Source organism: Monodon monoceros, unplaced genomic scaffold, assembly GCF_005190385.1.
Source record: "Monodon monoceros isolate NGI ecotype Baffin Bay Population unplaced genomic scaffold, NGI_Narwhal_1 Super_Scaffold_13, whole genome shotgun sequence".
Classification (NCBI taxonomy): domain Eukaryota; kingdom Metazoa; phylum Chordata; class Mammalia; order Artiodactyla; family Monodontidae; genus Monodon; species Monodon monoceros.
In genome coordinates, this window is record NW_021703769.1 from 77,266,431 (window position 1) to 77,538,507 (window position 272,077).

Sequence of the window (272,077 nt, forward strand, 5' to 3'; positions counted from 1 at the left end):
GCTGCACGACATGTTCACGGACATGGCCCTGCTCGTGGAGAGCCAGGTGAGCGCCCGGGGCCCCACCGTCCCCCCCCAGCCCCCAGCAGCACCCAGGGCGGCACTAACCCTACCCTCTCTGCCCGCCACGCTGCCCTGCCCGGGAGGGACCAAGTCTTCAGGTAACTAACCACGTGCTGTTGAAACTGCCCTCAGGGTCCTGCCCACCTGAAGGATCCTCTCTGCATGGCTCCGCTTGGCCTTCCAAGACCCCAGGCCCTGCATGGCCCTACCCACCTTCACCCAGCCTTGTCCTGTCTTGTTCACCAGCTGTGTGTCATGTGGGCACTGTGGATGGGCACTTTTCTAGGAGCCAGAGGTATAGCCGTGACCAGGACAGCTGAGGGCCTGCTCCCTGAGAGCTAATGTCTGTTGGGCAAAAGGGCAGCATAAGTAAACGAAGAATGGCATATTCTCCAGTTGTGCCAGACGCTAGGAGGCGACGTGACAGAGCAGCGGTTCGCAAACTTTAAAGTGCTCCAGGGCCACCAGGAGGGCTTGTTATACGTTCCCCTATTCTGGTCCCTGTTCCCAGACATTGGTAGGTGGGGTGGGGGTTCATAAATTTGCATGTCTCACAAGCTCAAGGGTGATGCCGACGCTACTAGTCCAAGGGCCACACTTGGAGTGACACAGTCACCGCAGTGGCCACTTTGGACGGGGTGGTCAGAGAAGGCCTCTCTGAGGAGGTGGCATTTGAGCTCCGAAGACTTCCCAGGGGAAGAGTGAAGCAGTTGGCCCAGGCAGAGGGACCAGCAGCACCACAGTCCTGAGACCAGCAAGAGCCTGACTTATGTGAGGAGCAGAAAGGACATCCGGGCGGCTAGAGCACGGGGAGAGCTGGAGATGACAGCGGTGGAGTCTTGGCAGGCAGTGCTGGGCTGCTGGAGTCTCTTCTAGACTGGAGGGTCTTAAGTGTGGGAGTGGCATGGCCCGAGTTAGGAAGCAGGGAGGCCTTGAGGAGGCTGCTGCTTCCACTGGGGCGAGAGACCATGGTGCTGTGGACGCCAGTGGGAGCAGTGGGCTTGGAGAGAGCGGCCAGCCCTCAACACGCTGCTGCTGGGAGTCCTGGGCATTGTCATGGTCGAGTGGCTTCTGGGGGCTTCCTGGGACCAGACTGCAGGGCCCACGAGGCCTGTGGGACCGGGCAGGGGGATCTTAAAGGTTGAAGACCAAAGCCTGTCAGGGCTGGACGGAACCATCGTGCCTGGGGAGGATGGAGTGGGGGGCTCACCGTCGTCACTCTGGCCAGACTCCAGCCCACCCACTCCCGCCCCTGCCTTCCTCTGCCCTGTGCTGTCCTCTGCCCAGCCCCGGGGTCAGGGCCCCTTCTGAGCGTCCTCTGCATGGTCCCCGCCCCCTTGGCTGAGGCTGCATGGCCAGTTCCCGCCCCAGGACGGCTGCATTTCAGGGAGCTGCGCAGGGTGCCGGGGTGCCTGGCAGAGGCGAAGGGCACGGGTGAGAAGCTCTGCCCCATCCCCCTCACACTCCCCTTTTCTCTGACCTCAGGCTGCTTTCCCGAAATCCTGCCCTGGGCCCCTCGTAACCCTGAGGGGGGCCCTCTGGAGCTCGGGCGCCCCTGGCCCTGCAGGGAGAGATGATTGACAGGATTGAGTACAACGTGGAACATTCGGTGGACTACGTGGAGAGGGCTGTGTCTGACACCAAGAAGGCCGTCAAGTACCAGAGCAAGGCTCGCCGGGTCAGTAGCCCCAACCCTGCCCGAGCCCACGTCCTCAACGCACAGAGCCCCCGGACCATCACAACCCCCTCCGCGCTCTGCCTGCACCCTCCCTCAGCTCTGACCAGAGCCTCTGGTGCCCAGTTAAAACCCCACCCAGACATGTTCCAGGCCCTCGCTTTCCCCCGCATTCAATCCCCCACTCTCCACCCCTCATCGCTCACCAGAGCCCCTCCCCAGCCGCCCCACGGCCTCAAAGCTCTGCCCAGAGGCTCAGCCTCCCTCCGGGCCACTTCCCGCTGAGGCCTCTCCTCGCCTCCCCGCGCAGAAGAAGCTCATGATCGTCATCTGCTGTGTGGTCCTGGGCATCGCCATCGCCTCCACCTTCGGAGGCGTCTTCGGGTAGAGACCGCCCCACCGCCGCTGCGCTCTGGATGGCCCACGCTGGGAGGCCGCCTGGCTGCTGCCACCTTCTGGCTCGGGCCCTCTCCTCCCCACCCCATACCGCTTTCTCTGCACAGGGCCCCTGTTCCCACCCTGCCCTGAGCCGTCGTGTGCATGATCCTTGTGACAGTGTGCGTCTGTACAGAGGAGGCAGAGGGGAGCCAGGCTGGGCAACAGCCAGACCGGTGGGGATGGGCCGGCAAGGGACAGACTCAGGCCCTGGCCCAGGCCGCTCCCCTTATAGACAGGGCTGCCTGGGGTAGTCAGCTATGCTCCCCTCCCCCAGCCTTCAGTAATTCCACTCCAGCCTGGGGTCTGCCCTCTCCTGGGATCAAGGCTCTCTGGACCCCAACCTTGCCTCCTACTGACCAGCCCATCTGCCCCATCCTGTGTCCTCTCCAGCTGTCCCCATAAGCCAAGCCCCCTGAGGGCTGGGGACCAGCTGGCCACATGGTGCTGCTTTTCAGGTTCGGGGAAGGGTGGCCCTGAGAGAGAGCCCAGCTCTAAGCCTCTAACAGCCAATTCACTGCCAGGGAGGCTCAGGGTGCCGTGGCCGGGTAAGGCTTCTGGCTTCTGGCCGTGTCAAGACCAGGCTTCCTCCCCTGCCTCGGGGCAGAGTCCAACAGGTCTTCAGCTGCCTCAGCCTCCCTTCCCACATTCCTACAGCCCCAAGAGCAACCCCTTTGGGCTACGCCTGACCCCAGGTAATATTCTGGAAGAGGCTGACTGGTGCCTGGTCTCCAGCCACCCTCGGAGCTAGGGAGGCAGAGCGGGCCCCGGTCAGGCCTCTGCACTGGTAAAGCCCACGGCCCGGGCCAGCCACTCTCCCTGGCAGGCCCTAGTCGGGTCCTCAAGCCATTGTGTGTTGCATGTTTGGGACAGTGGTCCCTGCTCTCTTGTGCTCGGGAAGTCAGCATCCCTTCAGGCGCCCGCAATCTCGTCCTGCCCTCGCTGCCCCCCACTGACGTGCCACGTGGGTGTCAGGTGTCTGGGATGCAGTATTCAGCAGCCAGCCAGGGAGGGGCACCTCCCTCCTCCCCACTGTCTCGGGACTTCTCAAGTCTGAGATGTGCCCCCACCCAAAACCCCTGTCGCCCGTTGACAGGCAAGGAGCATGCATGCGAGCGCATGCAGCAGGGGCCGGGGCCAGGTCTGAGCCCCGCCTTCCCTCGGCTTTGCTCCTGCCCAGTGACTGTGACCGCTGTCCGTGTTGCCTTCTTGAACAGCGACTCCCCTCCCCCTCCTCCACCCCTTCACCAAAGGTCTTGGTACAACCAGCTGCCCATTTTGTGAAGTTTTTATGTAGAATAAACATTTGTACCTGTACCATGCCTCTGCTCTAGACTTCTTAGTGTCACGGCCTTAGGACTGGGGCTGATCCTACGTGGCACCACGGGGCTCAGAGACCAAGGATCCCAGCCGCCTCCCTTGGCCTTCACCTTCCAGACCCTCTGGCCCCTCCACCCCAGCCTGAACATCTCTCCACTCCTGCTTAACACCTGACGCCTGTTCCGTACTGTGGGCCCAGATCGACCCCCTCTTCCCACTTTTCCCGGAGTCACAAGCCACCACTGGATCCCCTCTCATCACCCTGCTAGACAGTCCCCCCACCCGGGGCCGAACCTGTCCTTCTGACCACTAGTGACTGGAGAGAAGACAGGCCCCAGAGGCAACCAAGTGCTGGACTGGTCAGCTGACGCGGCGGCTCGGGGTTAAAGTCAGCCCAGGCCGCTGGGCTGGATAGTGCCTTCAGACCAAAGGGAAACCAAAGACTGGGCAGAGGCCTCAGGCCAATGGGTACCACGGATACCTTTCATTTCATCCTGCCCATGCTTCCCAACTTTGCCTGGTGTTGTTATCCATAATATAGTCTCATCTAAGTCACATATAAGCAGCCCTAAATTAATCTACCTTGTTCCTTACAGGTTAAAAGAATGCTTTCATACATTAAGTTCTTTAAACCCTAACTGATAACCTGGGAATCAAGCCCCCACCAAGAGAGGAACTTCAGAAATCTGTTTAGGATCACAGAGCTGGAAAATGCCAGAGCCGGAGTTCCACAGAAAGTGGTTTACTGCTTTTAGAACAAAATAAGATGCTCTCAGAACTTTTTTTAGTGAAGAAATTACTTTTAGAACTTTAAACCTTTTTAGAACTTTTCTAAAACACTATTTTTGTCAGATGATAAAGTAGGCACTTTAATATGTAGAAAACCCTCCAGAAGCAAGTGCCTGGGCTGGATGGCACAGCTCACAACTGTGTGGTTCCCGAGCTGTCCCACTGGACGCGGCCGCCTGCTCAGAAGCGGGGCTTGCGCTTGCGGCCGGTGTACTGAGTGTCAGGTCGGACCTCCCTGTGTGGAGAAGTAACAGGGGCGGGAAGAACAGAACCATCTCAGGAAAAACAACAAGACCCCCTGGGACCCCTGAGGCAGGTGAGCCCCCGGGCCCTGGGTGGCCAGAACCCCCCCACCCCCCCCCGCACTCACTTGCCCTGCCGCCGGCGGCGCTCCTTCTTCTCCAGCACCCACTGTCGGCTCTTCCTCACCACTCCCCGCCTCGCCATCCTGTACGGGACCCTGTGCAGGAGACACGACTGTGAGCAGGTCCTGTGAGCAGGACAGAGTGGCCTGGCTGGCACCCAAGTTAATCCCAGCAAGTAAGTGTGGTGAGCTTCCCCGGAGTCAGGTGGCCTCAGATGCCCCTTCCACAACAGAAGCCCCCATTCTGGACACCCCCTTCCTGGTGACATCTGCTGGGGCCAGTGCGGTTGTTTAGGAGGAGGCAGGAGACGTGGGGTACCCCCCTCGCTCGCAGGCATCCACGCGGTTGACCACGTGGTTAGGCATACATACATACCTGCCTGTGGGGCAGGCAGGGGCCAAGCTACTTTTGGGGCTCACAAGAGCCGATCCAAGGAAAGCAGGCCCTAGTCTGGCTGTGAGGCCAGCACGCTTGGTACAGACCAGGTTGGGGCTCCCAGCAACTACAGGTGTCTGAGGTAGGAAAACAAGGCTGCCCCACTTGTGGCAGCCCTGACAATGATCCTCAAGGGGTGATCTTGGCCTCCAGTCCTGGCTGAGGAGAAAAGGGACCTCCCACAGCTCTATGGGAGAGAGGCCCTGAGAACAGGGGAGCCTGGGCCCTCAAACCACATCCCCACCTGGCAGTTGGAATCCAACTGTTTTCAGCGTCGAACACACCACGGAGGCTGCTTGCCCTCTGAGTAACCACTCCCTGAGTACCTGCGTGCACGGCCCGTGGATGTTCTACAGTGGCTATGAACCAGCCCTGCCCCTGAAGAGTCCACGGCTGGGCTGTGGTAGCGACCACCCGCACGAGACAAAGCAAGAGCAGGGAGGCCAGGAGCTGCTAAGGCAGTGATGGGGAAAAGGAGAGGGCCACAGAGATAAGCTGCTTCATGCAGAAGGCGGGCCAGCATTCCAGACAAGAAGCAATACATGAAAATGAGGCACAGGGAAAGGACTGAAGAGGAAGGTTAGGGAGCAGAAGAGCCCTGTTGCCTGGAGTCATTGAGTGTAAGAAGGGGAAGGGTCCAAGTGAGACTCTGAGGGTCAGCTGAAGATTGAGTCATCCTCGTAAGTGTCCTCCTCGCCTGAGGACCAGTGGAAGCCGGACTGCATGACACACCCTTCCGGCTCCTACTTCTCATCTGTTCTAACCTAATAGTAAAAGTTAGATTAAAAAAAAACACCAACTCAGAATCCCACCTGGCTGGTCCAGTTCATGGAGGTGTGAACACCAACCAGCAAGGAGCGTGCTCTCCCTCCAGGAAGCAGCGAGGCTTTCTACCACAGGAGGAACACAACATGTCCTAGACTCTGGGGTGTGCAGATAGCAGTTCACGAAAGAAAGTTAAGAGGGGCTACAGTGAGGGGGCAGGAGTCTGATGTGCCAGGTGCAAAGCAGGCTGCTGGAGATGCAGGACTAAACAGATGCAGGACTAATCCCCAGGAGTCTCTAAGGAAGGACGAGCTCTGGGGTAGCACAGTGAACAGGGGGCAAGATGTGAGCTGCGGGAGGGACGATGGGAAAGAGTCATCAGGGGAGACAAAGGGAGCAGTGAAGACGGTAAGCGACCCCGACCACAGGTGCCAAGAGGAAAGCGGAGTCCACAGTGCAAATGCCAGAGGGGACGGAGCCTTTGGAGAGAGCAGCTGACGAGTGGTACGGTAGAGGCTGGGTGACGAGGATTAAGGAATACATAGGTCAAGCAAAGTTGTTGGGGGGCGGGGAGAAGAAATTAGAGATAAGTCAGGTAAAGGTTTAAAATACTTTTCCTTGATTTACCTATTTATTTACAGTAAGTGGCCTGAATGTGATCAGACAGAAGTGACAGCACCGGGAGAAGCCCGATCAGCCTTACAGTAGACAAAGGCCTCCTCCCACCCTCCTCAAATCCGAGGACTTCAAGAGGAAGAGCCTGTAGGGAAATGAGGTCCGCGCCAGGCACTGTGCTGAGTCCTGTACAGACATGCCCTCGACTCAACTCACTGCCCAAGAGGGTGGCACATCCCCCCCAATTTTAAACACGAGAAATGGATGATCAGGTCCCACAACTTACCTAAGTTTACAGTTAGGACACGTCGTCTGTAGACACCGGCGTGAGGACAAGAGGGAGCCTAAGATAGACGGAGGGGAAGCAGGAGACGGGACCACTCCCTGAGAGCAAGCGATGGGCACCTTAGAGCAGAAACGGCTAGGAGAGCCCCCAAGTCCCCACGGGAAATGGGCTGAGGAAGCTAAGGGAGATGACCGCGGAGGGCCAATGGGTCAGAGGGCATCAATCCATGGTGGACAGGAGGACCGCACTCATGATTTTCACCACAGGTGGGCCTTCCTAACTCATCCATTCTCGGCTCATTTTTCCTCTTAAACGTCTTAAGAGTCTGAAAACCTTTCACCTCTACTAATCAGAACTAAGAAATCACCTCCTTCTTCACTACCTTATAATCAATTGTTCCTTCAACAAATATTGAACACCTTTTGCTAACAAGACACTATTCTGGTTTCAGGGATACAGTGCATGTCCCCACCAAGTTTTCATTCTAGTTGGGGACAGAAGTAATACCAAGTAAACGAATACTTATGATTTAGAGCAGTGAAAGGTGGTAGGGAAAATAAAGGTAACAAGAACTCAACTGAAGATACTGAACAGAGAAATGCCAAGATACGATTTACATTTCAAAAAAGTAAAAGAAAAAGGGAAGTCTCCGTCTTGCTGCACAGCAAATGAATTCAAAGAGGCAAAGTCAGAAGTAAGGAGACAAGTGAGGTAGCTTTCAGTAATCTAGGCAGCAAAGACAGAGACCAGGTAGGAGTGGGGAAAAGGGATGGAGTGACTAGATGTAAAATGTAAGGAAAACAGGAAGGGCTGAGAATGGAAAGAATGGAGGGAGGAAGTTCGGGGATGAAGACCAAGAGCTCTGTTTTGTTCCAGAGACCCGTGGGAAGTCCAGGTATGGATATTTAGGAGGGGAGGTGGTTTGGAAAGCAGAGGTGGGATTGAGACCAAGCACAGAAACCTGGAGGTTCTGAACCTGTAGCTGGTGTCTAAGGCAGCAGCACAGAGAGAAAAGGGGTCCAGGGTGGGCCCCAGAGTGGACCGAGAAGGAACAGCCAGTGAGGTTAACAGAAAACCGGGACCGTGGGTGGGAGGCCAAGTGAGGAAAGCGTTAGGGGAGCGATCGGCTGCATCAGCTCCTAATGAGCAGGCAAGTTACAATGAAGATGGAGAAGGAAAAAAGACTGGGAAGTGACCATGGGTTTGACGAGACAGCCTGGCGGTGGCCTTGATCAAGAGAGCAATCTGTGGGGCTTCCCTGGTGGCGCAGTGGTTGAGAGTCCACCTGCCGATGCAGGGGACACGGGTTCGTGCCCTGGTCCGGGAAGATCTCACATGCCGCGGAGCGGCTGGGCCCATAAGCCATGGCCACTGAGCCTGCACGTCCGGAGCCTGTGCTCCGCAACGGGAGAGGCCACAACAGTGAGAGGCCTGCGTACAGAAAAAAAAGAGAGCAATTTGTGATGAGACAAGCATGAGCCAGAGGAGAGGAGTGAGAATGGCAGAGGAGACAGTGTGAGGAGTTCGGTCATAAAGGGAAGCTGACGAACAGGGTGGCCGCCAGGAGCTGTTACGGGGTTAAGGGAGGACCCTTTTTGAAGACAGGAGAAATCGCGCAGGATGTTTGTGTGCTGATGGGGATGACTCAGGAGGGTAAACATGAGGATGCGGGAGAGGAACGAGAGCCACAGGGGCCAAGTGGGGATGGGGTCTGGGATGTAGGTGGAGGAGGCAGCCTTGGGAGGAGGGGACAGCCTGCTGGGTATGGCAAGAGGGCAGGCAGAGAGGAAGGCTGCCCACAGACATCCGGAAGGGCTCCACTAGCTCAGCCGGAGGCAGGTGCAGGCACAGGTCTGAAGGGTTCCCAGGTCCTATTTCCGCCTTGGTGTCTCTGCCACACCGGACCCTGACAGACTTGGTGAAAGCAGAGGGAAACGGAGGAGTCGTGCTGCTGTGTCTAATGAACCTGGTGGCAGGAACTGCCTGCGCCTTAGGCAGGGCTGACTGACAGCCTTACCTCTCAACCGTGAACGTGGACTCCCTGGCCTCCTCTTCCTCATCATCTTCGTTCCGGGCCTGCAGGAACCAAAGTGCTCTCAGATCACCCTGGAGATCTCTCAACCCACCTGCCCCACCCCAGAAGGCCTGGCACCCAGGCCTGAGCCCTTCTAACAGGTAGATGGCCCGGCCCCAGAAGAAGGGAAGCCAGAAGAGATGGGCCTACAAACTCAAGGTCCCTCACCATTGGTATAAAGGTCGAAGGTCCAGAAAACAAACAGAGGTAGAACCTGAAACAAGAAAGTGCAGAGTGAGGGCTGGGCTCAGAAAGGCTCACAGAGCAAGACAAGTCCCCCCCCTCCCTGCCACAAACAGATACAGACACAGCCAGGCCTCTTGCCTGCCCGGGGCCCCAGTGACCCAACTCAGCACTGCTCTGGTGCTCGCATCAGCGGGCTGTGAGGGCCACACCGCCACCCTCTCTCCTGCAGCACGGGCAGCACCCTGGCTCCCGGCACTCACTTCTTGGCTCTGGCGCTGTTGGGATAGTCCACCAACACACCACCAGTGAAGCCGGCCCTGGTGGCCTGGGTCGTGATCAGCTCCAACTGGGGAGAGAAGAGCGTGCAGTCAGGCAGGGCGGCTGGGGGAGCAGCAGCCTTCCCGCCCCCTCCCCTGGCCCCGCTCTGGTCCCAGAATGGACCTTGTCTGGGAGAAGTGAGGGTCTTTATCAGACTATTCCCAATTCTGAGTCCCCGAAAGCCATGCAGAGAAGGTGCAGCCTAGAACCAGCCACGGCAGATACCTCCCTCGGGGGATTACAGACCAACCAAGTCCCCCTGATTCTCACTTTCTAGCCCAGGGACCCACCTCCCGACTCAAATCTCAGGAGATGAATGGCCACCAACTGCGAGGCAGACTCATTCACGTTATTAGTCAGGGACAGCTCGCCACTTGTCCGTCAGAGTCGGTACCTCCTACCCCTCACTGCTCATGCATCACACTCCATAGAACAGACAACTGTTGATGTCCTCTCCCCACCCCCGGTTATGGAAATCAGTAACATCACATGGTTTATCTGTCAAGAGAAGACAGACCCCCCTACCCCACCCCTCGCCCCAGGTACCCCTCCCTCTTCCTTAGCACATTAGGTCATAAAATGTGCCAGCAGGGGCCACGGGGACCACTCCCAGGAGCTCAGCCCCTCCCTTCCCACCAAGCAGCCTAAGGTTGCTTGTTCCGTCACCTCCCAACAGCAGGAGGGCAGGTGGGTGAGCAGCACGATGATGTTTACCTATTCTGGGTCCCTCCCCCTTCCCTGCACCTCCACTAGCCAAAGGGCTCACCTGCTCTGAGTTCTCAGGGTACAGCTGCAGGACAGCCCGAGCTCCATGGACCTGCAACAGAAACATGGCTATCTTTCAAATATCCCATGGGGTCAGGACGCAGACACTCCTCCTTTCCTTATTCACGAGATATTTATTGAGTTCCCATTATGTGCAAGGTATACTGTTCTCAGGGCTGGGAAACAGCCATGGACAAAAGAGACAGCCTCCGAACTTCTGCAGCTCACATTTTAGTGGGTGAGGTAGCTAATTTACAGTAGTGATTAAGTGCCAAAAAGAAAAATAACTTAGGACAAGGGATGGTGCATGACAGCAACTATCAAGTTTACTTCTGGCTCAAGGAAGGCCTCTCTCTGAGGGACGCTGGAGCAGAGACCGGAATGTAGTAGACGGCTGGGCTATTTAAATGTCTGAGGGAAGAGCATTTCAGCAGAGAGAAAACCAAACACAAAGGCCCTCAAAACTTCAGGGTTAACCCCAGGACCTGAGAGGAAGAGAAACCATATAATGCACAAGACGCAGCTATCTGCCAGAACAACCCACTCTAAGAAAGCCAGGGGTGAGGTGAGGGGACTAAGGGGACCAAGAAACACCTGGATCCAAAAAAAAAAAAAAGTGAAAGAACTCACTTTTAGGACTTAGAATCGCAGACTGTCATCTAATCCTAGTAAACAGTGGAAATCAACACCATCACTTCTAAAGACAAGATAGGGAATTCCCCAGCAGTCCAGTGCTTATGACTCAGCGCTTTCATTGCAGGGGCCTGAAGCCGAGCGGTGTGGCCCAAATAAATAAATAAACAAACGAACAAATAAATAAAAGACAAGAAAAAGCTAATAAAGGCTCTCTCAGTGGTAAATAACCACCCTGCTCCCCATCTGAGCACTGGCAGTTGGTGGAAGGCAAGGTGGGAGTTGAAGGATGTGAGCACTCTAGAAGGTGTCCTCTGTGTGGCCTCGAAATGCTGTCCCTGTCCTCCCTCTGTGGCGTCCAGGCCCCCAAGCCAACTTCTGACTGGTATTCAGCAGACTGGACACAGGAGTTGTGATCAGTCTCAGATTCTGACATCAGTGTCTTCGCATTTCACTAGAGCGTCAGCCCCCTGAGCTTTCCTTTTTTGGGGGCTGAAGACTTGGACCGAAGTAGCCAACAATGAGGTCCTGCCATCCCGTGTGGTCCCATCTAAATGGCATTCCCACGGGGCACCTCCACTTCATCATGCTATCTGCAGGGCAAGGGAGGGACAGGCAGCCAGCCCAGGTGGGAAGGAGATCTCATACTCACCAGAACAGAGTAAAGAGCAGAAAAGAAGCAGTACAGGCGCTTGGCAGGAATGTCGGACTTCTTGTTAGCATTACAGAGCCACTGCACCGCAGAAATGCTGAAAGAGGAAGGGACCTAGTCAGGAAAGGGAGCGATACGCAAGGTTCGATCTCCAGGCGAAACCCTCCTGCCCGTGACTCTTTGTTGGCACGTGCAGGTCCACTCCAGGTCACTATTCTACAACGTTGGACCAAATAGGGTCTACGAAGGTGAATGTGAACTTCTCGTGGCCAGTCCAAGGAAACATTTCCTTAACCTTGCTTCTGCACACATCTCAAGTTTAGCATTACTCAGCAGGTCAAGGCTCTCCCTGCCACCTACCCCTTCATTCCCTTCCTCCAATCAAGGGAAATATGCTTTGGACTTACACAAAGCCATTCGCTCTCCTCCTAAATCACTTCCTTCAACTGTACCTGCTAACTGTCTCCACCATCCCCAGATTTAAAGCCTCAAGCAGCTACTATGTCCTCCTTTCCGACATTCCCCTCCTCACTGCTGTGCACATACATCTACAGAACCCCAAACCCTGCTGGTGTGTTCGACCGCCTCTCCCAGCTTTTACGTTCCTCCACTACTCTCCTTGGTCAGCACTCATTACCGCCTCCATTGCTTCGACAACCTAACTTATCTCTCCTCTCGCGTCTTCTCTCTTCTTTTAAATAATCCTCCTACAACACAGACCCGATCTCGTCACTCCCCAGCTCCCCATCAACTACTGAGTAAAACCCAAACTTCTCGGGATGGAGTTAAAAGCCTCTAGGAACCGACCCCACACAATCTCATCTTCCGTAGAATTTCTCATTCCTCCCTACACCTATTAGACTCCTTTCCCCACCCACTTATGTGCTTTTGCTCACACTGTTCCTTCACTCTGAAACCCTCTCCTTGACTATCCAAATTCCTCCCAACCTCAGGGCCCAGCCCCGGCCCCTCCTGCTTTCCTGTGCTCTTACTTCTCTTCATAACTCTGGTGGGTCCCATGATTCCCTAGTACACACCCCACACTGGGGCTCAGGTTTAGTAACTTGGTCCACATCTTATAGCACCTAAAAAACCATGGAGTCTTAAAAACAGGGACCTTTATTTCCACAAACAGCATAGCACCTTGGACAATTTCTTGCAGGTAACAAATGCTGAAAAGAAAAAGCCTGCCATACCACCCCTCCTCTTAAAAACAAACTAAAAATGACTATTTACTCCTGAAACATACAAGACCAAATTGCTGGCCTTTGGTTTTCTGCAGCTTAGAACATCTCACCTGATCATTACTAAAAAGCAATTGCTATCTTTGAAATGTTTTTTCTCCCCTCCTGCTTTGTTCCCACATGTAAGCTAATCCCATACCCTAAAAAAAACCTTCAAATCCAGATTTGTACTCCTCACCCAGATCCTACTGTGTATCACTACAGCTCAATCTATTATCACAGGAGGTCTTCCCCCAGGTAATGATTAAACTATGACTTCCTACCCTAGCCCCTACCTCCACCCCACCAACAAAACACTAAACCAAATACTAAACAGAACTTAACCACAGAAGACAAAGAACAACTTGACGTTTCTAACTGTAATTTCAGTGTTCTAAGATCTGTTATCAAAGTACTACGTACACATTCAAAACTTGAACCTGACGCCACAGAAACGACTCCTAAGCCACCGAAGAGATTGGAGCAATCGGGGTCACTCTCCACTACAAAGTCCTTTGAAAAGAAGTCAACAAGATGGCTGCTGGGACCCACAAAATGGCTCCTAGAGGCGCAGAAGACCACCCCTCCACACACACACCCCCACACACAAAGCAAAGAAACTTATACCATGGTGCCTGAACCTGGCAGTGCAAGATAATCACAGGAGTAGTTTTGAAATACAAAAAAATACATATTTGGGGGTCTTGCTCTGACATTATACATCTGAAAATCCTGGGGGATGTGTATTTTTAAGTATTCTGTGTGATTCTGCTGCACAGCCAGGTTTGGGAAGCACTGGCCTGCAGGACTAAAAGCAGGACCTGAAGACTCTCACCTGATACAACCATCAAAGGAGCCCGGTTTGAAGGGGATGCCCTGACCCATGTCCCCCAGAAGCAGGTCTCCTTCCGTGTCTCGGTCCAAGGCCACATCTACATTGGAGAAAAGTAGGTGAGGAATCAATCTGCATCACTGTTCCATACTCATGCAGGGGAGTCCACTCCAGTGCTAAATAGGACATACTTACCCAGCATGGCAGGGCTGATGTCAATGCCCACCCAGTAGTGCCCCTCATCTGAGAGGTAATCTCCACTCAGCCCAGAACCACAGCTGGAAGACACAATCAAATGGGGACTCAACACTGTGAGTAGCAAAGACATCCCACCACCTACCTGGACTATCTGAAGTGAGCCCCAGGATCTCACCCAATATCCAGCAGATAACAAGGTTGACCCTCAGGCAGACATAGGAGCTCCAACGCTCGCCCAGCCATCTTGGTTTGGACATCAATCATCCGTGAGCTATAAAAAGGCAGAAACACAAGCAAGTGGTAAAGGAGCTCTGGGCTAAAACCTCACCCAGACCAAGAAAAGCCAAAGAAAGAGAAAAAGGAACAATCATCCTGAGGTACCCTTTCCCGGTCAACAAACTGGACTACAACTATTTAAAAGTGACCCCAAAAGTCCATGTAATACAACATGTTATTTTGTTCTGACACAAATTAAAACTGTAGTAGCTGCAGAGCTAATGTGAAGTTAACAAATCATTTATCTAATGACCAACCACTGGGTATTTTCAACTCTACCAGGCTTTGACATTGTATTACTTAAATACATGTCTTCTAGAAGAATTATCCACTGTAGCTACTCCCATATAGAAGGGTGAAGAAGACACAATAAGAATTATAGCAGTGCTGTCCATGAGAAACATAACGCAAGCCACTTGGGACATTCTAGAAGCTACGTTTAAAAAGAAATTAAATATGTAAAGTTAACTGTAATAATAGTTAACCCAACATATTCAATATTACACTTTATTTAATCCAGTATACTCAAAACATCATTTCAATACATAACATAAAAAACAATAAAGCATTCTACATTTTCTTCACATGAAGCGTATCAGATTAAATACGTTTCAATAGATGGCTGACGACTACTGGTTACCATATTGAACAGAAGAGGTCTAGAGTGTATCTGGCTTTCCCAAGATCCAGGGAGAGTCACACGTACCAGTTTTCAAAATGCCTAACACAGGGCTCTGCAACTGGAAAAAAGTTTCTATTTGCTACATAATGACAACTGACCAAAGGGTTTTTGCTGACTCTGTCTGATACTCCAATTTGAACAAAAAAGAGAAAAGAGATATCTGCAGAACTTTCTTACAGAATACTGTATCGGAAAAAAAGGTTTGGAAGTCCTTGCTCTAGCCGTCATCTGTTAACTAACTTCATAATTATACAAAAAACTCTCCTCTACGAAATTCAGATACTCTACCAACAGCTGTCCTAAGGATTTACTGAGATAATGTAAACTGCGGCGTACAGTAAGCATTCCATGAATATTATTTCCTTCCCCCCAACAGCACTGATCCCTTACACATCTCCACTGCGTCCTACCTGTTTTATCACATGCTTAAAATAAGCTGTCGTACGAGAGAAAGTAGGCGTGATCCCTCCCATCCTGATGCTAAGGTTACTGAGACCCATTCTTAAGTTTAAAATTGACTCTTCCAGTGTCAAAAGTGGGATCAACTCAGGTCTCTTCCTTCCCCCACCCCCAAATTCTGCGTGCTTTCCAAGCAACCTCCGCAACCAGGGCAACTTGCCGGTTCCCGACCCCCGACGCCTCGCAACATCCAGGCTCCACTTACTTGCGCACGTATTTCCGGGCTTCATTCTTGTCGTAAAACTGCAGGGACGAGAAAAAAAAAAGGGTGGGGAGTCGAGGAAGAAATCAAGACGCGGAGGCCCCAGAAGAAGAGAGAGGGGTGTCCGCAGAACACAGGCCTCACCAGCTCCGGAGGCCCGCTGTGCTCGGGTCTCTGCCCACGTGACGCCATTCCCACGCCTCAGCAACAGCACTCGCGCGATTTGCTTCGGGTGTCCGGCTTTTATGTCCTCGGCCTGGCGCCCGCCTCGTAATAGCGTGCTCCACCCATCTCCCCGCCTTCTCTTTTACTCGATTGGCTACAAGGGCCGACTGGATGCGAAAAACGCACGCCTCCCATTGGCCAGTTCATCTTGCACCGCCCGCCTGACTCATTCAAGATGGCCGCCCAGCGCGATGTGAGATGGTCACGGCTCTTACTGTGGAGGTTGTGGCAGGCCCGGGGGGTTCCACAAAACTTGGGATTGGGCCTGGGCCTAGAAGCGAGAACTTATTCTCGGAGCGACGGCCCGTACTCACGCACGGCGCTCTATGAGCTGCTCGGCGTCCCCTCCACGGCCACGCAGGCGCAGATCAAGGCGGCTTACTACCGGCAGAGCTTCCTTTACCACCCGGACCGCAACGCCGGGAGCGCCGAGGCTGCCGAGCGGTTCACGCGCATCTCCCAGGCCTACGTGGTGCTGGGCAATACCACCCTGCGTCGCAAGTATGACCGCGGCCTGCTCAGCGACGAGGACCTGCGCGGCCCCGGGGTCCGGCCCTCCAAGACGCCCGCCGCCGACCCCGACTCGCCCCGCACCCAGCCGCCTGCCTCTCGGACCCAGGGCCGCGGTCAGGCCTCGTCGGGAGCCAACCGCACCATGTTCGACTTTGACGCCTTCTACCAGGCGCACTACGGCGAGCAGCTGGAGCGCGAGCGGCGCCTGAGGGCCCGGCGGGAGGCCCTTCGCAAGCAGCGGGAGGACCGGGCCAAGAAAGGCTTACGCTGGGACGAGACCCGAGACACGGCTTTATTCGTGGTTCTGCTCACAGTTTTCATCATCATGGGTTTTCGTTTTTAATCGGAGAGCGGAGGGAAGGGGAGCAGCCGCGCCACCGCCCCCCCAACCCCCAAGAAAACGGCCTTTCCTGACTTCTTGAACCCGTTGCCTCCATTGTCTGCTGTTGTCTACCTCTACTGGGGTCCGAAGGAACTGCTCTCAGCTTTCCCTTCCCCACCCGGCCAGCTTAGCCATTGACCTGCATATCCCTACCCCGCTGGTCCAGAAAAGGAGGCTTTTTGATGCCCAAGAAAAAGGCTCCCAATGAGGAGTCCCGAAAGCCTGAGAGTGAGGGGTTTCCTGGAGGCCCTGGGGTGCCTGCTTCCAGATGTTGTCAATTTCTGGAACACTTGCTGTGGCTTTCCTGTAAAGCTCCGAGCAAGACTCGTCTGCTCCTGCCCCACGTGTGTAGCGTGGGGCTCCTCTGTAACCTTGAAACGTGCAATGTGACCAATTGTGACTGCCAAAAGAAAAATTCTGGGGTGATAAGAAACTTGTCTTTCTGTGAGTTCCCCAAGCCACAGGTGAGGCCCAGTGTAGGGTAAGGATGTGATCTGTGGGAACCTGGCCATTCTTTGGTGGTCAGACCCCACTCCGCCTTCTGTTGGTGGTGAGTGTGAGTGGGAAAGAAAGCAAGGTCATGAGCGTAAGGAATGAGCCTTCCTGTTCCCATGCTTATCTAATGTATGACCTCGGAGAGGTTACTCTGTGGGCGTGATGGCAGAGGAGCAAATCGTTTGCTCTCTTTCGGTCTGTCACACTTGATTATCCATGTTCTAATAGGCTCAGTGATTAAAGTATGATGCCAGGGTCTTCCCTGGCGGTCCAGTGGCTAAGACTCCGTGCTTCCACTGGAGGGGGCGCAGGTTCAATCCCTGGTTGGAGAACTAAGATCCCACATGGTGCAGCAGCAGGGGGGAAAAAGAAAAAAAATATATATATATACATGCATACATACATATATATATATATATATATATATATAGTGCCAGTAGAGTCAGGTTTGTCCTTGGGACACTGTGCCTGGCGCCTGGTCATCCCTTGACCAGCCAGCCCCATTGCTAACTGTGCAGCTCCTCCCTTCCCAAAAATAGAGCAACAAACTGGGAGTTTTGAGTCACCTGAGTGTGGCCCAGCCTCCTGTTTCGCTGGCAGTGCTTATCGCAGGTCCTACAAGCCAAGTCCTTGAAACATGGCTACTTGAAGCTGTGGGAATTGGGGGAGTTTGAGTAGACCGGACTGTTGAGTGACAGGAGGCACAGGATGGAAGCGCACTTCCTTATTCAGAGCTGGCTGAGGGTTTTTTGGTTGTTCTTTGTTTCCTCTTTTCCTAATTGGTGCAGTGGGTTGTCACTTGGCTAGAGCTGTGGTAATCCAGTTCTCTTAACCGTGAATCACTGCACGTGGGGTGTGGCTTAGCTGTGAGATGGTAGGTACTCAGGTATGTACTGTGGAGCGTAAAGCTGTGGGGTAGGAAAACCTTTGCAGGAGATCTTCTGCAAAGGTAAGGGCCTAAGTAGGTTCTAAACAAAGCCAGAGGTGCTTTGCTATATTAACACCAGTTCCTGCACTCAATCTTTTGTGGCAGTCCTTGGAGAAATTGGGAGAAACCCATAGCTAGTGCAACTTGGTCTCTTGGGAACCATTCTGTTTTCTCTAGCCTTGGAGGTTGGGGGCAAACTCTTAGTCGTGGCTTTGCAGTGACCATATGATTCAGTAGTAAAGATTTAAGCCTACTCTGGTTCAGACATGCTGGGCTCATGAAGCCTTGGTTTGGGGGAAAGGGCATATGTACTTTAAAAAAGAACATTTAATGTTACTATGTTTCATATCTGGAAAACAAGAGGGAGTCTTTTCAAAGCACAAACTACAGGAAGTGAAGCTTAGTAAAAAGTACAGAGGCTGGTGATTTTCAACCAAGGAGTTGGGGCATAACAGTGTCCTTGGGGCAAGATTCTATCAAAGTTTCGATCAAATGGAGTTGGGGTTCTTTTGGGTCTTGTTTGTGAAAGCACTAGTGGTCTGTGATAATCTGGGATCTTTCTCATGGTCTCTTTGACATAGATCTCTCAAGTTCGTTTTCTCTCAGTGAAAATCACAGTGAAGAACATTCCCTTGGGCCCCAGAACATGGAGGTAGACCCAGAAGGCTTGGAGTAGTGGGGTCCAGACTCTGTGAAACTTCTGGAACATTCCATGCAACTCCAAACAGGGTAGTGAATAAAATTTATTAATCATCCAACTCTGAGCCTCTCCTTAGGCCTGGAACTGGGCCCACTCTATTCTATAGTGCCATCCTGCCAGCCTCTGTTTGTTTTAGGCCAGAGCTAAATTCTGAGAGACCCCACTCCCTACCATCCCTGAAACTCAATCTGGGCTCTTCATGGGAGGGGAGATGTGTGGGAGGCTTTTTGAAGGACCCTCCCCAGCTTGTTCCTGTTACATCATTTCTCCCTTTCTGGCCCCCCTGCAGTTGTCCTTTCTCAGCTTCTTAGCTGCCCTGGGGAGGAGAGGCTAAACCAGGCCATGGACATTAGCCCCTGCCTTCTAGGGGCTGCTCCCCAGTTCCTGATAGAGGAGGAAGGCTGAGACATGGTCAGCTTCAGTCCCTTTTCTCCCTTTGGTCACAAACTGAAACAAAACTATAAGTTTGGACCTAGGAAGAGAGACTTTGAACAAGAGGGGCCCAGCATGCTCCATGCTGTGCTCATTGGGTAAGGCGTGAAGAGGAGTGCCAGGCTGAGTGAGCGGTACACACAGATCCTAATGGGGCGATGCAGACAAGAGCATAGGAATCAAGGTGTACCTGTCTAGGCAATTGTGATAGTGTCTTTGGGCTTGATCAGGACTTCATTTTATTCCTCCTGAGCCTAACTGTTTCCCCCTCCATTGTCCTTTATTTATTGCAGGGTGAAAAGATCCTTTACACATCCCAGTGCTGAAGAAGTAAGATTTCTTGCTTCCTTCTGCGGTTCTGGCATCTCATTCGCTGAGTGCGCCTTGCCCTCTGTAATGGTCCCAGCATGAGCCAAGATGAATAAGAATAGCCTACCTTAGGCCAGTGAGTTGTCCGGTGGTCATTACTGACCATGTATATATATCTCCATCCCTTATAGCCACAGCCTGAAGCTGAGACACCAAGGGTGGAGCCCAAGTGAGTGGCCACCACACCTGCTTATGGAAAATGGCGAGGGGTAGGGGTCTTGTCTCGGGCCTTTGGGCTTCCAGGAATGTCACCAGATCCCAGGAAGGGAGGCTGAGAGAAGGGACAGCTGGTAAGTAGCGGTGTTACTTCACTCCCTGGAATTCAGTGCGCTCTCCTGGCCTTTGCCCTCTCAGTTCCTCAGCCCTGTGATGAGGTCACACACTGTCTCCTGCCTCTGAGCAGGACTGTAGAAGGTGCGCCTTGCCTGCCCTCAGCGGCTTGGCTCTCAGGCAGGCTTGGAGCCCTGGGGGCCATCGGGTTTGTGCAAAGCAGCTGGGGTCCCTCTGTTAGTGTTTTAGGGTGGTAGCAAGACCTGAGTCTGGACCTCATGAACTTGCATATGCTGGGGATTGCTAGGTGCTCTCATCCCCCAGAAGCAGAGAGCTCACCTTCACCATCTGTTGTAAGGTCATAGCGTCACTATGGATCTAGCCATCTCGCCACTGTCTCTTAAGGCTATACAAACCTGGGGCTCCGTCGCTAGTCTTGAGGTGGGTCGGCCCTCCCATCCTGCCTCTGCCCTGTCAGCGGTCACATCCTCCGTCCTGGGAGGGGACTGCTGCTAGACAAAAGAAGGCCTGTTTCCAGAGGACGAACAACTGACCGAGATTCGCGGTTCACGGGCCACAGCTGACCTGCACACAGCGTTTGGCTGCGGCTAGCACAGTGTCTTAACTTTAGGCAATATTCAAAACTTGGAAGACTTTGCATAAAAATCTAGATTTCTGACTTCTCTCAAAAAAGTGAGAAAATGTGCCACCGTTGAGCTTCCTCCCATACTTTCGTGACCGCCTGGGAGAAGCTGTAAGGTCTGCCTTTCAGATAGGACCTTGCTCCCTGGTCCCCTGCGCTCTCACCAGCAGAGGGGATGTGTCAGAGGCCGTGATGCACACACTTGCACCATTTTACTCTTAGAGAAATCTCTCTCTGTATCCCATGTCTATTCAGAGGAAAAACAAAAAAGGGGGGGGGGATCGTGCATTTCCAGGAAAATGGGGAAGGGTGTACTTTGTGGAAACAGAGCTGCTTTGCACTGTAACCTTCTGGCCCCTACAGGCATTTGAATTTGCAGATCCCTAGGTTACCTCCTATGTTATTAAAAGAGCTCACACTTTACGCAGGGAGGCAGAGTATAAGTCTTATTTTCATTGTGGGACAAGAAGAATCTTTTGAGAGTTCTACAGCAGTGGCAAGGTCCCAAACAAAGCCAGAGGTCCCTTGGTACAATAACACCAATTCCTGCACTCAATCTTTTGTGTAAAATCCTTGTATAAATTGGGATAAACCCTCAGCTAGTCCAACTTGGTCTCTTGGAAACCATCAGATTCTCTCTAGCCTGGGAGGTCAGGGGCAAGTTCTTAGCCATGGCTTTGCAGTGACCACATGATTCAGTGGTAAATGTTGAGCTCAGTAAGCCTTGATTAGCAGGCACACACAAAAGTACATTTAATGTTACTATGTTTCAAATTTGGAAAACAAGGTGGGAGGCTTAGGAAAATATGCAGAAGCTAGTGATTTCCAAACAAGGAGGTACACATAGACTTTCTTGAGGGGGAGGAACACCTTGTTTTTATCAAAAAGGAGTGAGAGTTTTGTTATTTGGGCAATTTTTTTTTTTTTTTTTGGCTGTGTTGGGTCTTCGTTGCTGTGTGTGGGCTTTGTCTAGTTGTGGCGAGTGGGGGCTACTCTTCGTTGCAGTGCGCAGGCTTGTCAGTGCAGTGGCTTCTCTTGTTGCAGAACACAGGTTCTAGGCACGGGGGCTTCAGAGTTGTGGTTCGCGGGCTCTAGAGCACAGGCTCAGCAGTTGTGGCGCACGGGCTTAGTTGCTCCACCACATGTGGGATCTTCCTGGACCAGGGCTCGAACCTGTGTCCCCTGCATTGGCAGGTGGATTCTTAACCACTGAGCCACGAGAGAAGCCCTTTGGGCAATTTTTTGGTTTTGGTTTTGGTTTGTAAAAGCACTGGTGGCCTGCAATAGGTAGGACCTTTCTCATGGGCCCCTTGAGGGTCTACCTCAAGTTTATTCTCTCTCACAGAGGATTATAGCCAGGAGCATTCCCTGCGACCCCAGACCTGGAGGTAGAAAGTTCCAGAAGTGATCTGGCAGGAGAGCCCAGACTGCCTGGAACTTTCCAGAATATTCCATGTACCTTCAAGCAGAGGGGTTAATCAAGTTTATTAACCATCCAACTCTAAGCCTTTCCCATGGCCCAGAACTAGGCCCATTCCACTCTGGTGGTATCTATACCCACCTGCCTCAGGTCTTTGGTGTTTTTCATGCTGGAGCTGAATACAGAGGGCCTCACTCCCTGTGCGCTCTAAAACTGAGTCTGAGCTCTTGAGGAAGGTGAGGGGTGTGGAAGGCCTTTTGAAAGACCCCATCTGGTTCTCATGGTAAAACTTTTCTCCCTTCCCAGTCCCTCCCTTGCCTGGGTCATTCCTTCCTCTTCTTCTTACCTGCCCTGGGGAGGGGAGGCTGAACCAGACTGTGGACATTAGCCTCTGCCTTGTAGAGGCTGCTCCCCAATTCACAATAGTGGAGGGAGGCTTAGGCATGACCACCATTAGCCCTTCTTCCTTTTGGTTACAAACGAAAAGCTCCCTAGAAGCATGGACCAGAGTGGGAGGCCAGGCCGAGAGGGGCCCGGCTTGCCCCAGGCTGTGTGGAGAATGTGGGAGGTCTTCTGGGGCTGTTCAGTCTTCTGTCATCTCAGGCAGGCACCTGGTGTCGTCTCCAGCGTCCCTGGTCTCCAGCACGTCAAGTGCTAGCAGTGAGAGCAGGAGAACCACGGCCACTGTGGGATGAAGCTTCTCAAGTGGGCACTGTCAGTGCTTTGCCCCTGCTGGGGGTGAATCCGACTGGACTTGGGCTTCCAAAAGCTCAGATGGGCCAGTCCCTCTAACTATTGCCTGTATTTCTTAAGAGCTCATCAAGCAGTCACTCAGGTGCTGCTCACTCATCTTTAGGGATGGGGACCAGCCTACCAGCCGCAGCACCCATGGATCAAGAGCCTCGTACTGAGCCAAAATCTGGCTCCCAGTGGTTTCCACCCGTTGGTCTTGATTCTAACGTCTTGCTCTATGTGAAGCAGTCCTTTAGAGACTCAGAGGCTAGCCATCACATACTTGTGTGTAAAACATATCCCTCAACTGTTCCGTAGGGGACTTAGCCCCAATCCAATCCTCTTTCTCATTATACTCCAAAGGTGCTGTTTTGGGGTTCCCTTAGAGTTTAAAACTTCAGTAAAAAGTAAAGCCAAACCAGCACTTGCCTCATTCTAGATGGTTATAGCCCCACTAACATGGACCAAGATCACGTTAGCTTCTACAGCACTCTGACTGTCCCCTCTTACCTGCAGGACCTTCTGTGACTTCCTGCCAAACTTCATCTCATTAGGCTTGACCTAAGCTGATCCAAGACGTATTCCCACTCTCTCATCTTCTTGTCCACAGTCATCGGCCAAGCTGGTCACCTAATGTTTACCCAAGCTGAAGACAGGTAGCTTCAGCCCTATGGAACCCTCTCCATCACTCAGTGGGGGTGGTCATTTGGCAGGCCAGAGAAGGAGCAGGTACCATCCTGACTGGGCTTACAGGCCACCCAGGAAAAGAAGGTGCATACAGGTGAGGCAGTTGGAGAACTGTGATGGAGCAGAGTGTGCTCCTGGCCAGAAGTGCTGGGAAGTTTAAGAGTTAGGGAAGACTCCCATGGGTTGGTAATCAGAAAAGGCTTCATGGAAGAGGCAGAAGCAGTGCTGGACCTGGACAGCCAGGCTTTGGATGGGCAGAGAGGAAAGGAGGGCATCTCAAGAGTAGGAAGCACAGGAGCTGAGATGTGGAGGCTGCAACAGCAGAGTGGCTGGATGAGGGAGCAGAGAGAAGTCAGGCAGCAGCGTCATCCTCATCATCACATTTATTGACGGCCCCTGGGAGGCGGGGCTGGGGACAGAACATACAAAGACAAGGACCTGCCCTCAAAAAGTTTCCATTCTAAGGAGACGGGGACAGAAAAATACAGAATGGTCTTTCCGGGGGAGGGCCCACTCTCACCTGGTGCAGGTCAGAAGCCCCTGGCCTACCTTGCCCCAGGGTCTGGAGCATGAGTGGGGCCTGACCACCTGGCTCCTAGGTGGTGGACCCCAGAACGGGGGGAAAGGTAGGCTCAGGACATGATGGAAAACACTCCTGTCAGCCTTGGCATTGTGCAAGCCTAGTGGAGTGGCAGGGGGCGATAGGCCCCCTAGGCAGGGCCCTTGAAGGAAGTGGGCATCTTCCCAGGCCCCCATGAGTAAAGTTCTTTCACTGGGGCTGGCCCATCACCCGGGAGGCCCCAGCCGGGGAGAAAAAGGCAGAGTTTCCTCAGCGGCAGAGGCATAATACCCTGCCCACCCCACTCCCGGCCCTCTCTCTGGGCATCTTCCAGGTGACCCTCCTCCCCAGTTCAGCCTCCAGGGCCAGGGCCTGCCTAGGGCCAGGGGGAGGGGCCTGCCCCTCCCCCCACCCCGGCGGTGGGGGAGGAGGAGGAGCCACGCATCAAGTTTTTCTGGGCCCCCCAGTGGGGAGCCATACCCTGGATCCTACCGGTGGGGGGGCTCTGGCTGCGAGGGCCGAGGGCTCAGCAGAGGGGCTGGGCCTAGAGGGCACCCGGGGGAGCCCTTCAGCGGGGGCACTGGGCGGGAGTCCAAGGGGGGCAGGCTCCGGGGCACTGCTGGTGGCCCCCGGGCGGCCCCAGTGGGCAGGACAGCGGCAGCGGGGAAGGATTTGGGGGGATCCGCAGCAGCAGTGGGGGCTGGCTGGCCAGACCGCTCCCGGCGCCGCAGCAGCTCCTGCAGCTTCTCCGCCTGGGTCCGCCTCAGGTGGGCCAGGGCACGGCCTCGTTGGAAAGCGGGCAGGAAAGCCTCCAGGCTCTGCTCCCCCAGCAGCAGCTGCTCCATGTGCTCCTGGGACAGGAGGGAAAGGACAGTTCGGGAGGAGCATGACCAAAGACTGAGGGCTGGTCCTCTCTCCTCCCTCCCTGAACCCTTCCCGATGGCGACCACCCACAGCTCGGGCATGGGGCACCTGCATCCAGCCTGGGCCTGCCGCGGTGCTGAGGATGGGCGTCCTCTACTCTCAAGCCTTGATTTCCTTACTATCACCAGACCTGCTGGGCCAGGGATGAGGCGGGATCAGAGATGGAGACCCACTTGAAGTAGACAGGTGTCTCTCATCAGGGCCAGGGCCCTCCTCCTCCACCTCTTCAACTCACTGAGCACTGTGCTCCCAACCCAGCACTGAGACATCTGTCCCAGCTCCTCTGTAGACCCAGCCTAAGCTGCCCTGAGATGTTCACAGGAAGTTGGGGGAAAAGTTACAGGTGGGGACGGTGGGCCTTGTGTCCAGTGCGGACAGCAATGCAGCGGGCACTCCTGGGAGCCAGGCACTCAGGGCAGGCTTCCTGGAAGGGGGGCTCTCAAGCCTGCAATGTAAGAATTGAGGGGAGGGGCATGATGATAGGATGGGGCCCCCCTCCCGGTCCCCAGGCCCAGCTGCCCCTTCTCTCACCTCAGCCTCCTGCTCAGCTTCCTCCAGCTCAGCCTGCAGCCAGCCCAGCGCGCAGTGGGGGCTCCAGCGGTGCATGCTCTCCTCTGAGGGCCACAGAGGGACAGAGTGAACTAGCCCCTGCCCTCAGGGCCTGTCACTCAGGGCAGACAGACCAGAGCCCCAGGGCCCAGACCTGACTCTCACTGACCCTGTGTGTGATTCTATGCTTCCCCTCCCCTCTCTGGAGCCTCAGTTTCCGCATCTGCACAACGCGCCTGCCGGATCCATTTATGCTTCTCCCCCCAGTCCTAGTGCGAAAGAGGGAGCAGGGGCTTTGTCTCCTAAAGCACCCCAGGCCCTTGGGCTTTGGGCCCCATTTTGGCCTCTCGAACCCAGCTCTACCCATCGACTGCTCACTTTCCCAACTCGGTAATTTTCCAGCAGTAGCACCCCTCAAACTTGCCTGGGGAATAGGTCTGCCCAAGTCCCAACCTTCAGAGCCTGGCACTTCCCAAGGCCACCCAGCCAGATGGCCAGCTGCCCCCCACCCCAGGCAGTTCTCCCGGCCGTCCCTCACCCAGTCGCTGCAGCTTGTCTGCACAGCTCTCGGCCACCTCCCGAAGCTCCTGGTACTTGATGGCCAGGGCAGCACGGCCCATCTCCAGGCGGGGCCGCAGTGCCAGGTTCTCCTTGGCTAGAGCGTAGTTGGAGGCCAGGCATGCCTCGCGCTCCAGCTGCAGGCCCTGGAACTGCCGGCAGGGAAGAGCCCAGAGGCCCATTCAGGGAGTCTGCCCATGGCCACCTACTGCCACCGTGGGCGACAGTGCCCACGGGCCAAGCCGAAAGCTTGGCTTTCCTGCCCCAATCTCAGGATGGCGAGCCAACAGGTGGAGGAACGATAAGAGCCCAGACCCCACTTTGACTCAGTTTCCTCTTCCACAAAGTGAGCTAAAAACATCTACCTTATAGGGTTGTTGTGAGACTTAAGTGAGGAAAACTACGAAGGCCTCTACAAATGTTAGTTAATTTTTAATTTTCAATTAATATGTCTGCTCAGGTCCCCGAGGAGTCCCCCTCCCTCCTCTGTCCCATTTTCCATGCATGGGCAGCTTCCCTCTCATTCCAGGCCTTTGTCTGTTTCCTCCTCAGGTGTTTGTGCCGAAAACACTCCCACCCCCTGCTCTTACTCTCCAGTGATGTCTTCACCCTGTCCCTGCACAGCACCCCCTCAAACCCCCCTCTCTTCCCTCGCACCCCCTCCTCTGCCCTCCAGTGGAATCCCCACACCGCAAGGAATACACACCCCCTTTTCCTCCCTGATCCCCTAGCACCTGCTCCCAGCTTTCCTTCTCTTGCAGAAAGCAGACCCCTTTCTTTCCTGGCCCTGGAGAACGCTATTTCCTTGTTACTAGGCGGGCCGAGCCTCCACTCCCTGCCCCTGGAGAACGCACTACCCTCCATCTGTCCCCTATAGGATGCACACGCCCCTCCTGCCTGCCTCCCTCCAATGTACACTTTCCCTTTCCGCCCCCCCCGCAGACAACCAGCCCGGGCCTATCTCCTGTGAAATATACAACTTTCTCTTATGGTGGCCTATGGAATACACGCCTCAGCTTTCAGTACCCCTCCCCACCGGAAGACACAAAGCCCCCTCTTACACCCCCAGACCACGGAAGCCCTCCCAACGGCCCCCCCAGGTGTCACACAGGCCCCTAGTTCTCCCCATGGAAGGCGCCTCCCCTTTCTGGCCCTACAGACGTGGGTGTGCGAGCCAGGGCCCCCACAAACAGCCGCCCCCCCGCCCCCCGGAACACACCTCCCTGGAGCAGCCGCTGTAGGACACGCCTCGCGGCCATCCCGGGGGTGCACGGGCGCCTCCCTGGGTCTCCGGCGCCCCACCCGCCCCAGGCCAGCTCAGGGCGCCCCCTCCCCCGGGGGCGGCTCCACCGGGCCCACTCGTACGTGCCAGGCTCCGGAGGCTCCTCGGCCCGGCCGGTGCGGCCCTTCGGTCGGTCGGCAGGTCCGGCAGGCCGCGGCCCGTCCCCCGAGCCCCCCGCCCGCGCCCCCCGCGCTACCTTCCTGCTGAGCCGCACGATCCGGTCCAGCTTGGGCTCATCCTGAAGCAGGTCCCGGAGCTGCCCGGTGCTGAGGATCCCAAAGCGCCCCGGGCTGCCGGGCTCCGGCCCCGCCCGCGCCGCCCGGGCCCGGTACATGCCGCCCGCCCGCGCCCCCAGCTCGGCTGCTGGCTCGGCCCGCTCGGCCCGCTCCGCCCCGGCTCCGCTCCGCTCCGGCTCCGGGATCCGGCTGGGGCTCTGGCTCCGGCAGCGCGCGCCGCTCCGCCGCCAGAGGGCGCCCCGCCCGCTCTTAAAGGGGCCGCGGCGTGGAGGCTGGGGGTGGGATGGGGAGGGGGCAGGCAGCTCCTCTTCCCACCCCGGCCGAGCCGCGCCTTGCTGCGCCTCCCACATCCGCAGATCGCCTGGCAACCCATCCTCCTCACAGCGTCCGGATATCTAAGGCGCCTCTCCTTTCCTCTTCTCCCGGGCATCATTCACCACACCCCCAGGCACGGACTCTCCCACCCCAGGCCTTTACAGTTTGCAAGGCTATTTCACATTTACCCCGTGAATTCGCACAATTTTCTGAATTTGGCCGGGTGCCAGGAGCTCCTGCCCGCTGCTAACTTGGACAAGTCATTCACTTCCCCCAGCCTCAGTTTTCCTTTCCATAAAATAGGATGATAACACAATGTGAGGATTAGAGGTAGTGAATTGTTGAGTCCCTTACCTGTAGTTAGATGAATACCTAATACGAGTTATTGTTATTTTAAAGATGAAGGAACAGATTCTCAGAGATGATGTCACCTCCCCAAAGTCACATTACAAGTAAATGACAGACAATCTCAGTTCTTCCTGTATGTGCAGTGTCCACGGAGTACACGATATCTCCATGCTGGGCACTGGGCTGGGCCCTGTCAGGGCATTGTCTCTACCCTCTAAGAGCTCATGGATTAAGGCAGCGTCACATTCTCACTCAGCTTACTTTAGTACAAGACAGAATGGTGGGTGTCATGGCTCGATGTCTTCCTTTGTGAGTCCCATGTGATGCCTGAGGATGTCATGTACCTTATCTTCACAACTAGGCTTGGCCAGTGCCATTGTCAGGAAACAGACACTCAGAGATTGTCACCTGTCTAAAATCAAACAGTAGTGAGTGAGCTTTTTCCACTTCACCACACTACTAAGAAAGCACCAAGGTGGCACCAGGGCACAGAAAGGCTCACCAGCAGAGGTGACATTTGAGCTGGGTTTTGAGGGATGAATAGGAGTTCTGAAGTTGAAGGAGAAAATAGTGAAACTAAAGAGAAGCCCATAAGCCAAGGCATAGAAGCTGAAAGTGCCCAACAAGGACTCTCCCAATCCAGCCAGAGCACAGGGGGCGTGGTGGAGATGTCTGAGAAAGAGACAAAACTGATGGAGTGGGGCAGGACAGACTTGCTGATAGACTGTGAAGGCAACACTTCTTCCACATTTTTATGGCAAGTGAAATTTGGTTTTCCTTTTCAAGATTCAGCTGGAACATCACCACCTCCAGGAAGCCCTCTCTACCTCCCCAGGCAGCATTGTGTGCCCCACAGTCCCTGATGTCCCTCCACCACAGTCCTGGGTATTATCAAGAGCTCTTCCACACTTCACAATTTCCTGGCTATGATCTCCCTGGTTCTGGTCTGCGTCCTCCAGACCCACTGTTTCCACTAAGCTTCCAGGGGTCTCCTAGACACTCCCCCTGTCCGGCCCTCCTTTGGCCGGGCAAGAGGCAGTCTTCACTCTAAGAGGCCCTGGTGAGATCTGATGGGAGCTCCTGCCTTGGCTTGTCCCCTCTTCGTCACCAATCCCCCTTTGTTCAGCCCAGTGGGCCCCCTGTGGAATCCCATAACAACGGCCCCTGTGAAACTTCCCCACACTCCTCAGACCTCCTACACCCACTCCTGCCCCCTCAGTAGGTGACTCCACTGCCCATCACATGGGAGAGCTTCTGCCACTTCCTGCTCCACCTCTTTGGATCTTCTCTGCACCTGCCCCAGTGCCCTTTCTTCTCTCCTTCCTCCAGGAGGAGGAACCTCCCCTCATTCCAAAGCCAGCCCAGGTACCCTTGCTATGGGTCTCACCTTCACCTGCCCCTCCAGAATGCCTCCCCCACTGTGGTAGTTATGTCTCTTTCTTTCTCTGTCTCTTTCACCTTTAATTTCTGCCTTTAGACTGATACCTCGCTTTCACCACCCCCACCCAATATTTTGAAAGTACCCTGTTATGAACTGAGTGCTTCCCCCCAAAACTGATATGTCGAAGCCCTAACCCCAATGTAATGATATTTGGACGTGGGGCCTTTGGGAGGTAATTAGGTTTAGATGAGGTCATGAGGATGGGGCCTGATGATGGGATTAGTGCCCTTATAAGAAGAGGAAAAGAGACCAAAGTCCTTTTTCTCTCCACCAGTGTGAGGTCACAGCTAGAAGGCCACTGTCTGCAAACCAGGAAGAGAGCTCTCACGAGAAGCCAAATCTGCGGGCACCTTGATCTTGGGCTTTCCAGCCTCCAGAATTATGAGAAATAGGTATCTTTTGTTTCAGCCCCCCAGTGTGTGGTATTTTGTTATGGCAGTCCAAGCCTACTAACATACCATCTAGACTCTGTACTCCCTGCATCCATTTCCTCATACCCGCCCCCCCCACACCTTATTCCTTGACTCAATCTGACTTCACCCCACCACCACCACAACTCCAAGGGCACTGCACTAGCCAAGGTCATGGACTGCTTCTTACTGCCAGGGCCCTTCTTTTTCACATTCAGCGCCATTGACCATCATCTCTTTCTTGACCGCATAGCAGTCAGAGTCCAGACATTTCACAGGTGTCAAGTTGGCAAAAATTAAAAAGTCAGATAATATCAAGTGTTGGTGAGGATGGGAAGTGACAGGAATGCTTTTGTACTGCTAGTGGGAGAAAGAATCAATTCACTTTGGAGGGCAGTTTGACAAACTCATAATTCAAAGGTGTTCATATCACACTACCCAGCTCTTCCCCTCTGCAGTGGACAGAATAATAGCCCCCAAAGGTGTCCACATCCTAATCCCTGGAACCTGTGAACTTGTTACCTTCCATGGTGAAAGGAACTTTGCAGATGTGATTAAATCAAGGATCTCGAGATGGAGAGATTATCCTGGATCATCCAGGTGGGGCCAGTGTAATCACAAGAGTCCTTACAAGGGGGAGGCAGGAGGGTCAGAATCAGAGAAGGAGGTGTGACAGTAAAATCGGAGGGTCAGAGTGAGAGAGAAATTTGAAGACACTACGTTGCTGGCTTTGAAGCTGGAGGAAGAAGCCACGAGCAGGCAGCCTCTAGAAACCAGAAGAGGCAAGGAAATTGATTCTCCTTTGGAGACTCCAGAGAGAGTGCGCCCCTGCCAATACCTTAATTTCAGCCCAGTGAAACCCATTTCAGACTCCTGACATCCAGAAATGTAAGATAATAAACCTGTGTTGTTTTAAGGCACTAATTTGGTAATTTGTTACAGCAGCGATAGGAAACTAACACAAACTCCTAGGAATTTTCGCTGTCTTGGACTAGGAGACGAGAACGGGAATGTTTGCAGTGGCTCTACTTGTAACGACGAAAAACTGGAAACAACCCAAATGTCCAATACAGTGGAACACTTCATTCTACACAGCAACAGAAATGGGCAAATTACAGCTACACGTGTCAACTTGGCTAAATCTCACAAACAATACAGTGAAAAAAAAGGCAGCCTCAGAAGACTACATTCAGTATAATACTGTTTATGTAAAGTTTAGAAACATGCAGAACCGTACTTTATATTATTGCTTGGAGATACGTACAAAGTAAAAGCACAGGAACAATAAATACCAAATTCAGCAGTGTGGCTGTCTGGCAGAAGAGGGATGGAATCGGGGAGGAGACAGAGGGGACTTCAATGGCATTAAGAGATAGTTCAGTTTCTTAGGCTGAGTGAGAGTACACAGGTGTGCACTGTATTATTCTTTATATTAATATTTTGGGGTAAGCCTGAAAACTTCTATATAAAATTAATAATTTTTAGGATCAATTTTTAGACCTTAGCTTTGAAGTCAGACAGACCTGGGTCCCATTCTGACCTCTGCCACTTCCTATGTGACCAAGAGCAAAGTTCTTAATTCCCTGAATCTCAATTTTATCATCTTTAAAATGGGTAGTTGAAGGATTAGGTGACTTTATATGTGTCTACCACAATGTCTGGCACTTAGTCGGTTCTCCAAAAACAGCAACTGCAGTGGGTTCCTCTTTCTAGAAATGATCCATTGGATTTAATTTATGGGGTACCTACTATCTTCCAGGGGCTGACTGGAGAAAGGGAACACTTCATCTTCATGGTTCTGCTCCCTGATTCAGTCTTTTTTTTAAAAAAAAAATAATAAATTTATTTATTTATTTATTTTTGGTTGCGTTGGGTCTTCGTTGCTGCGCGCGGGCTTTCTCTAGTTGCGGAGAGTGCGGGCTTCTCTTCCTTGCGGTGCACAGGCTTCTCATTGCGGTGGCTTCTCTTGTTGCAGAGCATGGGCTCTAGGCTTCTGGGCTTCAGTAGTTGTGGTGCGAGGGCTCAGTCCTTGTGGCTCGCGGGCTCTAGAGCGCAGTCTCAGTAGTTGTGGTGCACAGGCTTAGTTGCTCCGCGGCATGTGGGATCTTCCAAGATCAGAGCTTGAACCCGTGTCCCCGGCATTGGCAGGCGGATTGTTAACCACTGCGCCACCATGGAAGTCCGATTCAGCCTTTAAATTCATTATTCTCCAAGGATTCAATCACCACCCCCTCAAAAAAAAAAAAAAGCAGCTTTATTGAGATACATGCCATACAATTCAACAATTTAAATTGTACAATTCAGTGGTTTTTGGTGTATTCACAGAGCTGTGTATCCATTGGCACAATTTTAGAACATTTTCATCACCCCAGAAAAGCAGCTCCGTGCCCATTAGCAGTGACTCCCCATTTCCCCCAGATCCCACCCCGACCACCAGCCCCAGGCAACTAACCTACTTTCTCTCTCTATAGATTTGCCTGTTCTGGACATTTCATACTAATGGCATCCTATAATATGTGGTCTTTTGTGACTGGCTTCTTTCATTTAATATATATTTTTAAAATAAATTTATTTTTTAAATTTATTTATTAATTTATTTATTTTTGGCTGCGTTGGATCTTCATTGCTGTGCGTGGGCTTTCTCTAGTTGCGTTGAGCGGGGGGCTACTCTTCATTGCAGTGCATGGGCTTCTCACTGCAGTGGCTTCTCTTGTTGTGGAGCACAGGCTCTAGCCGCGCGGGCTTCAGCAGTTGTAGCACGCAGGCTCAGTAGTTGTGGTGTGTGGGCTCAGTAGTTGTGGCGCATGGGCTTAGTTGCTCCGTGGCATGTGGGATCTTCCTGGACCAGGGCTCGAACCAGTACCCCCTGCATTGGCAGACGGATTCTTAACCACTGCGCCACCAGGGAAGTCCTAATATAACGTTTTAAAGATTCATTCATTCATGTTGTAGAATTTATTAGTAACGATTCCTTTTGATTTTTTTTGTGGTACATATGTGACATGAAATTTCCCATTTTAATCATTTTAAAGTATACGGTTCTGTGACATTAAGTCCATTCCCCTTGTTCTGCAACCATCACCACGATCCATCTCCAGAACTTTTTTATTTTCCCAAACTGAAGCTCTATGTCCATTAAATACTCCCTCCCCATTCCCCCCTCACCCCAGCCCCTGACACACACCATTCTACTTTCTGTTTCTATGAATTTGACTACTCTAGGTGCCTCATATAAGTGGAATCATACAGTATTTGTCCTTTTGCAACTGGTTTGTTTCACTGAGCATAATGTCTTCACGGTTCTTCCATGTTGTATAGCATATCAATATTTCCTTCCTTTTTAAGGCCAAATCATATTCCATTGTATATCTATTGATTCCTTTTTATTACCAAGTAATATTCCATTGCATGTATTTACCACAATTTGTTTATCCATTCATCACTTGGCGAACATTGGGGTTGTTTCATCTTTTTGGCTATTATGAATAATGCTGTTATAAACATTGTCATACAAGTTTTTATGTGACATGTTTTTTCCTCTTGCTTATATACCAATGAGTGGGTATATGATAATTCCACATTTAATCTTCCTGAGGAAAGGCCAGACTGTTTTCCAAAGAAGTTGCGCCATCTTACACTTGCACTAGCAATGTATGAAGTTCTAGTTTCTTCACCAACACTTGTTATTGTCTATCTTTTTTTATTATAACTCTCCTGGTGGGTGTGAAGTGTTATCTCATGATTTCAATTTGCACATCTCTGGTGACTAATGATGTTCACCACCTTTTCATGTGCTATTGGTCACTTTTATATCTACTTTGGGGAAAAGCCTATTCAGACACTTTGCTCATTTTTCAGTTGGTTATTGGTCTCTTTATTTCTTCTTAATTAATTTATTTAATTCAATTTATTTTTGGCTGTGTTGGGTCTTCTTGCTGCACACGGGCTTTCTCTAGTTGCGGCGAGCGGGAGCTACTCTTCATTGAGGTGCGCGGCCTTCTCATTGCGGTGGCTTCTCTTGTTGCGGAGCGTGGGCTCTAGGTGCACGGGCTTCAGTAGTTGTGGCACATGGGCTCAGTAGTTGTGGCTCACGGGCTCTAGAGCAGAAGCTCAGTAGTTGTGGCGCATGGGCTTAGCTGCTCCGTGGCATGTGGGATCTTCCCGGACCAGGGCTTGAACCCGTGTCCCTTGTATTGGCAGGCAGATTCTTAATCACTGCACCACCATGTCCCTTGTATTGGCAGGCAGATTCTTAATCACTGCACCACCAGGGAAGTCCCATGTTTCTTTATTTTTGAGTTGTAAGAATTCTTTATATATTCTGGAAACTAGTCCTTTATCAGATATATGGTTTATAATTTTCTCCCATTCTGTAGGTCATCTTTTCACTTTCTTAATGGTGTCCTTTTTTTTTTTTTTTTTTTTTGCGGTACGCGGGCCTCTCACTGCCGTGGCCTCTCCCACCGCAGAGCAGAGGCTCCGGAAGCGCAGGCCCAGTGGCCACGGCCCACGGGCCCAGCCGCTCCACGGCATGTGGGATCCTCCCAGACCGGGGCACGAACCCACGTCCCCTGCATTGGCAGGCGGACTCTCAACCACTGTGCCACCAGGGAAGCCCCGATGGCGTCCTTTGATGCACAAAAGTTTTGTTTTTTTTTTTGGGGGGTACGCGGGCCTCTCACTGTTGTGGCCTTTCCCGTTGCGGAGCACAGGCTCAGCAGCCATGGCTCACGGGCCCAGCCGCTCCGCGGCATGTGGGATCTTCCCGAATCGGGGCACGAACCCGTGTCCCCTGCATCGGCAGGCGGACTCTCAACCACTGCGCCACCAGGGAAGCCCTGCACAAAAGTTTTTATGAAAGTCTGATGAAGTACAATTATCTATTTTTTTCTTTTGTTGCTTGTACTTTGGCATCATATCTAAGAAACCATTTTCTAATTCAAGATCATAAAGATTTATTATACCTTTATGTTTTCTTCTAAGGGTTTTATAGTTTTAGCTCTTCCATTTAGGTCATTGATCCATTTTGAGTTAATCTTGTATATGGTGTGAGGTAGGGATCTGACTTCATACTTTTGCTTGTGGATATCCAGTTATCCCAGCACACACACACACACACACACACACACACACACACACACACACATACACATATCCCTTTTAAAATGTGGACCTCAGGACTTCCCTGGTGGTGCAGTGGTTAAGAATCCGCCTGCCAATGCAGGGGACACGGGTTCGAGCCCTGGTCTGGGAAGATCCCACATGCCGCGGAGCAACTAAGCCCGTGTGCCACAAATACTGAGCCTGCGCTCTGGAGCCCGCGAGCCACAACTACTGAGCCCACGCACTGCAACTACTGAAGCCCGCGCACCTACAGCCCATGCTCCGTGACAAGAGAGGCCACTGCGATGAGAAGCCTGTGCACCACAACAAAAAGTAGCCCCTGCTCACCGTAACTAGAGAAAACCCACGCGCAGCAATGAAGACCCAACGCAGCCAAAAATATAAATAAATTAATTAATTTTTAAAAAAAGTTCCTTTATGTTCTTTTGTAATCACTCCCTCCAGTCTCTCCCACACCCCTCAACTCCATCCCCAGATAACCCTGATCCGCTTCCTGTCACTGCAGGTTAGACTGCATTTTTGAGAATTTTACATAAATGGAATCATACAGTGTATACTATTTTTCTTATTTGGCTTCTTTCACTCAGAATAATTCTTTTGTTATTCATCCAGACTGTTGCATTTATCAGTTTGTTCCTTTTTATCTCAGTATAATATTTCATTGTATGGATATACCACAATTTGTTTATCCATTCGCCTATTGCTGGACCTTTCGATTGTTTCCAGTTTAAGGCTTTTTTGTTGTTGTTGTTTTCAGTTTAAGGCTTTTACAAACAAAGCTGCTATTAACATTGCATATGTCTTAGTATGAACATAGCCTTTCATTTTTCTTGACTAAATACCTAGGAATGAAATGACTGGGTCAGGTGGTAGGTGTCTGTTTAACATTTTAAGAACCGCCAAACAGTTTTCCAAACTGTTTTAACATACCCACCAGCAGTATCTGAGTTCCAGTTACTCCATATTCTTACCAACACTTTATATGCTTACTCTTTTTCTTTTTAGCCATTCTAACGGGTGTGGAATTCCTTTGTTTTGTTAAAAATAGTTTTGGTATATAGACACAGGAGTCTAAACAATAGATCATTTGTAGCTGTTTTGAACCTCATAAAAAGTGAATGCTCCGACTTCAGCCGTCTTAGCTTTCTGCTGAGGGGGACACTCTCCTACCATATTATGAACATGTTCCCACAAGCACGGGGCTAGGTACACGGGAGGCTGAAGAAATAAGCAGCCTGACACCCTCAGCAGCCTCAGAGCTCCACCATCTTCCTTGTGAGGGGCTCAGACATTACCTGCCATCCTGAGGACAGCAGCCTCCTGGACGTCACCCCACAGCAGCCCTTCGATGCAGTATCTCCCACCTCTGCCCACAGTCAGTTTCCCCCATACCCCCTTATTTGATTTAGACAGTCAGCATCCTGCCAGGCACTTAAGCTCAAATCAGGAAAGCCTTTCTCACCCCTAAACCTTTGATCTGTCGACAAATCCTCTTCACCCAATTCTGCCGACATTTACAAGTGTGTTATTTTGTTAACAAAGGTCCTGTTCTGGGGCTGGATCTAGAGTTGAATGAGACCCAAGACCTTTGGCAAAGTGACAGTCAGTCCCTTCAGCTGGGCAAGTCCTCCCTCCACCTCCCCAAGGCAGTTGTGCAGTCCTGGCCCAGCTGAGGCAGACATGCCCCTCCTGGGCTGAGCGCCCCCTCCCCTCTTTTATGGCTCCCTGTCCTCTCCTGGATGGGGTCTACATTTCTTTGTCTAATGTCTGTGTTCCTCTATGATTTTCTTCCTTTTTCCTTTTCCCCCATCTCATACTTGCCTATAGACCCCCTTCCACTCAAGCCAGACTCTTGACTATTCCCCAGTCTCACACTGCATCTCTACACCTCTCCTGCCTTTGCCCAAGACGTCCCGCTACCTAGAATGCCCTTCATGGGAATCCCCTAGCGGTCCAGTGGTTAGGACTCCGTGCTTTCACTGCCAAGGGCCCGGGTTCAATCCCTGGTCGGGGAACTAAGATCATGCAAGCTGCGTGATGTGGCCAAAAAGAAAAAGAAAAAGAATGCCCTTCCTCCCAATGCCTTGTCCTAAAACTATTGAAGAACTGACCCATCCTTTTGGCCTAGCACACACCTCCTCCTCCACAGGCAGAATCAATCCTACCTTCCCAGCACACTCTGTCCCATCCCTGATCCCAGCCTGACCTGTACCAGAGTCATTAAAGACTCACACATCCCCACTCCTTGCTAGACTCGAGGTCCCCTGTGAGACAGAATCTGTGTCATTTTTCCAATCCCAGCCCCCAGCACAGGCTCTATTACATGGCAGGTGCAGGACCAGGACACCTGGACTCAAATTTCACTGTATGAACCTCAGACAAATTACTCAGTATCTCTGTGCCTCTGTTTCCTCATCTGTAAAATAAGGAAAAACACCCACCCCATTTTGTGGTTGAAGGGATTCAATGAATAAACCCACATAAAGGGCTTAGGAAGTGTAGGCAGGACCCTGGCAAGTGGTCAGTGCTTGACAAATCTTAGCTAGAAATGGTAGTAATTTGTTGCTGAAATGAGACCCTGTCCTCACTCTAAAGAATCTTCATATAAAGGGGGAGATACCTTCTACTTATCTTCAGGATAATTAAATGAGGAGACCCCCAACCCTCCCCAGTTTCCATTAAGGGAGGGGGAGCCATCCACCAGAGTCATTTAACTCACCTCCCTTCTTTCTCAGCGTCAAAGTAACCGTGAACGTCCTCCTCCTTCAGGAAACCTTCCAGGATTGGACTGCCTCAAGGAACTTCTGCTTCCCTCTGTCTTTCTCTGATGTGAAGGCCATCCCCTCCACCCTGCTTCCCATCTTCACCTTGCTCTCCTCTTATTCTGCAAGGAATGTAACCCTCCAGACCACTTCCAGGTCAACCTGAGGTTTTTCTATAAGTGTAGCTGGAGCTAAGAGGGGCCCTGGAGAGAGAAGATCCTGTCGGAACTTCCCTGCCTCCCCTGTTTTACATATGGGTAGGATAAATCTAGGATGCTCAGTTAAATCGGAATTTCAGATAAACAGTATGAATAATCTTTTAGTATAAGTATGCCCCAAATATTGCATGAGACATACTTAGACTTAGTGGTGGGGTTCAGGGAGAGGGCAGAGGCATAGGAGGAGACAGGGACCCAGGGGAGAGAAAGGAGGTCAGAAAGAGGTTCCAGGAGGAACCGGGAGCTCAGGGAGAGTATAGGGTGTGTGGAGGGGGAGGGCTCCATAAGGGGTGGTTGTGTGTGAGAAGGGGAGGGCTGCCCAAGGAATGCGAGTGGGGATCGGTGAGGACAATGGGAAATCAGGCAGAGAGAGCAGGTCTCAGAGGCAGGAGGGGGCTCAGGACAGGGCATGAGTGGAGCTGGCGCTCAGGGAATGAATGGGTCTCGGTGAGCAGGATGGGAACTCAAGAGAGAAGAGGGGCTGCGGCTCAGGGCGTAACCGAGGCTGTCCCAGGCTCTGCCTCTGCCCACCTGGGCCTGGCTCCACACCTGTGGCTCCTCCCTTCTCCAACCCAGCCCGCGGGTTGGGAGCCGGGCACTAAGCCCCGCGGAGAGGGAGGTTAAAGGTGAGCGGCACGCGCCGGTCGCAGACGGGGATTGGCAGGCGCCTGGGCTCATGGCCCGGGCCAGGGCTGCCCCACAGGCCGCCGGCTGGGTGAGCGGTTGCCACCCACGTGCTAAGGAGAGAAGGAGGCACCGGATCAAGGGGCAAAGGACACCCTGAGGGGGCGGGAGGCTGGGGGCCGGGCAGTGCCAGCGTCCACACCCGCTGCGTAGACAGCGCAGAGCCATCTGCCACCGGCGCAGAGAAGACACCGAGAGCGAGTGGCGTCGGCCCGGAGCATCCCGCGTGCGCCCCGGACGCCGCACGGACGCAGCACGGGAGACCCCGTGGCCCTGGCTGGGAGCCACCACGCCCTCCGCAGATCAAGCGGAGTCCAGGTAAGGGGCATGGAGGGGGTCAGGTGGGGGCAGGTGCCTAGCCTGAGGAGAGTCGGAGCCTCCGTTATGCCGGACCTCAGTCTCCCCACCTGTCAAATGGGGAGGGGCGCTTCTATGGCTCTGCTGAGCTGAAGGGGTTAATACTCTCGTGTACCTGCCCCCCTCACTCAAGCCGGGGGTGGGGTGGGGGGGCGGGTAGCGAAGAGGCAAGCTCATACCCCAGAGAGGGCTCAGGATCAAGAATCCAAGAAGAGTTCATCCTGCCTGCCCTTCCAGGAGGCCCACAGGCTCCCACTGCTTCCTCGGTCCCACTGGCTGGGCTGGGATTGAATCTTGGTCCAGGGGGCTCTCCATGGAGCCGAGTGTGGGTCCAGGAAGCCAAGAGGGAGGGCCTTCCTCCCTGTCATTCCCCCCTGCCCTGGACAGTTGTGGGTGCCAATAGAGAAGCTGGTTCCAAGTGGGCCCTGGATCAGGGCAAGGACCCAGACTCCTCCGGGCTGGTCAGGAAGAAGCCAGCTGTCTCTGTGGGGCAGGGAAGCCATGTGGATTCCTAGTCACCAGGCTTCTAGTCAACAGGTAGGGACTAGGGAAGTGGTGAAAGGCATCCCCACTGGTCTGGCTCAGGGAGGCCAGGGCTCCCTGCCGGCTCCCAGCCACCCTTCTCCCAGCCACACTGCCCCCAACCCCAGGTCTCCTGAGTCCACCTGCGGGGCCAGGAAGCCAGAGTCAGGCCTGAACTGGGTTTAGGAGCTTCGAGCTCTTGTCTGTGTCTGGCTGTGTGACCATGGGCATGTTACTTCCTTTCTCTGGGCCTGGCTCTCCCTCTGTGACATGGGGAGGCTTGTTCCTGGGCCACTGGTATGGAGACAGGGACAGAACAAACTGGGACACCAGGATGCTTTGGGGTACAGGGCAGCCCCCCCCCAAACAAGGTCTCTGGTCCGTCACAAGGAGGATGATGTGACAAGGTCAGTTGGATCAGGTGGCAGGTGAGGCCAGGGGTCTAGCCCTGGCCTCCATCTTGCCCAGGTTCCTCAGCATCTGGCCAGATCCTCAGAAGAGGGGCCTGGGACTCTCAGGCCTGGGAACCTGAGCGCTGGGCTCAGGCCCACCCTGGGGAGGCTCAGCTCCTCAGCCACAGGGCAGAGACAGCTTCTGGGGAAGGAGGGGGGTTCCAGCGGAGGAGCTCTGAGCTGTGACAATCAGGATTCTCCCTCTCTTGAGAGGGTGATTCTTCTGAATGCGCCCCTCCACCCCTACCCCCTTACCCCTCTAAGGACACAATCTACCTTAGACCTGGGCTCAGTTTGGAATTGTGCCCAGGGCTCAGGCTGGGATCAGGACTCAACCTGCGCTCAGGTGAGAGGGCCGCTGAGAGCTGGGGTCAGGGCCCCACGTGGGGTCATGGAACGCTGTGAATGAAATCCTCTGACACTGGTGCGGGTGACTTTGTAAGCTGAGGTGGATGGGAATGAGCGTTGACAAACTGCAGAGTGGAATGGAAATGGGAGGGGCCGCGCTTTGGAGGCTCCCACGACCTCACCTGCCCAGACACTCAGACTCCCCTCCCAGGGTCTTCCCTCTGAGGCTGCCCTTGACCTCGCTGCTGGCCCTGTGGCGGGCAAAGGTGGGCTGAGACCTATGTTGGCGCTGTCGGGCTGGGAGGGGCCCTCTTTAAGCCAATCCTCACCCCCTGGTCAGGGCTGAAGAAGGGGTTTGGGCTCGGAAGCAGAGGAAGGAGAAGAGAGGGCCAGCTGGGAGTGGGAGGAGGAACTGAAACTCGCTGTGCACCTACTGTGTGCCAGGCACTGTGTGGGGGCTCTTCTGTCTCTGTTTCCTGCTTCCTGATAACCTGAGATGGAAGAGGATATTCTCTCCACTTTACGGATGAGGAAACAGAGGCCTAGAAAAGTCAAGGCACTGGCTCAAGGTCCCACAGCCTGGAAATGGCAGGGCTGGGTTCAGACCCAGGCAGCCTGATTCCAAAGCTCTGGTTTCTGTTCCCACTGCTGTCTCTGACTCTCCTCCAGGTGACCCTGTCCTCTGCTGGGCCTCACTCTGCTCATCTGTAACCTGGGCCTAAGCATTCTTACCCAGACTGTTGGGCAGCAGCTGTGGGCGAGTGTGTGCTCTGCGTTCAAGGAGCAGCACACAACAGGGGGTGTATTCATGGGTGCTCACGGGTGTCCTCATGGCCTGTGCCCACCTCACCCATTTCTCCACCTGTCTTTCCTGCTCCTGAGATACAGGGCAAGGCAGCTCATGTTGCGAGGTGGGCTAAGCTGACCTTGAGTAGGGGACCCTGACAGACCCCAGCAGGAAGGAACAGGACATGCCCAGGACAGGGCCTGGCACCAATAATTAGGTGACACCTCCTCCTGGCTGGCCCTGAGTTATGGAGGTCAGCAGGCAGGTGGGTGAGCAGATGACAGTCAGCTGCTGGGGGCCCCCAGTGGCCCCATGACTCTGGGTGAGAGAGATGTGCCTCCCTGGGACCCCCTTTCCATGTCAGTCCAGGAGTCTGAAGCCCTGATGAGGCTGGTGTGGGACCACAGTTGGTATGACTCCCAGAGCTCCCAGCACTGAGGAAGCCTGGGGATTCTGGGCAGGGCCGAGCTGACTGTCAGCCCACCCGCAGCTGGTTTGAGATGGCTTTTTCCATCCCTGAGTCCCCTGGTGGAGGTTGTCCCCTCATTGTCTGTATCCTGCAGCACCTGGTTCTTTCTCTAACACCATACCCAGAGCTGTTGGCTAGGAAGGAAGGAAAAAAGAAAGGGCAGGGGTGGGAGAGGCAGAGAGAGAAGAAAAAAGGAAACCCACACTTACCATGTGCCAACCACTGGCCATCATTCACGTATTTCACTTAATCTTCACAACAACCCCTAAAGTAAATATAACATCATATCACCACACCCATCTTAAAGATGAGAAACCAGGGGCTTCCCTGGTGGCGCAGTGGTTAAGAATCCACCTGCCAATGCAGGGGACACGGGTTTGAGCCCTGGTCCAGGAAGATCCCACATGTGCGGAGCAGCTAAGCCCGTGCGCCACAACTACTGAGCCTGCACTCTAGAGCCCGCGAGCCACAACTACTGAGCCCTTGTGCCACAACTACTGAAGCCCGTGCGCCTAGAACCTGTGCCCTGCAACAAGAGAAGCTACCGCAGTGAGAAGCCCACGCACCGCAAGGAAGAGTAGCCCCCGCTTGCTGCAACTAGAGAAAGCCTGCGCACAGCAACGAAGACCCAACGCAGCCAAAAAATAAATAAATAAAATAAATCTGTTAAAAAAAAAAAAAGAAAGATGAGAAACCAGCGCTCAAAGCCCATTATACCATTCCCTCCTTGTATAGGGGTCTCACTCAGAGAGGACTCCAAAGACACAGAACAGGGGCAGGTTTGAGCACTACAGTACACGCCTCTGTGCCAGGGAGCCCTGGGCGGCCCGGGCATCGTCTGACCCTGACATTTCTCAGGCAGGCAGGGATCTGAGCGGCCAGGGAGGTCCTGGCCTTGACAATCATTCCACCCCTCCAAGGCACCCCCATTCTACTCTCCGGGGACTGACTCTGGGCAACCACACTCACACCCCGCCTCGACACACAGAGGTGGCCAGAAATGCACAAAGAAGGAGGCTGCACTGCCAGGCGCACCTGCTTTCCGGCCCTCTGTTTCCTCCTCTGTAGAATGGGTCGACTAACACAGTGGGCCCTGTTCTACCTCTCCTGGCCCGCTCTCGTGAGACTCGGATGGTGCAGCTTGGAGGGCCCAGAGCTGGGAGGCAGGAGGCCTGGCGTGGTCACTGACATGACATGCTAGTGGTCTGAGACAGCCCCTGAGCCAACTCAAGCCCCACTTTCCCTCTGTGCAACGAGGTCTGCGGACACGCGGCCTGCAGCCCTCTTCAACTTACAAACTTCTAGGCCGTGGATGTGAGTCTTGAGCGGCTGACGAGACCCTAGTCCTCACGCCGCCTCCTAGAGAGCGTAGGGAGAAGGGCTTGCCATTCTTTCGTTGACTCAGCAAAGCACCTACTGTGTGCCAGCTGCCCCTTCCACCCTGGCCCCTGCACTTCAGCTCTGTCTTGGGTGGGCTTATCTGATACTTGATATTTAGGGGCGGTCAGGTCATCCTTCAGTGCCTCTGAGCAGCCCAGTGGAAGGACACACTTGGGCTCTGCCTTCGGACACACCTGGCTTCAAATCTAGGCTACACTACTCATTAACTGTACGACCTGGAATGACTGTCCTACTCTCCCTAACACATGTAAATAAACAACTCCCTGAGCTAGGTGTGCTCTGTAGACTGGGGACCATCAGCCCTATGTGCAGGTGTTTGGGTGGGTTGATTAGACACGACAACCAATGTTCAGGGCCTGGCAGGCCACTGGGAGGCCTGGTTGTGGTACAATGGGAAACACACATATCTAGTTTTTATCTCTGGTTCCCAGCACACAGCTCCTAAAACCCATGGAATCTTCAGAGTGATAAGTGTCTTTTGTATGCTAATGAGATGACTGGTGGCCCCCTAGATAGTTCTGAGCTGGTCACTAGGAAGATCAAGGCATGATTAGAGGGTTGGAACTTTCAGCCCCACCCCCCATCTCAGGGAGGGGAGATGGCTGGAGATTGAGTTCAGTCACCAAGGGCTAATGATTTAATCGATCGTGCATATGTAATGAAACCTCCATAAAAACCCCTAAATGAAGGCGTTGGGAGAGCTTCTGGGTTGGCGAACACATGGAGGGGCTGGGAGGGCACGTACCAGGAGAGGGCATGGAAGCTCTGTGCACCCTGCTCCCATACCTTGCCCTGTGCGTCTCTTCCATTCAGCTTTCCTGAGTTGTCTCCTTTATGCTAAACTGGAAAGTGTAAGTAAACAGATGTCCTGAGTTCTGTGAGCCTTTCTAGCAAATTATGGAACCTCAGCCAGGGATCACAGGATCTCCTGATTTATAGCTGGTTGGTCAAAAGTACAGGTGACAACCTGGACTTGTGATTGGTGTCTGAAGTGGAGGCAGGCTTGTGGGACCGAGCCCTTAATTTGTGGGATCTGATGCTAACTCCAGGTAGACAGTGTCACAATGGAATTGAATTGGAGGACACCCAGCTGGTATTGGTGAATTGGAGAAGTGTTGGAAAAGACATCACGCATTTTGTGTCAGCAGTGTTGTGAGTAAAAACTGCCCACTGGCAAATGGCAGCCATCGGCATTTTTACAGACGACAGACTCTTGGTGAAACACCAACTCCAGGCTGGCCCCCATCCTTTGCTCTGCTGTGATGCCAGTGGCACATTCTGCTCCCCTAGCTGTTTACAACACACAAGAGGCTGGCTGCTTCTGCCCATGTTACAGGGAGGGCAGCTGAGGCCCAGAGAGGGCAGATGACTTGCCTGAGACGACCCAGCCTCCCTGATGAGCCAGCCTCCTGGGCCTTATGCCCTGAAGGGAAGGTGTCCCCATGGGGTCCTTGGGCCCTGCAGAATGAGAATAAAGTGTCAGACAAGCTGGGGTGGGAAGCTGCACCCCCAGCTTCCCCAGTGTCAGATCAGCCGAACAGGGAGTCTTTTCTGCTGTTTGGGCAGCTTTGATCTCTGGACTTCGGGGTCCTCAAAAAGAGGGGAAGGGTTCCCATACCATCTTCTACTCCTCTTGTTTTCTTTACTTTTTTGGAGGATTTCCCCCCCTGGTTTCAAAAGCAATACACAGGTATTACCCAACTTTAAAATTTATAGACATTTATAAAGTAAATGTCTCTGTTACCCACCCACCAAAGACTACCAGTATCATAGTTTGGTGCCTGTATGTCCAGACTTTTCTTCTTTTTTCATATGTGTGTTTAATATTATTAATTTACTCACATGGGATCACACTTCACCTATTGTTTTATAAGTTTCTTTTTTAATCAGCATTGCGTCTTAGTGATTTTTTCCTATTTCTACAGCTGTAACAATGATGACAGCTAGCATTACTATGGAAGCACTTTGCAGGTATTAATTCACTTAATCCCCATTAAAAACTATGAGAGACAAATCCTATTATCACTATTTTACAAATGAGGTTGTTAACAGCTACATAGTATTCCACTGTAGGGACATCAAAATTTATTCAACCATTCGCCTGTTTCTCAGTATTATAAACAGTCCTGCAAGGAACATCCTGGTACATCTTTGCACGCTTATGAAGATATTTTTATAGGACAGATTCCTGCAGTTGAAGTTGGTGGGTCAAAGAGTACCAACAGGGCTTCCCTGGTGGCGCAGTGGTTGAGAGTCCGCCTGCCGATGCAGGGGACACGGGTTCGTGCCCCGGTCCGGGAAGATCCTACATGCCGCGGAGCGGGCTCGCTGAGCCTGTGCGTCCGGAGCCTGTGCTCTGCAATGGGAGAGGCCACAACAGTGAGAGGCCCGCGTACCACAAAAAAAAAAAAAAAAAAAAAGAGTACCAACATTTTTGGTGTAATAGATTTTGCCAAATGGTCCTGCAAAAATATAGTCCCATGTTACTGGTCCACCGACAGAATAGGAAAAAAGCCTCACCTGGCCCATGTTATTCCTGCCTCTTCCTGGCCTGGGATAGGGGTTCTCAGGCTGCCCAGGAAGCAGCCACAGTGCTGAATAAGAAGTTTCTGGGCAGGGAATTCCCTGGCGCTCTCACTGCCAAGGGCCCGGGTTCGGTCCCTGGTCGGGGAACAAAGATTCCACAAGCTTTGAGCCGAGGCCGGAAAAAAAAAAACAGTTTCTGGGCAGATAACCCCTCTAGTTATGCCACAGGCCACTGTTTTCTTCCTCCCCAGCTGGCACTACACACCAGCCACCCACTCCCTGCCCCACTATGGGCTTCACCCCAGGGCCCTAAGGGAATGACTTCCCTCTCCTCTCTACTATTCAACCATACTAGTCAAAAAGTACAGGGTCAGGAATTAGAGCCTTGTGACCTCAAGCTCATAAGTGAGGAGTAATCATAATCCCTGTTTTTCTAGTCTCCCCCAGGACAAGAGGAGAGGATGTGTCTGAATGTGCAGTGGCTCCTGCCAAGGGCCAGGCTGGCTGAACTTTGGGCTTTGGGCACAAGAGGGATGGGCAGAAGCCCTAGCCTCAGGGATCCCACAGGGTGGCTGATGGGGAGTGTGGATGCAGGAGGAGAAGAGGAGGGAAGGAGCTGGAGAGTGATTGAAGTGGGCCGGGACTGGAACTAGCCCCAGCGTACGTTTCCAGAGGTCCTGGGGCCTGGTTCTTCTGGGACCACGTGGGGAAGCCCAGGCTGACCCTCGGGCCGCTCTCCTCAGGAAGTCTTCCTGTCCTCCCCCTCAGTGCCCTGAGCACCCGCTGACACCCTGGGACAGGCTCTGGACTGTTCTTTCTCCAGATGCTTCCCCTTCCTCTCCTGGGCCCACCCCCCAGCTCAGCCTACCCTGGAGCAAGAGCTCATGGGAAGCTGCCTGATGTAGTGTCAGCCCTGGGTTCAAATCTCAGCCCTGCCACCTACTCTGTGAGAACCTGGGCCAGTCGTGCTATAAAATGGGGACGATAGTCCTCGCCTTGCCCCTCTCTCAGGGAAATGTGATAATGACCTGGAGGTCACTTCGGCAAAGGGTACATGGGTGTAGGCTGTGCCATCTACCAGAGCTTCTCTAAGTGCCTGCAGTCCATACAGACAGGCAAAGGGCTCATTTTTATTTTCGATCGGCCATGGATGCATAAGTATGCAAAAAAGAATAGAAAACGAATTGCTATAAAAATTAAATTAAAAAATAGACAAATTATAAGCTCAGCTTCTTCTTATTACATTCAACTATCGGATTACTCCATTAAATCAATATAAATGTTTCTAAACACTTGCTCTCAATTTATGTCTTTTTCTTATCTCACGAACTGGTAAGGGAATCCATGAGCTGGCAGTGGCCCACGGGGCATGCTTTGGTGCAGATGCCTCAGCGCACACTGGAGCCAGATGAGGGGCAGGGCCGGGAGGTGGCTGCCCGGAGCACAGCAGCTCTGTGGGCTGCTGGCTCCCTGCTCTCCCCAGACCTGCCAATCTATGGCTCCCCAGCCCTGCCTTTGCCCCTGCTCTCCCCTCCCATAACAGCTTCTCCCTTCGCTGTGTGTCTGCTTCCCACTTTGTCTTTTGAGGCCCACCTCAAGCACACCTTCATCTAGACAGCCTTCCCTGACTCACAGCCTGGGGGACAGGGAAGGCTCTCTAGAAGAGGATGTGCTTGAGGTAGGCCTCGAAATAGTCCCAGGCACTATTTCTGCCCCTCTCTGAGTTGCTGGTGGGCATGCCTCACTCTCCCATGCAGAGTTGCTTGGAGGCAGGATGCAGGTTATAAGTATCTGAGCATCCCCCCACCCCCCTACCCCTGGCTTAACTGAGGGCCTGATACCCGCAGCCAGTTCATATGTGTGCTGGATGGGCAGGTGAGTGGGTATTTGGGTAAGGGGATGGATGAAGAGATAGAAACTTAGGTAGATGTATAGCTGGAAGGACGGAGGGGCAGATAGATTGACTGGTAGGAGCTGGATGGGTGGATGAAGAGATGGATGGATGGATTGACAGGTTAGGAATGGATAGATGAATGCGTGGATAGGTGGACAGTCTGACTATTAGGGGATGGATAGACGTATAGGTAAATGAGAAGATGCATAGATACATGCCCAGGTAGATGAATGAATGGGTGGGCCGATAGCTGGATACTCACTTGATATATACTCTGATGTGTTTCCTCCTCCTTTCCCTCCTCCTCCACTCTAACAGTCTCAGAGCACAAAGACAAGTGGTTCTCGATCCAGATCAGAGGTAGTCTATTTGGGATTATTTTTTCACTTGGTATTTTCGTAATTTAAAAATGTATGGGGCTTCCCTGGTGGCGCAGTGGTTAAGAATCCACCTGCCAATGCAGGAGACGGGGGTTCGAGTCCTGGTCCGGGAGGATCCCACATGCCGCGGAGCAACTAAGCCCGTGCGCCACAACTACTGAGCCCGCGAGCCACAACTACTGAAGCCCGCGCGCCTAGGCCCCATGCTCCACAGCAAGAGAGGCCACTGCAATGAGAAGCCTGCGCACTGCAACTAAGCGTAGCCCCCACTCGCCGCAACTAGAGAAAGCCCGCGCGCAGCAATGAAGACCCAATGCAGCCAAAAATCAATAAATTTATGAAAAACAATGTATGAACTGGGACTTCCCTGGTGGCGCAGTGGTTAAGAATCCACCTGCCAATGCAGGGGACATGTGTTCGAGCCCTGGTCCAGGAAGATCCTGCATGCCGCGGAGCAACTAAGCCCATGCGCCACAGCTACTGAGCCCACGTGCCACAACTACTGAAGACCGCGCGCCTAGAGCCCGGGGTTCCACAACAAGAGAAGCCACTACTGTGAGAAGCCTGCGCACCACAACGAAGAGTAGCCCCCTCTCGCTGCAACTAGAGAAAGCCTGCGTGCAGCAATGAAGACCCAACACGGCTGAAAAAAAAATATGTATGAACAGTATGACACTACTTGTAATATCACTATACGTAAATATAGAAGCAGAAGGTCTGTAAGCATGAAGTGTACTTTTCGCAAAGAGAAGTGACTTTTTTCTTTCCTCATAGGATGAGACCCATATTTTTTGATAGAACAGCTGGGTGCTTCTGATATGAAAACTCATCCAGTCCAACTTCCTCTTTGATGTAGTCATATTTATCAATTGTCTCTTCATGATTTGTTCATCCATTTTTCAGATACAGAAACTGAGACCCAGACAGGGGAAATGACTTGCCGCCGGTTAGACACACAGCTAAGACTCCTCTTTCTCACTCTCATCTACCTCTCCATCCTCTATTCCCTCAACTCACTCAACGATCTCTCCCCCTTCCAAATCCTCCTCTGGGTCTGATGCACCATCACTCTCCCCACCTCCTAGATGCCTGATGCACCCCCAGCCAAGGCAGGCTTCCATGAGGCTGCATGTGCACCTGCAAACTGAGTCTCTCTTTCAAAAAACTTGTAAGTCTAACGTCCATATAGAAAGGGTAAACATCATAAGTATCCAGCTCAGTGAATACTCACAGTGAACACACCTGTTACCTGAACCCAGATAAAGAGACAAAATGTTAGCAGCCCCTTCTTGATCCCTTCTAGTCATCCCAAGGCTAAAACACAGCCTAACACCAGAGATTAGCCCGTTTTGGAGCTTTATATAAATGAAGCCTTACAGCATCCACACTTCCATGTCAGGCTGCTTTTGCTTAACAGACTGTCAGTGAGATTCATCCATATGGTTGCATCTGGTGGTAGAGTGTTCATCTCATTGCTGTGTTAAGATTCCGTAGTGTGTCTGTGCTGTGATATATTTATCCGTTCGCCTGTTGATAAACATTTGAGTTGTTTCCAATATTGAGCTAATAAGAATAATGCTGCTCTGAATACTCTTTGGTGCACATACGTGCACGTTTCTGTGGAACTGCTGGGTCATAAGGTACGTGGATGTTCAGTTCTGGTAGATACTGACAAATAGTTTTCCAAAATGATGGTGCCAAGTCACACAGTGATGGTGGCAGTGGATGGGGTTCTGTGCACACCACATCCTCACAAACAATTGCTAGTCCTTTTAATTTGAGAAAGTAGGTATTTGTAAGGCAGGCTTCCATCAGATTGCCTGGGTTTGAATCCCATTCTCTTTTTTAAATTTTTAATTTTATTTATTTATGTTTTATGGCCGCACCACGTAGCATGTGAGATCTTAGTTCCCTGACAAGGGATCGAACCCAAGTCCCCCTGCAGTGCAAGTGCGGCGTCTTAACCACTAAACCACCAGGGAAGTCCCTCCCATTCTCTTTTTCCCTTGTGACCTTCAGCAAAGCCTGTTTCCTTGTCTACAAAATGGGTTGAAAGTCATGGGGCTGTTAGGAAGATTCCCTAGACTGAGTAGGTTAGGCTCCATAAACATTAACTATTTATAGTTAATTCTCACAACAACCCTCTGAATCACTTCCCTTCCTCAGTTTCCCCTTCCGTAAAATGGCAATAAAAATACGAACACACCCACACATACACACACAGTGGGGAGGATTATCAGTAAGTGAAATAATATATTAAATGCCTAATTTTTTTTACTGAGATATAATACACTTATTATCAAATTTACCCCTTTTCACTGGCTTTTAGTATTTCACAAAGTTGTGCAAACATCACCACAATGTAATTCTAGAACATTTTCATCACCCCAAAAAGAAACCCCATACCTCTTGTAATCATTCCTCATTTTCCCACACCCAGCTAGTCTCAACCCCTGGCAGCTGCTAATCTACTTTCCATCTCTATGGATATTAAGAGTACCAAATCTTTGCTTTTCTATATGTTTTAACTTTCACAAAAGTGAAATACCTAGCACTGGGACAGGCGCATAATGTGCTCTTAATAAATGTTATCTATGTGTGTGCATGTGGCTGGCTGGCTGGATAGATGGAGAGATAGATAGACAGATAGACAGATGAATAGGTAGAGCACACTTAGTAGATAGATATAATATAAACTCATTCATTCAACAAATACCCATTTGCACTTGAGAGGAAAATGGTCCATTGAGAGAAGTAAGATGTGATTCCTGCTTTCGGGGAATTTGCCATCTAGTGGGAAGAGAGGCAGGTGCATGTGAACGCAGGGCAGAATGAAATTACAGTTGTATCTGAACAAGATGCTAGAGGAGGAAGTGGCATCTAGGGTCCATCTAGGATGGGTAAGCTTTCCTGACGTCGAATGGCAGTCTGGGGGAGCAATCCTGAGAACTAAGGCTGGGAGACAGGGAGGATTTGGTGTCAGGCAGGACCTCTGGGACGGCCACGTCTTCACACCCAGTCAAGACCCCGCCCTACATCTCCACAGCTGTGAAAAAGACTTGTCTGTAGCAAGAGGTTATAAACACTGGGTGATACAGGCCAAATGGGAAAGGAGCGAAGGGGTGACCTGGGCTAGCACACGCAAGTCTGCACTGTCATCTGGGCAAGGACACTCTGAAATGGCTATGCCCTCGGTCTATGGAGAGTGTCAGCCTCATAGGTGTAGGAACCAGGACTTCCAAGTCAGATCTGGCTCTGCCTTTTCTCAGCTGGGGACCTTGAGTAACTGCTTCCCCTCTCTGAGCCTGTCTCTTCAACTGTAATATGAAGCTAATAACACTTACTTCAGTAGCATTAGAGATGATGGTTCAAAAGTGCTGGACACAGTGCCTGGAATGAGGAATACGTACTCCCTTAAATGGCCATACAGATAGGTTGGGGGAGGCTGGATAAAGTGAATGAAGCACACATTCAAGGCCTCAGGAAAGTTGAGGCATTTAGAACACTTTTAATTAAATTATTTATTTATTTATTTAGACTGGTGATGGATTATTTATTTATTTATTTGTTTGTTTATTTATTGGCTGCATCGGATCTTCGTTGCTGTGCACAGGCTTTCTCTAATTGTGGCGAGCGGGAGCTACTCTTCATTGCGGTGCGCAGGCTTCTCGTTGCAGTGGCTTCTCTTGTTGCGGAGCACGGGCTCTCGGCGCACAGGCTTCACTAGTTGCGGCACGTGGGCTCAGTAGTTGTGGCTCGTGGGCTCTAGAGTGCAGGCTCAGTAGTTGTGACACATGGGCTTAGCTGCTCCACCGCATGTGGGATCTTCCTGGACCAGGGATTGAACCCATGTCCCCTGCATTGGCAGGCAGATTCTTAATCACTGCGCCACCAGGGAAGTCCCAGAACACTTTTTAAAATTTAGTAATTGATATACTTTTTTTTTTTTTTTTTTGATATACGTATTTTTAAGATTGAAGATGTCATCATGTGAGAAATCAGAATTTGTGGACTTCCTTTTTTTATTCAGATAAGTGAGTTTATTTTTTTCCAAAATTCATTTGGGTAACTGTTTTGTATTTTTTGTGTCATTTTTTTTTTAATTGAAGTATAGTTGATTTACAGTGTTGTGTTAGTTTGTTAGGTGTACAGCTAAGTGATTCCATTTTTTATATATATATTCTTTATATATATTTTTTCATATAAATATAATATATATTCTTTTCCGATTCTTTTCTATTATAGGTCATTACAAGATATTGAATATAGTTCCCCGTGCTATACAATAGGCCCTTGTTTATCTTGGACTTCCTTTTATTTGTTGTAGTGTTGTTTTGTTTTGAATTATGTGCAGAGGCATTGTCTTTTCAGTGCTTAAGCCTCCAAAGGTATTATCAGGCCCTCAGGAGGGCAGAAATGCGGTGCAGATGCCTGTGGAGGGTTAGGGCAAGGGGTAAGGGAGATAATGCACTCTACTGAGAACCAGCTCAAAGGAAAGTCTTTTGAACCACAGAACACAACTCTGAGATTTTCTCCTGGGGACAGGAGGCCTGAGGAGCCTGGGAGGGTGAGCTGGAATGCTGATAGCAGGGACTTAGAACCAAGGGTGGTTCAAGTTGCAGGACCCTAAGAAATCACTGAATTCAACTTCCCCATTTTACAGAGAGACAGATCCCCAGTAAGACAGAGACTTGCCCAGGGTCATTCACGGAATTAGCGGCAGAGCAGGATCAATTCAGGTGTCTGCTTAAGCCAGGGCCCCTGAAGCTAGGAGGCGCCAAGGGAGAGGAGGCCCTGCTTCCTACTCCTACCTCCACAGTGCGTTCCCCAAGTGCCTGGGTGCCCAGCATGGGGGCTCAGATACTCTAGGACACAGTTCTGCCTCAGGGCCCAGAGGCCAGGGGAGAAGTCAGACAGGCACACAAGGGAAATCTACTGTGCCAAGGATCCCAAAAGGGCCACTTAGGGAGGGCCCTCTCTCCAGAGGAGGCAGGCTGAGGTGGGCATACGAGGAGCCCCAGAATTTGGGAGAGGTGGGCAGGGAGAATGAACACCTGCAGAGAGCAGCAGGGGGCAAGTGGAGCAGGGCAGCTGGGGCTCCTGGGAATGTGAGGTGACTGTCAGGGACAGAGGGAACCTGTCCAAGGGACATGGTGTGTGGAAGGGCTGGCCTGTGACCAGCCTGGGTAACCATTTCAGCACCTCAAGCGGTCCCAGGGGCCCTCAGGGCACTGCTGTTTGATTGTGGGAGCTGTGTGATCCTACCAGGGGATGGAAGAAAGTGTGTGGGGGAACCTTTTCCAAGCCTTCAGCCCCCAAATGACCACTTCCTCCCCTTTCCCTCCTGTGTCTTAACTAGGCCACACCCTCTGCAAAACCAAGGGAGGTTAACATTTGCCTCCAGCCCTCACCTGTCCCCGCACCAGAGATAGCCCTGGGTGGGAATGCCGGAATTCTTCTAGACCAGGCTTTGTGGCTGTCCCTCTGTAGATCCGTGGGCCTGTTTCCACTCCTGTGGACTCTGGTGCCCGCTCTGATGTGGGGCAAGAACTCTACCTCTAAGGATTGTTAAAGGCGCCAGTGAGGTGACAGGTGTGATTGCCTCAGACCGAACAGCCTAGTTTGTGTCCTCTGGGTGAGAAGAGGGCCTTCAGAAACAGGAACACAAGGTGGACCACTGGGTCGGTGAGAGGAGGGAGCCCAGAGCAGATGGCCTGCCTAGGGGATGTCCAGGGGAGGGTGACCAAGGCTCTGCCTTGCCAGCGATTACCCATCACCACTGGTAACGATCCTGCGTGGCCAGGCAGCATTCACGCTCATCTAACCCCCAGGACCTCTGTGCAGGTGCAGTGATGATTATAATGGTAACTGGAGGTATTGAGACCTTCCTGTGGGTAGGCCACGCGAGACTTCTGAGAGGTGGGTGCTTCCAGCTGCGTGGAGCACTGAGAGAGTGAATGTGAGCCGGGAGATCAAAGAGAGCAGGGGGGCAGTAGTTAGGTGAGGGGCTTCACGGGAGGGCACCCCTGGGGGCAGGAATCCCTGGCACTGAGGCGCTTTCTGGCTCAGGTGTGAACGACTCTTCTTGAGACCCCTTTTGGGTGAAGTAGGGGCGGTTCCACCAGGACTCCAAGTGGACACAGCATAAGGAAAGACGGGAGGGGACATAGGGACCTCCTCCTCTTCCAAACTCTAGACCCGCGGGAGCTCCAGGCCAGCGTTCTCACACCTGTCACATTGATTATGCTAATTTAAGACAGCCCCATCCACGCCCACACGCCACGAGGCCCCGCCCCTCGAGCGACCTATCGTGGTTGGGGGCGGGGCTATGCTAATGAGCCGGCCTGGCCCCCAAGGGCTGCACGGGCAGCTGCACCTAGCCCAGGCGAGGCGGCGGCGGCTATGGCCACGGCCGGAGCGCTGGCGGGTCTGGTCGCGGGCTTGCAGGGCCCGCGGGTCGTCCCCAGCCCGGATTCGGACTCAGACACAGACTCGGAGGACCCAAGTACCCGGCGCAGCGCAGGCGGGCTGCTCCGCTCGCAGGTCATCCACAGCGGTCACTTCATGGTGTCGTCGCCGCACAGTGACTCGCTGACCCGGCGGCGCGACCAGGAGGGGCCCCTGGGGCTCGCCGACTTCGGGCCGCGCAGCATCGACCCCACACTCACCCGCCTCTTCGAGTGCATGAGCCTGGCCTACAGGTGAGGGGGGCTTCGGGGCCGACGACCTCGGCCCTCCATGGCGGAACCGCGCGCTGGGGCCCCGGACACCCCACCCGGCCCCCAGCCTTGGTCCCGGCTGCTCTCAGAGACTCCGGCGACATCCTGGATACCCTCCTCTTCCCAGCCCGGAGCGTCCTCTGACCCCGGCCCAGCCCACTGGCCCCCGACATGCTTGCGCGCCTCCTGGTTCCCATTCCTCAACACCAAGACCCCCTTCCCTAAGGCTGGGATCTCCTGCCCTCCACCTCGACCTCCGTAGGCCCACCACGGGCCTCTCTCTCCCGTCCCGACCCCTCTGCCCCCAAAGAATGCCCCCAGGGCATTCCTTGCGCTCCCAGGACCCTAGGCCATCCTAACATTCCCACCCTCCACTCCGGGGGCCACTCCACCGGACAACCTGCAGCCTTCCGCTCCCAACGCAGCAGTCCCCGCCCAGGCCCGCTCTATTCTTGCACCCTCGCGATACACCTCGCGCCCATGTTGTCCCAATTCATAGCCAACGTCGACTGAAACCCAGTCTCTCGTCCACCCTGCACCCCTCAATTGCCGGGACACCTGTTCTTGACCTGCTACGTCGAGGGTGGCGGGAGGAGGGTGCCCCGGCCGGCCCAGAGGGGCGCAACTCTTAGTTTCCCAGCCGTGGTCCGGCAGTGGGTGTTGCAGGCCGCGCGGGGTTGGTCTCCGGGCGGCGTGGCCTCGCCCACCCGGGTCGCCACGCGAGGCTGAGCGCCTAATGTTGCCTGGGACCCCTGATTGGCGCGTCGCAGAGCACGCCGGCCGCGCCCGGCCCCAGCTCCACTCCTGTGTCCCAGGGGAGGGCGCGAACCGGGGTCCTGGCTCAGTGCCCCGGAGAGCAAAGTTCCCCGGAGCGGAGGGACCAGGATAAATTATCAACCGAGAACCGTAGGGGAGAAAGGGGGATCGGCCAGCCTTGATCTTTTCTCTGTGTAAATATTCCTCTTCCTCTGCGGCTCCTCCTCCTCTTCTGAGAACCGCTGGCTACAGACCTGCACTTGCTCTGACTGGGATCCAGAGCTGGGGTGGGGGTTGGGGAAGAGTGTTGCCCACCCCCCACTGTGGCGCCCAGCCTCGACTCCATTGGCTGGACGCTTTGTAACCTTGGCCCACACGCTCTGGCCCCGGGCCCAGGTCGTGTTGCAATCTGATCATCCAGAGCGCCAGACCTGTGTGGAAAGTTCAAATTCCCATCCCTTCCTCCCGCCCCTCCTCGGACATCAGGGGACCTCCTGGGAAAGGGCATCTAAGGTCACGGTACACCAGATTTGGGCACCCCTGCTCCCCAGACTCCCCCAGGGTCCCCCTTTCCCCATCCATTCCCAACTTAAGCTTTCTGCTTTACATTACACAGTGCTCTGCCTGGGCTGGCCCATGCCCCTATCTCAGACCACAGTGACCAAAAGGGGAGGCTCAGGGGAAATGGCAAGGCCGGGCGCAGAGCACACTCCAAGAACTGCCCACACTAGGAGGCTGACTGGAAGCTGATGTGACCCCATTCAGGGGCAGCTGGGGTAGAGAGGGCTGGGCTTTCTCCCTAAACCCCCAGAATATTCAACCTCTGTGGCCCGCTCCGGGTGGGGTCCTAAGTGCCAGGGATGGTAGTGGCTCAGTATCAGAGGAGTCTTTGAGTTCCCCCATAGAGGAAAAAACTGAGGCTCAGACTGGGACAGTGTTTTAGCCCTTAAAGACCCCTAATTGTAGGGGTTCCTTGGAGGGGAGAGGATTGTGGAAGCTGGGGTATCCCAAGAGAGTAAGGAGATGGGCAGGGACAGCAAGGCAAGGAGTCCAGAGGTGCCAGGAAGAACTGGCCAGCTTGACCCGGAGAACAGCCTGTAGACGTCTGACCAGCTTTCACCCTCAGCAGGGCTGTATGGGCAGAGAGAGGACTGCTGCACTGGGAGGAGGCCCGTGTTCCGTGGTTCTGCGGGTGGAACCCTCAGGGAGGCAGGTTCTGGTAGTTCCAAGAAAACACTTGTTCATGGTCAGAGCTGGCTAGCTATGGAAAGAATGGCCTCAGGAGTGAGGTGGAGCAAGCAGGACTCTAAGGAAATTTCCAGGGAAATTTCCACAAGGTAGATATGTGTGTGTGGGCAGGGGAGGGTGGGGTGTTCTGAGTTTTCTCCATCCCATCCCCAAGATTCCCAGAATTTCTATTGCTCGTAAGAATCCCTTGAACCCTGGTCACAGGCTTTTGGCTCCAGGCTGGGCCCCTCTCCTCCCCTCCCAGCCAACAGGCCCAGCACAGACCAAATCCTTTCCTCCTGGGTGTGGATGTCACTGTCTCACCTCCCCCAGCCCTGCCTGGCCACAAACGCTGTAGCCTCAGCAGGGAAATGGAGGAGGGAGGGCAGGCAGGCTGGGGGTAGGGCGCTGGGTGATCAGAGTGGGCTGGGAGGTTGCTGGGATACAGGCTGGGGCAACAAACTCAGGAGTGCCCCCAGGTGCCACAGAAGAAGCTGGCCCAGGAGGTATCAGAGTGCCCCTACTCCATGTCTCCCTTCTAGACAGATGGTGTTTATCTGACTTAGGAGGGAAAGGGGCCAGCCAGCGGGCCCGGGTGCTTGGGCCATGTGCTCTATTTGGGTAATGAGGCCTGTTGTGCCTGGGGGTAGCAGTCCCCCCCCAACCCCAGAGCAAACACAGGAGCTTGGAGACCAGAGAGTAGAGGGGACCCAGTGACCCATGCACTCAAGGGGCTGCAAGAGCCAGACTGCCACCCACCTGCCCCTCACCCCCAGGAACTGGGAGAGGGCCCTGGAGAGAGCAGGCCTGGCGTTCTGAAAGACTAAGCCTTGGGGCCTCAGCCTTCCCTGTGAGCAAGGGTTGGAGAAGCTGGGCCAGAGGGGACTCATGCATAACTCAGCTTGTGAATCATGAGGAGCGGGGGAGGGGCCAGCAGGGGTCTAAGACCCTGAACATCTTGGCCTCCTAGGCCAGCTCCCCGGGGGTGGCAGACTTGGCCTGTGCCCATCAGGACCCTGAGAGTCAAGCCCCTCACCTGGTAGAGCCCTTCCGTCTCATGGATTTGATTGACTACTAGGGTTAGAGTCAGGGTCAGGGTTAGGATCAAGGTGCCCCCTGCCCATCACTCCACCATCCTAGCTGCCTTCCTTTGGGTGGGCCCTGGTGGCTATTGTGTTGCACACACCCCTGGGAAGGGGTGCACCTTCCAGGTCAGTCCAGATTGCCATCCTGGGATTCTGGGCTGGGCAGACACCAGAAGGGCAGTGAAAAGGCAGTGGCTGGCTGCTTGGAGGCTGCCTCTGGTGAAGAGGCTCCGTCTCTACTCAGACAAACCTTACTCATCCCCTAGGCCTAAGGGGGCCAGTGAGACTGGTGGAGAAAAAGCCACAGGTCCTGAGTGAGTCTCCATCATGTCATGTGACCTTGGGCATGTCCCCTTTGTTTCTTGACCCTCAGTTTCCTTAAGTAAGAAACAGGCGAAAACCCTCCTTAGCCAGCCTGTGAGATAGATGCCTGCGAGGCCAATGGGCATTGTCTTTCTGACACCTGAGCTGCTAAACAGATTTCAGCAGGTCTCACCAAAGAACACAGAGGCCCCAAGTGGGGACCTGGGAGAGTATTTTAAAGGTCTGCCTCTCAGGGTAGACATTTCAGGCAGGTTAGAGTGAGGGGCAGGATTTGGGAGGGGTGTCCATCAAGTTGCCCACCATAGATGAGCGCCTCGTGCATGGGAAGAAAGTGGAGCCAGCCCCCTCCAACCATCCCCTTTCCCCACGCCCCCCCTGACCCATCCCTTTCCCTCTGACAGTGGCAAGCTGGTTTCTCCCAAGTGGAAGAATTTCAAAGGCCTCCAGCTGCTGTGCCGGGACAAGATCCGCCTCAACAACGCCATCTGGAGGGCCTGGTATATCCAGTGTGAGTGGGCACCACAGGCCCCAGCAGGAGGGCTGGCAAAGGGGCTGCCCCGGAAACCCCCAGGGCCCTCAGGGCCAGCAGCCACAGAGAGCTTTGGGGGAGGCCAGGTCCCCAGCATCAGGACCCCTCAACAGCTTCTAAACCCAGAGGGTCTTGGGGGATGTGTCCCAAAGGGCGCTCTCCACTGTGAAGTTGGACACAGCAGGGGTCACCCTCCGGAAGTCCTAAAGTGAGCTGAGATTTGGGAAACAGTTCAAGGCCCATCCTGCATCCCATTCGTGTAGTCAGGTGCCTCGAATGCCAGGGTAGAAAGAGGCGCTCAGTACTATCCGGGCCAATCGCACCCCTTTGCGAAGGGGAAACTCAGATCCTGGTGGGTCTCTACCAGCCTTCCACTGACGTCCTTAGGTTCCCCACCATGGAGATTTGGGGGGAGGGGGCCCAGAGAGGCCATGTGGAAGGGACTCTGGTCTTGGAGTCACCCAGAGCTGGTTTCCCACCCTGTCTCTGCCCCTTGCTGGCTGTGTGACTGCAGGCAAGTTGTCTAACCTCTCTGAACCCATTTTTTCATCTATAAAATGAGGCCAAGAGTCCTAACTTTGATGGCTGGCATGGGGATAACGGGTATGAACAGGGCTGGCACGAAGTTGGTGCTTAATAAATGATGGTTAAATCCGATGTACCCTTGAGGAGGTCACGGTCATTCATTTGGGGATACAAAACCCACCTATGCCCCATGGCAGGGTAGCAGAGGCTGAGAGACCTGTGCTGGACCTTGTCCAGCTCAGTAAGGTCCTCCTGTAGGATCAAAGGCTGCACTGAGCTGGGAACACACAGCGTAGGAGGGACCACACACGGTATTCTCTGTAGTGGCCCCACTGGATTCCATTCAAGCAGAGAAAACAAGTGGGGTTTTTTTGTTTGTTTGTTTTTGGTTTCTATTCATCTTTGTGCCTGGCACTTTCCTAAATCGTCTTATTTAAGGCTTCCTAGCAACCCTGGGAGATAGGTTTTATCACCCCCATTTTATGGATGAGCAAGTGAGACCCAGAAGGCGAGTGACTTACTCAGGGTCACTGAGCATAAAAGGAGCAGAGCTGTGACTGGCTGTGAGTTCAGGGCTCTGCAACTCAGCCCAGCACTCCTTCCACTGCTCCCAGCTGTCTGGCTTCCAGCCCTCGCCTGAGAATGTTAAGGACGGGCCCTGCCCAAACCAGGAAGCTGATAGGCCGGGGGGGGAGAACTAACTCCCTCACCCTCCCACCCCACCCCGAGCTTTCACCCTCTACCCTTTCCCCTCAAAGCTGGATGGGGTGCAGACCCTTCTCTCTGCAGAAGGAATTTCTGATGCCACCCAGGGGTCCTCACCCAGCTTGTGGCACAAGTTGATGGAAGGACCCCAAGTTCTAAGTCAGAGGGGGGTTGAGTCAAGTTCTAGCACACCCTAGCTGTGTGACCTTGGGCAAGTCCCTAGCCTCCCCCAGTTGGTGCTTGCTCATCTGTCGAGTGGGAATCATAATAGATCCTATTGCTGAGGTTTGCTGTGAGTTTTCAGCGAGATAGATGGTCCGTATCTCAGCACAGGGCCTGAAACACACAAGGGCTCCCTGAAGGTGAGCTGCTGGGATTTACTACTATTATTGCGATAATAGCAACAGCAGGCCTCTAACCAATGTCAGGACTCCTCCTCCCTGAACACGGAAGGTTTGAAGGGGGGCTTCAGGAAAGGGGGAGGAGTGGGGTTGCTGGAGGGCTGCCTGGCTCCTCCCCCTCACACCCCCACCCTTTCGGCAGGCTCCTGACCTCCAAGAGCCCTTCCTTTTCCACACCCCCAAGTCATCTTGATTTCCTCTGATATCCCAGAGCACCTCTCATGAGCTGACTCTCCACCTTGCTTTAGCTCATGTGATGTGTGTGCTTTCCTGTCTCTCCCACTAAGCTGGGAGATTCATCCCCGATTCATTCATGGATCCCCTGTCCCAGCATCTATCCCAGCATAGGTGCAAGGGCCTAGGAGGCTGCATGAATGGATGAACTTATCATTGTTAAATAAAGCATGTCCCAGCTCTAGGAAGCCACATGATCCCTGCCCTTCTGTCCAGAGCACAGGGTTGCCAAGTGGGGGAGGGCAGAGCCTGACCAGGCCTGCTCAGCACTGACTCTCTGGGGGCCCTGGGCAAGCCCAGTCTTTCCTGGTGCTCATATCCTCAACTAGGCAGCCAGGAACAGATACTCTGAGATCCTCCTTGCTCTAACCCCCAGGAGTCCACGCAGCCTGGACTGCTGTGTGCCAAGCTCTGTGCCAGATGTAAGGATTTGGGGCTAAAAGCAACAGCTTCTGCCTTCACTCCCAACGGAGAGGCCAGCATGTAGAGAAATGGCCAAGGCAGGGTGGAAAGTGAGGCACATGGGACCATGGGGTTTCAGACAAGGGAAAGCTTCCTAGAACGGGAGCAGCCCTAGGCTATCCTGATGGGAGGGCAGACGTGATGAGGCAGAGGGAAGGGAAGGGGATTCCACGTAGAATAAAACCAGAGGGCTGTTGTGGGGGGGTGGTTAGGGTCTGGCTTCAAGGTGGGTCATATGAAGGCAATGGAAAGGCAGGAGAAGCAGTGGGGCCAGTCCCGGAGGGCTTGGAAGCCAAGCTAAGGGGTGTGGGCTTTATCCTGGAGGTTCAGGGAGCCATGGAGGGGTTTAGGCCTGTACTGCCCTTTAGGAAGAATTGACTTGGCCACAGCAGGAAGATGGGCTGGAGAGCATGAGGCTGGAGTCAGGGAGGTCTAGGCGAGAAATGACACCAGACCAGGGGGAACAGTGAGAATATGGAGGGGAGGGGACGGTGGAAGAAATGCCACACACCCTTGGGATTGAGAGGGTTAGTCCAAGGATTAGATGGGGACACTGGGAGACGGTGGGGAGCTGGGAGACTGGGAGGCAGTGTTGGGAGTCCAGAGGAGGCTTGGGCTTGGGAGGGAAGTTCCCAAACGTCTGAGAGTGATGTTTTGAGACTTCCTAATGGAGGTTCCCCAGGCAGCTGGAAGATGGGTCTGAAACTGGAAAGGAGCAGGGTGAGAGAGGCTAGGGGGAGTGGGCCAGGCAGAAGGGCCAGTGAAAAGTTGCCAGGGAGGTAGGAGAACAGAGGGAAGGTTCCCGGGGCTTAGGGAGGAGGAGGGTGCCCTGCAGCCAAGGTCTCGGAGAACAGGACTGCGGAGGGCCAGAGCCTTGAGTTCAGGAGCTGGGCCAGCGGGGTGGGTGTGTGGGCAGGTGCTGAGGTACCGGCGGTGACAATGCAACTGGGAGGGCAGAGGTGGATGTGGTGAGTGACAGGTCTGCCAGAGTCTGGGAGGAAAGCAAAGGGGTGATGGGAAGAAATTTAGCTTGTTGGGAAGCAAAGGAAGGGGAAGGTTTGAGAGGTAAAGGAGAGCCTGGAATTTGTTTATAGGCCAAAAAGGAGCCTGGAGAGAGATAAGGTTGAAGACAGGGATGGGAGTGGAGGAGGCAGAGAAAGGGCTCAGGCAGGTGGCCTGAAGTGGGCCAGCGGTGGCTCTCAGATGGAATTGGGTATCCTGAAGCAGGGGACCAGGGCTCTGGACCTCTAGCCCGCCAGCCTGACCAGGACCTTCTTGGGGCAATTAACTTCGTGTGGCCCAACAATGCCATTCAGCAAGCATTGCCTGCGCACCTACTAGGCTCCCAAGGGGGCAGATGGGGTGTGGGAGGTTTGTTTTACAGGGTCTCATAGAAGAGGGAGATCTGGGAGAGCTAGAGCAGGCAGCAAGGCTTCCTGGAGGAGGTGGCACTTAATCAGAGCATGGAAGGCCAAGCAGGATTTCATAGTGTGTGGCACTTGAGTCCCAGTCCCCTTGGAGTGGGAGATGAGGGAGCTGGACACCCCTGACCTGGCGCTCTTCTCTCAGATGTGGAGCGGAGGAAGAGCCCCGTGTGTGGCTTCGTGACCCCCCTGCAGGGGCCTGAGGCTGATGAGCACCGGAAACCGGAGGTAGCTGAGACCACGGGACCAACCACCTGCCGCCCCACCAAGCCAGGCCCCTCCTGCCCATCACTCCTCATGCTGAGCGGGAGGGGCTGGCCCAGAGGGAGACTGGGTGAGGGGTGGGGTCAGTGCCACCCCTCGCACTGAGTCCCCTATCCGGCCCTCCTCAGGCCGTCGTCTTGGAGGGGAATTATTGGAAGCGGCGCATCGAGGTGGTGATGCGCGAGTACCATAAGTGGCGCATCTACTACAAGAAGCGGGTCAGTGGGGGGCCCTTTCCCCTGCGACTTCTGGCCACGGCCTCTCTTGCAAGAGCCCCGGAGGGCTTCCCCCACAACCCCAACCCCGACCCTGTCCTCCATTAAGACCCAGGCCGACAGCGCCACCCAGTGGCCACAGGGCCTCCTCGCAACCTCCTTACCTCCCAGGGCCAAAGAGCTTCCGAGGGGAAGTGAGGGATCCGGTTGATCTGGGGGAGCTAGTGAGTAGGGAGGCCTTGGCGGGGAGCGATGGAGGAGCGGAAGGGGATCCAGTGTCCACCTTTGTGTGTTCCTGCAGCTCCGTAAGTCCAGCAGGGAAGGGGATCTCCTGGCCCCAAAGCAGGTGGGTGCTCCCTGGACCCAGAGAATGGATGCTTCCCTCTGGGTGGGCGAGGCAGTGGTGGTGGGGTGAGGGTGGGACGTGAGTGGAGTGGGTGTGTCCTCTGGTTGATTAATTGAGCTTTTCTTCTCTTGGGAAGGGCAGCATTGGAGCGCAGTGGTGGGAAGACCCCAAGCCTTCTGGTTCACTAAGCAAGTGGTGGGGAAGCATGGGGCTCTAAGAACTGGGGACCCAGGTAGGGAAAAGTGTAGGGGCAGGAAGGGACCCTCATCTCTTCAGCAGGCCACCCCAGCCTCTCTCCTGGGAGGAGTTGTTGGAGGCCAGTGGGGTGACCCTAGCCTTTCAGGCAGCAAACTGGGTCCACCGGAGAGAGGAGAGGAGGGGCTGTATGCAGAGAGGCCCCCTGGATGGCTGACCACTTCATCCCCCAGGCAGGGGGCAGTGGGAGACCCCTGTGTCTCCAGACTGGGAAGGAGTAGGGCAGTGGAGCCCACCTGGGGCTGCTGACATCTCTGTCTCCTCAGGTGGAAGGGGGGTGGCAGCCACCGGAGCGATGGTGCGAGCAGCTCTTCACCAGCGTGGTGCCCGTCCTGCTGGCGGGCCCAGAGGAGGAGACCAGCGGGCGGCAGCTTCTGGATCTCGATTGCTTTCTGTCCGACATCTCCGACACACTCTTCACCATGACTCAGCCCGGCCCTACACCCCTGCATCTGCCCCCCGAGGACGGTGAGGGGCTGCGCCAGGAAAGGGAGGCCTGAGGGGATCCGTGCAGCCAAGGGAGGATGGCCAGGCATGGGTGCCCCCACTCCGCCCTGCCCGATGCTGCTGACATCACCACTGCCCCCTCCAGCCTATGTTGGCAACGCTGACATGATCCAGCCAGACCTGACGCCTCTGCAGCCCAGCCTGGATGACTTCATGGAGATCTCAGGTGGGGCAGGCCCCTCCTCCTGGGTGAGTGGATGGTCAGGGTCAGTGAGAGGAAAGCCCCAGTACGCTTGAGACCTCAGGCCAGTCCCAGGCCCCTCTGGGAGGGCGGATGATCTGGGTGATTTCTGAGGGATCTTCCTGGTCTCCCTTTGTCTGGCCTTGGGATGCAGGTGCCGTGGCCTCAGGTGAGAGCAAGCCAGACAGGGTACCTAGCAGGGGACAGGGGACCAGGAGCGTTGAAGCTGCAGGCTCTGGGGAGTTCCCAGGAGAGCAGTAGATGCTGGGACTCTCTCAGGGGAGAGAGGGTCTTTGATGGCTCTCCTTTGTTTGGGTCTATTTATCAGTATTTATATAATTCATTAAAAAAACTATTTATTAAAGAACATTTCAAGCATACACACAGGTAGGGAGAGAGAGGAGTTCACTGACCCTCATTGAATCTCACCAACGTCAACATTTATCAACTCTTGGCCATTCTTATCTCATCTAGACCTCACCCAATTCTCCCCTCCTATGTTATTTTTAAGAAAATCCCAGGAATCATATCTTACAAAGCATTCTTTAAAGTAGCCCTTGGCCCTGGCTCCCTCTCCTGAACCCCAGGGCCACCAGTTGCTGCTTTCTCATGTCCCTCCAGAGATATCGTGTCTATATAGCACATGTGGACCAATGTCTCTTCTTGTCTCTGTAGCAGCCTGTTTCTCGCATTGCTTTCTTCACTTAGCTGTAGACCTTGGAGACTGCTGCTGATAGCCACACACTTAGGGGGCTCCGGAGCCGTGCTGGGGGTCAGACGTGGAGGCTCCGCCTGTCTCAGCTGAGGCCTTGGGTGCAGAAAGGGGGTTCCTGGGATAAAGGCTTGCATTGGGTGACCCCTCCACTCCTTCCTGACTGGCAGGGTCCTGGGCCTGTCAGTTAAGAGGTGGAAGCCTATGGGGCGGGGACGAGGGAATGAGGAACCACCCCCATGCCTGCCTGGGTGGGGGCTGGGGGCTGCGGGGACAGCAGTGTTGATGGCAGTGCCCTGGGAGCAGACCAGCCTGGGAGGGCAGCAGCCCCGTCTGGGCACACAGACCCCTGCCGCAGGTAGGAGCCCAGCCGCTGCCCCCCAAACCCGGGCTCTGGGCAAAACCTGATCGACTGGGGCTGGGAAGCGACTTCTCTCAGCGCAGGGTGGCTGCCAGAGTGGGGGCCAGCGAGGGCAACCTACGGTAGGGGGTGTGGGTCGCACAGGGGAGGTGGCTAGTGTGGCCCCCTTAAGCGCTCCGTGAACTGGGAGGGCAGGGAGCGCCAGGGCCGTCAGGGCTGCCGCTTGGTCCCCAAGAGCTCCTCACTTGAGAGGAAACCTAGTGAGGGGGCCATAACTCTGTGGAGGGAGGGGGCTTGGTGGAGGGGCTCAGGGAGCAGGGAGAGGCTGGCTGAGGGCCACTCGGGGAAGCACTGGGCGGGGGAGGGGCTCAGCCAGGGGATGGCAGGTCAGTGGGGGCGACAGGGTGGGAGGGCTCCGCGGGTGGCTGGGACTCGGAAGTACCTCCTGCGGGCGTGGGGTGGGGACACGCCGTGGTGAGGGGACGTGGTGACTCAGGCTGGGCTGGGCTTGCTGCTCTGTGAGCCCCACCGAGTTCTGGGGAGTGGGCGGCACGGTGAGCAGCAGCTGTTCTGTGGCCCTGAGCATCCCGGGGCTACGTGATGAGGCCCGTGGTCCCTGGGGGCCGGGGGTGGAGGATCGGCAGCCGCTCACCCGCTGCTGCCCAGTCCTTCTGTGGAAGGGAGGCAGGAGGACAGCAAGAAGATCCCTTCGGACCTTGTGGCCGAGAAGGACACACAGACACACACAGACGTGGGTGCAGGGCAGACATGTACACACTGAGCACCTCACACCAGGGCAGGTGCACACGGACTCAGACAGAGCTCCAGACAGCGGGACCGACACACAGGGAGGCAGACAGACAGGTGCTACATGAGACTGACACACGCAGAGCCGGCCATCCAGCAGCACACGGGCCCCCAGTCACATGAGATGCACAAATAAGACCCGGTCAGCCTCGAGGTTTGGTGCTGGCTTATCCCACTCCTGAGTTTCCTTCGAGGGGGCCCCCGGGAGAAAGGCCTGACCACCTGTCTTGGTCAGGGGGCTGGGGTCCATCCAAGGCCAGTGGGGTCACGTCTGACCAGACCAGGAGGCCTTGGGAGCTGGTGCAGACAGGAGGCTGCTCAGGGTCAGAGAAAGGTGCCCGGAAGGGAGCGGGTGGGCAGGCGCACCCAGGCCCGGGATGTGGTTAGGCCCCAGGCAGCTGCTTCCCAAAACCAGAATAGCCTGGGGCTTACACAACCCGCACCTCAAACAATCTGGCTGCCCCGCTCCCCGCCAGCTCTTCCAGGCCTTCCAGCACCCCCTCACTCCTGCCCCTGCTCTGAGCCCACCCTCTGACCCCTGCTCTGACCCCCCTTAGTCCCTTCACCCACACTCCTGAGCTCTGTCCTTGTAGCCCTACCCATTGACCTTCCAGCAAACCCAACTTGTCCCAGACCCACTGACCTTCTGACCCCTCTCACCCCTAACTCACTCCGTGAACTCCTGACGCCATGATGCCCTTTTCCCCATCCTAGACCTCCTCCCCTTGGACCCCACCCTTTCCCTCCCCGGTAGTCTCCAGTACCAGTACCACCCCGCCCCACCACGTCCCCAGCAGAGCTGGTAACAGAAGCAGACAAGGCCTGGGATTCCCAGGCTGGGGGTGGGGAAGGGGGGCCTCTGGAGCCAGTTTTGGGGCTCGGTGGGAAGGCTGCTTCCTGGGGTGTCCCACTGACACCCCCGCACATCCCTCTGCTGTCTCCCACTCAGGCCCATCCCACCAGAGCCTCTGCTGTGGCTTCCCCTGAGTGAGACAGAAACTCTCCCAGTTTCACAATCTCCTGTGGAAGGCGCCCCCTCCCTCGCCGGCCCCCACCCCACTGCCAGCCCAGCCTGGGGACAGGGCCAGCCCGCTGCTTCCAGCCGCGGCCTTAGCCCTGACAGCTGCCACCCTGTGTGTCTGAATTACAGATTTCTTCACCAACTACCGCCCCCCACAGACACCTACACCCTCAAGCTTCCTGGAGCCCCCCAGCTTCGGCCCCATGGCTGACCCTGTCCTCAGCAGTGGGATCCTGGGCTCGGAGGTGCCCTCTGCCTGCTCGGGCATGACCCACCTCTCGGGACATAACCGCCTGCAGGTGAGCTCACCCTGCCCAGCTCACCTGCCCACACCCCGGAGGTATTCAGGGTACTTCCTGAGTATGCTCAGTCCAACAAGAGAGACTGGAGGGGGAGAAAGACCCCATCTGTGGCCTCCAGGAGGGCACCGTTCAGCTGGGGAGGAAAGACCCTTGTGAAGCAGAACTGACAAGATGGTTGGGGGGGAGCCTGAGGACAGAGGAGCGTGGAGCTGGGCTGCTTGTGGAAGACTTCCTGGAAGAGGGGGGAGTTCTGGGCCTTAATGAATGACTTGGGTTTGGGCAGAAGAAGAGACCAGTAGAGGGGAGGAGAAGCAGGAACGGAAGCATGGAGGCCGAAGCTGAGCGTGTGCATTTAGGAAGCAGTGACTCCATCATTTTGGTTCAGGAACTCCCAGGCCCACTTCAGATGTTGCCCCCATGATGCTAGGATAGTTGCCTTTTCCCTCCGTTATCAGACTTCTCAGGCACTAGCATAGTTCATTGTTTGAGAGGTCTCTCTCCTTGACTAGACTGTGAGCTCCTTGCTGGAAGGGCTATGCTTTACTCACCGCTGCATCTTCTCATACTTAGCACAGTTCAAGCACATTAACGGCACTGGGTAAACGGTTGCCCAACGAGTGAGCAAGTGAGTGTGTGGATGGATGGGTGTGTTGGAGAATAGATCACTGGGTTGTAGATGGGGGTGGATGCTTACAGGTTGGTATATATATATAGGTAGGTGAGTGGTTGGTTGGATGGATGGGCTGGTGGATGAATTTGTAAATGAGTAAGTAGTTTGGTGGATCAATAAATGGGCTGGTGGATGGATGTGCGGCTGGTGAATATACAGATGGTGGATAGATGGATGGACTATGGGTGGGTTGGTGGGTGAGTGAAGGAAGTATAGGTGGTTGGATGGATTGGTGAATGGGTTAATACCTGGTAGGCTGGTAGAAATATAGGTAGATGAGTTAGCTCATAGATGAGAGAACAGATAGGTAGGTGAATGGATGGAGGATGGATGGATGGATATGGATGGATGGGTTGGTAAGTTATTTGGTGAACGAATGGGCAGGCAGGAAGATTGATGCTCTTTCTCATGCCTAATTTGTGCATAAATGGGTTCCACTCTTTCCCCTCATTAGATTATAATTTTCCTGGGGTGTGTGTCTGAGGCCAGGGACCATTTCTCCCAACTCTCCCAGTGCCCAGTCCAGAGCTCAGGCAGGGCAAGAGGCTGCCTGGGAGGCCTCAGAAAGGCTAGCTCTCTCCCCTGCTCTTTGTCCCCCAACCAGGCTCGGAGCAGCTGCCCTGGCCCTCTGGACTCCAGTGCCTTCCTGAGCTCTGATTTCCTCCTTCCTGAAGACCCCAAGCCCAAGCTCCCACCCACTCCCACACGCCCACCCCTCCTCCAATACCCCAGCCCTGCCAAGGGGCTTGGCCTGGAGCCCTGTGCCCCACCCCCTTTCCCTCCCATGGCTCCACTGCCTGCTATGCTGCAGGAAGAGCCTGTCTTCTCTCCCAGATTCTCTTTCCCTCCTGTCCCTCCTGCCCCGGGAGTGTCCCCACCGTCTGCTCCCACGGCCTTCGCACCCACCCCCCAGCTGGGTCCAGGCCCTGCCCCCGCCCCCTTCCCCTTAGACCTTCTACCCTCGGGGTATTCGGAGCCCCCGTTGGGGCCTCACTTCACCGTGCCCCAAGGCACGCGGCCCAGAGGCAAGCCCCCTACCCAGTCCCCCAGGGGGCGGAGGCCCAGCCCCCCCACCTTGGCCCCTGCCACTGCCGGGGGCAACAATCCTTGCCTCGCACAGCTGCTCACAGCAGGTGAGCTGGGAAGGGGACGTGGAGACCAGATGCCGAGACCAGATGCGGAGCTGGGAGCCTGTGGGATTAGAGGGTGGAGGCTAAGGGGCAGGCTCAGCCGGAGGGCAGGTGGCAAGGAATGAGGGACCTGGGCCCTGAACCCAAAAGCGGTGTGGGCAGTGAGGAGGGGAGGGACGGGGTCTTGGGAGATGATGGGATGGGGGCCCCAGCAGCCCTCACAGTTCTGTCTGTGCACAGCCAAGCCTGAGCAAGCCCTGGAACCTGCGCTTGTGTCCAGCGCCCTCCTCCGGTCCCCAGGGTCCCCGGTAAGATGGCGGGCACTGGGAGGTGGCGGTGAACCCCGGGGCTTCACCCCGACTCTCTGCCCTTCTCCACCCCAGCAGGAGATAGCCCCCGAGTTCCCCTGCACCTTCTTTCCCCCGACCCCGGCCCCTACACCGCCCCGACCACCTCCGGGTCCAGCCACATTGGCCCCTCCCAGGCCCCTGATTGTCCCCAAAGCGGAGCGGCTCTCGCCCCCAGCACCCAGCGGTAAAGAGGGGTTGCAGGGATCGGGGAGCTCTGCGGGAGGGAGGGAAGGGAAGGAAGAAGGGGGGACTACATCTGGGGCCAGGATGAGAGGGCCAGGGAAATGGGACCCTCTCCCCTGTGTTGGTCTGTCTGTGGGTCTGTCTGTCTCTGACACAGGTGGTGAGCGGCGGCTGTCTGGGGAGCTCAACTCCCTGCCGGGCCCGGGGACTCTGAGCATGTGCATCTCTTCCCCTCAACGCAGCCTAAGCCGGGGCCATCCGGACAACAAGGTGGCACCATTTCTCACCCTAAGGTCTGTTTGCTCCCCACAGGCCCTCCCACGCCCCCTCCGAGGCTCACCCCGCCTTCTGCCCCCTCAGACCGAAAACCGGCGCATCACACACATCTCTGCGGAGCAGAAGCGGCGCTTCAACATCAAGCTGGGGTTTGACACTCTGCACGGGTTGGTGAGCACGCTCAGCACCCAGCCCAACCTCAAGGTGCGTCTCCAGCACAGGCTGGCACCCCCGAGCCCCAGGGCCCCATCGTGGAACACCCCAGGGCCCTCCACACACCCGGTTGCCTCCTCCCATCCCAGTGCCTCAGTGGGACCCAGGGTGGGGGACCCCCAGTCCCTGAGCCCAGCCCTACGGTGCTGCCGTAGATGAGCAAAGCCACCACGCTGCAGAAGACAGCCGAGTACATCGCCATGCTGCAGCAGGAGCGAGCCGCCAAGCAGGAGGAGGCCCAGCAGCTCCGGGACCAGATCGAGGCGCTCAATGCCGCCATCAAGTGGGTGGGGGGGGCCCTGCAGGCGCTGGGCCAGGGGGCCTGCTGCCTGGCTCCCCGCCCTGACCTGCCCCGTGCCCCCAGCCTGTGCCAGCAGCAGCTGCCTGCTACGGGAGTGCCCATCACACACCAGCGGTTCGACCAAATGCGAGACATGTTCGATGACTACGTCCGGACCCGCACACTGCATAACTGGAAGTTCTGGGTGGTATCCTCACTTGGCCAGTGGCGGGGTGAGCGCTGCAGGCGGACCAGGCTGGGCCCGACACAGGCTCCGCTCCCCGGGCCAGGCAGGGTCTCAGAGCTGATCCCAGAGGAAAGGGCTCCGATTCTATCCCCTCCTTCAAGGCCCCTGGCATCTTGGCCAGCAGCATTACCCAGTGATGGGCTGGGAGCAGAGGGAAACTGAGGGGGAGCCCCCTGGGTGAGGGGACCATAGCCCTGCCCTCAGAAAGTCCCAGGGGCAGTTTGGGAGAACCTAAACTTGGAGTAACATGACTGGGGTGGGCCTGTGGGAAGACATAGAATCTCTCACTCCCTTACCTGGTCAAGCCCTTGACTGAGCCAGGGCAGGAAGCCCAGGGATGGGGGACAGTCCAGCCCAGAAGGAAGGTCCTGGAGGAGCTGGGGGAAGGGCCTGAGAGCCAGAGAGCTGGGAGGGCCTTAGTGTATGGGAGGGCGGCTACAGTAGGAGTCCTTAGGGTTCAAGGCTGGACAGCGGCCAGATGTCAGGGCTACATGTGAAATGCGTGAGGGTACCAGCTGGATGACAGAACTGCTCCTTGACCTGGGTCCAGTTCAGCATCCTCATCCGGCCTCTGTTCGAATCCTTCAATGGGATGGTGTCTACGGCAAGCCTGCAGAGCCTCCGCCAGACCTCACTGGCCTGGCTGGACCAGTACTGCTCCCTGCCTGCTCTCCGACCAAGTACGTGAGCCACCTGCCAAGCCTCAGGGCAGGGGGTTCCACCCTACTCAGACCCCAGGTCCAGCCTGTCTTCACTGTGGCCTAGGGTTTTGTCCATCCCCACCATGCCCCCAGATGGGCCACCAGGACATCTGCCGACAGAGATCCTAGGAGGGGCTGACTGACAGTCTTGCTAACTAGTACCTCCCCCGATCCCTTTGTCTTCAGCATCCAAGGGTAGGGCCCTGACCCCAGAAAGTGTCTCTCCCTCTCTCTCTCTCTCTTCCCAGCTGTTCTGAACTCCCTACGCCAGCTGAGTACATCTACCAGTATCCTGACGGACCCGGACTGTATACCCGAGCAAGCCACACGGGCAGTCACAGAGGGTACCCTTGGCAAATCTGTATAGTGCTGGCCGGACCGTGCTGCTCACTCAGCTGCCCTGGGGCTGCTCTCCCTGGGCACTCCCCTTCTGCTCCGGGTCCCGGCTGTCAAGCAGGGTTTCTTCTGATCTCCTGGGAACCGGGAAGAACTGAGTTCCAGTCCCTGCTCTACTATAGCAACAATGCTGTGACCTGGGGAGATCATCCTCCCTCTTTGGACCTCCATTCTCCAGTCTGCAAAATGGGGACGGGGAAGCTTCAAGTAGAAGAGGATCCCAAGGCCTTAGCAGCTGTGGCGCTTGGGGGCCTAAGCTGGCAACTCGGGGAGTTTGAAAGTGGGAAGGGGACGATGCTTCCTTGTCACTCCCACCTGCTCCACCCACAGGTCAGGCACAGGCTTCTGTTTCTAAGCCGGGAAGGAGAAAAGGAGGTTCCTTCTCTCTGCTCCTCCACTGGTAGCCTGGACGGGCTGCAGGATGGCATCCCTGAGTAAAGCCAGGAATGTCTGATCCCAGGAGAGAGCAGGGCAGGGGGTGGCCAAGCCAGGGGAGGCATCTGGTATGTGTGTGGATGAGTGTGTGTGGATTTTGTAAAGAATTCTTGACCAATAAAAACAGAAACTGTCAGGGACTGTCAGAGTTTCTCACTCTGGGATGGAAAGAGAGCGGTTTGCAGTGGGAGGTGGCCTTGTAGAGGGCCTCGCTGGCCATGAAGGGACCTTAGCTTGTCCTCTGAGCTGGAAGCTCCTGGAGGATTTTGAGTGGAGGTGAAAGAAGATCAGACAGAGCTTCTTAACAGGATCCCTCTGGGGGCTGAGTTGTGAATAGGCCACAGGGAGTCAAGGGAGAGATGACAGACACTCAGCCTGGAAATCCTCTATGGCCAGGGGGAGGTTCAGAGAGGCTCACCACCTTCTACGTTGGAGGAGGGCAGAGCCGGGATCCCAGAGTGGAAGTGACAGGGCCTTCCATCCAAACCATCCAGAAGGAGGACGTTGCCTTAGCAGGTAGTGACGGCCTCACTGCGTGAGATGTGCAAGCAGAGGGTGGGTGGCCACCAGGTCGGGATGTCTTAGAAGGAACTGATACTGCAGATTGGAAGTTGGGGCAAATGGCCCCAATACTTCGTCGACCCTTTTTTTAATTTTCATTTTTGGCTGCACCGCTCGGCTTGTGGGATCTTAGTTCCCCGACCAGGAATTGAACCCGTGCCCCCTGCAGTGAAAGTGCCAAGTCCTAACCACTGGACCGCTGGAGAATTCCCTTTCATTGATTCATTTAACAAATATTTCCTGAGGGCCTACCACAGACCAAGCTATGGTCTTGGCCCTGGGGAATCTGTTCACCGCTGCACCCCTCTCCTCGTGGAGCTTACATTCAGGCCTGGCGAGTCCAAGCCCTCTCACGTGCTCAGAAACCTCTGGAGACGTTTGGGGAGACATTTGCAGGCTAGAAACAGGAGCCGGTCTTCTGGGGGCTTTGACTTTCCCTTAGTCATGTAGAATAATAATAACGATAACATGAGTAACTGCATCGTCATCTAGTGTTTACCACGTGCCAAGCACGATTCTAGGCACTTTATTTATATTCACCCACTAATCCTCTCCACACCTGCCTCTATAGGCCTGCGGTGAGAATTGAAGAGTAACTATTCATAAAGCACTTACAACAGTGCGTGGCATATAACGCGATGGAAGAGTTATCATAACGATTACTATTGTCCCCATTTTACAGATGAAAAATTGAGACAGAGAGAGGTTAACTAGCCCAAGTTTGCACAGTTTTTTTCCTGTTTTTTTTTTTTTTTTTTTTTTGCGGTACATGGGCCTCTCACTGCTGTGGCCTCTCCCATTGCGGAGCACAGGCTCCGGACACGCAGGCTCAGCGGCCATGGCTCACAGGCCCAGCCGCTCCACGGCATGTCAGATCTTCCCGGACCGGGGCACGAACCCGCGTCCCCTGCATCGGCAGGCGGACTCTCAACCACTGCGCCACCCCGGAAGCCCAGTTTGCACAGTTTTTGAGGTGCCCACCCAGACTGTCTTACTTCAGAGTTTCTGCTTTTAGCCACTTTTTACCATGCAGGTGACAGATGTACCCAGCCTTTAGGTGGTATTTGCTGCTGCAGACAAAGGCTTGAAGAGGGTCTCTGAAAGGTAAATACCTGGCCGTTTGTGTTCTGCTGTTTTCACCCACTCATCCTGCCAGGAAGGTCCCCATAAGACATCCCCTTGACCCCGTGTCCCACTCTAGAGGCCACCTTCCCTTAAGAGAGCCGTCTACACCGGCCTTCCCTCCTTCCCCTCCCATCTGCCCCCCGCCCCCTGCCTTTGGGCTCCTCCTTCCTCCCCCCTTCCTCCCCAGCCTCACCCCTGCACAGACTCTGCTCTCTCCAAGGTCACTTGGCTCCCTTATTGCCAAATCCAACAACCACTTCACAGTTCTCCTGGGCCTTCAGACCTCCTTCTTGAATCACTCTTTCCCTGCAGATCCAGAATTCTCGCCAGGCTCTCCACCTCCCTGGCAGTGCCTCCCCAGTCCCTGCTGTGGGAGCCTCTTCCTCGGCCCACTGCCCTTCTCACCCTATGGCAAGCCCTGGACACCGCCATCCCCTTCAGCCTCTCTGCTGAGGTCTCCCTATTCTGTATCTGCGCTGCCCTCTCCCCAGAGGGACACAACCACATATCTGACTGCCGCCCTGACGTCCCCCTCTGAATGTTCCACAGCTCCCTTAACCCTGAAGGAGCCAAAACAGAACTCATCATTTCCAAGACTATAGCTCACATTCTTCCCCCTCCAACCTGAACCTTTCCATGTTCCCCATGCCCAGGAAGGGTACCACCATCCAGACACTTGTGCCAACAGGAACAGTCATCTTTGGCTCTTCCCTATACCCCACTGCCCTGTGGTGTGTTGCCGAGGCCTGGCCAGTTTGTTGCAGGAGAGAATGGTCATGTCCCAGGTCACAGGTGAGTCCCTGGGATGGGTCACCAAGTGAGGGTCCTTGGCTTCGCACAGGAAAGAATTCAATAGCGAGCCATAGTAAAGTGAAAACAGGTTTATTGAGAGAGATACACATTCCATAGGCAGAATGTGGTCCGTCTCGGAAGGCAAGAGCAGCCCCAGGGTATGGGGTCGTCTCAGAAAATGAGAGCACCCCGAAATATGGGGTGGTTAGTTTTTATGGGCTGGGTAACTTTATAGGCTAACGAGTGGGAGGTTTATTCCAACTATTTTGGGAAAGGGGCAGAGATTTCCAGGAATTGGACCACTGCCCACTGTTTGGCCTTTTATGCTTGGCCTTGGAACTGTCACGGTGCCTGGGAGTATGTCATTTAGTATATGCTAACGTGTTAAAATGAGCATATAGTGAGGCTCAAGGTCTACTGGAAGTTAAATCTTCCGCCATCTTGGGTCTAGTTGGTTCTAAGCAGTTTTTGTTGTATCCTCAATGGCTATGTCATCCTTTTAATGGTTGTGCCCTGCTCCCTTCCCTTTTGTCTCAAGTTGACCTCATAAGCATCCATACACATGGCCACCTGACAGAATATCACTTTTTTTTGTTCTGTTTTTCTGTTTGTTTTTTGTTTTTGTTTTTTTGGTTGCATTGGGTCTTCATTGGTGTGCACAGGCTTTCTCTAGTTGCGGTGAGCAGGGGCTACTCTTCGTTGCGGTGTGCGGGCTTCTCATTCTGGTGGCTTCTCTTGTTGCGGAGCACAGGCTCTAGGTGCATGGGCTTCAGTAGTTGCGGCATGCGGGCTCAGTAGTTGTAGCACATGGGCTTAGTTGCTCTGCGGCATGTGGGATCTTCCCAGACTAGGGCTCAAACCTGTGTCCCCTACAATGGCAGGTGGATTCTTAACCACCATGCCACCAGGGAAGTCCAGAATATCACTTTTATGTAGACTCTTACATTAGCCTCTCGTATCCCTTACAGCTACGACTCAAACTTAAAAGTACATTTGAATAACTTGGGCCTTTTAAAAATCTTCTTGAGCAGGTCTAGTCTAGGCCAATTAAATCAGAATCCCTGTCTGTGGGAATTAGACATAAGCATTTTTAAAGGTGATTCCAATATGCGTTCAAGGTTAAGAACCACTGTAATGGAGGCTTTGAGCTGCAAATAACCTACATCTGGGGCTCAAGTTAGTTTAAAGCATTGGCTCTTACACTTTAGCGTACATCAGAATCACTTAGTAAGCTTGTTAAAATACAGACTGCCAGGCCTCCACCTCCAGAATGTCTGACTCGGCAGATATGGGATGAAGTCTAAGAATTTGCATTTTTAATGATGCTGGTCCAGGGCCCACACTTTGAGAACCACTGCTTAACCAATGAGGAAATGCATCATTTTACCTAACACAGAGGCCAGAGGTAGAGAGGCTCCAATCAATGCAAGGTGAATCTTCAATTGCAAATTGAAGTTGTGCTTCCATTGCTTCTCTGGCTCTTGCTTGCCTCTGATGAGGCCAGGTTTCTAGCAGATGGTCAAGGTGCTTTGCGACTGAGCCCTGCTATCCCTCCAGCCACACCTTTGCTCATGCTTTCCTTTCCCTCCTAGAATTCCCTTTTACCCTCTGTCTCCCCTGTCTAAATGCCCACCCCTGAAGGTACAGCTGAATCTCACTGCCCCTCAAAATCCATCGGCAGATCTCCCTCCCTGACCTGCCCAGTTTTCCCCTCTTCTGTCATTACTAACGTCCTTCTGAGTGTTAGCCTTGGATTCCAGCTGGGTTGTAGGAACTTGAGGGTAAGAGCAAGGCCCTTACTACAGCCCAGTGGCAAGGTGGGAAGGATAAGGATCTTGGAGTGTAGCAGACCCCAGTTTGACTCTGGTTCTATCCCTGGCTTCCTTGTTGACCTTGGGTAAGTTACTTGACCTGAGCCTAGTTGTGTGGTTTTTTTTGGTTTGGTTAAAGTTATTTCATGGCCTCACTTGTCTTAAAGACCACTATAAAGATCAACTGAACTTACAATGTAAAAGAATCTGGTAGTCTCAGCTGAGCCGTAGCCCTACTCTTGCTTGTCCCCCACATCGATAGACTGGAGTCACAGACCTGCACGTGTTTCCAGGTTCACTCTTTATCTGTGTCACCTCTGGAAAATCACTTAATGAGCATCTCCTAGAGCATCAGTCCCCTAATCTGTGGGGTGGGAACGTGAGAAGATTAAATGAAATGCAAAGCTCCTGGATCAGTAAATGTCACCTGCAAAATGCTTGGTGAATGAAATTCTGAAACGTACCCCTTTGTCTCTAGGAGAAAGTGGTTCATGGCTGGGCCTTCGGTTCTAAATAGCAAATTAAGGAGGAAAAGCCCCAGAATGCTCTGGACACCCCCTCCTAGCCCTCTCCACCCCCCTGCCCACAGCTGAGTCAATGCCAGTCTCCCCTTCTCCCCTCACCAAGGACAAAAGGGAAGGAAATGAGGCCACTTCACTTGCTCTCTGACTGGATCTGTCTCCTCACCCGAGGTTGTGGGTGAGTCCGTCTGTCATCTAGTCTCTGCAGCAGCCTCTGTCCTCATAGGATCCTTCTAAAGGCCAGAAGACCTGCACTGCCAGGAAGGGCTCCCTGGTGGCCATGGAAACGTTTGAATCTGGCATCCCTGACCCTGGCATTTCGACTCGCTCTGGGTTGTGGGCCTGGGAGGCCCACGGAGCATGCTTGTTCTGGGAATATTCCCTCTCCAGCTAGTCTGCTCCAAATTCTATCACTAGTCTTTCAGAATATCTCTTTTTTTGGTGAATAAACTCTGTAGATTGTATTAATGCCAATTTCCTGGTTTTGATATTGCACTATAGTTATGCAAGATGTTACCATTGGGGGAACCTGGGTAAAGGATACATGGAACCTTCCTCTTCATTTTTTTTCCCAACTACCTGTGAATCTATAATTATTTCAAAATTAAAAGTGTCTTGTTTAAAATCACCTTTTCAACTTCCTTTCTATCCCCAGGCCACCCCGAGTCCAGGCTCTTATCACCTCCCTCTTGAACCCTTGCAACCACCTCTTGGTTTTCCTTCTGTCTTTGGTCTTGGCACACACTAGTCCATCCAAAGAATCTCCAAGACCCCGATTTTGAGCTATATCACCCTGAAATAACCACCAGAATCTACTCTCTGTTTGCTGGATTGAGCTGGCACTCAAGGCCCTCCAGACCTTTCCAATCTTACCTACTTTTTTTTTTTTTGGCCCATGCCGTGAGGCTTGCGGACTCTTAGTTCTCCGACCAGGGATTGAACCTGTGCCCCCTGCAATGGAAACGTGGAGTCCTAACCACTGGGATGCCAGGGAACTCCCTTACCTGCTACTTTTTATTTTGCTCATGCCCTGCCTCCACACAGCATCCTCCTGCTCAGGAGGAGGAGGCTGTCCCACCTCCTAATTCCAGAAATACCCTTTCCCTTCTCCATTAACAGTAAAAGCCCATCTGAATTTCCCCTGATACTAAGAAGACTTTCCCACCTGTTGAATGGGAGTAATAATAGGTCCCATGGCTCCTTGAAAGGATCCAATGTGATGACGACTGGAATAACGCCTTTAATAACGATTATCAGTAAATTCTTCAAGGGGAGGCCTGAGCAGAGGCTGCATCACCTGCCCCCTACCCTGTGAGGCCACACAGTCTTAATGGCCAGACGAACTTAAATAGCCAGGCCGCGTCCTTCCGGATGCCCGACGGTCAGGCCCCGCCCCTCGGGACGCTCCAACAACAGGCCCCGCCCCCTAGACGGGCCAAAGACCAGGCCGCGCCCCTCGGGACGCACTAACGGCCAGGCCCCGCCCCGCGTGCGTGCACCGCCCTGCGGAGACGTGCAGGCCCTCGCGAGGCCAGAGGCTGAGGTGGCAGCGACTCTGCCGACATGGAGCTGCTGCAGATGCCGGAGTTGATGGGGCTGTCGCTGTTGCTCGGGCTGCTGGCCCTGATAGCGACGGCGGCGGTAGCGCGGGGGTGGCTGCGCGCGGAGCAGGAGACGTGCGGCCGGTCGGCAGGTTAGTGGGGCGGGGGCGCGTGGGGGCGACCTACCGGACCTGTCGCTCCCGGCCTCCCCGGGGTCCGACCGGCCGTTTGGGCCTGCGGGGATGCCAGAGATCCCGCCCTCCCTCCGGCCTCAGTTTCTCCTCTTGGGACATCAGTTTCACTTTGGGACGACCTGTTAGAACCTAGGCCCCGCGCTACCGAGCTCTCCGTGGCCGAGGCTAAGCCGCCTGCCCTCGGAGCCTGAGCTTCTCCCCGGGGCTGCTGCGGGGACGCTAGGAAACTCTCTGGCGCGCTCCTTGTTCGTTATTTTCTGAAAACGGGGAGGAGGGGACGGACATTCGTTTGTGAACGCTCTGGTTCCCCGACATGCAGCGTTTATTGGGTACCTGCTACCTCCTGTAGGCTTCGGGGTCTTTTCCTTTAGGGAGTCCAGTGTCGGGTAAAAAAGAACAGGTGAAACTGTAAGGGAAAAATATAGTGTAGTAGGTTTCATAGGAAGGTCAGTACTAGACACAGGAAACCCAAAGGTGGGAGTGGTCAGCCCTGCTTTTGTCGGTGGGCGGGGGGGGGGTGTCAAGTAGGGAACACTTGACGTGGGGTCTTGAAGGATAGACGTGTAAGAGTTTGCCAGGGGGCCAAGAGAGGGCGAATATTCCTGGCAATGGCAACATGCGTGAAGCCAAGGAGGCCTGGAACAGCATTTGGTTTGACTGTAGTGGGAGGGGAGAGGGGAGGGCTTGTTAGACAAGGCTGGAGAGGCAAGCGGAGGGCAGGCAGATTTGTCTTTGTATGTGGCCTCGGAGCTTTCTTCCTGTAGGGATTGAGGAGCATCTGTAGCGATCTAACATATGCCAGCTTTGCTCCTGGCCTGATTTTCAATTAAGTTAGCTATTTGATACAAAAATGACTGGCACCATTTCCAGCCCCCGGGATGTACTCAACTCACGTCAGCTACCTCTCACCTCTGGGTTCTCTCTGGGATTCCTTTGAGCCCTTTAATGGTTGTGTTGGGTACTGTGCTTGTCATTTTGTATATATCATCTCACCCAATTCTCAACTTCTCTTTTAGAAAACCAAGGCCCAGGGCAATTACCTGAGATCAGGGTCACTGGATTCCGGTGTGCACATTATCCCCCACTTAGAGATGTCTGGCCAAGAATCTGCATTCCACTGGCCATTCTGTGTACTTGCTGAGCTGTGCCTGCCCAGAGAGGGCGCCTCTTCTGATGTGCAACGAGGTGCTATACGGTTATGTTATACACACTAACAGCAGGCAGCCTCCTCAGGATCACTCAGTGGTAGAGATGCAATGCAAACTCAGGTCTGATTCCACAAAGCCTCTGTTTTTTTCCCATATCCCTCTCTTCTTGAGGACAGGGGCCATATCTGGTCATCTCTTGTGCCTCTGTTCAGTGCCAATCATAGGTGGTCAGTAAGTGCTTATTGAGTGGTGAATGGACGAATGACATGGGCCTTCCTTATAGGCCAAAGAGCAAATGGACTTCCACCTGACAAGTCCTTGAGATCCAAGAAGCAGAAACAACATCAGCGGATTCACAAGGAAAAGCCTCAGCAACACAACTTCACCCACCGCCTCCTGGCTGCAACACTGAAGGTACATGGTGCCCATGCACAGGACATGTATACAGAGACCCACACCCCCGTAGACTTTTCCTTTGTAGTATTCTGTGCATGTTACAGACCCCTCTGCCTCTGACCAAAATCAGTGGGGATGCCCCATCCTATCCCTTCTCATCACATCCCATCAGCAGCTTGCTGTTAATCTAAGCAACAGGGCTCCAGAATCATGGCTGCATGGGTTTCCCCATTTGCCCAAGGGGTTCCTGTTCATACTTGCTGCAACCCTTCCCCTAGAGCCACAGTGGGAACATATCTTGCATGGACTTTAGCAGCAATGGCAAGTACCTGGCCACCTGTGCAGATGACCGTACTGTCCGCATCTGGAGCACCAAGGACTTCCTGCAGCGGGAGCACCGCAGCATGAGAGCAAATGTGGAGCTGGACCATGCCATCCTGGTGCGCTTCAGCCCTGACTGCAGGTGGGACAGGATGGAGCCCCAGGTTTGCCTGCAGAAGCCCTGACCCAAGCTTATGTCCTTCCCATACCTTGTTTAGGGTGGTGAGGGGGGACCCAGGGTCTCCCTTGAGGTGGCAGAAAGGGAACATCCAGACAGCTTGAACACCGCCTGAGGCTCCTTGGAGGGCTATGGAGCTACATAGCAAGGAAGCAGAGAGGGGAAGATCTCTTCCTCCTTGGGAAGTACCAAAGCCTGACTGCCAGAGTAGTCTTGGAAGCTCTAATGGTTTTCTAAATCCTAGAGAGAAGCTAAAGGAACCAGAGCTATGAGAGGCTTACCTTGTAAGGAGTTTTAAGAGATTTTGAACTAAGGGTTTAAGTTGTGAGCCTGGACTATAAGTCCTGAAGGGAGATCTTGATTTTCCTCAGAGCCTGCCTAGCATAGGACCTGGCACACACAGGTCTCTGTGCCCAAAGGAGTGAGAGACTTGTCTGCTTCCTGTCTCTAGAGCATTCATCGTCTGGCTGGCTAACGGAGATACCCTCCGTGTCTTCAAGATGACCAAGCGAGAGGATGGGGGCTATACTTTCACAGCCACCCCAGAGGACTTTCCTAAAAAGCACAAGGCAGCCATCATCAACATTGGCATTGCTGACACAGGTGAGGCACTCAGAGGATGGAGCTTGCCCAAGGCAAGAGGGAATGGACCCAGTTTTACTTACTGAGTGAGCGAATGCAGCCTAAGAGTTATGCTTAACCCCAGTGTGACAAAAAGGGCCCTGGCTCTGGGCTCCCCTGGAGTCCTGGGAGCCACAGCAAGTCCCCTGGGGGAGGCAGGTAATAGCCACAGTCTTCAGCCAGATCCTTATCTGTGGTGACCCTTGGCTTGGGAGGGAAGCGTGGATACATTACACTGGGCAGCAGATGCCTTCATAAGTCAGTCGATCAGGTCATGGACCTCAGCCCATGGCACTCCCCTCGCCCTTCAGGGAAGTTCATCATGACTGCTTCCAGTGACACAGCTATCATCATCTGGAATCTGAAAGGTCAGGCGCTGTCTACCATCAACACCAACCAGATGCACAATACATTTGCTGCTATATCCCCTTGTAGCAGGTGAGGAAGGAGGGACTTTGGCCTCGGGCATGGGCAGAGGTTGGGGCTGGGGGGCTGGGGACAGAGCAGAGAGCCAGCTTCAGAGAGCAGAAGGGGCAGGCAGTGTGGAATCAGGACACCTAGATTCAAGTCCTTAGTCTCTATTTCTCCGTCCATAGTTTTTAAGAGGTTGGGGTGGGGGTACTAAGTATCTTACAGCCTGGCTGTGAGGATGGACTGAGGTCATGTATAAAAGCAGTTTTCAAAGGTAGCGTTTTAGCCACAAGATTAACTTTCTCAGGAAAAAGTTTTGGCGGATTTGCAGAAAAAGATGCCCTTAAAATTAAGTTTTAATGCAACCTGGGTTGTATGGCAGGTTTGTGGCCTCGTGTGGCTTCACCCCAGATGTAAAAGTTTGGGAAGTCTGCTTTGGGAAAAAGGGGGACTTCCAGGAGGTTGTGCGAGCCTTTGAACTGAAGGGCCACTCTGCAGCCGTCCACTTCTTCGCTTTCTCCAATGACTCCCGGAGGTGAGTGACTCCTCTCTGATTTCTTACACGTGACTTGCAGCCCCTCTTGGCATCCAGGATCCTTCTGCCGTTCTCTGCAGTGGCTCTGAAGTTGGGGGGGGGCGTGCCTGGCCCGCAGCAGGAAGTAGACATAGCAGTGGAGTTGGCTTCCTAGCTGGCGTCCCTAGCACTGTCCCAGTGCCCTCCCCTCCAGGGTGTGTTGGGGCTAGAGCCGTGACTTTCCCTGCTGCAGGATGGCCTCTGTCTCCAAGGATGGTACGTGGAAACTGTGGGACACAGATGTGGAATACAAGAAGCAGCAGGATCCCTACTTGCTGAGGACAGGCCGTTTTGAAGAAGCAAGCACCATGCCGTGCCGCCTGGCACTCTCGCCTGACGCCCAGGTTTTGGCTTTGGCCAGTGGCAGCAGCATTCATCTCTATAACAGCCGGCGGGGTGAGAAGGAGGAGTGCTTCGAGCAGGTCCATGGGGAGTGTATCAGTGACTTGTCCTTTGACGTCACTGGCCGGCTTCTGGCCTCCTGTGGAGACCGCGCAGTGCGGCTCTTCCACAACACCCCTGGCTACCGGGCAGTGGTGGAAGAAATGCAGGGCCTCCTCAAGCGGGCCTCCAATGAGAGCACCCGCCAGAGGCTACAGCAGCAGCTGACGCAGGCCCAGGAGGCCCTGAAGAGCCTGGGTGCCTTGAGGAAATGACTCATGGGAGGGCACAGCAGGAAGGATCTGGCCTTCTGCCTTCGCTGCCGCGGCTCTTCCCAAGTACTCCCCAGCTGGAAGCCTTTTGAAAGGGGTGTGCTGATTTTCTTAATCGTGACTCCTCTCTCCTTTTTCCCATTGAAACTATTCTTGCCTACTTAGATCTCTCTCTCTCTTCTTGCTGGTGTGACTCCTGACCTTACTTGACCTCCCAGGCCAACGACCAAGGTGCTTCTCTTTTTCCTGGGCCCAAGGGGTGGAATCTGTCTCCACCAGGCACTGAGGAGAGTGGTAATTAGAAGAGAAAGAGAGAACATGGTCTTTGACCTTGTGGCAACACACCCTGCTATCCAAAGAAGTGTGTAATTGTGGGACTTCCCTGACGGTCCAGTGGTTAAGACTCTGTGCTCCCAATGCAGGGGGCCTGGGCTTGATCCCTGGTCGGGGAACTAAGGAAAAAAAAAACGACAAAGAAGCTTGTAACTGTGGAGGCAAAACCTAGGGAACACCTGAGTACTAACCAGCAGTCTTGCAGGGATGGGAGATTGGGAAATCTTCCAATTCCATAACTGTGGTATGGCTCAGGGAAAGGCTGATCTTAACCCAGCAAAGCACCTAACTTCATCAAAAAGTGATGAAGGGATTCATTCTGTGCCTCAGTTTTCTTATTTGTGAAATGGAGAATAATTATCTCTTGACCTCATTACAAAGATGTTGTGAGAGTATGAGGGTATGAAGTCCCTAGATTTGGAAGAAGAGTAGAAAAGAGTCATAACATATGTTACCTGTTGTTCCATATCAGTTATTAACTACTGGGTTAAAACAGGGCAGTTTGAAACTCAATTAGAAAGAAACATACCCCTTGGGAAGGCCAAGTTTCTGGGACTTGATCATACATTTCATATCTGGTTCTGCTTTAAGTTGTGTGGGAGAATCACAGAATCCCGAGATAGGGCTCTTCTCTTCCAGGAGGTTATATCCTGTTTGAGGAGAACTTCTTTTCAGTTCACCAAACATTTGAGTGCCTACTCTGTGCCTAGCACGCAGCACTGGACCCTGGAGATAAGTATGAATAAGACATGGTTTCTGCCATCAGAGGTGGCTGGTGGGAGAGAGGTTCACATGTCTGTGAAGTGCTTTTGTTAGTTTATTCATAGCTGGAGAAGGCTGTTGTAAAAGTCAAAGCGAGGGAGAGGATTGAATCAGGACAGAGGCAGTGAATATGGAGTTGAAGTTGAAGGGTAGATTTGATAGATTAGGTATTTAGAAGTTCAAATTTTGGGACTTTGAGGACTGCTTGGATGTGAGATGGAAATGAGGAATCTTAGCACGACTTGAGCCTAGGGAAAATTTACTCATCCAGAATAAATTCTTCGTCCCTCTCCCTAAAACTGGGACCTCTGCTAGTCACCCCCAACTCATAGAGATATTTGAACAAGTCACAACCTTGGAGTTATCCTTAGTTACTCCCTTTTCATACTCTCTCCGCCCTACTGCACTACTGCCGTCCACTCCACCAGAAAATTCTTTTGGTTACATTCCAGTTTATATCCTGAATCTGCTACCTCTCTCCATCTTTTCTGTTACCATCCTGGTTCTAGCCACTGTCACCTACTGGACTGCTATAACATAGCTTCCTCATTGGCCTCCCTACTTCCTCTCTTGCCTCGTTAAGTCACTTTTCTATGTAGCAGGGTGATCTTTTAAAAATGTAAACCAGATCCCATTGTTCCCAAGTTAAAACCCTGAAAAGACACCCCATCACAGTTGGAATAAAATCCAAAACTCTCACCATGGCCTACAAGGTCCTATGTAATCTGTCTTCTTCCTTCTTCCGTGACCTTGTTACCACTTTCCTCCACCAAGCCAAGTTATTTCCAGCCTCGAGGGGGACTTGTGCCTATGCTTTTCCCTTTGCTTAGAAGCATTTTTTTTTCTTCTGTTGGCAGTCTTGTCATGCTTGTCATAATTCAGTTCTCAGTTTCGATTATACTTCAGAGAAACCCTCCCTGGCCACCCAGTCTGAAGTAGCCCTTTACACCAATCATATCACATCCATCACATTAGCTTATTTTATTTTGCATTACTTAATGCTATCTGAAATTATCTTGTTTGGATATTTGTTGGCTTCAGGGGTTTTCAGTTTAAATGCTTATGGATGTCAAGTGGGTAATATAAGTGGGTGATTTGGGCCACAGTCGTCTGGGTGTAAGACAGTAGGAAATGGAACTGAAGTGATCTCTAGGGGGCATGTGTCCTGGGTGAGGGGCAGGCGTGGCTGCGACTTAATATTCAGGATTCCAGCAGAAGTTGCCTGTTTCAGAGAAGCTAGAAGTTGGCAATTCATTATAAACAGAAAAACTTAGGCACCGTGGGGACCAAACAGAATGCTACTGTGGGCAGGATGCAGACCAGCAGTCTCATTGAGCTTCTGGATTGTTCATTAACCCACTGGAATGTGACAAGACTCCTTGTCGGTCTGATTTGCTCTGTATCCCACACACAGTACCTGGGATAGAGTAAGCACTCAATAAATGTTGAACTCAAACCAGAGCAGTTGACAGAAATTTCAGTACCCTCTGTGTATTGTGGTTTTATGTTCCTAAGAATAGACTTCTGATTGATAATACTATGCACCTGGGTCCTGGTGAATACTTGCTTTCTGATTGTTTGAAGAATGAGACTAAAACACTTTGCATATCTGCTTGGCTCTGGCTTTACTCTCGTATATCCAGGAGAGGAAGTGACCACAGAATGTTGAGTTACGGAAGTCAGAAGTCTTCAGTTCCAATTTCAGCTGGGGCACTTACTGACTTGAGACCTTGAACAGACAGATCACTTGACCTCTCTGAGTTCGTTTCCTCATCTGTAAAATGGGAATAAATCCTGTCCTTCGTGCTTTGCAGGGCTATGAATTTCTAATAAGATGAATGAAAGCACTACAAAAAAGTCAATACAGAGACTTCCTGAGGACAGAAAGCTCCTCTCACTAAAGATGAGGCTGCTTCTCTTGTAAGCATGGAGAAGTTACCTAGATACTCATGTAGCCTAGAGGCCACCGTGGTTTTTTGGTAAAAAATCCTTGTGTGTGAAGGCAGTGTTAATACTTAAATATTACTATTTCAATGTGTGTAGGTTTGAAATTTTTCAAAATAAAAACTTGGGGAAATATTTTAAAATGGTGCTTTATAGGTTATTTTTATCAGTCATCAAAAATAGAAAAAAATATTTAAACCACAAAAGTGCACATCTAAAGGCCTGTTGGTAGTCTTCATCAATTTCAATTAAGGTAATGAGAATACTCTTATTTAAAAGATGTTCTGGGGGATTCCCTGGCTGTTCAGTGGTTAGGACTCCATGCTTCCACTGCAAGGGGCACGGGTTCGATCCCTGGTCGGGGAACTAAGATCCCGCAAGCTGCACTGTGCAGCCAAAAACAAAAAAGATGTTCTGCAATTAGAGATTATAGGAGGTAAGTAGGAAGCACATACTCTGGTGATGAGTTATCAATGATGATAGGTTGGGACTTCCCTGGTGGCCCAGTGGTTAAGACTCTGTGCTCCCAATGCAGGGGGCCCGGGTTCGATCCCTGGTCAGGGAGCTAGATCCCACATGCATGCCGCAACTAAGAGTTCATATGCCACAGCTAAGGAGCCCGCCTGCCGCAACTAAGACCTGGTACAACCAAATAAATATTAAAAAAAAATGATTATAGGTTATATCAGAGACTCAGCATTGCCCCAAACTGGCCACATATCTAGAAACAATAATTTGGGATTCATGTTCTCCTCTACAAAATTCCAGAAATATGAGTCTTCCAGGTGATCCTGGCTTGTTTTGAGCACACAGCTCTTGAGGCTGAGGCCCACTGATAGAACAGGTTGGCACTGCAGAATCAGCCACAGCAACCGAAAGCATGATTCATATACGCAAACCTGGGAATGTCTTCTTGAGATTGTGACTGTATGTCCAAGTCTTCATTTCTTCAAGCTTCCAACTCTGATCCCGGGGTTCAGGGCAATTGGAAAATGAATGTGGTTTCCACTTGCTTTCTATTCAGTTTGAGTCCATTTTCATTTTCTTGGTCACATTAATAGTGGCTAACGTTGAGTGCGAAGCCTTCAATCCCTACCAACTCACTATTGTTTTTGCCTCAGCAAAACCCAGTAACCAACCACATCTTAGTTTTTATTTGGTGAAGTCCCACTTCCCCAAATCTTAATCTGTACAATTTATAGGGGATAGACCCAGACCCTCCATGGTGGGCATATAACCAATCAGCATATTCCTGGACTTTGCCAGAACTTTAGAAAAGTGAAAATATGTTTAATTTTCTGCTGGGATTGCTTAGTAAGTTGGATGTAAAGAAACTATGTGTAGTCCTGTCCAAGAATTAAGCCAACACAGGAAAGCAGCCAAAGATGTAGAGAGATGCTGTGCTAAGGATGCTGCTTGTTTAGACAGCTGGATCCAGACACACCTGAGGTTGCCACCACTGGACTGTCAGTTATAAGAGCCAATAGATTCCTGTTTATGATTGTCCGTTTGAGTTGGGATACTCTTACTTGCAACTGAGAGAGCCTTGACATCAGTATTATTAGAGAGTCCAAGTAAATTGCCCAAAAGTCACATAACCAATAAATGGCTTGCCCAGATCTTCAAGTTTAGGCCTATCTAGTGCTAAAATACATTCCTTTAGGGAATTTCTTGGCGGTCCAGTGGTTACGACTCTGCCCTTTCACTGCCGAGGGCATGGGTTCAGTCCCTGGTCGGGGAACTAAGACCCCACAAGTTGTGCGGCCCGGCCAAAAAAATAATTAAAAAAATAAATTCCTTTCATTTGCAAAGCCAGAGGCAAGAATACAAATGAAGGCCCACATGCCATGCCATGTCTTAATATTTCTTATAAATTAAGCCAAGCTCAAATATGTTCTGTCCTCCTACCTTCTTATAACTTCCTGGAAGGCCAAGTTCAAATTTAGAATTCTCAGACTCAGGTCTGTGCCACAAAGTGTTGTCAAAGCCAACCATCGCATGATCAAGGCTGTCCCCCTTTTCCCACCTGATTCTTTCCCACATTGCAAGAGATACCCCAGCCCGCACCTCACATGCCATCATATCCCTGCAAGACACCACCCGCCCCTTGGCCACCAACCGCTCGGGCCTTAGGGTGTGCACCATGGCAGCCCCACCTTTGGGAGAATGGACCTGGTGAGAGGCTGGTACAAGCCCTTGAAGCAGGCTTGTGTCTGTTTGGACAGGGAGTCCAGGGTCTAGTGGATGAGATGGGGACAAAAGCTCTGGGTGGTCACATTTCCCTGGTCCTGCAAGTGTGCCTCGTGGGGACGGGCATGGCAGGAGGAGGGCCAGGACAGGTCCCTCCGGAGGAGTCCTCTTTGCCCACATCTAACACTATTAACACTGTGTTGACCACACTCCATCTTTTCTCTGCAATTCCAAGTTCACTATGCTAAGCTCTCCTCAACACGTCAGAAATGTAATACAGTATTTTATTGTGAGTTCCTGGGGGTTCAACCAGGTATGTATCAGAGTTTTTCCAAAAGTTCTGGATACGTGAAAGCAATCTTGTGCGTTTTCTTTACCGGTATCTGTGGTCTGATTACTGACTCTCCATTCTGACCTTCAAATTCTTCCAAGCATCCCAGAGACCAGCTGCACCCAGGGTACCAACATGGAAACCATGTACACCTTGATCCTTCATCACAGTCCTAACCACTGGGCCGCCAGAGAATTCCTATACCCTTTGATTCAAAAGCCCTCTTTTGCATAGTTTCTGCACCCAATACTCAGTGCTTGCCACTGGGAAGCAAAGATGGATAGATGGCATTCCTTCCATCCAAAAGGCGCTTGATCTGGTATCAGGAAATACAATAATAGTAACAACAGCAAATACTGAGTATGTGGTAGGCAGGGTTGTAAGTGCTTTGTACACATTAGGCTATTTAAGCTTCACCACATCCTACTGGGTAGATAGTGCTATTCCTATCTTAGAGATGGTGAAACTGAGAAACGAAGAGGTTAAGGGACTTCCCTAAGTGACAGAGTTAGGATATGAACTTGGCTCCAGCACTTGTGTTCTCAACGCACTCTTATGCAGCCTCCCAGCCATGCCTGTACCCAGAACGTAGGCCAGAATGTGGTTACCTGCCATCAGCGAGGCACAGCCCTGTGCCCAGTACAGTACCTGGTACTCAGAAATGACAAAATGAGGACAGCCAGGGTATTACTGAATATCACAGAACCTGTGTGTAGAGGGGTCTGGAAGTAGCAAGAGAGGCTGGAGAGGAAGAAAAAACAGGCTAACTCAGAGAGGCAGATGGGAAACCAGACCCAGTGTCAGGAGGATGGGTAAGGAGAGCTCCCGCCCCTCTCCTTTTTTTCCTTCCTCCCTCCCTCCCTTCCTTCTTTCCTTCCTTCCTTCCTTCCTTCCTTCCTTCCTTCCTTCCAGGGATAGTTGCTAAACATCTTCCATGGGCTATATTTGGAGTATACAAGATGTTTCCTCCCTGTGGCTGTGGGGAGAAGGAAGGCCTGGATGTACATGACTACGTTACAGGTCTCAAATAAATAATATTTTTGTTTTCTTGTTTTTTATTTAAGGAGAATATTTAAATAGTAAAACCGGGTCAGAGCTCCTTAGTCTGCCTTGCAGATTCTTTCTGATCAGGGCCTCAGCATTGGTTCCCAAACTGGGCTACACATAAGATCATCTTTTTAAAAATACACTAAATGTACTTTCCTCTTGTTTGGACAAATTTCTGTGATGTGGCAGCAGAACAATGATCCCCACCCCCACCCCCGCCACAAAAATGTCCACATCCCAATACCTGGGACCTGTGAATTCGTTAGGATACGTGCTGTCTTAGTTTGGGCTGCTGTAACAAAGTACCATAAACTGGATGGCTTAAACAACAGAAATTTATTTCTCACAGTTCTGGAGGATGGGAAGTCCAAGATCAAGTTACTGGCAGATTTGGTGTCTGGTGAGAGCCTGCTTGCTGGTTCATTAATGACCATCTTTTCGTTGTATCCTCACATGGCAGTAAAAGGGCAAGAGAGCTCTCTGGGGTCCCGGTTATAAGGGCACGAATACCAATCATTCATGAGGGCTCGACCCTCATGACTGAATTTCCTCCCAAAGGCCCCTCTTAATTAAAAAAAAATTTTTTTGGCCGTGCCGCACAACATGCGAGATCTTAGTTCCCTGACCAGGGATAGAACCCTCACCCCCTGCGGTGGGAGTGCGCAGTCTTAACCACTGGACCACCAGGGACGTCCCAAGGGCCCCTCTTAATACCGTCACACTGGGGGTTAGATTTCAAAATCTGAATTTTGTGGTGTCACGTTCAGTCAGTCCACTGCATGTGCCAAAGGGGAATTAAGGTAGCAGATGGAGTTAAAGTCACCAACCAGCTGGCTTTAAAATAGAGAGATTACCCTGTATTATCTGCGTGGGCCCAATGTAATCACAAGGACACGATGTCCTTAAAGGTGGAAGAGGCTGGCAGAAGAGAAAGTCAGAGAGATGGCAGCAGGAGGAGGACTCAGCCTCATGTTGTTGTCCTTGAAGATGGAGGAAGGAGCCATGAACCAAGGAAAGTGGGCAGCTCCTAGAAGCTGGAAAAGGGAAGGAAACAGATTTTCTGCTAGAGCCTCTAGGAAGGAATGAATGAACCTTGAACTTGGCCCAGTGAGATCCCTATCAGACTTCTAATCTACAAAATAACACACTTGTGCTGTTTAAGCCACTAAGTTTGTTGTGATTTGTCACAGCAGCAACAGAGAATACAACGATGTGTTACGTAAAATATCAAAGTGCAGAATAATGCACAGAGTGTGCTGCAACCAGTTGTGTGAATATGTACTTTTGCACATATGCTTGTAAACAAGACGAGTGGGTCTCGACATTGGCTGTACATTAGGGTGATCTGGAAAGCTTAAGAACAAATCCCAATGGCCAGGCTGCAGTCCTGTAAATCAGAACCTCTAGGAGCGGGGGGACGGGGTTAGAAGTACCCAAGCATTAATATCTTTTGAAGCTTCCCACGTGCAGCCAGGCTGAGGCCATTGGTATAGACTGTTTCATCACTGGAAGGTTAAGCATTGGGGAACAGGGTGACTGTGGGACCAGGGAGGGAAAGAGAGACAGACTTGCTTTATTTTTTTAATTTTGAACTTCACTGTATACCTTTTTTAAAAAAATTATTTATTTGGTTGCACTGGGTCTTAGTTGCGGCGGGCGGGCTCCTTAGTTGTGGTATTTGAACTCTTAGTTGAGGCATGCATGTGGGATCTAGTTCCCTGACCAGGGATCGAACCCAGGCCCCCGCGATTGAGAGCACGGAGTCTTAACCACCACGCCACCAGGGAAGTCCCTTCACTGTACCCCTTAAAAAAACTTTTTATCATGAAAAATTTCAGCATATACAAAAATAGAATAGTATAACGAACCCCCACGTTTCCATTAACCAGCTTCAACGATTACTAACATTTTGTACCCTTTTAATTTTCTAGCATGTGCATGTTATATATCAAGATAAATAAATAAAATGAAAATAAAATACATGTGCCAAAGCTGTACCACAGAGAAAACCTTGGGGACAGGGCCCAGGAGCCTGCGTGTTTTTTTTTTTTTTTTTTTTTTGGCATGCGTGATCTTAGTTCCCGGACGAGGGAACGAACCCGCGCCCCCTGCAGTGGAAGCACAGAGTCTTAACCACTGGACTGCAAGGGAAGTCCCCGGAAGCTGCATTTTAACAAGCTTCTTGGGGGTCCTCATGGTTGGAGCAGCACTGGGCTCTCTCTGCCTCTGACTGGCCATCACTGGCTGTTTTCTTGTTTCTTTCTGGCACTTCTCATTAGCAAGGCATCAAGGACCCATGCCTGTGAATGTTTTGAGGGGGTTTTTGAACCGTTTCCATTTTTAGCCCATGTAACCTCTCTTTTAATGAATTCCAGTAGGTTCAGTGTTGCTGCCTAAGGACACACAGGGAGCGCCCACAACCTCCTACAGGTCTCCTTGACTCATCAGGACTGTTGTGTGGGCCTTGGTGGCCTTACAAAGGAGCACAGCCTACAAAGTGGCTTTCAGAGGAAGAAGACCTGATCCAGGTCCTCTGTCTTCTCTCTCAGCCGGGCTCTAACACAACCCAAGAAGGAGAAAAGAGAGAACGTCAGCGTAGTTCAGGCTCTTAGTCTTCAAGGCTTTTCCTCAAACAGATTTTCATAGATACCAGTGCGAGAGATGAATACACAGGTTCTAGGCTAGAACCATGAGACTCAGCAGGTTCCTCAGACCCTGTCTTCCACTGAAGCAGCCTGGGTGAGGAGCTCAGCTTTTTGGGAGGTAAAATAAAAGGAAAGGGGGCTTCCCTGGTGGCGCAGTGGTTGACAGTCCGCCTGCCGATGCAGGGGACACGGGTTCGTGCCCCGGTCCGGGAAGATCCCACGTGCCGTGGAGCGGCTGGGCCCGTGAGCCATGGCCGCTGGGCCTGCGCGTCCGGAGCCTGTGCTCCACAACGGGAGAGGCCACAACAGTGAGAGGCCCGCGTACCGCAAAAAAAAAAAAAAAAAAGGAAAGGGCCGAGAGAGGTGAACGCAATGCTCTAGGGGGACCTAAGCAAGGGTGGGATTACATGCTTTTGGAATAATGGTGGAGGAGGTTGAGTCTTAAAAGATGGGTATTTCAGAAGGAGGATGGCAACTGGGGAAGGAGAGGGGGTGGCATTCCTCAGGGGAGAAGCAGTGTGAGTAAGAGCACAGAGGTGATGTGCAGAATCTGTTCAGGGAACAGGGAACAGGTTTATTCGGCTGGAGCTACGAGTATGGCAGGAGCAATGGCACAGGAAGCCAAAAAGAGAATTTCTGCCTGCAAGGCACTTTGTGGTTTACAAAGCTTGTCCGGTTTCTACCTCACCAGGTCCTTGGTACAAGCCTATGAAGTACAGAGCCATTGTTATTGAAGTCATTTCACAGAAAACAAAACACAGAACAAAACTAGGATTCAGAGTGGTTAAGTGACCTACGCAAAGCCATGAGACAAGTTCATGGCTGAGCTGGGATTCCGACCCAGGGTTTCTGCCTCCTAGCATTCTTTTCCCTGTGACTGAGATCATATTTGGGACCCTGATTGACACTATGGTATGAGGTTGAACTTGGGCAATGTGGAGGCATGGAAAGGATTTTGGAAGAGGCCTGGTCATCAAAGGCGCACTGGCCCTGGACACACGTCCTGGTTGGGGGAGGATTGAGTGCTACCTAGGAGCTAAATCGCTCTGACAAAGAAAGTGCGATGATTTCCAGGTAATGTGGATGGGGCAGAAAGGGAGAAAACAGCTGATGGCAGGCCCTAGAGAGAGCCTGTGGGGAGGTGTGGTGGTCATTCTCTCATTCATTCATTCGATAACACTCTATTAAACACCTCATCTGTGCCAGGTGCTGTGCTAGGCATCGGGGATGTGCTGGTGAACTTGACGATGGGGTCCCTGCCATCACAGGGCTGCCATTACAGGGGATAGCCAGATAATACAGAGCAAAGGAAAACCCAAAGAACTTCTAATTGTGATTAAACTTATGATCTTCAGGGATATCTGAGGACGTCCACCCAGGTCATGTGGCCTTCAGGCTGGCTTCTCCTACCTGCCTGTGGTGGTTCAGGGGAGCGAGGCTTCCTTCCTCCTGCTTGAAGTGATCTGGGGAAGGCTTCATGGAAGAGGAAGCATCATGGCTGGGAATTCATTCATTCAACAGATACTTAATGATCACCCACTGAGTGCCAGGCTCTGTTCTAGGTGCTAGGGATAATCAGTGAACAAAACAAAAGGGACCATGTTGCTACCTTCATGGAGCTACTGAAAGGAGATAGACAGTAAACAAGACAGAGGGTAAAATAGTATATCAGACGGTGCTGAATGCTCTGGAGAAAAATATATTGGGGGAGGGGGATACAGAGTGTGTGTGTGGGATTGCATACTGCAGTCTTAGGGTGGCCAAGAAAGGCTGAATTGAGAAGATAACATTTGAGTAAAGACCTGAAGGAGGTGAGGGAGTGAGCAATGTAAATACATGTATGCAGAATGGATGATCCAGGTAGAGGGACCTACAGTGCAAAGAGTTTTACTGGGTGTTTTCAGATGAGCAAGGAGGCCAGCGTAGTTGGAGCAGAGACAGCAAAGGGTAGATTGCCGGTGGTGAGGTCAGAGAATTAATGGGAGGAGGTAGACGGTTGGGGCATTGCAGGTCTCTGTAGCTTTTACTTTGAATGCACTGCTTTGAATGCAAGTTGCCCAAGGTAGAGGTCTGGGCCGCTCATCTCAGCACCCAGCTCATCTAGCACAGGGCTTTCACCTAGAAAATGTCAAGGTGAGATCTCTTTAAAGAGAAGTATGTCAACAGAGGGCATTTGTGCAGGCTTCGGGGAATAGTTGGCAGGTGCCCATTTTGACCAGTCTCTTACACAGAGAGAACTTCAGTGGGAGACAGGTGGGGAATGTAGGGCCAGGTGGACAAATGTGAGCGGGAAACAGGAGGATCACTGGGTCTTCAGGGGATGGCCCGAAGAAGCTGGCGACTGGCAGGGTGGGCTGGAGGAGAGATGGGTGCAGGAGGCTAAAGCAGCTGGGAGGAGCAGGGGGCTGTGGAGTAGAGAAACTAGAGGCAAGAGACCTTGGGGTGGGAGTGGGGTGCTGGCCAGGACTTGGACAAGGGTGAGAGAGAAGTGAGACATAAATGTCTGGTGACGTGTGCCTAGACCAGGGGGCCCTATGAACAGAACTGGAGAATTCTAGAGAGCTGGCCTCTCTCACAACACTTAACATGCTCTGCCTCGAGTTTTATTTTCCTCTTGCTTTCCTTATCCTCGCCCAAAGGGCAGGGAGTGTGTCTTACTCATCTTTGTGTCACCCAGTGTCCACTGCTGCAGGGCATATAGCAGGTGCTCAGATAGTTCTTTGGTTCAGTTATTTTGGATCAGTGGCTTTGAGAAACAGACATGCCACCTTTGATCCCGTTATTTCTAGAATCGTCCTTCCCTCCACATGCTAGTTCAGCTCTTCCACTCCTCAAATGCTTATCGAGCCATGATGTTGGTGGATTATGAAAGGGCGAACAGTTATAGAGGCTATGTCAAGTTCAGGGTTAGCTAGACATTTCTCTGGGCACACAGAAGAAAATTCCTCTAGAGCTGAAAGAAGTAGCTGCTACCAAGCAATGCAAACTGTCACTTACTTCCTTTATGTTTCCTGAAGCGGTTGCTCCAGGACCCTCTCTGCATACTGCAAGCATCAATAAATGCCTAGGGTGCTGTGGGAAGACTAGGGAGCTGCACTGAAGGTTGAACATTCACCCAAACATCTACTGAGCATCTACAGTGTCTGTGGACACAGGACTTAGAGCAATTGCACCTACTGTATTCTCAAAGTTCAACTTCAAGGTCATTTTTCCCCAGATGCCTCTAGACACCCCTCATCTAGATTAGGGTTGTCATAGCACCTTGTACAATACCTCTCTTAGCCTAGCGTTTATAAAATGGCATTTTATTTTTATTATTATTTTAAAAATTTATTTATTTCTATTTATTTATTTTTGGCTGCGTTGGGTCTTTGGTGCTGAGCGTGGGCTTTCTCTAGTTGCGGCGAGCAGGGGCTACTCTTTGTTGGGGTGCATGGGCTTCTCATTGTGGTAGCTTCTCTTGTTGCAGAGCACGGGCTTTAGGCACGCAGGCTTCAGTAGTTGTGGCACACGGGCTCAGTAGTTGTGGCGCACGGGCTTAGTTGCTCCAGGGCATGTGGGATCTTCCCGGACCAGGGCTAGAACCCGTGTCCCCTGCGTTGGCAGGCGGATTCTTAATCACTGCGCCACCAGGGAAGTCCCCTAAAATGACATTTTAAATGCCTGTTTTCTGGTCTGCATGTTCTACTAAACTGGAAGCTCTTTGAAAGCAAAACCCCAGATTTTGTCCTCAGCACTGAGCATGGAGTCTGCACAACGCAGGCATCATATAATCACCAATTGCTGAATTAAATGAGACAGTAATGTAGAGCAGGGGTCCCCAACCACAGGGCCATGGACCAGTACTGGTCCTCTGCCTGTTAGGAACTGTGCTGCACAGCAGGAGGTGAGCAGGGCGGGCGAGCGGGTGAAGCTTCATCTGCCGCTCCCCATCGCTCGCATTACCGCCTGAACCATCAACCCCCACCCCCGCCCCCGCCCCGGAAAAATTGTCTTCTATGAAACCAGTCCCTGGTGCCAAAAAGGTTGGGGACTGCTGATGTAGTGTCAAGGATGCACTAGGTGGCACCCCAGGATATCAGAGGAAGACCTGTCGTAGTTCAAACGGGATGTTGGAAGAGTTAAGTGGTCATTAGGTGAAGAGACAGAATTCCAGGTGGGGAACAGATGTGTGCAAACGTTGGAAGGCATACTAAAGTGTGAAATTCTCTGTAGTTGGAGCACAATGGTGTTATCTGGGGAGCCAGGGCCCCAGACAGGAGCGGCAGCAGGACAGGATGGTGCAGACCCTCAGTAACGTTAGGGTCAAGCCCATAAAATATAGGTTATGGCGGCAGCCCTGTCCAGAGGATTAAGATGCTCCCCTGGGAAAGAGCCTCCCACCACACGCTGCACACAGCATGTGCCACCAGCTCGCCCGCTTACCCTGGCCTGCTTGGAAGCTTACTGTACTCGGGGACGCCCCGGGTGGGATGACCAGGGCGGGGCACGTTGGGTGGGACGCCCGGGGTGGGGCACCTGAGACTGGGCGCGCAGGCGCGCTGATGCCTCGAGCCCCGTGGGGAGGGCGGGTGCGCGCGCTTCCTCGCGCACGCGCGCACGGAGGGGGCGACGGCCGCGGTGACGCTGTTTGCGCCGGGCGGGCGGCGGCGCGTGAGGCGCGCAATTCCCGGTGCCTTGGGAGCAGTGCCCCGGCCCCCGCCGTTCCCACTGACGCCATGTCGGGCCGGTCTGTCCGGGCGGAGACCCGCAGCCGGGCCAAGGATGACATCAAGAAGGTGATGGCGGCCATCGAGAAAGTGCGGAAATGGTGAGGGGCCAGGGCCGAGGGTGCTGGAGGGGGACGCCGGCCCAGGCCCAGAGCGGCGGTGAACTGGCGTGTGGGGTGGGAGCCGACCGGCGGGCGCTTGGGGGAAGGGGGAGCGGAGAAGGCGGGAGGAGGGTGCCGCTCGCGTCGGCGTGAGGTCAGAGGGCGCGCCAGCCGCAACCAATCAGCGGGTCGCCCGGCCCGCGGGTCCGCCCACCTGCCCTAGGGCAGCGCGGCGCCCGGGGGAGCTGCGGGCGTTTGGCGGCGCTCGGTCAATGGGACCTGGTTCGCACGCCGGTCCTCGCGCGGGCCTCGTCCCGGCGCCCGCCTGCCTCGGGAGCCTTTTGCGTTCTGAACTGTCCCGTATAATAGCTAACAATCTCTGAGAATTTCCCGTTGGCCAGACTGAGCGCTCTACGTATGAAGTCTAAGTTAGGTGAGAGCTTCTCGGCAAACCTGCATGCCACGGGACCAAGTGGTTATTGGAATTAAAAGCCCTGTGTTTCGCCTAATATGGACCCACACGAGCGAGCTGGGTAGGCATTTTCTCTTGATGGACTGGGAGCTGTTAGTAGAGGAGTCAGGATCTACCCTTCGTTTGGAAACGGCTCCTGTAGCGTTCGTTGCAGGCGCTGGTTGACCGCCTATTTTGTACCAGAAACAGTGATGCGTTATCACCTTCAATTTTCACAGCCAACTGTTTGCGCCAACTTCTTGAGTACTTTTCTCTAGCTGATTACTACTAATAATTTTAAAGTCCGGGTAGGTGTTAGCTCCCTCCAGGAAGCCTTCTCCAAGTTCTCCTGCCCTTCACTCTCCACTCCCTTTATTATTATTTTTTAAATTAATTTATTTATTTTTGGCTGTGTTGGGTCTTCGTTGCTGCGCGGGTGCTTTTCTCTAGTTGCAGCGAGCGGGGGCTACTCTTCCTTGCGGTGCGTGGGCTTCTCATTGCGGTGGGTGGGCTTCTCATTGCGGTGGCTTCTCTTGTTGTGGCTCACGGGCTCTAGGCGCGCCGGCTTTAGTAGTTGTGGCCCACGGGCTTAGTTGCTCGTGGCATGTGGGATCTTCCCCCACCAGGGCTCGAACCATGTCCCCTGCATTGGCAGGCGGATTCTTAACCACTGCGCCACCAGGGAAGTCCCTCCACTCCCTTTAGGGTCATTACCTTGGACTTTATTTTCGTGTTTATTTGTCCGTTTCTCTACAAGATCAAGTTCCTTAACTCTTTATCAATAAGGGCTTGATATATAGTTGGACTCATAAATACTAGTTAAATAATTAATGATTTTTCCCCTCCAAATCTCATCCTTCTAGGTTTTTTTGGGAAACCTAAAAATGGGCATACCTTTCTCTTCTGGCCATCTCCGTCCTCACCTGCAGCCTAGGGCAGATGAGCATATTCTCTCACCCAGAACTCTTGTACCAACTTCCCTATGATCTGCCTGCTTCAGGACTGGCTCATTCCCCAGTCCATTCATCACATTGTATTTTTCTCAAGGGTGAATCTTCTAGCACTCCTCTGCTTAGGAAATAATGCTTCATTGATCTCTTCTTGCTCTTAGGATAAAGACCAAAGATGATCCTTCTTGCCCCACCAGACTGGTTCAAACTGCCCTCTTTCCCAAGATGCTGGCCATCTTTCAGTTGGGGCCACACTTCTGTTTCTGCTACCTGGTGTCCTTCCTCTACCCTCTCCTCCCCCTTGCCTAGTTAACTCCTAGTTCTGCTCTCCAGTTGCTTCCTCAAGGACACCTTTCAAGATCCCCAGTCTAAATCAGGTCCCCTACTGGAACTTTCCACAATTGTATTAGGTCGAAGCATAAGATATCGCCTGTATTTGCCTTTTTAACCAGCAGAAGCGGCAGTTTGATATGGTTAAACCTAGTGATTAGGTTTCTAACTGTGAGATGAGTTGTGTGATGTCTGTTTCCAGTTGGAATTTTGGGTCTGTGAGGGTCAGGACTGTGCATCATGTTCCCTGTGTGCCCAAGACTTAGCATAGGGTCTTGAATATTAAATATTTTTGAGTAAATGAGGAATAAATGAGTGGCTTGTCCAGGAATTAATTCCAGTTGCCTAAGTCTTTAGTTCATTCTTCTTTCTGTTACATCATAGCCTCTACCTTTCTGTGATGTTACCATTTGCTGAATAGCATCACCAATAGCAGCAGTAACAGCAGTTACTTTTTTTGCTTTTTTGTCCTCAAATTGGGATGCGAAACTTACAGAAGTCATACTCCAGACTCCCCAACTCTGGCCGTTCATAATCTACACTCTTATTCAACAATGTCACTTGCCTTTCCCTCCCCAGGTATGTGCGGGGTGGGGAGAACAACTACTCATTTTTTAAGGCTCATCTCAAAAGTAACCTCTTGTAAAATGAAACCTTAAAGCAGTCTTTCCATGGCGACTTGGCCTTCACCTCTTCCAGAAGCCAGTGTGAGGCTCAGGTCTGTTAGTTGGAAGCATCCTGTCCTGCTCCTGTGATTATTTTTAAATAGCATCGTGTTTCAATCCAGAGTTCCACAGGAGTCATAGGAGTTCTGCCTTCCGTGGGATATCCTGATCTTACTCTTTCAGCCTTCTTCCTTGCCACCTTCACGTGTTACAATGCTTTCTTTACTTATCTTTTCATTGCTATGAGTTCCCAAGAGAGGGACCCTATCTTATATATCCTTTGTCTCCTATTGGGCCTTGTATATTAGGGCTCTATAAATATCAGTGGAATTGAATTAATTTTGGGGAAATAAAGAAGTTTATGCCAGATAGATACCTGAGTTTGAAAATGTGCTGATACTCTATACTGCTGTAGGCTGTGAGGAACAAAAGGTTTTGGTACACTGTACATGAGCAAAGGTGGCAAGTAGAGGGTTCAGAGCCAAAGGCATTTGATAGCAAAGTGTTTCTGGAAGGGATGATTTTGTCCTGAAAGGTAAGGTATGATTTGACGGAGAGGAAGTTTAGAAAGCACTTAAGATTGAAGGAATGATCTACTGAGAAGTGGGAAAGCACAGTTATGATCAGAAAATCTATTTTATTGTTTATCAGTTCTAAGAAGTGTCTTTGTTTTAGGGAGAAAAAGTGGGTGACTGTGGGTGACACGTCCCTTAGGATATTTAAGTGGGTTCCCGTGACAGACAACAAGGAGGTAAGTGTGGAAGAAAATCGAAACAACAAAAAGGTAACGTTTTCTTTCTTTCTTTGATTGCCTCTTAATTATAATGGAATGTATTTTCCCAGAATTGAGTTGAAAATACTTCAAGGCATCCTCTGTCATTGGTCCACGCAAAGCCTCTTATTTTATTATTCCCCCCCCTTTATTCCCTTTCCTTAACCCATTCCTCTTTTCCAGGGCTTGACAAACTACAGCCCAGGCCTGCTCCCTGTGATTCAATATAGTTTTATTTGAACACACCTATGCCTGTTTGTTTCCTTATTTGTGGCTGCTTTTGAGTTGTAATGGCAGAGCTGAGTAATTGCCATAACACCTAATGGCCTGCAAAGCCCAAGATATTTATTATCTGGCCCTGTAAGAAAAAGTTTGTGGACTCCTGCTGCCCACTGTAGTTTATTACATCATGTGTTTAATATGTATATATGCCTTTCTAATTCCTCTTCCATGGGTTTATTTGGACACCTGTATATTCTTTTTCTTTTAATTTTTGTCTGCATTGGGTCTTCGTTGCTGCGCACGGGCTTTCTCTAGTTGCGGTGAGCGGGGGCTACTCTTCGTTGCGGTGCGCGGGCTTCTCACTGCGGTGGCTTCTCCTGTTGTGGAGCACGGGCTCTAGGTGCGCAGGCTTCAGTAGTTGTGGTGTGCGGGCTCTAGGGTGAGCAGGCTTTAGTAGCTGTGGTGCGCGGGTTCAGCGGCCGTGGCTCACGGGCTCCAGAGCGCAGGCCCAATAGTTGTGGCACATGGGCCCATTTGCTCCGCGGCATGTGGGATCTTCCCAGACCAGGGATGGAACCCGTGTCGCCTGCATTGGCAGGCGTATTCTTAACCACTGCGCCACCAGGGAAGTTCTGGACACCTGTATATTCTTGAAAAATACATAGCGTTTCATATTTGTATTTTTTAAAAATTTGCATCTATATATAGCATTGTGCTATAAACCTCTATTCTCTTTTTGTTTTTGAGAACTCTGCATGTTTCTGTAATTGTAAATAAAATTATTATCATTACTCTTGCATTGTATTCTCTTATGTGCAGTGACCACATTTATCTATACATTCCCTGAGTGATAAACACCCAGATTTCTCCAACTCTTTTTTTCCTGATTGTTTTGAAAAGATCTGAAATATAAAACACGTACAGAGGGGCTTCCCTGGTGGTGCGGTGGTTGAGAGTCTGCCTGCCAATGCAGGGGATGCAGGTTTGTGCCCCGGTCCGGGAGGATCCCGCATGCCGCGGAGCGGCAGGGCCCATGAGCCATGGCCACTGGGCCTGCACGTCCGGAGCCTGTGCTCCGCAACGGGAGAGGCCGCAACAGAGAGAGGCCCGCGTACCGCAAAAAAAACAAACAAAAAACAAACAAAAAAATAAAACACGTACAGAAAAGTATCTAAAACATATGTAGTATATAGTGAAAAAATATAAAGCTAATACCCTTGTAAAAACCACCTAGGTCAAAAAATAGACATTGCCAGCTCCCCCAGAAGGCTCTGTAACTCTTCCCAGCATCCCCCTCCCTCCCCTGTAGAGGAAATCACTCTCCTACTTTTGCTTTTACGATCACTTCTTTAGTCATTTGTAAACATTTTTTACTTTATATAAGCAGCATCATGAAATATCTATTTTTGTATGCCTTGCTTTTTTTGCCTAGTGTTATGTTTGTAAAATCATCCATGTTGTATTTGGAGCTGTTTGTTCCTTTTCATTGCTGTATGGAGGTTTTTTTGTTTTTGTTTTTAATTTAATTTAATTTTTATTTTTGGCTGCATCGGGTCTTAGTTGCGGCATGCGGGATGTTCGTTGAGGCATGCAGGACCTTTCGTTGCGGCGTGCGGGCTTCTCTCTAGTTGTGGCTCGTGGGTTTTCTCTTCTCTTGTTGTGGCATACGTGCTCTAGTTGAGGTGCGTGAGCTCAGTAGTGTGGCATGCGGGCTTAGTTGCCCCGTGGTATGTGGGATCTTAGTTCCCTGACCAGGGATGGAACCCATGTCCCCTGCATTGTAAGGCGGATTCTTTGCCACTGGACCACCAGGGAAGTCCCTGTATGGAGTTTTATTATAGGACTGTACCATAATTTATCTTTCTGATTCTCCTGTAGATGAATATTTGGGTTGTTCCCCGTTTGGGATAATAGGAACAATGTTCCTGTGACATTCTTATTCAGTATATGGGTCAACACGTGCATGGGTTTTCCTAGGATATATTCCTAGGAGTAGAATAGCTAAGTCTTAGGATATGTGTATTTTGACCTACACTAGCGAATACCAAACTAGTTTCCAAAGTGATTGTACCAGTATATATTCTTTTTTTTTTTTTTTTTTTTTTTTTGCGGTACGCGGGCCTCTCACTGTTGTGGTGTCTCCCATTGCGGAGCACAGGCTCCGGACGCGCAGGCTCAGCGGCCATGGCTCACGGGCCCAGCCGCTGCGCGGCATGTGGGATCTTCCCGGACCGGGGCACAAACCCGTGTCCCCTGCATCGGCAGGCGGACTCTCAACCTCTGCGCCACCAGGGAAGCCCGACCAGTATATATTCTTAACAGCAATATGAGTTCTCACTGCTCCAAATCCTCATCAACAGTTGGTATAGTTAGACTTAATGTATTAAAATATCTCATTGTGGTTTTAATTCGGTGATTAATGATGTAATTACTAATGAGATGGAGAATCTTTTCAACATCCTTTTGGATTTCCTCTTTTAAGAAGTTCCTATTTAAGTCTGTTTGGCCGTGGTCTTTTTCTTAGGACTTGTAGGGATTCTCTGTGTTGTGGACACATACTCTTTATTGATTAAATACTATCTGTACCTTTTTCCATTCCATGGCTTGTCTTTACACTCTGTTTATGCAGGCTCGAGTAACAGAAGTTTTTTGTTTTTGTTTTTTAATTTTATTTTTGGCTGCATTGGGTCTTCATTGCTGTGAGCAGGGGCTACTCTTTGTTGTGGTGCGTGGGCTTCTCCTTGTGGTGGCTTCCCTTGTTGCAGAGCACGGGCTCAGTATTTGTGGCTCACAGGCTCTAGAGCGCAGGCCCAGTAGATGTGGTACATGGGCTTAGTTGCTCCGCCGCATGTGGGATCTGCCTGGACCAGGAATCGAACCTGTGTCCCCTGCATTGGCAGGGGGATCCTTAACCACTGTGCCACCAGGGAAGTCCCGAGTAACAAGTTTTTAATTTTAATATAGACAAAATAATCTTTTCCTTTATAATTAGTGCATTTAAACTTTTTTTTTTTTTTTTTGCTGTACGCGGGCCTCTCACTGTTGTGGCCTCTCCCGTTGCGGAGCACAGACTCTGGACACGCAGGCTCAGCGGCCATGGCTCATGGGCCCAGCCGCTCTGCGGCATGTGGGATCTTCCCGGACCAGGGCACGAACCTGTGTCCCCTGCATCGGCAGGTGGACTCTCAACCACTGCACCACCAGGGAAGCCCTATAATTAGTGCTTTTAAATGTCTTAAATCTGTTCCTTCTTTGAGGTCACAAAGGTATATTCTTCCATATAATCTTCTACAGTCTTGTTATCCTGTTCCCATTTATAACACACCTGGAGTTGATTTTCGTGTATTTTGAAGTAGGGGCCCAATTTCATTTTTTTCCATGTGGGTATGCATTTGTCCCACCACTTGAAAAGACTGTTTTCCTCCTGCTCTGTAGAACCAACTTTGTCATATTCCAAGTGTCCAAATGTGGGTCTGTTTGTGTGTGTTGCCTCCAGCTTTTTTTGGTAGCACAGATGACTCTGGTGGATATCCCTTAAACCATTGTCCTTGAGGACTTGTGGGAGGTTTTCTCTGGATTAGATGCCCAGGAGTGAGATTTCTCTGTTACTGGCTGTACATACATGATTGTTTTTACTAAATGCTGGCTGTCAGATCTCTCTCCTGAATAGCTGCACCCGGATGGTTAGTACACTTCCCCAGTTGTGCTGCAGGGCTCCCGTTTCCCACATCTTCAGCAACATCTGATATTATCTAACTCCTAATTCCTAAATCCTGCCAATCTGATAGACATAAAGTGGTATCTCTTTGTTTATTTTGCATTTCTCTGAACACTAGGGAGGTTGACAATTTTATCTCTTCAGATTTACTTTTTATTCATTTAGATTTCCTCTTTTCTGATTTCTTTTTTTTTTGCCCTGAGGCTTGTGGGATCTTAGTTCCTCAACCAGGGATTTAACCCAGACCCTCGGGCAGTGAAAGCACAGAGTCCTAACCACTGGACTGCCAGGAAATTCCCCTCTGATTTCTTGTATTTTCCTTGTTCTTGTATTGGGTTTCCTCTTTACTTTTCTGATTTGCATGGCTTCTTTGATTGATATTCTAGATATTCTAGAAGACACCCTGTCTTCTTTTGACTTGTGTTTCCCCAGTATGTCTTGTAATTCTGTTTTTCCCCGTTTTACATTTTTCTGCTTATTGGGCATATTGGGATTAGGTTTAGCTGTGGGTGACAGAAAACTCAAAGTAGTAATGGTTTTAAAAAGTTTTAGTTTATTCTTAGAGGAACAGAAATATGCAGTCTAGGACTGGTGTGGCACTTCCACTCTAAGAGTCCCCAGGGACCCAGGTTTCTTGCAACCTTTCTGTTCCTTTTTTTTAAAAAATAAATTTATTTATTTATTTTTGGCTGCATTGGGTGTTCGTTGCTGTGCGTGGGCTTTCTCTAGTTGTGGAGAGAGGGGGCTACTCTTCGTTGCGGTGTCGGGCTTCTCATTGCGGTGGCTTCTCTTGTTGCAGAGCATGGGCTCTAGGCCCACGGGCTTCAGTAGTTGCGGCGCGTGGGCTTAGTTGCTTCGCAGCATGTGGGATCTTCCCAGACCAGGGCTCGAACCTGTGTCCCCTGCGTTGGCAGGTAGATTCTTAACCACTGCGTCACCAGGGAAGTCCCACCTTTTTTTTTTTTTTAATAATTTATATTTAAGAGAGTAATGGTTCTCTATTCATTTTACTTTATTTCTATTGTAAAATACACATATCATAAAATTTACCATCTTAACCGTTTTTTTTTTTTTTTTTTTTTTTTTGCGGTACACGGGCCTCTCACTGTTGTGGCCTCTCCAGTTGCAGAGCACAGGCTCTGGACGCACAGGCCCAGCGGCCATGGCTCACGGGCCCAGCCGCTCGGCGGCATGTGGGATCTTCCCGGACCGGGGCACGAACCTGCGTCCCCTGCATCGTCAGGCGGACTCCCAACCACTGTGCCACCAGGGAAGCCCCCCATCTTAACCGTTTTTTAAGTGTACAGTTCAGTAGTGTTGAATACATTCACTTTGTTGTGTAATCCATCTCCAGAGCTCTTTATCTTGCAGAGGTAAACTCTATACGCATTAAACAATTGCCCATTTTCCTCTGCTTCATGTTTGACCTTGTATCCAAGTTTGAGCTCCAGCCATCATTCAACACATTCAAGTTCAAGGCAGCAAGAGAGTGGAAGGATGGGCAAATGGTATTTTCATGAATTTAAGGAGTTTCCTAGAAGTCTCCTCAGGACATGTATACTAACTATGTGTGTTCATAATAGCTGTGGCACATTTAGGGGCCGGAAAGGCCGTGAAAATGTCACCATCTAAACGCTCTACTTATATGGACAAGGATTTCTGCCATGATACACTTTCTTTTTTCTCTTCACCTCATGATGACTAGACAAATTTTCTTCTGATTTGAAAGTTCCACATTTTATTTTCAATTTTTTTATTGGCTATCTCTAACCTAATAAGACTTATACTTACTATTTTTCTGTATCAGTGTATAAAGCTTATAAAAATCTGTGTTTCCCCTCTGAGCCTGAACACATTTTTAACCACCCCTGGTCTCTACCCCCACTTTCATTCCTGCCCTCTCCTTAGTTTTCAGTGGAATTTCAGGTCAGATATTCTGTTCAGATATTTCTGTTTTTACAGACATTTCTTGTTTTAGTCATTGCTTAATTAGACAAAGTAAACATTACTAATTATTTACTAACCCTTTGTACCTATTTATTATTGCTTTCTCTTAGATTCATTTCTTTTCTTGCTGGAATACACCCTTCAAGAGTTTTGCCAAAGAGGGCTTGTGTGGAGAAAACTTTCTGAAAATATCTTTGTTTTACTTTCATGTTTAATTGATCATTTTACCTGTATATGAAATTCTAGGTTAAAAATTATTTTCTTTCAACATTTTGAAACTATTACTCAATTGTCGTGCTTCTAGTTTTCTGTTGAGAAATCTGATGTCAGTCTAATTCTTGATTTCTTTGTAGGTGATTCTTTTATATTCCTGGAAACTTTTAGAATTTCTTCTGTTTGACCTGGAACTTCTGTAAGAATATCCTGTAATGTGGACATCTAGCTTCATTTCTTAACTTTTAGTTTGTTTCATCTCTTTATTCTGTCCTCATATATTCTGACTTCTCAACCCAGTTTTTTTTTTTTTTTGCCTTTTTTTAAAAAAAATTTTATTTATTTATTTATGGCTGTGTTGGCTCTTCGTTTCTGTGCCAGGGCTTTCTCTTGTTGCGGCTGGTGGGAGCCACTCCTCATTGCGGTGCACGCGCCTCTCACTATCGCGGCCTCTCTTGTTGCGGAGCACAGGCTCCAGACGCGCAGGCTCAGTAATTGTAGCTCATGGGGCTAGTTGCTCCGCAGCATGTGGGATCTTCCCAGACCAGGGCTCGAACCCGTGTCCCCTGCATTGGCAGGCAGAGATTCTCAACCACTGCGCCACCAGGGAAGCCCCTCAACCCAGTTTTTGCTCATTAATCTTTTCTTCAGCTCTATTTCTGCTAATAAACTCGTTCACTTAATTGTTTTTTCTTTTTTTTCCACGCTGTGCAGCTGGCTTGTGGGATCTTAATTCCCTTCCCAGGGATCAAACCTGGGCCCCAGGCAGCGGAAGTCCTAACCACTGGATTGCCAGGGAATTCCCTCATTCACTTAATTTTTATTTTGAACGAGTTTATTATTCTTACCAAATTTCCTTTGTTGTTGGTTGTTCAAAACAACTTTCCAGTGTCATCCTTATTTTTCTGAGGAGATTTGCTATGTTTTATTTCAATTCTTCTGTCCCACTGGCCTGCTTCTTCTGGTATAGCTTGTTCTGTTTATTGTCTTTCATGGTGCTTGTTTTCCTCCAGTGTCTGGTTAGTTTTTTCTGTGCACTCATCTTTTATTCCTTTTGACTCTGAGCTGCATTGGCTAGAAATGTGTAACCGAGGCTTTGTGTTCCCTCCTCTAAATGGATTTAGGGGATGGGATTAGCCTCAGGGTTCAGCCTTTCCCTTTTCCCCTCTCATCTTCCCCTGCCTCCCAGGGAACTCCCTAGTACCAGTCTTCCACTTGCTGCCTTTATCTGGGAGCAGCCGTCCTTGTCCGGCCCAAGGACCTGGTGGGTGAAAGTTAGGGGGGGCTCTGGAATCACCCTTTGTTTTTCATCTAACCCTGGCTCTGGTGATGCCAACACCCATAAGGGCCAAAGGTCAGGCCGCTAGATCTCTTGGGTAGTGTGTACATGTGGAGGAAGGACACTGCCAGCAACCCCCTCCCCATTTCTCATATATAAGACACTGGCCCTTTCCTATTTCAAGTTCTCCTGCCCAGGACTCAGTTCCTTTTGTCTCTCCGAAGGGCTTCTTACAGTGTTTGTGTTGGTTTCTGAGCTGGGCCCTGAGGTCCATCGGTTTATCTACCTTCCAGTGGTCCATGGTAGTGTTCCATCTCCTAAGGTACTAGCATAGACCAGTTAGGTTAGGAAAACTAGAAAATGACCAAACTGGTAAAGAGAAAAATGTGAAGGACATAAGGGAGTGGGGCACTGCTGATGGGAGAGTAAATTGGGACAAACTTTCTACAGGTGAAGTTGATCACATATGTATACTTAAAAGCTTAATTAACCAGATGGTGGGAATCCTTTCACAGTGTATATGTATATCAAATTAACCCAGGGTATGCTTTAAATATCTTACAATTTTATTTGTCAGTTATACCTCAGTAAAGCTGAGGGGGAAAAAGCTTTCAGAATATTTATGCCTTTGATCTAGAAGTTTTATCTCTAGAAATTTATCCTCAGGACATAATCATGATGTGTACAAGGTACATCTATAGTGTTGAGCATCCCAATATTATTGTTCGTGGTATTTAAAAATTGCAAGCAAAATGAAGATCTTATTGTAGAGAATTCATTAAGTTATTGTGCACCTGTTATTGTAAAGCTTTGTAACCATTATAAAAGATGGTATAGAAGATTATTCAATGGCACAGAAAAAAGTTTTTTTTTTTTTAGGAAGTTGCATATTTTATTATTAAACTGTTTCTTATTTTCCTGCAAGGCTGTTGCTTCACTGTATAAAAATAGCACCAGCAAACACAGTATATTGCAAAATTAAGATAGTAATGTTCTTAATTGGACACTATACAACTAACAGACTTTCCTCCACTGCCATTTATTTCCAGTGGCGATTTCATTGAGTCTTTTGACCTAAATCCAGGGATGGCTGGAAGCAAGTTACTATATGTGTATTATATATATATATAGAGAGAGAGAGAGAGAGAGAGAGAGAAAGATAACAGTGTTATCCTTGAATTACATAATTTTTATAACTAGTTTTACCACAGATAATTTCAGGAACTCTGAGTATTATAACTGGAGACTAGCCTAAAAATCATAGGGTGCTGTGAAAAAGGTGCAGAGCGTTTATCAGGAATCATGAGGAAGTTAAGGGGTATTTTCTCCAGGCAACATTGTTGAAAGTCGTTTCTTTTGCTAAAAGTTGCCTTTTTTTTTTTTTTTTGCGGTACGCGGGCCTCTCACTGCTGTGGCCTCTCCCGTTGGGGAGCACAGGCTGCAGACGCACAGGCTCAGCGGCCATGGCTCACGGGCCCAGCCGCTCCGCGCGGCATGTGGGATCTTCCCGGACCGGGGCATGAACCCGCGTCCCCTGCATCGGCAGGCGGACTCTCAACCACTGCGCCACCAGGGAAGCCCTAAAAGTTGCTTTTTAAAAATCTATCCACCACTAATTTAAGACAGCTACACTAGATTAAGTTGCTTCAAACTAGTTTATTTAGGGGTTCCATTTTCACTCCTCAATAGATTTTATGTATTTCTCATATGCTTCCTCACTCATTAGTTCATCTAGTTCTGAAGGCTTACTGAGTGTCATCTTGATCAGCCAGCCATCTTCATAACAAGATTTGTTGACAAGTCCTGGATTTTCTGCTAGAGCTTCATGCTTTTCTGTTACATCTCCTGATAGAGGAGAGTGGAGTTCACTCGCAGCTTTCACACTTTCCAAAGCACCAAATTCTTCGTTTGTTCAGTTTTGTCCCAACTTCAGGCAGACTACAGTAAACAACATCTCCCAAAGCTTCCTGTGCAAAATTGCTGATTCCCACTGTTCCAACATCATTTTCCGTTGTTACCCATTCATGTTTGTTTGTGAACTTACAACCCGACAGCAGAGTGGGTCCGGTGAGCAGCGCCCAGTCGGTGCCCGCCTGCAGTCCCCAGGGCCGCAGTGGGCAGGGCGTGTTGGGCACAGAGGCGGCGCGCAGGCTGCAGACCGTGGCCCACACGCTCCGCACCACTCGCAGCGCCATGTTCGCAGAGAAAAATGTTTTTAATATGGTGAATGGGGGAGGGGGAGCAAGTTATAATGCTGAATCATGAGCCATTTTCATACAGATGTATGTTGTATCGGTTGTCTCGGGTCGTACAGGCGATTTTCATTTCTTTTTCTGTATTTTCAGAATTTCTTATAGTGAATGCATATTTTATGTGAGCCCAGAATCATTAAAATAAAGATAAATGAGAGATCAGAAAAACAATGATGATAAAGCCAAGTGTTGGCATGGGTGCCGTGATGCTCATACTCCAAATATATTGCCAACCTCCTTGTAGAGAGTGGTGAGTGAGCCACAGTATATTTTAAGAAAAATATGTTTAGTTTATACTTTTTGATCTAGAAGGAATTTTTTTTGTGAATTTAGTCACATAATCCAGGAAAAAGTGGAAGTTGAGCATTGTGGGTTTATTCCTACTAGCAATAAACAAAAACAGTCCTAAATCAGGTAAAGCTAAATGTCCACTAGTTGAGTAGTGACTAAGTGATTATGATATCTGGAATATTGTGCAGCTAGTAAAAATCATGTTTATGTAGCCTCTGCAGTAAAATGGTAAAGTGTAATTACATTAAAATTATGTCTGTATATGAAAAAATGAAGGGAAGGACTGCATGTATGTGTACAGTTGATTTATTGCCGAGCTAGTATTGAGAGTATTAAGAAACACTAAGTTGTATTACTAGTACGATGCACGTACAATAAATAGGCAAGTATAAAAAGTATGAATTAGTAAATTTGAGATTATTCGGGTTTGAACTTTTGGCTCTTGGTATGCTCTCATTTGCAAATGCTTGGACTGATGATTTCCTGTCCTGTGGATTATTTCCTTGTTTGTTGCAAGCTAGTGCTTACCTTCCCACTGCGGTTCCCCCACATGTGTGACCTGCATCCTGCTTGAAGGCAAAGGTGGACATGGGAGATCATTTTGAGTGGATGTGGTGGATTGGTGAGGAATAGAGCTAGCAGGGGCCCCTTGTCCCGTCACTGCTTGCATTACATATAAAGTGACTCCTTCCTTTGTCCAGTCAGAGGTCCTTTCTTCTTTCACTTTTTTTTTCTTCCCTACTGTGCTACTAAAACAGGGATCTTTCTCAAATGGGTATTTTGTGTTTCTCACCCATGCATGTAGGGAAGGACTGGATAGAGCATTCTCATCAGGGCAGAAAGCAGAAGAGTCCTACAGGGAGCTCTAGTGGAAGACATGTATCTGCCTCTCACTTGCGATTCATGATATTAGCGCTGGAAGGGTCCATTTTACTGACAGAGACACTGAGGCCTGGGGACACCTTGTCCAGGATCCTGTTATTCCTCGGGTCCTGGATTCTGAAACCGCTGTTGTTCCTCCTGTTCCTAATCCAGACCTCTCTGGTGTCTCAGCACCTTCTCTCTCTCTGTGAGTCTTCTGCTTGGCTCTGTCATATTCCTCTTTTTTTCCTTTTCTAGAAAGAAAAGTCAAAATCGAACAGTTCAGCAGCCCGGGAACCTAATGGCTTTCCCTCTGATGCCTCAGCCAATTCCTCTCTCCTTCTTGAATTCCAGGGTGAGTTGCATCCATATGTCTTCCTTGCAGGAAAATGAAAATTTAGATGACCCATTAATAATCAGAAGAATAGTCTGTGTGTCATTTCAGTGCCTACTGTTTTGCTGGTATCTTCCTGGGCACTTTATGGAAGCCTTTTCATTTAAACCTCACAATAACCCTGCAAGAGAGACCACAGTCTCCTCACTTTCCAGTTACGGAAACTGAGGCTCAGAGAGGTGAGGTTACATATCTAAAGTCACATCACTTGTAGGTGGCAGACCCCATGGTGGGTCCCGGTTTTCTGGATCAGAAGCTCTTTTCTTTAGACTGTGTATTTGATGAGAGTGCCTCAGAGGAGGACCCCCCCCCCCCCCATGCCGGGGCATCTACCCATCTACCCTTAGCCCAAGCTCTGCCTCCTAAACCAGTCTTCGGTAGACGTCCTGCCTGAGTCAGCACTACATTCATAACATTACCTTTTATACCTGTGTGGCAGCTACTGTTTATGAAGCACTTTCACTTCAGTTTCTCATTGTTATCTTTACATTAGCCTGTGATATAAACCAGGCAGTTATCGTCATCCCTATTTCAGAAAACTGATGCTTGGAGAAGAAAAGTATTTGCCTAAGCAGAAGAGTGACAGAGCTTTATTCTTTTTTGTGATAAAATGCTACTTCCATTTTAGTATAGAAGGTGGTGGTCATTGTAGGATAAAGACTAGAAAGGGCTTACAATTTTCTCTTCGGAACTAGACTGGGAGTGACCAGGTATCCCCTCCTCACTTCTCCCCCAACCCCTGCAAGGTCAGTGTGGTACAGGAAGAGAATACAAGGGAAATGTTCTCTAGCTGTGTGAGATGTTCCATCATAAAGCTCTGGGAGACAATGGGAGGCTCCATTTCCTCAGTCTGGGCACTATCTTATCCTTTTTGTTCATTGAACATTTAACTGAACTCCTACTATGTGCCAGGTACTGTGTACTGCACTGGAGATTCAAGGACCAGTAAGCCACAGAGCCTGCCTGCACAGAGTGTAATGGAGGGAGACTGGTGTGTAATATAGTAAATGCAGGTGTGCACAGGAAACAGCAGGAGCATAAAAGAGAGGGTGGTCATTTCCACCCAAGGGAGCCTGGGACACGAGGCTCTGTGGAGGAGGTGATGCCTGAGCTGAATGTTGGCATGTCTAGGGGCTTTGCAGGAAGACCGGAAAGAGCATATCATAGCAGACACTGGTACTTGAAGCTGCTCTTAGGTTAGAGTCCAGTTTGGCAGGAGCCAGGGTACATGGGGAAGAACAGCAGGTGGTGAGCCTGGAGATCAGAAGGGAGTTTGTAGGTTGGGATAGGGCCATCTCGTGGGCAGTGGGGAGCCGACAAGGGTTTAGAAAGATCACTCTGGCAGTGGTATGAGGTCCAGTGGGGGTGCCTGAGACTGCAGGAAGGGCAGTTGGGTAGCTGTGGCTGGAGGCCAGGCGAGAGATCATGAGGGCTGAGCTGAGGCCACGGGAGAGGAAGGAATGGGCACAGGCCGAGTCAGGGCAGTGGGTGGGGCAGATTTGGTGACTGGCTGCTGGAGGTCAGGGAGAGGAAGGCCCTGCTGACTCTGTATTTTTAACTTAGGTGGTGACTTTAAGCCTTCAGACAGCGCTTCCCAGGTGGGATCCCACGGTCCTTGAGGCGGTGAGATGGAGCCTAGGCAGGTGCAAGGGCCCGAGCTGACCACCTCCAGACACTATCACCCTCCTTCAGACAGCCGAGAATAGCAGACAGACTCTCATTTTCTACACCTCTTGTATTGTGAGAAAGGTTGAGAGGCACAGATGTGTTCCTCCCTTCACTGGACAGTGGGAAAATACCAGGTCCCAGCTATAAGTGGTGGATAATAAAGAAGGGATTAATAAGCATATCTTGACCTTCCTGAAATATAAATGTTGCATAAACTTAAAGATTCTGCCTGCATCTTGTGGTGCTTAGAATATGTGTCATAAGATAGAACAGGCTTAAATTAATCAATTTAGACTCTTGTTGGTAAGTTGCAGTGCACAGAAGCCCCGAGAATGTCTGCCTTTGGTTCAGGGGCTGTTTACAGCCGTGATCATTGTGTGCCTGGCTGTGTCCACGCTGTCTGCAGAGACACCAGGCCCTTGGCTCTGTACTGAATTACTCTCAAAAGTGACCACCCTCAGCTGTTGCCTTTGTCATGTTTGGTTTTCAGATGAAAACAGCAACCAGAGTTCCGTGTCTGATGTCTATCAGCTCAAGGTGGACAGCAGCACCAACTCGAGCCCCAGCCCCCAGCAGAGCGAGTCCCTGAGCCCAGCGCACACCTCCGACTTCCGCACAGATGACTCTCAGCCCCCCACCCTGGGCCAGGAGATCCTTGAGGGTGAGTCTCTGTTGGCCCCAGTGAGCGTCTTGGAGGGGCCTTGCTCTTGCTCTTGATGTTTCTCTTCTTTAGAGTCACAGGTTAGAGAAGTTGCCCCAGAGCTGGCAGCTTCAAGCCGTTTGTCAATTGTTTGAGACTATTTTGGGAATGGTTTTATTTTCCCCTTTCACAGAATGAAGAAAGAAAACAGCAACACAACTGAGCACCAGGCTCTCTGTAAGGAAGGCACTTTTCATATTTGATGCCTGGTATGATTCTCTCAAAAACCCCATGAAATGGCAGCTGTTATCTCCATTTTACAGATGAGGAAGTAGTCTTAGAAAAGTTCAATTGCTTGGCCATGATCACACAGCTAGTAACTTGTGGAACTGTGTGTCTCATTTCATTCCTTCTAACTTCGGAGCTCGTGCTCTTTGCACTAGACGCTGCGAACTTCTTCTTATAATGTATATTGATTCTGCGGCCTGTGTTGCCCCTTCACCAAGGCGTCTCCACATAGCTTGCAGGAGCACTCCCCCAGCTTGGGGCAGAGATCCCACAGGGGTCTCCTGCCTCGGGAGGCCCTGCAGCTACGCGACCTTGCTTTTGCAGAGCCCTCCCTGCCCGCCTCAGAAGTTGCTGATGAACCTCCCACCCTCACGAAGGAAGAACCAGTTCCATCAGAGACACAGGTAGGGAGGTGCTTTGGGTTTCCCAGTTTCTAAGAAAAAAGTGAGGGCTCTGTTAATGTGCACTGGCTCTATAGCACGGGATGTGCTGTAGTTGGGAAGGCAGCACGGACGCTGGGCTCCAGGTTATAAGGTAGGGGAAGAGGTTTGGTTATCTGTGAGACAGTGGGGGATGGACTTCCGGGTTGTAATTAGGGTAGAAGGGGAGGTCTGGTTCAGAAGGATGGCCCTGTGATTCCATGCTCTGGCTGCTTCTAGATTGCTGAGGAAGAGGAAGACTCAGGTGCGCCTCCCCTGAAACGCTTCTGTGTGGACCAGCCCGCAGTGCCGCAGACAGCGTCAGAAAGCTAGCGCCACCCTGGCACCCTGCGCCTCCTGGCCCCAGGCCTCTCTTGCATTCTGGTTCTGGCTGTGCTGTGCTGCTGGGCTAAGGGCAAGCACTGGGCTCCAGAGCCTGCACATAGGAGCCTTCTGGGCCGGAAGGCTGACATAGGGCCGGGGGTCGCAACGTCATCTTCCCGCCCCTGGCACCTGTGTCTGCTTGATCCTGAGAAGAGGAGCACTCCTGTCCTTTTCGCACCCCAAGTAGGCTGGAGCATCGGCCACTCCAGGGTTCATCTGTCACCTCCAGGTAGCAGTCTCTGCTCCGGAACCTCTGGACTGAGCTGCTGGTGCTTCTACAAGAGGAAAGAGATGTGGAAGGCATCCTCTAGAGAAGAGAGTGCCTAGGGCTTACTTGAATTGAATGGAGACTGTAGATTCATGGACTTTCGCATAGGGCTAGGGGCCCTGTAGGCTGCTGTTGGAGAATGCCTGAGTAGACTCCGGAGGCAAGGGAAGGGCTTCGCTCCATGAGAGGGTGGAAAAGTCCATATAGAGTTCTTGCTATCCTGGCACTTCTGCCCATTCCTGAGGTTATCCTGCCTCTCATGGGCTCTCTGGCTGCTGACAGTCCTTTGTCCCCCACTGTAACCATCCCCTTTCCCCAACATATGCGCGCGCGCGCGTGCACACGCGCGCGCACACACACACACACACACACACACACACACACACACACACGCACGTGCAGCTTTTGTTGTTTCCACCTGGACATTTCATTCCAGCATCCCCTGCCTCCCGCCACGGTCCCCAGCACTCTTGCCGCAAACTCTGCCCCAGCGAGAATTTGAGGTTCTGACAACAGCACCCATTCCCACAGTACTCCTTCAGCTCAGACTTTCTAGAAAGTTCCCTTTTCTTTGAAATCTGCATGTTTAATTGAACCTCGTGATTTTATTTTTTGTTTCAAAAAAGTTTAAGAAAATGGAAATGGGCAACAGTGAGTGAAGACATATTTTAGCACCGAATAGAATATTTTTAAAATTAAACTATTTGAAATATGTCTTGTTGGTAGCTGAGTGCTTCATTCTTGAAGGTTGTGGAGGGCAGGGGCTGGGGGGCGTGGTGGCTGAGTGCTAGCGAAGTCACTGTGGGCTGGGCCCTGCCAATTGTCTTCACTCCCACAGAGTGACTTTCTGATGAAAATGATTTGGAGACTCCATTTGAAGTTGTCATGTACTTGGAATTATACTTCTGTCCCTGCCTACACCAAATGAAAACCTGTGTACACTGTACAGCTCCAGGTCCTTAGGAGGCTGACTTTTGTTCTTTAACTTTTGTTTTATTATGGTAAAATACACAACCATAAAACGTACCATTTTTAACCATTTTAAAGTGCACAGTTCAGTGGCACTAAGTACATTCACAGCATTGCACAGTCATCACCACTGTCTAGCTCCAAACATTTTCATCACTTCAAACAGAAACCCATACCCTTTAAGCCCTTTAAGCCCTCACTCCCCGTTTGCCCCTCCCCCGAAGGCCCTGGCTATCACAAGTCTGCTTTTTGTCCATGGGTTCCTTTTTGCTCCCGATTCCAAAGGAAAACAGTAGAGTCATGGTGGAAAAGAATTCTACATTCTATATCTCCAAGAATTTCATTTCCTGGACTTCCCTGGTGGCGCAGTGGTTAGGACGCCACGCTCCCAATGCAGGGGGCCCGGGTTCGGTCCCTGGTCAGGGAACTAGATCCCACATGCCGCAGCTAAGAGTTCACATGCCACAACTAAGGAGCCCACGTGCCACAACTAAGGAGCCCACGTGCCACAACTTAAGGAGCTGGCGCAACTAAAATAAATATTAAAAAAAATTTCATTTCCATATTCCCTAAAGCGATTCCTCTCATGTCTCTTAGGGGCTCCAGGTGTCATGGATGAAACTAGAATCCCAGTTAATTCTGTTGCCTTTTTTTTTTGGTCATCTCTAGTTGGTTTTTGCGTCATCTTTAGTTGTTTTTTTCTTAAAAATTTAACAGGTACTAAAAAACTTTAATGTCACAGATACTAGAATCATATGTGGTACATGAAGTATGTCTTAATTTGTTTAAACAAAGGAAGCTATTGAAAGTATAATGACCAAGAGACCATAAAAAGTGACCAGGCAGATTTTGGAAAAGAATCAAATAGAGGATCCTTTTAGTGGGGAATAGTATTAAGAAACCTAGATAAACCTAGTTTTGCTGAAGAGGAAGGAGTCTGAGGGAAGAAACAGAAACACAGGACAGATTGTGGAGGGCCTTGAAGGTCACGTCAAGAGAGGTTGGTTTTACTCTGTTGGCTTTAGGAAGCCAACCATTAGAAGCCAAGAACAGGGGAGTGACATAGCAAGATGCCATGGAGAGGAAACAGAGGGAGGCAGGGGGACAAGTTGTAAGGACCCTGCCAACCTTATCCAGATATGTTTGCACTTATCAAGAGGAGACTTACAGTTCTGTGAGTTTGAGGATAGAACAGCGATAGGTATATGGAAAACAAAGTAAAATACATGAGGCAAACCAGGGGAAACAAAAGAAGAAAGGAAATGCAATCAGTTCACCATGTGGATCATTTGTGAATAATTCATAATCATAAGTTATACACTGACTATTGATTGAACTATTGCAACATAATTATATATGCTTGTATACGTGTATGGTGTTTCTGGGGGATATAAGAGGGCTAAGTTCTCATCTTCCACTGACGAAAGTCAACAGCTAATATTAAAACTGAAAAACTAAAGAAAACAGCAATATATATGTTATTTAGAAATAGGGAGGTAAATACCAGAGGAAACAGCTTAATGTATTGAAAATGGGTGCCTGGGGGAAGCAGGAAATGGATGGGGGAGAGCACTGCAGGGCTGCTTTTTGTAGAACTATTTGTTTTCTTAACTCCATCTATATGTTTCCTTTTTGGAACCATGTCCATTTTACCATGAAAAAAGACATAATTTTAATGTAGTTTAAAACATTTTTAAAGAAGAAAGTCATTACAGTAGTAGTTTTGGCCAGAAATAATTGAAGTAGGATGCAGTGGGGATGGCAGGAAGGGGATGGTTCACGATTTTAGGCAGGCAGAATTGCTGTCATCTGATTGACTCTATGGCTGTGGAGCTCAAGAGAGGTCAAGGCAGAGCCTGTGAGGTTGTGAGGAAGGTGGGGCCATTAATAGAAATAAAAAACACCCACACAGAGCAGGTGATGGAGGGAACAGAGATCACAGACTGCAGATTTGGGATGTTTTGAGGTTTAGGAACCAACAGGACAGGCCGGAAAATACCAGCCAGAAACTGAAACTGTAGGGAATTCCCTGGCGGTCCAGCGGTTAGGACTCCATGCTTCCACTGCAGGGGGCACGGGTTAGATCCCTGGTCAGAGAACTAAGATCCCCCCTATCCACATGGTGCAGTCAAAAAAAAAAAAAAAAAATGACAAGCTGAAACTGTCTAATCAAGGGTTTCAGTCTGCATCCGTGAAAGAGGGGTGTTAAAAAATCTTGTGTCAGTTAGCTCCATTGTTTGTAAACTGGAGCCACAGAAAGAAATGGAGGACAACCACCAAGCAATAGTCACGTTAAAGTTTATTATTTTTTTCTATTTTAAAATGAAAATATAATCACTATAGAAAAACAAATGGAAAAATATACAAAAAGATAACGAAGAAAAGAAAACCAACCATAACTCCATCTCTCCAAGGTAAACACTATTCTTTGTTTGGAGAGACACTTCTTAGCTCCTTTTCTTGGGACTCCAGCTACTAGGCTGTATTCACAAAGCCCCACTTCTAGCTTCCACGTCGGTCTGCAGGATTTCCAACTGTGTTCTGGATGGCTCTCCAGGGTACCGGTCTCCGGTTCTTACGGCTGAAACTGAGTCCATCACTGAGCCTCCCACTTTAGATCTCTGCTTTATCACCACCAGGGGCTGGATGCCAGTCCACAGCAGCCCCAAGCACTGAAATGACTATGGTGACCATTCTCATGTGCAATTAGATGCATTTTTTTAAATATCAAAAGTTTCCAAAATTTGTTTTTTGGATGTTTTTGGAGTTCTTATTCTGTGTGTAGTCTGCCGTTAGTTATCTAGTTCTGCAAGTGTCCATCCCATTAGCCACTTAGTCTGTGCCTCAAATCTGGCCACCTGTCTCCACTGATCTTGCTACACATTTGAGGCCCTTGCCACCAGTGCCACAAACTACTGCAGTTCCCTTCTATAGGGTCGCTTCAATTCAACCCTCACACGCTTTGGCCAGGACGATGACTTCCTCTGCCACTCTCATCTCTTGATACTTTCTGCCTGAAAAATCCCTATGTTTTAGGCACATTGTCCTGAATTTACCAAGTCTGCTCTGCTGCTCCCTCTGCCTAGAAGGTTCGTCCCTCATTTCCTCTGCCTAGTGGAGTGTGCTACTTACCTCTTCACAATCAACTCAGATGCCACATCCTCTGAGGTTTCTCCTAATCCTCTTAGAAGAAATTGCTACTGAAGGAAGAAGAGCTCCCTTCTCTGCTAGGTGATCAGAAGGGGCTTCATAGAGATGGCGTCTGACCTATATCAATGGAAAACAAAAATGTTGCCTGCCACATCAGTAAACAAAGGATGTTGCAGGCAACAAGCCATCACCTTACAGCTGAGCCATGAGGGAACTCAAGATAGAAACAGGATGCCCGCCATCTGGCAGTGCCCCCCGCCCCCTGCCGACCCCCAAACTCAGGAAGAGAAAGCACAGGATACTGGCCCCAGATAGCTGAGGTGTATATCAAAGGAATGATTTCAGTGAGCCCTGACTTTTGCATCTTCCCATACATAGAAAAGCAATAAATTTCTTAACTTGAGATATCTGGTTTTCTTTAACAGTAATCTTTCGATATTCTGACTACTACCTGGTCTTTGTTGCAAAAACTCCTATGTATCCTGGCTCCTCCCTTACCTCTTCCAAGCAGTCTCTCAGAGCTATCTGAGATGTTGTGTCCTGAACTTAAATCCTCGGTTTTGTCTGCCAAATAAAACATAATTCTCAACTTTTAGGTTGTGCTTTTTTTTTTTTTTCCAGTTGACACCTAGAACTTACCTTTTACGCGGGTCGGGGGGGTATCCTTCTCACTTCAAGGTGAGAAGAAAAGGAGAAAACGGTCTGGCATTGGCATGCTGCCATTCAGGGACATCTAGCGGTCTAGCCCTGTCGAAGACTAGGCTGGGAAGGTATGTTCTGGGCACTGAAGTTTTTTTTTTTTTTTTTTTCCGGTACGCGGGCCTCTCACTGTTGTGGCCTCTCCCGTTGCGGAGCACAGGCTCCGGACGCGCAGGCTCAGCGGCCATGGCTCACGGGCCCAGCCGCTCCGCGGCATGTGGGATCCTCCCGGACCGGGGCACGAACCCGTGTCCCCTGCATCGGCAGGCGGACTCTCAACCACTGCGCCACCAGGGAAGCCCGCTGAAGATTTTTGAACCAAGGGTGACAATTTAACCAGGGATGAATGATTAATAAGTGTGTTTCTGACTGTACTGGATAGCCAAGCAGATTTTGGACTATGTGGGTGTAGTGTGCTTTGAGAAGTAGCTCAAATGTTCTCACTCTCCAGGCACAATTATTGCTGTTTTCTTACTGCGCACTTTGTACAGCATTCATCACACAGAAATTGTCTCTCATTTTTTCAAGTCTCATATTTCTCCCCTGTAGCACCCAACGCAGGGCCCTGAACATTGTAGGTGCTAGTAAAGACTATTTGAATGAAGGTATGTATTTTTAATAGACATGTCGTTTAATATATTTTTCCAAAGAAGATCCTGTATTATCCTTTACAGCAAGCCCCTAGAAGCAAGCATTATACTAATATCTAGATCTCAACCACACTCTAGTCTAGAAGCAGGTAACTTTGGGGGGAGCAAGGCTGGGGCTCAAGTTACCCCTCGTAGAACCTTTGCTGAGGTAAGGTCTGGAGGTTACTTCCCGCCAAGCCCTCCTCCCATCCGCCCCACCCGCGCACCTCCGGGCGTGGCCGAGAGCGGCGCCTTTAAGAAGGGGGCGGAGCCCAAGTGAAAAGACAAAGCCCCTGGCCGCGCGCTCCCCCTCCCCCCTCCGGCGCACCACACGGACAGTGGTGCCCGGATGTCGGTGTCGCCTTCGGTGACAGATGGCGTAGTGTCTGTGTATGTTAGAGGGCTTCTCTGGCCTGACCTCTTTGAATTCTCGGCCTTTCGGTGCCCCGCTGTCCCCCACTTTCAACTCCGCTGCCGGAGGCTCGCTCCTGTCACTGGCGCTTACATAACGTGACCTTTCACCTCTTCATACTGCCCTCTAGTGCGCTGCAACCCAACTAGGCGGCCCGGGAAGGGGGAGGGACCCAATCGCAGAGCGGCAGCTCCTGAGAGCCAATAAACGCTGGGTGCTGACCAGCTCTCCGCCTATTGGAGCATTCGCCACCGGCGCCACAGGGGAGCATGTTAGTGTGTGCGCTGGCCGGACCGGGGGGAGGAGGGGAATCTCCCGCCATTTTTCAATAATTTCCTCCGGTGCAGCTGAGGACGAGTCGTGACTGCCGAACGCGGGGACCCGTAGCGAAGGTTGGCCGGAGGCTTCGGGGCGGCGCGGCATTGTGCGTGGGAGTTCTGTGCCCTTGCGTCCCTCTCCATGGCCCTAGCGCGGCGGCGCCAGCAGTGAAGGAGCCGAGTTCGCGCCGCCCTCTCACCCCTCCCCTCCCCCACCCTACCCCCGGGAGCCAGGCGCTCGCTCCGGGCCGCGGGGCCTAGTGTTACGCCGCGGGCGCGCTGAGGAGCAGCCGCCTTCCCCGCCGCTGCCGCCGCCGCGATGGCGCCGCTCCTGGGCCGCAAGCCCTTCCCGCTGGTGAAGCCGCTTCCCGGCGAGGAGCCGCTCTTCACCATCGCGCACACTCAGGAGGCCTTCCGCACCCGGGAGTATCCTTTTCCAGTCGCGCCGGCCAGGCCGCCCGCGGGGTGGGGTGGGGCGGGGTGGGCCGCGCAGCCCCGCGCCGGTGGCAGCTGTCAGCGCGTCCGGCGCTGGCGGGCCAGCACCCCGAGCTCGAGCCCCAGGCCCGCCGTTCCGGGGGGGGTTGGGCGGGCGGGCCGGCCCGGCTCAGGCCGCCCCGGAGCCCTGCGCCCTCCATCCTTTTCTCGGCCCCGCACTTTGTCAGCGGGCCTCGCTGTAGATGAACGACCCTGTATCCCGCCCCCCCCCCCCCCGCCCCAGGGGGTTGGCTTTAGGCCGTAAGTACCGAGGGTTGAGCGGGGTTTTCTTTGCTGCTGCTTTTTTCTTTTTAAATTAAGCCTTCCACTTAAGTTTTGGAAATTGTACTTGAGCGGCCTCGTGATCTGGGCTGTACAAGTCGCGACTGCGTCTTCCCGGATCTCTGCGGGGACATTTGTGTTTTGCTTCTCCCGAGTGGACTTTAGGCTGGTGATGGATGAACTGACAGGATTGTGAGGCACAAAACCAAGAATGAATGTCCAGACTTAGAGAAGAGGCAGTAAAAAAGTTACCTTGGAGGAGCGGATGCCTTCCTTCCCTGGGCATGCACAGATTTGGAATTTTGACGATGTATAGGAGATCAGTATTTGTCTTTTAACAACGTTTCAAAAAGACACGCTTAAAGTTTTTATGTTGTATTTTAGAAACACGAGGCTGATGTTTTAAATGAGAAGCACCCTTTCTTCTGATCATTGCTTAAGGTTTCTTGCACAAGCTTATTAGTCTTTTAGTTGAAAGTTGTACGACTCTTATTTACTTTTTTTATGGATGCCAGATGCGTCCGTTTTGAAGCTTAAGTGTAAAAAAGTTTTCTGAATCAAGCTTTCTTTAGTGTACAGAAAGCTTCAAGAGTGAAGGGTAATGTATTCTTTAGTTTTATCACCCCTTTCCCATTGGAAGGACTTGATTTCTTAGTAGTTTCAGTTTGCTTGCTTCAGTATGGAAGGAAATGCCGGTGTGAGCTATATCATTTGATTTCATTTCTCTTTGGTCCTCCCTTTAATGTAATGCTTTATGGGATAACCTTATTCTTGTTTGAGTGCAGTTTGTGGATGTTAGGTGTTTACATACAAAGGGATTTGACAAGTGAGTCCATGCTGTAGGAGGGCTCTTGAAGAAATGCAGCTAGAGCATCTCAGAGCTGAAATGGATCTTGGAGATGGTGGGGTTCTCCTGCCTGGGTATGCCAAGCGGGCCCACACAGTTGAGGTTGGCTTGCTAAAGGTCACACACTCCGTAAATGATGAGAATCAGGAGTAGAATTCAGTGCGCCTCGTACCTCATCCCTGAAAGTAAATCAAGAGAGGAACATGGAATGCTATTCTTTCAGTTTTAATAATGTTAGTCCATTGTTTGTGTCAGTTTGTGGTATGATAAGGTGCATTTAAGGGAGGGGTCGGAGTGGTAATCTGGTTCTTTTTCATGTCCTGTTAGGACTTTTGGATTGTTTTGGAGAAGTGCTCTAGCTCTACCAAATACTTTATTCTAAAAGTGCCCAATTTTTTTTTTTTTTTAAATAACATTCCAAAACATCGGTGAAGTAAAAAATTACTTTTGGGAATCTGCCATATCCTTTTCAGATGTCATCTTTTGAGCAGTTGATGGTTATTCACACTAATATTACTGGTTGTTGATTTTTCAGGCCTGGTTCTAGTGGAGCATCAGAAACTGCGATAGGGAGGAGACAAATTCTAAGTCTGTACTAGGTACTGAGCTCTGTAAAAAATGGCTGTAGATAGAACTGGCAGCCCCGGCTTTTTCATATCATTTACTGAAATCGCTGAAATACAGTGATACATATGAGGAGTTTCTTTTAATGATGACAGTTGAAAACTGATACGTGGCACTTTTTAACTGTTATGTATTTAATAAAAATTCTTCATCTTTAAAATTTCCCATACCAGTATTTAGAACCCTTTTAACAAAGGAGTTCTTAAATTGTGTTACATATTGGGGGAAAATTGCTCCCTTGGTAATTTCTACAAGTGGAAGCACTTTGAGGATGGTTTTTAAACAGTTGTACTGTGTGGTTGGCAGGTTGGCATATTTCTTTATTAGGCTATTAGTGATTTCATAGAGGAGAACAAGTATGTAGTTGGGTAACTGCTGCATTTGAAGTATTGTTATTTCCAGTTCTTAATTTATGGTTATAATTATGTTTTAATAGGACTTCATACTTTAATTTTCTCCTTATACCTACCTTTTGGTTGCATGTATATTCTATGGCAAATTTGTATGGTGTTTTATTGACCTAAAACTGTGAGCATTGTGTTCTTGAAGGTATTACTGTACATCTTCATTAAACTTAACAGTGGTTGTGAATGATGCACACATTTAATGACTGGGTTATATGTTGATGTTTATTGTACTGTAGCTTTAAATCTATGGTACATTGCTTCCTAGGATAGTACTACTGCTGGCAAGACAGTAGATCTTGGTTTGAAAAATTAACTTTATTGGAATCACTTCTTGATGTGATTATTTGACAATAGAATTCTACACTGACTGTGTTTAAGTCAAGATAGATTTTAAGGAGGAACTGAACCTACAAGTGGCCTGCTGTAGATTAAATTTTTTTTTGTATTGCTTTATCCTAGTTTCTAAAGCCTAGAAACTAGTTCATAACCTTAGTAGCATCAATATGAGAACTTTTAGATGGTGTAATAAGGAGGGGGTATTAGAATATACAGTTATTCTGGCTTTAGGCAAGAATAACTTGATTTGCCTAGAGTGTTTTAAGAGCTGGGGTTAAGTTGTAGTTGCAAGACAGGATTTTATTGGGCAGTTGGAATACTGAGCTCTTATGTCGATTTTTGTAATTTAATTTTTTTAAAGTAACAAGTTATTATTAGATTAGAGATATTTTTAACTTAATGACAGACTGCTCCAAAGAGAGAAAATAGGATAAAAAGCAGACCTTGAGTTGGTGCTTTGTCTTCTCACTTAGAACTCTTAGCGTTATAGTTATGCTTATTTAACCTCCATACTTTTATGGGCCACTTCCTTTCAGGCTATCAGGTACTTTATTGAAAGAAACAATACTTACAAGGCTAAAGAGAACAAAGAAGGGCAGCATATGGTGGTAAGGAAGTAGCTCTTGAACTCTTGAAAAAGTAGATGCATAATGAGATAGTCTAGGATTTGAACTTATCATTTATAGCTTACACAACCTTTGGAGAATTGCTTTGACATTTTGTCTGCAATTATAAGTGCAGCAGTCGCTGGAACATAAAAACCACAATTGGCATTTGCTTTGAGCGGTTATTTGAGAGTGAGTGACTTATTTTGGTAACCTAAAATCTGAAATAGGATTTAGAGCCAGCTGACTTAACATCCTTCTTTTTGTAAAAAAATCATTTATTATTATTTGGGGGGGGGCTCTGTTCAGTCTTCGTTGTGGTGCGTGGGCTTCTCATTACGGTGGTTTCTGTTGTTGTGGAGCACGGGCTCTAGGTGTGTGGGCTTCAGTAGTTGCAGGCTGCGGGCTCAGGAGTTGTGGCGCATGGGCCTAGTTGCTCCATGGCCTGTGGGATCTTCCCAGCCCAGGGCTCGGTCCCATGTCCCCTGCATTGGCAGGCGGATTCTTAACCACTGCGCCACCAGGGAAGTCCCTGAATATCCTTCTCATGGGCTTTTTTTTTCCTCCTTTCATTTTTATTTTTTCTTTAACTTTTCTCTTAGCATAAATCAAAGTAATAACCAGAATAGAGTTACATAAACTTAAAACTACCTAATGTTAGGGGTGGTTGTAGAAATTTCAGTTTTAGACTTTTGAAATTAATCTAATTTGAATGACTAGTCAGTTAAAAATTGTGCTGTCAGAGGACATTCATTCCTAGACGTAATCGTTAGCTTTATAGTGCCATCCAACAGAAATGTGATGTGAGCCACATGTAATTAAAATTTTTCTAGGGCCACATTTGAAAAAAAGGAAACAGGTGAAAAAAAAGGAAAGGCACATTTTTCTTATTCCAAGTTTCAGGCTGAAGGAGCAGTCCCTGTCTGCAGCGACCTTTTCTAGTGGCAGAAAGGTCAGGAGGAAACCATGGCAGCTTTTTAAGCTTCTTCCTGGAAGTGGTGTCTATCACATCTATTGGTCAAAGCAAGTTATGTGGCAGGGCCCAGCCTTTGTGGGGAGGGGATGTGCTTTCCTCTTCCCAGGAGGTATTGCAAGCCACATGGCAGTGGGTGGAGGTGTAGAATCCTCTTAGGGAAGAGAGGTGGATATTTGGAAAAAATAGTACAGTCTGCCACATTTTAGGGTTAAGGGAATGTTTCCTGGGGAAGGTTGCTTTTAAGTTGAGATCCAAAGGATGGTTAGAATTTAGTTTATTTTGCCAGTTATATCTCAGTGAGCTGTTTTTGTTTGTTTTTTTGTTTGTTTTGGCTGCACTCGGCAGCTTGTGGGATCTTAGTTCCCTGACCAGGGCTCTAACCCGGGCCCCTGGCAGTGAGAGCGCTGAGTCCTAACCACTGGACCACCAGGGAATTCCCGATTTTGAAAACCTGAAAGAAGTTTCACATGGCTGGAGTGAAGAAGTGGGAATGGAGATGCAGTGTTGAGAGATACAGAAAAGGGCTGCATCACAGGTCCTTGTGAGATAGGCTGAGGAGTTTGGACTTTGCCTTAAATTTAGTGGAGGGTGTTGAAAAATTTGAACAGGAAAGAAGCAGCCTTTTAGGTTAGGAAGATCAATGTGGCTGTAGCATTGAGAATGGATCTGCAGCCTTGAGACTAGTGGCAACTAGATGGTGTTTAAATAATTAAATAATCTAGGCAGTAGATAATGGTGGTCTAAATAAATTTACTAGCCCTTGAGGTGGAGAGAAGTACAGTTGATGGATTTCTGAAATGAAGTAGATTTGACAGGGTTTGGTGATTGATTGGGGAGGAATCAAGGGTTATGTTTTGGTTATCACTTGGTTAGTGGTGTTCTTCTCTGATATAGAGGACCCTGTGAGACAGGAGGGAAGGGGGCAGGGCACAACCTTAAAAGAATGACAGCCCCTGAGGACATAAAGTGGTTAGAACCGAGTTGGCGGAAGAATCTACTTCCAGTAGACCTTGAGCCTCATTATACGCTCATTGCGATACATTAGAATATTGTAAATGACGCCCCGCAGGCGCCCTGACTGTTTGAGGCCAGAAAGTGGGCAGTGGTCCAATTCCTGGAAATCCCTGCCTCTTCCCCAAAATAGTTGGAGTAATCTTCCTATTGCTTAGCCTATGAAATTACCCAGCCCATAAAAACGAACCATCCCATATTCCAGGGCCTATCGCCTTCTGAGAGGGCCCACACTCTGTCTGTGGAGTGTGTATCTCCCTAAATAAACCTGCTTTCCCCCTTAGGTCTTGGGGAAAACTCCCTTGCCTGACTGCTTGCATCCTTCACAAGCATCCTATATTAATAAATCTACTTCTTGCCTATGGCTTTGCCTCTCGCTGCATTCCTTCTGCACTGAGGCATAAAGAACCTGAGCTTCATTAGTCCTGAGACCAGGCGTGTGGTTTCAGCAGGGAGATTGTGGGTTCAAGCCCCATCTGAGATGTGATTGGGTTTGAGTCCCAATCTGAGGTGTGGGGTTTCATGGAAGAGGATCAAGTGGTTCTTTTGTTTTGACTGTCAAGGGTGGTGGGGGACGGATAGGAAGTGTTTAGTTACGGAGGTTCTTGTATTGAATTGCTGAGTATATCCAAATGGAGATGTATATGTTGCTAGTATATATATGGGCCTGGAGTTCAGAGAGAGGAGACTGAGCTGGTGATAGAAGTTATTAGATATAGTTATTATATAGATAGTAGTTGAAGTTACGGGCATGGATGAGGTCACCCAGAATGAGAATGCTATACTGACGATGATTTTCAAAGGAGGGTACGAAAGAGCTGTATTAGGGTAGAAGAGACTGTCATTATTTGAAAAACCACACTCAATCAATCAGTATTTGGTATTTAAATACATATTGTTTGAAAAAAGTTGGAAAAAAAAGTTTCTTCCTTTTTTTCCCTTAAAATAATAAAAATCATAGAAAATAAAATCTTGATGGGTGGAGTGATTTTCAGAACTGTGGGGGCCGGAGGATTTTTCCCTTTGCAACAACATATTTGTATTTTAGGAGGCCTGAGGCCAAGTGAGATTTTTAAATCAGAAGAAATGGGTTTAAAAACAAGACAGAAAAAAGGTTGTGAGTGTGAGAATCACAAAGGACCAGAGAAGAAGAGGATTACCAGTCAGGCCAATTAACATGTTTTAAAATGTTATGACTGGATGAGAAATGAGGATCAAAAGCTGGATTTGGATAATGGTTCTTTTATTGGAGAGAAAGGACTTAATTGAGAAACACCTAAGTGGTTACAGTTAGGGACTGAAGAGGTTAGGATGATTCCCTGATTTCTAACTTGGACACTAGGGCCATTCAGTGAGATTGGGAGTATCTGTTAAAGAGCAAGTTTGGGAGGGAGTGGAGGAGTAGTAAGAGTTTAGTTTTAGAAGAAGTTGGATTTGAGGGATTACTGAGGCATCCAGGTGACAGCAGTCTTGTGTGTTATTGGCCATATGGGTCTTGATCTAAGGAGAATGGACTGGGCACATGGCACATTATTCCTACTCCCCCCCCCCCCCCCCCCTGGGCAGAGCCTCGTGACTTGCAGGATCTTAGTTCCCCCACCAGGGATTGAACCCATGCTCTCGGCCACTGGACCACCAGGAAATTCCCACATTATTCCTACTTTTTAAATTAACAGCTAATAATAGGGGCTTCCCTGGTGGCGCAGTGGTTGAGAATCTGCCTGCTAATGCAGGGGACATGGGTTCGAGCCCTGGTCTGGGAGGATCCCACATGCCTCCGAGCAACTAGGCCTGTGAGCCACAACTACTGAGCCTGCTGGTCTGGAGCCTGTGCTCAGCAACAAGAGACACCGTGATAGTGAGAGGCCCGCGCACTGCAATGAAGAGTGGCCCCCGCTTGCCACAACTAGAGAAAGCCCTCGCACAGAAACGAAGACCCAACACAGCAAAAACAAATAAATAAATTAATAAAATAACAACTAATAATAAAAACTCAATGTTTTCTCTTTAGGACGTATTTGTTAATCTCACATTCTCTCTGATTACACAGTGAATTTCTTCAGTGTAGCTGAATGATATATTAGAATGTTACTAAGCTTTTTTTTTTTTTTTTTTTCCCGGTACACGGGCCCCTCACTACCGTGGCCCCTCCAGTCGCAGAGCACAGGCTCTGGACGCGCAGGCCCAGTGGCCACGGCCCACGGGCCCAGCCGCTCCGCGGCATGTGGGATCCTCCCGGACCGGGGCACGAACCCGCGCCCCCCGCATCGGCAGGCGGACTCTCAACCACTGTGCCACCAGGGAAGCCCTAGAATGTTACTAAGCTTTTTCAATGTTTAAATAAATCCACGTACTGATTCTTTATTTTACCTCCCCTCCCCAGGTGCAAACAGGCAAACAGAAAACAAATCCATTTTGTTGATAAGTTAGTTATGATAATGTCCCTGTAGAAAACCATGCTATTTCCTTTTCTCTATGGGATTTTATAAGTTTTCAGTGATTGGATTTACATAGCTTTCTATGGAAGTCTGACTCCTGATTTTTACAGGTGCTCTATTTTGTTTAATCATTTAAATATTAGCAACAGCCCGGTGAGGAAAAGAGACATATTGCTTTGTTTTTGGCAGATCCAGAGAATGATATGGTGAGAGAAGGTGCTTATACTATTGACTAAAACTACAGTTCTGGATTATTTATGGATTTATCCCTGTCATTTGTCTTTTAACTGATCATAACCCTAGAAAACCAAGAATCTTTTATATTAAAAATGAATTATTTGTTTAGTTGTGAGGTAATATTACAAGGGGAGCTGTTTAAATACTTTTTATTTCAACCATTATATATAAAAACTGTCACTTGGAAAGTACAGAGATTGGCAGCTAATTCTCTAGTTGTGGTGTAAGTTTATTTTCCGGCATAGCATCTTTTGCTGTGCATAAAAGTAAATTAGTTACTTGTCATTTGAATTTGAATATGGCTGGGTGATAATGAATTACAATTGGGATGGTATGGAAAGTTACCATATACATGCACTAGTTATAGGATGTCTTCCTCCATCTCCCTCACAAAGACAGAATAATGACTGGTAAACAACTTGTGGACGTGGTATTATTGGAGATAACAAACTCTGGATAAATATTACTATATCACAATTATTTTTACTACTTTATGGAACTTACTTTTTAAACCTTAGAGAATCAACAAGTGTTTCCAAGGCAGACTGGAAGGCTGTTAGTAAATGGATCATTAGCATATGCACGGGATTATTCCAAACTGCCTGTGAGACTGCTGGAGCCATCTCATCTTACTGTGGAACTGATTCTTAAACTTGCTGACCATCTGAGTTGTGTAACAGTTTCACATACCTTAAATTCTTATTCCTTGTGTCTTGTATTTTATTTTGCCCTTATTTTTTCTTACTAATCTTTAGTACTGTGTGAGTCTTGTGAAATGAAACTTGGGTGAATTGAAGAAAGCACAGTTGTAGACGGTCCTAACCATACTTTAGTGTTAATCATCTTGTTTGGATTTGCCAATTGAAAATTCTGATTTCAGTTTTATCTTATGCTGTACATTATAGAAAGTATACTGTAGTCTTTTCCCATATATGGTAAGTATTTTGTGGATTAGTTGTCTCTGTTGCTTGAATATTGTGTTCCTGAGCCACTGCTAACAGAGAGTATGAAGCCCGCTTGGAAAGATACAGTGAGCGCATTTGGACGTGTAAGAGTACTGGAAGCAGTCAGCTAACACACAAAGAGGCCTGGGAGGAGGAACAGGAAGTTGCTGAACTGTAAGTAGTAGAAGCACTGCCCTTCTAGCGCTATCTTCATGTTATTAGGAAAGAGGGAATATTAACCATAAAACAATATTTGTATTTAAATTTATGGGGCATAAATTGGAATACATTACGTTAGTATAATGTACTGGTGTCTTGCCTGTTGTCATTTTGCAAGTAACAGTATGTGGAATATATAGTTGTGTGTACACTTATTTACGTATTTACTAGGCTTTTGAGTGTTCTTGCTGTATACTTTTACCTTGTAAATACTCTGGAAATGTGGTTCTAAGCAAAGGAAGCTGGTATAATCTAGAAGTAATATGGAGGCAGCAAATGAGCAGAAAGTTTTCTTTATTTTGTGGTCATTTGAAATTTAAGATAGTATTTAAAGGAGCTATCAAAAATAAGTACATAGTTTGAAGACAGTTTATCTGAGTGGGGTGGTTGAATGAGGTGTCTTAAAAATTCTGCCTGTTTTCAAAGGGCCTATTTGTCTGGGTAGTCTCTCAAAAAAAACACTCAGAATTTAGGCAGTAGAAGCATGCAGAAGATAAGTAGAAACTAAGGATGATAAAACAGTACTCTTTTTTTTTTAGTGGTTTTTTTTTTAATTTAAGTATATTTGATATACAGTATTATATGTTACAGGAGTACATTATAGTGATTCACAAATTTTAAAGGTTATACTCCATTTCTAGCTACTATCGAAAAACAGTACTCTTTTAGAAATTCGGAGTAGAAACTTTTTCTGTGGACTTCTCATTGACTTCTCTTGATAGTATATAAGCAGAGAGCATACAGTTTAGTAATTAATACCATTCTGCTCTTTTGCCTGTGTAACAGAACACAACCTTCAGTTGAGACCTGGGGTCTAGTAATGGTTCCATCACTGATTAATAATTAGTGAAGTCTGTTAACCTGGTGCCTGTTTCTTCTTTGCTTGGGTCACTGACATAGTTCTGTTTTGGATTATTGTTATTTATGTATATGCCCCATTTAGTATACTAGACTCAGGGTTGGCCTACCTTTACTGTAAAGTGCCAGTTAGTAAATATTTTAGGGTTTGTGGGCCATGTGATCTCTGTCTCAGCTATTCATGTATTTACTTCAGTGACCAGTGTGAGGACAGCAATGCTTTTTGAACAGCAGAGGCACATATGACAGTTTTGATGATTGGGGTTGTGCTTTGAGAAGATTAATCTGGAAGCGGTGTGCAAGATGAGTTAGAGAGGGAAGAGGCAGGTGGGAAGTCTGTGTAGTCTAGCTAAGAGTATTCGGGTCGGGAATCATGGCATTATTGGGAATAGAAAGAATGAGATGGATTTACATTCTGAAAAAGGGGGTTTGGTCATAATTTTGGAAAACCACTACAAAGTTTGTTCTTGAAAAGTCATAATACACATTAAAGATTTTCAGAAGACTGTAGTAAAGAAACTCTAGCTTGGTTTAATCTTATGGGTTTTAAACTTATTCGACCTTAGATCCCATTGCAACAGAGGGAAGTTCTGAAGAACACACTTAGGGAATGTTTTATGTGATTTGATAGCTAATAGAATATAAGGAGTAATGGGAGAAATTTTTGAAAAAGACAGTGAGGTTTTATAATTTTTATTCAAAGTAGAAATACTTTTTTCTGATTATAGAAGAAATGCATACTTGTTATAAGAATGTAAACAATACAGAGTTAGTAAAAGAATCTGAACATCATTGTCCAACTTCACTCCCCAGAAATAACCACAGACAATGAAGCTTTAAGCCTGAGTGACTGGGAGGCTTAATGGAAAGAGACAGTGAATTTATAGGGGCCAGGAAAGGCCTCATGGAATTAAGGAAGTCTGAGGACATGTTGGAAGGGTGATTAAGCTGGGAGGGAAGACAGTGGGGAGAGGACAAAGGTAACAGCCTTAACAAAGGCAGGGAGACTTGAAGGTTATTGATCATGAGGGGAATAGCAGATAACTTGGTAGGTTAATTGTGAACGGAGTATGATAAGAGCTTTTAAGCCTAGCAGTTGGAGGAACATTTGTTATGAACAGCACAGAGAGTGATTGAGAATATTGTAGTATGATAATAAACCTGCTACTTGCATCTGTATGAATGTTCTCATGCCTGATCCTTCCTTTTGCCCTGTAACACATATGTTAAACTATCTGGTCAGAATTGGATATCTAACAACTCTCCATTTAGGTTGCTTCCCATTTTCTGCTGTCATCAAGAATCCAGCAGTGAATATCTTTGTGTACCTATGACAGTTCTCCTAACTGTTGTCAAACTGCTTTCCAAAAGAGGTGAAACGTGGGCTTTTGGCAGAGTATGTGTGCTATTTTGCACCATTCACTTGCTCCTAACAGGGTGTGATAATTAAAGTTCTTTTTTGCTAGTTTAATAAATGAAAAGTGGTACATCATTGTTTCACTTTGCAAGGAGTTCAAATCATGGTTCCAACATATTAACCATTCATGATTTATTTTTCTTATCTGTAAAATGAAAATTCTAGACCCCTCACAAGGTATTGTGAGAACTAAATGAAGGAATGCATTTTTATTGATTGAGACATAATAATTAAGTTATGGTCTCCCAACCAAAAATTGCGCAAAGGATATGTATAAAGAATTCATACCTGAAAAGGGAAGTCAACTGCAAAAACAAATGAATGGGAAAATGTTCAACCTTACTAATGATGTGTTTATTATTTTCATTTTATAGATGAGAAAATTAACATGGACAGGTCAGTCAGACAAAGCTATTTAAAAGTTCTTTCTTTATCCTGTATACCACATGGGTTTTAATCTTTGTATTCTCCAGTGCCTTGCATGTATTTGCTAAAGAGCTTTTTGCATTGATCTGAGCAACTCTCCGGATAGGCTGTCCTGCATTTTCTTGATAATTGATGACATGTTTGTTTAGTTTGAAGGAGGAGTTCCCTGCCTGGTATGAGAAACTTGTTCTGGAAATGGTTCACCATAACACAGCCTCCTTAGAGAAGTTAGTAGATACTGCTTGGTTGGAGATCATGACCAAATATGCTGTGGGAGAAGAGTGTGATTTTGAGGTGAGTGCCTATTTTTATTTATTTTTTTAATGTGATTTGACTCACCAAATGTCAGGATTGGAGCTTCCAACATAGATTATAGAATATATTTCTGTGTGAGTAAAAATGTACATTACATTTGAAGTCCACTTAATATCAAATATTTTAATCGCCAATTTTTTTTTTTTTTTTTTTAATGTGTTGGGTTTTCGTTGCTGCAGGCGGGCTTTCTCTAGTTGCGGCGAGCGGGGGCTACTCTTCGTTGTGGTGTGAGGGCTTCTTATTGCAGTGGCTTCTCTTGCTGTGGAGCACGGGCTTCAATAGTTGTGGCTCGTGGGCTCTAGAGCACAGGCTCAGTAGTTGTGGCGCACGGGCTCAGCTGCTCCGCGGTACGTGGGATCCTCCCAGACCAGGGCTCGAACCCATGTCCTCTGTGTTGACAGGTGGATTCCCAACCACTGCGCCACCAAGGAAGTCCCTAATCACCAAATTTTAGAACCACGTTTGTTACTGGGAATGTTGACTATTACAATAATTGTTAGACTGTGTATCATTGCAACGTTGTTTTCCCTTTTTTGTCCCTTTTTGATAACTCGATGCTGTATTGGCCTTGTTTGTTTTGTCATTTTTTTCATACTTTGTTTAAAAGACCTTTAGATATTTTTAGTCCAAATCTATGGAATCTATAGGCAAAAGATTTCATTTCCCTGCAACAGTGATTGAGTTGACTGTTTTGTTTTTCTATTTAAATTTTTAAATTTTCCAGCCCGTTACTGAAGGATAGCTATTACTGAAGTAAATAGGTAAGATAGCTATTACTATTACTAAAGGATTTACTAAAGTAGTTAGGTAAACTGTTTACGTAACACTAAAGCAATCCCTATATAATCCTTTGAAAACTTAAGTAAGATTCAGGCGGAAGGGAACTAACATTTGTTGAATTTCTGTATGTATTGGATACTGGGCTAGTTGCTTTACATAATGTCTTACAGAATCTGCACAGAAAGGTGAGGTGGTAAACAGGCACAGATGTTTAAGTAGCTTGTTCAGGTTGATGTAATGTACTAGTTAGTACTAGTGATTTCATCTGTATGTAATGAAATGGCTGACTGACAGTGGCCTGGACTTCTCAAACTTTAGCCTAAATAAAATCACTTAGAGGATTACTGAATGTACATTCTTGGGCCCCATCCCTTGAGAGCTTGATTCAAAAGGTCTAGGGTAGGGCCTGAAACTAACAAGCTCCAGGATGTGATGATACGAACACTCTGGGGACAACATTTTGAGTAGCATCGGCTTAACCAGTGAAGACATTTGATTCTCTCACATAATAAGTCTTAGAGGCAGGCAATTCCAAGTTTGGTATAGAGGCTGAATAATATTGTCAAGGACTTAAACTCCGTTTCTCTGCCTTTCTGCTCTGCTTTTCTCGGTGTGTTTGGTTTTGTCCTTAGCTTTGTTGCCTCTTGGTTGTGAAATTGTGACTGTGAGCACAATTGTTTGCTCACTCGCAATTCAGAGTGATCAAATATCTAAGCACAGTAAGAAAATCTTTACCAGAAGCATATTCCTCCTGTCCCCCTTTTTTTTTTTTAAAAAATATTTATTTATTTTGGCTGCGCTGGGTCTTATTTGCGGCACGCAGGACCTTTGTTGTGCCATGCGGGCTTCTTAGTTGTGGCATGCGAACTCTTAGTTGGCAGCATGCATGTGGGATCTAGTTCCCCAACCAGGGATCGAACCCGGGCCTCCTGCATTGGGAGTGCAGAGTCTTACCCACTGGACCACCAGGGAAGTCCCCCTCCTGTCCCCTTTTATCTTTACATGTTATTGCCTAGACCATGGCTTACATAATCCGTCCTTAGCTGCAGGGGGGCTGAGAAAGTGAATACTACCTTTTTTATAAAGCCTCAAAAGAGACAGGCTGGCAAGAGAAGAGGAGGAGGGGAATGGCCTAGGTAGCCCAACAATAGCCAGTAAGTCTGTGTCTATCTGGCTCCAAAGTCCTTGTTCTTTCTTTAATTTACTTTGACTCCTTGTATCTCCTAGCTACTTTTTAAAAATTTTGTAATTGTCTGTGGAATCATCATTGGGTTTTAATCACACACTATATCATTCAGTGTCCTGGCAGGAAACAGATGGCATATTCATATGGTGTAATCGAATTGAGTTTAATAAAGGAACTACAGACAGCAGACAGCAGTCTGATCTAGGTCAAGGAAAACTAACAAGGTTAAAGTACCTCATGGCTGTCAATAGTGGAGAGGCTTTACTACTTCTAAACCCCAAGTAAATGAGGGGAGGGAGTGGATACAGGAACTAGGAGAGAGTAATGTAATTGTAGAAAAGTACTTGGTAGTGAGAAGTAACCAACCTGCTAGGAAGACAGGGGAATGAATATACCATATGATTTTGTGCTTATGCTTCCCATGGGTGGAACTCACCAAAATCTAGAGGGCAAGGGAGCCCTTTGATGTAGTTCATAAAGATCAGCCTGTTTAAGCACAGAGCAAGGCAGAGAAGACTGGAGACAGATACGGAGTGGCAAAAGGAAGATACTCTGCACACATCTGCAAGGTGGAAGAGGAAGAGTTCCAGGAAGGGGGGGAGAGAGATTAGGGAGATAGGCGTGTCCATAAACATATGAAAAGATGTTTAAATTCATTAGTAATCTAGGAAATCAAATTGAAACCGTAGTGGGATCATTTTATACTCATTAGATTAGTAAATAAGAAAAAGTCAAAATAATGCCAAGTTTTGACAAGAATCTGGAGCTGCTCATTCACTGCTAACTATTTTGGTAAATGCTTTGGCATTATTGAATACAGTGGACTTTGACTAGGGTTTTTATTCTTGAGTATTTACTCTTTTGATAACTAATAATGTTGAGCACCTTATGTGCTTGTTGCTATTCTTCTATTTGTATTTTCTTTGGTGAAGTGTCTGTTCAGATCTTTGTCCATTTAAAAATTTAGTTTAAATTTAAATTACTTTCTTGTTTTTAAGTTGTGAGACTTATTTATATATTCTGCATACATATCCTTTATTAGATATGTGCTTTTGCTTTTTCTCCCAATCTAGGGCTTGTGTTTTTATTCTCTTAACAGTGTTTTTTGAAAAGCACAAGTTTTTAGTTTTGTTTTTTTTTTTTGCGGTACGTGGGCCTCTCACTGTTGTGGCCTCTCCCATTGCGGAGCACAGGCTCCGGACACGCAGGCTCAGTGGCCATGGCTCACGGGCCCAGCGGCTCCGCGGCACGTGGGATCTTCCCGGACCGGGGCACGAACCCGTGTCCCCTGCATCGGCAGGCGGACTCTCAATCACTGCGCCACCAGGGAAGCCCAAGTTTTTAGTTTTGATAAGCCAAATGGAAAGAAAGTACCTAACCATATCTGTAATTATGTGTAATATAAATGTTCTAAAAACTTCACTTAAAAGGTAGAGATTGTCAGATTGGATAAGAAAGCAACACGCGACTATCTGCTGCCTATAAGAAAGATACAAATAGAATAATATTAAAAGGGTGGAAAAAAGATACCATCCTAACATTAGTCAAAAGAAATCTGGTATGGCTATATAAGTGTCAGACAAAGTAGGTTTCAGGACAGAGAATATTACCATGAATAAAGAAGCATTTCGTAATGACAAAGGGATCAGTTTATTAAGAAGGCATAGCAGTCCTTAATGTTTATGTATTTACTAATGAGAGCTTCAGAGTACATGAAGCAAAAATAGAACTACCAAAAGAAATAGACAAGTCAAAATTATAGATGGAGATTTCAGCCCCCTCCCCTTTTCTCAATAACTGGTAGAAAGAGTAGACAAAAAGTCAGCCAGAATATAGAAAACCTGAATAACATTATCAACCAACTTGACCTAATTGTCATTTATAAAACATTCCACCTAATAACTGCAGAATACACATTCCTTTCAAGTGCATAGTTTATGATGGTAGACCATAGTCTGGGCCATAAAAAAAAATCAGTAAACTTACAAGGGTTCAAATCATACAAAGTATATACTCTGACCAGAATGGAATTAAATCAATAACAGATATCTGGAAACTCTGCAAATAATTGGAAACTAAATAACACACCTTTAACTTACTCATAGATTAAAGAAGAAATCAAAAGGGAAATTAGATAATATTTTGAACTGAATGAAAATACAGTATATTAGAATTTGTGAGATACTGCTTACAGTAGTGTTTAGGAGAAATGTATAATACTAAACATCTGTGAGAAAAAAAAGAAAGGTCTCAAATCATTGACCTTGGCTTTTACCTTGAGAAATAAGAAAAAGAACCCAAAGGAAACAGAAGAAGAATTAGTAAAAATCAGAGCAAAATCAATAAGATAGAAAACAGGAAAACCATAGAGGAAATCAGTGAAACCAAAAGCTGGTAATTTGAGAAGATCAATAAAATTAATAAACCTGTAGGCAAACTCAGGTAAAAAAAAAAAAGAAGACACGAATTAACCAATATGAAGAATTAGGTGATATCCCAACAGAGCCTACAGATATTGACAGAATAATAAGGGAATATTATTAACACCTTTAAGCCAATAAATCTGACAATTTAAATGAAAGCATTCCTTGAAAGACACAAACTACCAAAACTGACTGAAGAAGAAATAGAAACCTTTAATGGCCCTGTATCTATTAAATAAATTGAATTTGTAATGAAAATCATCCCACAAAGAAAACTTCAGGCCCAGATGTTGTCACTGGTGAATTCTACCAAACATTTAAGGAAGAAATAATACCAATTCTATATGTTATTTCAGAAAATAGAAGAGGAGGGAATTCTTCACAAATCATTTTATGAGGTCAGCATTACCCTGATATGGAAACCGTATAAGCACAAGAAAAAGCCACAGACTAAGAAAAAAAGTATGTTCTCAAAGCTCTCTTGTGAACCTAGATATAAAAGTTCTAATAAAAATTTTAGCAAGTGAAATCCAACATTATGTTAAAAGGCTAATACATCATGACTAAGTGGGATTTAGCCTAAGAATGCAAGGTTTTAAATTTCTAATTCTCCTTACTGATAAACCATATGATCATCTCAATTTACACACAAAATGCATTCGACAAAATCCAAATTCCTAATAAAAACTCCCAGATAACTGCAAATAGAAAGAAACTTCTTCAACCTGATAAATAGTATTTACAGAATAACATTCTACAGCTAACATCATACCTAATGATAAAAGACTGAATGTCTGCTTTCCTACTCTACTTAATATTATACTGGGGGTTCTAGTCAGAAAAAGAAGTAAAAGGCATCCAAATTGGAAAGGAAGAAGTAAAATTGCAGACAGCACGATTGTCTATGTAGAAAATCTCATGGAATCTACCATATAAGGTACTAGAACTAATAAGTGAGTTTAGCAAGGTAGCAGGATACAAGATAAATACAGTCATCCCTTGGTATCCGTGAAGGATTGGTTCCAGGACCCTGTGGATACCAAAATCTGCAGATGCTCAAGCCCCTTATATAAAATGGTGTAGTGTTTGCATTTAACCTATGCACATCCTGCAGTATACGTTAAATTACCTGTAGATTACTTATAATACCTAATACACATGTAAATGCTGTGTAAATAGTTGCCAATGTGAAGCAAATTCATATTTCGCTTTTTGGAATTTCTTTTTCTTTCTTTCTTTTTTTTTTTTTTTAATATTTTCGATACGTGGTTGGTTGAATCCACAGATATGGAACCTGTGGAAATGAAGGGCCCACTATACAAAAAACCAATTTGTATTTCTATGTGTTAGCAGCAAACAGTTGGAAATTGAAATTAAAAAATTCAATACCATTTATAGTAACATCAAAAAATCTGGAATACTCTGGGAGTAAATCTGACAAAAGATGTGTAAGACCTATACACAAAACTATAAAACATTGCTTAGGGAAATTAAAGAAGGCCTTAAATGATGGAGAGGTAGACTTTGTTCATTGGTCAGAAAACTAAATATTGTTAAGATGTCAGTTCTTCCCAAATTGACATATAGATTCAACACAATTAATAGTAAAATCCCAGCAGCTTGTTTGTAGGGACTGCCAAGCTGATTGTAATGCAAAAAACCTAGCCAGAACAACTTTGAAAGATAGACCAGTAGATTGGTATAAAGATAGACCAGTAGATCAGTGGAACAGAGTAGCATCCGGAAATCGGTGTGAGCACGCGCACACACACTCACTCTCACTCTCTCTCTCTCTCTCTCTCTCTCTCTCTCTCTCTCTCTCTCTCTCTCTCTCACTCTCACTCTCTCTCTCTCTCTCTCTCTCTCTCTCTCTCTCTCTCTCTCTCTCTCTCTCTCTCTGTGCTGATTTTTGATAGAGGTGGAAAGGTAATTAAGTGAAGAAAAGATAGTCTTTTCAACAGATGGTTCTGGAGAGTTGAATATCCATATATATATTTTTTTAGAAAATGGAAATTCTTGAACTTTATTTACACATTCCTCAGGTTTGTGCAGTAGTTGCCCTTTGGCATTAGTACATTGGTACATGAATTATGAACTAGATTGTGATCATTTTATTTTTTAAGATATATTTCAACCTGGAGATCTGAGAAATAAAGTTGGAAAAAATCACTGTGCTTGACTACTTTAGAGTTTCAGTGACTTTTGTCAGGTGAGGTGGAATGTGTATTGGATAATATATTCTAAATGTTACCTTTAGGTTTCTAGTTCTTAATATCTTTTTTTTTCTTAATATTTATTTATTTATTTATTTGGCTGCACTGGGTCTTAGTTACGGCATGCAGGTGCAGCATGTGGGATCTAGTTCCCTGACCAGGGGTTGAACCTAGGCCCCCTGCATTGGGAGCATGGAGTCTTAGCCACTGGATCACCAGGCAAGTCCCCTTAATTATTATCTTTGATTCTTTCTTCTGTCTCCCTTATAGGTTGGGAAGGAAAAAATGCTAAAGGTGAGGATTGTGAAGATTCATCCTTTGGATAAAGTGGATGAAGAGGCCACTGAGAAGAAATCTGATGGTGCCTGTGATTCTCCCTCAAGTGACAAAGAGAATTCTAGCCAAATCGCTCAGGACCATCAGAAGAAGGAGGCAATTGTGAAAGAGGATGAAGGAAGGAGAGAGAGTATTAGTACGTATGATAGTAGCTTTCCTTAATGAGTTATGCAACTCATATTATGCGCAAATCTTTTTGAGTTCTCTAGCAATTAAATTTGTAATTGGGTTTGTTGCTATATAGACATGATTTTGTCTGTTTATGGTTCGGAAAACAACTAAAATACCTACAAAGTGAATCAAGATTTAAATCTCCCTACACAATTAAGACAATTGGGAAGTCATTTCCTCTAGTTGCTTGGAAATCTGTGTGTACATACCTAGCTACCCAAGATGGGAAAGTAAGTTTGCCTGCCTTTTCTCTTTAAGTTGGAATTATGTATATATGTGGAAGGGGTGTGATCAGAGTATGAGGGATAAATTCTAATCTGTTTCTCTTCACGTTGCAAGCCAGTGTGACGGTTTTGAGATACTTCCTTTTATCTGTATTTTGTAACTCAAATTCGTCTCAGATGGGAGCTGCCAGAATTCTGAAACACTATGATATCTGAAAGTAATTTTTAGGGACCTGGAGACCTAATGTAATGTTTTGAAAGTTGAAGAACTGAGACATTGCCCATTGGAAAAATAAATCGTCCTCTGAGGTCGTCTTTTTCTTTTTTTAAATCTGTGTCAGTAAGGAATTTGACTGGGATAGGTGTCTTCTGTCTCCACAAATACGAGTACTCAAGTATTCATGTATATTGATCCCCCTCCCCATGATTGTTAGAGGATCAAATTTTACCTCATTATTTAACTATTAGAAAGTTTGAATTAGAACATTTCATTAGAATGTTATGCTGTATGTCTTCCATTCTATTCTTTGTCTCTCCAGATGTTTTGGATATGTGCAGATGGTTTTAAAGGAATGTTCTTATCTAGTCCCGAGGAAACTTCTGAGACTCGTCTGCCCCAGTTGTTGATGCTTCAGTTTTGTTTTCCACTCTGCATTTTGAATGCTAATGTCTATGTTTTTCAGTTTCTCTTTTCCTTCTTTTTGATACTGAAGTTTTCTAACATGTATATTACTTATAATTCCCAAGACTTGAGGTTGATAAGTGTGTTGGTTAGGTGTTGACTGATGATATGTCTTCTAACACTTCTTCTAGAACCAGATCATTGGAATACCAATGATGTGTTACAGTTGTTAGTTTTATGCCTTAAACGTGTACTAGGAACCCCTAGTTTTAGGCTTTGGCTTCTTTTTTAGGGTGTTATATGCCTTAGTTTAGGTTTTAATTTTGGGATATAATGTTATTGCTAGTATGTGGAAAGAATGGTAGGCAGGCTAAAGAATGTTATGATGTACTCTGAATGTTTTCAAGGGGAAAACTGATTAGAATTTACATAGAAATATGAGAGACAAATTCCAGTATACAAAATGTTTTCTCACAAGGTAACCTTCCTTCTACTTTATGGGGGGAAAAATGTATTAGGCAGGAACTTTTCAGTTTTGTGTTTTTAACCTCACTGTTACGAATGTCTATGTTCTTCCTTCATCTCAGAAGGGAGCTGTCTGTCCTTCCTCTTGGTCAAGATACTTGTGCTTTGAATTCCATTCCTTCCTGCTTTCTCAAGGATTGGGTTAACTCTTATTATTCTACTCTACAGTGTTTTTAACCCTCTCTCTAATGGTTCTTCTCAACTTATAAATGAAGTCCCATTTTCTAAAAACAAAAACATACCCTCCCTTGATCCTGTTCTTCTATTTCTGTCTTACTCATTCAAGCCAAAGTTCTTGAGAATGTTGTCTCCACTTTCTGACCATCAGTTTATTCCTTATGCTATTATAGTGTAACTTCTGCCTCTTTACTCCTAAAACTGTTCCTGATAAGGTTATGGGTGACCCCTAATTGCCAAATCCACTGATTTCTTCTTAGTCCATTTTACTTTTCTTTTACATTTAACACTGTTGGTCACTCTCAAATCTTTTAGTTTATTTGATAGCACAGTCTCCTATTTCTCTAACTACTTTTCTTTTTTTATTTTCTTTTTCCCCACTGCCATTCCTTAGATTTTTTTCATATGGTTTTTGTTCTGCCTTTTTATTTTTATTTATTTATTTATTTTTGCCTTTTTATTTTTCACTACATCATCATCTACTTGATTTCTAAGGCAGAAAACTTAGAAACCTTTAACATTCCCACATCTAGTTGGTTACCAAGTCTGTCTTCTTGACTGTTTCCTTCACCATTCTGATACATTAATCCAGATGTTTAAGATTATATCTTATGATTCCCTTTCTTCAGTCTCACCTTCCCATTTTATTCATTTTCTAACTGCTGAAAGTGCTTTTTCTTTTTCTTCATTTTTTCACACTAGTGCTCTTTCCAAAATGTACATCTAGTTAGTTAGATCAAAAATCCTTTGTTTCCCTAGTGTCCGTAAGACAAATTCCAGCCTATATGAATGGTATACAAGGTTCGTTATAATTTATAAGCCCCTACTTACCTCTGTAGTCTGATTTTTTAAATTGTACTGTAGATCATATTCACCTGTATCTCATTATTTGCAGTCTCTGAACAAGTCATATTCTTTCTGAGTCTTCCCTGCCTATCATCCAGACTAAATTAGACATTGCTTCTCTCTTTTTGAGTATTTTTCTCTCTAATCTAGTATTTTTCTATACCAATCTCTATTATAGTATTTACCACATTGTATTGTAATTATTGTTGACTCCTCCCATAGACTTTAGCTACTTGAAGTAAGGACCTTATGATTTACCTTTTGGCCCCATCACTCAGTGCTTGGTTGCAGAGTAGCTGTTCAGGAAGATTACTGAGTGGATAGAATTAAAAGAATTATTTTTTTCGCTAATTTTCTATTGATTTGATTAGATGACAGAGCACGTAGATCTCCACGAAAACTTCCTACTTCATTAAAGAAAGGAGAGAGGAAATGGGCACCTCCAAAATTTCTGCCTCACAAATATGATGTGAAACTACAAAATGAAGATAAGGTTAGTTGGCACTTTATATTAAACCTCTTACATGTAGTAGATGTTGTTTAAGAAAATATCAAAGGGCTCGTTTTCTCGTAGAAAATGTGCTAAAGAAAAATGTAAGTAAATGTTTCTACAACAAATTCTGAGTGGTTTTCTGGTCTTTGTAATTATGACTTTAAACTGTATTGTCTTTCCTAGGAGATAACATGCTTTTTCCTTTTTAATAGGAATTATTAGGGTGTGAGAGTAGTTTACATTTGAGCTTCAAACTTAGTTATTTGAAAAAACAAGACTCTGTTTCCAGTGGTTATGGGCTTCCTGAGGAAATAGCTCTTCCCAGTTAAAAGCAGAGCAATTTGTAATATAATTAAACTCAGAAAGTGAGTTAACTCTAACCAGTGCTTTTTCAAGGCATCTGAAGCTAATAATCTAAAATGGTGAATACCCTTTAAATAACTTAGTACTATGTTTTATGGATTCTAAGATGTTCAACTTTCATATTTTTATATTTCCAGAATCAGGATATGTATCTTTTTTTTTTAAATTGAAGTATAGTTGATTTATAATATTGTGTTAGTTTCTGGTGTACAGCAGAGTGATTCAGTTATACATATATATATGTATATTCTTTTTCATATTCATTTCCATTAGAGTTTATTACAAGATATTGAATATAATTCCCTTTGCTATACAGTAGGACCTTGTTGTTTATCTATTTTATATATAGTAGTTTGTATCTGCTGGAATCAGGATATATCTCAATATCAATTGGCAAGAATTCTTTTCTTTGTGGTACATAATGTGTCTTTCATTAATAGCATTCTAGATTTCATGAAATATGCCATGTTGCTTTTGGGTACTTTTATTCCTATATGTCTAAGATCTCATCATTAGAAAGAAGCAGGAGGGCAGCTAGGTGTGGAAGGCAGTTGCACATTTGTCTTCATGTCTAACTGTTATATAGAAGAAACAGCTATGGCCTGAGAAATTAAATAATTCTATCAAAGTTCCTAATTTAATAAATGAGATTAGGAAGGATTATAACCTGGATCTCTTGCCTCTTTAGAGTGTTGTTTTTTTCCCACGTCAGAATGCTGACAAGTCTTATTTCATTTTGACTCATTTGTTTTATAGTTAGTGACCTGAAGACATTACTGGATTGTTAGGATTTCTTTATATTTGAAAATTGTGTGTTAAATACAATTTTTCACTAAGTTTCTTAGCTCCCGTTCAGCAGGGTGGCTAGTTAAAACATCATTGCTGGGACCTCCCTGGTGGCGCAGCAGTTAGGAATCCACCTGCCAATGGCAGGGGACACGGGTTCGAGCCCTGGTCTGGAAAGATCCCACATGCCACAGAGCAACTAAGCCCGTGCGCCACAACTGCTGAGCCTGCACTCTAGAGCCCGCAAGCCACAACTACTGAAGCCTCCGCGCCTAGAGCCTATACTCCGCAAGAGAAGCCACTACAATGAGAAGCCCGTGCACTGCAATGAAGAGTAGACCCCGCTCGCCGCAACTAGAGAAAGCCCGTGCACAGCAGCGAAGACCCAGTGCAGCCAAAAATAAATAAACAACAAATAAATAAAAGAAAAATGAATCCCTTACTGATGTACCTTTATGTAGTATCCCCTTCCTTTTATAAGCGATTGATGATGACTTTCCATTTACTTCTTTTTCAAAAAAATTTATTTATTTATTTAGCTGCACCGGGTCTTAGTTGCAGCATGCATGATCTTCGTTGCCTCGTGTGGGATATTTAGCTGCGGCATGCAGGCTCTTTGTTACAGCAGGCGGGATCTAGTTCCCTGACCAAGGATCGAACCTGAGCCCCCTGCATTGGCAGCATGGAGTCTTAACTGCTAGACCACCAGGGAAGTCCCTCCATTTACTTCTAATTCTTAACAAGAGGAACTGTTGGTTCAACAGATATACCCATTTTTAGGACTTTGATACATATTGACACATTGCCTACAGATATCTTTAACATTCTGTCTCTGAAAATTATTCTTCTTCTATCTAGTATATAACCTATTTTATAGGTGTAATGATGAGTTTTCCAGAGAGAATATAAATCTTTGTTCTCATTGGTTAATTGCTTTTTACCCCAGTGGTGAGTTATTTCTGTTTGTTAACCTAGATCATCAGTAATGTGCCAGCAGACAGCTTGATTCGTACAGAACGCCCACCAAATAAGGAGATACTTCGATACTTTATACGACATAACGCATTACGGGCTGGGACTGGTGAAAATGCACCTTGGGTGGTAGAAGATGAATTAGTGAAGAAATACTCCTTGCCTAGCAAGTTCAGTGACTTTCTGCTTGATCCATACAAGGTAAGGTCACTTAAGTTTTGGACAGCAGGATGGAACACTATTGAATGAATTTATTTCCTCTGACGGTTACAGTAGATTTTGAACTCTTAACTTCAGATAATGAATTCAAAGTTTTCACATATATCTATTTCATATAGGTTGTGATTATGGGGTTGGTAGGGAAGAGGCCACACTGAATATCTCCTCTTCTAATTTGACTTATTTTACTATGGTTGCATAATTAAAACAAAGAAACAAATTACATGCATGTGCTTTTTTGTCTCAGATCTTTCTTGGAATGAGGTATGGTATTAAAAAAATTATTTTTGCAAATTGATTACTAAAAATGAAAACTGATTTTGTATGTGAGATAAGAAGATCAAATATACTTTCAGCCTTGAAAAGAACTAAGTATTGCTTTGTATGACAGATTAGTAGAAAATCTAGCACTTCTCTCTATTATTTTTCCTTTAATTATCTCATTTGATTTTCAGAATATTCTTGTAAAGTTGTATGGTAATATATACTTTCATCTCTTTCTTGTAATTATGAAAAACTAAGGCTATCTTACAACTGAGTCATACAACTAAATTACTTCAATTACCTTATGTTGATATCGTTAACAAAAGTATATTGAGAAATAATTTTATTTCTTCAAACATTGGTAAAGACCTCCAACCGTAGTTTAGCATTAGCATGTTTTCTTATTCTAGACCAGCACGATCAGGCGTTATCTTCCATTATGCTCTTTAAATTTTTAACATTTGTGTAAAAAGAAAAATTTAGGGATTAGTTGACTTTTTCTAGATCAGGACTAAAATTTCCATGGAACACTATTTAGTAAACCTAAACTTTTTTTTATTATTTTTATTTTTATTGGAGTATAATTGGCTTTACAGTGTTTTGTTAGTTTCTGCTGCTACAATGAAGTGAATCAGCTATATGTATACCTATATCCCTTACCTCTCGGACCTCCCACCCGCCATCCCACCCATCTAGGTTGTCACAGAGTACTGGGCTGAGCTCCCTGTGCTATACAGCAGGTTCCCACTAGCTATTTTACACATGGTAGTGTATTTATGTCAAACCTAATCTCCCAGTTCATCCCACCCTCCCCTTCCCCCCATGTCCACATGTCCATTCTCTACGTCTACATCTCTATTCCTGCCCTGCAAATAGGTTCATCTGTACCTAGAATTTTTCTAGATTCCACATATATGCATTAATATACAATATTTGTTTTTCTCTTTCTGGCTTACTTCACTCTGTATGACAGACTCTAGGTCCATCCACATCTCTGCAAATGACCCAATTTCGTTCCTTTTTATGGCTGAGTAATATTCCATTGTATATGTGTACCCACGTCTTCTTTATCCATTCATCTGTTGTTGGACATTTAGGTTGTTTCCATGTCCTGGCTATCGTAAATAGTACTGTAATGAACATTGGGGTACATGTGTCCTTTTGAATTATGGTTTTCTCAGGGTATATGCCCAGTAGTGGGATTGCTGGGTCATTTTGGTAGTTCTGTTCTCAGTTTTTTTAAGGAACCTCCATACTGTTTTCCACAGTGTCTGTATCAATTTACATTCCCACCAACAGTGCAAAAGTGTTCCGATTGGGCTTCCCTGGTGGCGCAGTGGTTGAGAGTCCGCCTGCCGATGCAGGGGACATGGGTTTGTGCCCCGGTCTGGGAAGATCCCACATGCCATGGAGCGGCTGGGCCCGTGAGCCATGGCCGCTGAGCCTGCGCGTCCGGAGCCTGTGCTCCGCAACGGGAGAGGCCACAACAATGAGAGGCCCGCGTACCACAAAAAAAAAAAAAAAAAAGTGTTCCGTTTTCTCCACACCCTCTCCAGCGTTTATTGTTTATAGATTTTTTGGTGATGGCCATTGTGACTGGTGTGAGGTGATACCTCATTGTAGTTTTGATTCGCATTTCTCTAACAGCCAGTGATGTTGAGCATCTTTTCATGTGCCTCTTTGCAATCTGAATGTCTTCTTTGGTGAAATGTCTATTTAGGTCTTCCACCCATTGTTTAATTGGGTTGTTTGTTTTTTGGATATTGAGCTCCATGAGCTGTTTGTATATTTTGGAGATTAGTCCTTTGTCAGTTGCTTCGTTTGCAAATATTTTCTCCCATTCTGAGGGTTGTCTTTTCGTCTCGTTTATGGTTTCCTTTTGCTGTGCAAAAGCTTTTAAGTTTAATTAGGTCCCATTTGTTTATTTTTGTTTTTATTTTCATTACTTTAGGAGGTGGGTCAAAAAAGATCTTGCTGTGATTTATGTCACAGCATTATCTTCCATTAGGCTCTTTAAATTTTTATCATTTGTGTAAAAAGACAAATTTAGGGATTAGTTGACTTTTTCTAGATCAGGACTAAAATTTCCATAGAACTATTTAGTAAACCTAAACTTTTTCTTAAATTTTTTTATTTACTGAGGGGAAATTTTAATTTGTTTTCGTTTTATTGCTGTAGAGTTTTGGAACTGTGATACAGCTTTCGGTGGTTATAACAGGAACTTACTACCTTTACTGTATGGAAATTGTATATAAGATCATCTCTAAATAGGTTTTAGACTCTTGGATCATTTGAGTACTAAATATTTTCTTCTTTTTAAATTTTACAGTTGTCTTTTATGTATTTTAGTTCAGTGATTCAAATATGTGAGTAACATGAAAGAAAGACTGAGTATAATTTATGGGTAAAAAGGTCTTTGGGTTTTATTAGAACAAAAAAGCTGATCCACACTTTCTGTAGGAGCCAGAGACTTAGAATTCCAGGAATTTATATCTTTTTTGTTTGTTTTGTTTTAAGAATTTATTATATCTTGAAAAGCAATTTCTGAAGAAATTGGCTACTCTGAAATTTTCTAATGAGGGCTTAAAATATTAACTTAATGAATTTTGGCTGTAATTCTGATAGAGACTAGAAGTACAAGCTTGTTTACACTAAACTGCTGTAAGAAGGCAGTGATTCTACTTAGAGAAATTGAGTCATGTAAGATACCAGTCTATAAATTCAGAGCATACACTTGCCTTTTAATGTATTTTGCATACCTTAAACAATAATTTCTTATTCCTCAATACTATTTGACATTTCACTGATTTTATCTTTTGAGTTTATGTATGTTTGTTTTTCCTTTTTATAAAATTGGTTTTCTCAAAGAACTTTTGGCATCTCAGCCAGGACAGAATATAGTAAAGGTATGGATAAGTAGACCATAAAAGAGTGCTTTGGATTCTTTCCTGATCTAAAGGAAATTTAAAATAATGCAGTGGGGACTTCCCTGGCGGTCCACTGGTTAAGACTTTGCCTTCCAGTGCAGGGGGTGCAGGTTCAATCCCTAGTCAGGGAGCTAAGATCCCACATGCCTCAGAGCCAAAAAACCAAAACATATAGCAGAAGCAATATTGTAACAAATTCAATAAAGACTCTAAAACTGGTCCACATCAAAAAAAAAATCTTAAAAAAGATAAGTAAATAAAGTAAAATAATGCATCGAACATCAGAGTTGATCACATGTGATCTGCCTGTCCCAGAGGCAGTGGGTTTGAGCTTACTTTGGCAGCAGGTACATTGAAATGGGAACCAAAAGCAATAGGTTAAAATTTTTTTCTTTGGTTTTTGTAGAATTTAATGTTCTGCTAGGCTGCTGAATACAACTACTGTAGAGAGAGATGAGGTCTGGAGAGAGGAAGCAAGTTGTGAGTAATAGTTTTAGGAAAGGACCAACTAGGAGAGCTTAGGTGGGAAAGAGGAAAATTATTTAGAAATGTAGAATTTTGGAGTGTTATCTGAGTAGGGCCTAGTGTGATGATGGGGGTGTGCTTGTGGTCTTGTAGAACCTTAGAATATAAATTACTTGAGATTAAAAGCTATCTTACTCATTTTATATCCTGTGATGTTTAGCATAGGTATAATATGTACATGGCTAGTGAATTCATTTCTTTAAGAAGTTCCATTCTGTTCGTTGAGGAGAAAAATGCAACTGACCGTTGAGTTTAGGGGTGAATATTTTGTAGGCCTAATGACTTGGAGGAATAATTTACAAGGCAGTTGGATGATAAAAATAATTGTCATCTAACATGAAATCAGCCATCTTAGCTCATTTCCGTATTCTAATACATGGCAGCTCTAGTGTTTTGTTAGTCTGTCCATAATGTTTTGCCTTTTTTTTTTTTTTTTTTAATAGCTGTGCCACGTGGCATGCAGGATCTTAGTTCCCGAATCAGGGATCGAACCTGTGTCACCAGCAGTGGAAGCTTAGAGTCCTAACCACTGGACCACTAGGGAATTCCCTATCCATGTTTTGAACTCTTATTTTGGAGTGGTATATCCTAGTAAGGAAGCATTTGGTTAGAGACGTAACAAGAAAAATAACACTTTTTAAGACATTTGGAATCCTAAAATAATTTGGATTGATTTAATATGATTCTGAATACATTTTAAAAACATTTTATTTTGAAATAATTTCATATAGAAAAGGTGACAAATACTATAAAGAATTTCTCTGTACTCTTCAAGTAGATTCCTCAAATTTTAACATTTACCACATTTGTTTTATAATTTTCTCTGTTTTTTAAAAAATTTGTTTTGATTTGACTTTTTGGTCATTTCAATTTATTATTTACTGCCCTCCAAGTTCTGGATTAGGAGCTATTGAGCAGATGATTTTTTTTAAATTAATTAATTAATTAATTTGGCTGCATTGGGTCTTAGTTGGGGGATCTTTGTTGCGGCATGCAGGATCTTTCGTTGAGGTGTGTGGGCTCTTTGTTGTGGTGTGCGGGCTTCTCTCTAGTTGTGGTGTGTGAGCTCCAGAGCACGGGCTCAGTAGTTGCAGTGCACAGGTTTCTCTAGTTGCAGTGTGTGGGCTCAGTAGTTGTGGCACGCAGGCTCTCTAATTGTGGCGCAGGCTTAGTTGCCCCACGGCATGTGGGATCTTAGTTCCCCGACCAGGGATTGATCCCACGTCACCTGCATTGGAAGGCGGATTCTTAACCACTGGACCACCAGGGGAGTCCCTATTACCTTTTTCTCTTTATACACATTATTTTTTTCTGAGCTGATGGTAGTAGGTTATAAGACAGGATGCCCTTTTACAAAATACTTGAATATGTGTTTCCTAAAAGACAAGGATATTTTCTATAATAACTATAGTACAGTGATCAAAATCAAGAAATTAACATGAAAACGATACTGTTATCTGATCTGTAGTTTTTTTTAAAGTAAACGTAATCTCAAGATTTTATTATCTTCATAATAAAACAAAATATGAAGCTTAGAACTGGATCACTTGGCTCTTTCTCTTCTTACGTCCTCCCGGCTCAAAATGCTTGCTTCTCTTAATAGCCAGCATTCTCTTAGATCTGCAGTTGGGCTCAATGCATTCAAGCCTCAGCAAAATCTTCTTTGTGGTTTTATTTAGCCTTTTTCTGGAAAACCAGCTTAGTCTGTCCACCATAGCCACTCTCCTTCCTGTCATAACATTCCTTTCCTTGGAGAATACAGAGAATCCTTGCGCTTCTTGTACTGTATCACTTTGTGGGCAGGTTTGCAACACTAATTACAGAAAGTCCAGCAGGTTTTAGGAATGGTTACCATGTATGCGAGAGCACTGTCGGCGTGGAAAGAAGTGATTTACAGTTTTTACTCAAATTTTGCCAATTGTCACATTAACATCCTTTTAGCCAAACATATTTTGTTTTGGCCCTAATAGGATACAGGGTAGTATCATGTATTACATTTACTTGTTATGTCTCTGTAGTCTTCTCTAATCTGGATTAGTCCCTCAGTTTTCCTTTGTCTTTTAAAAACCTTGATAATTTTAAGAATACAAACCAATTATTTAGTATAATGCTCCTCAATTTAAGTTTATTTCCTCATGCTTAGTAATACCCCAGAACTGATGTTGTATTCTTCTCAGTGAATCATTTCAGAAGGCACATGGTGTAATTTTGTCTCATTACTAATGATACTAATTATTATACATTTTAAAAGATGTTTCTTATCTCTCCTAATAACTGATGTTTCAAGTAAGTGTTTATAGTCTTAAGATTTTTCTTTGAATAAATTTTGGTGCTTGAAGTTTGTTTATGAATTAGACACTAGAGCAACAGTACTTTTTCCCCAAAAATTATTTATTTATTTATTTTGGCTGCGTCGGGTCTTAGTTGCAGCACGCAGCATCTTTGTTGAGGCATACGGGATCTTGTGTTGCGGCACGGGCTCTTCGTTGTGTGTGGGCTTCTCTCTAGTCGTGGCGTGCAGGTTTTTTCTCTTCTCTAGTTGTGGTGCATGGGTTCCAGAGTGCGTGGGCTCTGTTTGAGGCACGCAAGCTCAGTAGTTGAGGCACACGAGCTTAGTTGCCCCGTGGCCTGTGGGATCTTAGTTCCTTGATCAAACTCACATTTCCTGCACTGTAAGGTGGATTCTTTACCACTGGACCACCAGGGAAGTGCCATAGAGCAGTAGTACTTTTAAAAATAAATTACATTAATTTCAAAGCACTTAAAAATATTGTATAGTAACACATTTCACAGATTTGCTGATAAAGGCATCTAGAGATTGAGACAAGCACACTATATGAATGTTGCCTTAAAACTCCTAACATCGTTCCTGGGGTGAATGAGAAGAGTGGAATAGAATCAGAATATAGATTGCCAGAGTTTTCTAGTTTAGGGTTCTGACTGCTTACTAGTAAGTTAAGTTTAGCATCTGAATGAGCTGCTGTAAATATTAAGTTTCTTCATTTTTATCTTATTAGATTTCCTTATTTGTGGTGGTGGTTCGTTCCAGGTGACAGGGAACAAGTATGGAACTGTATACACTATTTTTCTTATAGCCTCTCGTGTTGCTAATACATACATAAATATTTTTCCCTGTTTAGCAGTTAAGAAGGGCCTTTTCCAAAAAACTATAATACTGCTAATCCAGATGCCCATTCTTTTCTCCTTCTCTATGCACTACTCTGGTAGATTACTTATGCTGAATGGGGGACAGGGGAGACCCTTAGCACATAAGTGGTTTTATACTTTTTCAGATTCCCCCTGAGTCCAGCCATGCCGGCTCCCATTGGCTGTGACTGCCCAGCATGCCCTATGCTGAGATGATCCAGTTACTGAAGGACTGCTCACGCGGGGAGCCGGCCTTTTGGGAGGGGGTTGGGTGAGTTAATTTCTTTCATTTTTAAGAAAAAAAATTAATGTGGTGTGGCTTGGCAAAAAAACACACCTTATAGATAAAAATGGGCTGCTGGACCATCTCATGGCTAAGCCATCCCAGCTCTTTCTTGCATTATTTCTGCATAATAGAGTGCTTCTAAATAGAAGAAATTTATGCTAAAGTTGAGTGACTTTTTAAATAGAAAGAAATGTAATCAGGAAATTAAGAAGTGGCCCAATTATAATAGACCTTATAATAGACCCTATTAGATAATTATTTAAAATGGTAAAAATGAAACATAGTCTCACACTAAGCTCCTTTTTAGTGATAAATTTTATTTTAGAATGACTTTAGAGATAATCTCTTATCCTGCTCACTAGAAAAAGTATCAGTCCATTATGTCTGTACTCTGAAGATTTTCCAAGGCTAGCTGAAGTGGATGATTAACTTTTGGAAGGCACATATTTGTCTTTAATTCCTGCCAGGGTAGTTTTGGGTCTTATTCGTGATTTGTAGGGTGGTCTCTGAAATATTGTCCTCTCTGGAGTTTTGGTAATATTACTGCCAACAAGAAGAATGGAATCATACATAAGTTATCTTTGCTTATTCTTTTTAACATTTTAAAATATAGTTCTGGGGAACTAGAACTGAGAAATTCTTGCCTCTGGGGAAAGTGTCCCCTGAGTCACAGATAATGTTTATGTTCTATAAACTATGAAACCTCTTTGTCAGCCCATACTGAGGATGATAATTGAGGAACAAAACATCCCGTTTTGGTCAGGGAACAAAAACAGCCAGCTGGAGGAACAGTAACCTGCAATTGCCTGTAGTTCTTAAAAGGCAGATTGGCCTTTAAAGTTAGAGAACTTAGCCAGAAGAAGGATTTGTTAAGTATAGCCACTCATTCATTGCAGACCATATTTCTACCTCTTGTGCTGCTTAGGTTCTATGAGTTTGTTTCTCTGATGATTATATCCTTAATGTTTAAATCTTATTTGGCATTGTAGTACAACTTATTAAATTTTATTGTACCTGTTTTGTTTACTTCAGCAGGAGCATAGGTGTTCTTCTGTAGCACCTCTGAGATTTATTTCACCATAGCTGTTTCTCTGTTGCCTTTTTAAAGGGGTCCTAATTTCATATTCGATAGTCTTCAGCTGTTTCCTGGCCTGTAGTCTCATCTCACACTAGCCTGTCTTATCCACTGCCTCCAGACTGCTTCTTTGCAAGTTAGTCCTTTCCACTCAGAAACTTAAACTCAGCAGTCTCTGAGTGCCTTTTATGTGCTTAGCTGCTTTTGGTAATAGAAGTCAAGTATTCTAGGGGTTATCTAGTCTTTCTCCTAATCACTTGAAACAAAAAAATTTTTTTTTTGAATTGGCTATACTTTTTCATTGCTTGGCTATTATTTCATGTAGTATGTGTTTTAACTGCCAGGCTTTTTTTCTTTGTAATTATATTTTAAAGCATCAAATCAACAGTGTTTTTGGTTTTGTTTTAATGCACATTTAAACAGAAACAATGGCAGGTTGACTGGGTTCTAACCTATTAACTAATTCTGTATAATGGGGATAAGGTGGAGATTTTAGGAGATAGGAAAAGATGTATATCCACGAGAGTGAGAAGGTAAATGGACTAAGGGAATATATTGTGATTACTGAGTGGCATTCAGGATCCATCTGAGGTACCTGATTATGAATTTAAAATAAGTCCACACACTGTCATTGTGTCTTTTATTCTAGTCATGTTTAAGCTTAACAAGTGCAGGCTAGGAGTAACTTGATATAATAGAGCAAGAGAGACAAGGGAACTGTAGGTTTATGCAAGGTTGATTGGAATGACTGTCTGTGGAACTTAACCTGAGTTAAGAAGGACAAAGAAGTGAGATTGGTGAAAACGTGATAGAATTAACTGATTTAAGGGTCCTGCTGGGATTGAAGGATTGCAGAGTTGGGGTACTAAAGGGAGTGGATTTGAAAGATGTGAGGGGATGATCAAGAGAGAATTGTGTGAGTTTGAGAACTTATGGGGCTTGTAGGTTTTTTTAAAATAAATTTATTTATTATTTGTTTGTTTATTTTTGGCTGTGTTGGGTCTTCATTGCTGCGCACAGGCTTTCTCTAGTTGCGCCGAATGGGGGCTACTCTTCATTGCAGTGTGCAGGCTTCTCATTGCAGTGGCTTCTCTTGTTGTGGAACGTGGGCTCTAGGTGTGTGGGTTTCAGTAATTGTGGCGCATGGGCTCAGTAGTTGTGGCTCGCAGGCTCTAGAGCCCAGGCTCAGTAGTTGTGACGCACAGGCTTAGTTGCTTTGCGGCATGTGGGATCTTCCCGGATCAGGGCTCGCACCCATGTCCCCTGCATTGGCAGGAGGATTCTTAACCACTGCGCCACCAGGGAAGTCCTATGGGGCTTGTAGTTTATAATGTATTCGTGGGAAAGAGTTCTTGAGGTGTGGGGCGAGGACAGAGAGGAGGTTAAGGAGCCAGGATCAGGAGGGCTCCTTATTTGTGAGCAGTGTTTTGTTGTCGTTAGTATACTTACTGATACTCTTAATAAGAAAATATGCTTCTGAATTTAAACAAAAATACTTAAATGGTGTACTTTCTACCATTCTAAACATAGAATACCCCTAGTTGTACCAAAGGTTTAAAGGATAAAAATACAATCCTGTCTCAAGAGCAATAATTTTAAAATTCCTCAGATGTTGACATTATCTAGATGAAGTATCCTTAGTCTGGGACCCATGGACTCTGAAATTGTATGCATGATTTTTATATGTTTCTGGGGAAAGAGTTCATAGATTTCATTAAGGTATTTAAGAACTGCTAATCTATATATAAGAAGGAAACTAGTTATATAGCAAAAAATGCCTCATATTGGAGTATAGATTTTTTTTTGGCCACATCGCACGACATGCTGGATCTTAGTTCCCCGACCAGGGATTGAACCCATGCCCCCTGCAGTGGAAGCATGGAGTTGTAACCACTGGACCGCCGGGGAAGTCCCGGAGTATAGATTTTTAAGTCTGAGTATCAAGAGAATTTTGTGTTGATATGGCTAAAACATTAGCTAACATTCATGGCTTTGTTTTTTTCAGGGACAGAGTGTCTATGAAGAGAAATGAATATGTAGCTTTACCTGAATAGATGGGGAAGAGGGCCTTTAGGATGCTTAAATATTGCTTCTTTAAATTAGTTTTTAAAACTATTTTTGCTCCTGTTCTTAAATTCTAGTACATGACTCTCAACCCCTCTACTAAGAGGAAGAATACTGGATCTCCAGACAGGAAGCCCTCAAAGAAATCCAAGACAGACAACTCTTCTCTCAGTTCACCACTAAATCCTAAGTTATGGTGTCATGTACACTTGAAGAAATCCTTGAATGGCTCACCACTCAAAGTGAAGAACTCAAAGAATTCCAAATCTCCAGAAGAGCATCTGGAGGAAGTGATGAAGATGATGTCGCCCAACAAGCTACATGCTAACTTTCACATTCCTAAGAAAGGCCCACCTGGCAAGAAATCAGGGAAGCATAGTGACAAACCTTTGAAAGCAAAGGGCAGAAGCAAAGGCATCCTGAATGGACAGAAATCCACAGGGAATTCCAAGTCTCCCAAAAAGGGCTTGAAGACTCCTAAAACCAAAATGAAGCAGATGACTTTGTTGGACATGGCCAAAGGCACTCAGAAGGTGACACGAGCCCCGAGGAATTCTGGGGGCACACCTAGGTCCTCTAGTAAACCTCATAAACATCTGCCTCCTGCTGCCCTCCACCTTATCGCCTACTACAAAGAAAACAAAGACAGGGAGGACAAGAAGAGTGCCCTGTCCTGTGTTATCTCCAAAACAGCTCGTCTCCTCTCTAGTGAAGATAGAGCTCGTCTCCCAGAAGAATTGCGAAGTATTGTTCAAAAACGCTTTGAGCTTCTAGAGCACAAAAAGAGATGGGCTTCTATGTCTGAAGAGCAGCGCAAAGAATATTTGAAAAAGAAACGAGAGGAGCTGAAAGAAAAGTTGAAGGAGAAAGCCAAGGAACGGAGAGAGAAAGAAATGCTCGAGAAACTAGAGAAACAGAAGCGGTACGAGGACCAAGAGTTAACTGGCAAAAACCTTCCAACATTTAAATTGGTGGATACCCCTGAAGGGCTGCCCAATACACTCTTTGGGGATGTGGCCATGGTGGTGGAGTTCTTGAGCTGTTATTCTGGGTTACTCTTACCAGATGCTCAGTATCCTATTACTGCTGTGTCCCTTATGGAAGCCTTGAGTGCAGAAAAGGGTGGCTTTTTATACCTGAATAGAGTGTTGGTCATCCTCTTACAGACCTTGTTACAAGATGAAATAGCAGAAGACTATGGTGAATTGGGAATGAAGCTGTCAGAAATCCCTCTGACTCTGCATTCTGTTTCAGAGCTGGTTCGGCTCTGCTTGCGCAAATCTGACATTCAGGAAGAAAGTGAGGGCTCAGACACAGATGACAACAAAGATTCAGCACCATTTGAAGACAATGAGGTACAAGATGAGTTCCTAGAAAAGCTGGAGACCTCTGAATTTTTTGAGCTAACATCAGAGGAGAAACTGCAGATCTTGACAGCACTCTGCCACCGGATTCTCATGACATACTCAGTGCAGGACCACATGGAAACCAGGCAGCAGATGTCTGCAGAGTTATGGAAGGAACGGCTTGCTGTATTGAAGGAAGAAAATGATAAGAAGAGAGCAGAGAAACAGAAACGGAAAGAAATGGAAGCCAGAAATAAAGAAAATGGAAAAGAGGAGAATGGGTTAGGCAAAGCTGATAGGAAAAAAGAAGTCGTGAAGTTTGAGCCCCAGGTAGATATGGAAGCTGAAGACATGATCAGTGCCGTGAAGAGCAGACGGCTGCTTGCCATTCAGGCTAAGAAGGAGCGGGAAATTCAGGAGAGAGAAATGAAAGGTAAAATCTTGTGTTGAGAGAAAAGGGGAAGCCCTTTAGAAGATAGTAGAAGGAAGGAAATTACTGAGGTAATGGTAGCGTCTTCGTTTGTCACAACTATTTAGTTATTTCTGTGTGTAATAACCCGACCCTTCTAGGTATGTTAGATTCTAGCAGGAGTGTTCAGCCTGGCATTCTGCAGTTAATGATAGTTTGACTTGGATTAGTGTGATGTTGGCATCTTTTCTGGCTTAGTAAAGGACCAAATCCACAAAGAGACATAGTGGAAATAACATATGACCTGGGAATGGACTGACTTGGGTACCTGCGACTTAGCTATAGTTCTTTGAGCAAGTTGCTTATCCACGCCGCAGTTTCCTCATATGCTTAAGATTGTCATAACAAATGAATGACAAGGTATTTGAAGCCCTCAGCACAGTTGCCAACTCAGATATTAATCTTTCCCTTATTAAGATGTAAGGAAATAAAAATTTGGGGCTTTCATAGCACCATTAAGTCTGAACTTTTTAAAAAACAGCTTTATTAAGAAATAATTCACATACTATACTATTCATCCACGTTTATTGTACAGTTCATTGTTTTTTAATATATTCACAGATATGTGCAACCTTTATCATGGTCAATTTTAGAACATTTTCATCACCTCAAAAAGAAACCCCATGCCCTTTAGCTATACCCATCCTCCCCAGCCCTAAGCAATCACCGTCCACTGCTGTATCTCTCTATTTGCCTATTATGATACATCATATCAGTGGAGCTGTATAATAAGTATGTAGTCTTTTGTGACTGGCTTCTTTCACTTACCATGTTTTCAAGGTTCAGGCTGTAGCATGTCTCAGTACTTAATTCCTTTTTATGGCTGAATATTATTCCATTGTTTGGATATGTCACATTTTGTTTTTATCCATTTATCAGTTGATGAACGTTTGGTGTGGTTTAATCATTTTTGGCTATTATGAATAATGCTGCTACAAGCATTGGTGTACAAGTTTTTGTGTGGACATATGTTTTCATTTCTCATGGGTATATATACCTAGGGATGGATCTGCTGGATCATATGGTAACTATTTTTAACTGAGGAAGTCCTAGACTGTTTTTCACAGTGGCTGCACAATTTTACATTCCTACCAGTAGTAAATGAGGGTTGTAATTTCTCCACTTGTCTGCATCTTTGCCAAAGCTTGTTATTCTATGATTCTGATTGTAGCGATTCTAGTGATTGTGAATTGGTATCTCATTGTGGTTTTGATATGCATTTCCTTGATGACTAATGATGTCATCTTCTCTTGTGCCTATTTGTCTTTTGTATATCTTCTTTGGGGGATATTAATTCAGATCTTTTGCCCATTTTCAAATTGGGTTATTTGTCTTTTTTTGTTTTGTTTTGTTTTGTTTTTGTGGTACACGGGCCTCTCACTGTTGTAGCCTCTCCCGTTGCGGAGCACAGGCTCCGGACGCGCAGGCCCAGCGGCCATGGCTCACGGGCCCAGCCGCTCCGCGGCATGTGGGATCTTCCCGGACTGGGGCACGAGCCCGCGTCCCCTGCATTGGCAGGCAGATTCTTAACCACTGCGCCACCAGGGAAGCCCCTTTCTTTTTATTATTGAATTACAAGGGGTCTTTATATAGTCTAGATACAAATCCCTTAAGATACATGATCCAAAAACATTTTCGCCCATTTTGTGTGTTTGTTGTCTTTTTACTTTTTCTTTTTTTTTGCGGTATGCGGGCCTCTCACTGTTGTGGCCTCTCCCGTTGTGGAGCACAGGCTACGGACACGCAGGCTCAGCGGCCATGGCTCATGGGTCTAGCCGCTCCGCGGCATGTGGGACCTTCCCGGACCGGGGCACAAACCCATGTCCCCTACATCGGCAGGCAGACTCTCAACAACTGCACCACCAGGGAAGCCCCTTTTTACTTTCTTGATGGTGTCCATTGAAGCACAAATTTTTAAAATTTTGATGACATCCAATTTATTATTTCTTTTTCTTTGGTTGGTTGTGGTTTTGGTGTCAAATCCAAGAATCTGCTGCCAAATCCAAGGTCATGAAGATTTACTCCTGTGTATTCTAAAAGTCTTAAGAGTTTTAGCTCTTATATTTAGGTCTTTGATTCATTTTGAATTAATTTGACTATAGACACATCAACTTATTTCTGGCTATGTGTGTCTTTACACCAATACCACAGTGTCTTTAATAGAATTGAGAAGCCAGAAATAAGTTGATTATTGATATAGAGAAACAAGAAACAGAATATTATAAATATATAATATAATTATATATATATTTAAATTTTATTTATTTATTTGGCTGCGTCGGGTCTTAGTTGTGGTACGTGGGATCTTCATTGTGTTGCTCTGGCTTCTCTAGTAGTGGCACTCGGGCTTCTCTCTAATTGTGGCACATGGGCTCTAGAGCGCATGGGCTCAGTAGTTGCGGCACGCCGGCCTAGTCGCCCTGTGGCATGTGGGATCTTAGTTCCCCAACCAGGGATTGAACCCGCGTCTCCTGCATTGGAAGGTGAATTCTTAACCACTGGACCACCAGGGAAGTCCCTGTAATGTAATTATAAAATATGTAATAAATATCAATACTTTGCCAAGGATAGTATTTGAATTAGAGTTCAGGTCTTTTGATGTCTAGCTCAGTGCTGTAACCTCTGGAACTAAATTTGGTCTTTTTTTTTTTGATGACTTTCCCTAGATTGTTTTTTGTTTGTTTGTAGTTGCAAGAGAAGGAGCTTTTCCTTTATTGTGATTTGGCCATTACTCTTTTTGTCATTGACCTTTGTACTGATTTCTACTGTAATCATTGTTTCAAACGTACAACTCTATTCAGGCTAGAAAACCATTTATTAAAAGTAACAAATACCATACCGTTCTGTTTTGGTTTTTGTCCACACTGTGCAGCTTGCGAGATTGTAGTTACTTGACCAGGGATTGAACCTGGGCCCACAGCAGTGAAAGCACTGAGTCCTAACCACTGAACTGTCAGGGAATTCCCCCATATTGGTTTGTAAATAGATGAAATTTGACTTAAATTTTTAAGTAACATCTTTAGACTGATGCATTTTCCAGATTCTCGCTACATTGTGGATGTTGTCATCAGTAGAGTACCAGCAGTAAAATTGCTGGCATTGTAAATAGCAGTGCCCTTTACTTACAGTATCAAAATTTGTGACAGTTGTGGAAAAACTTAAAGATTCCTGGGTGTCTTTCATTATTGAGGGAAATTTCTATCTGGGTAGAATAAACTTATTAAATGAATGATCAGAAATAGATTAAAACTGTTTTTTTCATCATTAACAGTAGCAACTTGCTGAATAACTCAAAGAATAGTATTAAAGAGGCAATAATTACTGTTATCTGCTGATGCTTCCGTGCCCTTGCTTTCTCACTCCTTTTTCTAAATTCCTCAGGACTGAAATATGTTTTATTTTGAAATAGCTATTTTGGTTTTATTCATCCTGATCATTTTGAGGATCCTGTGGCTGGTCCTGTCAGAAAATGTTTCAGTTAATTCCGTTTAAGGACTATTTTAACTTTACATTTAAAATTAATTATCAATAAAATAAAATTAATTTATTATAAAACTAATAAGTTAAATTTTGGAGAGAAAAGATTTTGCACTGAGTTGATGGCTGAGACATCACCAAAATTCAAAGAACATAGAAGGATCAGATAGAAATTGCTGCCTTACACATTATTTCTTATAACAGTTTAGAATTAGGAGAAGGAAACTAAGATTTCTACTTAATACCAGGCACATTTCACTCCATATCTTATTTAAATTTGTAAGAGTAAAATTTACTAGGAAAAAACTTAATTGATTCATTTTATCTTTAACAGTGAAACTAGAACGTGAAGCTGAAGAAGAACGAATACGAAAGCACAAAGCAGCTGCTGAGAAGGCTTTCCAGGAAGGAATTGCTAAAGCAAAACTAGTCATGCGTAGGACTCCAATTGGTACAGATCGAAACCATAATAGGTGAGTTATTAAACTTAATTTTTATCATCTTTTAGGGCTGCTATATTGTTGCTAGTTTGTACTAAGACTAGACAAGCTTCCCTGTTCGTGGATATTGGAAACAGAATTGCTCATCACACATTTATTTGAATATTTACTGTGCCAAATGCTAGGGTTATGAAGTTAAAGACATGACCCTGTCCTCAAAGATACCACAGATATGAAGCTTAAATTATGGTGATAGGAGAAATGTAATCCTAATAGAAGTCTTTAAAAATGGTAAGATATTTTAAATGCATACATTGTGTGGAACCTAAAGTAGTGAAATATTAGAAGTTATAAAAATTACAGATATTAAATGAATCTCAAATTCCCAAAATTTTAGTATTCTGTGCTTTACTTTAGGATTTGTATCTGCTGAATGTTCAGTGATATTCTGTAATCATCTTCCTCAACAATGAAGCCATCCTGTGCTCATGATCTTTCACTAACACATTAATATGTGGTTGTGATTTGTAGATACTGGCTCTTCTCAGATGAAGTTCCAGGTTTGTTCATTGAGAAAGGCTGGGTACACGACAGCATTGACTACAGATTCAGCCATCACCGAAAAGACCATGCAGACTCTCCTGATGAGGATTACTGTCCCCGTAGTATGTATATCTATTAGTTAGTTTACCCTGCTCAAGTAGGGTCAATATTAAGACTGTCTTTCCTCTGTCACTTTTTTTCACTTTCTAAATTTCTTTATTGCCTTCTTAGGTAGATTTATTTGAGTGAGGTGGGAAGATGTGAAATGCATAGCAGAAGGAAGGAAACTTAACATTTGATTATCAACTTTGTTCCAGGCATAGCGTGAAAAGATAAAGAACTTGAATATTAGGATATTTGGGTATTAGATTTATACAAGTAGTTTTCAAACTTTGTTCCTTTGAAGTCTCTTTGTAGGCACTTCAAGGGCTGGAATTGAGGTAAGGGGCCAAGAAGGTGGTTATGTGTCTTTTTCCTCCACTTTAAAAATTCATTTATTTAATATTTATGGAGCATCTCTTATTTGCCAACCAATTTTTCATGTGCTGTGATACAAGATGGCAAACAAGACATAAAAGGTTCTGAATGTCAATTAACTAAAATTCTAGTGAGGATAAACACAGCAAATATGTAACTAGAAATAAGTGACCCTTAAACACAGCAAATATGTTACTAGAAATAAGTGACTGAGAAGGGTCATAAGGGGCACTGATAATGTTCTTCTTCTTGACTTGGGTTCTGGTTACATGAGTATGTTCAGTTTGTAAAATAGAAAAGTGTACTTTTCTAAATATAGATATTTGTGTGTATATATTCTTTCTTGACCTATACATAGATGTGCGTGTGTGTGTGTGTGTTTGTGTATATATATTTCTTTTTTCCCCCCAAGAAAAAATTAAAAGAAAAAATTTTAATTTAAAAATACCAGATGGTTAGGTTAGATCAAGTTTTCTCAGCCTCACTGTTGTTGACATTTTGGGCCAGATAATTCTTTGTAGTGGGGGGTTGTCCTGTGTGTTGTAAGTTATTTAGCATCCCTGGCCTCTACCCACTGGATGCCATTAGTGACAACCAGATGTCACCAGATATTGCCACATGTTCTCTAGGAGGCAGCATGGCTTTCTGTTGCGAACCATTGCGTTAGATGATACATAAGGTTCTTTCCAGCTGTACTTTATATAACCTAATGAAAATTGCTTCTCAAAAAGTAGTTTTCTTTCATTTTAGAGAAACTCATAACCCAAACTTTTAAACTCACAGAATCATTAAATAAGGAAATTAGTATATAGCCCAAAACTTCAAATTTAAGGCATTTTCTTGTTGAATTATGTTATTTGTTAGATTGTAGTACTTAGTAGAAAAGTCTGGTTTTGGTAGACTTTGTAAATAACCAGGTGAGGGCAGTAAATACGAAGTTAGGATCTTCAGACTTGAGAGAGATTCCAGTGGGATGAAGGACTGTGATTTTATGTGTCTCAGAAGCTTAATGGATATTTTCAGAAATCAGGTCCACACAGTTACAGCTCTCAGGAGAAGGCTGGCATCTACATCTCTTCACTTCTAGAGCATCCTGGTGGATGTTGTTCCTTCATGTTTTCTAGTTCCAGCATGGCAGAGTTTCTTCAGAATTACCTGACTGAAAAGACTAAACAAGGTTATGTGTTAGTATTGCAGGGAAGATGCTGCAGGTTAAAGGGGAGAGAAGGGGAGTAGGGGAGAGAACCAATTGTAGAATTAGGTAAGGCCTCAAATACAGGCTTAAGATCTATCTATAGTAATGTCATATATTAGTATACAGGAGATGGTTTACAAAAAAGCTAATCATATTTGACATTTGAAGCCTCCAGGGGTAAGTTTGTAGTAGTTTATATATTTCAGTTGTGTCTACTTCACCACAGATGCCTTTGTGCTAAGCATCACGTACAAGGAACAGATTATTTATTTGCTCTGAGACATTTAGTCATCTCTCTCCATTCTATTGCAATAACTTGTAATAGTCTTAAACTTTGCCTGTTCAGCTGTATAGAGAGCAACTGTCTCAGATGATGTGCTGTATGTAAGATGTTTAAGAGAAATTAGCATCTATTATACCTGTGGATATATTTAAGAGGCAGCATATGTGTTATTGGTTGTTGAATTTGCACTGTGTACTGCTTAGGTTTGAAACTAGGAATTGAGTACGTACTATATTCAGCCTAATGTATAAATTTTTCTTAGGTAAGAAAGCAAACCTAGGCAAAAATGTAAGCATGAACACACAACATGGACCAGCTACAGAAATTGCTGTAGAGACCACTATACCCAAACAGGGACAGAATCTATGGTAATGTGAGCATTCATCTGGTTGCTCTTTCTTTTTCTTTTTCAATGTTAAGAAAATAATTTATATAGTGAAACCCAGTGAGTTAGTGATTATCTATTAAGAGCATTTTGTGTGATTTTGATTTCTTGGATCTGTAAGCTCATTGCTTTAAAAGCAGACTTGATTTTTTTTATAAGAATATATCTGTTTGTTTTAAGGTTTAGAATTTTATTTTTTCCTTGTAATGTAACTTTGTATATTATATGATAGATCTTACATAGCATTGGAAATGCCTTTCAGTCTGCTTGGCAATAGAAGTATTTAGGATTTTCATCTTTATTAAAGAAAAGGAATTGTAAATATAGCCATTAATCTTCCTTTGTGTCTATCCTGCTTTTAGGCAGGGAGCTAGGTTTTGAGAGGGTCCCTTCTACTTTTGTGATCGCATTAACTGCTTTAGCTGTGATCACCTTTAGTTTAATGACCTTTTGTCTTTTATTTTTTGATATAACTTTACTCTGTGAAAGGGATATGGACAAGTGTGCCTATTTACTTTGTAAAATTTCTCTCATATTACTTTTTATTTATTTATGTGTTTGTTTGTTTGCTTATTTATTTATTTGGGCCTGCTCTGAGCGGTATGTGGGATCTTATCTTAGTTCCCCGACCAGGGATCGAACCCATGCCCCCTGAAGTGGAAGCCCGGAGCCTTAACCACTGGACCGCCAGGGAAGTCCCCTCATATTAAGTTTTAGTAGGAAACATTGGCTCCAGTGTCCTAAGATAAAGTTAACATTAGGTCTCATGGAAACAGTAAATTGTTCTACTTCTGAGCAAGGTTGGAATTCTGCTTTCCCAACTCCCACCACCAATCCTAGATCCCTTTCTTAATGTTTGATTCTTCCCTTTTTTTTCAGAGTTAACAGGGGGTTTTTTTGGTTTTGTTTTTTTGCCCCTACAGGTTTTTATGTGATAGTCAAAAGGAACTGGATGAGTTGCTAAACTGCCTTCACCCTCAGGGAATAAGAGAAAGTCAGCTTAAAGAGAGACTAGAGAAGAGGTAAGGGTTTTCATCTCGCTCCTCATATCTCCTCTTCAGCATTAGATATTATACATACCTTAGGGGTTTTTTTTTTTGTTGTTGTTTATCCATAAAAGCTTAAGTAAAAATTTTAAAAGTCTGTAACTCTTTTATGTTCTTGTTGTTTGGTATTTTCTTTTAAAATATTTATTTATTTTGGCTCCGCGGGGTCTTAGTTGCAGCACGTGGGATCTTCGCTGTGGCTTGTTTAGTTGTGGTATGCAGGATCTTTAGTTGTGTCATGCAGGCTTCTTAGAACTAAGTGGCATGCGTGTAGGATCTAGTTCCCCGACCAGGGATCGAACCTGGACCCCCTGCATTGGGAGCATGGAGTCTTACCCACTGGACCACCAGGGAAGTCCCGTTGTTTGATATTTTCTGGACACCTCATGCTTGTTTGGAAAAGTATGCTTTTAAACGATGTATATACAAGATAGCAGGATTATTCATTGACTAACACGCCATACACCAGACTGAGAGCCTGATTGTAGTTAGGCAGCCTTGTAAGTGCAGTTCCACATTGGTTGGTATTCAGAAGTATTCTGTCGGTATCCAGAGTAGCACCAAAAATGAAAACAACCTAAATATTCATCAGCTGATGAATGGATAAACAAAATGTGATATATCCATAAATTCAGCCATAAAAAGGAACAAAGTAATGAAATATCCTAGAAAGTGGGCAGACATTTTGCTTGCTGAGTCAAAGAAGCCAGACATAGAAAGGCCACATATTGTGTGATTTCATTTATATGAGACATCCACAATAGGCAAATTTTTTTTTTTTTGGCCGTACGCGGGCCTCTCACTGTTGTGCTGTCTCCCGTTGCGGAGCACAGGCTCCGGACGCGCAGGCCCAGCGGCCATGGCCCACGGGCCCAGCCGCTCCGCGACATGTGGGCTCCTCCCAGACCGGGGCACGAACCCGCGTCCCCCGCATTGGCAGGCAGACCCTCAACCACTGTGCCACCAGGGAAGCCCCACAATAGGCAAATTTATAGTCAGAAAATAGATTAGTGGTTGCCAGGGGATGAGGGACGGGGAGAATTGAGAGTGACTGCTAACCCTTATGGGATTTCTTTATGGAGTGATGAAAATGTTTTGGAATTAGGTAGTTTTGATGCTTCTAAAATGTGAAAACCACTGAACATATAGGTTTTAAAATGGTGAGTTTAATGTTATGTGAATTATATCTCCAAGAGAAACCACACACAAAAAAACCTGCCTACAAAAGTAGCATCAATATCAGTGCCGTCTAGATTTGCTAGTGTCCCTCCTGTTCTAGCAGTTGTTTCTGTCAAAACTGGGATAGGTTTTGCCTTAAGGCCACCTTTAATATCTGCATGCTTTCATGCTGGAATTTAGGTTTAATTGAGGAGAGAAGGAAAATACTGTTCAGTACATACTCTGCAATTTTGAGACACTTTTGAGAGTGATAATGGGTACATCATTGGTTTTGGTCCACTGCTTAATGTATAAATGAATTAAAATTGTATTCAGAATCGTCCTGTCTTGATAACACTTAGATCAAAGAAGAAAATAAAGGGGAAATTATGTGGTAGAAGGCAGTGAAAGCAGAATCCTTTATAAGAACACCAGTGAGACGCAATGTATAGTCAGAGGAAAATAATATTAAAACTCCTTATTATTAAGCATGAAAAGGGAACTTAGTACTCAACTTCGATGACCTTGAACATTAGTTTTTGGTGTAAGAAGCCAACAGTGAAGCTTATGGCGAATCCAGGGTAGAGAGTCTTACTGGAGTCTTTATTACTGTGACCTCAAAAGGTTAATCTTCAGTGTGAAAGTGAACTCTGAAGGTCCTTGTGTAGGTTTTCAGCTCAAATTCATGTTTCTTCTGTGTTGTGAAGAATCCAGGCAGACGATTTAAAGTTTGTCTCCGGTTGGTAGCAATTTCTGGCAACTAACATAAGCAGATGCACACTCTCCCTGGAGGAGCATAACTTCAAACTAGGCCTCAAAGAATTTCCACAGATAAAATATCAAGAAACTCTTGGTAAAAAAAAAAACAATAAACACCCCAAAAAAATCACACAAACCAGTTACCATGAATGAGAGCTAGGTAAAGAAACATACTTCAGATACTGGAATTACCATATACAGAACAAAATGTGTGTTTTTTAAATGAATCAAGGATAAGAGAAATTTGAAATTTGGTGTGAGAAACATGAGACTATTAAACGAGAGATGAAAAGGATCTAAATAAGTCTTCTAGAAATAAAACATGTCATTCAAGTAATTGAAATTAATAGACCATTTTTTAAAGTTCCTTTATTCCTCTTCCCCTTTGCCTCAACTTTTCTAGGTACCAGGACATTATTCATTCTATTCATCTGGCCCGGAAGCCAAATTTGGGTCTAAAATCCTGTGATGGCAACCAGGAGCTTTTAAACTTCCTTCGTAGTGATCTCATTGAAGTTGCAACAAGGTTACAAAAGGGAGGACTTGGTTATGTGGAAGAAACATCAGAATTTGAAGCTCGGGTAAGAATATAAGGAAAACACCCTTTGAAATGTTACTCATGGAAACTCGATTTGGAATTGTTCCCTGATATTGTTCTTGACTTTCCTAGATGACCCTGGGAATCATATTTGCATTTGTCTTGAAAGACACATGTGGAACCCTAAATTCTCTATGTACATATGATACTTTTTCTTTGTTATATTCTGCTGGTATCCAGGAAAATCTAGTATTTGGCTCAGAACCTTTGTTCAAAAAGAGCTTTTCTATTAAGTTGAATGAAAACTAGTCCTGGAGTCTTAGTCACATAACATTATTTAACCTATCCATTCCCATGTACCTATCCATTCCCATGTGATGCCTGTGCTGTAAGGTATGAAACATTTGTGTATCTTGCTTTTGTTCATTCTCTGTACTTGATCAGCTTAGTTATACTTGTGTTCGGCAGCACTCATGCTGTTAAACAGGTACATTTCAGTGAAGGCACTTTTGTACTTAAGGACCCTTAAGTATTATAGGTGAAACAGTTCAAGAGACCCTGTGTTCCACATTAGATTTTAGGTAACAAAGCTGGAGAAAAGATTGGAGAACATTGTCCATGAGTTATCACTGTAAAAATTTTTTTGTTAATTTTAAATAATAAAGTCCACGTAACTCCAAACATTAATATTTGTGAGTCTTTTCAAATTGTTCATTTGCATTATAACAGTGTGTTAATAGTTGTGTGATTTTTATGAGCAGTTGAACCTCCCACTGCCCTCCAATTTTCCCTCGTTTATAAATACTTTCCATTTCTTTTAATCTTTAATGTCGCTTTGGGGTACATAATAACACATGGAGTTGATATCGTAAATCTTTTACTGCCAGACTTTTGTATTTCTATTTCTTTGCTATTAGAATTAACAAATTATATATGCATCTTATATATGTAACTTTTTTTCATTAGTCTGGTTATGAATTCTTGGTACAACCTGGGAAAAAGGTTTAAACATCTTATTGTTCTTAAAGATTTATTTTTAGGAATTACTCAACCAAAAGAATTTCACCTGTTTCAAATATTACAGTTACTTTTTTGTTTATTTAGCAAATATCTATCAATAACCTACTTTGTGCCAAACCCGGGCCCACACCTTGCTAACGTTGGATTATCATCATTCTTTGTTTCTCTTTGTAGTTATAAAATGGTGGGGTTTTTTTTTGTTTTTGTTTTTGTTTGCGGTACGCGGGCCTCTCACTGTTGCGGCCTCTCCCATTGTGGAGCACAGGCTCCGGACGCACAGGCTCAGCGGCCATGGCTCACGGGCCCAGCTGCTCCGCGATATGTGGGATCCTCCCAGACCGGGGCACAAACCCGCGTCCCCTTCATCGGCAGGCGGACTCTCAACCACTGCACCGCCAGGGAAGCCCCTAAAATGGTATTTTTTTAATTGGCATGTGTTGTGTGACTGAGAAGGTAGTTTCAGTCCTTAAGAGCACGATTTGGATCAAAGTGATTTACTTTATGCTTCCTCATCCATAAAATAAATGTGAGGCTTAGATGAGATCAAGTATGTAAAATGTATTATCTGGCTTATAGGTTGTAAGCTGTTAGGTTGGTAAATTTTTACTTTCCTTCTCAGTTTTTCTTTGCCTTGAGACTGTCATTTGCACGTAGTAGGCACTCAGTCACTGAGTGCATGAATGAGTTCAGTAACTTCCTTTAAGTAGAGCAAGTTTCAGCCTCCCATGGATCCCTTCATCAGGGAAATCCAAGTAGTCGGCTACTTTCAAATGCATAAGCCATCCATTGAACTGAGGAACCCAGTTAAATTAATGTTATGTGACCAATTTGGGTCTAGGTTGATTTGAATTTAATCGAGGATTGTCTATTTCATCTTTCTCTTGGCCTTTTACTTAGTCTGGTTTTTAAATCTTTTTCTGTAGGTGATCTCACTAGAGAAACTGAAGGATTTTGGCGAGTGTGTGATTGCCCTTCAAGCCAGTGTCATAAAGAAATTTCTCCAAGGCTTCATGGCTCCCAAGCAAAAGAGAAGAAAACTCCAAAGCGAAGATTCAGCAAAGACTGAAGAGGTGGATGAAGAGAAAAAAATGGCAGAGGAAGCAAAGGTATTTAGCTAATGAAGATGTAGTTTTATGACTGCGTAGAAGTATGTGATCTGGTTTTAAAATTATCTAACCCTATGCTTTTTAGTTACATAAGCACTGTTCCCTAGCCAGTGTTTGATCTTTATCGCTTTCTCCAAATGTTGTAGTTTTCAAACTGGTCTGTGGAGCACAGCCCTGCCTATAAAGCTGGATAGTGTGTCAGAGTCCCCCCTCCCACTTTACCAGAGCTAATTCCTTTTTTTAAAAGGTGGTGGTTTTTAAACTTTTAAGAATTGTAAAATATACATAATGAACAACTTAGCCACTTTTACATGTATGGTTCTATGTCATTAAGTACATTCACGTTGTTCTGTAACTATTACTACCATCCATCTCCAGAATTTTTTTATCTTCCCAAAGCAAAACTATGCCCTTTAAACACGAAACTACCCATTTCACCCTCCTGCCCAATCCCTGGCAACCATCATTTTCTTTCTTTGTCTATGAATTTGACTACTCTAGGTACCTCATATAAAGTGGAATCATACTGTATTTGTCCTTTTGCGACTGGTTTATTTAACTTCCTCAAAGTTATCTACATTGTAGCATATGCCAGAATTTCCTACCTTTTTAAGACTGAATAATATTCCATTGTGTGTATAGGCCATATTTTGTTTATTGGTCCATCGGTGGACACTTGGGTCACTTCCACCTTTTTTTTAATTTTTATTTTATTTATTTATTTATTTTTGGCTGCGTTGGGCCTTTGTTGCTGCGCGTGGGTTTTCTCTAGTTGCAGCGAGCGGGGGCTACTCTTCGTTGCGGTGCGCGGGCTTCTCATGGTGGCTTCTCTTGTTGCAGAGCACGGGCTCTAGGCACGCAGGCTTCAGTAGTTATGGCATGCAGGCTCAGTAGTTGTGGCTCTTGGGCTCTAGAGCGCAGGCTCAGTAGTTGTGGCTCACAGGCTTAGTTGCCCCGCGGCACATGGGATCTTCCTGGACCAGGGGTTGAACCCGTGTCCCCTGCATTGGCAGGCGGACTCTCAACCACTGTGCCACTAGGGAAGCCCTACCTTGTGGTTTTGATTTACATTTCCCTAGTAATTGGTGATGTTGAGCATCTTTTCATGTGCTTATTGGCTGCTTATCTTTTGGGGGAAATGTCTTTCTGAGTCACTTGGCTATTTTTAAATTTCTTTGTGGGGGTGGGGTGGGGAGATGTGTGGGTTCCTTATATGTTCTGAATATTAATCCTTTATCAGATACATGATTTGCAAATATAATCTCCCATTTCGTGAGCTACTTGTTCAGTTTTTTTTTTTTTAGCCGTGCTGAGCAGCACGTGGGATTTTAGTACCCTGACCAAGGATTGAACCCCTGCCCACTGCAGTGGAAACGCGGAGTCCTAACAACTGGACTGCCGGGGAACTACCTGCTTTTTCATTCTGTTGATGGTGTCTTTTGACGCAAAAAGTTTTAAACTTCGATGAAGTTCAACTTACCTGTTTTTTCTTTTTTTGCCTCTGCTGTTGGTGTCAAATCCAATGTCATGAAGCTTTCCTCCTGTATTTTATTCTACAGGTTTTATAGTCTGAGCTTTTACATTTAGATCTTTGATCCATTTTGAGTTAATTTTTGTATATAGTATAAGGTAAGGGTCCAACTTCATTTTTTTTGTATGTGTATAATCCAGTTTTCTGGGTTTTTTTTATTTTAGAAGTAGCTCGTTGTAAGTAAATCAAATGTGAGAGGTAGATACAATATGAGACAATTCCCATTTTAGTTTTGCCACACACCCCCCCCCCCAAGGACATCACTCTTTAATAGTTTGACGTGTTTCTGTGTACATACAAAGATAGTTTTGTTGGATTTTTACAGAATGGAACCCTGTGCATAATATTCTGCAGTTTTTCACTCGTCAGCATATCCTAGGCATCTGTCCTCTCGCTCTGTCAGTCCGCATAGATCATCCTGGTAGTATTTGGGTTTTTTTGGTTGTTGTTTGTTTTGTTTTGTTTTTTTAACATCCTAATTCCTTATTGATGAACATTATGCTGTCTCTGGTTTTTCTTTTTTAGGATAATTAGCAGCTCCATTTTTTTCTGTTTTGTGTATTAGATTTCTGCTTAAGATTACTTGTGAAGAAAAGAATTTGAAAATACTACATTAAGGGAGCTGTCCCAGCCATTATCCAGTGGAATACTTTCCCTTGTTTTTGACTTCCCTCCCTCCCTCCCTCCTTTCCTTTCTTTCACAAACACCTGGTAAAGGCTTGCCTGTGCCAGTCATTGTGCAGAAGTCTGGGGGTTTTGATCATAAGTAGAAGCCGGAAGTCCTTGCTCTCAAGGAACTCTGAATGTGAGAGATGGTTGGAGTAGAGTGACAAATATGTTGAGAAAGAGCAGTGCTTGTCTCTCCTGTGAGGGATACCAGGGCAGCTTAGAACTTCCCAGAGTAGAGAATCTATCAGCTGGATTTTTGAAGAACAGGTAGAAATTAATTAGGTTGTGGAAGGGGGGTGGACATAATGTTTGTTAGGTTGAGCTGAAATTGCCTTCTCATCATTGACAGCTGGTCCTTGTTTTGCCCTCTGAGTTTACACAGAATGAGTTTACTCTCTAAAGCTCCTCTGGTAGTTGTACACAGTTGTCATGTTCCCCCTGGGTTTCTTCCTGAGGCCAAGAGTGATATGTGATACAGGAAAGAACATGTTGGGTCAGAGGTGAGTAGAGAACTAAGATTCAGTTAGATAAACGTTCAACTATTAATTCATGGCATAGACTCAGAGATTTCACACATGTAAAGTCTTTATTGAATTTGTTACAATATTGCTACTGTTTTATGATTTGGATTTTTGAGTGGATAAACAAAATGGATGTATTACTCAGCAGTTAAAATGGAGTGAAGTGCTGTTACATGCTGGGATGTGGATGAAGCCAAAATATATAGTCAAAAAGAGATATGTGGGATCTTAGCTCCCCAACCAGGGATGGAACCCAGGCCCCCTGCATTAGAAGGCGAAGTCTTAACCACTGAATTGTGAGGGAAGTCCTAGTATTTTTCTTGATGTGATCTTTCCTTGCCATTTCTTGACTCAATAACATTTTTCTTCTCATTGGGAACTAGTAGCTGTAGAGTTCTCATTTAAGTTCTTTTTTAGTATTTAACCCCTAGCGAAGTAACCTCTTTTTAGCTTGTCATATGAGACGATTCTTAGATTGATTGGGGAGGAAAATATGAGCACTTTGCAGATTTAACCTTGAGGCCCAGACACATAGTACACAAATGGAAAACATGGAAGAGTTTGTTGGAAAATCAATTAGGCTGCCTACTAAGTAGTTCAGCAATGTTCTCCATTAAAATGGCATTATGCCCTGCAGTTCCCCACCGAAGGTCAGCCTTGCCACAGCTCTGAAATTTTCCACTGTCCTTTGCTTTGAAGGTTTCCACTTAGCATGGGCCAGGGTTTTTTCAGTTGGCACTAGGTTGTTGCATGAGCTAATATCAGTCCCTAATCTGTGCTTCAGTTTCCTTATTTGAAAAAGTAGATTATCTCTCAAATCCCTTTTTGTAATAGTCAATTATTTCAAATATTTAATGTTTATTTCATTTTCTTGCATTAAATGGGAAAGACGTATAATTTGGCCAAATCCTGGGTTCTGTTAGACTCTCTTTTTGCTTTGGATGCATTTGTCCCTGATTATCTGTTTTTCCATTTTAAACGTTCTTTTATGGAAGAATATGGTCTGAAGCCTCATTATATTCTTGCCTAGATATATTGCCTTTTTACTGTTAGGTAAAGGGATTAATGGTGACTTGCACATAAGGTGGCTTCCCCTTGATTTTGTTATACGCACTTCTACCACTTCTAACTAGGTCCCAACTTCATTTAAATATGCTAAAGAATTTGACTTTTTCATCAGCGTTGTGTGTCCAGCTTCCCAGCAGTACTGCAAAACAATATTTACTTGATGCTACCGTGTTGTATGTCAGAATTTTATCTTGCTGCTGTTCCTGTGTTTTTAAAAAGCCTTCGATATGGTGGGTTTTTTTGGTTTTGTTTTTAATGTTCTGGACTGGAATTTTGTGCAGTGGGAGGCCACTTAAGATGTTCTTTAAAATCTGAGTGCCTATTGTTTTCGCCCTCGAAATTAGAGGCTAGCTGGAGACGAGGCTGGTCTAGATGGATAACCCAGTGGATAAAACAGGATCTAATGTATAATGCCAGGAGCGTTGGATTGGGGATTGGGAGACCTGGCCCTAAATTGCTGTGAGACCTTGGGCAAACTTTCTTTTCACGAAAAATAATAAATGAACATTACACACATGTGCACAGACATTCATAGCAGTGTTTGTTATTCAGCATAGTCAAAAAGCAGAAACAATCCAAATGTCTGCCAACTAATGAATGGATAAACAAAATGGATGTATTACTCAGCAGTTAAAATGGAGTGAAGTGCTGTTACATGCTGGGATGTGGATGAAGCTAGAAAACATTATGCTCAGTAAAAGAAGCCAGTCACAAAAGGCCACATGTTATATGAAATGTCAGAATAGGTAAATCTATAAAGCAAAAGAAGATTGTGGTTGCCTAGTGCCGGGGAAGTGGTGGGTTAGGGTAGGGAATGGGGAATGACAAGGTTTCTTTTTTGGGTGATGAAAGTGTTCTAAAATTAAGATTATGTTGATAGTTGTACAACTCTGCAAATATATGAAAAGGCATTGACTGTACACTTTACAGGGGGAACTTGTTATCGATAGTATATAAATTATATCTCAGTAAATCTCTTTTTAAAATGAGGCTAAATAAGCTTATTCTCAGGATCTCTTCCAGTTTTATATATATATATATATATATATATTTATTTATTTTATTTATTTTTGGCTGTGTTGGGTCTTTGTTGCTGAGCGCGGACTTTCTCTAGTTGCGGCGAGCGGGGGCTTCTCTTCATTGTGGTGCGCGGGCTTCTCACTGCGGTGGCTTCTCTTGTTGTGGAGCACGGGCTCTGGGCGCACGGGCTTCAGTAGTTGTGGCTCATGGGCTCTAGAGCGCAGGCTTAGTAGTTGTGGCACACGGGCTTAGTTGCTCTGAGGCGTGTGGGATCTTTCCGGACCAGGGCTTGAACCCATGTCCCCTGCATTGGCAGGCGGATTCTTAACCCCTGTGTCACCAGGGAAGCCCCTCTTTCAGATTTTTGTTTGTTTCTTTTAATGAGGCCACATGTGCTGGGTGTTCAGATTTTATAATTTATAGGAAATAAGTAAAAAGCAGTACTGTATACTGATGATTTTTTTTTTTTTTGCGGTACGTGGGCCTCTCACTGTTGTGGCCTTTCCCGTTGTGGAACACAGGCTCCGGACGTGCAGGCTCAGCGGCCATGGCTCACGGGCCTAGCTGCTCCGTGGCATGTGGGATCTTCCCAGACCGGGGCACGAACCCGTGTCCCCTGCATCGGCAGGCGGACTCTCAACCACTGCGCCACCAGGGAAGCCCAACTGATGATTTTTTTAATGCTTTTGTTGCATCTGACTGTCCACTAGAGGACAGCAAAGCCCATTTTAACCATTCCTTGGCTAATTGAGTGTTCTCAATAACACTCTTTTAGGAACCAAACCTGAAATTCTTAAATATATGTTCCACTGAATGAAGAGATTTGCATTAATTATTACAGTAAGAGAATCTGTGGTACCGTATGTCAGCTCTCCATTACATTAGGGGAGAAGACCTGCAAGGCACCTGTGATTGTAGATCTTACATCCTACTGAGGAGCTCTGAAAAGGGAAGGAAGGAAATTGTATTTCAAAGGCAGATGTTGAAATATCTTCACTGCAGGTTGGAGTAAGGAATGAGTCAGTTTCCATTAGAACTTTAGCAGCCTCTTAAATAGATTTTTTTGATGTGCTTGTTACTTATCCTCATTATTCATAAATTTATACACACAAGACTCTCAGTGGTTCTCTGTTTCTATAGGAAAGAGAATAGACAGCCTTTGGTCCCCTCCCTGAACTCTCACACTACAGCTTCAGAAGTAGCTCAACTGTCTTTGTCCCTTGGCAGCTCTATTTCAAATTGAGCTGTGGCCTTTCAGGGATAACGGGCGTTTCTTAAAGGAGGAAGACTATTACTTAAATAGGCTTTTTGCCTAGGACAGGGCAGTGAAACCAAGCAGTGCTGTTGTCAGTTAGCTAGAGCTAGCCAGATTGTATAATAAAAGTAGCCAGCATGGCTAACTTTAGTTCAGTCATGACTGAGTTAAGCAGTATGACCTCCACAAGGTAGATGAGAGTGAGATAACCTAGTCTCTCAGCTTCTGGTATACTGCCGAAGCTTTACCTTGTCCAGCTCTGTTGTATTTTCTGACTGTCTGAGAATGATGTCCCCTATAATGGCATTTGTTTAAATGGATGCTCACCTAATTGTTCAGGCTTTTTTAGTGCTTTGAAAACATCCCCAAAAGTCACCTTTTAATTAATAAAACAGCAATACAAATAAATGAATTATCCTAAAATGGCATTTTTGTTCCTCCTCGGAATGTATATTTTATAGAGGGAGGGTTGAAAATTCCTAATTACATTTTTCTCCGTCCTCTTTTACTTTGCTAATTCTAAATTAATTTGCATTTTCTGATGATGAGTGGAGACAGTGTGGATTATGCTGAGAGTAACTGCCCAGAATGAAACCAGGCCAACCCCTGGGACTTTACAGATTTCACTTAAGTTAGAAGTTGGTGATAAAGTAAAGAGAATATTTCATATCAGTACTTAATACTTTTAAGGATTATAGAATGCTTTATAGATACTATTTACTATTTCTTGGCCCTATAATCTGGGATTATGGTACATATTAGTGCAGAAACTGATAATCTTACTGACCAAGCTACATGACATTGTTGCATACTAGCATTATTTACACAGTACAAGTGTTCCTGCTTTTAAATGATACTGAATCTTTAAGTGGATTTCACTAGAAGTGACATGTTTCTAGTCATTTCCCCCTCCTTGAATTCTTTGTGTGACCTCTGGCAACTTTTTTCCACCCTTCCGAGCCTTGGTTTCTTCTGTAAGATAAATGGGTTAGACCAGAGGAGCTCTAGGAGGTGAATGTATCAGGATGGTCTCGTATCTTTACCTAGTTGTAGTCCTCTCTCTGTGTATACTGTCAGTATTATGTGAAAAATCCACATTTCATGTCTTTGAAGTCATTGTAGTAATGCTGGCCTGGTTTGGTCTCTGTTTAGGTCGCATCTGCTCTGGAAAAATGGAAGACAGCAATCCGTGAAGCTCAGACTTTTTCCAGAATGCATGTTCTACTTGGGATGCTTGATGCCTGTATCAAATGGGATATGTCAGCAGAAAATGCTAGATGCAAAGTTTGTCGAAAGAAAGGTATATTTAAATCAGAGTTGTTTATCTGAGTGTATTAGGCACTAGGACTTCCATTTGCAAGATCTTTTATCCCTCAAGAATTCTGTGTACACAACTTTTAAATGTGGTGGTTGTGGTCCAGATTTTACCTTCTCCTGAAAGTCCATAAAATGCTAGTCGTTAAAGTCACACGCTCGCAAATCACAGCAGGCCCTTTGTGCCTCAGTTTTGAGTATAAAATAAGAGCAGTTGATCTCGCCAATTCTTAGATTTTCTATAGGGAACAAATTAGTTTTAACTAAAATTTTAAATCTCTCATTATCTCTTAATTTTACTCATCCATGAAGTAAGGTGGGTGCTACCAGTAGAGGGCAGTATTTGAACGTTGTGAAGAATAGTCGGGTTTGGACCTTCTGGCATGGAATCCTACAGAGCGAAGCATTTGGACTGTTTAATGCTGAGAACTTTCAGAGCCCCATTATGTGTAAAAGGAACTAGATGGCTAAAAGCCCCCCAGTGGTTGACTTCTCAGTGGCTAAAGCTGTTTTGTGATTTACTTTACAAGGATGAAAAGACCTATGTAAAATCATTCAGTTGCTCTAAAAACTGATGTAGAATGAAGGTTGGAGAGGAGAAGTTATCATTTAAATTGGTTTGGTGTATTTTCAAATGTAGGGAAACCGAATGGTTTAGGAGAACAATATCAGATATGAATTGGGAAGCATTTGTGTCGTCAGGGAGGAGGAGGAAGGGCAAAAAATGTAATACTTCATGGGAGATTCGTTTCTTAGTGGGACAGGGGCAGCAAAAATCTCCTGCTACTGCTTGATTTTTTGCTATCTCCTAGTAAATGTTAACTGTTGTCTTCCAGCCCGGAGAAGATTTTGGGATATAAGTTAGAAGACCTGAACCCTAAATTACCTATAGTCTAGTTAATGCTACATTTCTTTTCAGAAGATGACTGCGTTTTTTTAAAATGGGGTAGCAGTATACTAGAATGTTTGTTCTTCCATTGGGTTAATTGAGGCTGAGCAGCTCTTCCTTACAGCTCACTGACTACTGCCCCACTCCCTACAGTGCTGTACAAGTTTATCTCCTTGCAGGTGAGGATGACAAGCTGATCTTGTGTGACGAGTGTAATAAAGCCTTCCACCTGTTTTGTCTGAGGCCGGCCCTCTATGAAGTACCAGATGGTGAATGGCAGTGCCCAGCCTGCCAGCCTGCCACTGCCAGGCGCAACTCCCGTGGCAGGTGAGAATTTCTTCTTTTAAAAACAAATAAATTAATAAATAGCTGTTATACTTGAGCTTGGGTTATTCAAACTGAATGATGCTGAGGAGCTTTAAGTTCATCTTTTGTGTGCAGAGCCCCATCATTTAAGGTATTACAGTGGGGGCTCAAAGGGCTCTGATTTAATTTTAGCTTAATTGTCGACATTTCTTGTTTTCATTACCAGCTGTGTTTTATGTCTTCTTGGTCATACGTTCTTCTCAAATAACATATCCTTTGTTTGCTTCCACTTCGCCCACTTCTTAATTTGTGATGACTTCTGCAGCCAGTCACTGCTAAAAATCCTGAAACTCAGTACCTTCCGTACCTGTACCTACTCTTCCTTCCTTAGCATGATTAGAATTTTGGTGTCAACTTGGTGTCTTCCTCTCCCCCGTCTCCATATTCATTCAACTTGCCAGATGTTATCAATTCAGTGTCTAGATGTCTTAATGAGTCAGCATCCTGATGTCCATTCCCCATGGTCCCTGCTGTCATTTGGCCCTCTCCATCTCTCATCTGGGCTCCTTCAGTGGCTTCTCAACTCTACCTCATATCTTCCTCCCTCTTATCCATCCAGCTTTTATGGTGATACCAGAATGGTTTACATAAGACAAAGATTTGCTTATGTCACTGTTGTATTCAAAAACTTCGATCTTCCCCCTGCCTCTAGAGTAAAGTCCAAACTCCCTAGCCTAGCTTTTGAGACTCTCATTATGTAATACTAGCTGATGTTTTTATAAGCCCTTGTTCTCATGTTTGTGTGCTTGTTACAGGCTGTTCATTGTGCATCCTTGCCTCTTGTGCTTTCCTCCCAGCTGGGAATATTCCGTGTCCCCAGAACTCCCACCTGGCTAAACTGACCATGGCCTACCTAAAATTTCACTGCTTTTTGGAAACATCCTTACATCCTTAGGATTAATTGTTCCTCCTCTGTGTTCCAGTTCAGCTTTCCATGTCCAAAGTTGTTTTTTGATGCGTCTTGCCTTTTTGGTCAGTTTTATCCACAGCTGTCTTCCTATGAGATTGTTTCTGCCCTGAGAGTAGAGGTGGTGCTTTGTTCTTCATCCTCATCCCAGTAAGGCCCAACATAGGGCCTTGTGAAGAGGAGACGCCTAATGTTTGCTAAAGTTAATAACGTTGTTTTCCACGTTGAAATTTGAGGTTGTAGAAGAGCAGCTTGTAGCAGTCTGGCTTGGTGTCTCTTTGAAAGGTCAGAGCTGTTTGATCCTGACCCTGCCTAACAGCATTACTCGGTTATTTCTCACTCCATTCCAGCTACACTTAGAGAGATGAGGCTGCCGCTCTGAAATGGTGAGGCTTTGGACCAGCTGTTCTGAGCTGGGATTACCAGTGCTTTGATGTTATGGTCATCTGCAAGCTGTTTCAGCTCCTGGAAGGGGGCCATCAAGGTGGAGTAACACCTGTCTGGGCTGTTTATCCTTTCAGTCCACCCCAGCACTGGGGACAACTTTTAATACCTGAAATGTTACATTATCTGGCTGTTTTTGTGAGACAGAAGGAACAGAGTTTTGTTTTGTATGTTGAGGGGTGGGGGTTGCATTTTGGTCTTGGTTTTTGCTGCCATTAGTATCGTAGCCAGAGGGTTTGGGGCCTGATAGAGGAGACACTGTTAAAGCTTAGGTTTTCATTCTGCTTCCTGTGTCCTGGCCTAGATTCAGGTTCCCTCCCCTTAGCATGAAATCTGTCTAGTCTGTGAAGAGGGAAAAGTTGCCACAATTTATGTGGGACTTTACGTTTCTTAGGACCCCTTTGGCCTAGATCCGTGTTCTCTACAAGTGTCTTTCCCCCCACAGGAATTATACGGAAGAGTCTGCCTCTGAGGACAGCGAAGATGATGAGAGCAACGAAGAGGAAGAAGAGGATGAGGAGGAGGGGGAGGAAGATTATGAGGTGGCTGGTTTGCGACGTAAGTATTCAGTTTCTTTCATAGTTAACCTCACAGTCTTCTAAGCTGACTTGGAAAGACTGGGTTGGCGGTAGATAACCCAACAAGGCCATCGTGCCATCTTCTTTTTTTCACAAGTTGTGGTGGAGGGGCGACTGCTGCCATGTTTTAAATGGGTTTTCAAGATGCCAGTTAACTACCTTCCTAGTAGGAGGTTGGGTGGCTTGGTCTCAGAACATCAAACTGGCAGATCCACTTGGTCCAAGATTTCATGGAATTCAAGGCCCCAGGTCTTGTTTATGACAAGGTCTGCTGGTTCTGAGCCCCTCAGTGTGAGGATGGGGTAACAAGGGTCTAGGCCCATTGCTGTCTCTTGCAGTTCTTTTGGCCTCTGGTGCAGTGTTGCTTTTAAAGAAGTTGTTTTTCTGTGGTTGCAGTGGTTCTTCTCTTCCCTGTAGTGTGCAGGGCTGTAGATTTGCTAGTTGGAAAGGGAAGACTTTTTTCCATGGTTTAGGCGTAGTTGTTAGGAAGGTTCAGATCTGTTTCTCTCTAGATGTCAGTAGGGGGTAAAGGCCTCATCACGTAAGCTCACCTTGTTGACTCAGTCTCTCATGTTCGTTTTTCTTGAGGCTTTGAGAGTCATGTCATTTTTGTTAAACCTTAAGTCCTGTAGTTGAGCCTTTTAACAGCCTCCCTTTTTGCAAAATATACCCTTCTTTGTAGGTTAATACAGACAGAAGATTTTGATGAGCTTTTCAAGAGAGGTACAGTTCCCAAGATCATAACTCCCTGGACAGTCGTACTTGCTGTAAAAGGAGAGAGAGGACGTTTGGCACTCCTGGTCCTTACTGTACTGGTGCTGTCAAAACCTGAGGACTTTGGGCTTGCACCCCTGCTACCGTCTTCCCCGATCCTGCAGGGTTTTAATTTGGGACACCTACACTTCTCTCATTCCTCTAGGGCTCCTTTTGTTTGTTCCCAAGGCATGACTTTTCAGGTATCTGGGTAAGGAGACAAGTAGTCCATTAACCCTGCATTACAGAGAGACCACGGAGTACTGCCAGAGTCGTGATTTGGATGCATGGTTGTCTGGGAACAGATTCTAAATATAGCAATGGACTGATTTTGTTTATTTTCCAAGTAATAGTTGCTTTCCACTTTCAAGTTATTCCTCTTTCCAGGGAATTGTTCCCTCTGCAGGTTTCTAGGGCCTTGTCTACCAAAAGGATCCAGGAAGTGTTTGGAACTTCAGAGCTTCTTGTCTACTCTGCCTTGTAGGCCACCAACGATGTGGTTCCCTAGTGCAACTCGAGGCCCCGGGCCGGTGGCTGTTCCCTGCATCCATCATTTCATCCTTGGCATCAGCTCCTTACCCTCTCTTCCTCGCCTAGTCTTACAACTTAGAGAACCTAAAATAGTCAGTGAGGGGTCATCATGGTCTGGAAGTAGAATATAAAGCATTGTTTATTGATTCTCTGTATCATTGCCTCCGTATACCCCTATCTCTCTCCGAATTGCCCCTCCCCATTTTCCAGGGGAAAATTTGCTTAGTGGAGCAGCCTTGAGCTAATCCTGATGGAGCGTTGTTTCCTGAAGATGTATTGAGAAATGTTGGTTTGTCTTGACATTGAGCGCCTGTTGTAAACCTGAGAAATAGGCAGCCTCAGGTGCGTTTGTAGTTTTTATTCCCTCTTGTGGGATCCCGAGCAGGTCTCTTGTGGAAGTGGCCGGGCCTACTGTCTATGGTTTTTAGAAATCGCAGAAAGCAGGACTGGGCTAGCCTTAAACTGGATTCAATGAGGCAGACTTCACATAAGTACTTCACATAAGTATCAGCTTTTCTCTGAAAAGATTGTGGTGGTGAGTATAGGATAACTCTGGGAATTATGAAACAGGATCTGTTCCACACTCAGATTCCATCTTACATGTAAATACATGCGTTCTCAGGCTGAGCTTGGGCTGAAGCCAGGCAGACCCATCAGCAAGTGGCTTTTTCTCCTGAGTGAGTCAGTTTACAATTGATTCCTTCCAGGCCCTCATTCCTGAGAGTAACTGAACAGGGTGGGGACAGAGAGTGGACGTACTAAAGGAACTGGCCTTCTGAAGAGACTCTTAAAAGGTCTTTGGCAGTTGCTGAAAAGTACCCATTCTTCCATCTGCTACTGCTGCCCTTAAAGTGTCCTGTGAGGTCGGCAGGAGACGGATAGCAAGAGCACCTCCTATCCAAAGGAAGCCATTGCTTTGCTTGTCCAGAGTATCACCCCTTCCATGGGCATACTCCCTTCATCCTCAGGTCTGCTCTGAATGCATATTTTTTATTTCAGTGAGACCTCGAAAGACTGTCCGGGGCAAGCAGGGTGTCATCGCCCCTGCAGCAAGGCCAGGCCGACGACCAGGTAAGAAGCCGCATCCTACCAGGAGGTCTCGGCCGAAGGCGCCACCTGTAGACGAGGCTGAGGTTGATGAGCTGGTAAGAATTATGTATCATCTGCCCTCTAGCATTTCTGTTTCGTATCCCCCACTCCAGCATGAGGAATTCAGCAGGCAGCAGGTGGGAGCCTCCCCTCTGCTCCCTCCTCCCTAACTTTGGAGACTGATGAGGCAGATGGATGGGCCTGTAGGCAAACGAGGCAGCAGGCCCTCCGGGAACAGCTATGTCCGGCATTCCCCTGCTGCAGCCTGCAAACATCTCCTCTAGTTAACAGGCAGCCTGCGACTTGTTAAGGATTTTAAAATAGTATCCATGTGTCTCCCATGGCTCAGAGGGGCTGGGTCTCCGTTGTGGGAATGTCAGCAATGTTGGAGCCTCACTTACTCTTGGGTCTTTTGCCGACAATTGTCATGGGAGGGACATTACCCTCCCCTCTGCTCCTCAACCAATGTAATTTTAGTGGTTTTACTTTAGGTTTTACTTGAAGTTTAAAGGACAGAAAGAGGCTCTTGAAAATTTGCTTCTGTGGACAGATTAAATTGGAGTTGGAGGTGGGCTGGAGGCATAAAGCAAGCCGTTAGGGTGCTCAAAGGGCATTGCAGGCACCTCCTGTGTGCCTGGCCCTAACCCTTTCAACTCTGTGCCTCTACTTCTGTGAGTCACGGCCTGTTCCTGCCACCTGGAAGGGAGGCATGCCCCTTTCTCTTTAGCCACTTAGCTGCTGCAGGCCTGCAGGGGAGAGCCCAGGAAAGGAATTGTACCTCTTGCTTTTCTTCCCTCTGACACCCCACCCCCACAAAATTGGCTGTGGGTGGTCCCCATAACCCACCTGGCTTTCTGCAGTTGCTTGTTTAAACTCATCCGCAGTGTGACCGTAACCCCAGGTCCATCTGCTCTCAGAGGGCTAGCGTCCTGGTGACAGTGGCCCTCTCTAGCTGGCCCCTGGCAGGACTGCTGTAATACAGCAACTGCTGCATGTCCTCCACTGCTTTGCTCACCGTCCACCAGGGAGGAGGCAGGTGGGCTAGTGCCCCCTGCTGAGAGCGCTCCCTGCGTGCAAGTCAGATTATTATTATTTTTTTTTCTTCTTTGCGGTACGCGGGCCTCTCACTGTTGTGGCCTTTCCCGTTGCAGAGCACAGGCTCTGGACGCGCAGGCTCAGCGGCCATGGCTCACGGGCACAGCCGCTCCGCGGCATGTGGGATCTTCCCGGACCGGGGCACGGACCCGCGTCCCCTGCATCGGCAGGTGGACTCTCAACCACTGCGCCACCAGGGAAGCCCAATTCAGATGATTTTGACCGTCTCTGCTCCGAGAAGATGATTGACCTTTTTCTTTTCTGTGTTAAGCAGATATATGTGTTTCCTGCCCTGTCCACTCTTCTTTTCTCAGACCTGTAATAACATGTCGTCTTTCTTTGGCGCCAGGTACTTCAGACCAAGCGGAGCTCCCGGAGGCAAAGCCTGGAATTGCAGAAGTGTGAAGAGATCCTCCACAAGATCGTGAAGTACCGCTTCAGTTGGCCCTTCAGGTGAGCTCCGTGGCCTCAGGCACAGGGGAGTAGGGCCAACCTTGCAGCTGAACCCCGAGGACACATATCAGTGGCAGGGAAATGAGCTTCCAGACTAGCAGAGCCCGCTCTGAGTGCAAGCGAACACAGTTGCTCTGTCTGCCAGTGGGCTGGTCTCAGCAGGGTGGGCGTTCTGGGGCTGATGGTTTGATAACAAGGTTTCTGTCCATTGGATTCAGTGCTGCGCTTATCTCCCCATTTGGTTCTTCTCCACAGGGAGCCCGTGACCAGAGATGAGGCTGAGGACTACTATGACGTGATCACCCACCCTATGGACTTCCAGACAATGCAGAACAAATGTTCCTGTGGGAGCTACCGCTCTGTGCAGGAGTTTCTTACTGACATGAAGCAAGTGTTTACCAACGCTGAGCTTTACAACTGCCGAGGCAGCCATGTCCTAAACTGCATGGTGAAGACAGAACAGTGTCTGATGGCTCTGTTGCATAAACATCTTCCTGGCCACCCATATGTCCGTAGGAAACGTAAGAAGTTTCCCGACCGGCTTGCTGAAGATGAAGGGGACAGTGAGCCAGAGCCTGTTGGACAGTCCAGGGGACGAAGACAGAAGAAGTAGAGAGGCAGGGGCCCTGGTAAGGGAGCTGAGGTTGGGGGAATCGAGGGAGAGAGCGAGGGAGGGGGGAGGGAGGCGAAAGAGGACGCTGGAGAAGAACGTGGAAGGGAGGAGGTCACGGGGAGCCCAGGAATGCCTGTCATCCGAGCTTGTGCCGTGTCTCCAAAACTCTCCATGGGCCTTAATCAAGCAGAGCACTTTGGAGAGCCTAATACTGGGTTGGTGGTCTTTGCCCAGAAATACTGTGGGGGATAGATGGCCTTAACCCCCCTTTCCGAGAGTTTCCAGGAAGAGTCCCAGGGTATGGCTTTTCTTGTGAACCCAATTCCTTTTCTTTCTTCTTTCCTAAGGTCCCTCCCACTTTGGCCACCACAACAGTGCCAAGCCCTCTGGTCTCCAGGGGAGGGATTACTGTATTACGTAGAAGGATGAAGGGTAATCAGGCCAACTGGGTTTTTTAATCTATATTTATACACAGTCTTGTTTCTTTAAGCCTGTGCTCTGTCTCTCCCTCCCCCCCTCTCAGGTGATGGTATCAGTGAGTGCCATACAGAATTCTGTGTTCACCAGCATCATGAGACAGTTGTGGTCTGTTGAGTTGATCTTGGCAGAGTAAAGGGATATGTCCTGTAGCCATTCCTGAGCACCCCTCCCCTTCCTTGTGACAGCTCTCTCCCCGCTCCGCCCCACCTTGCCCCCTGGAAAAAAAACCCTAAGGCACTTCACTCAGAGACTGGAGCCCTGCTTGTAACCATGCATATAACCTTTACTTTGATGGGTCTGGCCAGAGGGGTGTTGGAGCCCAGCCCACCCACATACCAGACAAGCTCTTAGGGGAGCAGAAGAAAAGCAGGAAGAATTTAAATGTTTAATTTTTTTTAAATTGACTTTTCTAGTTATTAAAAGTTGCTTGTTTCAGCAGTGATATTGTATAAAGAACATCTTGTAAAAATATTTCTGTCATCTTGCTTTGGCACATGTACAGTACAGTTTATATGATAACGTGTTTGCTTTACTTTGCCCAGTCTCCTCCCTCGGCCCATCGTCTCTCCTTTAGAGAAGTTGGGTTGGGGTTCATCAGGGCCAGCAGTGGGGACCTGGTCATGGACGATCCCTCTGCCTGCCCTGGTGGCTGTTTCAGCCGCCTCTGTGTGCAGTGCCCCTGCTGTGCTGTTCTGGCCTCAGACTCAGGCTCCCCGGGAACCTGAATCTCTCAGTGCTCAGTGCCAGGGTGGGGGGCGGAGGGCAGGAGGAGGGGCTCCGCGGCCCCTTCCCACAGTGAGTCTAGCACTAGTAGTTATGTTTAGGCAGAACTTTGTAGTCTTCTTTCCCTTTTATGGCAGATTTTGATAAAAACACAAAACAGGGTTTAATTTCCTTTTCTGTCAGCTTTGAATTTGGAAAAATGGGAGCACCTAAGCTCTTCTGTACCTATTTAAAGTAAGGGAAAAGAAGTCCACCAAGGGGATTGAAGCTCACAGACCCTGAGAATTAAAGCCTCTTAAAGTGAAACTTCAAGGTGTGATCCTGTCCCCTGGCCTCCTTGCCTCCTTGGGGTTTGCTCCAGGGGCTGCTGGATAGGTTTACCATCCTGGCTCCCCCAGGCTTGGAGTTAGCACTGACGTTACAATTTCACAATCCCAGCCGCGGACACCTGCCCTGCCTCTTACCCTAGAGCCAGTCTGTTCTTGTTAACAGTGAGAATTCCGTGTTCCCACTTCAGTGACACCTGAGTTTTGTTGTTTTTCAAGTTGTCTTTAAGGAGGAAGGGCCCCATTAAAGGGTAAACTTGTAATAAATTGGAATTTCAAATAAACATTATGTACTTGTGTTTATAAAGAAGAAACAGTTCTGGTGCATTTTTCTTTGTGCTCTTGGAGGGTGGTGCAGTCCCGAGCGAGCGCTGTTTTCCCATGGACTCTTGGAGCCTGTTCTTCTGGAGAGGACCTCCTCTGACTTAGTCTTTTTAACCACAGATCAGATCCATCTACTGCATTTCTTTGCTTCCAGGAGAGAGTTCTGGTGCCCTGGGTAATCGAAGCCGTGACCTTCAAGCCTCTCCTGGCCTTGTCTTTGTCTCAACACCCACCCCCCTCCCCCGCATTCCATTTGAAACTTCTAAGAACTAGGAGAAAGTATTTTTTAAGGCTTCGCTATGGGAACTTGTGTAGTCCTTCAGGACTTAATTTTGGGGGAAACTCAACATTTTAAAACACTTTTCAAGGAAAATATAAAACGTACACAAAAAGTGGAAATAGAACAAATTCCCACCTACTCAGCTTCAACAGTTCTACTACATAGCCAATCTTGTTTTATTCGTGCCTTCATTTATATTTTATGCTGGGAGTTTTTATAAAGTCAGAGTGGCTAATTTGAGTAGATCGCTGCTGGCTGGCAACCTGCCTGTGGAGTTCCAGGATTTTATAGGGCCACTGCATGATCCCATTCACTGAGAAGCGAAACTGCCAGTTCCTGACCAGCTGCGCCAGGGGTGGCATAAGGTAAAATAGGAAGAAATCTGAGGAGAAACCTAAGTCCTGGGTGCGGATTCTGCCACTGACTCCCTTTGTGGCCTTGGTGAGCGTGGGCTTTGAGCCAGGCCTGCGCCAAGCACTTGGGGATTTTCAGTCCCGCAGGGGAGGAAGTGGTTTGCCCCAAGGTCGGATTGAATTTGACCAGCCCTCAAGCTCTGGAGGAGGGAGCTGTGTAACCTCCGGACATTTTCCACACAGGCACGGTTGGACTTGGGACTCCCAGCCCACCCACACCTGTGAAGTCCTATTCCTGGGGTGGGTTTCTTAGGCTACACCAGGCCAGCGCCTGTGGGGCCTTGTCACCTCATCTAGGCTCTGTATCCTGGTCCTATTCAGCCATCCCAGCCCATTCCTCCCTATCATGAGAAACCTAACTTGGGCTGACTACTGCAAATGGAGATGAGAAAACTTTTTTCCTGAGGAGGGGTCTGGATTACTAATGCTGGCAATCAACAGAGACCAACCCCTCTTCCTGCCTACTCTTCTTTCTCCTCAAACCCTGTCCCTGGGGAGGGAGCACAGTCAAGGGTGGCAGTCAGCTGGTGACTGATTCCAAAGCGGCTACTCGGGGGCGGTGCCGCTTCCACTAGGGAACCAGGTCTCCCACTTGCCCGAGAGCCAGGGTCCCCTCCGCAGGGTACCGAGCGAGACACTTAGACCAGGTGAGGGGAGAAGGCCGCGGCTCTGTTACCCCCCGCCCAGGACCCCCAGGCCTTTTCACACGGGCTGTCCTGGAGCTCCCTCCTTCAGGGTGGGACTGAGCAGAGAATGAGGGCAGCTACTGACCCCCCGGGGGGGGCGGGCAGCCTCTCCTCAATCTGACCTCAGTCAAGATCACCCCTGCTGACTCCAGTGAACTTTGAATTGTTTCCCTGGAACTGATACTGACCGAGGTCAGGGCTCAGAAGTTCCTTTTAAGAACAAGCACAGGCTCGGCCCTCAGACAGGCTCAGCTGGCGTGGACACATGCACAGACGTGCTGCTCTAAGGGGCCCTGTGCTGGGCTACTAGGCCCCTGAGGGAAGGGGTGGGGGCCGGGGGCACGCAGGCTGGCAGGTGTTGGCTTCTGAGGTGTTTCCATTGGGTTCTGGAATCTCCTTTTTGGGGGTGGGGGGAGGTCCCACTGTGGGACCGGTTTCTCTGGACAAAACTGCCCTAGGTTTGGTTTGTTTTTTTTCTTTTTTTCTGCAGTACGCGGGCCTCTCACTGTTGTGGCCTCTCCCGTTGGCGGAGCGCAGGCTCAGCGGCCATGGCTCACAGGCCCAGCCGCTTCGCGGCATGTGGGATCCTCCCAGACCGGGGCACAAACCCGTGTCCCCTGCATCAGCAGGTGGACTCTCAACCGCTGCACTGCCACGGAAGCCCCGCCCTAGGTTTTATAGCACCCACCCTGTCCATCTCACCCCATGCCCCGATGGACTCCATGGTGTGAAATCACAAGCTCTGGAGGCCACAGTCTCCCTGGTTGTGTGAACTTGAGTCAATCGATCCCTTCAAGCACTTCCCTTGTCTGCACAACGGGGAGAGGAGGATCAGATGGAGGACTTCTGTAAAAGGTCTTTAATCATGTTTCCTTCTTCCTTTTCCTCTAGGGTCTGGGACTCTTCCATAATGTTGTCCAGCGCTGAGAAGCCTTAGCTGGCAAGGCCCGCCCACCCTCCCTCCCTCCCAGGTCCTGGCCTATGTGAACCATCTCAGCCTCAAAGCAGAGCCCCCTTGGGGCCTGTCCTGATTGCACGCCCCCCACCCCCCCCCCCCGCCATCCCACTTGTCCTGGAAGCCAGTCTTGTTTCCGCTGAGGGACGCAGCCAGGTGCCCAGTGACTGGCAGGACCTGGGTGAACTGGTGCTGCCCCTGATGCTTACCCTCCCCGCCACCCTTGGGCCCTGCACATCACTTGCCTCTCCCGTTTCCAGAATCCTCTCCTTTGCCTCTGGCTGCCCCTGCCCTAGTGCAGGCCCTCAGCAGTTTCAGGTCGGCTGCCCGCAAACCTGGCCTGTTAAGCCCAGCTCGGTGCAGCCACTCCCACTCCCACTCCCAACTTGGGCCCCTGTCACCTTCATTAAGCTCGTTCTGTTTCTCAGTCAGGGACCCTCCCCCGGCGAGTTGCCACATGTTAGGGTCACTTGGTTTCACTGGTCAGAGAAGGCATGAGGACTTAGCCTGTGTCTATGAGAAGGGGAGGATTTAGATTGGGGGGACGGGGGGGGCATTCCACCTGCCAGCTGCAGGGGTGAGGGCTGCGAAATTCCCTTACGGGTCAGTACTGTTCCTTGTGAGCGACAGCCCTCTCCCCACTCACCTCCTGAGGGAGCTGATGCCACCTGTTTGATCTCCATTTGGTTTCTTTCTTGTTCCTGTGAGACTGGTGGTTGGTGCAGGGTAAAGGGCTCTGGCTGGAGAGGTGCTGGGTTTGGGGGCTCAGCCCTACTGTGATATGAAGCAGTTGACCTTGGGCCTCCCCTTGGCTGGCAGTGGGGCTGGACCCTGGGGCCTCCTGACAGTGACGCTGAACGTGTCATGCACCCAGAGACAGGAACCAAGACCCTCCCCTGGCTGGAGTCACAGTGGCCAAAGCAGAGGCTAAGATAGGACGTTGAGGTCTGACTCCACGCTGACAGGGTCTCCGGGACGGCCACACACGGAGGTGGCGCAGGTCCTGGCAGCCCCAGGGCCTCCCCGGCACACAGATAGGCACAAGTACCTTTTCCTATCCCGGCATACGAATGTGGGAGCTGCTTCAGGGGAGCCATGTGCACGCCCCAGCACCTGCCCCGTTTCTCACTGCTGTGCTCACAACTCAAACCTTTCCGCAGCCCTTTAGGAGCTAGGGACCCAATCCCCACTATCTTCAAGGGCTGTCTCTATGTCTGTGTCTGCCACCAAGATGCCCATATAACAGTCCAGCCCCATCTCCACCCAGAGGGACGAGAGGGTGGGGTGCCCTGACTAGGGCCGCAAGGAGTGGAGTGGCCACATCACATCAGCAATCTTCAAAGGCAATGAGGACAGTCAGCTGGGCCCTGGCCCTCAGGCCCCAGGGAGGGACAGCAGGATGGGCCATAAAGACAGTGGGAACAGATCCTGAGCCTCTGAGGAAAACTCTGAGGTAGGCTGATGCCCTCATTTTTTATACAAAATGAGGAAAGCAGAGTCTTACCCACAGGCCCCAAACAGGCTAGACTCCCCCGGGCCAGAGGGGGACAGTGTCATCCCAGGGGATTCCCTGAGTATCCCAGCAGGCATCCCAGTCTCACTTTGGGAAGCAGGAACCCAGGGCTCAGAGAGGCAAGCAGGTTGCCAAAAGGAGCAAAGAGGAGAAGAATCTGGGACTCCTGCAAAACACAGCTGTTTCACAGCACGATGTCCTCCCCATTGATGGAGAGCCAGAAAACGGGGTCAGGGGATGAGCCCAGAACCCACCCCCAGCTCTGCTCACATGGGAGACTCCTGCAGGGCCCTCACCCTCCTGCCTTCTCCCTTTCCAGTCCAGAGAAGACTCAGCGGTGCCACACGGGGGTTTATTCTAGTCACAGCTTCCAGAGAAACTCCAACAATAAATTACATCATTAAATAAACTCTGCTGGACCACACCCCCTTCTACCCCTCCTCCTCTCCACATGCCCCCACCCCCAGGGCCCTGCGGGGGACTCAGCCAGGCCCACCCCCTTGCACTAGGCGACAGGGGAGTGAGCCTCACTGGGTCCTGACAAGTGAGGGTTGAACGAGAGTCTCCCCGCCCTGGTCCTCGGCCCCTCGCACTCACTTGCCTGACCTTGACAGCTGGGCAGCTGCTAGTCAGCTGTCTCCTCCGGAGGGGGGCTAGGAGGGGGCAACAGCCTCCCCATGCAGGCCTGTGTCCCTAGAGGTGTGTGGGGTTCTCCAGAGAAGGATCCGTCTTAGTCATGTGCAAGACCACGGTGGGGGCCTTATAGTGGCAGTGGGTGCCACGGCCATAGCCCCCGGGGGCCCGGCAGGTCTTTGCCCGTGCCCGGCCAGCTGCCATCTTGCGGTGGCACAGGCTCTGCCAGGTCTGGAAAGTCTTGGAGCTCCATACCCAGACGCCGCTAGTGATGCCCACCACCAGCGACATGAAGATTTTCAGCATAAAGACAGCCACGGTGGGCACTGAGCCCCCTTGCAGCGAGCAGTCCCTCCAGCCGCCGGGCGTGGTGGCTGCCGAGCAGGGCTGCTCTGTGGCCCGCAAGCGCCAGAAGTCCATGTTGAGGCGTTCATAGACGTAGCACACAATGACGCAGGTGGCGGGCACAGTGTAGAGGATGGAGAAGACCCCAATCTTGACCATGAGCTTCTCCAGCTTCTCCGTGTTGGTGCCCCCTGTCTTCATGATCTTGCGGATGTGGAAGAGGGCCACAAAGCCGGTCAGGAGGAAGCTCGTGCCCAGCACCAGGTAGCAGGAGAGGGGTACCAGCACGAAGCCCGTGAGTGCCCCCGCATCCATGCTGGCCACGTAACAGAGCCCGGTCAGCTCATCCCCTGCCACCTTGCGCAGAGTCAGGATAACGATGGTCTTGAGAGCCGGCAGCCCCCAGGCTGCCATGTGGAAGTAGCTGCCGTGGGCCTCAATGGCCTCGTGGCCCCACTTCTTGCCGGCCGCCAGGAACCAGGTGAGGGTCAGCACCACCCACCACAGCGAGCTGGCCATGCCGAAGTAGTAGAGCAGCAGGAAGACGAGGGTGCAGCCCGTGTTCTCCAGGCCCTCCTGGATCACGTAGAGCGCACCCGCCTCCTGGTCACAAGCCACGCTCTGGGCCCCAGCCACAGCCCGGATGAGGAAGGCTAGCGAGTAGACGTTGTAGCACATGGAAAGGAAAATGATGGGGCGCTCCGGGTACTGGAAGCGGTGAGGTTCCAGCAAGAAGGTGAGCACGGTGAAGGCAGTGGAGAAGAAGCACAGCGCCGACCACACGGCCATCCAGACGAGCGCGAAGTCCTTGTCGCGCCGCGACCAGAACACCTCGACGCCCGGCCCGCAGCGCGGCGCGCACGAGCGGCTCTTCTCCACGTACTGGAACTTCTCGGGGTTCTCACAGGTGCCGCCGGCGGCGCCTAGGATGGCGTCGCCGGGGGGCCGCGCAGGCCGCGGCGCCACGGGCAGCATGCCTAGGCCCTTGTGGGGCTCGGCGGGGCCGGCCGTGGCGTTCTCGGGCGCCTCCATGCAGAGCGCGTGCGGGTCGTTGCGCGTGGGCAGCCGGGCGCAGTCCAGCGAGTCCGGCCAGCCGAAGTTGAACTGCTCCATGATGGGCGCGCACCGCAGGCGCGCCTGCTCGCACATGGGCCGGCAAGCGGGGATGGGCGTCGAGACCTGGTCGGTGCACATGGGCGCGTAGAGCGAGCACAGGAAGAAGCGCAGGTGGCTGTGGCAGCCGTACTGCACGAGAGGCGCGAACTCGGCCAGCTCGGCGGCCGCCTCGCCCTGCGACGTGTGGCCCAGCAGGTTGGGCATGCGGGTCAGGTTGTAGCCGATGCCGCGGCACATGGGGATCTCCACCGCCTGGCACGGCGCCGGCCCGCGCCCGCGCTCCGGGTCGAAGCGGCCGATCTCCAGCGCCGCGCCGCCCGCCGCCAGCAGCTGCCACAGCAGCAGCGCCCGGCGGAGCGGCGGCACGGCCATCCCGGGCGGCCCCGGCCGAGGGCGGGAGGGCGGCCTCGCCTCACTCTGGCCGCGCCGTCCGACGCCCCCGTGCCCGCCCGCCACGTCGCGGGGCGCCGGCCATAGCCGAGCTGGCCGAGTGTGTCAGGGCGCGGCCGGGCGCCCTGGGCACCGCGCGGGGAAGCCGCCGGAGGCAAAGGAGGCGCCGAGCCGCCGAACCGCCGCCACTCGAACGGCCGCCGAGCCAAAGCGTGCCCCGCCTCCCGGGGCCGCGGCTACAAGCCTCGGGGCGGGGCGCCGGGCGGACGCGCCCAGAGGCGTGCCCTCAGCGCGCCGGGCACGCCCCCAGCCGGGCTTTAAAGGCGCCGCGTCTCGCAGCGGCGCGGGGAGGCACCAACCCGGGCGCGGTCTGGCGGCGCGGGGTGTACAAGCGACCTCGTCTGCCCGCTCACACTCGGTTTTTCCCCTTCTGAGTGGGTTGCTGCCCAACCTCTCCCCGCGACAAGACGGTCAGCCGGAGGATTTCCCTGCCACCGTACCGCGTCACCTCTTTTTACCCCAGGAGGGACGATTTCTAAGGTGGCTTTTACGCGTGGGACGCCTTGACCGTGTACTCTGGGACAGTTCAAGTGCAGCCTCTGCCTCTTCACTAGTTGTATGTGGCTTTGGGCTCTTCGCTCTGTTTCCTTTTCTGTAAAACCGGCAGATAATCCTGTAGAAGTGAACAATTCATTTGTTGCTCACGTGCTACTTACCCGTCACACTGCGCACTTGACCTCATTGTCTCTCTCCGCAGTCCAGGAATGGTACATTCTCCCCTTCCCAGGTGGGCCTCGGGGGAGGTGTCACCCTATCCGCGGGAGGTTCTACTGTCTAGGGTGCCCCTTGACGCCTCAGGACCGCTTGAAAACTGCTTCGCACAGAGCTGGAGGACCCCGTCTCCCTCTGCCCCCTCCCCTCCTGTCCTCTGCGCTCCCTTCGTATAGGTTTTCCCCTGGGAATTCCTCTCGGCCCAGAGATCCTGCCGCTCTCTGCCTGAACCACGTCCACCTCCCCCTTCCCGCCCCCGCCAGGCCCCCCCAGACAGCAGAGCAGGGGACCGCGTACAGTGACACCCGTGGAATATTTTAGTACACCTCACACCCTCCTCACCTAAGCCAGACAGCTGTCAGGAAGATAACCAGCTTACTCACTCTGCTTCCACGGGCGGCACCGAAACCGTGGGGAGTGGGGAGGACTGTCCTTCCCTTTGTACAGATGGAACGAATCAAGGCAGTCCTAGGGATATGACTCGGCCTCGTGGTGACCGGTGACAATAAGTGAGTGAGGTCTGAGACTGCGACCCCTGAGCTGCCGACACCACCCAACTCGTCCACCCCCAGGTTGGGAAGGTGTTTCTGAGAGGCTGGAGTTGCCTAGGGCCGCCTGGAGTCCCAAAGCCCCTCAGCCCTCCCGCCTCTGCTCAGCCAGGTTCCCACCATGGTTCCCGGGTAGCTTTGTGGGTGAAACCCGAGTGCCATCCAGCAGGCCACCCAAAGGGCCCTGCTCTGGTCTGAAGCTCCCTGAGACACTGCCTCCCTCCTCCATGGCCCACCCCCGTCTGTCCTCACCCCCTTGGCCTAGAGGTACCTGGAAGACTCAGACTCAGCTTCCGCGTGAGCGCTCGGCATAGGTCCAGCCCTAGCAGCTGCTCAGGGATGCCAAGCAGATGAAGGGCTGAGGGAGTGACCTGCACTGCAGGGGGCCTAGGAAACTGGTCAAGGACCCACAGTGAGCCAAGTGGGCCCTGGGCCAGGCATTTTACACAGTGACTTTTTTTTTTTTAATTTATTTATTTTTGGCTGAGTTGGGTCTTTGTTACTGCGCCGGGCTTTCTCTAGTTGCGGCGAGCGGGGGCTACTCTTTGTTGCGGTGCACAGGCTTCTCATTGTGGTGGCTTCTCTTGTTGCAGAGCACGGGCTCTAGGCACATGGGTTTCAGGCGTTGTGGCTCGCGGGCTCTGGAGCGCAGGCTCAGTAGTTGTGGCGCACGGACTTAGTTGCTCTGCGGCATGTGGGATCTTCCTGGACCAGGGCTCGAACCCTTGTCCCCTGCACTGGCAGGAGAATTCTAAACCACGGCGCCACCAGAGAAGCCCTACACAGTGACTTTTTAAACTCTCGTAACAGCCCTGCAAGAATTCTGTGCCCATTTTACAGATGAGAAATTGAGGCTCAGAAAACTCAAGAGGGGCTTCCTTGGTGGCACAGTGGTTAAGAATCTGCCTGCCAATGCAGGGGACACGGGTTCGAGCCCTGGTCCGGGAAGATCCCACATGCTGCGGAGCAACTAAGCCTGTGCTCCGCAACAAGAGAAGCCACCGCAATGAGAAGCCCGCGCACCACAACAAAGAGTAGCCCCCGCTCGCCGCAACTAGAGAAAGCCTGCACGCAGCAACAAAGATCCAGTGCAGCCAAAAATAAATAAATAAAATAAATAAAATTTTAAAAAAAGGAAATTCAAGATATTTGCCTGGGATTACACAGCTCACAAGGGTCAGGGATGGCATTCAGGCTCTTCTACTGCATGAGGCTGCCTGTCACCACCAGAGCAAGGGCACCTGCCCAGCTGGCCCTGCTTGGCCAACACTGCCCTGCTACAGAGACTGGCATGTGGTGGAGCAAGGAGTCGGGGCAGCAGCTGTAATTAGTGCTCACCTCCTCTTAGAGCTGTGCTGGAGCAGGGAAGGGAGAAGGACCCAGCCTCTGGCTCTCCAAGAGGACCCGAGAGATTGGGACTCCATGGAGATGCAGCCAGCCCTGTGCCCTGCAAGAAATACAAACTCTGCCCACCTGAGCCGTGAGAGGCGCAGCGGCAAGCTCCTGAACTTCCCAAAGAGGTAGCACAGAAATAGGGTAACTTTGAAAAAAGGACCTGGCTTCAACCACCTGGTCAAGGAGGTTCCCGAAATGCCAGTGGCAGCTTCCCATTGCCCAGGGTGAAGGTCATGCTCCTGGGGATGGCAGCAGAATTCCTTCCAGGCATAGCCCCCATCCTCCTCTTCCTTTCCTGCCACGACCAACTCCTTGGAAACCCATGCCATGTCATGCCTCAAATCTCCCCAGCCCAGAAGGCCCTTCTCTTCTGCTGTGTTGGGCACACCAGCCTCCTAGGGGTAGCCCCCCAGCTCTTCTGGACGGGGCTGGAGGCTCTGCTCTGTGGGCCCAGAGTCCTTGCCCACACACTCTCCCCCACTTGTACACTCATGTACTGTTAGCCTTCCATCCATCTCCTCCCTCTGCCCCAATGCCAGCAGCTGCTCAAGGACCCTGGGGACATTTTATTTCTCTCTGTATCTTGCCCCAAGGAGGCGGAGACGCATGGATGACAGAGGTGCATGGCCTGAGCCCACCACATCACAGTGTCTGTAGGAGGCGGGGGCTCTGGAGCTGCCCCTGTACAGGCAGCCGGATTGGGAGGCACAGAAGGCTGGAGGCTTCCCCCCTGCTAGGACTGTCCAGGGAGCCAGGTTTTTTTGTGCCCCCCGCCCCGCAACCAGGGTGGAGAGGAGTCCAGGGGCCCTTCCTCCGGCAGCCACAGTGGGGAGGATGCCCCAGGAGCCATGGGATGTCAGGCTTGTCACCATGACAACAGCTGCTGCTGGAAGCCAGAGGTGGGGGGTGTAGAACAGCCCCTCCCCCATGCAGATGCTGCCTGGGAGAGAAGAGGCCTCTTGGGCTGCCTGCCCACCCACCCTGCTTTGTCACTCGATCTGCCTCTTTACAAAGGCGGAACAATACGCCAGGCACTCACTGAAAGGGAGACTAGGAGGAGGACCCGGGGGACTGGGAGGAGGGAGATTACCATCAATGCCCACCCCCACTCCTGCTCACTGGGCAGAAGGGCCAGAGTTGGGCGAGGTGGGAATGGAACCCCTCCCAACTCCTCCTCCCGGGGTGGGGGGGTGGGGTGGGAGAAGACTCCCTTCCAGGGGGCCCTTGGCTGTGGGCCAATGAGCTGCCCTGCACAAGTGGGAAGGGACACCCTCCTGACCCGTGTCCCCCAACCCCAGCGCTCCGGTCTTCCCTTCTTTCCACGTCCTCCCTGACCGAAGCCACCACTCACCCCACAGGACACATGCTGACCTTTCTGCAGCTTGACCCTGGTATTGCCTCCTCCAGGATGACCCCCTGCCCGATGGCCCTGGTGCCTGCCTCTGTGCCCTGCAGTCACCACGACTGCACCTGTCTCCCCATAAACCTGGCAGTTTCTGGAGGTCAGGGGCTGGGCTGTGCTCCTGGGTGTCTTGGTGCCTAGCCTGGAGTAGGCTCCCATAAATGTTTGTTGAATAAAAGAACGTCATAATGAGGAAAGGCTGCATGCAAGCGGGGCCTGAGGTTGGGGGAGGGGTACTGATTAGACCCTGGGGGACAGAGGTGTCCGCGTGAGTAAGCAGGAACCAGGAGGAGGGCCGTGCTGCACCTCCTCCAGGCGCCTGGGACAGCCCCCAGGAGGGGCTGCCTGCGGGGGGTGATGAAGGATTCAAGGGGTATCACACTGTCATGCCTGCTCCTGGGCGGGTGCGGCTGTGGAGTGACACAGCAGCCTGGGCAGACAGCAGTGGGCGCCAGCACATATGCATGCTGTGTATGTGGGTCTGGGGGCGAGTTAAGTGTGTATACACACACAAGGACACACAGGGGCCTAGTTATTCCCGAGTGTGCACACACTTGGCCACGCCCCAGGCAAGCTCAGGGAATGGGCCCACCTCCCCGCAGCTTGAGCCCTGGTTCTGACTCAGGGTCTCTCTTTTTTTTTTAAAATAAATTTATTCATTTATTTTTGGCTGCGTTGGGTCTTCGTTGCTGTGCGCGAGCTTTCTCTGGTTGTGGCGAGCGGGGGCTACTCTTCGTTGCAGTGCGCGGGCTTCTCATTGCAGTGGCTTCTCTTGTTGCAGAGCACGGGCTCTAGGAGCACGGACCTCGGTGGTTGTGGCACACGGGCGTCAGTAGTTGTGGCTCGCGGGCTCAGTAGTTGTGGCTCGTGGGCTCTAGAGCGCAGGCTCAGTAGTTGTGGCACACGGGCTTAGGTGCTCTGCAGCATGTGGGATCTTCCTGGCCCAGGGCTCCAACCCGTGTCCCCTGCATTGGCAGGTGGATTCTTACCACCTTGCGCCCCCAGGGAAGCCCTCAGGGTCTCTTTATTGGGATGTCAGGGGCTGGACTAGACTGTTCATTCTTACTAAAGAAGCGTTTTTAAAATTTCTTATTAGGGCTTTCAAATTTTCATAACTAATTCCCTTGCAACCCTTGCCCTCAGATAATCAGCATCAGGAGTTCAGGCATCTCCTGCAACCAACAAGGGCTTAATTTCCAAAATAAACAAACAGCTCATACAGTTCGATATCAAAAAAAAAACTAAACGACCCAACCAAAAAATGGGTGGAGGACCTAAACAGACATTTCTCCAAAGAAGACATACAGATGGCTAACAGTCACGTGAAAAGACGCTCAACATCCTGAATTATTAGAGGAACGCAAATCAAAACTACAATGAGGTATTGCCTCACACTGGTCAGAATGGCCATCATCAAAAAGTCTACAAATAGCAAATGCTGGAGAGGGTGTGGAGAAAAGAAAACCCTACTACTCTTGTTGGTGGGAATGTAAACTGGTGCAGCCACTATGGGAAACAGTATGGAGGTTCCTTAAAAAACTGAAAAATAGAATTACCATATGATCCAGCAATCCCACTTCTGGGCATATATCTGGAAAAGATGAAAACTCTGAGTTGAAAAGACACATGCATCCCAGTTGTTCACAGTGGCACTATTTACAACAGCCAAGACATGGAGGCAACCTAAGCGTCCACCCACAGAGGAATGGATAAAAAAGATGTATACACAATGGAATACTACTCAGCCATTAAAAAGAATGAAATAATGCCCTTTGCAGCAACATGGATGGACCTAGAGATTATCATACTAAGTGAAGTAAGTCAGAGAATGACAAATATATGATATCACTTACATGTGGAATCTAAAAAAATGATACAAATAAACTTATTTACAAAACAGAAACAGACTCACAGACAGAGAAAACCAATTTATGGTTACACAAGGGGAAAGGGTGGGGGTGGTGGGGGTGGTGGGGGGGTAAATTAGGAGTTTGGAATTAACATATACATACTACTATGTATGAAACAGATAAACAATAAAGGCCTACTGTATAGCACAGGGAACTATATTCAATATCTTGTAAAAACCTATGATATTGTAGAAAAGAATCTGAAAAAGAACAGCTATCTATATAACTAAATCACTATGCTGTACACCTGAAACTAACACTACGTTGTAAATCAACTATACTTCAATTTTAAAAAAAAAGAGTTCAGGCATCTCTTCTGATACTTTTTTCTAGACTTTACAAACACAAATATACGTAGTGCAGTCTTTTCTGATCTTTTCTTTCTTTTACTAAAATGGAAGTCATATTGTACATTTCACACCTCATTTTCTCACCTAAGAATCTATCATGGACAGATGGATGGACATATCATAAAAAATAAGTGTAGGGCTTCCCTGGTGGCGCAGTGGTTGAGAGTCCGCCTGCCGATGCAGGGGACGCGGGTTTGTGCCCCGTTGCGGGCAGATCCCACATGCCGCGGAGCGGCTGGGCCCGTGAGCCATGGGCGCTGAGCCTGCGCATCCAGAGCCTGTGCTCCGCAACGGGAGAGACCACAACAGTGAGAGGCCTGCGTACCGCAAAAAAAAAAAAAAAGTGTAGTAAAATATTAATGGTAGAATCTCATGGTGGGCATTCAGTTGTTTGCTATAGACTTTAAATAGTCTGTGTATTTTTACATTTTTGCAATAAAATATTTGAAAAATAATCTACCATGAATGGTCTTTACAGGTCAACACACAGGATCCAACCCATCCTTTTTAATAGTCATTCTAATTTCCACAGTGTGGGTTTATTATAAACGATTCAACCAGTCCCCTATGGATAGACATTTAGGTTGTTTCTGTTATGATCCTGACATAGGTAGATGTACCTAGATTCAGGATCTGCAAACTGTGGCCCGTAGTCCAAATCTGGCCCTCTGCCTGTTCTTATAAATAAAGTTTTACTGGAACACAGCTATGCTCGTTGGTTTATGTAGAATCTATGGCTGCTTTCCAGCTATAACACTTTGGCAGAATTGAATAGTTACGATAGAGACCAAATGGCCCGCAAAGCCGAAAACATTTACTATCCGGCCCTTTGTAGGAAACGTTTGCTGACCCCTGAGCGCACCTGTGCTTTTATTTCCATAGCACAGAATCTGAGAACTTGCTGGGTCAATTGGTCTTTGAATTTTTTTACAGCATTATTGAGGTACACTATTGATGTGCAATCAGCTTGCACATATTTAAAGTGTACAATTCGATGCATTTTGACATAAGGATATACTTGGGAAATCATCACCACAATTGATCCAGATAATGAATATCCTCTAGTTAAAATGCAACTCTCTTACTGAGAAGTAGTACATTAAAATGTTAATAAATGGTATATGTATTAATATATGGTCAATACAGTGTGAAATGAGCTTAATAAAACTACCATTTATTAAGTATTAATTCACATCTCATTTAATCCTCATAACACCCTAATGAGGTGGCTATTACCCTAAATGCTAGATGAGGAAACAGGCTTAGAAAGAATGGAAGAAACTCGCTTCAGGCAAGTGATAGCATCGAGACTTTAAAAACCCATCATATTCTTTATCACTTGTATGTGGAATCTAAAATATGGCACAAATGAACCTATCTACGAAACAGAAACAGACTCACAGACATAGAGAACAGACTTGTGGTTGCCAAGGGGGAGGTGGGTGGGGGAGGGAAGGACTGGGAGTGCGGGCGGGGCGGAGGGGGGATTAGCAGATCTAAACTATTATACGTAGGATGGATAAACAACAAGGCCCCACTCTATAGCACAGGGAACTGTATTCAGTATCCTGTGATAAACCATAATGGAAAAGAATATTATAAACAAGAATGTCTTTATGTGTGTAACTGAGTCACTTTGCTGTACAGCAGAGATTGGCGAAACGCTGTATAAATCAACTCTACTTCGGTAAAAAAAATTAAATTAAAATATAATTTTAAAAAATCCTATTCTTCACCACCCGAAGCTTTTTTGTTCCCTCCGTCCCTTCCCCAGGCAGCCCCTGAACTGCTGTCGCTACGGGTTAGTGTACATCTAGTTCAGGTACGTGCAAGGTGAGTGTGATGTTACAGGGATGTGGAGCGGCAAACTCTAACTGGGCGCCTCCTCTGCGTCCCCAAAGCACACAGCACGGCCGAGCAGGGCGCTGAGCACACGAGATGAAGCTGCCCTCTGCTCATGGTCAGGTGATGAATCGGGACCACTCTGGGGGCAGCTGATGTCTGTGACATGGGAGAGAAGCTGGGGCGGGCATCAGAGGGGGTGATACTTGAACAGGGTCGCTTAGCCCAGTGGGAGCCAGGCAGGAGACAGGGGATGTTCTAGACAGAAGGAACAGCCTTCGCAGAAGCTTTGGAGAAAAAACAGAAGCAGCCTCCTGGAGCCCACAGCGGACGCTGGAAAGACGGGCTGGACCCTCCGGCCATGGGGAGCCGTGCTTCGGAAGGTTTTAAGGGAGGGACGGCTTTACACGGTCTGCGCGGAGGGCTGTCAGGGTCGTAGGACAAGCGTGGGCTCTGCTGGGGGTGGGCGGGGACCGGAAGAGGTGACCAGCGTGTGAGTCCCAGAGAGGGAGGGCGGGCATTTGAGGCGGAGGCTCGGGGGTGGGGGTGGGGGAGCTGCTGGGAAGGGGTGTGGCGTCTGCGTGCCCACCTACCCCTCCCCAGCCCTGCCGGGGCGCTGTGGCCACCCTGCGGCCAGGATGGGCCAGAGGTGCCTGACGCTGCTGAAAGCTGCTTTTGTGCGGCCGCTTGGGCTCCTGTTTCGTTGACGTTGGAACCTGCTGCTTATTTATCCAACTCGAAGGGAAATTCAGCAGCAAACGAGGGGAAAAAAATAACCTCAGCGGCCGAGCTAGGAGGAAAGAGGCCCTAGCCTGGCCCTCACCACCCCGCCTGGCCCAGCCAGGGGCCTCGGATGGAGCCCAGGCTCTCCCAGCAGCTGTGGGCCTCATTCTGCCCCTGGAGAGGGGGGCCTGGTAGGTCTGGGGCCCCCACCCTGTCTGAGGCTGCTGGCTGGCTGGGGGTCCCCCTGTGGCTCCTCCCAAGGAAAGTCACCTTTCTCCAGGACATGCGGGCCTCAGTTCATCACGGTGCCCCGCCTCTGCCGGGGGAGGCTCCAGGGAGGCCATCCCTAGTGTGTTCTGGAACCCTTCTTCTGCCCCCACAAACCCTCTCCGAAGCCAGCGCAGGCCCTGGCTTCAGGCCACACTGCCTCTCAAGGTGCGAGGGCGGAGCTCAGTGAGGCCGTGACCTTTAACCACTCCATACCCTGTGGTCCCTCAGGCAGGGGTGGAGGTGTGGAGGAAAAGGTGTGGACGTTGCCCCCAGCCCAGGGAGGGCCTTCCAGCTCTCCACCGCACAGCCTGCCTCCCCTTCCTTCCGTCCAACCGTCCCTGTGCCTGGTGAGGCCCTTTCACACCCATGATCTTGCTTTCCACCATTATACAGATGAAGAAACTGAACCTTGGGAGGCTGCAAGGTAGAGCTGGATCCCAGACCTCCGGACACTAGGCCTGCAGCCTGCCTCACTTCTCTCTGAGGTCATCCCACAGGATGGGTCCACTTGCTCCCCTGGCCTGGTCAGTGGGTCTGAGAGACCTGCTGGTCTATCTGCAGGGGACTGCTCCAGAAACTCCCGTGGGCAGGGAGCGTGTCCCTATCCATCTTGGCTTCTCCTGGTCCTTGCCTCGGTCCTGGCTTTTCCTAGGTGTGCGGTGGGGAGAGGCCAGGGGGAGTTATTCCACGTGAAGGACAGAAGCGCCCCCCACACCATCCCCATGCCCACAGGTCTTTTTCTGCTGCTTGTGTTAACATTTCTGCAGGCGCCCACACAGAGAACATCTCAAGTATATTTTTGGGGTATTCAGGCCATGGGAGGCCATGACGTGGTTTCTGGATCCAGCGGCCTGAATTCAAATCATACCCCGCAGCTGTCATCTTAGCTAATCTGCCCAACCTCTGTGGGCTGCGCTTTTCCCAGCAGTTAAGGGAACACTCCAGCGGTGCCCGCATCCCAGGGCTGCTGGGAGGGTTGGGTGATCTGCACAGCGTGGGCTGGGGCTCTGCACTCAGACGAGTGTCACAGTCACTGCCGGTCCACACCCTGGTCTGCTCTCACTCCCTCCCTCAGACACACATCCTCCACTCAACTCTCGGGGACTCTGGGGTGAACTGTTGTCTCAAGCTGTTGCTTGAAGCCTGGGGCCACATTTTGATTTTCACGGTCTTTAGGCACTTTTGCTTTCCTGGGTCCCTTCCACCATTAAAATAAAATTTTAAAAACTGTATTTTATGGCTACACTAGTATAAACATGAATATATTATCTACGAAAACACTTTTTGACCTAAAATTGATTTGTTTTTTCCTGATTTTAAGAGAAAGCCTTTCGGTGGGCCCCTAGAAGTGCTGTGGGCCTGGCGTGGTGCCCTCTGAGCCTGATGCATAAGGCCTATTAGGTGGATGTTGGACCTCCTGGATTGATCCCTGATACTCTTTTCTGTCTGTCTACCGCTTTATCTTTTCAGTGGCTTCCTGGGAAATTTCCTCATTTTTATCTTCCAACTTTGTATTATTATTTCTCCTTTTCCTTCTCCTTTTTACGTTTAACCATCATGTTTTTAATTTGCAAGAGCCCTTTCTTGTTCTCTATTTTTTCCTTTTTTATGTCATCCTGTTCTTGTTTTATTATAAAAATTTTTTTTAATTAATTTTTGGCTGCGTTGGGTCTTCGTTGCTGCGCGCAGGCTTTCTCCAGTTGCAGTGAGTGGGGGCTATTCTTCGTTGCGGTGCGCGGGTTTCTCATTTCAGTGGTTTCTCTTTGCTGTGGAGCACGGGCTCTAGGCGCGCGGGCTTCAGGAGTTGTGGCTTGCGGGCTCTAGAGCGCAGGCTCAGCAGTTGTGGCGCGTGGGCCTATTTGCTCTGCGGCACGTGGGATCTTCCCAGACCAGGGCTCGAACCCGTGTCCCCTGCATTGGCAGGCGGACTCTCAACCACTGCGCCACCAGGGAAGCCCTGTATTTTACTATTTAAGAAGGAAAAGGCCCATGAAATACATGAGGCAAAGAGGGAAAGTCCCCACCCTTCTCCCCTCTGCAGAGGTAATGACATGGGTTTCATTTCATTTCCTTCCAGACACTTTTCTATGCACTTACATCCCTATACACAAGTGTATACAGGTTAGGAGTTTTCTTGTGTTTCCCTTAAATGATACATATGTCATTCTGTAACTTTTTTTCACCTGATGGGTCTTGGGCCCATTCGAAGCTCAATGGGCCATCTTCTCTATAGCATTAATATATCATAGCTGGACTGAATTAGTAACAGTACCTACCTCAGGCGGTACTGTGAGAATTAACTGACATCCTGGATGTGAAGTGCTTAGAACAGGGCCTGGGGCAGACCAGGCTGTCCTAGAGCTAGTTTCCTTAGCTGTACCACGAGATTAATGCGAGGATCAAAGGGGTCAATAAAGGGAAAGCTGTTCCTGACAGTGCCTGACACAGGTAAGAAGAGCACGACAGCACTGGGTATAACAGCAGTAAATGTGCAGGAAACACTCTTTTTCATGATTGTAAACGTGCAGTTTACTTTTCTACTGGGAAGCGCAGGCTCCCTGCCTTTGTTCTTTATTTTGATGATTGTCTTCCCTCTTTCTCCTCATTTTCTCTTCTAGATGAACTTTGTCATCTAGTCCCAGAAATAATCTTCCTGGATTTAGAGGTTCATTTATGGAAGTTTATAGATTACCTTGGGGGGAACTGACATCTTTACAACATCGAGCCTGCCCATCTGGAGATGAACACATACATGGAGTGATGTCGGCTGAGAGGACAGCAGGGCTGGGGGCAGAGAGATGCCTTGAGTGGGGGTGGGAGGTGGCAATTCAGCTGGGAGGGGCTGTCCTAGAAGGACGCGGAGGCATTGGGCAGGTGACAGCCGTGCACATTTCTTGTCCCAGGTCTTCATCCCCATTCTGAGGTCCCTCGGACTCCCTTCCAACTGGAAGGACATGCCCACCCAGAGACCCTCCCCGCCCCCCCCCCCCGAGTGCTGGGTGGGAGAAATCCATCTCACCTCTGACCCCCTCAAGTCCCCTGCCCGCCCTCAACCCAGTCATTGGTGTTCATGGGCCTGAGGGGCAGGTGGGGCTGAGCTCAAAGGGCCTGTGAACCTCTTTGCCCAGAAACAAGTAGGAAGTCTCTGAAGACCTTGAGAGACAGGAATGACGTAATCAGATCTACATTTCTCAAACAGCACGCTGGGAACCGGGGAAGGGGGCTTGGAGGACGCTGTCACTGCAAGTTGGGGCGATAGGAAGAGAGAGGAAGGGAGCCCCGTGTTGAATGAATGAACGGATGGATGGATGGATGGAAGGTCAGCCCGTACGGACACCAGCCGGTCAGTGAGGAAGAGTGCAGGGTTGGGGAGGGGTCAGCCCTCCCAAGTGCCCCCATGACGACATCAAGCCGCACGCCAGCCTGGGCCTCGTCAGCCAGGGCCAGGCTCTGACCGCAGGACTCTCCTGCCTCCAGCTTCTGCCGGGCAGGGAGGCCTGAGGTCGGACCAGCTGCCTGGCAGGAGCTGGGACAGGGGAGGGGAGGCTGAGGGCAGGATGTCCCTCCACTGAGGGGTGGCGTCTGCCCAAGAGAAGCCAGGGGCACCAGGGCCAGCCGGCTCCCCGGGTCTCTTCCCTCTGCCCTGGGCTGGCAGGTCGGTGGCCGGCAGGTCGGTGCCTGGTGGGCCCTAGGCCGTGACGAGGGGCCGCCGCCCAGCATCCCCGCCTCATCCGCTCACTGGCGGGGTGGGGACTCGGCAGCCCCCCCGTCCCACCCCTGCACAGAAGCCCTTTCACGGGCGGGCGGGCTTGGCGCGCTGGCAGCCCTCAGCCCCCACGCCTCCTTCCTGCCAGGCCCCCAACTGGTCCCCCTCTCCGGGCTCTTCGCAGGCCCAGGGTGGGGAGTGGCCAGGCACCGAGCACAATGTGGCTCCTTGTTTCCCAGCCCGGCGAGCCTCCTGGAATTGGCCCGTTTCCTGCCTGGGCCACAGGGCCTTTTCCAAGGTAAATAAACAGATACGGAGAAGCTGGGGCCGGGGTCAGAAAGCAGGGTACCGGGGTACTGCTCCCTGCACCCCAGCCCCATGGCCACAGGTGGCGTGGAGCCGCGAGCGTGGGACGGGGAGGCCGAGACCCCACCCGCTGAGCTTTGCTGACCCCCGGAGGAGCAGGACCTCAGAGGGTTTGGGCCGCTCCGTGCCTCCAGTTCCCGCCCTCAGTCAGGGGCTGCCCCCAGAGAGGAAGCCCAGGAGCCAGGGACCCCCGGCAGGGATTCCCGGGCAGGGGAGACAGCAGCTGACGGTGGAAAGGGCTCTGGGGTGGACGGCAGTTCCCTGGGCCCCCGTCCCAGCTGTGCCGCCTCGAAGGGCTGACCCGGGGAAGGAAGTACGCCACCAGCTGCAGCAAGGGCTGAGGAGGGGCTGCCAGCCTGGAGGGCTGCCAGGAGTGGGTCTCAGCCCTGTGGGCAAGGGGATGGGCACACGTGTTAAGCAAGAGAGTGAAGACTGCTCAGACGCGTGTCGGGGGAGGATGATGCCAGCAGGATTACTCTGTGGGGCTGCATTAGGGTGACGGGCAGGGGCCTGGAGGCTGGGCAGGAATCCTGTAGGTCTGCTCTGTGGAGCCCGTTTAAGTGGCTCTTAGTCTCTCATAGATTAGAACAAACCCTGTCTCTCTGAGAGCCACACTTTCCACACGCCTCTTCTCTGTAACAAACAGGGTAACAAAGAGGGTGGCCTGGATATGGGGAAAGGGCGAAGGGTCCAGCTTCCTGCTTGCCCACGACCTGGGCTGGCGCCTGCTGGTGCCTGTGGGCTGGCCCCGCGGCTGACCCGCTGGCTTTTAACCCAGGGGCTCCTCCTGTAGGACCCACGTGAAGGCCTCGGAGAGCTCTGCGTCCCGGGCTTCTCCGGCCCGACCACGCCGGCCACTGTGTCTGCTTTGACGTGGCTGAGTCCCCACGGGTGGCAGCGCAAGACAGCACTGCCCGTGGCGCCCCTCTCCGTTTATCCCTCGCAACTGCCCCTCCCGGCAGAAGCCCAGGTGGGGACGCCCAAACCCGGACGCCCAATCTCGTCACTTCCTCTCCCATGATTCCCAGGGTCCAGGAAGTGGAAGACCCCTCCCCTTCTTCTCGATGGGACCGTTTTCCTCATGATAATCTCTACAGAAAACGGATAGTTCACCAAGCCTGGACCCCGGTAAGTTACAGCGGGAGACACTGGTGTTAAGTTCACTCATTTTCAAGACGGCGAGATCGTATGTTTGAGCGTCAGAGGGGCCCCTGTGTTCCCTCTTTCTCTTTGCCTCCGTAACAAAGTAATAAATCCTGGCCTCCCCAAGGCTGACCAAAGGACGTGACTCAGAAATGCACAAGAGTGAATGGAGCACATGAATAACTAAGCGCCTCCCCCCACTCCCCACCTGCAAGGCTCTTCACGGCTCTGGATGGAGCCGGGTGGGAGATGTTGCACCCAAGCTGCCCCTTCTCCCTCTCGCTGCCCCAAAGTACGTCCAGAAACCCCCGACCGTCATGCAGTGCAGAGCTGGAAAGTCAGTTCATTAGATTATCAGTCAGCAGCAGTCACTCCCTCCCCTCTGACGCCCTTCCAGGGGAGCAGTGTGTCCCCACCCCATTTAGGTTGGGCTTGGCCATGTGACTTGATTTGGCCAATGCAAGGTAGGCAGACACGAGGTGAACAGGAGGTTTGAGAAGTGCTTGCCCCCCTGGGCTTCCTGTCTTAGCCCTATAGGAAGCGCATGCCCTGGCCAGCCCACCTGAGCTAGGAGGTTGAGAGATCCATGGAGAATGCGGGACCCAACCGGGCTTACAGCCAAGCCCAGCTGCCCGGCAGAAGCATAAGCAAGTAAACACTTGAGTGGTTTGTTCCGCAGCATTATTGGGGCAATATCTGACATCCAACTGGCCCTGTTAGACGAACCCTGAGGCCCCTTATAGCTCTTTTTTTTTTTAATATAAATTTATTTTATTTATTTATTTTTGGCTGTGTCGGGTCGTCATTGCGGTGCGGTACACAGGCTTCTCATTGTGGTGGCTTCTCGTTGCGGAGCACGGGCTGTAGGTGCGCAGACTTCAGTAGTTGTGGCAGGTGGGCTCAGTAGTTGTGGCTCACAGGCTCTAGAGCGCAGGCTCAGTAGCTGTGGCGCACGGGCTTAGTTGCTCCGTGGCATGTGGGATCTTCCCGGAGCAGGGATCAAACCATGTGCCCTGTATTGGCAGAAGGATTCTTAACCACTGAGCCACCAGGGAAGCCCCCGCTTATAGCTCTTAGCCTCTACCAGAGGACCAGTCCTGGCCAGGTTTGAACATCCACTTGTCTGGACTGGATGTTGCATTGAATGATCCCTGCCTCCCAAGAGTGAAGGAACTGAGCCCCAGGGGCTCATGGAGAAGCAGCCCTACCTCCTCCCCCTCGTCCAGGCAGGACAGAGGAGGGGGGTTCTCTGATCAGTGTTGCCCTTGTGCCCCTGCAGATGAGGGACCAGGGTTCCTCAGAGGAAGGGGATGATGTCAGACACAGGCTGGGCTGCCTGCCTGCATATCTCCCTTGTCAGCCCAGCCTGGCCTGCATGTCACACACATCGATCCAGAAGGCAGGCATCTTTGCATCCATTTCTAGAAGAAACACTTGAGGGTCAGAGAAGTTAAAGGACTTGCGGAAGACCACGCAGCCGGTGAGTAGACCAGACCAGCCCCCGTTTCCCACGCCAGGGCTGTCTGCCTTCTGCAGCTGAAGGAAGGGGGTGGGCAGGGACCAGTCCTGGGCCCAGAGAGGCCCCTCTCCAGCTGGCCTGCCACCTTCCAGGAGGGGACTCTGGGCAGATGGGTACATCTTGGGAGAGAGGCAGAGTTTTTCTTAAGCCTCCTACCTGTGCCCCTTTCCCCTTCCTATTACCTATATCCGGCCCTTGAAGGAAGTGTGAACCCCAGATTTGAAGCCTCTCTCCTCTTCCCTTCATCAAAGCCAGTTCGCAGATAACCGTCACTCCTAAAAGCATCTGAAAAACTCACTCACACTGAGGCCCTGGTGACTGAGGAGAGCTGGGCCACCACAGGGGGACAGCTGCATAGGGGAAGGACGCCCCCAAAAAGGCCACGTATGAACACGGCCCAGTGAGGCAGGGAGGGAGGCAGGAGAGAGGACGGGGCCTGAGTTTCCCCTCCCAGTGAACAAGAGCATGGGGCCAGGTGTATTTATAACACAGCCCTGAAGGGGACCAGGCTTCCCATAAATCACACTGTCTCCTTGACAGGAGTAAAAATAGCCCCACGGCATCCTGCACATGTTTGTGCATGGAACAGAGCTGGCCCAGCCAAGCCCTCCGCCCTCTGGTCATTGGGACAAAGTTTCCACCTCCTTCTCCCCGCCGGGCATCAGGCTTGCTGCTGGCCCCTCACCTCTACAGAGGGGATGCCCCAGATGGAGGGTTTGCTCGGTAGGCCCCCCGAAGCTCTGCCCACCAGGCCAAGACTGCTGACTCAGGCTAGCCACAGAGGGGACAGCACACTTCCTCGGCCAGGTCAAGGTGGGGAAAGGGTCATAGCCCAGCAGTGGGTGAGGAATAAGGCTTGGGGCCAGTGGGCGGGGGACTTAGGCTGGAGACCCCAAATAAGCATCCGAGATCACCATGAGGCCTTCCACTACCTGACACCAGATGAAACAGGCACAAGCGGAAGGCGGGACTCAGGGCAACCCTGAAGCAGGGTTGGATATCTGGGGAGACCCCTCAGCCAGTGCACCGCAAAGGGCAGTCTGAGGTCTGCATCAGAGCAATTGGTGGAGACTCCCGGGCGTGGACTCTGTGTGTGTGTGTGGGGGGGGACACTGCATTTTTAAACAAGACCCCACAGTTCTGGGGCCCACTGCACCTGCCTTAAGCCCAGGCCGCCCCGCTCTGATGCGCCCCCCCACCACTAGACTGGAGCCTTGGGGGGTGGGAGGCACGACACGGGGCGGGGCCCTCTCCCCGCTGCCGCCCCTCTACCGTTCCTGCTCGGCAAGCCAGTTTTCCAGCAAAAGTGACCTATCTGAGGCATGATCACACCCTCCCAGCCTCCCAGCCTCTCTTTGGGAAACCCACTCCCGCGGGGCTGGGGGCAGGGAGAGGCTGCCTTCTCAGGGATGAGGCCTGGGCTCAGGTCTGGGGGGAGCCAATGGGGGAAGGGCCTGTCGAGTGCTGTTTGTGATCATGTTCATCAATTTGCACAAAGAACCTTCCCCGCAGGTTATTACCAGTGTTTTCACGCAGGAGGAAGCAGAAGCTGAGATTTGAACTGGGGTCTCTCTCACCACAGCCCATGGTCTAGGTCACAGGGGAAAACCCCAAATTCTTTCCTGTGTCCAAGCTCAGTATTGCCACAGAGCTACCTTCAGCGTCTCTCTCCTGTGATGTCCAAGATGTGGGCGACTGGCCTCGACCAGACCAGGGTGGTGGCCGGGTACCCTCCCCTCCCCCTCCCCTCACTGGGCCCTGCCTCCCTGGCGCCCCGGCCCCCTGGAGCCACACCCTTCTTCCTGGGCAGCAGCCTCTGCCCAGCAGGACCTGGCCATGCCCTGGGGGCTGAGGGGAAAGGCTCTCACTCTGGCAGAGACTGCAGGCACTTAATTCGTCTAATTAGACCAGGGCAGTGGTTCCGGCCACACGGTGCCCTAGGAGACCTCAGAGGAGTTCCTCTTCTCTGAGCCTCGCGGTGCAACAAATGCTTGATGAGCACATATCCATCAGACAGTCTCCACTGACCAGCTCCAAATCGGGAATTCTCTCATCCACTCTACCAGTGTTGATGGAGTACCTCTTACGGGGAAGGCACACTTCCAGGGTTGGGGTACAGCAGGGGGCACGACAGGCCGAGATCCTGTCCACATGGCACTTACATCCCAGGGAAAATCACAGTGCCACAGCAACAGGGTTAAGAGTGGAAACTCTAGAAGCACCCGGGTTCAAATTCTGGCTCTGACTCTCAACTAGCTGTATGACCCTGGACAAAATACTTAGCTGCTCTGTGCTTCAGCTTCCCCATCTGTAGGTGAGGGTAATAATGATACCTGCTTTGCTCTTGGGAGGATTAAATGAGCTAATGGCACATGGCACAGGCTGTTGGCTGCTGTCACTATCAGTGCCTGACCCGAGGTCCTCACAGGGAACGTTGGGGGGATTATGACAAGACATTATGCATCAAAGTATGAAGTATCATAATTTGTCCTATGGCAGCCCCAGCATTCTTTCCCTCTTATGAGTTCAAAGGTACCTGCCCTTGCCTTTTCCTCTTGGGCCACAGCCTCCTAGACAACAGATAACCTCCTGATTCCTTACGCAACTGGAAAAGGGCGTGGAAGAAGCAGCAGAAACACTGACCTCTCCTCCTTCCTGACTTGATTTAGTTTGGGGTCTTGTAGTGGGTGCTACTGGCCCACCCCTAGTCTAGCCCTGATGGGAACAGAGGGTAACCGCAGCCACAAAGCCCAGCAGGGAGAGGAACAGAGCTGCCTTTAGGTCTGCAGGGGCCAGCACACCAATTTAGAAAAGCAGGCGAGATTATGGGGCCTAGTTAACAATCCTGCCTGGATGACTATCTTTCCTCAGCAATTGGTCTGAGCTATAAGCGGATCAAGAAGTAATAAAAAGAGACAGCTGAAAATGCTGGAAAGTCTAGTCATCTGGGTTATTCCAGTAAAAGGCCAAATAGTATTAAAATTTTTAACACCTGAGAATATCCTTATATTGAAAAAAAAACCTTGGGACATGTTAATAATAATGCTAAGGCTGTTTGGATGCCAGACACTATTCGAAATGCTTTACAGATGTTAATGCAATGATCCTTACCAACTCTGTAGCGGGGTAAACACTACTGTACTATTATTTATCCCCAGATATCAGAAAGGATGGCTGGAGCAGTAGTTCTCAAAGTATGGTCCCCGTATCAGCAGCATCACCTTTACCTGGGAACTCATTAGACTTGTGAATTCTCTGGAACCAACCCAGATTTGCTGAATCAGAAACTCAGGGCAGTGAGACGCAGCGCTCGGTATTTTAGCAAGCCCTCTGGGGGATTCTAACGCATGCCCAAACTTGAGAACCACTAAGCTAGATCTGCTGTGGTAACAAAAACTCCCTGCGCTCAGTGGCTTAAAACAGTAAAGGAATAAGTCTCCCTCGTGCTACCTGTCCATTGTGGGTGGCAGGAGGCCTTTGCTCATCACAGCACTCAGGCACCCTTTGGAAATGGTCCTGAAGGCTTAGAACAAATGGAGAAACATACAAGAAACTCTACTAAAACTTGGTAAGAACAGAGTCCGTGGTATTTGAACAAGATCCTGCCCCATCCCCACCCCCAGCTCAGCAGGATGGAAATTCCCCTCTAGGCTGCTGCAGCCCAGCACACAGAGGTCCCTTCCCTTCAGCTCCAAGGCAGGGGTCATCTTCCCAGAACAGGCAGGAAGTCAGCATTTGTCAGCCTGCCCCCAGCTACTTGCTGCTGAGGCATTGTAAGTGTTGCCGAGAAATGGGGGCTCCCTATTCTGCCCAGCACCCACTCTACCAGGGGCATGGCACCACTCAGAACACTGGGCCCCCATCCCCTTGCCCTGGCTTTCTAGGAAGAGGTTCCATCCTTCGAGAGGCAAGCCAAGAAGGCCTGAGGCTATAGCCTTTCTCTTCCACTGAGCACTCATCTCCTAAAGGAGGGGTGCCATTCAGAGAGAAGCACACCCTTGTCCCTAGTCCCAGCTCCAGAGTCATGGCACAGAGATTCTGCCCAGAGGGAGAGGCAGGCTGTAGAACAGAGAGCTCCCAATCTCTTCTCAAAGGAATCGACTTCATTTGCAGCAAAGTGTGGAGAAGTTCAAGCCCAGAGGTGCCCTCAGAAACACTGGAGGCTGTGGTGGCAGACAGTTGGGAGGAGACTGGTAGATTCATTGGAGATGTAGGCTAGTTAGTTTGTCAGAGAGAAACAGGGAAAGAGACAGCTGTAAGGAGCCCTTCTGGGGTCAAAACAGATCTCAAACACTGACCTCAGGAACCGTCCCTTCAAAGGAGTCTAGATTTGATTGGATTAGCCTGGGAACAATATATGCCACAGGGCGGTGATGAAAACAGTGGTGCAACTAACTAGCAGTTAGTGGCGCTAAACAGATGTGTTTGGTCAGGGAAAGAGAGAGTCAAAGAGAGCCCTGCCAAAACCACTGTCATTCCAGGGTGACTGTGGCCACAACCACCAAGCCTGCGCTCTCCGAGGAGCATCAGAGGCTACACATTAAGGGGAGAGGGTAGAATAGACTTTACTCAATAATCCACCAAGTCACTAAACCAATAAATAAGCAGATAACAACAATGCCCCAGGGGAGGGACACCATACTGAGTTGCTACAATATATTATCTAAAATGTCCAGTTTCCAACAAAAAATATGAGACATACAAAGAAATGGGAAAGTATGACTCATACACAGGAAAAAGGCAAGTAATGGAAACTGCCTATGAGAATGACCAGATGTTGGATTTAACAGACAAAACTTCAAAGTAGCCATTATAAATATGTTCAAAGAACTAAAGGAAACCATGATAAAAGAAGTAAAGGAAGCTATGATGGGAAAGCTGCATCAAATAGAGAATATCAATAAAGAGATAGAAATTATAGGGGCTTCCCTGGTGGCGCAGTGGTTGAGAGTCCGCCTGCCGATGCGGGAGACGCGGGTTCGTGCCCCGGTCCGGGAAGATCCCACATGCCGCGGAGCGGCTGGGCCCATGAGCCATGGCCGCTGAGCCTGCGCGTCCGGAGCCTGTGCTCCGCAACGAGAGAGGCCACAGCAGTGAGAGGTCTGCGTACCGCAAAAACAAAACAAAACAAAAAAAGAGATAGAAATTATAAAAAGAACTAAATGGAAATTCCGAAGTTGAAAAGTACCATGTCTAAAACGAAAAGTTCCGTAGAGAAGCACAACAGTAGATTTGCTCTGTAAGGAGAATTAGTGAACTTGAAGATAGATTAGAGATTAAGCAGTCTGAAGAGCACAGATAAAAAAAGAATGAAGAAAAATGAACAGAGAAAGGCTTTCACTTGAGTTCAATAATATAACAGCCTTATAAAAAGAGTCAGTAAGCATCCCATCTTTTTCTCTTCTCCAGAATATTTTGTTCATGATTTGTATTTTATGTTCCTTGAATATCTGTAAGAACGCACCTAAAGAGTCACCTAAACCTAGTGTTCTATTTTTGAAGCTGTGAAACTACCAGTTCAATTTATTTCATTATTATAGGTCTATTGAGCCTTTCTATTTCTTCAGGCATCAGTTTTGCCTCTAATTTTTGGCTATTATGAATAATGTTGCTATAAATATTTATGTACACATTTTTGTGTGAACATGTTTTCAGTTCTCTTGGTAATACACCTAAGAGTGGAATTTCCAGATCACAGGGTAACTCTATGTTTAACTGTTACCGCAGAAGCTGCCCCATTTTACATTCCCATACAGCCATATATGAGGGTCCAATTTCTCCACAGCCTTTTATTATTATTTTTGTTTTTTCTTTAAAAAAAAAATCATAGCCATCCTAACTGGTATGAAGCAGTTTTGTGATTTTGGTTTGCATTTCCCTTATGACCAATGATGTTGAACATATTGTCATGTGCTTATTGGCCATTTGTATGTCTTCTTGGAGAAATATCCATTGAGATCCTTTGCCTATTTTTTTTTGAATTTTTAAAAAATATTTATTTATTTAATTAATTATTTTGGCTGTGCCGGGTCTTAGTTGTGGCACGTGGGATCTTTGTTGTGGCATGCGGGATCTTTAGTTGCGGGATCAAGGCATGCAGGATCTTTTTAGTTGCAGCGTGCGGGCTTCTTAGTTGCAGCATGTGGGCTTGTTAGTTGCAGCATGCGAACTCTTAGTTGCAGCATGTGGGATCTAGCTCCCTGACCAGGGATCAAACCCAGTACCCCTGCATTGGGAGCGTGGTGTCTTATCTACTGGACCACCAGGGAAGTCCCCATCCTTTGCCTATTTTTAATTGGGTTGTTGGTTTAGTTATTGCTGAGTTTTTAGAGTTTTTTTTTTTTTGGCCCTGCTGTGTGGCTTGTGGGATGTTAGTTCCCTGACCAGGGACTGAACCCGGGCCACAGCTGTGAAAGTGCCGAGTCCTAACCACTGGACTGCCAGAGAATTCCCTAGAGTCCTTTATATATTCCTGATACTAGTCCTTTATCAGAGATATGACTTGTAAATATTTTCTCCCATTCTATTGGTTATCTTTTCACTTTCTTGATGGTACCCTTTGAAGCACAAAAGTCTTTAATTTTGATAAAGTCCAATTTATCTATTTTTTTTTTCTTTTGTTGCTCATGCTTTCGGTGTCGTTCTTTTTTTTTTTTTTTTTTTTTTTGTGGTACGTGGGCCTCTCACTGTTGTGGCCTCTCCCGTTGCGGAGCACAGGCTCCGGACGCGCAGGCTCAGCGGCCATGGCCCACGGGCCCAGCCGCTCCATGGCATGTGGGATCTTCCCGGACCGGGGCACGAACCCGTGTCCCCTGCATCGGCAGGCGGACTCTCAACCACTGCGCCACCAGGGAAGCCCTCGGTGTCATTCTTAGAAACCATTGCCAAATACAAGGTCGTGAAGATTTATCCATGGTTTTTTTTTTTTAATATTTATTTATTTGGCTGTGTCAGGTCTTAGTTGTGGCACACGGGATCTTCATTGCAGCACACGGGCTTCTCTCTAGTTGTGGCACTCGGGCTCCAGAGCATGCAGGCTCAGTAGTTGCAGCATTCAGGCTCTCTAGTTGTGGCGTGCAGGCTCCATAGTGCGCGAGCTCAGTAGTTGTGGCGCGCAGTCTCTCTAATTGTGGCGCAGGCTTAGTTGCCCTGCAGCATGTGGGATCTTAGTCACCTAATCAGGGATCGAACCTGCATCCCCAGCATTGGAAGGTGGATTCTTAACCACTGGACCACCAGGGACGTCTTATCCATGTTTTCTTATCATTTTATCATTTTAGTTCTTACATTTTGAGTTATTTTGACTGATTTTTGTTTGCTGAACCCCTCTTGCATTTACTAGGATAAATCCCACTTGGTCATGGTGTATAATCTTTTTCATATGCTGCTAGATTCAGTTTGCTTGTATTTTATTGAGAATTTTTTCATTTATATTCATAAAAGATATTAGTTTGCAGTTTTCTTTTCTTGTATGACTTTGACTTTGATATCAGAGTAATAGAACAAATTGGGGACTTCAAACCCATGGATTATTCAGAAGTATGCTGTTTTATTTCCAAGTGTTTGAATAATTTCCTGTTATCGTTTTGTAATTGACATCTAGTTTAAGTCCACTATGATTATATTTTGTATGGTTTCATTTCTTTTATATTTGTAAAGGTTAGTTTTACCACCCTGGGTATAGTCTATCCTGGTGAATATTCCACAGGCACCTGAAAAGAATGTGTATTCTACCATTGTTGGGTAGAGTGTTTTATAAATGTCAATTAGATCCGGTTGGTTGATGGTATTGTTCAATTCTTCAATAGCCTTTCTGATTTTCTGTCTACCAGTACTATTACTTTCTGAGAGAAAACTGCTAACGATAATTGTGAATTTGTTTATTTCTCCTTTCATTTCTGACAGCCTTTGCTCCATGTATTTTGAAGCTCTATTTTTGGGTGCATACACTTTTTGGATTGCTATGTCTTCTTGGTAAATTGACCCTTGTAATCCTTTGCTCTAAATACTTTGTCTGGCTATATAATAATAATTAATATAGCCACTCCAGCTTTCTTTTGAATGTTTTCTTCATGGTAAATCTTTTTCCATTCTTCTACTTTTCGCCTATTTATATCATTATATTTGAAGTAAGTTTCTTGTAGATGGCATTATAGTTAGGTCTTTTTTTTTTAACTTATAAACTATTTCTTTTATATTTTTATTATTATTTTTAAAAATATTTACTTATTTGGCTGCGCTGGGTCTTAGCTGAAGCATGTGGGATCTTCGTTGCCACGTGTGGGATCTTTTAGTTGCGGCATGCAAGGTCTTTAGTTGCGGTATGCGGGATCCTTAGCTGTGGCATGCAAACTCTTAGTTGCGGCACATGGGATCTAGTTCCCTGACCAGGGATCAAACCCGGGTCCCCTGCATTGGGAGCATGGAGTCTTAGCCACTGGACCACCAGGGAAGTCCCAGTCTTGTTTTGTTTTTAATGTCATTACTGATCTGTTTGGATTTAGATCTACTATTTTATTAATTTTGTTTTTTTCTTGTTTCTCTATTTCCCCTTTCCTGTCTTCTTTTAGGTTATTTTAATGTTTTTTAGTATTTCACTTTAATTTATCTATTGTGTTTTTGACTATTATCTTTTTGTATCGTTTTCAAGTGTGCTCTAGGGAGCACAATATACATACTTAACTTTTCAAGTCTACTTAGCATCAATATTTTACCACTTCAAGTGGAATGTAGAAAACTTTCCACAGTATATGTCCTTTTAACCTCCCCATTTACATAATGGTTGTCATATAGCACATTGACATACATTGGAAATCCCACCAAATAATGTCATAATTTTTGCTTTCAACCATCATAGTTGTAAAAACTTAAGAATAGTTTGTTGCATTTGCCCAGATGTTTACCATTTCTGTCGCTTTTCCCAATCTTGATATTTCAGTTTCCTTCTGGCACTACTTCCCTTCTGTCTCAAAAACTTCCTTTAGTATTTCTTTTTGAGTAGGTATGCTGGGAATGAATTCTTTTAGTTTTCCTTCATCTGAAAATGTCTTCATTTCACCCTAATTCCTGAAGGATATTCTCACTGGATACAGAATATGGGTTGACAGTTCTTTTCTTTCCACACTTTAAAAATGTCATTCTACATCCTTCTGGCCCCCATGGTTTCTAATGAGAAATCCACAGTCATTTGAATTGTTATTCTTTAAAAATGAATGTTTTTTTCTGGCTTCTTTCATAATTTCTTCCCTGTCTTTTGTTTTCAGCAGTTTAATCAGAATGTGTCTGGTTGTGAATCTCTTTGGGTTTATCCTATTTGTAGCTTACTGAGCTTATTGAATTTGTAGGCTTATGTCTTTTGCCAAGTTTGGAAAGTGTCCAGCCAGTATTTCTTCAAATATGGTCTGTTCACATTTTGCTGCTTTATTTTATGGGGGAGCTGGGGTGGAGAATGCTGCTCCATATTATAGGCCGCCTTATCTGGAAACAGAAAGTGTTTTATTAATATTAATATGAATATACCACTCTTTGGATTAAAATTTGCCTAATAAATATTTCCTATTCCATTACTTCCAGTATTCCTGTATTCTGATATTTATGTTTTTTGCTTTTGTTTAATTATTTCATTTGACATGCTCCTTTAATCTATACATTTTGTCCATTTATTATTTTTTGTGATCAGTTATATATTTTGGACTGTGTTATTTATCTTCCTTTTCCTTTATTTCCTTTTCTCCTTTATTGTTTTCCATTAGCTTGGTTACATTTTCTGTATTCTTTTCTTCCCACTCCCTGCTCCACATATTACTTTGGAAGTTATACATCCTATTTCATTCCCTTTGTAGGTTACCCTTAAATTTTTAATTTGTATACTTGAACTAACAATGTCTGCAGCATATGTCTACCCTTTTAACTAATACAAGGAACTTAGTCACCATTGGTGCCCAATACTTTAATTACATCTTTTTATACCCCCAAATTGGTTACTGTTGTTATCATTAGACTTACTCACATTCGCTCACTTTTATTTGTATTTTTGTTTATCGTTGCTGCTTTCTTAACACCACTTCTTCCTGGGTTATAATATATACCATATATAGGAGATATGTGTACAATACAAAGGATATATAGGACACATACTTTTATATAGATATATAGTGAGTCCATAAAATGTCTGTTAGTAGTAAAATCTCTCAATCTTTACAAAAAATAACCTTATTTTTATCCTTGCTCTTCAATAATAATTTACCTAAGAATTTCTAGATACACTCTTATTTTCTCTTAGCAACTTGAAGATACTCTTTTTTTAAATTAATTAATTATTCATTTTTGGCTGCGTTGGGTGTTTGTTGCTGCGTGCGGGCTTTCTCTAGTTGCGGTGAGCAGGGGCTACTCCTCGTTGCGGTGTGCGGGCTTCTCATTGTGGTGGCTTCTCTTGTTGTGGAGCAAGGGCTCTAGGAGCGCGGGCTTCAGTAGTTGTGGCACGCAGGCTCTAGAGCACAGGCTCAGTAGTTGTGGCACATGGCTTAGTTGCTCCGTGGCATGTGGGATCTTCCCGGACCAGGGCTCAAACCCGTCTCCCCTTCGTCAGCAGGCAGATTCTTAACCACTGCGCCACCAGGGAAGTCCATGGAGATGCTCTTTAACACAGTCTTCAGGCTTCTAATGTTGCCATTAGCAAATCTCCTGGCAGCGTCATTGTCATTCCTTTGAAGGTATCTGTCTTTTCTCTCTGGTTGCCTTTAAGATCTTCTTTATGGTGTTTGGCAGTTTCACAGGGATGTATATAGTTCTGAATTTATTCATCTTACTGGAACCAGTGCTTTCTGAAACTGAGGATTTATATTTTTCACAAAAACTGGCATTTTGTAGACACTATCTCTTCGAATATGTCATCTCCGCCATCTGCCTATTCTCTTCCCCATGGAACTCCTGTTAGATGTGTGTCAGACCTTCTCATTCTATTCATGTCTCTTACGCTCTCTGGATCAGTAAGCTTTTGTTGTATAACAAATCATCCCCAAATGCACTAGCTTAAAATAACAACCATTTATTCAGCTCATGATTCTGTGCATCACCAATTTAGGCTAGGCTCAGTTGGGTGGTTCTTATGGTCTTGGCTGAGCTCACTCATGCATATGTGGTCAGTTAAGGACTGGCTGGTCTGGGATGGCCTCAGTTGGGATGGCACTTCTTTGCTCCACACTGTCCCTCATCTTCCAGCAGGCTACTCTGGGTTTATTCATTAAGGGTTTTAAGAGAATGAATGGAAGTGCCCAAGGCCTCTTGAGGCCAAAGCTCAGAACCAGCATCACTTCCACCACATTTTATTGGTCAAATGAAGTTGCAAACGCAGCCTAGATTAACAGGGTGGAGGAAAAGACTCCGCTTCTTGATGATAGGAGCTGCAGCTGCAAAATCACATGGAGGAAAATGCAATGCTATAAAATTAAGAAAGTGATACTGTACCTCTGTATTTGTGTCATTTTTCTCTCATGTTTTTTTTTACTACTTTCTTTATCATTTTAAACATACTTATTTTGGACTTCCCTGGCGGTCCAGTGGTTAAGACTCCATGCTTCCACTCCAGGGGGCACGGGTTTGATCCCTGGTGGGGGAACTAAGATCCCGCATGCTCTGTGGCACGGCCAAATAAATAAATAAATAAAAATAAAAACATGTTTATAGTCTATCAGATTGGTTTTGGGTGCTTGATCTTGCTGTTTTTGTATCTCCAGACTTTTGACTGGGGTTGAGTTTTCTTCTGCGCACTATCAACTCATCTTCATCAGGGCTTTATCTGTGGGAGTGCTGTGTGACCTCAGCTGAGGACCTGTTCTTTTAGAGCAAGTTTTGTATTTGTTTCTGTTAAGTAACCCACAGATGTTACTAAGCCTGGGACCAATATTTATGTTAATCTCTCAGTTATAGGTTAACAGGTGGAGTCACGTTGAATCTAAGACCTGTGTGAGCACTGGCTCTTGGTTCACAAACTCTCAGGAGGCATTTAAAAAATTCTACCAGCCACGCTGAGACAAATTTCCTTCTTGTCCCTTTGTGCCTAAAGGTCTTGTGTTTTTTTTTTTCCTTTCATTTTTGCACATTATTTCACTGAAGGTATAGCCCCAGACAGTCCCAGCTTTAGTTGGAGTCTCTGTTTCAAACCCCACTTTGTGTAGATCCAAGGCATCACCTTCTCTGGATGACAACCTGCCCCCATTTTCTGCCTGTGCCCTCAAGGTTCCCTCATCCCCCTAGTAGGGCAGCTGTGGTCAGTTTACCTTTGTTACCCTCTTCATTTCTAGCTCTTGGAGATTTCCTTTTGGTTCTTAATTTCTTGGATTTGAAAGGAAACTGTTGGTGGTGGTTTTTTGTTTTAGTTTTAGCTGAACTTTCCTAGGTGTTTACAGCAGGATAGTTTTCAGGTTATATAATCTACTCTATTGCTCAAAACACAAGTCCAAATACAAACACAAATTATTTTTTTTTTTAAGAACTGGAATCAAAATTTCCTGGCTGTCAAAGCAGGTAGAAGATCTGCAGAACACAGTTTGAAAACCCCTGAAACAGAAGGGCGAACCCAGGCTTCTTGCCACCTGCTTCCACAATTCTGGCCCTCACACCCTTCATGTTCTGGGACTTGGGGTAAGTTACTTAGCTTCTCTGAGCCTTTCGTTTCTCTTCTGTATGGATGACCATACCTAACTCCCAGAGCCTGGGAACATGCATGGAAAGCCCTGGCCCTGCGATGCTTGAGGTGGGAGTCTCTCCAAATGGCAGTCTTTGGTATAATCTAGAACGTTGCCTCAGGCGTAACACCCCTCTGCCCAGCCAGGTGAATGGAGGGCTGGCTGGAGGCAGGTTTCCAGGCATTGTTGCAGGCTGTTCTGAGCTTCCTCACAGACAGGAGTACAGAGTAAAGTCTCCCCAGGCAGAACCCCGGTCCCAGCGGTCCTGTTTCTCCTTTGCATCCATTTCTGGGAGGACAGCCCGTGCTGGCCACACCTGACCACAGTGCTTTCCAACCAGCCCTGGGCAGGGACCCCTTGAGAAGGCACCCCAGCCCCTCCCCACTGACCTCGGCTTCCAAACAGCCCATTCATCCTAGGGGTCGGGGGTGGGCTGTGGGCGGTGGTGGAGAAGGATCCCCGTCCTCTTGCCCCAGACCCCGGGGCCGGGATGGGGGACACCCCAGCGGAAGCGGCGACCCCCAGGGAGGCCCCTGCACAGGAAGAAAGGCATTTCTGTCTCGCTCTGAATCCGCCTCGGGTTTCGCACTTCCCTTCCCCGGGACAATCCCGACCTTCACCGTGAAGGAACTTTTGCAAACACACACACGCACATGTATTTTTGGAAGAAGGGGAAGAATTCCAAGAGAACCTCTGCTCGGTTAAAAATGAAGTGAAGATTATATTAAGAATGAAAGGCGAGCGGGGCCGCTCAGGCGCAGACAGAGGGCCCTTTCATCGGCCGGGCCGCGCGCCGCGGGCAGCTGCCAACACAAACGCGGGCGGAACAGAACCTGCGGAGCCGCCGGCCGCTGCCAGGCCGCGTCCCCGCCGCTCGCGGGCTGGCGCCGCTCCCCGTTTCCGCTCTGCTGACGCACCGAAATCGCCGGGCGGCGGGGACGCCGGGGCCGCGGGGAGAGCGCCGGAGGCTGGGCCGGGCCGGGCTGCGGGGCGCGGTTCCTGGCCGAGCTTCACCTGAGCGCCCGGAGCGCCCAAGTGGGGCCCGGAGTTTCCCATCCGCGCGCTTCGGTCCACACCACTGCCTGCCTCCCCTCGCTGGGGCCGCCCCTCTGCCCCGGGCCGCTGCGCGTCCTCAGCCCAGCCCCCAGCGCATCGTGGGTGCTCACTGGGCTCCAGGCAGCCTCCTCCGTGAAGCCCGCCTGGATCATCCCTGCGCTGGACTCCGACGGGCCGTACCTGGTCCTTCCTCGAGACCCCTGTTAGGCCCAAGCAGAGTCTGCAAGCCTCCTGCAGCCCCTCACCCAGTGCGAACCTCTCCCACCCCCAAAGGTGTCCGTGGGGCGAAGAGAGGGTCCATACCTGACGCCGGCCCCAGACGTGGCTGCTGAGTGTTCCCCATACAAATCTCTCCCTGGAGGATGGGCAGCCTAATGGTTTGCTAACCCAGGACCATTACTCCCATTAATAGTTATTAATTAATGGTTGTGAAAGCCATTCAACCTGACCTGTTAAATGGGCACAGCCAAGTCATCCTTCCCTACTTCTCAGGACTTGTGTGAGGCTGAGGGAAAAGTCTGAGGAGAGGTAAGGACGGCTTGGGAACTGCAGGGTGCCCGGGCCTTTCTCTATGAGACAGGCACTCCTGGCCACTGCCCAGATCTGCCCTACTCATGCCTCCGCCGAGGCACTGCTTCCCACCCCCTCGCAGGAGGATTAATCACCCTGTTCAGAAGCTCCAGGACTCCCGGTAGCGGGAGAGGTTCCGTCAGCCCACAGCCTGGCCCCCGGGCGTCTTCCTTCCCAGTCCCACCTCATCACTTGGCTCCCACCCCAATGCCAGAGGAGGGCGCTGGTCCTGTTGGCCAATCAAAGAACACCACCCACCTGCCTGATTGGTTCTGGGATGAGCAGTGACCCACCCTACGGAAATCAAAGCTTCCCTGTGAAGGCGGGCAGTGAGGCTCTGGGTCTTGGTGCCTGAGAGGAGTGAGCTTGAGGCTGCTAGGAGGAAAGCAGAGGTGAGAGATGCGGTGGGTGAGGGGGCGAGAAAGACGAAAACCCAGAGAGACACCAACGGAGACACAGACGTCATCCTGGGTCGGCAGGACCCAGCTGTGCTGCAGACAGAGCCACCCCGGGCCACCCATGACAATGACCAATCCATTCTCTTTCGGTTTGGGCCCGAGTAGGTTGGGTTTCTGTCAGCTGGAGTTGAGAGTCCCACCTAATATCCTCACCACACCTGAACAGTAAAACCTGAGCCCTTGCATTTGGTACTTGTGACCTTCACAATGTCCAACCCGCTTCCCTTTCTGGCCTTGGGCTGCCTTTGCCCGTCCAGCACCTTACCACTTACGAAGGATTTTCACAAGCGTGATTGGAGGCGATCCTGACTACAACGCAGGTGTTGGATAAGGAAGCTGAAGCCTCAGGGTTAAGTGCCGTATCCAGAGTCACAGAGGCATAATGTGGACCAATTCCAGCCTAGTTGTCTCTGACCACAGCCAGTCTCCCAGCCACAGCAGCCAGCCTCCCTCTCCCCTCCTAAGCCCTCCCTCCCAGCTCCTAAACCCCACACTCGGGTGTCTCCACAGTGCAGTGGCTGTGGTCCCCCCCTCCCCTGCCTCCGCTGCTGACCTCTGTCCTTCACAGCTCAGTGTGTGTCCGCCTCCCCTCCCCCTCCTCTGAGCCTGCAGTCTGCACCAGTCATTTGGCGTTTGTGCTTCCGATGCTGTGGGCTGGGTTGCTGTATCCCCACCTTGCTCCCCAATGCACAGAGTCAGGGCTAAAGGCAGGAGCCTGTCCCATGTGGCTCTAGGTGTGCCTTTTGAATACTGAGGGGGCAGAAACCACAGGATGTGACAACGGATGAGATTTGGGAAGTGAGGACAGGAGAGGAGAGTCAAATACGGTGACCCCTTTGGTTTGTTTCTGGCTTGGGTGTGATCATTAACTAAACTCAGAAACGTGAGAGGACGCCCGGGTTACCCAGAAGAGACCAGGGAGGGGAGGTCTCAAGGCCCCTGGGGATACAGCACAGAAGGTCCAGAGAGGACAGGGCTGGAGGAAGAGGTTCAGGAGACTCAGAGGTAAAGGTGGAGGCTGAGCGCCTTGGGAGTGGATGCGTTCACCCGAGAGGAACTCATTCATGTGGGAGAGGAGATGATCAAGGACAGAATCCCAACATTTGCGGGACTGGCAGAGGAGGGGGGCTAGGTGGGGGGAGCGCAGTGGGGAGAGAAGAGGAGGAAGGTCAGTGAAGAAGACAGAACAAGGAGAGTGCTTTGTGAAAGCTACATGAGAAGGTGCTTTAATAAAGGACTGCTCCAAAGTGGCAAGTGATTTCAGAGGTCCATGGGAAGACTTCTTTCCAGAAGGAAGGTGCCCCCTGGGACTAGTTCCAGAATATATAAAGAAGTCTTTCAATTCAACAATGAAAGGACGAATGATCTAATTAAAAAATGGTCAAAGGATCTAAATATACAATTCTCCAAAGATATACAAGTGGCTAGTAAGCACATGAAAAGATGCTTGACTTCAGCTGTTCTCAGGGAAATACAAATCAAAACCACAATGAGATACCAGTTCACACCCACTAGAATGGCTATAAAACCACTACTAGTATGACTACTACTACTACTACTACTGCTACAACCCCAAAATAACAAGTGTTGGCGAAGACGTGGAGAAATCAGAACTCTCATACGTGGCTGGTGGCATGTAAAATGGTGCAGTTCCTGTGGAAAACAGTATGACTGTTCCTTAAGAAATGACATGTGGAATTACCACATGACCCAGCAATTCCATTCCTAGGTATATACCCAAAATAACCAAGAAGTGGAAACAAAGCAAATGTCTACCACCTAATGAATGGATAAACAAAAGGTGGCGTATACATACAATTGTATATTATTCAGCCATAAAAAGGAGTAAAGTAGTGATACACAGTACAACATGGACGAACCTTGAAAACATTATGCTAAAGTGAAAAAAGCCAGAGACAAAAGGCCACATATTGTATGATTCCATTTATGTGAAACGTCCAGCACAGGTAAATCCATAGAGGTGGAAAGGAGACGGGTGGCTGTCAGGGCCTGAGAGAAGAGAGCAGAGTGTGATTGCTGATGCGTGTGGCCTTTTTTTCTGGGGTAATCAAAATATTCTTGAACTAGATACGACCTGCGAACATGCTTTTTTTTTTTCAAAAAAAAAAACCCATTTAATTATGTAACTTTAAAGAGTGATATTCACAGTATGTGAATTATGTCTCATTTTTTTAAAAGAGGAGGAATATGTGAAGACATCCTCTTGTACAAGTTGTTAACTCTCCTGGAAGGATAACGAGGAAATTGCCAACAGTGAAGGGACCAGGAATGGGGCAGAGGGCGAGGATGGGAGGGAGGGCACTTGTACATCAATTCTGAGTCAGGGGAATGGATTACATTTTTCAAGAAGTAAATAAATAGAACAAAATAAATGGCTGTGGGTGAAAGGAGGAGGTAGGATTGAAGGAGTCTTTTTTAGGAGGGAGAGACTGGGCCATGTTTGGAGGCAGAAGGGGAGAAGAAGCCTGTGTGTCACAAACAGAGGAGGCTGATGAACCGCTGAGGCCCGGATCGACAGCACAGAAAGGGGCAAGGGGTGGGCATTTCCCCCACCCCTAACTCCTGCCCCGAGGACCCTGGGGAGGAGGTGAGGGGGGCAAAGATACAGAAGTAGGGGTGGGGGGAAAGGGGGGTCTTATTTCATGCCCAATGACGTTTATTGGCTCTGTGGAGGAAGAGGCCAGGTCACTGGGCCTGGAGATAGGAGAAGGGGGTGCTGGAGGGGAAGAAGGGGCATGAACATCAAGGGCAAGGTTGGGAAGGGCTCCCTCATGGAATCCAGAAAGGAACCAGTGACGCAGGAAAGGGCTGCTGAGTAATTCTGAGGTTGGAAATCCACCTCGGTGATTTTCACATCCATTCCATGGAGCTTGAGTAAGGCTCTTTGTGTGCCAGGACACTGTGCTATTGATGGCGGGCAGCTATCGGCTGTGGCCAAGCAGGGGTCAGCCCACCTAGGCGTCTGCTTTAGACTCCAAACGCCGCCGCACGGGGTGGGGCAAGTGGGCCTTGCGGGGGTTTAGGAGAAACGGGGGTGGAGGCGCCAGCCCTAGCAGAGGGGCACAGCATGGGTGGTGCCCGGGGAGTGACCCTTGGGCTGGGGAGCCACGCCATCTCTGGGGTGGGGACTGAACTGGGTAGTTCAGAGGGGCTGACATCGTCGTGACCTTCAGTCCTCCTAGTCAACTGCACGTTTTCCAACAACTGTCCACAATTAAGTTGGAAACCCTCACCGCATTTCCAGCCAACTAGTTGCTGTCTGCTGTTGGCTCCTAGGGCTCCCCTGACACCGAAGATGCCATCAGGTTTGGCTTTCACAACCACCACGGAGGGAGATAGCCCTGTTGTTAAGGTGTCCGTGTGCCCGCGGCCCTTCTCTGGGTCGACGATCGTCTCCAGATCTGCAGCCTGCAGACCTGCCCGGGGTTCTGGGGTCCCACGGCCCCCACTTGCCCCACCAGCGCTTGCCCTGCCCTCTTTAGCAGTCGCTGCCGCCCATGGCTTATGCTGAGTTCACAGTCTTCTTGTCTGACCCGGGTTCGTCTTTATTTTCTATCCAGGGTCCTTGAGCCAGATTTCCTCAACACAGCCAGCCAAGGCAGACCTCATTTCAAGCCACCTATTCTGCATTGTCTTTGACTTGTCCATAAGGATTTCATGAGGTATGTGAACATAGCTTATAAGTGAGCTCTATTTATTCCTTCAACAAACTGGGGCTCCTGTCTCTCTGACTATGCAGGGGAATGGAGGACCACAGTCAGGTGACATTCTGTCCCTGTCCTGGAGGAGCTCACAGCCTTGGGGAAGTCAGGCCAGACCATCCAGTTACTGTGGGGTGTTGGGAACCAAGGCCCTGGGCATCTCGGAGGCAGCTATGTCAGGGTGGTCAGGGAAGGCTGCCTGGAGGAGGGGACGTTTAAGTGTTTTTTTTCTTTCCAGGTTTATGCATATATTTATAACTATCTTATACGTGTGGTTTTTGTATAAAGAAATTAAAATAATTTTTTAAAATATGAGAAATGTTTTAATACCAAGAAAAGAGGAAGCTTTATGATTTTATTTGCCAGACTGGGGGCAGAGAAGTTCACTCTTGTGCTGAATGGCCCCTTTCCCATGATTGTTGGGATGACTGACAGTTTGCTGGGGACACGTGTCCTGCCTCTTTGTGAGCCCTGGAGGCTTCCACTCAGGATCCTGTCTTAAGTTAAGCTTTGGAAGAGGAATGGAAATGTGGTCTGGTCTGAGAGCAACACATGGGGAGGTACAAGGGGTGGAATGGTGTGAACATTTAGGAACCGCAGGTGGCTCAGCGTGGCTGGAAGGCAGGGAGGCTGGCAGGGAATGGCTGGAGATAGGCCAGGCCTCCTATGCTAAATTAGAGAGTTTGAACTTTATCTTAAAGGCTACTGGGAACAACTGAAGCATTTAAGCCGGAGCAGGATGGGGCTAGCAGGTGGAGGATGGAGGGATGGAGTCTAGGACTGGGGAGGCTAGGGGGAAAGGTGTCCAGTGATCAAGGAGAGAGGTCGTTACATCTGAGCCAGGAAGGGCAGAGAGATGGAGAGTTAGGGGCTGATACAAGGGACACTACGGAGGCAAAACCCTCAGCTTTGGGATGACGCTGAGCGGGAGGAGAGAGGGCAGCAGGGCCCCTGAGGGTCTGGCTCAGGGCTGGGGCGGGGGGGGGCAGCAGTGTGAGGGAAATGACTTTCACTGCCTTGTGTGAGGGTGCGGAGATATAGTCTGTATGTGCGAGGTCTCACGAGTCACGCAGGAGTCCCTCCGACACGAGCCACAGCAGCACGAGTCTGGCCACAGCCTGTTCCTCGTGAACAGATGATGACCGCTTACTTGTCCACCTCGCAACGTACCTCGAGGTTCTCAGAAACCAGCTGAGATTTTGCATCAGGAATTTGGATTCAGGTTCCACTGGCATCCAGTGAGCACCTGTCACAGTTGCTGCACAAACACCGAGTCACTAGGCAGGAGAAAGTGTGGGGCTCTTTCTGGGGCCACATGACCCTTTTCCTGGAGTCCATCTTTTCCAAAGTGGCCGTTTGTCTGGAGTCTGTCTCCTGGGGCTGTTCTTATTTCCTGACGTTTCTCAAAGAGCAGCCACAGTGCCCCCGCCCCGCCCCCCCCAAGTCAATTCCCGTCGTGGATGGTGAATTTTCTGGGTCTGACATTGCTTCTCCCTAGAATGGTGTTTCTCTTTCTGTCTAAGTGGTCAGGGAGGACGAGCTCAGCAGGAGGGAGCTGGTAAAGGGGGCAGGACGGGGACACAGAGATCGGACTCAAGTGCTGCCCCACCTGCAGCTGCGCTTTTAGTGTGAAGGGCTGTGAATTAAGAAAATCACATTTAGGGCTTCCCTGATGGCGCAGTGGTTGAGAGTCCGCCTGCCGTAGGGGACGCGGGTTCGTGTCCCGGTCTGGGAAGATCCCACATGCCGCGGAGCGGCTGGGCCCGTGAGCCATGGCCGCTGAGCCTGCGCGTTGGAGCCTGCGCGTTGGAGCCTGCGCGTTGGAGCCTGCGCGTAGGAGCCTGTGCTCCGCAACGGGAGAGGCCGCAACAGTGAGAGGCCAGCGCACCGCAAAAAAAAAAAAAAAAAAGAAAAAAATCACATTTTTAAGAAAGATAACATATTTTTTGGTTTATTACAATATTTATATCACCTTCTTATCTATCTTCTGGCATTTCCGTCTCTTTCTAGAATGTTTGCCTCCTAGGCCAAAAACACGAGTGCCCTGTGTGCAAACGCAAACACACAGGCTTTTTTGCTTAACTGATGCTTTGGATTAAGTCTGACTCCTCACTGTTATGATGTCATTATCATGACCGGGTTGACCAAAGCGATTAGAGAGGTCAAGGTAAGCTTCTTAATGAGGTCAGGAGAGAAGGAGCCAAGTAAAGGGCCCAGCCCTTCCCTGCAGCCAGCCTGGCTCCTGAGCCAGAGAGAGAGAGAGAGAGAGAGAGAGAGAATGAGAGAGAGAGATCTCCAGGATTGCTGTTCACCTGGGGAGGAGTCTGCAGGGCTCCCCAAGGCCCAAAGGAGGGTGTGATTTCTCAGCCCGACACAAACACAGCTCTCCGTGATCCATCCCGTCTGTCTGCCCAAGTGACATCCACGCAAAGACTTATTTTCGCAAATGTGCAGATGCACAGGTGGGTCACCTCCGGGCCTCTGCTCCTGCCATGCTCTCTGCCTGCCTGCAGCGGCCCTTCAGGCTCCTTCTTTGTCACAAGTCACCTGCCTGCAGAGCCCCTCCGCCTCTCCAGCTGTGCTGAGGACTGACCACACTTGCTGCCTTTTCCTCTTGGAGGACAGGGGCCCAGGAGTTGGGCCCCAATGCCCAGCCAGACCAGTCTTATGGAGCGACCATGTGAAGCAGCTGGGTCGAGAGAGAGGCCTAGAGCCGTCCCAAGAGGTCTCCACCCCATCCAGGGCCCTTCCAGCCCCCAGCCCAGGGCATTTGCTGCTGCTGCCCAGGCGGGCTGGCCCAGAAGCATAGAGCAGGTTTTGTCGCCACCTATTGCCCGGTTTGCTCAGCAAAAGTCAGCCAGGGCCTCAGGCCTTGTCTTGAGGGAAAAGAGCCCAAACCATCTTTAGAAGATAGCAACCGGCCTGGGGGGCGAGTGGGGAGAGGTCCCTGAGCACCTCACAGAAAGGCCCCCCCTCCACGCTAGAAGCGCTCCAGCTCGGCCCTAACTGGGTGACCCGGGCCGAGACCTTCCACCCTAGGCTGCAGCCACGGCTCTTAAGTGAGATGGGAAGTTGTCGGTGAGGGTCCAGGAGGGGACAGCAAGGCTCGCAGAGGCGGGTTGAGCACCGCGGCTGGGTGGGGACGACCAAGCCCTCTGGGAGCCGGAGGCCTTTCCAAGCCAAGCCCGCTGCCGGCTGTGAGGCAGGAGAGGCAGTGATTTACCTTCCGGCTCTAACGGGGAGAGCCCGGAGGCCCTGGGGCAGTGTCTTACTCTCTCTAGGCCAGCTTGTTCCTTCCCTGGTAAGTGCAGGGCCACTGCTCACCTCCCAGGATTGTGGCAAGAACGAGCTGCAGCGATGCTGTGAGGGCCCCGGGCTGCCCCTCTCAGGTGGCAGCTGTCATCACCCAGCACCACACTGTCCAAGACACCACAGGGAGGCTGGCTTTATAACACCTCAAACACACACGTTTTGCAAGACCCGAGGTGCACAAAAGTGCAGGAGGACTGGCTGGCTCCCAGGTTTCCAATTAACTGTCTTGAAACAGCTTCCCAGAGAAGGGAGCAGATTTCAAGGGAACCCCAACCCAAATGCACAAGCGTTTCACCCTTAGGTCAATCAAAAAGAACTGCTCTGGCTCCAGCAAAACAAACCCAACTCCACTCACTGATCCAGCTGGTCTCAACGAATGGCTGTCCCTCTACCCTACCTACTGACTTTATAAGTTTAATTGAATTCACACAATTTACACTGGATCTTGCAAGGACAAGGAAGTCTTTTATTTGCTTACAACAAAAACATCTGTAACATAATTCTCTCTCCTCAAAACTGAGAGCCCTACAAAAATACACAAAGCCATCTCTATTTGTATTTACCCAGAGACATGAGCAGCGGGAAGGGGGTTGGGACTGGAGAAAAACCAAGGACTTATTCTATTTGAAAAAACAAGAAACTGCCTTTTTAAAAAATAGCATTTTTCTACTTGTCAGTAGCTACCCTTTCCCCTCCTCTGTATGAAAACGTGAAACAGAAAACAGCACCTGTGAAAACACCTCAGCAGCAGTGTCAGAGATGAGGCAGTGGCCTCGGGCTGCAGAATCCCAGCCCCTCTTCCAAGCAGGTCACTGCCACACAGTCTGCTCTGAGGAGTTCCTTCCAGAAAGCTCCCTCGCCACCCCCATAACGATGGAGAACTGGGCAGCCTCTCTTCTCTTGCTTGTAGTTAGCTGAGGAATCTAGAAATCAAACACAGCAGTTAGAAACACAACGGGACTCAGACGTCCCAGAGGGGCGCCAAAGCCAGTCCCGGGTCTGCGGTCAGGGACAGACGCCATCGCTGCAAGGCCCCTAGGGGGTGGGTCCGGGGAAATGGTGACCAATTAATACGGTGGCTTTGAAACTCCAAATCAAGAACACAGTCTCAGAAAACCAGATTAGAAGGGACCCTGAGACCATCCAGTTCAAGTTCATTGTTCAGATGAGGCCCCAGAATAGATGACTAATTCCTGAATGCGGGCAGAGCTTTTTCACTCATCGGACTTTCTCAACTGTCCCACAAGGACTAGCACTTCCTGCAGCTCCACTTCAGAGACACGGAAAGCGCCCCGAAGAGCCAGACGCACAGCAGCTGCTTTCAGTGGGACACACGGAACCCGTGACACACACCAGACAGCGCAAAGCACTCGGGGTGTGACCAGACAGGAAGCCTGCACGGGCCTCGCCAGGCAGCTCCACAGGACGACTGGCTTCACCACCCAGACAGGTAACGTGGGCGCTGACGGAAGAGACACAGCGTGGTACTTTTGCCAGAGCCAAGAGACCCAAATGGACTCTTTCCGGCTCTGTGATCCTGGACAAGTAATACCTCCTGTTCCTCACCTATAAAATGTGCCTGATAGTGTGTACTTCACCGGGCTGTCACAAGACCAGTGTGACACTGTCTGAGGGCAGGAACACAGTGAAAGCTAGTATGACAGCCCATCGATGGCTCTGTGGTGCTGGCTCTGCAGGCGCTGCCCGCCCCCGCCTCCCCAGAGCCCAACGCCGACCCCAGAGCCACGAAAAACGCTGGTTGGTACACAGGGGTGGGTGCTGGCTGATGCGCCATCCCAGCCTGGTGCCCTGGTGCCCTGGTGTGAGCAGCTGTCTGGGCCATGTTGTGTGTGTCCAGGAGGTGGGGGTCAGAGTAAGAACACATCCTTCACTCCCATCTTGCTGAACAGCAGTTTCTGAGTGGGGGGAGAGACCTGCCCTGAGACATTCCTCCCAACCCAACCCCTGGGCAGAAGCGGGCGGGCTCAGTGCAGGCAGGAGGCAGGGCCAGTGCTGACTCAAGATGGCCATCTTGCTTCTCATTTATATCTACCATGAAGGGTGCTTTTCTGTGCCCCTAAGCCTTCTTGGCTGGCCTTTATAACAAATTACAGAAAACCGTGGCACCAGTGAAATGCAACGGACAAACCTCAAAGTCACCACCTCCTGGGACTCTCTTTAGTGGGATAAAGAGATGAATAAACCAAAGCACATAACTGCTGTGAAGAAAAATCGGCAGGCTATTGGGGTGCAGAATGATGCAGGTTGTTGTTTAACATCAAGTAACCGGAGAGATCTCTGAGCGGGGGTCATTTAAGTAGACAGAGCTCTGAACAGTCAGAAGGGCTTTCCGGGTTGGAGGAACGTCGATGCAAAGGCCCAGAGTCAAGAACACGACTGGAGTGTGTGAGAGGCACCAGGAAGCCAGTGTGGCCAGGGTGGAGTGAACGCAGGGAAGAAAGATGGGAAGGGGCCCCGTCACACGGGCCACAGAGGCATTAAAAGGTGAGTCACTGGAGCTTCTGAACAGAGAAATGACTTTGAAAAAAGATGATTCTGGCTGCTCCGTGGAAGGCACTGCGGGGCTTAAGAACCATGGCAGGAAGAGCAGCCCCTTGGCCTGCGCCAGTGCTTACACTGCCCTGCCCGACAGGCCGAGGTGAGGTCGTGACGTGGTGCCCGTTTCCTAGTCCAGGCACTCGAAAGCTGGCCGCTTCACTCTTCATTTTGCAGCGCCTCACTCCCCACTCATTTCCCATTTATTCCTCTGCAAACCCACACTGCCAACAAGTCCAACTATTGTAAGACCAGCACACTGGAGAGGGCCACTGTGGGCTCCAGCTGACAGTCCATTCACATGCTCGCCTAGAAGGAGGGCCACCCCAGCCGCTGAGGTGGAGGCATCTGCTGTGCTGTCAGCATTCAGGAGAGGAGGGGATGGGGCAGAACCAGAGCAGCTAGATGGGGCCCCGGCCACACCGGATGCAGGAGGGCAGACACAGCAGACGCACTTTCCTGTCCAACCCCACGCAAAGTCATGGAGAAACAATGGGGTCTTGTGATGATCTGTGATGCAATCACACTGAGAAATGTCCAGCCTTGGGGCCAAAACCAACCTGACATGCCCTCTGATCACCTGGAACTGCTGTCCAGCTTGAGTTCCAACAGCAGTTGTAGTGCTCAGGCCCAGAACCTACTGATGAACCAAGACAGAGCTCCAGCCACAGAATCAGTAAGGAGAGAGGGAGGCCCATGGGACCACTGACTAATTCCACTACTATAGGCCAACTTCGTTATATAAACATACAGACTCATTCTAGCATTAATGTGAAGAATGAATTTACCCTAGATAGGTTTAAACTCTTTGATCAAGGTATTACAAATGGTATTTTAAGTCAATAAGCAGAAGGTTTGGGTACAACTGTTTAGACATTTGATTAAAAATAAAGTTAGAGGGACTTCCCCGGCAGTCCAGTGGTTAAGACTTCGCCTTCCAATGCAGGGGGTGTGGGTTCGATCCCTGGTTGGGGAGCTAAGATCCCACATGCCTCGGGGCCAAAAAGCCAAAACATAAAACAGAAGCAATATTGTAACAAATTCAATAAAGGCTTTAAAAATGGAAAAACAAATAAAGTTAGATCCCTACTTCAAATTAAGGATGTAAATAAACTGCTGATATCATAAAAATTTAAACATAATAAGTAAAACTATTAGACGGAAACAAGACATTACTTCTAAGTTAAGTAGTGGAAATGCAAATAAATGAGATGCTGAGCTTTACTAGTAATCAACGAAACACATTAAAACATCAAAAAGGTATAATGAGGCCCTTCCCACAGGTATCCTCACTTCCTGAAATCCTTTCAACAGAAACAGAAGTACCAATATCCTAAGGACTCGAAATCTGGGAAGAGCTTATTGCCTCTGCCCGCCCAGCTGGGAGCCCCAGGCTATCAACACGGTCTTGCTCAGGTTCCCTCTGCCCCTCCTCCTGGAGCTCTTGGGCTCTCCTTTTGCTTTTTTCTCCAAGTCCTCGGTCCCCCCAGACTCCTCCCTCTTGAGCATCAAGCAGCCTGAGGAAAACAGAGAACTCCTGTTGACCTGTGAAGAACAAATTTAGTTTCCTTTTGCCTCAAATTCTCCTACTGAGTTTAAAAGTCTTTCATTACAGAATGTCCTATGAATGCATTTGCTTAGGGAAGGAACATGCTCTTTTGTGTTAGAGGAACTCTGCTGCTCTCCCAAAGCAACCAATTAAAATTGCACAATATTTCTGGACTCCCCTGGTGGCGCAGTGGTTAAGAATCCGCCTGCCAATGCAGGGAACATGGGTTCGATCCCTGGTCCTGGAAGATCCCACATGCTGCGGAGCAACTAAGCCCGTGCACCACAACTACTGAAGCCCACTCACTCTAGGGCCTGCGTGCCGCAACTACTGAGCCTGCGTGCTGCAACAACTGAAGTCCACATGCCAAGAGCCTGTGCTTCACAATAAGAGAAGCCGCCGCAATGAGAAGCCCGCTCACCACAACGAAGAGTAGCCCCTGCTCGCCGCAACTAGAGAAAGCCCGTGCACAGCAATGAAGACCTGATGCAGCCAAAAAAAAAAAAAAAAGCACAGTATTTCTATCCCTGCCGTGAAGATTCAATATTATAAACCATAATAAGAAGTCAAAGGGTAAAAAAAGCTTATCTTTGTGACAGGAAGGCATTTGATAACAATCTTTCCTGACAGAAGCCTTTAGTATAAAAACATTTCCTTAACATGGTAAAAAGAAGAATATATCTCAACCGAAAGTCCGCATCATGCTGAGCAGTGTAGCAGCAACAGGTCACCCACTATGGTCACGAAAGATGCGATGCTGAGCCGTCACCACCATCTAACACTGTTCTGGAAGCACTCAGCCCACATGGTGAGATGGGCTCTGAATAAAATAAGAGAAGGTGAGAAGGAGAAAACAAAGTTACCATTACTTGTATATGATGATCATATGCCTAGAGTATCCAGGGAAGCAACTGACATTTTAATAACTATCAAAAAACTGAAAAATTCAGAAAGGTGTTTGGTTACAGAGAAACAGGCAATTTATAGAAAGGACGTGTGACTGTAAACATGTGAAAAGATGCCTGATCAGGGACATGCCAATTCTGATAACAAGATCCCATTTTGGATGCGCCAAACTGGCAAAGATTAAGACACCTAACAATACAAATGATGGCAAAGCTATGGGATGGAATCTCAGACACTACCAAAGGGCATGTAAAGTGGTATAAACACCTGAGAGGTCAATTTAGTGATTCCTAGTTCAGCTGAAGATATACATGCTACCACCCAGTGACACGACATTTAAATAAACACCATAGAAAACTCAGGTGTGGGGATAACTATGTCATCTCCTGTCTGTCTAGCCATCCATCTATCTATCAATCACTGTTAAGAATATGAGGATTCCTTCCTAGGATGGAATGCTACTGGGTCTTTTTTTTTTTTTTAATGAGGTAGTTCTTTGTGCGCTAACCTAGAAAACATCCAAATTGCATTATGGTACAAGATGTATAATTCTATTTGTGGGGAAGATTACATTGACACCCACAACCTTTTTTTTTTTTTTTTTGCGGTACGCGGGCCTCTCACTGTTGTGGCCTCTCCTGCTGTGGAGCACAGGCTCCGGACACGCAGGCTCAGCGGCCATGGCTCACGGGCCCAGCTGCTCCGCGGCATGTGGGATCTTCCCGGACCGGGGCACGAACCCGCGTCCCCTGCATCGGCAGGCGGACTCTCAACCGCTGCGCCACCAGGGAAGCCCAACACCCACAATCTTGAATATTCATAAAAACCTTTAGGGAGGGACACATATGAAACATCAGTGGTTGCCTCTAGGGAGTAGGTTTGGGGACTGGGAGGTTTTATTCTCCACTCTTTGGGTTAAAACTATAAGCAGGTAGCATTTTTATAATTTAAATTAAAATATGACTAAAAGTTATGGGGTGGGGGGTGGTAGAGGAAACAGAACAGCAGAATGCTGATAACTCAGACTGTCATGCTATTCTTTCTAAACCTGCATAGGTTTGAAAATGTCCATAATAAAAAGTTTAATAATCATTAGTGAAAAACAAAACTCAATCTAGTCTGTGCCCCATGAAATGACTGTAGAAATAAACCCTGTATTCAATATTCACTCAGCACAGACATGTGCCCGGGAATGCAGATGGGCAGGGACAGCCTCCAAGATCAGACACTGGGATTTTATGAGGTTCAGTCAGCTGAATTTTCAAACTGAAACCGATAAAAAGAACACTTTAGCAGAAATGAAAAGGCATCAAAACAGAAAAGTTCAAATTTCATTTCGAAAATCCAATACCCATTGCACACTGAGGTGCAGAAGGCAGAGAGAAAAGCCATCGTGTGCCCAGGGCTCAAGGAGAGCTCAGCCAGGAGACCCTCAAAACAAAAGAAGTCAGACTCAGGCAGAGGACACAGACAAAGGTCCAGCAGGGCAGACTCCAGCTGAATACATTAATACTAAACAAGCCGCTTCTGAAGAGAGTACAGCCCAGGCCTGGGGAAAAGGCACAGTCACTGTGAAACAGAAGCTCAGGCAGTGATATGATAGGTGTCCACAACAGTTGCACAAAATAATGGGCAGTAATCAAAGAAGAGTGTGAAAATGTAACAGAGAAGATGGAGAAGTGATGTAATCCTGGAACCAGGAGCCGGAGGCTGCAGAGCCTGGGATGTTTATGTTTGAAACCCGAGGACAAAGAGCCAAGGATCAGGGCAGGGTAAGTGGAGTTCCCACGGTGTCCGCACCAGCCCTGCCCATCCGCAGCCCTGGCCTAGAGCCCTTCCCTCCAGGCCTGCAACAGTGAGCCAGAGTGAGCAAGCAGACATGAACAGCATCTGTGAGAAACCTCTAGAATAGTCGGTCTTCACCTTTTATGGGTCATACAGCCCTTTGAAAAAACTGGTGAGAGGATTTCCCTGGTGGCGCAGTGGTTAAGAATCCGCCTGCCAACGCAAGGGACACGGGTTCAATCCCTGGTCCGGGAAGATCCCACATGCCGCGGAGCAACTAAGCCCGTGCGCCGCAACTACTGAGCCTGCGCTCTAGAGCCCGCGAGCTGCAACTACTGAGCCCATGTGCCACAACTACTGAAGCCCATGCGCTCTAGAGCCCGTGCTCTGCAACAAGAGAAGCCACCGCAGTGAGAAGCCCGCGCACCACAACGAAGAGTAGCCCCCGCTCACCGCAACTAGAGAAAGCCCACGCACAGCAAGGAAGACCCAACGCAGCCAAAAAAAAAAAAAAAAAAGCAAACAAAACAAAGAAAAAAACTGGTGAGAGCTATGGATCCCACTTCAAATCCCAGAAAATGCACAAACGCTGCACATTAAGGTGAAGACCCCTAGACCCTCCCTGAGGCCATTTAACTAGTTCTCTTTCTCAAAATGCATTACTTAATCGCAATAACCTAGGCTGGGTATCTCAAACATCTAACTGGGGGAAAAGAATTTTACAAGGAGCCCGAGCCCACTCACACACTCTGTGATGTGATGTGCTGGCCACCTCACCAGCTGGCTGTGTCATCTGGCTTGTCTGGTTCTCCATCCTGCCCTTCCTCCTCCCGCCACCGTGCCCGGCAACCATTCAAAGCCAGCCCTCGCTGCTGCGCCCACCTTCTTCTGCCTGTCCCCGCCTTGGCCCTGGCCTCTGGAGGCCTGCTCCACACCGACTCTCCCTGCTGCAGTCCCCTCAGCCTCCCTGGTGCCCTCCCCACCCCCAGCCGGCTACGCCTCTCTACTTCTCACCACTGGCGTGAGGCTGGCGTCACTGTGTATCCCCTCCCTGCTGGCAACACACATCAGGCTCTCTGAGTGGTCCCACGAAGCCCACACTTTTTAGCTTTAAACTGAACCAGAGAGCACCCCCAGGCCTCTGCCCTGACTTGCGGGTGGCCTAGGACTCACAGCACACTTCCTCTGATGACAACTGTCAGAGTTCACAGCCATCAGGTGCCACAGTGCCATGGTGAAGACAACAGAAGACAAGATCAAAGAGGGGTCAGAAGTGCCACCCAACTGCCACCCTTGTTTCAAAACATGTTATTCAACATGTTTCTAATTCCCATCCACCTGCTCTCTTCTCTGGTTCAGACTCCCAGCTAAACCTCCCACTCGTCCTCCTGGCTCCCAGCCTCTCTTCTCAGTTCCATGCTGGTGCTCCCAGGGTCCATCCTTGGTCCACGGCCTTCCCCTCCCTACACCTCCTCCTGGGTGACTTCCTCACATTCCTGGACTTTAGCGCCCTGCATATACTCGTGGCTGCCACGTGCTCTCCAGCCAGACCTCCTCTCTGACCCCCACACTCACAGTCAACTTCCTGCCGGCTACCTCCACCTGGATGTCCAACAGGCACCTCAGGTTCCTCAAGCCACAAAAATAATACCTGCCCAAAGCCTCCTTCAGTTGCTAATGCCTCCAGGGACCCAGCTATCGAAGCTGGAAATCTGGAGATCATTCTTGGTTCTTTCCCTCATCCCAACACCAAACCATGTGATTCTGCCACCTACAAGAGTCTCTCCCTCTGCACCCTGCTCCCCACGTCCGCATTCAGGCCCTCATCTGCTGGCTGAGAGGTTGGCTGTGACTGTCTCCTGGTTCTGGTCCTTTCCCCTTATACCATTATTCGCCCAGCCACCAGTGGGATGACCACAAGAGAGGAAATGTTCCAAGGAAGGCTGTTATGATTATCTTATTTGGGACAGAAGGGACCAAGTGGAGAACATTTAGGATGTATGGTTCTGAGTTATCTTTAAAGAGATCTGTAGTTCCCAGTATGTGGTGATACATAAGAGGGTATGATAGAATAATGGCCACCCCCCAAAGGTGTCTACCTCTTAATTCACAAAACCTGTGACTATGTCACCATATGTGGCAAAAGGGAATTTGTGATTAAATTAAAGATCTTGAGATGGGAGAGTATCCTGGATCATTTGGGTGGGCCCGATGCATTCAGAAGGATTCTGAGGGACACGGGAAGGTCAGAATCAGAGAAGAAAACATGACTACAGAAGCAGAGGGGAGGGAGGGACTGAGAGAGAGAGATGCTGACCAGGGCAGGAGGGTATGGTAGTTCGCAGATGCTATGCTAGCGGCTTTGAAGATGGAGGAAGGGACCACTAGCCAAGGGATGCAAGCAGCCTCTCCAGGCCATTTGTTACAGCCGCGGTAGGAAACTAGCACAGAGGAATTTTCTTACACTCATGGCTATCACATGCAGTTCACCAAAAATCATCATCACCACCAAGCCCTGTGATGTGTCGGGATGCCAAAAGGAATTAAAGAGCCAAGGCCTGCCTCTGTCTCTCACAGCCTTTCCTGTTCAGACTGTGACAGTGACCACGGTGTGGATGATGCAGACCACATGCCTGTGGACACACCCTTGTCCTCTGTGCTACAGATGATCTGTGCTCATTCCCTTTGTCTAACAGATCTGAAAACGCTTCTCTGGGTTCTTGAGACTCTGAGGCTCATCCCCGTTCATCTCGGCTTCAGCCTGGGTCTGGGACTGCTCTGGCCGGGCCCTCAAAGGGCAGTGAGGAGAACCAAACTAAGACTCCCCATCCTCTGCCTCAAGTGTCTCAAGGCACTAAGAGGCTTACCACACGTTAATTCCTCATTGCTCAGGCTCACTTCTTTCACTATTTGCCTGTACCCTTATTTACCTAAATCAGGGTCTGGCTTACATAGGCCTGGAGACAAGGCTTATTCATAATTAGGTAATTATGAATCCAAGAAATTAAAAACAACTGAGCCAACATCTGACATGAGAAAGAGGTACAGAGTGACCTTAAAGATCTAATAGCTTCATCCTACAGGTGACAAGACTGAAGCCCAGAGGGGTTAAATGACTTGGCTGATGTCACAGAAAGCAAGCTAAGACTGAGAATCCAAAGTTCCCATTTTTCAGCCCCATAAGGAAAGGTAATGGCACTTCAGTAATCACTGATTTGAAGATTAGAGAAAGGAACCTAGTTATCGCCTGACATGTAGCCCTCATTGATACCTCACCTACTGAGAGCACAGAAGTAAATCTCAGTAGGCAGCAGGTTTGGGGCCTGTTAACGGCTGCCAAGAGAGGCCGCAGAGGTGAACGGGCCAAAGAAGCTCTACCAGCGGAAACGTTTCCCAGGAAGGGGTAAAATGAAGAGGTGCCAACCTAAGTGGAGTTATTTATAGTCACACAACAAAGGGATGACTTCAATGACACCCCTGAGCTGGGAGAAAAGGCATTTCACAGATTTCCTAAAGATCAAGAGACTGTGTCTAACAGTTTGCCTGGAAAACAGCACAGCCCTCATCTGAGAACAAGAGGATGCCTGCCTGGCCCTGTTACTCTTGAGAAAATACATCTCCATTTGGAGGAGGAAAAAAAGTGGAGATGCAGGGAAGTCAGTCAGAATTAATATATAAAATCATAAAAATACACTTAAGCAAGTCATTATTTGTTCAGGATTCAGATGAGTCTAACTGGAGGCATGAAATATCTTTATAGACTCAACAGCAGGTTTGAGAGTTTCTCCTTAATCCCTTTGGGAAGAATGGGATCAAACAGATTCTCCGTCTGGATCTGGTCACATACCGTGAGGGATGATGCTCTGCTCCTAGGGTTTCCGGGCAACTGACTGGTACGGGCCGGACACAGGAAGGCTATTTTGGAACAAGGGAACCCCTGACCCCAGAGGACCCCTCGAGCCTCGGCACTGAGCTCTGTGGGGCTTGCTGCTCCAGGGCTCACTCCGGCCAACATTTTGAACCAGGACTAAACGAATCCCAGAATCTCATCAACTACAGGAATGGACTCTCCACAGCTCGGCCTTTATTTCTACCTGAGCCTCCTGGGGGCTGCTTTGACTTCCCAGAAAACACTTTTTATGAAGTCCGTTAGGATACTCTTTCCCTGAGGCTGGCCAAGCAACACAGCTCAATCCTCTTAATTCTATAGCCCAAAGGCTTCAGCTTCTCTTAAGTATGGAAAAGCAGAGAAGAGGGAGGAAATTCCTAAACACCTAAGAAAGGAATAAAAAATCCCTGAGCAACCAGTGATAATGCTCCAGCTGAAGAAAGAAGCTGAATATATTCAAAGCCTCAGATATCACCTGGGGTTTACATTTCAAATCAAATGAAAATGGTCACAGTCGTTTACACACAGGCAAACAGGGAAAGGGTCTAATTCTCTGAGCTTTATTCCTTCCCCAATCTGTAAAACGGAGATAATTTCTCCCTCAAAAAAATGTTGGGAAGATTAAATGAGCTTATGGACGTTACGGAGCACTGTGGACATGGAATGATGCTCAGACTCCAGGAAGAACTGTTAGGAAACCCGTTACCCCTGAGCTGTCCTGCCCACTCATTACAGACCTCTGCTACTCCCACAGGTCAAGTGTAAGCATAATGTGAATTCCAGACACCACACAGAAAACAGCGATACATGTAAATATATAAGTACTCAGAACAACTAGAAGAAAATATGTGACAGTTAGTGAACATCCTTCGCATGAAAAAGGGTTCTTACACAACAATGAAGAAAAGACCTAAGAGTGATCAAAGGATATCAATAGGAAATTTGCATAAAGAATATAACGGGGCCAATAAATATGCAAGAAGATGCTCAACTTCACTAGAAATTGAGAATATACAAATTAAAATAATACAGAACTTGTACCCCGTATTTTAGGGGGGGGAAATCCACCCAAGGAAAATCTGGGAAGCTAGTATAGGAGTTGGTGCCCAATGCAAAGCCCCTCCCTGTGGTATTTAAGGATCTTAAAGCATTTCATTCAGCTCCCATCTGTTCAGCCTTAAGAAGGATGAGTCAAAAAGCCCTGCCCAGGTGACAGAGCTCCTGGTCAACTTTCCTTACTGTTTCATTCTTATATGTGAATAAGCAACCAAGAAACACCAACCATTTGTGGAAAAGAGAAAAGTCAAAGCAAACGAACAGAAAAATAAGCAGTTCAGAGAATAAAAGAAAATGTGCAAGAGTGGTCCTTATCTTTGAGAGATACACAGGGAAATCCTTTTGGATGAAATGATATGATAACTGGGACTCCACACCCTCCAAACCAGGCCAGAGCCCTGCTTCGAGATCTTCAAACTGGAGTTATAGTTGGTTCAGGAAGAGGAGGAAGGTGTGGGTAAGGAATACCCCTCTCCAATAGAAAGGCTGTGTAAATGGATGCCTGGGCATTCCTTAGGGCAGGAGAGAAAGAAGCAAAGATGAGACTGATTCCCTGGGGCCCACAGTCTCTACCTGCCCGACTACTGACTGTTCACCATCTCCTTGGATTCTGCGAGCTACCCCAGGATCCCCTCAGTAAACCTCTTTTTTAGTGGACACTAGTTAAAAATGGGTTTCTGTTACTGGCAATAACATGAGTCCTGACAGCCAATACAAGAGTCAGCCTGGAAGGTATGGTTTCAAAGAGGCTGGGCTAACATTTCAGCTATTTCATATTTGATCCAACTAACATTTACTGAGCGTCAATCACATGCTAGGCATGGTTCCAGATGCTGCAAAATACAAAGGTGAAAAGGACATAGAGGTCTATTGATCTTAAAAAACTGCGTCTATCACCAGAGGCTTAGAGAATATAATTGAGGGAACTCTTGTTCTTATCTAACATCTTTGAAGACAAGATGGAGACGAGTCAGTAGCATCTAACATCTTGGAAGACAAGTACACATTTTAAATGATCCTAGTTAGTTAAAACTAGTTGGCAACATAATCTAAAAACCTAGACATTTTAAGTGACTAACTTAAACTTAGGCACAAGTACAACAGAAAAAAAGGGGAGCAGCAAGACCAACGACGCAAAAGCCAAAACGTGTTACAACCTCAATGGCGGTGGGAGTCTGACGATCGTGGCCATTGCTGGTGATAAGACAAACTCGAGACTTAGGGATACTGCCAAAACCATCTAAGAATCAGCGGCTCCAAAACGTCTGCCAGATGCAGAAAGCTGGGAAGCGAGGACAACAGAGAGGACACTTGTTTCCCTGCTGGGTTTTCCAAAGTCTGTTTCTAGGACAGACCTGGGAAGAATCAGATCTTCATCAAGTGGCAGAACATGGCAGCTCACAGCTCAAGACGTCTGGCAGAAAGCCACTGGGCGCCCACTTCTGGCGGACACCGACAGTCGCCAAACGAGAGAAGTCCTCGGGCTCACATCTCAGCTCAGGAGACCTGCTAATACGCCAATGTCCCCGCAAGACCTGAAGGCCAAGGTCACAGGGTCACGGTCAATGGTGACGGCGACGTTACGTCTGATACCGACTGGCTGTTTCTGACGGGGCAGAGACAAGAGTGTACAGATCACTTGCGAAAGCCCTGAGATGAATGGGCCTTTTCACTGCCTTCTTCTCTCAAGCCTCCTTTGTAGGGAGATGGAGGAGGCAACAAAGGAGAGATTTATCATCACGAGCCCGTCCAGCAGCTGTTTTCTTGTTGTCCCTTGTTTAACTTCTCTCAAGAGAGCAGAGCTATCTACCCAGCTAAGCAGGTGTTTAAGGCAGGTGATTTTGTTTCCATTAGTTTTCTGAAGTAACAGTAAACCAGACAAGAGGGTTATGTCATGTAGTCCTGGGGAAACCGCAACCCCGAGCAGCTAAACCCTGGGTGCAGCAGGACGGGGCGTGCCCACCCCCTGCTGCTCTGAAAACCTTCCGTCTCTAGTTCTCGGAATACTTGGAACTTAGCAGTCACCAACCATTCCCACCCTCGACATGTGGATCGTCTTTAACAATGTGTTAGATGGAAGGTGAGGTTGGAGGCTTTCAGGTTTTGGGGAGAAACCAGATTAAGAAAAGCATTATCTTCAACACCCAGATAAACCATTGCATTAATAACTATACTCACAGCTTCACGTTCCACGCTACCGTGAGGGAGGTGAACATATACCATGAAACATTTCCGTTTTCAATTTTAGGCTTAAGGCTTCCCAAACCTATGACTCTAACCTCCAGCCCTGGAGGGACCTCCCTCACTTCTGTGATCTTCTTTGAGAAGGCCCACAGCACGTGCCCTCCCCCGCACCACAGCGGCCCATCAGCTCCAGGAAGGAGGGTTTCTCTCCTCACTGTAAGCAGCATTAGTCACTGGGGGCCGAGGAGAAGAGCCCACCTCCTCACACAGACGGCCCCCGGCTTACGATGATCTGACTCACGACTTCTCCACCTTATGATGGTGCAAAAGCAATACACGTTCAGCAGAAATGGTACTTGAAATTCTGGATTTTGATCTTTTCCCGGCCTAGCAGCATGCGGTCCCAGTGGCTCTCTTGATGCCGGGCAGCAAGCCAGAGCTCCTGATCGGCCCCGCAATCACGAGGGTAAACAACCGACACGCTGACAGCCGTTCTGAACCCAGACAACCACTCTGGTTCAACTTTCAGTACAGTGTTCAATAAACTGCACGAGACAGTCGACACTCTATTATATAATAAAACCAGGCCTTCTTTGGGCTGATTTGGCCCAACCGTAGGCTAACGTCAGTGTTCTGAGCACGGTTAAGACCAGGGAGGCTAAGTTAGGGTGTTCTGGGAGGTTAGATGTATTAAATGCATTTGTGACTTACGATATTTTCACCTTACAATGGGTTTATTGGGACATAACCCCACCGTTACAGGGAAGACCTGTACTAGACAAAATCCTGAAACTTTTCATGCATCAGCCCTTTCCTTACCTTTAGTTTTCTCCTACTGTAGAGCCATGTTCACCAGGAGCAAACATTCGGTGACACATTTCTTTCTCTTTACCCAGGTAATCCCTGTAATAGCTGTCGGGAGAAATACACAGTAGTTAGAGAAGGGCTGTCTCTGTGGGAGGTGACACCTGGTGGCTGGAATTCTCCACTCAGGTCCAGAAACACCAAAGCTTCAGCAGGCCTTAAATCGAATCAGGAGTGAGTGGAAGCAATGCTGGGGGGTGGGGGGTGGGGGGATAGGGATAGGGGAGGCTCCCGAGGGCTGTTCAGGAAGTCCTTGGACAAAAAGCGCACCGTCTGCAAAGATGGCAGCCTCGAAGGCGGGAGCCGCTGTCAGTGAGGCTGCCCAGCAGAGTCCTGCCGAGCAACACCTCACACTCAGAGACCTCAAACTTACCTTGAGATTTTCCTGCTAAAGAATGGTCAGACTCCAAAATTTCTACACCTAACTTGACAGGATATTTATAAATACCAGAAAGGAAATTGCTAGAAAGTGTTTAAGGCCTGAAATGCAAACAATCGGATACAAATAAGAGGTACACACACCTCAGACCTTTTTTAATGGCAAGAAAGCTTTAACTAGCAATCTGGATTAAACATTTAAAAATGTTAACAGGAGTAGAAAAATCTCACCAAGACAGAGGAACCAAAGAGCACCAAACAAACAAACAAACAAACCAACCCAGTGGTTATAATATGAAGTGATGGAATTATCGGTGATTAACTATGTTGAAATTCTCAAAGTTTTCTACAATGAACATGTAGCTTCTACAATCAGAAAAAGTTAGATTACTTCAAGGTTGGTATCCATATCACCTGAGTAACAAGAGCGTCACCCTAGGGTATGACTAGACTCGAAAGAGCCATTTCACATCAAACCAGGATCTGCAGTCAGTTGAGAACAGCAGTCCTCAGTTGGTGGCGAGTAGGGAAGAATATCTGAAGAACACTGCCCTTTCTGCAAGTCACACTGGCCGCCTCTTTAAGGTGCTTACTTCTGGGGCAGGACAGGGAGGCAGGCGATGGTCCAGGCATGTGTGGTTTGGAGGTCTGTCCTACAGCCGCCCTCCCTTCTGCCCCCCCACGGCCTGGGAGCTGTGGGTCAGAGTGCCGAGCACTTCACAAAGCCAGCTCTAGGGGGCGCTGCCTCCCAGCACAAGCCTGGCAACATCAAACAGGCCTACACCCAAGCGGGCAGGCCAGAGTGGCAGCCACACCACACGTTCCTTCCTCTGTTTGCACTCCTGCAAACACAGGTCTCACCTGGCCAGTTTCTTCAGCTCGTTATTGATGTCATGATTGAAGGGCTGTTCCTTCTGGGCTCGGACTAGAAAATCCCGGGCCTTCTGATACTCAGTCATGAGGAGGCAGGCCTGTCAAAAGGACAAAATTTTAAAAGCACACTTTAGGAAAGACAGCACTTCTGGAGTGCCCAAGCTGAACACCACTGCTGCCTTTCTTCGGGCATTCATTCCCAAGTCCCTGCCCTCCAACTCACCTGTCCACATCGGAAGAGGGCCTTGGTGTTCTTTTGGTCAATGACTAGAGCCTGCTCTCCATAGCGCAGGGCCATGGTGGGTCGCTCCAGCTTCAGGTACGTAAAGGACAGGTTAAGGAGAACAAGCAGCTTGGCGGTCTCCACCAGGAGCTGCTCTTCAGCGGGTGCTGATCGCCGGTGGAGAAGCAACAAGGCCTGTGGAGAAGGAAGACAGGAGGTCAAGAGAAGGTGGTCTTATATATAGCAAACCCTAAGAACACACACACACATACACACAATTAGTGCTAAAAAGTGAGTTCAGCAAAGTTGCAGGACACAAGATCAATATATGAGAGTTAGTTGTATTTCTTTACTCTTGCAATAAATAATCCAAAAATGAAATTAAGAAAACAACTCCATTTATAGCAGCATCAAAAAGAATAAAATAAGTGGCAATAAATTTAAAGTGTAACACTTGTAGACTGAAAACTATAAAACATTGTTGAAAGAAATTAAAGAAGATCTAAATAAATGGAAAGACATCTCATGTTCACAGATCAGAAGACTTAATACTGTTAAAATGGCAAGAGTGCCCAAATTGTTCTACATTTTCAATGCAACCACTACCAAAATTTGCAAAAATGGACAAGTGGATCTGAAAATTCGTATGGAAATTCAAGAGATCCTGAATAGCCAAAAAACATTAAAGAAAGAACAAAGTTGTAAGACTCATACTCTCTAATTTCAAAACTTATTAATTACCAAGCCAGTGTGATACCCATAAGGACAGACATATAGATCAGTGGAAGAGAACCAACAATGCAGATTGAGAATCCAGAAACAAACCTATATACATCTAGAGTCAACTGATTTTCAACAGGGTGCCACACCATTCAATGGAGAAAGAGCAGTCTTTTCAACAAATGGTGCTATGATAAACGGATGTCAACATGCAAAAGAATGAAGCTGGATTCCTACCTCAGACCGCATACAACAATTCACTCAAAATGGACCACAGACTTAAATCTAAGAGCTCAACTGTAAGACTCTTAGAAGAAAACACTGGTGTAAATCTTTGTGGTCTTAGATTAATAATGACACTGAAAGCACAAATATCTAAAGAATAAATAAACTGGACTTCATCAAAATTAAAAGCTCTTGTGCTTCAAAAGCCACTATCAAGAAAGTGAATGAAGAAAATGACTGAAGGCTGACTGGTGTTTAAGAAAAATTACTATAGGGACTTCCCTGGGGGTGCAGTGGTTAAGAGTGTGCCTGCCAACGCAGGGGACACTGGTTCGAGCCCTGGTCTGGGAAGATCCCACACGCCACGGAGCAACTAAGCCCGTGTGCCACAACTACTGAGCCTGTGCTCTAGAGCCCACAAGCCACAACTACTGAAGCCTGTGTGCCTAGAGCCCACGCTCCGCAACGAGAAGCCACCGCAATAAGAAGCCTGCGCACCGCATCAAAGAGTAGCCCCTACTCGCTGCAACTAGAGAAAGCCCGCGTGCAGCAACGCAGACCCTATGCAGCCAAAAATAAATAAATAAAATAAATTTAAAAAGTGTATATATGTCAATCCCCATCTCCCAATTCATAAAAAAAAAGGTATATGCACCTTACGTTCATTGCAGCATTATTTACAGTAGCCAAGATATGGAAGCAACCTAAGTGCCCCAAAATAGACGAATGGATAAAGAAAATGTGGTATATATACACAATGGAACATTATTCAGCCGTAAAATAGAACGAAATCTTGCCATCTGCGACAACACGGATGGACCTAGAAGGTATTATGCTAAGTGAAATGAGTCAGAGAAAGACAACGTCTATTGGTATTTCCCTCCTCTTCTAACAGAGCCTCCATTTCATTCAAAGCAGCAATGTACTAATTAAACCACACTTCCCAGCTTCTAATACATACACAGCTAAGGGCAAATGGACATTTACCACGGGTCTGGCCAATGAGATATAAAGGGAAGCTGGAGTAGGAGGAATTCTGGAAAGCTCTTAATATAAATAAACACACCAGACTCTTCTCCCTTCCCTTCTTCCTGCCCAGATGATGCTGCAGGTTGAACTACCATCTTGGGGGAAAAAAAAACAACAAAAACACGCTTAAGGGCAGCTGAGCAGAGAGACCTATGGAACCTGAATCCCTGATGGCTTTGTGGAACTGCTATGCCAGGCTTTGACTGCCTCCTTTCTTTCTTTAAATTTTATTTATTTATTTATTTTTGGCTGCGTTGGGTCTTTGTTGCTGCACATGGGCTTTCTCTAGTTGCGGCGAGCGGGGGCTACTCTTCGTTGCAGTGTGCGGGCTTCTCATTGTGGTGGCTTCTCTGGTTGTGGAGCACGGGCTCTATGGTGTGCGGGATTCAGTAGTTGCAGCACACAGGCTCAGTAGTTGTGGCGCACGGGCTCTAGAGCGCAGGCTCAGTAGTTGTGGCACATGGGCTTTGTTGCTCCGCAGCATGTGGGATCTTCCCAGACCAGGGCTTGAACCCGGGTCCCCTGCATTGGTAGGCGGATTCTTAACCACTGCGCCACCAGGGAAGCCCTGACTGCCTCCCTTCTTATGTGAGAAATATTACGTCTCTAGTTTATTTGAAAAACTGTTTTTCAGGATTCTGTGGTTTACAACTGAATGCAAATCCTGAATGTTTAGTGTCACTATGCAAGTGAGACAAAAATCAGAACGCCCCTAAACTCTATCCTGTTTGCCTCTAGAACTTAGGGTGCAAAGTTTGGCACACAGAAAGTGTTTATAATATTTGCTGAATGCATCGCAAGGCCAACAGTGAATTCCTGTCAGCAAAACCTCCACAGGAAGCCAAATCACAATCAGAAGCTTGGTGAGAATGGAGTCACAATTAAATGAATCTCCACTGTCAGAGAGACATGAAATGAAGATGGCAAATGGGGTGGAGAAGTCAGTAGGTAGAGAACCCTGAACTAGAAAGAGAATTTTAAAAACTTTTTTATTGAGAAACACACACAGTTAAGTACAAAAGTAAGCATCCAGCTCAGTGGATTTTCACAGTCTGAACACACCCACGCAATCACATCCAGATCCATAACCAGACATCACCGGCTCCCCCACACCCTGTGTCCCCTCTGGAGTAGGGACAGAGACAAAAGTCTGTACCTTTTAAAGAAGGAAGTTTCCAGGGTCTAAACGTGTACCTTAAAGCAGTCTTACCCGTTTATATCTCACTTTGGCATCATAGAAACGATTCTGGCGGAAAAGGTAGTTGCCAAACTCCCGTTCAGTAGCTGCCACTTTTAGGACCTTCTGAAGTGGAAACTGATCCTGTTGCTCCTGAGGATCAAAGACAAGGACTCCAGCAAGGAAACTGAACGCCACAGTGCCAGTGTCGTTACAGCTGTCAGTTCTGCTCCTTTAGGTTAGGAACCTCTGTTCACTGCCACGTGTGTGCCAAGCACGGGGCTAGGTGGCTCTGCAGAAGTCACCTCTGTGAATCCCAACAGAAGCCACGGCAGGTCGCTGCCATTACTGCTCCTGTTCTACAGACTAGAGCCAAAATGAAGTCTACTAGTTTAGTCCTACCCAGAGATGCTCCCTAAAGAAGCAGTTTCTCATAGAATTAGAAACTGATGGAACTTGTCAAGCACAGAAGTCACGTATCAGGACAACCACTCATCCAGCAAGCATTTAACAGGTCTTGGTCCGCCCAGGGCCCTGCTGGTCTTTCTGGCCATGAGGCTCTACCCTTGGTACACATCAGAATCACCTGTAGAGCCTCTTTTTTTTTTTTTTTTTTTGTGGTACGCGGGCCTCTCACTGTTGTGGCCTCTCCCATTGCGGAGCACAGGCTCCGGACACGCAGGCTCAACGGCCATGGCTCACAGGCCCAGCCGCTCTGCGGCATGTGGGATCTTCCCGGACCGGGGCACGAACCCGTGTCCCCTGCATCGGCAGGCAGACTCTCAACCACTGCGCCACCAGGGAAGCCCAAGAGCCTCTTTTTAAATAGATGTCCTAGCCCCATCCCCAAAGATTCTAAATCAGTACACGAGAGTTGGGACCCAGGTTATCTGCAAGAACCTCTGCTTTGTGGAAAGATGAGAAAAAGGTAATAACTCTCACTTGAGGTGGTGACAGTTTAGCTGGGGAGATGTCATATACAGATGTGAACCTGGGGTGGACATCTAAGGCCACATGTATAGCCAGGGTGAGACACCGTAACAAGGAGTGCATGTGACTGCTGACGATCAAAAGCCTTGTCTCTACGGGATGAGTTAAGTGAAAGGCTACAAAGGAGAGGCAATTTTTAAGTTATGAAGACAGAGGCCATCTGTCCCAGTTTGCCTGGGATTGTCCCGGTTTACATCCAATGTCCTGGTATGCCATCTGGTTAATAGTACCTCTCACTTTCAAGGGTCCTGGATTGGACAATAAATTATACGATCACCTTAGTTATGAGCTATCAGTGCTCAACTTGCTGGGAACCAAACAGCGTTGAGAAACAAATGTTCCTTGTCTTTCAGGGAGAATTGGCAAACAGTGACCGAAAGGTCAGTTCAGCCTGGTGGTCCATAACAAACCCTTGGCCTAGCACATGTACCCACACACAAGAGCCAGCAGAACTAAGACAGACGCATACTAACAAGTGGCGGGATACTCCCCCGCTCCCCACCGCCACACGGGAGGCTGGGGCGGAATCTGGGGCTGAGGGTCTTCAGCAGGGCTGGATAATTACCCCAAACACAAACCCATCCCAACTCTCTGTCAAGTGCTGACATCTGTGCTCCAGAACTTACGGCTGAGAGGACACAAAACTTGTCTGACTCAGCAGAATCCAGGAAGTCAAGCAGCTCGATCTCAAACAAGACGGTAGTGTTTGGGGGGATCAGGGGAGGACAGCCCAGCATTCCGTAAGCGTAGGTCGGTTTGAACAGAAACCTGGCCACCTCTCCTCTCCGCATGCTCAGAAGGCCCAGCTCCATGCCCCAAAGTGTGATATCTGGAAGAAGGGACAAAAAATACATGGCGGAAGCTTGCCCAGTATACTGTCCCAGTGCTATCCATTTCCTCCCCCTTCACGTCCACATCTCTCCACAAGTATCCCAAGCCTTCTGCACTGTGGTCCCAACTCACTTCTCAGCCTTGTTTCCCCCCCCTGCGCCCCACCCCCCCAGGCTCTAACTCCTCCAGGCTCTGCAGCATTCTGGCCTCTACGTCTCTGTTCACGCAGTTCCTTCTTCCTGCAATGTTGTTCTCCTCCCCCAAGTCCCAGCTTCTACCTTGAATGAACCCTTATTCAAACTTCAGGGCTCATTTCAAATGCCCCCTCTACCATGAAGTCTTCCCAGCTGGAATTAACTGTGCCTTCATTAAGCACTCCCATAAAACACTGCTTATGCCTCCCAGGAGCTCCATGAGGTTAGTTGTCTGGAGTGTGTCAATCTCCACCATACTGGCCCCAGCCTTTCTAATCATCTGAGTACATCCTCTCTGTTCACTCTGCCTTGTAAAAGAGTCATTCAATAGATTTGTACTTAGTAAACTAACAAAGAAGAATGCAGCACCCCATGTTTAAGTCAGGATGCAAAGGTTACCTTCCTTGCCAGGCAGGCCATCTCCCAAATACCTCGGTCTCAGGGGGGAATGTGGAAGACAACGTTTAGCAAAACCCAGCCTCAGAAAAACCAACTTGAAGACTCAGTTTTCTGGACAGCTTTCCAGTCCTAGAGCGCTGCCCTGCATCAGTTCCCCAAGCTGCGGCGTCTTTTCCAGCTCCTTTTCTGAACTTACCCTCTCCAAGTTTCATGAGCCGAGGGGTTTTCCTAAAGCAATTGGAATCAAAAGGCTTGTCCATGTGCTCCAGATACCCAGAATATTTCACTAGGACAGAAAAAAGAGACAGTGGGAGGAAAACGGACCAAAGGCACTCACACCTCCACATCTCATCTCTTTGTCACACGAAAGCAATGTGAGCACCAGATGCCCTTAAACTGCCCCACATCCTGAGCGATAGAAGAAACCTTTGCTCAACATCTGGATGCGGCCCTTTGGCCCTGAGGTTGAAGAGCTGGGCTGGGGGGCCTCCCAGAGCCCCTTGTTCACAGTGGTCTCACACTAAAGGGTAGTGAGTTCCCTCGCTTATCCCTTAAAACCCGAGGAACTGCCAGCACTAGGGCATCGCCAGCCTCTCAAGGGCAGACGGCACCCAGGGCTGCACGACATACCGAGCACCGAAGCGTCTGGTGTCACCAACTCTCCAGAACCCTCTCGGATGACATCCTTCAGCACGCCCCGGTCCCCGGAAAGGTCCAGCATCCTTTGACTTAACCGCTGGTACCGAGACTTGTGGGGAATGAAACAGAAGATCTCAGAGTCCTCAGCTGACACCCGACTCCGGCGGCCCCGGCTCCTGGCTCCCCAGCACCCAGGCCCTCACCTGGCTGGAGGCGTCGTCCCTTTGCAGGACTCCCGGGCTCCGGGTGCTGCCCCCCATCTCCGCGCGGCCTTCCTCTCGATTCCGCTGTCCTCCCCCAGCGGAGACTCGGCCTCCCCTTTTTACCCTGCCGTCCGCACCCCACGGCGGCAATCCGTTCAGGAACCGTGAGGAGGCGCTCATTGCACCACTCCAACCGCAGCCAACCGCCTGCGGGCCCACGCCGGGCCTGGGTGCTGTGGGCTGGGTGCTGGGGGCTGGACCACGCGCCAGCGGATGGCAGGCAGGGCACGTGACAGGGCATGTGGTGGGGGCGCAAGGAGCTTGATCCCGCGCGAGTTGAGGGCTCGCAGGGCATGATGGGAAACGTAGTGAGGACCCACGGAGCGTGACGGGGCACGTGGAGCATAACTGGGCACATTATGGGGGTGTGCAGAGCAAGATCAGGCATCCGGTGAGGACGCGAAGATCATGACGGGGGCCCGTGGCAGGGGCGTGTGGTGGCACGTGGTGAAGGCGCAAGGAATGGGACACGCAGGTGGTGAGGATCAGCAGTGGGGCACATGATGGCCAAGCTGTGGGCACGTGGCCGGCAGAACACGCTGGTGGGGACAAGGCCCCAGAGACGGTGGGCTGCTGGAGGGGTCAGGCCTCACAGCCGTGGGTTATTTCTACCCTCCGTCCTTCTCCATCGCATTCAGGGGAAACGTAGACGCAGACAGGACTTTAAAGTCAAACTGCCCAGTTCCCGAGAAAACAAGGTGATGGCCCTCACCTTCCCAGCACCGGAGCTGCAAAATCTGCAGCACCTGCGCTCTTGTGGAGCAAAGGAAGAATAGCCCTGGATTCCATCCCCTCCAGCCTGTCCCCTGCGTCCTTCCACTCTTGCCAAACTGAGGACTGGACGCCTTTGGCTATTCTCTTTCTCCTGCACCTGCCTTGCCTCGACTACAGATCATTTCTTTCCGCTCATATGTGCCCCCAGATACACCGCCTTAAAACAAATACGCCTCCCTTTGTCCCAAATGTCCCCCGCTGCAACAGGTGGTCTCATTCCTACTCTGTGTGGGAAAAACTTCTCAAAAGTGTTGCTGCAAAGGCTTTCTCGGCTATTCTGTCAACACCTCCTTACCCTCCATTTTCTTTTCAACTCACTTCAATACCACTTTCCCCTGTTCCACGCCACCATTCTTCTGTCGTTGCCAAATCCACCAGACGCCTCTTTGTCCGCAGGTTACTGGACTCTTGTCAGCATTTGATGAAGCTGACCTGACTGACCTTTAAATGCTTTTCTTCTCTTGGCTTCTGTATTTAGTTTTCTTTCCCTCTTGCAATAGAGGACCACAAAACTAGCTGTTTAAAGTAATACCTATTTATTGTCTCATGGTTCTGTGCATTAGAAGTCTGACACCAGTATCACTGAGCTAAGATCAAGGCATCAACCTCACTGGAGGCTCTGGGGAAGAATCCACTTGAAAGCCCATTCAGTTTGTTGGCAGATGCAGGTCTCGGCCTGAGGTCCCCATGTCCTTGCTGTCAGCCAGCAGTGACCCTGAGCTTTTAGAGGCTACTCTGTGGTCCTTGCACGTGGGCCCCTACATCTCAGAGTCAGCAACAGCATGCCAATTCCTTCTCAGGCTTGGAGAGCATATTATCTGATTGATATTCTTATAGGCTTTCCTCCTCTTCTGCTGCATCTCCCTCTGAGTCCAGACAGGGAAAGTTCTCTACTGTTAAAAGGTCATGTGATTAGATTGGACCCACCCAGATAATTCAGCTCCATGACTGTCATTACATCTTCAAAGTCCCTTTTGCCGTGTAAGGTAGCGTATTCACAGATTCCAGGAATTAGGGCATGGGTATCTCTGGGGGACCATTCTGCCTGCCACACCTTCCTGGTCACCATATCCTCCTCATTTTCCTCCTACCTGTCTGGCTGTCCCTTCTCAGTCATCCTTCTCTTCCTGACCTCTAAACATTAGCAACCTCAGGGCCCTGTCTGTGGACCCCTGCCCTTCTCTATTCCCAGTCCCTGAGAGAGCCCAACCATTCCCAGGTTTAAGGATGTGATATACCAGGACAGCCTAGAGCCTCCCCTGGGAACCAGAGCTCTAGGTGCCTGTGTCCAATTGACTTTTTCAGTGCTTCTCAAAGTGTAGTCCCCAGACTAGCAGCATCAGTGTTGCCTGGGAACTTATAAAAATTGGGACAAAATTGTTGGACCCCTCCCTGTACTCCTGAATCAGAAAGTCTGGGGCCTGGGCCCACAGGTTTCTCTTTTAACAAGCCCCCATGTGATTCTTGTGTCTGCTGAAGTCTGCAGACCACCGGGCTACTCAGCTGCTTCACCTGGTTGTCCTCAGTCAGGCATCTGACTCTGGATTCTCCCACCTGCCTTTTTCACCTTGATCTCCTTGGCATCACGATCCACCCACCCAGGTGCTCTAGCCACTGTGATCTATTATCTACACAGCGGCTAGAGGGATCTTTTAAAAATATAAATCAGATCATATCCCCTTGCTTTAAAACCCACCAATAGCTCCCACTGCCCTTGAAATTAAATCCAAACCTTTGCCCTGGTCTACAGGGCCCTCCCTGCCAACCCCTCTGACCTCATCTTCTGATGTTCCCTCTGGCTTAACTGTGATCCAGCCACCCAGGCCCCCTGTCTGGTGGATCTCACAAATACGGATGACCCTTGAACAGCAGGGGTTTGAATTGCGAGGGTCCACTTACACGCAGACATTTTTCAATAGCACATGTTACTGTACTGCACCATCCGTGGTTGGTGGAATCCATGGGTGGAGAGGGCCGACTCTAAGATATATGAGGATTAACCCCACACTGCTCAAGTGTCAATTGTACGGAACTCTTTCCAGCCTCAGGCCTGTGCACTTGCTTACCCATTGCCTGGACTGCCCTCCTTTCAGGTGGCTGGCCTCTTGGTATCCTTCAGTTCTCAGCTCAACCATCCCTCCTGAAAGATTGTCCTGCCCCCTTCTAGAATGCACCTCACAATCCTGCCACTCCATCTCCCTCTTTCTTACCACACCGTTTACTTCCTGCATAGCATTTAATGCTATTATATTATCTAGTTTATTTATGGCCTCACCCTACTCCTACCCCCATATATTATAAAATCCAAAAGGACAGAAGCCTTGTCTGTCTTGTTCTCTAATGGATCCCTAATACCCAGCCTAGTGCTTGACTCATAGCAGGTTCTCAATAAATATTTGTCCAATTCAATAAAATTGGCTTTCTACCTGCCTATACCAGACCTTGGTCTAGCTTGTCACTGGGGTAGAGACCTCACCCCACTGACAGACATGGGTGCTTAGGCCTGCAGGGGTCGTGGCCTGCTGATCCAAAGCTCCTTGTTTCTTAACACTTCTAGAGACCCTCACCCACCCCTGTCTTTTCCATTCAGTGAGTTCCCACCACACAGCCATGATACGGATAGTAGAGTATGACCATAATATTTATTAACTACACAACAAAATGACATTGAACTTCTAAACCTTCGAAATAACCTTAATAAAAATGTTTGTAATTCAACAATATTGAGTAAGAGAAGTTGGACACAAAAGAATACATGCTATGTAATTCTGTTTATTTGAAATTCAAAGCCAGGCCACATTAATCTATGATGATGTAAGTCAGGATACTGTTAGGGGTTCTGAATGGGGGATGCATTAGGAAGCCTCTGGGTGCTGAACATGTTCTGTATGTTGATCTTTTTTTAAAATGTTTACCAGTTTATGGTAAAGGATACAGATGAACGGCCATATGAAAAGGTATATAGGGTGAAGTCTGGAAGGGTCCAAAGTGTAGGAACTTCTGTCCCCGTGGAACTGGGGTGCACCACCCTCTCAGCGCATGGATGTGTTCACCAACCCAGAAGCTCCTCTGTATCTTTGTTTTATAAATTTATTTAATTTTTGGCTGCGTTGGGTCTTTGTTGCTGAGCGCGGGCTTTCTCTAGTTGCAGTGCGCGGGCTTCTCATTGCGGTGGCTTCTCTTGTTGCGGAGCACGGGTTCTAGGCATGCGAGATTCAGTAGTTGTGGTGCACGGGCTTAGTTGCTCTGTGTCATGTGGAATCTTCCCAGCCCAGGGCTCGAACCCATGTCCCCTGCATTGCCAGACGGATTCTTAACCACTGCGCCACCAGGGAAGTCCTGCTCCTCTGTATCTTGACCTTGTGAGTGAGAATACACATATAAGTTGTACCGCAGCTGTGTAGTTAAGATTTGTGCACTTTATAGAAGTTATACATCAGTTTAAAAATCTAGGTAACTAAAAATACCTTCATTATTCTAGAGAGAGAGAGGGAGAGATTGAGATTCAGAAAGGATTGTGTCAAAGCACGAGTCCACTCCCGTTTGGGGTCTGTGAGGTATGAATAGGTACCCAGTCCCTCTGTCTCTGCCCCTCCCCCATGCCTGGCCAAGGCAAGCACCTGAGTATTGCCGCTATCAGAGCCGGCGGAACAGAGGCTGCCTCCCCGGTCCCGTGATATGGCCTAGTTCCACCTGATTCTGAGTGACCTTGAGGACACCGGGGTGTTTCTGGGAAAGGGGAGGAGGAAAGGAGCAGAGACTAGGTAGAACTGGTGTCCAGCTACAATCCCCAGATCTCTGCACCTGCTGTCCCATCCTGGGGAGAAGAGAAGGCAGAGCAGATCAAGTCGATGATGCTGGTGTGAGGCCCCGGTGGGGGGCTCAGCGGATTCCCGAGAAGCCAGGTAGTCCAGTGTGGGGTTCCCCTGGCCCACTGCCGACTTCCGGTGAGACGCCAGTCAGCTTTTACAGAGGAGCAGGGTGGGAGCTCGGGAGACCACTCTCCAGGGTCCCAGGCTCTCTGGAACAGCGTTGTTCTAAGACAGAACTCCGCTTTAGAATGGCCTGGAGGCGTCAGTTGTCAGTGCAGATTTCCGGGGTTCATTTGAGATGTGTGAAGGGGTGACTCAGGACTTCTGTTGTAACTCTGCTTCCAACAGCTGCTCGCCAGTTTGAGAACTGATCTAGAAGGTGGGAAAGACCTTGGCTTGTTTTCGCTCTCCAGTTCTAGGTCAGGACACCTACTGGGCTGGAGCTTGCATTATTAGTGTCACTCCGTATGACCCTGCAGATGGCCTCTTTCATGTTTACCTCCAAATCCGAGTTAAAAATGTTGACTCCTGGACCTCCAACTGACCACACTTTTCATTTAAGCCCTTTGTTTTAAAGATGGGGAAACAGACCCAAAGTCATAGCGGGTTAGGACTGGAATCGAAGACTGGCGTCCTTAAGAGCCTCTCCTTTCAGGGCCCTTGGGGGCTGGGGGCCAAAGGAGTGGAGAGAGCAGGCTCCAGGGAGGCCGCCCTGGGCTCCAGCAGACTCCGTGGATGGCGTGGCAAGTGAGCGTGCCCGAGCTGGAGGACCGCCTGCAGTGCCCCATCTGTCTGGAGGTCTTCAAGGAGCCCCTGATGCTGCAGTGTGGCCACTCCTACTGCAAGGGCTGCCTGCTGTCCCTGTCCCGTCACCCGGACTCGGAGCTGCGCTGCCCCGTGTGCCGGCAGGAGGTGGACTGCAGCAGCTCCCCGCCTAACGTCTCCCTGGCGAGGGTGATCGAAGCCCTGCAGCTCCCCGGGGACCCTGAGCCCCAGGTCTGTGCGCACCACCGGAACCCTCTCAGCCTCTTCTGTGAGAAGGACCAGGAGCTCATCTGCGGCCTCTGCGGCCTGCTGGGCTCCCACCAGCACCACCGGGTCACACCTGTCTCTACCGTCTATAGCCGCATGAAGGTGGGCAGCGAGGCTGCTGGGGGGTGGGAAGTCGGGCCGCCCCTGGGGACACAGAGCCGGGTCCTGAGGCCTTGGGGCCATCGCCCGGCACAGAGGGGTCCAGGGTCAGCCTTGTTCTGGAGCAGAACTTGCGGAGCATTTGCTCATCCACCGATCACCTTTTGAGCAGCTGCTCCAGTCTCCAGGTGCTGGGGACTAGGTGACCCACCGGATGGAGAGCCCCCTGCGTCACGTGCTAGCCCCCTCCCCTGCTTTAGTCTTCTCTGTAGCCCTCATTAGATTCTTGAGCGCTCAGGGGACTGCACTCTCAGGCAGGTGAAGACAGGGACTTTGTTTCATTCCCTGGGATATTTCCGTGCCTAGGACCGTGCCGGCCAGGTAGTAAATGCCCAAAATGTATTTGTGGAATCAATGGATTCCTGCCCTCATGGACTGTTGCCTCAGAACTAGCAGATCACTGTTTATGAATAATAATAATAATGATACCATCTTAGGTTAGTCTATTGATCTAAGGTTTATGAAGAGTGGGGTTATTGTCGTACTTGCAAATGAGGAAACAGGCTCCCAGAGGGTAAGGGTCTTAGTCAAGCGCATACAGTTTGTCAGTGGCAGAGCTAGGACTCACACCAAGGCCAGTTTTCATTCCCCTGGCACCAGATCAAGGAAGGACAGGAAGGGCTTTTGGAAGTAAATTGTAATAGGGTACCTGGCCCGGTGTTTGGGTGGGTGGGCGGCTGGGGGCAGTAAGGATGAGGAATGAGGAAATTCAGGGGGGGGCAGGATGAGGGAAAAGCATCGAGATCCGTAGACAGAGGGGCCCCTGGAAGCTGTTGCAGGGCTTTCCTGGCTGAGTGCTCTGGGCAGCATTTCTTTGCTCCTTCAACCCTGGGAGAGAAGTAGGAAAGGTGCACAGGGCCAAGCCAGGTCGTCCACCAAGTTCCCCTACCCACAGGCATTTCCTGGGCATCTAGTATGTGCTAGGTGCTACACTGGCACCCATGGTACAGCAGTGGGCGAGAAGTTCACCCTGCACCAGAGCTCACAGTCTGGGGGTCTGACAGAGTCCCGTGTGTCAGGTGCTGCTGTCAAGGTTAAGTGCAGGCAATGGTGAGACCATCTGGAACATGGCTCCTGCGTGGTCTCAGGTGGTCAGGGAAGGCTCCTTGGAGGAAGTGGACTGGTAAGCTGAGACCTGAACCATAAGGAGGACTTGAAAGGAAAAGAAAGGGAGGAAAAGCATCCTAAGTATAAAAAGAGCACGTGCAAAAGACCAGGAGGCAAACAGCGTGGCACATTTGAGGAATTCTACATTGTTCCAATAAGCACGAGGGAGAGTGAGGTGGGAGTGAGGTGAGGTAAGCGGGGGTCAGGTCATGAAAAGGCCTGTGTGACATGAGACGGGATTAGGGGTTTATTCAGAGAACCAGGATTGGAAGGTTTTAAGCAGAGTCGTGATGTGGCTCGATCACTCTGCCAGAGGATAGATTGGAGAGTGAGGCTGGGAATAAGAGATTAGGAGTAATCTACATACAGGCGGTCGTTGAAGCCACAGGTGTGGAGAAGACCAGCCAGGAGAGTCTGCAGGAGTGATGGGGAAGATGATGCCCCCAGGAGCATCAGGACTTAAGATCTGGGTAGAGAGAGAACTCTGAAAAGGAGCGGGAAGGAATTCACTGAGGGAGCGGGAACGTTGGCTGAATGTAGCCTCCAGGAAATCAGAGGAACAGAGCATTTTGACAGGAAGGAAATCACTTGTGTGAAATGTCTGCTGATTGAAAAGAGCCTGTCTGGTTTAGCAGTAAGAATTGGTTATCTTGGCAAGAGTAGTTTTAGGGGAGTGTGAAAGGAGGAAGCCAAATTGCAGTACAGTGAAACTGAGTCGAGTTTTATCAGCAGAGGGCTGCCTGGCGGAGGAGGAGACTCCTGGGAGCCCGTCATTTCTGGCTAGGAGCTGGGAGGGCTTGGGTCCTGCTTTTGGATGTGGGTTTTTGTGATCTCAAGACTCCTCCGTGTGCTGCAACTAAGTTACGTTCCATTATCAGATCTCTTTCATGCATTCCTGTTTTCTCCTATTGATTGGGATCTTAAGATACTTTGTTTATTTGCATAATTCTGTTTCCACTCACTGTGGCCCAGTTGATGAGAAGGAACTAGTCCCATCTCTCTTTGCCTTGGGAGGGTTACCACTGGGATGCCCTTCTCAGGCTCCTATGAGATCGGATGCCTTGTTATGGAGAGCAAGGACTCTGTGTTCATTTATCTCCATGCTGGCTCTATTTTTTTCTCAGCTCCCTTCCGGAAAGGCTCTTGCAGCCGACTTCTGCTCGGGCACTGTCTAAGCCAAAGATTCTGCGCACTCCGTGGGCACAAACCAGCAGGGCTGCATTAGGTCGTGTGGCCAGTTGGTGCTCTAGGTGGTTCTGGTTGGATCTCTAAGGTTAAGTCAGATATGGGGCCAGGGCAACCTAGGAGAAGTTTACTTAAGCCTGGGAGGCCCTAAATCCAGCCTGGGCCCAAGCCTGCTGGAAATGGATTCAGGTCTTTATAGGGAGTGGGGGGTCACCAGGTGACCCCTCCCTTGGCCATTGCATGCACCATTGGCTTCACTTGGGGCCAGCCTTTCTGTGATGACTCCTGATGAAATGCCCACTAATTCTGGACCTGCTGGTGACCAGCAAGTTTCCCAGGTGGGTTCCCTACGGGCAGCACTCCACGCAGGGAGTGTCGACTTCAGATTGGCGGTCGCCCCACTTGGATGTTGTGTGGTGACTTCTGGTGGCTGTAACAACTTGTAGCATCTCTGTCCACGGCATAGAGAGTGATGACGTGGAGATCTCTTCCATCCGGGCAGTCCGTGCTGTCAGTGTGGAATATTCTTGAATAGCCTTTCCTATTTTGTGCTTGTGGCCGTCGGGCTGCCCCCGGGAGCTGGGGGTGGGGGTGAAGGGGTCGGCGGCTTATGGGGCCTGTTGCCTCCAGGAGGAGCTAGCAGCCCTCATCTCCGACCTGAAGCAGGAGCAGAAGAAGGTGGAGGAGCAAATCGCCAGACTGGTGAACAACAGGACCCGGATTGTCGTGAGCGCCCCGCCCCTCCGTGCCCCTCCCTGGGGCCGGCCACCCGCCTTCCCTCTCCTGCAGAGCCCAGTGCCCCACCCCTCTGTGCCCTCCCCTGGGGCCAGCCACCCGCCTTCCCTTTCCTGACAGGAAGCCATGCCTTCCATATAAAGCCAGAATTCAAAGCATTCCCGGGTGGGGTGGGGGAAGTGCAAAGGCTCTTGGAGGAATTCAGCACAGTTGTCAGGACTGTCGCCAAGTTGGCTTGTGTCCTCCACGTCCTTGAGACTGAGATAACCTAGAACCCAAGTCCCGGAGGTAAACAGCTTAACACGTGGGCATGACTGCCCGCCCTCTGCCACCTGTGGCTGCTTGACATTGACAGCCTGGGCAATGCCCTCCTAGTACCTTAGAGCACAGGCACGGAAAGGCTTGAAGCCCTTGGTGGCTGTCTGCTTTTCCTAAATGAGGGGCACTTGGGTCTGGGAGTCTGTGGAGCCTGGGCCCTACAGGTAGTCATGAAACGAGCAGGAGACCGGCATCCGTTGAAAGTCAACTCAATTAATCTTCCTCATCCTGGAGAGGGAGCCTGCTTTACCCCGTCTGATGGAGGCAGAACTCAGGGTCACACGGGGAACCCTTGTTATCTCACTCCAAAGTCTGCTCTCCAGGGCCTTTCAGACTTTTTTTCAGTTGTGGAACCCCGTGATAAAGCAAAATCTTACGTTCACACTTGTTAGCAAAGATGGGCAAAAGGAGAGCCACTGTGTTGGAACTGGGAGCTGGGGGCCCAGCCTCTGCCCTGCCACTGTCGTCCTCCCCCCGGGGCCACATCTGGGATCCCCAGGCACAGTGTGTGAACACCTGGCAGGAGTCAGCCCTGGGACTTGGGTACCAGGACCAGCCCGGTCAGAAGGCCCGAGCTGCCAGGCTCTGGGGACGCCGAGGTCAGCCATGGCTCCTGCCTTGACCAGCCCTTCCCTGTCCCAGAATGAGTCTGATGTCTTCAGCTGGGTGATCCGCAGTGAGTTCCAGGAGCTGCACCATCTGGTGGACGAGGAGAAGGCCCGCTGCCTGGAGGGGGTGGAGGGTCACACCCGTGGCCTCGTGGCCTCCCTGGACATGCAGCTGGAGCAGGCCCGGGGTGCTCGGGAGCGGCTAGTCCAGGCTGTGGGTGTGTTGGAGCAGTTCGGCAACGAGAGTCACCATGAGTTCATCCGGGTGAGTGGACAAGGGAGTGTCCCCTGTGCCAAGGCCACTGGGACTCCAAGTGCCTCCCCCTTCCTGTCGGCTTCCGCATAGCCTCGTCCATGCTCTAACCCTCCTCCCTCTTGTCTTCCAGAAGTACCATGCCATGGCCTCCAGGTAATAACCTCGGAGGGCACTCTCAGCGAGGGCCTGGTGGCTGCGGGCATGGGCGTCTCATCTCCACTGGATCCTCCCTTCAGTTTTACTGGTGCCGGGAGCAGCTGCCCACATCTGGTTCTGTACTGAGCCCAGGGAAAGTGACAGCCTTGCCTTTAGGGGTCTCCAGTCCTTGTGGGAGGCGGCGGTGAAGTATGGTTACATCACTATGGGCACCTAGAACAGTAGAAGTTCACACAAGCTAAAGAATTAACACAGAGGGGGAGGTGACTGGGGGGAGATCGGCAAAGACAGCACACAGGTGGGATGGCTGAGAAGGGCAGAGGACAGGCGTTTGCCAGGCACGCTGACTCACGTGAAAGGGTAGAGTGTGCGCAGGTTTGGAGTATTGTGAGAAGTTCAATGTCATGGGTGTAAAGGATGATGCAGAGCAGAGCAGGAGATGAGGTGGGCGATGGTGGGTAAGGAAACATGCACCGTGGCTTGTAGGAAGGGGTTGGATCCATGTTCCAAACCCAACAAATGAATCACCTGTGCAGTTCCTGAGCCTTCCTCTGCCACGTTTATGAGAGCCTCCTTGTTTTCTCCAATTTCCCTTAGTCTTAAGGACAATTTGGTTAGGAGCATTGGCTTAAATGAATGGACAGAGGATCTGATTGGCTGAGTTTGGTTTCCACTCCAGCTGGAGCTGGGGGCCAGGGTCACCAGATACAGAGAAGTGGTCCTCAAACGGTGCATCAGAACCACCTGGAGGGCTCAATTAAAACAGAGGTCACTGGGCCCCAGTAATGAGTTCTGATTCAGCAGGCCTGGGGTGGGACCCAAGACAATTTGCGTTTCTAACAAGCCCCCAGGTGCTGCTGCTGCTCCCAGACCTGCACTTTGAGAGCTACTGATGTAGTGTTTCCCCTTCCAGGAAGGAGGCAGGTCCTCAGAGGGGGGCGGGTATATGGTGGGCATCTTCAGTGCACGGTCTTCTGAGCTGTGGCTTGGCTGGTTGGACCCGCGTCTGGGTGAAGGGCTGGGGTGCACGGTAAGCAGCTCCACCATCACTGTGGACCTTTGCCCCCAGTGCAGAGCTCCAGCAGGCCCGGCCCCTGGAAGGCGCGTTCAGCCCCATCTCCTTCAAGCCAGGCCTGCACCAGGCTGACATCAAGCTGACTGCGTGGAAAAGGCTCTTCCGAAAGGTTCTGCCAGGTGAGACCCCACCCACCCATCCTCCTTCCAGTGTGTGAGGTGCAGAGAACTGGAGTGGGGGCTGGCACAGCTAACGGTGAGGGCGCTGTGGTGGGCTTCCGCCAGCAGGGGGAGCTCAAGCCCCGTTCCGTCTCTTACTAGTGACTGGGAGAGTGGTGTAATTTTTGAGCCTCAGTTTCCTCATCTGTAAAGAGCCCACCTTGCTGGGCTGCGTAGTTTCTAAGTAGACGTGTGTGTGTGTGTCTGTGTGTGAGTGTAGTTTAGTACTTAATAAATGGCAGCGGCTGCTCTGCCAAAAAATAACTCGGACCTTTAACTCCTTCATTACTAGCACGTAAGATCAATCAATAGACTGATTTCATCCAACAAAGGCACAAACAGGGTTGATATAAGAACAAAAGGGGGAAAGGGGGGAACAAAACCTGCAGGTAATCTCTGAACCATGAATGCTGTTTGCATGTTTTAGGTGTAAACTGCTTAGCTGGCAGCGAGCAAAGAGGTCAGTTGGGATAGTTTGTCCTTGACTGGGCTGCTAGGGTATCCAAGAAACCACTGCCGTTGTTAGAGGCTCCAGAAAACCTGGGGAGTGAAGCTGAGGCGCCCACGTGACAGGCCGTCTCCCAGATCCTTCCACTGGCACCTCCGCCTTAGGCAGGCCGCCTGCACCGTTTCCCTTGCCAGAATGCCTGGGCTTGCAGCAGCCCATTCTCCACCCTTCAGGCATCATTCACTCATTCGGCAAATGTCCTCAGGGTTGCCTGCTCCAGGCCCCAGCCCCTTCTAGGCCCTGCGGATACAGGGAAGAGGCCGACTCAGTTCTTCTCCCGAGGAGCTCAGGGCCTGCCATCGGCCTCCCTTGGGGCGGGGCCTGCCGCCTTCTGCGAGGCTTGAATACACATCTCCTCTGATCTCTCCCAGCTCCGGAGTCCCTCAAGCTGGATCCTGCCACGGCCCACCCACTCCTGGAGCTCTCCAAGGGCAACACGGTGGTGCAGTGTGGGCTCCTGGCCCAGCGGCGCGCCAGCCAGCCCGAGCGCTTCGACTACAGCACTTGCGTCTTGGCCAGCAGGGGCTTCTCCTGCGGCCGCCACTACTGGGAGGTGGTGGTGGGCAGCAAGAGCGACTGGCGCCTGGGGGTCATCAAGGGCACAGCCAGTCGCAAGGGCAAGCTGACCAAGTCCCCAGGGCACGGCGTGTGGCTCATCGGCCTGAAGGAGGGCCGGGTGTACGAGGCCTTCGGCTGCCCGCGGGCGCCCCTGCCCGTGGCCGGCCACCCTCACCGCATCGGCGTCTACCTGCACTACGAGCAGGGCGAGCTCACCTTCTTCGATGCCGACCGCCCCGACGACCTGCGGCCGCTCTACACGTTCCAGGCCGACTTCCAGGGCAAGCTCTACCCCATCCTGGACACGTGCTGGCACGAGAGGGGCAGCAACTCCCTGCCCCTGGTGCTGCCCCCGCCCAGCGGGCCCAGCCACCTCGCCCGCCCGCAGCCCACCAAGCTGTAGCACTGCTCGGGGGGCTGCCTTCCCAGCTGGGCACGGGGGCTCGAGGGGTCCTACCGGCTCTGGTGAGCAGAGGTTATGCAGTCATTCGGGGAGGTCTTCCTGCCTGGGTGTCCCTAGAAACGTTTAACGATAGGGAGAGGACCACGGTCCCATCCCCAGCAGTCAGGGGTGTGTTTATTAACCTCTTTCCAGGCTATTAACCGGCTTATTAACCAGTGGAGCCAGGCCGTGGGGCCCGCGGGTCAAGCTGGGCTTCCCTTGGGCCCTCCTAACCGCGATCTCTGCTTACTCTTCCCCCTGAGGGTGGAAACGCTCCCACACGTGACTTCCCCCCATCACTGTGAACTTTAAATGACTTTAAGGATAATAAAATTGACGTTATTTCTTCCTTTTCAAATGATTTGCAGTTATCAACCGCTGTACATACCCACTGCTTTATGCTCAGGCCTTTAAAAGCAGCTCCAGCGTCTGGTGGGGCCACATCTTGCTTCCACCCCCTGCCCATCGGTCTCTGGTTAGTCACAGCAAACACTCCGTCATTGCTCTGTCCCCAGAGACTTCTCTCAACTTCTGTCTCTGTTAGAGAAGATGGAAATGACACTCCTGCAGAGCAGAAGCAAGTAGGGGCCAGATGGGGGTGTGGCCCATCCCTGAAAGCTGCCGGGCACATGGGAGTGGGTCCAGAGCCCAGGTCTGTGCATGCTGAGCCTGCCCTGTGGTCACCCCAGACCAAGGCTGGGACAGCTGAATTCATTCCCAAGAACATGAAAATTGGAAGAGAGAGAGAGAGTGGCTGGGGCTGAGTCATCTGAGGTCTGGTGCTTTAGAGAGAAGCTCCCCAGCCTTGTGCCCTGAGGTCTGTGGACCCGTCCAAGAGCCTTCCTTGGGGCACAGCCCTGCCCTGTCACCCTGGCATGAATCCACATCGGCCACACAGACAAAGTCTCAACCCACAGCCTATCTGAACGATCCTCCAGGAACAGAAGAGGGAGGAAGATCGTGAGGCGCTACCTCAAGGCCATCTTTACCGACCTTTATCCTCACGGGAGACTCAGGACATCACCTCCCTGGCTGTGAGAAGCTCTGAAGCTTTCTGCCCCCCTTCCCTCCCAGTAGGGCTGCAGTCTATAAAAGAGCTTAGCCGCATCTAGAACTGGCTCCTCAGCAACGGGATATCCCACAAGTCAAGTTGCAGCCACGAGCCCTTTGATTTCCACACCATCCTTTTCGGCGGGGCAACAAGGCCCACGTGCAGCTTCCACCTTTGGCTAATCTTCCTCCTGCTGTCTATGTAAGTAATAAACTGAATCAAAAGCTGGTTGTTGTCTCTTGATCAGCTGAATCTGTCGGGCCTTGGCCTTGGTTGCTGTATGCTTGACACCTTCCAGACTTGGTTTTTGGTTTTGCAGCTCTTCCTTCAATTCCATCAGTCTACCTCCACTCTCCACCCTCCTCCACCATGCTGTGTCCTGGGAGGCTGGCCCCGCTGGAATGCAAACCCCTCTGGCTTCCTGTTGGGTTCAGCTGAGGGGAGGGCCTGGCAGGAGATCCCAGGGCAGTAGAGGGAGTTGGAGGTATTTCTTTTCCTGGTTTTCTGCCTGCTGGGCTATGCGTTGGCGCCTTCCCTCTACTGAAGACTCCTGGCAGACAGCCCTCTCCCTCTGCTGCTCTTCCCTTGTTCCTGTCGCTGAATAGTGAGCACCGTGCCGTCTTCCGTAGGGGCCCCTTAACTCCCACTGTTCTTTTAGAAACAGTCCCTTCTTTAAACTCAGCTACTCACTTATGTGCACCTTTCTGCCTCCAGCCAGACCCTGACAGACACAATGGCATACTTCTGCACCCATTTAATAAATCCCCTCTGTTGTTTGGCTAACCAGAGTTAGTGTTTGTGCTTGCAACCGAAAGATCTTAACTGATACACATCCAATGTGCAGAAGGCAGAGGAAAGAGCAGTTAATTCTTCGTGTGGAGTTGGCATTTAAGCTGAAAGAAGTGGAAGACAGGCAGAGGAGAAGAGCCTTCAGGGATCTAGGTCCAAAAGGGATGCTGCAGCTGGAGCTGGGCCTGGAGATGATGGTGGGGGCTGATCCGGGGTGGGGGGCATCTATGCTACTTTAGTGTATGTTAACTTTGTCCTGTGATAATGACAGTGTGGGAGTGGGCGAGTCTGCTCAGGGAGAAAATATCCGACTGACAGAAAGGAGGTCAGAGAATGGAACACCAGAACCTAGGGGAACAGCTTAGACGGCGTTGCCAAGGAACCTTAGAAACGGGCAGAGAGATGGGAGGGTATGCTAGCAGGAGAGGTCATAGAAGCCAAAGCTTACCAACAAAGAAGGTGTGTTCAACAGTGCCATGAAACCCCAGATTCAGCAGGAAAGGCCTAAGGAATATTTGGAGATTCTTGGTAGTTTGGGAGGGACCCATCTCAGTGCAGCTGGTGGAAAACGGACTGCAGGCAGTTAGATAATAGCATGCGATGAAGATGTAAAGGCAAAGATTGCTGATTCTCCATTTAAAAAGTTTGATAGTGGGACTTCCCTGGTGGCACAGTAGTTACGAATCCACCTGCCATTGCAGGGGACATGGGTTCGATCCCTCGTCCAGGAAGATCCCACATGCTGTGGAACAACTAAGCCCGTGCACCACAACTACTGAGCCTATGCTCTAGAGCCCGCGAGCCACAACTGCTGAGCCCACGTGCCACAACTACAGAAGCCCACGCGCCTAGAGCCTGTGCTCTGCAACAAGAGAAGCCACCACAATGAGAAGCATATGCATTGCAACAAAGAGTAGCCCCCGCTCGCCACAACTAGAGAAAGCCCGCACAGAGCAATGAAGACCCAACGCAGACAAAAATAAATTAAAAAAAAAAGTTTGATAGTGAAGGGAAAAAGTAAACTGGGTCAAGAGTTTGGGAGAAGGTGGGATTAAGAGAAGGCATTTTTAGGACAGAGGCAGTGCTGTCCAGCAGAAGTATATGAGCCACATATGTAGGTTTATGTTTTCTAATGGTCACATTTTAAAAATTAAAAGACTCAGGGCTTCCCTGGTGGCATAGTGGTTAAGAATCCGCCTGCCAATGCAGGGGACGTGGGTTTGAGCCCTGGTCCAGGAAGATTCCACATGTTGCGGAGCAACTAAGCCCGTGTGCCACAACTACTGAGCCTGCCTGTGCTCTAGAGCCCGTGAGCCATAACTACTGAGTCTGTGTGCCACAACTACTGAAGCCTGCGCATCTAGAGCCCATGCTTTACAACAAGAGAAGCCACTGCAATGAGAAGCCCACGCACTGCAACAAAGAGCAGCCCCTGCTCGCCACAACTAGAAGAAAGCCCGCACACAGCAATGAAGACCCAACACAGGCAAAAATAAATAAAATAAGTAAAACATTAAAAAAAATTGACAGACCCAGGTCAGCCAGCACTCAGATCTTGATTTCTTAATACCATTCTACAATAAAAGGAATGAGGGCTCCTTGGAGAACTGGCTGATTCTGGGACTAGAACAGGAAATACACCAAATGAGCCTCAGTATCTTGTAGTGCCAGAAGGCAAGGAAATGCTCCAACCCAGACAAACGTGAAAAAAAAAAAAGTACAGTAGTAGAGCCCTGTGAAAAGGATATAGGAGCCAACTGAAAGCACTTCCAGTGGTCAAAACAAGAATAATCTAAGCAACAAAATATTTTGGATTACAGTTCAAAGTATAAAATAAATATCCCTGAATCCATACTGATACAAATAAATGACTGTTTAATTAAATGGGGGAGAAGAGATAAATCTATGCAGAATTCCCAGTAATTTACATAGCTACTCCACCCTCAAGGAGGGGGAGCATAATAGCCTCCTTAAATGTGGGCTACACATAGTGACGTCCTGCCAGAGAGGCCAGAGGGTTACAGAGTAGCTTTACAGTGGAGAAACTAGGCAAACACTCCCTCAGCCAGGTGATCACGGTTAACATCAACAGTGATGTCACTTTGGTACTATGTGTCCTTGCTCTGATGTAATGAAAATGTCCCTTTACCTGTGGTCTTTCTCCCCAAAACTCATAACCCTAGTCTAATCATGAGAAAAACAACAGACGAGTTCCAAGTGAGGAACGTTCTACAAAATACTGACCAGGACTCCTTAAGGCAATCAAGGTAACCACAAACAAGGAAAGTCTGAGAAACTGTCACAGACAGGAGGAGCCTTGAGAGACATGACTAAATGGAATGTGGTGTCCTGGATGAGATTCAGGGACAGAAACGACATCAGGTAAAAACTAAGGAAATCTGAATAAACTGTGGACTTGTATCAATAGTGATGTACCTGTTACCCACTCACCTGAAGGAGGGGGGATTGTTTTAGGATGGGTCAACTCTAGTACAGCTGGTTGTCCAGAACCACATCAGTCTGTGCTCTGTCCATCCATTCACTCCTTCACTCATTCAACAGATATTTATTAAGTCCATACTGTGAGAAAGACACTGGTCTTGGAGCTAAAGGTAGATGAGTGTCAAGACAGACAAGGATTTGCCCTCATGGAGCCAGATGGAGAGACAGAGAATAAATCATAACCACATGTGGAATAGGTACTATGAAGAAAACAGATGATGTAATTTGATGTGGGAGGAGGAGAGTTCCACTAAAAAATCACTAACGAACCAACCTAGAGCTACAGGAATGCGTTAAACCTTTAAGTGACTCAGTGATTTTATTGTAGACTAGAGTCAACCTTCTTGCAAAATGCTTGCTTATGTGCTATTAGTAATACAGAGAATATACAGGCTGGAATATTCTAGTTCATGGAGTCCTGTCTACTTGAATGCTTGAGATACAAGTGTACTGTTTTTTTGTTTTTTTTTCTTCTCAATCAACCCATTATGTAACCAGTAACCACATGGGTGCTGTAGACCCAAATACCACACAATCCCTGTCCTCCCATGGGTGAGGCTGGGGAAACGTTCCTATAGATGAATCCTCACAAGGATTGCATAAAAGGCTAGCCATTGGGAAACAAAGAGCCATTTCTCACATCACGTGCCAAACCTAATTCTAAATGGATTTAAGTGTGAAATGATGAAGCCATAAGTGATTTCTATATTGTAGCGGCGTGAAGCAGTTTTCAAGCATGACATCAAAGGCAGAAACCATGAAGGTAAGTATCTTAAAAATGAGAACTCTATGTTGCCCAAAACAACTATAAACCACATTAAAAAGCAACAATAGGGACTTCCCTGGCAGTCCAGTGGTTAGACTCTGTGCTTCCACTGCAG

The 272,077-nt window shown here is 48.7% G+C and overlaps 11 protein-coding genes, 1 non-coding gene and 2 pseudogenes across 33 annotated transcripts in view; 7 read left to right on the forward strand and 7 right to left on the reverse strand.

Annotated features, from left to right (window-relative positions):
- Positions 1–3,490, forward strand: part of STX1A (syntaxin 1A) — a 16,869-nt gene extending 13,379 nt beyond the window's left edge. Inside the window, exons 9-10 of one of the 3 annotated variants that reach the window (XM_029219359.1) lie at positions 1,628–1,741; positions 2,049–3,490. In XM_029219359.1, coding sequence (XP_029075192.1) covers positions 1,628–1,741; positions 2,049–2,126 — 192 coding nt within the window. In that variant the 3' untranslated portion in view covers positions 2,127–3,490. Of the gene's footprint in view, positions 1–1,541; positions 1,875–2,048 lie in introns of those variants that run through there. The other 2 variants (XM_029219361.1, XM_029219360.1) reach the window with 2 other exon arrangements.
- A 633-nt stretch (positions 3,491–4,123) lies between these two features.
- On the reverse strand, positions 4,124–15,484 carry BUD23 (BUD23 rRNA methyltransferase and ribosome maturation factor). 5 transcript variants are annotated; one of them, XR_003793298.1, is made up of 13 exons: positions 15,393–15,484; positions 15,252–15,289; positions 13,805–13,900; positions 13,627–13,709; positions 13,435–13,531; positions 11,377–11,473; positions 10,093–10,143; positions 9,269–9,354; positions 8,766–8,824; positions 6,749–8,179; positions 5,895–6,363; positions 4,653–4,742; positions 4,124–4,517 (listed from the first exon to the last, which is right to left on the reverse strand). XR_003793298.1 is itself a non-coding variant. In XM_029221750.1 (12 exons), the coding sequence occupies exons 1-12, from the start codon at positions 15,438–15,440 to the stop codon at positions 4,463–4,465; spliced, it is 846 nt and encodes a 281-aa protein (XP_029077583.1). In that variant the 5' UTR covers positions 15,441–15,477; the 3' UTR covers positions 4,147–4,462. The 5 variants fall into 5 exon arrangements, 2 of the variants coding, with proteins under 2 accessions (XP_029077583.1, XP_029077584.1); XM_029221750.1 differs by lacking the exons at positions 5,895–6,363; positions 6,749–8,179 and adding an exon at positions 8,991–9,036 and having other exon boundaries at positions 4,147–4,517; positions 15,393–15,477; XR_003793299.1 differs by lacking the exon at positions 5,895–6,363 and having other exon boundaries at positions 4,487–4,517.
- LOC114895091 lies at positions 5,154–5,285 on the reverse strand. The gene has a single exon (XR_003793402.1).
- Positions 15,485–15,627: 143 nt separating the features above from the next.
- On the forward strand, positions 15,628–17,113 carry DNAJC30 (DnaJ heat shock protein family (Hsp40) member C30). Its single transcript, XM_029219320.1, has one exon. The coding sequence runs from the start codon at positions 15,649–15,651 to the stop codon at positions 16,327–16,329; it is 681 nt and encodes a 226-aa protein (XP_029075153.1). The 5' UTR covers positions 15,628–15,648; the 3' UTR covers positions 16,330–17,113.
- Positions 17,114–22,993: 5,880 nt separating this feature from the next.
- VPS37D (VPS37D subunit of ESCRT-I) lies at positions 22,994–27,502 on the reverse strand. The gene is made up of 4 exons (XM_029219324.1): positions 27,113–27,502; positions 25,615–25,786; positions 25,059–25,141; positions 22,994–24,454 (listed from the first exon to the last, which is right to left on the reverse strand). The coding sequence occupies exons 1-4, from the start codon at positions 27,500–27,502 to the stop codon at positions 24,092–24,094; spliced, it is 1,008 nt and encodes a 335-aa protein (XP_029075157.1). The 3' UTR covers positions 22,994–24,091.
- A 26,443-nt stretch (positions 27,503–53,945) lies between these two features.
- Positions 53,946–71,965, forward strand: MLXIPL (MLX interacting protein like). 11 transcript variants are annotated; one of them, XM_029221132.1, is made up of 17 exons: positions 53,946–54,291; positions 58,103–58,209; positions 62,127–62,209; positions 62,374–62,463; positions 62,762–62,806; positions 63,328–63,529; positions 63,654–63,734; positions 66,780–66,949; positions 68,227–68,755; positions 68,993–69,060; positions 69,136–69,286; positions 69,443–69,555; positions 69,646–69,765; positions 69,930–70,057; positions 70,139–70,262; positions 70,852–70,981; positions 71,251–71,965. In XM_029221132.1, exons 1-17 carry the CDS (start codon positions 53,993–53,995, stop codon positions 71,367–71,369), a joined length of 2,559 nt encoding a protein of 852 aa, XP_029076965.1. In that variant the 5' UTR covers positions 53,946–53,992; the 3' UTR covers positions 71,370–71,965. The 11 variants fall into 11 exon arrangements, with proteins under 11 accessions (XP_029076965.1, XP_029076963.1, XP_029076964.1 ...); XM_029221130.1 differs by having other exon boundaries at positions 53,948–54,291; positions 69,930–70,262; XM_029221131.1 differs by having other exon boundaries at positions 53,948–54,291; positions 69,139–69,286; positions 69,930–70,262.
- Positions 71,966–78,181: 6,216 nt separating this feature from the next.
- On the forward strand, positions 78,182–89,483 carry TBL2 (transducin beta like 2). The gene is made up of 7 exons (XM_029221958.1): positions 78,182–78,336; positions 79,810–79,940; positions 80,201–80,385; positions 80,873–81,024; positions 81,354–81,480; positions 81,836–81,988; positions 82,221–89,483. The coding sequence occupies exons 1-7, from the start codon at positions 78,207–78,209 to the stop codon at positions 82,681–82,683; spliced, it is 1,341 nt and encodes a 446-aa protein (XP_029077791.1). The 5' UTR covers positions 78,182–78,206; the 3' UTR covers positions 82,684–89,483.
- A 7,041-nt stretch (positions 89,484–96,524) lies between these two features.
- BCL7B (BAF chromatin remodeling complex subunit BCL7B) lies at positions 96,525–115,666 on the forward strand. Of its 2 annotated transcripts, none has more exons than XM_029221807.1 (6): positions 96,525–96,742; positions 99,814–99,889; positions 110,952–111,048; positions 113,246–113,416; positions 114,008–114,087; positions 114,343–115,666. In XM_029221807.1, exons 1-6 carry the CDS (start codon positions 96,651–96,653, stop codon positions 114,433–114,435), a joined length of 609 nt encoding a protein of 202 aa, XP_029077640.1. In that variant the 5' UTR covers positions 96,525–96,650; the 3' UTR covers positions 114,436–115,666. The 2 variants fall into 2 exon arrangements, with proteins under 2 accessions (XP_029077640.1, XP_029077641.1); XM_029221808.1 differs by lacking the exon at positions 96,525–96,742 and adding an exon at positions 97,042–97,275.
- On the reverse strand, positions 108,898–110,957 carry LOC114894779 (annotated as a pseudogene).
- A 5,221-nt stretch (positions 115,667–120,887) lies between the features above and the next one.
- On the forward strand, positions 120,888–186,154 carry BAZ1B (bromodomain adjacent to zinc finger domain 1B). 2 transcript variants are annotated; one of them, XM_029220163.1, is made up of 19 exons: positions 120,888–121,356; positions 130,169–130,285; positions 133,181–133,325; positions 140,219–140,420; positions 143,221–143,342; positions 145,467–145,664; positions 156,048–157,749; positions 161,597–161,735; positions 162,234–162,367; positions 164,463–164,568; positions 165,509–165,607; positions 167,952–168,129; positions 170,030–170,212; positions 177,429–177,576; positions 178,659–178,806; positions 180,642–180,754; positions 183,058–183,203; positions 184,592–184,695; positions 184,951–186,154. In XM_029220163.1, the coding sequence occupies exons 1-19, from the start codon at positions 121,250–121,252 to the stop codon at positions 185,306–185,308; spliced, it is 4,449 nt and encodes a 1,482-aa protein (XP_029075996.1). In that variant the 5' UTR covers positions 120,888–121,249; the 3' UTR covers positions 185,309–186,154. The 2 variants fall into 2 exon arrangements, 1 of the variants encoding a protein (XP_029075996.1); XR_003793089.1 differs by having other exon boundaries at positions 120,959–121,356; positions 184,299–184,695; positions 184,951–185,028.
- LOC114894024 lies at positions 150,872–151,253 on the reverse strand (annotated as a pseudogene).
- A 5,426-nt stretch (positions 186,155–191,580) lies between the features above and the next one.
- On the reverse strand, positions 191,581–193,698 carry FZD9 (frizzled class receptor 9). Its single transcript, XM_029221684.1, has one exon. The coding sequence runs from the start codon at positions 193,472–193,474 to the stop codon at positions 191,702–191,704; it is 1,773 nt and encodes a 590-aa protein (XP_029077517.1). The 5' UTR covers positions 193,475–193,698; the 3' UTR covers positions 191,581–191,701.
- A 37,986-nt stretch (positions 193,699–231,684) lies between these two features.
- Positions 231,685–254,113, reverse strand: FKBP6 (FKBP prolyl isomerase 6). 3 transcript variants are annotated; one of them, XM_029221593.1, is made up of 9 exons: positions 254,035–254,113; positions 253,700–253,817; positions 253,266–253,355; positions 252,272–252,474; positions 250,689–250,808; positions 247,505–247,699; positions 247,270–247,379; positions 245,986–246,078; positions 231,685–232,164 (listed from the first exon to the last, which is right to left on the reverse strand). In XM_029221593.1, the coding sequence occupies exons 1-8, from the start codon at positions 254,089–254,091 to the stop codon at positions 245,988–245,990; spliced, it is 984 nt and encodes a 327-aa protein (XP_029077426.1). In that variant the 5' UTR covers positions 254,092–254,113; the 3' UTR covers positions 231,685–232,164; positions 245,986–245,987. The 3 variants fall into 3 exon arrangements, with proteins under 3 accessions (XP_029077426.1, XP_029077428.1, XP_029077429.1); XM_029221595.1 differs by lacking the exons at positions 231,685–232,164; positions 254,035–254,113 and adding an exon at positions 253,912–253,978 and having other exon boundaries at positions 245,984–246,078; XM_029221596.1 differs by lacking the exons at positions 231,685–232,164; positions 253,266–253,355; positions 254,035–254,113 and adding an exon at positions 253,912–253,968 and having other exon boundaries at positions 245,988–246,078.
- A 4,384-nt stretch (positions 254,114–258,497) lies between these two features.
- Positions 258,498–268,624, forward strand: TRIM50 (tripartite motif containing 50). Of its 2 annotated transcripts, none has more exons than XM_029221772.1 (7): positions 258,498–258,650; positions 259,213–259,691; positions 262,671–262,742; positions 263,736–263,966; positions 264,088–264,110; positions 265,183–265,307; positions 266,226–268,624. In XM_029221772.1, exons 2-7 carry the CDS (start codon positions 259,293–259,295, stop codon positions 266,813–266,815), a joined length of 1,440 nt encoding a protein of 479 aa, XP_029077605.1. In that variant the 5' UTR covers positions 258,498–258,650; positions 259,213–259,292; the 3' UTR covers positions 266,816–268,624. The 2 variants fall into 2 exon arrangements, with proteins under 2 accessions (XP_029077605.1, XP_029077604.1); XM_029221771.1 differs by having other exon boundaries at positions 262,671–262,766; positions 266,226–268,622.
- The last annotated feature ends 3,453 nt before the right edge of the window (positions 268,625–272,077 follow it).

What these genes read in the sequence shown, in the direction of transcription:
- BUD23 (XM_029221750.1), bottom strand. Translation starts at nt 15,440, where the DNA reads ATGGCGTCACGTGGGCAGAGACCCGAGCACAGCGGGCCTCCGGAGCTG. An exon ending in AACAGCGCCAGAGCCAAGAA is followed by an intron (nt 9,037 to 9,268) that starts GTGAGTGCCGGG and finishes TTCTTGTTTCAG; the next exon opens with GTTCTACCTCTGTTTGTTTT. An exon ending in CGCCGCCGGCGGCAGGGCAA is followed by an intron (nt 4,518 to 4,652) that starts GTGAGTGCGGGG and finishes TTCTCCACACAG; the next exon opens with GGAGGTCCGACCTGACACTC.
- DNAJC30 (XM_029219320.1), top strand. Translation starts at nt 15,649, where the DNA reads ATGGCCGCCCAGCGCGATGTGAGATGGTCACGGCTCTTACTGTGGAGG.
- VPS37D (XM_029219324.1), bottom strand. Translation starts at nt 27,502, where the DNA reads ATGTGGGAGGCGCAGCAAGGCGCGGCTCGGCCGGGGTGGGAAGAGGAG. An exon ending in AGACAAGCTGCAGCGACTGG is followed by an intron (nt 25,142 to 25,614) that starts GTGAGGGACGGC and finishes TGTGGCCCTCAG; the next exon opens with AGGAGAGCATGCACCGCTGG. An exon ending in AAGCTGAGCAGGAGGCTGAG is followed by an intron (nt 24,455 to 25,058) that starts GTGAGAGAAGGG and finishes CTCCTGTCCCAG; the next exon opens with GAGCACATGGAGCAGCTGCT.
- MLXIPL (XM_029221126.1), top strand. Translation starts at nt 53,993, where the DNA reads ATGGCCACGGCCGGAGCGCTGGCGGGTCTGGTCGCGGGCTTGCAGGGC. An exon ending in TGCATGAGCCTGGCCTACAG is followed by an intron (nt 54,292 to 58,102) that starts GTGAGGGGGGCT and finishes TCCCTCTGACAG; the next exon opens with TGGCAAGCTGGTTTCTCCCA. An exon ending in ATCTCCTGGCCCCAAAGCAG is followed by an intron (nt 62,807 to 63,327) that starts GTGGGTGCTCCC and finishes CTGTCTCCTCAG; the next exon opens with GTGGAAGGGGGGTGGCAGCC.
- TBL2 (XM_029221958.1), top strand. Translation starts at nt 78,207, where the DNA reads ATGGAGCTGCTGCAGATGCCGGAGTTGATGGGGCTGTCGCTGTTGCTC. An exon ending in TCCTGGCTGCAACACTGAAG is followed by an intron (nt 79,941 to 80,200) that starts GTACATGGTGCC and finishes CCCTTCCCCTAG; the next exon opens with AGCCACAGTGGGAACATATC. An exon ending in GCTATATCCCCTTGTAGCAG is followed by an intron (nt 81,481 to 81,835) that starts GTGAGGAAGGAG and finishes GTTGTATGGCAG; the next exon opens with GTTTGTGGCCTCGTGTGGCT.
- BCL7B (XM_029221807.1), top strand. Translation starts at nt 96,651, where the DNA reads ATGTCGGGCCGGTCTGTCCGGGCGGAGACCCGCAGCCGGGCCAAGGAT. An exon ending in ATCGAGAAAGTGCGGAAATG is followed by an intron (nt 96,743 to 99,813) that starts GTGAGGGGCCAG and finishes TCTTTGTTTTAG; the next exon opens with GGAGAAAAAGTGGGTGACTG. An exon ending in CCGTGACAGACAACAAGGAG is followed by an intron (nt 99,890 to 110,951) that starts GTAAGTGTGGAA and finishes TTCCTTTTCTAG; the next exon opens with AAAGAAAAGTCAAAATCGAA.
- BAZ1B (XM_029220163.1), top strand. Translation starts at nt 121,250, where the DNA reads ATGGCGCCGCTCCTGGGCCGCAAGCCCTTCCCGCTGGTGAAGCCGCTT. An exon ending in TCAGGAGAGAGAAATGAAAG is followed by an intron (nt 157,750 to 161,596) that starts GTAAAATCTTGT and finishes TATCTTTAACAG; the next exon opens with TGAAACTAGAACGTGAAGCT. An exon ending in ACAGATCGAAACCATAATAG is followed by an intron (nt 161,736 to 162,233) that starts GTGAGTTATTAA and finishes TGTGATTTGTAG; the next exon opens with ATACTGGCTCTTCTCAGATG.
- FZD9 (XM_029221684.1), bottom strand. Translation starts at nt 193,474, where the DNA reads ATGGCCGTGCCGCCGCTCCGCCGGGCGCTGCTGCTGTGGCAGCTGCTG.
- FKBP6 (XM_029221593.1), bottom strand. Translation starts at nt 254,091, where the DNA reads ATGAGCGCCTCCTCACGGTTCCTGAACGGATTGCCGCCGTGGGGTGCG. An exon ending in AGTTTTGTGTCCTCTCAGCC is followed by an intron (nt 250,809 to 252,271) that starts GTAAGTTCTGGA and finishes TTTGATCCTCAG; the next exon opens with GAGCAACAGGATCAGTTTCC. An exon ending in CCCTCTTCCGATGTGGACAG is followed by an intron (nt 247,380 to 247,504) that starts GTGAGTTGGAGG and finishes TCCTTTTGACAG; the next exon opens with GCCTGCCTCCTCATGACTGA.
- TRIM50 (XM_029221771.1), top strand. Translation starts at nt 259,293, where the DNA reads ATGGCGTGGCAAGTGAGCGTGCCCGAGCTGGAGGACCGCCTGCAGTGC. An exon ending in CCGTCTATAGCCGCATGAAG is followed by an intron (nt 259,692 to 262,670) that starts GTGGGCAGCGAG and finishes TGTTGCCTCCAG; the next exon opens with GAGGAGCTAGCAGCCCTCAT. An exon ending in CTTCCGAAAGGTTCTGCCAG is followed by an intron (nt 265,308 to 266,225) that starts GTGAGACCCCAC and finishes GATCTCTCCCAG; the next exon opens with CTCCGGAGTCCCTCAAGCTG.